The following is a 259,704-nucleotide window of genomic DNA, read 5'->3' as shown; positions in this document are numbered from 1 at the left end:
TTCCTTCGTCTTCAATGAGCTCTGCAAGTCCACCTTGCTGTGACTTTTCTAAGGAGTGCACATAGGTTAGGTAGTACCTTAGGTTTACCATCTTCTTGCTCAGCAGAAAATTGCATGCACATTCGGAAGCGGAGAGACGTTAGCGGCAGTCATGGTGGCAGGACATGAGAGTACTATCCCTGGTTTCGGTGACGCCTTTAGAGAGAGATAATCCTTTCATCTCCAAATCTCCCCTGCCCTCCTCTTCTTCTTCGATTTAGGGCTCTTTCTTGGTGTTTGTTGCTAAGTTCATTTCAGTGATCTGTAACCATTCTAAGGCATCATCTTCACTCGTTTTATCATGTGCCCTCTTGTTGAACACCATGAGATTGCTCCCTTGCAGAAAGGTAGTGAAGAGAGTGAGCAGGTTGCCTTCATTTGATTCGCTTGAGGTTGATCCTTTGGCAATTATTTGTTGTGGAGTCGGATGAGGAGCTTCAAGAGATGGTGCTAGCCGATGCTATGGGAGATGAGGGATTGCTTGATATGGATTTTGATCCTTTGCTTGCTATGGTGGAGGCGGATCTTGTCGCCCCGCTGGCTGCAGTTCATCAGTTACCTGAGCTTGTATTAGAGGTAAGCTCCTTTCTCTTGATCTCTGAAGCCCCTCTGTTCATGCCTATTTTGTTTCTAAAGTTTGCTTCCTTTCTCTTGATCTCTGAAGCCCCTCTGTCATGCTTATTTTGTTTTTAAAGTTTGTGTGTGGGTGAGGTTCTAGGGTATTCCTTTTAGTGTTTGAGAGGTTGGCTAATGAATGTGGGATTATTGTGACATTGATTGGCAAAGATTACAGGTTTGTTACAATTAAACTTTGGAAGCCCTCAGGTGTTGTTATTCCCATTAAGGTACGATTGGATGTTGATGATAAAATCTTTATCATTGGTGTCACTGTTTAAGATTATCTTCTAACTCTTCCTGTGAGACTGGATCTCCTTTGGCTGATCAAAAGTACAATGGTTATGGTTTTTTTGATGTTTGGAAAGGTCAGCTTAGGGCTAATCAACACCGGAAGAACCACCGTTGGAATTCAAATTCAAAATTTTAAAAAAAGTGGGTGCTGGTGGGTTGATTCCCTGGATTGACGGATTGCCAAGTCAAAGGCCAAGATCTTCCTTCGTCTTCAATGGGCCCTGCAAGTCCACATTGCTGTAACTTTTCTAAGGAACCCACAGAGGTTAGGTAGTACCTCAGGTCTACCGTCTTGCTCAGTGGAAAGTTGCATGCCCCTTCGGAAGCGGAGAGACGTAAGCGGCAGTCATGGTGGCAAGACAGGAGAGTACTATCTATGGTTTCGATGACGCCTTTAGAGAGAGATAATCCTTCCATCTGCAAATCTCCCCTGCCCTCCTCTTCTTCTTTGATTTAGGGCTCTTTCTTGGTGTTTGTTGCTAAGTTCATTTCAGTGATCTGTAACCATTCTAAGGCATCCTCTTCGCTAGTTTTTTCCTGTGCCCTCCTGTTGAACACCATGATATTGCTCCCTTGCAGAAATGTAGTGAAGAGAGTGAGCAGTTGGGCTTCGTTTGATTCGCTTGAGGTTGATCCTTTAGCAATTACTTGTTGTGGAGTCAGATGAGGAGCTTCAAAAGATGGTGCTAGCCGATGCTATGGGAGATGAGGGATTGCTTGATATGGATTTGATCCTTTGCTTGCTATGGTGGAGCAGATATTGTCGCCCCGCTGGTTGCAGTTCATCAATTACCTGAGCCTGTTGCATTGCATGCTGCTGCAGATAAGAACCAAGGCATCATCCAAGAAATTGTTGTTGATGATAACCAATTCATCATCCCTGAGGTTGCTCTTGAACCACTTGATGTTGATGCCTCGACAACTATATATGGTGTTGGCATGGTTTCATCTCCTGATATGGGGCCATTAAGTTCGTTCCCGACTACGGGGGGATAGTTCTAAGAGACAACAAGTTGCAGATGGAGCTGAGGACGCGTTACATGGCCAAATGATGACTAATATGGGGGTGGACGTTAATATCCCCATAAGACTCGTTCTTCAAGCTATAAAGGATCAGAAAAAGGCTGGTAATTTAGAGAAGATAAGCTATTTAGCTTCCAAATCTGAGGTCAATTTAGAAGATGTAGTGAAGCTTGACTCTAAAATTTCCAAGACTGAGGTGGTGTTGTTTTTGGTGCTTCAGGTGGTTTTGGATTTTGTGGGATTGATGTAATCTTGAAAGATAGATTTTTGGTGGTGTTTTTCAATAGTCTCTTACTTGGTTTTTCATGGGGCTTATTGAATGCTTATGGGCTGAATGTTCCTGCTCATAAAGAAGCTTTTCTAAATGATATGTCTGAAGTGTTGGTTAATGCTGCTTTTCCTGTTTTCTTGGAGGGGGGGGGGGGGGGGGGGGGGGTTTCAATTTGACTCGTTGGCTAAAAGAATCGCCCTCAGGTGATCGTATTACGACACCTATGCAATGGTTTAACGCTTTTATTTAATCACACTCGCGTTTGGATCTACCCATTTCAGGTGCATCCTTTACTTGGTAGAATAGTAGTGTGAGTAATCTACCCTTCTCTAAAATTGATAGATTCATGGTTCCCAGTGAATGGTTTGAAAAGTTCCCTTTAGTCATTGTTAGGCCTTACCTCGGTTGTCATCATATCATACTCCTATCTTATTGAGTGCAACAGATGAGTGTAGGAGAGAATGTCCTTTTAGGATGGAAATTGGCTGGTTAGAGGAGCAAGTTGTGATAGGGCTAATTAAGAGCACCTCGAAAAATATTGTCACACTTGGCTTTATGGATTTTCAACTGCACAAAAACCTCATGAATGTTAAACATAGGCTGATCCAATGGAAATCTAATAACAGATACCAGGTGAAAGATAAGATTGAGGAGGTTCTTAGAGACATTCAACCATTAGATTAGTAGGTGCAAAATTTTGGTATCCTTTCATAAGATTTACTTATGGAGAGGAATTCTAAGTTGCAATTTTTTCAAGATTTTCTTATATTGGATAAAATATGTTGAAGACAACATTTTAGAAATAAATGGTTAAAAGAGGGATATCTTAATACCACATATTTCCATGCGATTGCTAGTGCCCTGAAGAAGACAAAATGATACCTCAAGCTTGGCTATTCCTAGAGTTCATGAGGAAGATGAGGCTGGTCTAGAGAGTGGAATTATTGATCATATTCGGAGAGCTTTTTCTTCGGAAGTTAAGTTTGCCCCCAGAATGAGTCACATTCCTTTTAAGAGGTTATCAAAGGAGAGTGCCTTGTCCCTTGAAGCTGAGAACACTATTGTAGAACTTTAAAAACCGGTTTTCTTTTTGCTATGTGATAAAGCACTAGGTCCGAATGGATTCCCTTTAGCCTATTTCCATAGGTTATGGGATCTTATCTCTCGTGAACTTCTGCTTATGGTTAAAGATTTTATATATCAAACCTATTAGTTTGCTTAATAGTCTTTATAATTGCAAAGGTGCTAGCTGAGAGACTAAAAAGTTATACTTCCTCTTATTATCTCAAGGCCTCAATCAACTTTCATTCAGAACCGTTTGATAATTGATAGTGTGTTTATTAGACAAGAATGTATTCATTCCATGGCTACTAGTCAAAAGCCAGGAGCGGTTCTGAAACTTGATATGAAAAAAGCATATGATAAGTTAAAGTGATGCATTTTAATGGAAGTTATGCATAAACTGGGTTTTGGTATGAAATGGAGGAGCTGGATTTTTGGGTGCCTCTCTTCTACTCATTTCACTATTCTAATTAAGGATAGTCCTAAAGGATTCTTTCGTTCCACTATTAACAGACGTGCGTTCCACTCCATTGTTGCTAGAATTTTTTGAAGGAAAAAAACCTCCATCAAGAAGACTTATTTATGTGACTTTTGAACCCTCACCATCAAGGATTATAAAAAATGCATGCAAACCAATGTGCTACTTAACTGTTCATGTAAAAAATTGGCACATTATTAATAACTCATGTTATACTTGGGGTAAACTCGCCTCGTCCATAGGGCGAGTCCGAGGTACTTGGTCGAGTCCGACTAGTTCCAACCGAGTCTCAAAATAGTGGAATGAAATATCCATTAGCCGTCTTAGTGGAATGCAATATCCATTAGTCGTCTTAGATGTGTGTGCAAATCACGGCAACATTTTCTCTATGCTCCCTATTTTGGACCAATTAAATTCCTCACCCCTCCACCACTTGAGCCTTAACTTGAGCCATCCATCGCTATAATGCACACAACAAGTGGGTTCTCCTTATTCTTAAGATATTAAGCAGAGCTAGAGTGCACACAAGAAATTCTCCTAAAGAGGAATGGCTTAGGCAGCATCGTTCTATATTATCTAGGGACCACTTAAGGTTCTATTATCTAGGGACTACTTAAGGTTCTATATATGAAACCCCATAACCAAATATCATAATGTGCTTAAGGTTCAATGTATGAAACCCCATATCCCAAGATCACAATGTACTTCCTTATAGATGCATTGTAGACCATATAAATATGGATTTTATTTCGAGCTCTTAACCTAATATTTAACCCCATAACCTAAGATCACAATGCGCTTATTACCTTCTAGACCATATGATTATGGATTTTATTTTGACCTATTGATCCTTGTAGACAAGAGGGTGCGTCCTTAGTGTGATGGCACACCCAAGTGGACCACACTTCTTTCATGAAGTGACTTACATTACTTCATAAAAGGGAGGTAGGGAGATGTTTGACCTCTTCGTTAGGGGATTACCCTCCCATGAATGACATGCATGATGCATCTTAAGGTACCCATTCATGAGGATGTTACTCCTACATCTCTCTCTCGCTATAAAAAGGGGAGGGGTGGAGCTCTCTACACACAATACACACAAGAAAGGTGTGAGAGCTCCTCTTGTGAGAGATAAAATGAGAGAGAGAGAGAGAATCCCTCTCTCATTTTGAATTCTTAAGAGAGACCCAGCCCTAAGAGATAGAGTTATGCGTGAGAGAGTCATGCTTGGACTTCTCCTCAGATAGCATTTGTGAGAGTGTTCACGAGCTTCCACCTCGCTTGGGATTTGCGGTGTGAAATTGATTTCGACAACTCTAGTAGTTGTCGAACTTGCCTATGTGAGTTGATCATTCATCTTCACATTCGTTCACCAAAAAAAAATTGTGAGCATTCAGGTATGATACTCGATTCCTGATGACTTATTTTGCTTCCGCTTCAGTCGTTGGACCGATTAATTCGAACATTAGTATCAGAGCTATCGTAGAGCCTGGTTCCCAATTGTGCCTGTATTATCAGTCCCGCCTTACTTGTGAGGTGGTTATGGTTAGCCTATGATGTTGCAAAGTGCACATGATGATTATATTAAGACCATGGACATGTGCACTATGTAACCTTATGTATCGACCATATAGTCAAGTGGACCTTATGCATTGAGGAATCGTCAGCCTCATGCATGGGTTATGCAAGTTGAAGCCTCCTAGACTATGAGCATCATGGCTACCTAATCTTGATAGGCTTCATATGCTGCGCCATGCATAGTTGGCCCTATACTCTTTTTTAGCATTAATGTTGCATAAAAAGGCTTTTTTGTTATTGTTGTTGTGGAAGTGTATCTATGAAGTTGCACCGCTTGCAAATTGTGTGGTATTTGAGATGCTAGATCCAAAAAAGAAAATTGGTATTGATTGCAAGAAAGAGCTCAATGTAGCCACACGAAATTTTCATATTAAGAATTTTAAGGGTCTTAAGTTTTTTCAAGTAGCTAAACAATTAACAAGAGTAAAAATGATCATCTAAGTCCAATCATGTATCAAATAAACCATTAGACATCCATATTAATAGGTGTATTTTTGTTGTTTTGACTTTAGAATGTGAAAAGTTGAGGGCGAAAAAATTTTCTATGTGGCATAGGAAAATGCAATACCTTCTAAATGAGCAAGATACTTTTGAACACCTAACGACTATTAAACAAAATCTTGAACAAGATGCCGCAAAGGAACTTCTCTATGTGACTGTAGCACTCGCTTTACTTTGCTAAGTGTTATAGTTGATGACCTCATTCATAAATTCAATGGATTTTCCATAACGAAGGCCATGTTGTGCTTTAGAGAAGGCTTTAAGAAATGGGTTTCAAAGTAGCAGAGATTTGAGGCATTGTATGCCTCTCTCTTGGAAGCTTAGAGGGACCCCAATCTGTTCTTGAAGTAGTTGCAGTCTTGGCAACCATTATCATAGTCCATGAGAGTGGAGTCACCCTAGATTTGAATTCAGATGGAATCAAAAGGATTGGGGTTCAATTGTGTGCTAACTTTAGAGTTTCGAATGTGAAACCCAGAAATCTCACTAAGGCTACGGCCTATGCTAGCAGGGACTTTTGAGGTCATTCTATGAATCTGTTGGATTGTTGGAAACATAACTTTTTCGATTTTTCACAATCACAAGCAATATTTCGAGACCTGTAGCTATTATTATTGTATGAGCAGCGGTTGCAAGATCAAGCACTAATGGCCTTTATCAATTTGCATCCATTGCGGTAATAAATTTGCTTCCTTTATCTGCTCTTAAAGGTGGGTCATTGGCTCTTTTATTTATAGAGGAGGCAAGAGGGGGTAGAAAGATCCCCTAAGATGTTGAGCTGAGGATGCTCTGAAGATTTTTTAGAGAGAGAGAGGAGAGAGATAGATATTGTAGAGAGTTGGGGCTTTTGAGAGACCACAATAGGGCCTAAGAGCCCTATGGGTTTTTGAGAGAGAGAGAGAAGAGAGAGAAAAACGTTGTAGAATTTGGGGATTTTGAGAGAGCCTAAAAGGGTTGAGAGCTATATGTGTTTTTGAGAGAGAGAGAGAAGAGAGAGAGACGTTATGCTCAGTCTTCAAAGAGAGAGAGGTGTCATTTTATTATTTGTGTAAGTCAATAATATGTGGTCAAATAGGGTTATTTGAGTCAACGGGTTGGAATATACTAAAATGTGAAACTTTATGCTGCAAGAAAGGTTTTGAAATCTTGAGTCTCTTGAGAAATGAGTTAAAAAACTAGGGGTACAGAAAAATTTGCCCTATAAACAATGAAACATGTATGGTACAATGTGTATCATTCTAGCTCTTGGTCCTTATTGAAGTTTCATTATAAACAATGAATCATGTCAGGCACAATGTATGCCATTATGGCTCTTGGTCCCTATTGAAACCAGTCAAACACATATTGTGCAAGACCGGGTTGATGTTTTTCTTAAGGGGAGAAATGTAAAAAAATGTGAGTTTAGAAACGAGCATTTTCATTATTAAAAAAAGTCATTTTCTTACTTAAGGGGGTAGACGAAAGTAAAAAGAAAAAAAAAGATGTTGAGATTAATTATGTAGTTTAAAAAGTATTGGAGAGATACCTCGAAAGTTGAATCGAGGGGGTATTTATAGTTTTTCCTTATTAAACATGCATAATTTTTTTTTTATTTCCTTATTGTGACCTCTTCTGTTATCTAATTTTGAGCCACTTCTATACCCCCTTCACCAATCTAGTAATTCTTAGGTAGCTCTCAAATTTTCATATTGAAAAAAGTCCTCCCATGTAGGTCTTCTCACTAAATAAATGGATGTATAGTTTACTTAGAGCATAGTATAGGTGCTCAAAATTAAATATTACCCTTTCTAGCTCTCTCTCACATGGACTCACACTTGTCGCATTCTATAGCCCGCTTTCTCTCATTCTTAGAGTTGTACATTATGCGATTGTACATTATGAGACTATTTATGTTGGATACAAGGGTGTCACAATGGTACAAGGGTATCAGAACAACTTATAGCCATCAAATATAAAATGAAAAATATTTTATACTTCCCTTACTGCATAGAAGATATATGCTTCCCCCCTCATCCAATTGTCCAATTTAAATCAAGTGAACCATTGGCCGTTTGATCTAGATCCAACACTTCATAGTATTTTATTTTTAATTTCTTTCTACAAATTATATAAATATGGACCTCATCCAGTCAAGGAGCCACTAGCTGTTTGATATAGATCCAAGACGTCATAGTATTTTATTTTTAATTTTTTCTACAAATTATATGAATATCAAATTTGGTACGGGTCATCTTCTCAATGGGGTGTTTCAATGAAATATAATTACTAGCATACACCTTGAATATTGAGAATGGTTTTTTCATTTTTTACAAGTGCGAGTTTAATAGAGCAGTGGACGCCCAAATTTGGTGTTAAAATATTTTGTAAGAAAAATATTAAAAATAAAATAGTGTAGAGACGTGACATTGTGATTGGGTTATCATTGCCATCCATTCTAAATGGATAGTTGGATAGGGGGAAACCTACAAGTTTTATGCAGTAAGAGAAGCATAGAAAGCTTGCGCATATAAAATAGGAAAAATAGGAAAAATTATGTAAATGTTTATTTTAGTTTCTGTTATTACAAAAATACCTAAAACTTTTTATTATTACACATATATTTGTTATTTAACTTCATAACAATTTTGTTTCAAAAAAGAAGAAGACAACTACCCATTTTTGGTTTTTCATAAACGAAACTGAGCCTAATTTCGGTTTTTGGAAAACCAAAAATGGCCCGTCTGTTTGACACTGTGTGCAACCTTTAGGTCTCCAAACTCTTGCTCTTTACGAACCTTTGGGTCTCAAAACTTCTGCTCTCTGTAATTTTTTCTCTCTCATAAATTTAACTAGTCTATAACTAAATTTCACAATAACTTTTCAAAGATAATTTCTGACATAAAAACTATATATTTCGGCACGATCTGGAGGTGAGATTCACCCCTTATACAAGCCGCACCCCGATTAGAGGTCAATCGATTCATTTTGCTATCTTCCATCCATCAATGATAAAAGCCAAAAGCTTCCTAAAAACAATAGTGACGGTTTTGCATTTGAAGAGCATAGGGGGTGAATGGAAGCTCTTTCAGAGAAAATATTCCATGGAAAAAGTTTATATAAGGATACAACCTTAAAATGTAGAACTACAGCTACCTCTCAAAAATCCATCGGAAAAGGTAGTTTTAATGTTGAAAAACTGTTTGATAGATCATCTCGACATCGAGATGTATGACTATGAAAAATAAAAAGATTTTAATTCTAAAAAATAATACATTTTACGACATATTATCTACACCATCCATTTTCAAGATTTTTATATGTTTATAGATCTACTTGATTTTAACTATTTTTGAAATTTAAAATTTTATAATTAGATATAAAAATAGATTTTGAGATAATCCTAAGAACATTTTATATCAAAATTATACACCATGATAAAATTTGAAAGTGCACCCTACCTCTACACCTACGGATGCATCTGTATGCCAACTACACCCATATTTCATTGATGGTTTTTAGTTTGAGGAGTGTAGAAATGAACGAGTGTTGGGGTTGAATGTGTCTCTCATAGCTTCAATTACTACAAAATGGTGAGCAGAAATCTCATTGTGGCTGAATAACAATGGGTTTTCTCAACTTTAAGGGAAAAAAAGAATGTTTTGACAAAAGTTAGAAGAACCCCAAAGAGTTTTGAATGGAGGAATTTAATTAGTGATTATAAAAAGTTAAAAAAGTTAGATAGTAACATGCAACCGAGATGGAGACCCATATGGAGATAGTGATTCATGGGTGAAGCTCTTGGAAATACCTTCAAGGCTCTTGACCAATTCATCAAACTCGAAATGCTCTCTCTTCGAATTGAGACTTGCTCATTTTTTCTCTCTCTAAAGTTCGGCTTTCTCGGAAATACACAAGTACAAACCGATCTCATCAAGCTCTATCCCAAATTCAAATGGTTAGACGATGTATACAAAGGATTCAATGAAATTATCGAACCTGATATTTTCCAATGGACCCTGTTAATTAATGAGTACACACAGAGCAATAGACCCATTGAAGCTTTACGGCTTTTTTTTTTTTATGCTAAGAAATGGGTCGACCCCAAATTACTTCACTTTTGCTAGTACCTCAAAGGCGTATATTTGAAGACATTTTTCAGCACCTTGGGTCCCCGATGCGTAATAAAAAGAGAAGCCGGTCAATAAAGCCTGAATTACAATGTAATTCTCGACAGTCTCATAATTACCCTAGAACAAGTGGAGACTTCAAAAGGCCACCTCGCAATCCGATATTGCTAAGGCAGTGCAGACAAAGAAACAATTTCGAAAAAATCAGTCTCTCGCACCCTGAAACGAACCTCGTAACTATAACTCTATTTTCGGTGAGTTAAATTGTTGTGGGACCACCGCCATTGGATTCGACATGGTCGAAAACCACTATGGCTCAAGTTTCGGCTTAATCAGGCACTCCAAGGGAAAGTTATGAGTAAAAGACTAAAAAATGGTATGCCGCACACTATTCACGTGCGCCCTCCCTGCACCAAATCACCATTAAATGTGACAATTTTGCTGTCTCAGGTGGTGACTTTCGGAAGCCACATCTCACTCATCCTAAGTTAGATTACCCTCAAATTTTGTGAGGGTGTTCATCTCGTCAAGGCGAGTGCTTCGATATGTGACACACCCCGTGACGACGCCCGATCAGGAAGAAAAGCTAGAGAGATGTCGATGATTCATGAAAGAAGTTGCAAGAAATTCAACAGCGACACGTCCCGCTCGAGCGGCTATATCACGACCCTCGCGCATCGGATTGACCCGAGTCCAATTCCATCGTATGCGTTAGATCTTGCGCTACCATTGGTCTAAACCCCGGGCATGATGAATGATCGAATTTCAATGCAAAGCAAATAAAGTTATTGTAAATTTCGGCCACCGAAATTCATATTCCGGCCGTCAGAATTCAGATTTCGGCCAAAAATCCAAGACTGCAAAATCTTTGTCCGGGCATGAAATTGAGCTATGTTTGTTGCCACGCGATCGTGATGGCATGCTCAGTGCAATACAGTGAAGAAATCACAAAGAAACATCAAGATATGAGCACACTATCGATCCAAATTTTTCAAGATTCATCTGAATTTCAAGTCGCATGATCACGACTTAAAAACACGATCCGTGGTTCGAAGTTGGTATCAAATCGATCGCCATGACGAGCCCTATAAGAAAGCAATCATCTTTTTGTCAAAAGGGCACTAGAGCAACCTCAGATCATCCATGGAAGATTACGCACGTTCTAAGGCAGCAGTAGGAACTGTTTTAGAATTCTATGTATTGTGATGCAGGGGCAAAATAATCATTTTTTACCCATTTTTAGAATTTCTTTTGCTTCAAATAAATTGTAATTATCATCAACTGAGATAGTTTTTGAGCATCCACCCATGTTTAGGGCCCAATTCTATAAATACATGTTAAACCTAATTGTAAAGGATCCCTCCTCATACTTTCAATTCATCAATAAAGTTTGAGCTTTTACATTGAGTTAAATACGATAGGCACGTCTTAGAGAGAGAGAGCGAACAGAGAAGAATTAAGCCAGTACCTCTCTTCCCCAAGGTAATTCTCTGTCTTCCTTTCTCCTCTCTCCTCATTTTTCTCTCTCTACTCTTCCTCTTCTTCGGTTTCTTTTCTCTCTCCTTTCTCTCTTTTTTCTTTCTCCTTTTCTATTTATTTTATTCTCTCTCATCCTCTTTGTGAGCATGCACGACTGTGGCAGAGCCGTGCATGCCTCTTTCTTCCTTCTCTCTCTCTCTTCTCCTTCTTCCTCTTATCCTTCTTTATTTATTCTCTATCTGCTCTATCTTTCTCTTTGCTTCTCCCTGTCTGAACGTGTATGGTGATGGCAGCACTATGCATGAATTTCTCTCTCTATCTATTTTCTCTCTCTAACACACACGGCAATAGCCGCGCCCTACGTGTTTTTTTCTCTCTCTTCTTCTTCCTCCTCTCCTTCTTTATTTATTCTCTCTTTGCTCTATATTTCTCTTTGCTTCTCTCTGGCTGAACGTGCATGGCGATGGCAGCGCCATGCATGAACTTCTCTCTCTATTTTTTTTTCTCTCTCTAACACACACGACAGTGGCAGTACCATGCGTGTTTCCTTCTCTCTCTTTCCTTCTTTCTCCTATGGCTCTTTCCTAATCTCTTTCTTTCTTTCTCCTCTGACTCTTTCCTAATCTTTGTCCCCACTTTCCTTTTCTCTCTCTTCTTCCTTTCTTCCTCTCTGTCTTTCTTTCTCTTATCTTGTTATTTCTTTTCTCTCTCCTCTCCAGTCATGCACGGCGCAACCCATCATTGTCCATGTTCTTTCTCTCTCTTCTTTCCTTCAATCATGTATGGTGGAATCTATCACCGTCCATGTTCTTTCTCTCTCCTCTTTCCTCCGTCATGGGTGATATAACCCATTATCGTACATATTCTCTCTCCTCTTTCCTCTATCATGGGTGGCAGAACCCATCGCTGTTCATGTTCTTTCTCTTTCCTCTTTCCTCTATCATGGGTAGCCGAACCCATCGTCGTCCATGTTCTTTCTCTCTCATCTTTCTTCTATCATGGACAGCAGAACTCATCGTCATTCATATTCTTTCTCTCTCCTCTCTCCTTTCATGGACAACAGAAGCCCATCGCGATTCATGTTCCCTTCTTCTCTCTCGTCTTTTCTCTCACCTTTCTTCTTTCTCTTACTTCTCTTTTCTCACTCACTTCTTCTCTCTCCCCCTTCCTTCTGGCTCTCTTTTCTTTTCTCTTCTCTCTTTTCTCCCTTTTCTCTTTTTTCATCTCTCTTCACATTCCTCTCTTCTCTTTTCTTCTCTCTTCTTCTCTTCTCTCTCCTTTCTCTTCTATCTCTTCTCTTTATTTTCTTCTCCTTTCCTTCTCTTTTCTTCTATCTCTTTTTCTCTCTCTGCCTTTGTTATATCTCCTCTTTCTCTTTCTTTTTCTTCTTCCTCTCTCATTTGACCAAAGGACAAGTCTAGCACCGTCACGGTAGTCTCGTCGTCGAGCAGTATTGCCGTTATGCCGGTCTAAGTTATCGTGCTCGTCTTGCTACTACGTCGAACTCGCTGTTGTGTCAGGCCGGTTGATGTTTATGTTCTGTCGTCAAGTAGTATTGGCGTCGTGCCAGTCTGCGTTACCATGCCCATCTTGCTACACGTCAGGTCAATCAAATCTAGCCACTGTGCTAGGGTAGCGACCCAGTCAAATGTCTCTCTCTTTTCTTTTCTTCTCTCTTCTTCCTTCTCCCAACCCATCTCATCATTTCTTCTCTCTTATTTCTTCTCCCAACCTATCTCATCAATTTTTTTCTCTTTTTTCCTTTGAATGTGCATGCCTGTGTGTACATTCACCCAAAGACAAGGTGAGGTCTCTTCGCCTACTTGTCTTGTAAAATTAACTTGTGTGTGATCCCAGAAACGGGAGACTACAGGCCAAGGGAGGTGTGACCCAAGTGAGGTGTGTCCCGCCTCACGATAAATTCCTCTCTCATTAGTTGGTATACCTGCCCTTGTTCTTGAGCAAAGTTTTGTTTTTGAGCAAGGTTCTCAAGAGAGAGATTTCAAGTCCCAAGCACCCTTCAAAACCTGAGACAGGTGTCACCAGATCATCCAGATTCGGGGGCGAGATTGAGGCACCTAACCAGCGTGCTCAAGCCTTAGAGACTTGGCCATTGCTAAAGTGATCCATGGACTGATTTCTCAATGTGGAACTTTTGAGTCGGCCACCGCAAAAGTGATCCATGGACTAGTGTTTCAATGTAAAAGTTTTGAGTCGGGGTCATTTTTAGCTTTTCAAAAACCAAAGTCACACCCACTTCGATTTTTGAAAAACCGAAAATAGGTAGTTTCACCTTTTTTTAAAAAAAATGTTTTGAAGTTCAAAAAACGGATATATGTGTAATAACATAAAGTTTTAGATATTTTCATAATAATAAAAACTAAAACAAATATTTACGTTATTTTCCCTATAAAATATAACAACTTGAGATGTATCTCAAAGTTTCCAAAAACAAAAAAAAAATTATATTACACCTCATCAATGGGACTCCCTCTCTACCCAACTTAAATCCAATGGGCGAGATTGCGTATGACATCCTCGGGCCAAAAATAAATAATAAATAGTCTATGCATTTCCCAACACTAGTCTCTCTCACCTACGTTTACATTACCTTTATCCACTCCAACTATGTACAAATTACATGGTGAAAAACCTGTAACCCCTATATTTGAAAGAAATAGATTTTTTCCCATTCTATTAGCAACCCAAGAGATCACAGTATTAGTAGGGTTAGGTTTTGGGAGCATTCATACTTGGCCTTATCAAATTCTGAACACACACAAGCTTTCAATGCATAACACAAAACAATTAAGACTAGTTAGACGGAATATATGTAAGAGCACGGTTTCTATGCGGCCAGCACGCATACCGTAGAAATGTTAGCTCGAAAATAAATATATTTTTTAAATATAATTTGATCTTAATTTTTAGAGAATATATAATCTTTAACATGGAGATCATGAATATGAAAAAAAAAATTTGAAAAGTAAAAATAATAATTATATTAAGAGAGCATTTGAACCGTTAGTTACAATTATTTTTAGATGGATCACCTATTTGCATCCATTTTAAAGATGGATGCTTTATACCTTTAGATCACATATTGTAGAAATGTGGTCCAGCCCACATGAAACACTTTTCCTATATATAAACTCACAGCGATTGTTCGCATTCGAGTGACCACTTTTAATGGCCAAAGTTTCTCAAACTACTTCGAACACAGGTGAAGATCCCTTACTTCCAATACTAGCCTCACAGAGAGAAAGAGAGAAGAGGCCCTTACTTCCAATACTAGCCTTACAAAGAGAAAGAGACAAGGGGGCAGAAATTTGTGTACTTTCACACCATAATTATGTTAAATTAGTGAGAGAGCAATGTTCAAAAACTCGACGGGAATGATAGAGGCAAATAAGGATCTTATATAATAAAATACCGATAATCAGTGTTAAGAAAATCGGCTCGGGCAAGGTACTCGGGCGATGGCCAAGGCGAGTTTCAAGGGCAAGTCCGAGTACTCACCCGAGTCCAGCTCACTAAGTTTTTTAAAGAAAAGTGATGGCCGTTGGGGGATCCAACTTGAAAAACACTCGACTAGGGTAAGAAAAATCCTGGCCCAAGAGTGAACACCATCTCAATTGTCAAAATTTCACTCGAGATCAACAATTTTTTGAAAATTTCAACTCAAGGCCAATTTTTTCTTGGAAAACTTCATCTGATAATTCTAAAATGAATCCCTGATTTTCAAATTAATCATATCCCTTTGGGCTATATCATATACTACTAGATGTGGTTCAATTTCCTACTAAGGATCTAAACAGATCCAAGACTTCCAACCACAAATGAAGATCTGCTTAACTAATCCCCCCATCACAAGAGAAACACAATTGAAATGAAAAGCGATGCTTAATTCGACTTGCTTTGGAGGAGGTGCCTGAACCATGAAGCCGACATCTTAGGGTACCTTTTAAGAGTCTGGTAATTGACATAGACCAAGCCAAACCTTGAGGTGTAACCAGATAGCCACTCAAAATTGTCAAGCAAAGACCAAGCAAAGTAGCCAACCACATTTGCACCATCATCAATCGCCTTCTTCAGATTGATTAAGTATGACCTATAGTAATCAATTCTTTTTGTATCATGCACTGAAGCAAGAAGGGTAACATTGCCAGGATAATCCATCCCTAAAACACCAAAAGATAAACAAAAAAACAATTAAACAACAGTAAATACCCAACAGGCAAAAAACAAAGATTTGTTGTTTCAATCCAAACTACAAGTAAATAAACAACATATTGAACCACTTTCATAAATCAGCAAATCCCAAAAGTGTTTCATGAACAGTATTTTCCAACCTTAAAACAAAGCTTTTTTTTTTTGGGAGGATCTGTTTAACTTTTAAAACAAAGCTATTTCAAAAAGGAAAATAAGCAAAACCACAAAATATGTAGTGCTGTTACCATTTTCAGAGAGAATGATCGTGGGATTTTTGTAGTTCTCCTTGATGCAAGTCACAGCTTTATAAATTCCCCATGGAACCATGTAAAGCCCCGGGGAGTATGCCTGCAGATCATTCACAGTATTTTTGCATAAGTCCTAAAGCCCTGAGATTCAAGTTGCATGCTAGAGTTTTGAAAATTCCTTTACAAAAGTGAATAGAAATTTAACATCCAACACTTCTGAAAAGAAATGTTATCTTGGTCAGCATTTCCTAGTAGATTAAAGGACGCTTTTATTAAAAGGGTAATCCTAGCAAAAATAATAATACTAATAATAAATATTGTGCACAAGAGGGCTAGGGTGTACAATTTTTTTTTAAAGATTACATCATCTTGGGAGGTTAGTTAAGACAGCAAAACTATTAGGAAACAAAAGATGCTACCATTTTTTTCGACTTGTAATGTACTGTGTAATGTATAGAAGAAATTAGATCTGATAAAAGAACTCACCCGAGGTCCAATAGGTTTCCCATCACGAGCAACTGGACACGACGAGAGCCAAATTCAGCAGGAGGATAAAAATAGAGAACCAGTAGGAACAATCAAAGCAAACTATTTATGCACGTTTAAAATATTTTAAAATGAAGAGAAATAGAAGTTTAAGCGATGTGCATGGCTTTCCATTGATCAAATCATACAATATGTTAGCTGTTTTTCATTTTCTTTTAAAGGGAAAACTTACAGGCAAATCCAGCATGCCATTCCATCTGATAATCCATGACAGTTCCCTTTCTAATATGCTGATCATACATATAATAAGTTGTATAATGGTTAATCCCAACAAAATCTATAGACCCCTTCACCATCTCAACTTCTTCATTTGTGAACTTTGGAAGCCTGTCACCCACAATCCTCACCATTGATCTTGGGTATGTACCATATACAATTGGGTGCAGAAACCTATGATCCACAAGAAAAAATAAACTCATAAAACATTGTCTTCGAAATAGAAAAAAACAGAGACAAATTAGTGCTTGTATAATAGAAAGAAAGGCACAAAATTTGTATTTTATACTAAATTGAATTCGGTTTACAAAAGAAAATGGTAGAAAGTTAAAGCGAGGTAAACCAAAAAAAATTGCATAGCAGGCAGCTACTACGAGAGCTCAAAAGTTAAAATACATGTTCAAAAACAATTGCTTTTGATTAACAATATGCATCACTCGTATAAAGAGGAAATAGCCAGAGTAAGCCATATATGTATCAAGGGAAAGAATTCTTACCACCCAACGTGAAAATCTCTTGACCTCTGAGCTGCTCGAACATCAGCCTTCGCAGCAGTGAGAGGCTCATACCACACAAAGTCTAAAAGAATTCCAATTCTTCCCTTCTGGGTAGCCTGTACGCTTTCCCGAAAGCAACAATTCAGTAATAGAATTAACAGAGGCAAAGTCTTATCTAACCACTAGTTGGGGGAATCGTTTACCTGATATTTCTCTCTGTATCTTTTCACTGCTGATGCGTGAGATAGAATAAGATTATGAGCAACAATGTAAGGCTCAGTTGAGGAATTCCCAGCCGTACAGTTCCCAAAAGGTGTTGAGCATCTCCCAGGAGCAAAGATGCCATTGTCATAGCCAAGATGAGCAATAACCTTAGGCTCATTGAAAGTCATCCAGTTCTTGACCCTGTCTCCAAAAGTTTTGAAACAAAATTCTGCATAATCTGCAAAATCATCCCTGTAAATTCATGAAAATCAAACTTTAATGAAAATTCAATTTTTAAGATGACCTAACAGAAAAAATATAAGGAAAAAGATCTGTCATACGAGGAGGAGCTGAAGGTAGATAAACACTGGAGAAACAGTGATGATATCATTAAGCAGATCAACATGTTTGAAAGAAAATTAAACCAAAAGAATAAGAAAAACTATTCAACCTCAAACAGAAGAACACAGCAGCAAATTCAGCCAAAAGAAACAACAAAAACGGAAACAAATAAAATGAAAGCATAACATATATACTAATAAAAAAGAAAAAATTAACTTATTGAGCTCAAACCAGAAACAACAAAAAGAACATCAAACTTACACAACTCGACGATTTAGCAGCCCATTGTAGGACTCCTCAAGGGCCTCTGGCAAATCATAATGATAGAGATTTGCATAAGGAGTAACACCTGTAAGATGCAATTCAGAATAAGGTCACCATGAATTAAATAAGCAACTTCAACAACTAAAAAAGATCCATACACAAATTTAGACGTTAAAGTGTTAAACAAATATAAATAATTGTCATTGAAATACCCCTTTCAAGCAAGTAATCAATCAATCTGTTGTAATAATCGACGCCTTTCTGATTAACTCGTCCTACACCTTCTGCATTATGAAAGAGTGTTTTTAAGTACTAGAGATAAATATACATAAAAATGTATAGTATAACAATCGAATATAAATATAAATAAAAATCTACATACTAACAAATTCTAAAGAAAATCAAAATATTTAATCCTAGTCTTTACCCGGAAAGATTCGAGACCATGAGATGGAAAATCTATATGCATCCATGTTCATATCTGCCATGATATCCACATCTTCCTGCATCCAAAAGAAAAAGAACCCATAAAAATAATTTTTCAGAAATATCAAAACAAAAAATCCATTCAAAATATTAATGATAATATACATAGACTACTTACCAAAAACCAAAAAACTTAAACATTTTAAATATGTGAAATACCTTATAACGATGGTACTCATCGACAGAAACCTCTCCCGTACCATTATCTGCCACTACACCTGTAAAAAGCAACATAGTTAATTATATAATGATGCAAATAAAAATTGGAGTTTATTTTTTATTTTTTAATTAGGAATTGGAAAGCAATATAATTAATTATATAATGATGCAAATAAAAATTGGAAATTATTTTTATTTATTTTTAATTAGGAATAGAAAGAGAGTTAGGATAAGGATAAAGTTAAGTGGGAGGAGGAAGGATTGGTACGTACTGTTAATTGGGAGATTTTGGGGAATGGATTATAACTAATATTTTAAGATAGAGATTACTTTGCAGATCTTGAAAGAGGTATATTCTCTCACCTTTTTTTTTTTTTTTTTTTTTTTCTTGCATTAATTGGTATCATATCTAGTTATGGATGACAAAGTAGTAAAACAAGGTCTACAAGAGGAATATGAAAAAGTAGATCTTGACAACACCGACAACCAATGTGCAAGAAATTTTGAAAATATGAAGAAAAAGATAGGTGTGATCACTATTAACTGAGTGAGTGAATAAAGGAGAAATGAAGATTAAGCCCCAGATCACTGTATTCTACACTTCGAGATAAGAACGAAGTATTCAATGAAATTTAAGAGGTGCAGGGTGGGACTACATCATCAACTTTCAAGAATGATATTGAAAGTGTTAAAAGTAATTGAAAGCGTTGACATGCATGGTGGGACTACATCATCAACTTTCGAGAATGCCCACCAACTTTCGAGAATGCCTCTAAAATATTTGAATTCTATAAGTTCGAGTTCAAGCTTCTCCGCCAGTTGAATGAGGCAAATAAAAATTGGAGTTTTTTTTTTTTTTTTAATAAGGAATAAGAAGAGAGTTAGGATAAGGATAAAGTTAAGCTGGAGGAGGCGGATTCCATTACAGATTGAGGGTATATTATTTTATTTTAATTATTCCGGTTGTATTTTCTCCCTGCACCATGTAGGGTGAAATAAATAAACCAAATTTGGTAATAATAATAATAATAATAATAATAATAATAATAATAAAACCAAACTTTCAAGGAGAAGAGAAGAAAAGGAGCAGATTCAAGAAAACTAAAATTCACATAAAGAAAGATATCAAAGACTGGAAAATGAATTTGATTGTTCTTAAGATTTACCAGGTTTTCGAATAAATACATCCCATATACTGGGTCCTCTGCCATCTTTATCTGCAGCTCCTTCGACTTGATATGCAGAAGTCGCGGTTCCGAAGACAAAACCAGGAGGAAAACTCTCTCGACTCAGGCCACCTGTGCTCACACCCCCTGCGTCTGGCCAAACCAGATGCTCAGCTAAACAGCATTGGTGAATTAAACCCGAGAAGAGCAGAAAAACTAAGTAAGAAAGCTTCATCTTCTCTCTCTACACTGGAAGCAGTCTTGTTTAGAGAGAGATTGAAGGTGGGGAGGGGGAGGGAATTTATAGCAGAGCAAGGCCCAAAAAGCAGGATTTTTTTTCCATTAAATCAGAAGAAGACGTTAGATAGAGAAAGCGGGGCTCTTCCCTCAGACCTCAGTCAGTGAAGAGAGAGAAAGAGAGTTACCTCATTAAGAATTTCACAGTGATATACGGCATGCAGTTTGAAGTTTTGGATTCCAAGATAATATTTTGGATTAATCTTAAACAATTCACATTTGACCATATTCAAATCTAATGATTACCCATATTTTGGATAAGCTTAAACGATCATGTTTAAGGCCGATGAGTAGGGGTGGCAATGTGCCCGGACCCGCACACAATCCAGGTATAGGTGCAATATTTTGATCTAACGGGTCGAGTTTGGGTCTAGACCCGACCCGAATAGTATTTAGGTCCGGGTCTAGATCCAGCCCTTAAACTATTAGGAGATAAAATACTTCAACCCCTATTTATTTGGGTGTATTAAGGATAATATACAATGTTTTTAGTTATTAAATAACAAATCAGCTTACTTGAAATTTAATGGCAGATATTTGTGACCTTGTTGTCAATAATATAGGTATATGATAGTAAAAAAATAACAAAAGAAAAAAAAAAGACTCAAAGTAAGGGTGACAATGGACCCAACCAAACCTAGGACCCGGCGGGATAGACCCGAGAACCAACGGGTGCATGTATGGGTCCAACTTTTGGAGCCAACAAGCCAGGTTTGGGTCTAAAACCAGGACCCGAATGCTATTCAGGTCTGGATCTAGGTCCAGTCGAACCCTACTTGTAGCCGACCCAATGCCACCCTTGCTCATGAGTACTCATAGAGCTTATCCACAATTAATTTTCCACTAAAAAGGAAAATCACATTTAATTTTTAAAAATTGTCATATAATTTTTTATATTTACCTAATTAAAAGGATAAACATTATGGGAAGGGAAAATTATGTATCTGTTTTAGTTTCCATTATTACCAAAAGACCGACGTTATTATCAAAATACCGAATACTTTCGGTTATTACTGATATATATATTTTTTTTATATCATAACAGTTTTTCAAAAACCGAAATCATACCAATTTAAAAGTTTTAAATTTTCGGTTATTCAATAACCAAATTTTTTTTTTCTATCTTGGGTCCTTTGCATATTCTCTCTTTACTTCTCTCTCTACATTACCTAAGTAAAAATGGTTTTTTTAACTCCCTCTCCCTTTTACCGGGCATCTTTTTTTGGGTAAGTTTCTCTCTATTTTCTCGAGGGAGGCCCAGTGATGTGAGAATCAACAGTATTCTAAACCCATTATCGTCCACGGTTTCCTTGTCGACGCGAAGTGACGAGCAGCCTCGAACAATTTCTTTGTTTGTAGTTCAAGTTTCGTCTTCAATAACAAATCATCAAGAAGGGTTGGTGAAGACGGATAGAAAGGAGGTAATTCCAGGTATTGCTCTTTGTTAGGTGCCCGAGCATTGCTCTTTGTTATGTTATTTGCTCGGCCTGCTTTGATTCCAGTCGTTCATGATTTCGGTTTTTGAAAAACCGAAAATGGGTAGTTTTGTTTGTTTTAAAAAAAGTGTTATAAAGTCAAAAAAAAGCAAACCTATCAATAATGAAATAAAATATTCGATATTTTGGTAAGAGTAATGATACAATGAGACCCTCCCACACCCATATGACTAAGACCTCAAATGATCACCGTTAAATTTTGATACAGATATCTAGAAAAGTTATACTAAGGATGTGGGACTTGGGTGAATGGGTTTATTGATAACTTTTCTTAAATCTGTGTCAAAATTTAATGGTGATTTTTTGGGATCTTACTCACATGGGTGTGAGAGGTCTCATAATATCATTATTCTTTTGGTAATAACGAAAACTAAAACGAATATTTACATAATTTTCCCTTATGAGAATCATATCCAGTCATTTGGATTATCTTTTGTATTGAAATTTGAGCACATTTATTTTTGACCTTTTAGGTTATCTATTGATTTTCCAAGTTTTTATTATTTATTATATTATTATTTGTTATTTATTTTTGAATTTCCACACATTTATTTTCTGCTTTTTCGGCGACCTATTGAATTTCCCAAATTGATTAGAACATATTTTGCACTTCTTATTCTCAAGCCACTTTTTTTTATGAGTAATGATCCTATAGGACCCTCCCCCACCCATGTGTGTAGGACTCTAAATGATCACAATTAAAGTTGGCCCAAATCTCTAAAAAAATTATCACATGGGTGTGAGACTTGGCTTTTCTAGATATTTATACCAACTTTAATGGTGATCCTTTAAAGGGTTCTACACACATGGGTCGTAGAGGGTCCTATATAATCATTTCTCTTTTTTTATTACCAAAATACAACAAAATTTATACTGAAAGGTTAAAAAAGGCCGTTATAACGCTCAAGTCCAGTCATAGTGATGACGGACATATGCCTGCTTCTCCTAAAGGGAAGCCGCAAATCTAAATGACATATGTAATAACATAGTATAGAGGAAATGGGGAAAAAATAATGGAAATTTAAGTAAATGAGAATATGAGGTTAGCCTATTAGCTAATAACTACAGTGTTAGCTCAATGACTTAAATTGAATATGGGCCAATCCAATAGTCACAATTGCGTTTTGTATTTCAATTTTATGTATTTGAATTTTATTTTTTTTTATACAAATACAAATCACTTGAAATTTTGAACATCTATTATTTAAAAATAGAAAAAATTTATTTAAAATATCAAAATAAGTCTATTGGTCAATTTATTTTTCAAATTTATTTTTTATAATTTGTTATTTTAATAGTTTTATTAAGTGCATTTTAAGAAGAATTGACACCTAAAATTTTATATGATTTGGATTTATAGAAAAATATTAAATTATATTACGAAATGAGGTCGTGACTATCAAATATGCTCGGACTCAATTTGGATTGTTGGATTGAGCTAGTGGGCCAACAACATCTTTTCCTTTTAAGTAAGGACCCAAAGTAAATTTGCAGTGGATTTTAAAACTATTTTCTTTCTACTCCCATTTTTATTGGTTTGAATGTTTGGCTTTGGAACTACTTAAACATTTAGTATTTTTTTTTGTGTTTTAGGTAGTTGGAAAGTTGAATTTGGTCAACTACTTTTGGGGTTTTGGACAATTTAAGTTTTGCGTATTTGAACTACTCAAAAACTTTCAAATTTTTAACATCCCAATGCCGTTTGAAAATTGAACTAAATATTTTTTTGTGTTTTGCGTCATTTGAAAGTTATACTTTCTAATAGTGGGCAAATAGGAATAAGCAAAACTCGATAATTTTAGGATTCAGATCAAATTATTTTTTTAATATATAGATCTCTTTGCTTTTCACAACTATATTGTTTTTATAGGCCGAATACAATTAGAAAGTTTTATAGGTTAGGATAACTAGAAGGGAACAATTGGTTATATAAATCATTTCTTATGTTCAAGAGTAAGCTTATGCTAAATCATGGGCATTAGTCATATAGATAATTTCTTATGTTCAAGAGTTAACTTATGCTAAATCATGGGCATTGGTCATTCTTATGATCGAGAGTTAGTTAATGCTGGCATTTCATTTGTCCAAAAGGCAATTATTGATAACTTACTGTTCAAATGGTATCAGTAGAGGGATAAATTTATTGCTCTGATGGCATGGTCATTTTCTAGTCCCAATCAATTCAAGCTAAACATTGATGGGCCTCCTTGCATAACCCAAGCCGAGCAAGTGGGGGTGGTATTATTAGGGATTCTTATTTGTCAAATCCTTTGGAATTGCTTTTAATAATTATACGGAATTTTTTCGCTCTTGAAGAAGGTTTGATCCAAGCTAATCCGTTGTTGTGCTTCCTTATCCAGGTTAAGAGTGACTCAGCCTTGCTAGTTAATGCTATTAATGAACGTTGCCGACCTCCTTGGAAGTTACATACGATTGCAAGGAATTATGAACATCTTTTTTATTGTGGGTAGTCCATCTCTCACATTTTCGGGAGGCCAACATGGTGGCTAATATTCTTGCAAAGAGGGTTACATCCTGTCAAGAAGCTATTGTATGTCATTTTTGTCTGCCGGATTTCATTTGTCTTGCTCTAACTCATGATTTGGCATATGTTCCCTATTTTAGATTTGTAAAGTAATGAGCCGTAAACTTTCTATCTTTATTTATTGATGAAAAATGGGTAGGGGGCCTTCTCCCCCACTGACTTACCTAAAAGAAAATTTGAACCTTGCAGTAAAATGTCCTTAAGTGTGGACTAGTTTTCAATATCAATTTTTTTTTTTGGTTTCCTACATAAATTTATCAAGAGAATATGATTAACAAGTTAACAACGTTATTACACGTAATCACACACCGTTACAACGGAGAGTAGCTTCTAAAATTTGGGTCTTGGCAATTAAGAGGTCGAGTTCATGGAATTTGAAGCACGTGGGAGGTGGGATGAATATGAAGGAAACGTGGGGTTGGGGCCTTTATTTCATTTGAATTGGTGGAAATTGGAAAACATAACCTTTTTTAATTTTTCAACAAATGAATATTTAATTCTTTTAAATTTCATTCATGACTCTTTTTGTTCTTTTATGAAATAGCTTTAAAAAAAAATTTAGATCATGGATGGAGATACTTTTGGAAATTGTTAGAATTTCAAATTCTGATTTTTCATCCATATTACAATGACTCTTTTAGTTCTTTTATCAAAGAGGTTTAAAAAAAAAATTAGAACATGGATGAAGATACTTTCGTAAATTGTTAGAATTTCAAAATTTGAGTTTTCATCTATACTACATTAAAATTATTTCATGCTTGCTCAACTGCACTTCTACAATACGTGGTCCCAAGGTATAGAGCATCGGTTTTAAAGATGGATGCAAATAGGTGGTCCTTCTAAAAACAATTGAAACTAACTGTCCAAATATTTTTTTAATAGAATAATTGTCTCTAATTTTTAAAATTTATTTATTTATTCATATTCATGATCTCCATGTTAGAGATTACTATGTCCTTAAAAATTAAGTCTAAAAATCTCTCTCAAAAATAAATGTTTAATAGATAACTATTACTAGTTGGACTCATAGAAACCACATCCTTAAGTCAAAGCAAAGGGGTGACACATGTCATGAAAACAAGAACTGCCCTAATTTTATAAAGATTGTGTTGGGAAGCCCGTCTATATGTGAATTAAAAAAAAATACCAAACCTCCAAAAAATAAAAATATAAAAATTTGTAGGAAATCATAAATAAACTAAACATCAAGATTTACCTAGAAAACTCTTCAAATAAGGGAAAAATCACGGGATACCACAAATAAAATCCACTATATAAAAAACACTATACAAAAACAATAATTATGATAGCTCTTCCCAAATTAACTTACCGTAACTTGGAGGGGGGGGGGGCCTGGGTGGGTTAAAAACAAAAAGATTAAAAACAAAAAGAATAAGCAAAATGCAAGGTTACCTCTCAATGAACTATTTCATCTTCTTCCTCTTCTCAAAAGAATAACTACTTTGCAACCTTCATTGGAGAACACCACTTTCAAAACAAATTGAGATTTTTGGAAGGAGAACCCTCTAGAATTTTTCTGCCCATAAAAAAAACCCTAGAGAAAAATAATAGACTTCAACCTCTCTCAGTCTAAGTTTTTTTGGTTCACCTCTTTTTCTAAATAATAATAAATAAATAAAACCCTTTTAATGCGAAACTCTAATCATTATATATTTTCCTCTTCACAAAAACACCATTTTAAATATCAGCTATTAACCACTAAAGCCGAAGCCCAATTACTATAAAATGAATAAAATAATAAAAAAAATTGTTTCATGCGGGCTGAACCGCATTCCTACAATATGTCGTCCAGAGGTATAAAGCATCCATCTTAAAGATGGATGAAAATAGGTGGTCCATCTAAAAACATGTGTAATTAACGGTCCAAATGTTTTCTTAATATAACTATTTTTTTTAGTTTTCCAAAAAAAAAATTCATATTCATGATCTCCATGTTAAAGATTAATATTCTCTAAAAATTATATGTAAAAAATATATTTATTACCAAGCCCACATGTCTACAATATGCGGGCTGGCCACACAGAAACCGTGTCCAAATAATAATCATATGTTCCCCTTTTTTTCCTTTTTTATTTATTAACCGTGGGAATGGAGGGCGGGACATCAGGTTGAGGTGTCCGCGCAGTATATCTTCATATCAAGCTATTGTTTCGATAGAAACAAAGAAAAAGGTTATATAAAGATGCAACTTTTTTTTTTTTTTTTGACCAAGATCTCTACTTTTATTGATAACTACGAAAAGGAAATTACATAATCAGAGACAATAAGAGACGGAATAGAAGTAACCCCCTTAGCTAGGAAGCCAGCTAAACTATTGACTTCCCGATAAATATGAGAGAAAGAGACCGAGACTGCAGCTTCCAAATCCATCACCTGCAACCATAAGGACTGGAGTTCCAAGGGACTCTCTGTTCCTTTTTGCACCATCTGATCACATTTAATTGTGCAGCTACATCCCATATTCCTCCCAGTGAAAATCTTCAATCCACAAAGCAGCGCACTCAGTGCTGCAAAATTTGCTGTAGCAGAACTATTGGACCAGCATATGAAAAGAGAACATTACCAAAACAATCTCGCATTACACCTCTAATTCCTGCTAATCCTAGGTTTCCAAATGAACTACCATCAAAGTTAAGCATTAGGCTTCTTGGATACGGTCCCATCCAGATACATCTTGGTCTAGAGCAACTGGAACGACTATAGAACAAATTACGCAGATTAGCCATCACATTCACCTTAGAAACACCCCAACCCTTTTATATAAGGATGCAACCTTATAATGTAGAACTACGGATGCATCTCAAAAATCCATCGGAAAAGGTAGTGTTAATGTTGAAAAACCCTTTGATTGATCATCTCGACATCGAGATATATGACCATGAAAAATAAAAAGATTTTAAGTCTCAAAAATAGTGTATTTTACAACATATTATCTACACCGTCCATTTTCAAGATTTTCATATGTTTATAAATCTACTTGATTTTGACCATTTTTAAAATTTAAAATTTTATAATTAGGTATAAAAATAGATTTTGAGATAATCATAATAACATTTTACATCAAAATTATATAACATGATAAAATTTGAAGGTGCACCTTACCTCTACAGCTACAGATGCATCCGTATGTCAACTGCACCCTAGAAACAATGCAGCGAAATCACTACTCCAGGGTAACAAAAACTAATCACAAGGACCATATCGCTTTGGGAAAAATATATACATATCTGTTATATTTTACGTTATTACGGTTACACTAAATAGTTTGTGTTATTACACAATTGTTCGTTTTTTATTTTTCATAACGCTATTTTTTTTAAAAAAAATAGTTTGGCCTATTTTCAGATATTTAACATCCAAATTTATAAAATTTTCGGGTGTTGGAACATCCGAAAATAGCGCGATAGTGTATTTCACTTCGTCTTCTTAAAGAAAATCCAAGCACCAAATACGCTTTTGCCACCGGGTGTGTAATACCCATTACTCAAATGACCACCAGATCGAGAATCAAGGCCCATGATTCGATCTTTAGGAAAAATAAGGCCTGTATATACTGCAAAATTTGCAGAAGTACATAAATAGGCCTGAACATTAACACCCCATTTCTCAGAATCCAAGTCAAAAGCAGCTAGCGCTCTTTCACAACAGAGAAGTTCGATTTGATCGATGAATTGGTTTCCCCCATAATACCTAGAACCAGGCAAACCCTCTGAATACTTGTTCGTAAGGTGACTCCCTAAAGCTTCTAGAACAGCTTGACACACAAAATTCTCGGAGACCCTCTGAATTCCTTTCCATTGTCTCTGCTTCTCCTTCTCCATGAGAGCCCATAGATCAGGATCAATCGTGGCTAAAGGTTGCTTTCCCCACGCCCTAATTGCCATTCTCCTGGCTTCTAAATCCATAGGCGATGGTGAACATGATTCATGTTGCTGCCTTTTCTGAGCAGAAACCACAGAGCCCTCCCTCTCTCTTCTTCTCTTCAAGCACATGGGGTAACCCAATATGCTGAATTCTTCTTCTGTCTGTTCCTCCACTTCTGTGTCTTCCACACAATTGCCGTAATCAGATTGCTCAAGCAGCTGCAATGGTATCGAGGAAGCAGAATTCGATGACTGATCATTGGAAAAGCTCGAATCGAGTTGAAAGTAAATTGAATCATCAGCAATGGGGGTTCGAACAGGTCCATATGCTTCATGTTTGTCAGAAATGGAATGGACATTAAACCTTAGAGAGAGGTTCGAGCGTGTATCAGATATGTCCATTTCTAGGGTTACGGCGAGGATTTTGAGACTTCTCCTGAAACTGAAGGGACGATTGAGGGGCTATCCCTATTAGGTGTGGAAATCAAGGTTTGAGCAACAATATGTTTTCGAATGTTGTAGATCCGAAATGAAGTTTTCGAATGCACAACATCTGAAAATGTCATAATTTTGGATGTTGGACATCCGAAAATGGCTTTGCGAACATCCGGCAAGTCTGAATATTCACAGGCAAGTTTTCTGATGTCATAATTGGGATGTTGAATTTCCAAAAACCGGAAAAAAATGCTATTGGAGCTACAGCTATTTTTGGATGTTGAACATCCGAAAATTTCACAAATTTGGATGTTGAACATACGAAAATGAACAAAGATATCTTTTTTTTAAAATGACGTTATGGAAGACAAAAAACGGACAGTTGTGTAACAATAGAAACTATTTGGTGGAACCGTAGTATCATAAAGTATAACGGATTTCTACATAATTTTCTCAATTTTTCTATGCAATTATTTGTTTTTCCTTACCCCGCCTGCCTTGAAGCGCAGCAAGGTTTTGGCCAATAATGGTAAAGGCGAGGCACTGGTCATGCCCTGTCCGGAAATACCCAAGGGATAGCCCGGCCCAGAAGCTATTGTTCATGCCCTGCCATCCCAGACTGAAGCTCGGTAAGAATCTTATTAGGCTGGGCTTGGGCCGGACCTAGGTCTGGCCCCATTAGAAAACCTCGATGTTTTTATCTAAGCTTTTCTTGTGTGTATTTAGCCAAAAAAAATTGCTAAAATATTTTTTAGACAGAAAGATTGGATTTAGATATTAGGTTTCTATAGAGAGAAAGAGAGATTAGGTTCCTAGAAAGAGAAAAATGGATGGGAAACTTATCGATATCAATCTCAAACCCATATAATATGAGATTTCTCTATGTATGTAATTTTAGATATCACCATATCCAACAAATATCAAAATCATTTGCTCACTGTGCCAACATCCATTGGATAGATCTTTTGCCAAATAAATTCTCTCATCATTCTTGCTGAAAAGATTTTGCTTGCCATTATATTTCTCCACCTCATATAAAAACTTTGTATACTTTGTCATGTGCTTTTCTTAAAAAATACACACACCCTGGCCTTGTACTGAACCATGCTCGCATACTTTGTCATGTGTTTTTCTTCAAAAATGCACAAACACTAGCCTTGTACTGAACCATGCGTTCTGATACTACTTATTAGTACTTAAGAACCCTCTTAGATGTGGAAATAGAAATCCAAAAAGAGTAAGACTCTTGTAGTATATCTCTTGGTTTTCATATATATATAACATCTATAAGAAGTTTTCTAGTTAGTATGAAGTCCTAACTTTATATATATGAGATGAAAGATGAAAGACTAGGTGTGCTTCCTCTGCATCATAGGCACTGCATCCCCTTAGAGAGAAGAGAGCTTCCTATAGAGAGAAACATCATGACACTTAAATAAAAGAGAGCTTTCTATGGATAGAAACACGACCTCCCCCTTCGAGGGAAAAGAGTTTCCTATGGAGAGAAGTACCAAGATGTGCTTCTTGTATTTTGAGAGCCTGGTTTCTTGTAAAGAAGCTGTTATAATGAAGATTTTGGATGGTTTCCCATTTTAGTAAGAGAAAGTCTCAGTTGCTTATATAGTTCTCCTCCTGAAGCGGTTCCCATAAAGATTTTGGGTGGTTTCTCCTTTTAGTGAGAGAAAGTCTCAGTTTTAGTGAGAGAAAGTGTCGGCTTTAAGGTTCTCCTCCTAGATAACTCCCATGAAGATTTTGAGTGGTTTTCCCTTTTAGTGAGAAAAAGTCCTAGTTGCTCTTAAGGTTCTCTTCCTGGACAATAGTTTAGCTGTGGAAAAGAGATGTGTCTCTTTTTGGACAATGGTTTAGCTGTGGAATAGATATGAGAGATCGGGGGTGTTGTATCAATCGGGAAAATGGGTCTGAAATTATTTGCTAGGTAACTCTATGTTGCAAATTCTATGATGTAATTTTCATTAGTATAATGGATGTAGCCATTCTGGGGTGAACCATGTAACGTTTGTGTTTCATGTTTTATTTATGATATTATGGCTCTACTCTCTCCTAACCCAATTAAAAGAGAATACATTCTAACTCAATTTTATGGACCCACCTTCAAATCCTTTTAGAATATCAAAGTTGAGAGAGAAAGGAAATTGATGGAATTAAAGGTAACAGTTTTGTTTTTGTAGTCTTTATTGTTGCATCCTCTGATCATTGTTGTCGAGGATAATGAAACAGTACTGAACATTGAAGGAAAAATCGCATGTTCTAACCGGTGATCCTCCGGCCATTTTGGTGACTGGTCGGATATTTTAAAAAATATATATAAAATATCAAAAAATAAAAATAAAAAATTGTAATGTAGTTTTTAATGTTTTTAGTCGATATGGCAAAGATTGGAAATTGTTTTTGCCATTAATACTTATTTTTATATTTTTTTCATTTTTTGAAAATTTTGAAAAATACCTTTGGCACAAATCGATTGTGCTTTGTTTAATCATTCTTTAAATATTTTTCATATTTTATTAGATTTTTTATATTTTTTATTTTTTTAAATTTTTTTTGACCACCCAGGACTTGTCCGATTAGAACAGTTGAACCAACTTGTTTACTAGTTGACCAGTTGAACCACTTCCAAGCCCATGTCCGGTTAACCTTTCAGGTCTAATTTTTCCTACACTACTACTGAGTGACACACCGGACAAATTGGGGATTGAGGCAGTATGTTCCACCTTAAAGTTTACACTCTATTTCTTCATGAATCGTTTTTCTATTTGTAGGACTAGTCATAACAGCAATGTGATTTGAAAAACTGCAGTTTGAAGTCTCAAATTACTGGGAAGCTTTAGGGATCCTTGCAGCCCATGAAGCTGGAATAAATCCCTATTCCCTGAGAAATAAATGGCATTGATAGGAATAGGATCAAGCGCTTTATGGTAAGGAAAATTGTTTCATGCGGGTTGGATGACATTTCTACAATATGCGGTCCCAAGGGATAAAGCATCCATCTTAAAGATGGATGCAAATTGGTGGTCCATCTAAAAACAATTGAATCTAATGGTCCAAATGTTTTCTTCATAAAATCATTAATTTTATTTCTTAAACTTTATTTATTTTTTATATTCATGATGACCATGTTAGAGATTACATGTCCTTAAAAATTGGGTCCGAAAATCCATCTCAAAAATATATTTTTAAGAGTCGACTCATTTCTACATGGACTCATAGAAACTGTCCTTATGGAAATGCCTTCATTTAATGGCTGTGTGGCTTCTAGGGCGTTATAGCAGCCTTCGTCAACCAGGTTGATATTTGTAAGATTTGTCCTATGGTATGGGTTGAACCAAACTTCACTTTTTTGTTTTTTACTTTCTGGATTTGGATAAGTAGAAGAAATGCCAAGGATGGTAGATTTTGAATCATCCTTTGCATGTTTGGCATCAAGAATTGAAAGTTGTTGTGCTCTTGCTGTATATCCAGAAATCTGTGTATCTCCTGGAACAAAAAGAAAAAAAATCTGCACACCTCCAATGTAAATCGACCTGTGGGCTTGTCTATGAAGAATTTGCAGCAAGCTTCTAAATGCTTGATTTATATGTAAAAAATGCAACTATTAAGACTGAACATGCATTCATAAATATATCCTTTTTGCCTAAATGTTCTTCGTTGTCTCCTATTTTCTTCTGTACTTGTATTTCTATTCTTGTAAATTGCATTTTTTTATGGTATTTTGTTCCTTTTAATATTCAATCTGTTTTCATTTTTTTTGTCTTCATCTTCTTCTTGCTCCTCCTTGAAGTTTTGACAAGATGAGTATTTTGACAAGATGAGGTTCGAAGCTCGAAACCAATGGTGTGCTAGTCCAAGTCTAAGGTCGTTGTTTACCAGCTCCATAGGTTTTTTATTTTTATTTCTATTCTCACTAGGAAAGAACCCCGGAGAACTGACAAACCGGTTTGGGCAGTTCAAAGGTTCTGAGTAGGCTCAGAACTAGGGGTGGACCAGTTCGACCACTCGAGGTTCCTAGTTAACAGGAAAATTTCATACAAGATGATTGGTGGGAGTGGGCTGTCTCTCACCTGCCATTGATTGGCTGGGCTAGCCATCCCCACCGTTCATTGGGCATTTACCTGGCCTGTCATCTCATGAGATAGGTTACCTAGCTGAATTTTTTAGGGTTATAATAAATTTTCACAGTGGCTCTTTCAAGAGATCTGGGCTTGGACTCTTCATCTCTGGTTTTATTGGAGAATGCATGGTCATCTACATCTTTGCCATCTTACAACTGTACCTCAACTTGGCTGACTATTGATGATTCAATTCCATGGGAAAGCTAGCCACCCATGAACTCAGTTGGTCGACTGTTTGTCACTAAAAATATCAGCCGAGATTATTACCTACATGTGTCTATCTGGCTTCTTTACAATAAATATTGATCGCATGTATATCTTTTTTTATTATTTTCTCAATAGAAAAATCTACCTATCTTGTTAAAATGTGGTGAAAGAGAAATGAATCTTTCCATGAAGAAGGAAATAGAGAGGAACATAAAATGAGATGGTAGTACATAAAAGCCCTTTATGTAAAATAGCCATTCTATTATCCAAAATTCATAAATAAAAGGGCTCTAGGATGCTTATGTTACAGGCGGTAAACAATTAAGGAACCCACCATAACCATATGCTATTATGTGCTTTTTGCGAATCAGTCTTCGTTGCGAATCAGGTCTCATTTTTTTACTTTGGACTAGACTGACCAAGACACTAATTGACAATTGAACTGGTCAGCCTAGGCAGTCTAGTCTAGTACTTATAAATACTTTGTCCTAGTTGCAAAGGAATTGGAGTTCATATGGAGTCTCCAACATGAAACGCATCGCGGATGATGCACCACACATTGCTAGCAATGAATACGTTGTGGCAATGCGGTCTACATTGGTAGATAGTCACAAGTCCAATTGAGCTCATTTTTTAAGGGATGAAAGTTTAGGGGTCTCTATAAAGGCATAAGCATGAAAATTAGGCATTATCTCTATAAAAACCCGTTTGTGCCTTACCCCAAATCAATTCAACCAGATACTTAGAAAGCCAGAGCAGAAACCTAAGAGATAGGAGAGCGAAGACCATGCTAAGAGATAGGAGAGCTAAGACCATGAAAGAAACCCTAGGGCTCTAGCATCAACCTCATTCCATAAAGCCTTAGTTTATACAAATCCTAGGGCGTCAACCTCATTACTTGTATCTAGAGCCCTAGTTTTTGTATAATGAATATCTCGGTTCAGCAGATTTATCCAGTTTCTAGTTGAGGAGCTGTCCCTCATACATCAGTTGAGTTTAAGATGGTTTGTTTAGTAGTGTATAATTATAAATTTTATCGCTCATGTATAATCATTCTTCCAATGAAAGGTATTGCATCGAACTTGTAAAAAACGGTTACCTAAAACAAGAAAATACCATAATTTATTTTTCCTAAATAACTTGTCATACCCTCCGAATGCATTGATGGATGATGATAACCTTATTGCCACAATGCTGTTAACTATACCAAAATAAGCCCCAAAACTTTAAGGGCATTTGCAGGTGCTAAACACTCTCCATCATCATCCAACCTAACCTATGAGAGACTTTACAAAGGTTTAATAGAGCAGGCAAAAGAGGATGATTGTACACTTACTCTCTTGTCAAACCTCCTAGGAATATTTTTTGGACCCCAATAGTTGGAGACACAATCAACTCATCCTAGTGATCTGAAAAAATATAGGCATGGCACCTTAAAATTGTCTAAAAAGAATCCTGGCCCAAGAGTGAACACCATCTCGAATGTCAGTTTTTCACTCAAGATCGATTTTTTCTTGGAAAACTTCATCTGATAATTCTAAAATGAATCCCTAATTTTCAAATTAATCATATCCCTTTGGGATCTAGGCAAGTACACTGTCCATGAATTGTCTCAGAGAGAGTCAACTAATGGAAGTTTAGTTAGGCCTAGCCCAATGCCCCAGCCAAATAGTGGGACCTCAAGTGCAAGGCCCGGCCCAGCCCAGCAAATTAGGGGAGTCCAAGCCTATGCACACCTTTTTCTCTGCCAATAAATTAAGAGTAACATATGACTTCAAAGCGTTCCGTCTTTCATATGCCTGGAGATATAGTATGTCCATAACCTTTGACAACTAATGCTATGCCTCACCATATATATACATATATATATTATTTTTTATTTTTTATTTTTTTTTTGAGAGAGAGAGAGATTTCTCCCATAATAAACTGTATTCCTTTCTTTTTTCGGGTAAGTAATAAACAGTATTCTTAACCCAAATAGAGCAAATCATATGCTAACAAAAAGAAACCATATTCTTAACTCAAATAAGAGCATATCATGACCTAACAAAAAGCAATTGTCCTAATCCAATAAGAGTAAATCATATACTACCACTGTCCTAAGCCAAATACGAGTAAATCATATGCTACAAGATGATGTTCAATTTCCTACTCTAAGGATCTAAACAGATCCAAGACTCCCAACCCCTCAAATGAAGATCTGCTTTAATAATCCTGCCATCACAAGAGAAACACCATGAAAATCAAAAGCATTGCTTAATTCGACTTGCTTTGGAGGAGGTTCCTGAACCATGAAGCCGACATCTTGGGGTACCTTTTAAGAGTCTGGTAATCGACATAGACCAAGCCAAACCTTGAGGTGTAACCAGATCGCCACTCAAAATTGTCAAACAAAGACCAAGCAAAGTAGCCAACAACATTTACACGATCATCAATTGCCTTCTTCAGATTTATTAAGTATGACCTATAGTAATCAATTCTTTTTGTATCATGCAATGCAGCAGGAAGGGTAACATTGCCAGGATAATCCATCCCTAAAACACCAAAAGATAAACAAACAAATAATTAAACAACAGTACATACCCGACAAGCAAATAACAAAGATTTGTTGTTTCAATCAAACTACAAGTACATAAACAACATATTGAGCACCTTCATAAATCAGCAAATCCCAAAATTGTTTCATGAACAGGACTTTCCATCCTTAAAACAAAGCTTTTTTTTTTTAAGGATCTGTCTAACTTTTAGAACAAAGCTATTTCAAAAAGGAAACTCAGCAAAACCATAAAATATGTAGTGTTGTTACCATTTTCAGAGAGAATGATGGTGGGATTTTCGTAGTTCTCCTTGACGTAAATCATAGCATTATAAAGGCCCCATGGAACCATGTAAAGCCAGGAAGAGTATGCCTGCAGATCATTCACGGTATTTTTGCATAAGTCCTAAAACCCTGAGATACATGTTGCATGCTAGAGTTTTAAAAATTCGTTTACAAAAAGTTAATAGAAATTTAACATCCAACACTTCTGAAAAGAAATGGTAGCTTGGTCATCATTTCCTCCTAGATTAAAGGACCCTTTATAAAAAGGGTTACCCTAGCCAATAATAATAATAATAATAATAATAAATATTGTGCGCAAGAGGGCTAGGGTGTACAAACTTATTCGAAATATTACATCATCTTGGGAGGTTAGTTAAAACGGGCAAAACTATCAGAAAACAAAAGATGCTACCATTTTTCTCGATGTGTAATGTACTGTGTAATGTATAGATGAAATCAGATCTGATAACAGAACTCACCTGAGGTCCAATAGGTATCCCATCACGAGCAACTGGACATGACCAGAGCCAAATTCAGTAGGAGGATAAAAATGGAGAACCAGTAGGAACAATCAAAGCAAACCATTATGCACGTTTAAAATGCTTTAAAATGAACAGAAATAAATGTTTAAGCGATGTGCATGGCTGTCCATTGATCAAATCATACAATATGTTAGCTGTTCTTCATTTTTTTTTTTAAAGGAAAACTTACAGGCAAATCCAGCATGCCATTCCATCTGGTAACCCATGACAGTTCCCTTTTTAATATGTTGATCGTACATATAATAAGTTGTATACTGGTTAATCCCAACAAAATCTATAGACCCCTTCACCATCTCAACTTCTTCATTTGTGAACTTTGGAAGCCTGTCGCCCACAATCCTCACCATTGATCTTGGGTATGTACCATATACAATTGGGTGCAGAAACCTATGATCCACAAGAGAAAATGAACTCATAAAACATTGCGTCTTCGAAATAGAAAAAATCAGAGACAAATTAATGCTTGTATAATAGAAAGAAAGGCGCAAAATTTGTGTTCTATAATAAACTGAATTGGGTTTACACTAAAAACTGGTAGAAAGTTAGAGCGAGGTAAACCGAAAAAATTGCACGGCAGGCAGCTACTAGGAGAGCTCAAAAGTTAAAAAAACCGTTCAGAAACAATTGCTTTTGATTAACAATATGCATTACTCATATAAAGGAAATAGCCAGAGGAAGCCATATATGCGTCAAGGGAAACAATTCTTACCACCCAAGGGAAAAATCTCTTGACCTCTGAGCTGCTCGAACATCAGCCCTCGCAGCAGTGAGAGGCTCATACCACACGAAGTCTAAAAGAATTCCAATTCTTCCCTTCTGGGTAGCCTGTACGTTTTCCCAAAAGAAGAAATTCAGTAATAAAATTAACAGAGGCAAAGTCTTATCTAACCACTTGTTGGAGGTATCTTTTACCTGATATTTCTCTCTGTATCGCTTCACTGCTGATGCGTGAGATAGAATAAGATTATGAGCAACGATGTAAGGCTCAGTTGTGGAATTCCCAGCCGTACAGTTCCCAAAAGGTGCTGAGCATCTCCCAGGAGCAAAGATGCCATTGTCATAGCCAAGAGCAGCAACAACCCTAGGCTCATTGAAAGTCATCCAGTTCTTGACTCTGTCTCCAAAAGTTTTGAAACAGAATTCTGCATAATCTGCGAAATCATCCCTGCAAATTCATGAAAATCAAACTTCAATGAAACTTAAAGTTTTAAGATGACCTAACAACAAAAATATAAGGAAAAAGATCTATCATGCAAAAAGGGGCTGAAAGTAGATAAATATTCGTCAATATCATTAAGAAGATCAACATGTTTGAAACAAAATTAAACCAAAAGAATAAGAAAAACTATTCAACCTCAAACAGAAGAACACAGTAGGAAAAATCAGCCAAAAGAAACAATGAAAATGGGAAAAAGGGTAGCAATAGCAGTCTAGTTAAAGGTTTTCTTAAACTATGAGATGATCCAGAAGCTCAGCATTTTTAAAAAAACGACATATAAAATTAAAGCATAATATATGTACTGTTAAAAAAGAGAAAATTAACTTATCAAACTCAAAATAGAAACTAGGAAAAGAACATGAAACTTACACAACTCGACGATTTAGCAGCCCATTGTAGGACTCCTCAAGGGCCTCTGGCAAATCATAATGATAGAGATTTGCATAAGGAGTAACACCTGTAATATGCAATTCAGAATAAGGTCACTATCAATTAAACAAGCAACTTCAACAACTAAAAAAGATCCATACCCAAATTCAGAAGTTAAAGTGTCAAACAAATCTAAATAATTAGCATTTAAATACCCCTTTCAAGCAAGTAATCAATCAATCTGTTGTAATAATCGACGCCTTTCTGATTAACTCGTCCTACACCTTCTGCATTACGAAAGAGTGTTTTAGATAAATATATATAAAAATCTATAGTATAACGATCGGATATAAATATAAACAAAAATCCATGACAAATTCTAAAGAAAATCAAAATCTTTAATCCTAGTCTTTACCCGGAAAGATTCGAGACCATGAGATAGAAAATCTATATGCATCCATGTTCATATCTGCCATGATATCCACATCTTCCTGCATAAAAAAAATCACCCATCAAAATAATTTTTCAGAAATATCAAAACAAAATATCCATTCAAAATATTAATTTTAACCTACATTGTCCTATTTACCAAAAACCAAAAAACTGCAATATGTTAAATACCTTATAACGATGGTACTCATCAACAGAAACCTCTCCTGTACTATTATCTGCCACTACACCTGTAAAAAGCAACATAATTAACTACATAACTATATGAATTCAGTGAAATAAATAAACCAAATTCGGTAAAAGAAAAGAGATAAAAAATAAGAAAAGAGAAAACCAAACTTCAAAGGAGAAGAGAAGAAAAGAAGGAGTAGATTCAAAAGGAAAGAAAACCAAAATTCACATAAAAAAAAAGATATCAAAGACTCGAAAATGAATTTGATTGTTCTTAAGATTTACCAGGTTTCCGAATAAACACATCCCATATACTAGGTCCTCTGCCATCTTTATCTGCCGCTCCTTCGACTTGATAAGCAGAAGTGGCGGTTCCGAAGACAAAACCAGGAGGAAATCCCTCTCGACTCAGGCCACCTGTGCTCATATCCCCTGCATCTGGCCAAACCAGAGGCTCACCTAAACAGCATTGGTGAATTAAGCACAAGAAGAGCAGAAAACTTAAGGAAGAAAGCTTCATCCTCTCTCTCTACACTGGAAGTAGTATTGTTTAGAGAGAGATTGAAGGTGGAGAGGGATGAGGGAATTTATAGCAGAGCAAGCCCCAAAAAACAGGATTTTTTCCATTAAAGCGTTGTCTTTTATCAACATAAACGGGGATACAGAGCATCAGAAGACGACGTTAGAGAGAGAAAGTGGGGTCTTCTTTTAGACCACTGTAGAGAGAGAAAGAGACTGATCTCACTAAGATTTAGATTTTGACAGTGATTTACGTCATGCAGTGTGATGTTTTGGATTACGAGATAATATTTTGGATTAACATTAAACAATTCACGTTTGACTTAATTCAAATCAATGACTTAAACAATTCATGCTTAACGGTGATGAGTGCCCATGTAGTATTTCAGGTTAAAAAAAAAAAGGTGCAGTTTGTATAGAGCCGAGGCTCTAAACGATTAAATTAGACCCCACTTTCAAATAGTATTGAGAAATGTCGTTTCAATACTAAAAAGTTTGGTGAGAGCCTTAAATTATATTTTCATATTTAGTTATAAAATTTAAAGCTTTAAAAAAAATGTAAATCAAGCATATTTATGAAAGAGATGCACTATTTCCAAAACTTAAAATTCAATTTTTTCTCATGTTCATGCATCTTGATGTCGAGATGATCAATTTGATGATATTTGAGCATCAAAACAACCTCTTATAGTGACAATTTTGAGGTAGGCTCTAATTTAATTGGTTAGAGCCTAGGCTCTATATAAACTTTTCTCAAAAAAATCACATTTAATTTTTAAAGATTGCCATCTAATATTTTAGATTGTCTAATTAATTAATTAGAGCTTACCTACATTCATTAACTCTATGGCCTTTGATAGAGCAAAATAGCAGATCGATCGAATGGGGCTAGGGTTGTGGTGGTAGCACCCCGCATCCTAGTAAAAGGTTGGGGTGGTAGCACCCAACATCCTAGTTAGCACATTGTATTTTTCATTCCCAGAACTAACACCATCACACTAATACCTTCAAAAAGCTAACTCCTAATCTACTTGAAAAAATTGGTAGAGGCATGTCTTCCCCACTGAATTACCCAAAAAAAATAGCGAATCATAATTCGTATAGCTGACATTAAATAGTTGAGAAAAAAAGCCTAACATAATGAACAGTTTTCATGTGTAAAGAAAAGCTATGGTAAAAGTTCATTACTTTTTTTAAAAAAATCAAATTTCCGGTTGTTGCCTTTGCTCCAGTAAGTGCACTGCTCTAGGATTGTAAAATAAATGAGCACTGAACTTCCTATTTTTTACTTATTAATGAGAAATGGGTCGAGCCTTCTCCCCCATTAACTAATCACAAAAAAAAAAAAAAAAACTTGAGCTTGCAACGTTCTTAAGCTAATAATTGCCTTGCGTGTATGAAAATCCTAAATTGAATGCCTTTGGCTTTAGAATGAGACTTTTGTCTCCCTAGAGATTAACAAGCCAAAAGATTCTATGCCTCTAGGGATAGAGATGTAAATAGGCCGATTTGGGGTTCGGGTTTGGTTAACCCTGACCCGAGCTCGAGTCTTGATTAAATACAATCAAGAATTGCCAAACCCAAACCCGGGCCCGATTCGAAAGTAAATACAATCAATAATTTTGTGCTTTTGATGCAGCATGATGTCTGCTTACTTCCTCGGGGCCTAATCTGGGCGTGTTTTTGAAATATCAAATTTTGGTGATGTAGACTCTTCAACAAGCCTCATAAAGTTTTTAAAATGGTACTTTGTATATACCTAAATTAAGGAAAAGGATTATATAATACAGTTCACATATTAAAATATAGAATTAAGGTACAACTTCTAAATCTATTGAAAATAGTTGTTTTGATGTTGGAAAAACATATAATTGATCATCGTGACACCAAGATGTATAGACATAGAGAAAAAAAGAGATTTTGAGTCCTAAAAATAGCACATCTTGCAATACATTATTTGAACCGTCCATTTTTTAAATTTTCATACATTTATAGATTTGTATGATTTGAAAAATTTTATAATTTACAATTTTATAATTAGAGATAAAACTATATTGTCGCACCATTTTAAAAATTTTCAAAATCAAAATTACATCTCAAGACAAAGTTTGGAAGTGCACCTAACTTTGATTGTTTAAGGATATAACCTTATACTAACAACCCAGATAATAATATCCCAAGATCTAATGGAAGCAATTTGTTTTAGAAGATGAGATCTAATATTAAGTGTTAAAAAGGGTGTAGCAAGGGGCACCTCAAAATCTTGTTAAAATATTTTTTGTACCAAAAACCTTTTATATTGGCGTAAATATATTCTCCTTACTAATTATGAAATTTAAATTTACAAAGATGATGTTGATCGAGTAAATCTTTAAACACTTAAAAAATTTGAGAATGGATGTTTCAGATAATGGGATGCAAGATGAATTTTTCTTAAAAAAAGTTAATCCTTTATTTCATATCTATACATCAACTGTAGGGGTCTACCAAAACGGAACAATCTTAATGTGCACCTTACATTTACCGTACAAAGTTGACACTATATATAAACTCGTTTTGTTAAAAAAACTAAAAATCATAAACCAAGTTTTTTAAAAAATAATTATAAATCTCTCGAGGTTTCTAAAGTCGGTAAAAACATTATCCCAGGCTAAAAGGTATTCTACTCCCTCAAGAGCATACTGTCTATTTACTCATTCGGGTAACCCCACCTAAGATTAGTTTTAGTATCCCAAATTTTGGGATACAACCTCTTCATTGCAGAGTTAACCTTAATAATAATAATACAATCCTAATTGCACCCTCTAAGTATTTTAAAATAATAATATATCAAGATTGAGTAGAAACTGTCCAATATGTAGAGGGTGAGATGTAAGTGTTAAGAAACTCAAAATTTAGAATTTTTGTTTATTTCAAAATAATGTAGTGATTTTAAGGTGGTTACCAAAATTTCAGACAAAAAAATTCCTCCAAGTAAGTTATTTGACCAAGGGAATAGAACCTTCTCCCAAATAGGTATTCCTCCAAGGAGTCATTATACACGATAATATTAGGGTGGCAACGGGTTAGATAAGGGTCGTGTCTGGCAGGACCCGAAATACCACTTATGGACCATACCCGATGGGTCCAAAGAATCCAGACCTGTACCCATACTCGGGATAGGATTTAACACCCCGGACCTGGACCTAGACCCAGACCCGTACCCGTGCCCAAGACAAAAATGAGCTGATCTCATTTATAATGCATAATTCTGTAAAAAGCTCCCAAATTTCGTTTTTAATGTATAATTCTATAAAAATCCCCCAAATTTCCTTAATGCCGCTTTTTCCACTTAGAGAAAGTTTATAAAAAAAAAAACTGCATTAAAATGCCAACAAAGAAAGCACAAAAGTCAAATAAAGACTTTCCAGTTTTGTTGATCTTCCACCGATCATCAAGATGCAAATAAAGAAAACATGAAAATCAAATAAAACATTGCCATTTTTGCTTATCTTCCATCCCATCAAGATGCAAAAAAAGAAAGCATGAAAATCAAATAAAAACTTGCAATTTTTGCTGATCTTCTATCGAGTATCATGATGCAAAAAAAGAAAGCACGCAATTAAATAAAAACTTGTCATTTTTGCTTATCTTCCACCAAGCATCAAGATGCAAAAAAAAAAAAAAAACAATGAGCTAAAATAAAATAAAGACTTGCTATTTTGCTGATATTATATCGAGCATCAAGATGCACAAAAATCAAATAAAAACTTGTCATTTTTGCTTATCAAAATCCAGCTTGGAAGAGAAACAGGGTTTTGGTAGGCCACAGGGGAAGAGAGAGAGATGAGGTTTGCATGGGGAATATAGAGAGAAAACGCAAATCTGCGGTCGAAGCTTTGAACATTGAACAGATGCAGGGCTCAACCGGCTAGGGTTTATGTGGTCGAAGCTTCGAATAGAGATAGGAAGTGAGCTCAAGCCTAACGCTTCAGCTAAGCAGAAGCAGGTAGGGTTTGCACTTAGGAAAGGAATTGGGGATTTAGGGTTCGGCCATAAAAAAAAAACTTAAAACCTGATGGTTTAAATTTGCTTAATTAGGGCTAAATTATAGTTAGTTAGGCTATAATTTAGTTACGTGATTATATTTTAAAGTATAGAATATGATTTTAATTGAATAATTAATTATTAATATTTATATACTTAAAATCCTAAATATATATATATATTTAATAACTTATAAAATATGGGTCGAGGTACGGGCGGGTCCACCAATACCTATACCGGTACCGGTACCCGAAAATTTACGGGTATGCATTGTTGTACCCGGATCCTGCCTACTGGTCCAAATTTGGAATCATACCCGGACCCGGTTCGGGGGTACCCACCTGGTCCCGGGTAGGGTACTGATACATTGCCACCCCCTGGATACTCATTGGGAGCATGGTATGCTCACTCAAATAAATGAATGGGGTAAACTTATGCTCTTGCGGGTGCACATTGTACATGTATACAAAGCACGTAAGCTACTGTCTCTGGCGTAGAACCCGTGGAACCCTTTTCTAGGCCCGCGAAGTCCTGTTCTAAAAACCACTCGCAGAGAGGAAGAACAAACGCTCGCAGCTGCTGCCCTCTGCAAACCCTAGGTTGAAGAAGAGAGGGACTCGCTTACACTCCATAGCCATCATCACAGAGCAGTAACCCCAAATAAGTGAGTTTTTTTTTTACTATTTATTATGATGATAATCCCAAATGACTGCAGTAATATAAATTTTTTTGCTGATAAACCTAAAATCGGCGAGTTAACTCTCTGATAAATCCCCCAATCAGTGAGTTAATTTTTTTTTTGTTGCTATTTTGGCTCATAAACCCCAAATCAGTGAGTTAATATCAATTTTTTTGCTGCTACTTTTGATTATTCGTGGATGTGCTTCTATTTTTTTTTTCTTTTTGGGGGAATACATGGATGTGCTTCGATTTTGCACTGCTTTTGTTTTTTGTTTTTATTTTCTGCTTGTTATTTGTATCACATTACCACCATGTTTGCTATGTTTGGGTTACGTTTGTGCATTTCGGCACCTCAAATGTTTTTTTGTCTATATTTTGTACGTATATAACCCAGTTGTTTACTTCTGAACTACTGTAAGTTGAAACACTTCTTTCTGTGGTGGGCATGCACAACATGCTTTGGTTCTGTGATTAATTTGTTAAGTTCTCAAACCTCCATTGATGTTTACTGTTTTTACCAATACATTCCCGATTTCCAAGTCTTGCCCAAATGATACTTTGGTCATTTGAGCCTGAATTTGTTTTGGATTTTAGTTTTGAATGATGCGTATGATTTTATGAAGCTAATGTAAGTGATACTGCATGCAAGCTGCTGTCTTTTGTTAATTAAAGTGATGAGGGGCAGTGTATTGGTATTTTCCTAGATTTCTTGTGTTGAGCCATTTGAGTATGTAATTACTTTGTAAGTTTGTAAATTAGTTTGTGAAGGTCTTGGTATTTGTTGCTCTGCATAGGTATTATGTGTTGCAATTAAATATCTGTGATTGATCCTGACATAAATCAAGAACCTCTTAGTGAATAATGACATTACTACTTTACTACTTTGTGTTCTACGATTAATTTGTTGAGTTCTCAAACCTCTATTGATGCTTACTATTGTTACCAAGTCTTGAAGGCTGCCTGTACATTTGATTTAAGAAAAATCAATTTTGTTCAATATTAATGTAAGTATTGGTATTCCTTGAATCTATTTACGTGTTTGGTATTACATTGGATGAATGGAAGGAACCTTATTTCATTATAAAATGTTTTCAAAAAATTGCATTTCGCACATCATATCAATAAAATACATAACGAACAGTATTACATGCAATTTCCAGCTTTCCCGTCACCAAATAGGTGAAATTACCAGCACCACAGTTTATCAAACAGGCTTTCAAGCTTTCACCCTACCAATTTTCACTTGCATCCCAGAATCCAGGAGGAAAGTCAACAGCATGGGTGATTCCCAGGGTGACTGCAGTGAAAGTTATCAAATACTACCTTCCTTTCTTCCGCTTTCTCCCATTATCTGCACTCTCTCTGTACACTCTCCCTCACTTCCGCTCTTTCCCACTTTCTGCACACACACACATTCTCTCTCTCTAAGCCATAAGCATATTGAAGTTTTTTTTGTAGAAGCCTTGAATCCACCACTAGCCTGGAGCGTTTATTTTTTTCTCATTTTCCTTAGAGAACCCTTCTCGGTAAAAAAACCTAGTTTTTATTTTTCAGTAAATCACAATAAAAAGCATGTTCAATTTACAATATATCATTGGAAAAAAAACCTAGAAATTTCAGTGTTTTTTAGTTGTTTGCAACATAAAAAAAGAGGAATTTTTGGTGATTTACTGTAATCGTTCACAAAATAGATTTATAGTATAACGTCGAAGAATCACAAGAAAGGTCCGTTTTTTTTGGTGATTGTGCCCTGATTTATTGTATTAAGAAGGGGAGATTTTAGTGATATAGGGTTTTTCTTTTTGGTTGAGTGGAAAATTTTTAGGGAGTTGAGTTCTAAAGGCAATCCAAGCTAATGTATGCTTTCCCTTCTTTAATAATTGCCCAATAAATTCTGTAATAAATTACCAAAGAAACATTCATATTTGAGTAGACTGGCCCAAGTTTTATTGGGGTTTCTCTTTTTGGTTTAGAGTGAAGTTTATGGAGGGGTGGAGTTCTAAAGCCAATTCAGGTGGTGATAGCCATATGATTTCTCAATTAACTTGAAGTCCATTATAAGACTTCAGAGTTTTTAATCATGTACTTGCAAGATTTCTTAGTTTTAAATTTATCATATGGATTTTATTGTAATTCATGTACCAAGGATGCAATATTCATGGCAAAGAACTTAGCAGTTTAGGGTTTTGTATGTCAATAATTGGTTTTATTGGAATCTTTGTGGCCAACAGAGGAGTTGTTTGCTAACTTGTATTGTTTAGCCTTATAAAGAAACAATAGAATACACCTTGAGGCCTTATTTGATGAGCCTTACTGAAGATAATTGATGTCATCATCATCATCATCATCATAGCCTTTTTCAAATTAATTAGGGTCAGCTACACAAATCATGATCCACCATTCTGTTCTATTAAAGGCCATACCCTTAGTGAGGCCATAAGTCCCCATATCTTTTTGAACTACTTCCAGCCACATCTTTTTGGGCCTATCCCTTGCCCTTTTAAGTCCTTATGCTTGAACTAACTCTCACCTTCTAACCGGTGTTGTACTTGGTCAGCGCTACACATGGCCAACCTACCTAAGTTTACTCTCTCTCATCTTATCGCTTATTGGTGTCACACCTAAATTCTCCCGAATGGATTCATTACAAATTCTATCCCTTCTTGTCTTGCCACTTATCCACGTCAACATTCTCATCTCCGCTACACTCATTCTATGAGTATATTGTTTTTTGTTAGTCCCACATTCAGCCTCATAGAGCAAAGCTGGTCTCACAGTTGTCGTATAGAACTTACCCTTCAGCTTCATTGGTATACGATGATCACATACAATTCCAGTTGCATGTCTCCACTTTGCCCACCCAGCTCTAATTTTATGTGCGACATATTCCTCAATCTCTCCATTTCACTGGATTATCAACCCAAGATATCAAAAGGGTGATGATCGTAAACTTTCCCTTAACCCGTCCCATAACCGGGTAAAGGGGTTGGGTGGTATTAGGTAAGTAGCCAATATAAATTTTGCCAAAACTTATCATGAATCCTAAACTGAAGATAATTGATGTAACCAAGCTAACCTCCAGATAACCAACCTAAGAATAAGCAAGTACACATACTCTTATTAATTTATTAAAAAAAAGGTCGAAGAACTAAGTACCACAACGTTGTGAGCTTGTTTCAGTCTTTACCAGTGCTCGCAAAACCGGCCGTTCCGAACCGGAACCGGCCAGTTAGATCGGTACCGGCAAGGTACTTATTCCGGTTAAGGCCGGTTTTGGGGTACTAGTAAAAATTCGGGCACCTCCAAAAAAAATCGGCCGGTTCAAGTTCGAACCAGCGGTTTTACTTCAAAACTAGCCGGTTTCTACTAACCGGTCCGGTTTTTTGATGTAATAGGTGATATATCGGACATAACGGTATTCTATTAAATAACGGCTGTTATTTCAAACAGAGGCCGTTATTTTAAACAGAAGTTATGATTCACGTTTTGCAACCTTTTTTTATTTAATTTTCTGGCTTTTTTTGTTTTTTTCCGTTAATTATTGCACTTGCACACCTGAAATTTTCTATAATTAACTGTTTATTGAATAAAAAATCGAAGAAGAACGATTTTTTTGTTGATTGAAATGGCGGATTTCTGAAACTGTGAAATTTCTGCCATTTTGTCAATATGAGCTTCAATAACCCACGAATATGCATGGAAATAGAGGGCTTGCATTCATTATTGAATCATTACACTTTTTTCTATTTCGATTTGTCGAAAAAGATGAATTTTGGAGTTTGATTTCGGCCGAAAATGCTGCTGCTCGAAGAACTGTGTTCGATGAAAAAAAAATTGATTTTTGATTGATGTATTGATCATTTTTTATTGAATTGATCAGTTAATTTTGATCATCAAAACTTCATAAATCGAATACATCAGGTATGTTGATTTATCATTCAGTATATTTATTTATATGAATTTGTTTTTGGTGCGTTTTTGTTTTGAAAATTGCGTGAAGTGAAATATCTGCCATTTTTTGAAGAATGATCTCAATTGTGAATTGATCTTCATGATATTTGGGGCATTTTAATTGTGATTGAAGTATCCATCATATCCCCCTGTCAATTTGTTCAAAAATTGAAAGATTTGGGGCTGATTTTGACTCTAAAGAATCTGTGTTCTGTGGCTCGATTTTAGGGTTCTTAAAAAAAAATTTGTTTCTTAATAAAATTACGTTTTTTTTTATAAAAATATATTATTTGTGATGAATATGAGAAAAAATAGATTCTTTCTGTTTAGTTTTATATATTTTTGGTGATGTTTTTAATGTTATATATTTTTTTTTTACAAAAATGTCTTTATGTGATTAATATGAGAAAAAAATTTCTTTCTTTTAATGTTGAGCTTGTTGGATTGTTTTTAATGTTATATATGTAGATATATATATTACAAAAATATGTTTTTTTTATGAATATGAGAAAAAAATTTCTTTTTAATGTTATATATTTTTGGTGACCTTGTTGGATTGTTTTTAATGTTATATTTTTTTTTTTACAAAAAGATGTTCTCTTTATGAATATGAGAAAAAAATATTTCTTTCTTTTAAATTTTGTATAGTTTTGGTGACCTTGTTGAATTGTTTTTAATGATATATATATATATATATATATATATATATATATATATATATATATATATATAACGTCACTCTGAAATTTAGTAACACGATGTACTATGGCTAATATTTCCTTTTTAACAGTGGAATAATTCTTTTGAGTGAGATTCCCTGATTTAGAAGTAAATCGAACTAATTGTTCAATATTTCCTTTTTGCTGTTTTAATATTCCTCCTAAACCTAATTCAGAGGCATCACATTCTATAATCTTGGATGCATGTGGATCTGGTAAATTTAAACATGGTAACTCTTTTGCTTTAAGCTTTAACCTCTTGACAGTTATGGTATGTTCTTCTGTCCATTTAGGAGGGCTCTTTCGTAGTCTATCATATAATGGTTTTGCTTCTATAGCTAGATTTTCATAAAAATCACATATATAATTTAGACATCCTAAGAATCTTTGCAATTCTTTTTTATCTAATATTATATCAGGAAATTTATCAACAAATTGGATTGCTCTATCTATAGGTACAATTGTACCTTGATAAATATTATGTCATAAGAATCTTATTTTAGTTTGAATAAACTTATCTTTTTTGAAGAGACAACCAATCCTGCATGTTTTACAACATTAATAAAAACATTTATATGTTTAATATGTTGAGGTATATTTTCTGAGAAAATTAAAACACCATCTATATATACTATCATAAATTTTAAATAAGGATTAAACACATCGTTCATTATTTTCTTAAATTCTGATAGAGCATTTTTTAGGCCAAATGGCATAACATTCCACTCAAATTGTCCAAAGGGTACATTAAATGCAGTTTTATATCTATCTTCTTCTTTTATTTGAATTTGTCAATATCCTGATGTTAAATCAAATTTTGAAAAAATACAAGCATTTATTAGTCTATCTAATAAATCCTTTTTATTCGGTATAGGATACCTTATCCATTGGAGTGCTTTATTTAATGCTTTATAATTTATTACTAATCTTGGAAGTCCTTTCTTTTTTTGCATTCTTATTCACATAAAATGCAGCACAGCTCCAAGGGGATGCACTTTTTCTAATTAGACCTTTAGTAATTAAGTCATCTATTTCTTTTTTGTAAAATTCTAATAATTTTGCATTCATTTGTATTGGTCTTGCTTTAGTAGGTATTTTATTTTCAGTAAAATCTGGCTCATATGGTAAGCTAACCATATGCTTCTTTCTTTCCCCAAAGGCATTATGTAAATCACTACATATTTCTTTTTCAATTTTGGTTTTTATTGAAATAATTTTTTCTTGGGTTTCAGAAAGAGTTAGATCTTCCTCTACTTGTTTATATTTTATTTCTGTTTTAAGATAACAGAGAAATTTTTCTTGATTTTCTCTATGATGTTTTACATTATTAATTTCTTTAATTTTTGGCTTATCTATAAATTCAAAATTGATTTTATGACCATCTATTGTTGTTTCTATACCAGTAGTGTCTATAGTTAAGGGATAAAGTAGGCTTAAACAAGGTGTTCCTAATATTACAGCCTGACTTAAACCTTTAACCATAATAAAAGGTGTTGTTATACAATTACCATTATTACAAACAACTGTATCAGATAATTTATATTTAATTATTAATCTACTTCCATTTGCAGAATTTAGAGCTTGTTTCGTTTCATCAAAATATTTAGTGGGGACAAGGCCTTCATTGATACAATTCAAATCAGCTCCAGAGTCCATTAATGCTAATGATTGAAAACTATAATCATTTTTTACTATAATTCTTATTAGGGTAAACCATTTTTGTGTAATGATTCTATTTATTAAATTCAAATTGTTTTCAATATTGGTTTCAGAAGGTTCAGGAGTTTCTGCTATGGATTTATTATTATGAATATCTACTAGTTGATTAAATTCTAATTCATCTGTGTCAGATAATTCTCCTTATACTTCATTGTGAAGTTCTAATATTTTAATTCTATTTTTTAGTTGTTGTACTTCTTCTTTGACTTCATTTACTTCTCTTTTTAAATCAAATATTGTAGGTTCTTTATTAATTATATCCCTTTTATTTATTCTTTTTATGATTTCTGAAAAACTATATGCGTCGGTTGGTTTTATTAATGGTGGCGATTTATTTTTTAATTTGGCTAATTTTAAATATTGAGTTATTACCTCTCTTTTTTCATTAGGGTTTGCAATTTTCTTGATTAGATCTAAAACTTCATTTGTGAGAGTATTGCAAGAACATTCTTCCATTTTTTCATTATCTGATTGATTTTCAGAACTACTCCATACTAGATTTTCATTTTCAATGTGACCTATTAATGAACTATCACTTTCATTTGTGTCTTCAGTGGAACTACTACTTGAATCATAGATTTGTATTATATCATAGATTTTGTTTCTAATGGTTTCATTTAGTATTATAGTATCTATTTTTCTTTTTATTTTGCAATTGCTTTTATAATGTCCCACTTTTCCACACTTGTAACATACAGGTAATTTCTTTTTCCCTTTTTTTGGTTTTAGGGGAAATTTTTTTAATAAATTTCTCTCGCTTATATTTCTTATTTTTTCTCTTTGTTTTATATTTTTTCTTTTTATGTGTTTTATTAGGAGATGTATCTATACTATAACCAAATTGTTCGCAAAAATCACCTAATTCTTTCTTACTAATCATTCTTTGTTTATCTAGTTGTCTTTTTAATTTTAGGTCAGTGCATAAGGCTAGTACTTCTACACATATTTCTGCAGATAATTCTCCTAAAGTATATGATGAATATGATATAATTCTTTTATTTTTATTTTTGAGTCTATTTTTAACTTTTTCGGCAAAGAGATAGGGTAAACTAGCTATAAATTTTTCTTTCCAATGATCTAATTGACTATCTTCTCTGGTTAATAATTTTGAAAAGAACACATCTTTATACTATTTATAAGGAAATAAAGTATGACATCTTAAATTGGAAAGTAAATCTTCAAATCTAGCTTCTAATAAAGTTGTACTCCCTACGAAATGAAGAGTAATAGTATATATGAGGGTATGGACTACATCACTTTCACTGTATAATATATCTTGATTTTGTGCATTTTTTACTGTCCATTGTCTAGTATTAGATAGAATATTATTTTTGGTGGCATCGGGTAGGTGGAAATCCCACCATTCTCGAAGCCAACCAGTGAATCCACAAACAATAGCTTTGGCTACCTCTTGGTCATGGTTTCCTGCCATTTTACATGTTGATGCATATATCATCATATGTTTCATAGTGTCCAATATTTGATGTTCAGACAGACCATTTATGTTCGAGTTTACTACTGTTCTTCCAGAATAGGAAGTGGTGTGTGATATTAAATCTTCTTCAAATTGAATATCTACTGGGGTTGGTCTGGTATGATACATTCTTGCCTGGGCTGCAGGTCTCCATTTCGTTCCATAAAATATCTTAATAATATTTTGCGTATCTTGATTATTTTATGTAAAAGCAATTTCCATATTGTCCAAATTATCTTCTATTAGTGGTTCTTCTTGGAGGGTTAAAGCTTCTGGTTCTTTCAGAGTTCCTTTACCCTTTTTCTCTTTTTCTTTATCTGTAATATCTAGATGGGATAATTTAGAGATTAATTCGTTTATAAGATCTTTGTTATCTTTCCTTAAGATTAAATCTTTCTTTATTTATTTCAGGGGGAGGTTTAAACAAGTTTGCTTTTTTCTGCACTTTTAATTTTCCATGAGGAGCTCTTAACATATTTTCAATTCTAACTGATTGTCTTCCTAATGATTGCATATATAAATTCGTATAGTTATTTTGTTCTATAATGTGGGGTAATAATTCTATACTTTGGGTATATTCATTAGTCATTTTATACGGGGTTGCTCTTGTTTCTGAGACTCTCTTAGTGTCAGAATCTTTTTCTATTTTGGTGATTCCTTTTATAATAATACTTTTTTCTGGAGGATGTATTGAAGCCATATTGCCTTCTCCTATTAGATTATATGTATGATATTGCTTTTCTAAAGCATATATTTCAAATTTTGGGATTTGAACTCCGTTTTCAGTAAGAATCTTTTTAAGCCATACGAAAAATGCTATATTTTGTTTTTCCTTTTTTAAATATTTATTGTATTTAATATGGAATAGATCTATTAATCTTTTTTGAAATGTTTTTAAATACCATTCTCTGATTTGTGAATTTTCATCTGAGAAGTAATCATTACGTAAATAGTCTAAGTCTACTTTCTTTTTTTCTTGTAGAGTTAAAATTTGAAAATCTATTTCTGTATCAGAAAACTCTGTGTTACTGCTAATAGGTTTATATTGGGGTTTATAATTAGGAATTTGTTTGTTGCTCCTAGTTCTTGTTAATCCTTGAATGGTTGGTTCATAAATTGCAGAGGTAGAATGTCTAGCTGATTTCACATGTTTCTTATTTGGTTTTAGTCTGAAATCATCTTTACTTTTTCTATTATTTCTAAATTGAATTTCTATATCTCCATCTAAATGTTCAGTTATTTGATTAGGATTATTATTAATAGGGGTTTTATATTGTTGGTTTTCATTGTAAATTGACCATGTTTCTGGTAATACAATCTGGGACCAGTCTATTGATTTTGGTACTATGGTATTAGATTTTTCAATATTGGTTTGAAAAAATATTGTTTTACCTTTAGTATCTCTTTGTAACACATTAGGACATAAAGTATTCATAACTTTATAACAAATTTAATAAACTATTGCTATATTTTGAGATCCTGGGTTCATATCGAATCCCTGGGTCTTAAGAGTAAGTGTTAATACTTTGAGAATATTAGGATCATTAAGTGATGCAGAGTAGTTTGGGAAATAATTAAAATATACTGGACCGCTACACAAACTAGACTCTACTATTCCTAGTAATGAATCATTAAACTTATTATGTCTTGTATCTCTTAAACATACTAGAATTGAATTATTAAGTCCTAACCTGGTTAGAGGCTTTATGGCTACTTGTATTAAACCTATATACAAATATTTATAATTTTTATCTTTATGAGTCTGCATAATTTTTTTGGATAATAATTGGAAATCTTCTTGATTATTTATAACAGATAAAGTTTCTTCTACAGTTTTGATAGCATATCCTACTCTTAATTCAAATGATCCTTTCTTATATATATCTGTTATTGGGATTCTAGGTATATTCCAATTCTGGATTTGTTTTTCTATATTATCTGTGATTATTTTTTCTTTATTTTTTATTCTTAAAGTGCTACTTGACTGAGGTAATGCCTTATTAGATAAGATTTCTAATGAAATTTTCCATTATTAGGTTGCGGATGAGTGCCTTTAGTCAATCTCTTACGTCTTTCTGGACCTCAGCGGCTCTCCTGGCCTTAACAGTCATTTTGACTGGGTGGCAACGGCCTCAACTCTTGGACCAACTTTCTTTAATGGATAAATTTAATTAGATTTCTACCTTCTTCAGCTATTATCCTTGTGAAGTAACAGTTCTTTGAATAAAATTTAAAGAAGTGTGTACGTACTTAGCTGGCTCTGATACCAAATCAACCAAGATCTATATTTTTATACTATCATTCTAACATATCTTAGGTAAATTAACAGGACTAATATTACAAGAATAGAAAATGGAGCTATATCTAAAACAATCCAAGTAGTATAAGCAGACTGAAGAAACTTGATGCTAAAAACAACTTTCAATTGCATATTAAGAATGAAAAGATACAAATTACAGATTACTTCAACTTACAGTTACAGATTACTCCAACATACGATTACAGGTTACTCTAACATACAGTGACAGACTCAAACATCTGATCATACAGATTACAGATTACTCCAACATACTAACAATACACCTAATTACTCATAATAGAGGAGGAAAATAAAAGGAGAAGATTCTTACAACTTACAAATATAGTAACTGCAGAAAGCTTTCCACTCAGACGGACAATAACTAGGTAAACTGTTTTGATTACAATCACACATTCACTCTCTAAAGAAGAGGAGAAAATAGAGAAAGAGAAAAGGAAGAAAATGGACTCTAGAATATTGAGCTTCTGATTTCAAGCCTGCCTTCTTCATTTGGTGCTTTGTCCTTATATAGAGGTGGATTTCAAATGCTTCTTTTAATTAGCTTATTGCTTTTGCAAGTCTCTTCTGGTCTTTACAGGTGGACGGTTAAGGTAGACTGGAATCTTTCAGATGGGAAAAGATTAGAGATATAGAATCTTCCTATAGCAGGTAGTGGGTGGCAGCTTTTGTCTTTAGTGGATAACGGAGGAGGAATCTTTCGGTCGCTTTGTTGTTTGTTGGATAATGGGGAAGGAATCTGTCGGCAACTTTGTCGTTTGTTGGATAATGGAGGAGTCTGTCGGCTGCTTTGTCTTCTTTCGTTGGTAAGGAATCTTTGTACTATTGCTGTCTATTTAGTAACTATTGCTGAGAATGACTTAAGATGCTTGTAAAGGATGGGCCGGGTTAGGCCTAATATAGGGTCTGTTTTTTGGTGTAGCCATGGGCAGATTGGTCTTCTTCTGGTTCGATCATGAGATTTCCTTCTTCTGTTACTTGATTATCTGCCAATTTTGCTTCTGCTTCGAATATTTTCAACAATTGTTTCTCCAGTTCTTCTTTTGTGGCTTTTGGATTTTTCTTTCTAATCATGCATATGTATTCAGAAAGTTTATTTGGTTCCTCATAAGAGTATGATCCTAAATTGGTGGGTATTGGCTTCATTTTTATATGGGTAGGTTCTAGGTTATTATATATAAAGATACACCATTTGATTGCAATTTGTTTTTCAATGCATGGAATATATTCATAATTATTGTAAATATTTTTAGATATTGCAAACTTCCACTTTAATATCCAAGGAATTTTATAAAGAGCCATAAAATATAGATGGTAGTCTATATTAGGGTCTCTACCATTATATTCAATGAATCTGGCTTGAGATAATTGCAATGATTCAGGTAATATCTGGGATCCTGATCCCCATATTGAAAACCAATTTTGGAACCAATTTGGAGAAGGTTCATTAACTGGCATTTTGAATTGTATGAACCAAGTATGGGAATTATACGGATTTTGAAGGCACAAAACCTTATGCCATGCATCAACATATTCTGAATGTCTATAATATTTATTTGGGAAGTCTGGAGATTTTAATAGTTTTGACTTGAGTGGGTTTGCATCCCATTCATTGAAAGTTAATATTTTCCAATTCTGCAATTTTGAATATTGTACTATATTTGTATTCTTCTGATAAATAATGAGTAATTGAAGCTAAATTGGTTTCTAGGAGAATGGCCTCATACCATTCTCTGGTCTTAATCCCATTGGATGGATTAAGATTATTGAGCAAATACATGGCTGCAACTGTATTTGGGTTGTCCATCAAATGTTTGTCTTTATTACAAAATCAACAATAAAAAATACCCACCAATGTAGGATCATACTCTTATGAGGACCCAAATAAACTTTCTGAATACATACGAATGATGAGAAAGAAAAATCCAAAAGCCACAAAAGAAGAACTGGAGAAACAATTGTTGAAAATATTCGAAGAAGAAGCAGAATTGGCAGATAATCAAGTAACAGAAGAAGAAGGAAATCTCATGATCGAACCAGAAGAAGACCAATCTGCCCATGACTACTCCGAAAAACAGACCCCATATTAGGCTTGACCCGGCCCATCCTTTACAAGCATTTTAAGTCATTCTCAGCAATAGTTACTGAATAGACAGCAATAGTAAAAAGATTCCTTACCAACGAAAGAAAACAAAGCTGCCGACAGACTCCTCCATTATCCAACAAACGACAAAGTTACCGACAGATTCTTTCCCTATTATCCAACAAACGACAAAACTGTCGACAGATTCCTCCTCCATTATCCACCAAAGACAAAAGCTGCCACCCACTACCTGTTACAGGAAGATTCTATATCTCTAATCTTTTCCCATCTGGAAGATTCCAGTCTACCTCAACCGTCCACCTGTAAAGACCAGAAGAGATTTGCAAAAGCAATAAGCTGATTAGAGGAAGCATTTGAAATCCGCCTCTATATAAGAACAAAACACCAAATGAAGAAGGCAGGCTTGAAATCAGAAGCTCAGAATTCTAGAGTCCATTTTCTTCCTTTTCTCTTTCTCTATTTTCTCCTCTTCTTTAGAGAGTGAATATGTGATTGTAATCAAGACAGTTTACCTAGTTATTGTCCGTTTGAGTGGAAAGCTTTCTGTAGTTATTGTATTTGTAAGTTGTAAGAATCTTCCCCTTTTATTTTCCTCCTCTTTTATGAGTAATTAGGTGTATTGTTAGTATGTTGGAGTAATCTGTAATCTGTATAATCTGATGTTTGAGTTTGTAACTGTATGTTGGAGTAATCTGTAATTTGTATCTTTTGTTTGAATCTGTAACCGTATGTTGGAGTAATCTGTAATTTGTATCTTTTAATTCTTAATATACAATTGAAAGTTGTTTTTAGCATCAAGTTTCTTCAGTCTACTTATACTACTTGGATTGTTTTAGATATAGCTCCATTTTCTATTCTTGTAATGTTAGTTCTGTTAATTTACCTAGGATATGTTAGAATGATAGTATAAAAATATAGATCTTGGTTGATTTGGTATCAGAGCCAGCTAAGTACGTACACACTTCTTTAAATTTTATTCAAAGAACTGTTACTTCACAAGGATAATAGCTGAAGAAGGTAGAAATCTAATTAAATTTATCCATTAAAGAAAGTTGGTCCGAGAGTTGAGGCTGTTGCTACCCAGTCAAAGTGACTGTTAAGGTCAAGAGAGCCGCTGAGGTCCAGAAAGACGTAAGAGGTTGACTAAAGGCACTCATCCGCAACCTAATAATGGAAAATTTCATTAGAAATCTATCTAATAAGCCATTACCTCAGTCAAGTAGCACTTTAAGAATAAAAAATAAAGAAGAAATAATCATAGATAATGTAGAAAAAAATATCCGGAATTGGAATATACCTAGAATCCCAATAACTGATGTATATAAAAAAAGATCATTTGAATTAAGAGTAGGATATGTTATCAAAACTGTAGAAGAAACTTTATCTGATTATAAATAATCAAGAAGATTTCCAATTATTATCCAATAAAATTATACAGTCTCATAAAAATTATAAATATTTGCATATAGGTTTAATACAAGTAGCCATAAAGCTTCCAACCAGGTTAGGACTTAATAATTCAATTCTAGTATGTTTAAGAGATACAAGACATAATAAGTTTAATGATTCATTACTAGGATTAGTAGAGTCTAGTTTATGTAGTGGTCCAGTATATTTTAATTGTTTCCCAAACTACTCTGTATCATTTAATGATCCTAATATTCTCAAAGTATTAACACTTAATCTTAAGACCCAGGGATTCGATATGAACCCAAGATCTCAAAATATAGCAATAGTTTATCGAATTTGTTATAAAGTTATGAATACTTTATGTCCTAATGTGTTACAAAGAGATACTAAAGGTAAAACAATATTTTTTCAAACAAATATTGAAAAATCTAATACTATAGTACCTAAATCAATAGACTGGTCCCAGATTGTATTACCAGAAACATGGTCAATTTACAATGAAAACCAACAATATAAAACCCCTATTAATAATAATCCTAATCAAGTAATTGAACATTTAGATGGAGATATAGAAATTCAATTTAGAGATAATAAAAAAAGTAAAGATGATTTAGGACTAAAACCAAGTAAGAAACATGTGGAATCAGCTAGACATTCTACCTCTGCAATTTATGAATCAACCATTCAAAGATTAACAAGAACTAGGAGCAACATACAAATTCCTAATTATAAACCCCAATATAAACCAATTAGCAGAAACACAGAGTTTTCTGATACAGAAAGAGATTTTCAAATTTTAACTCTACAAGAAAAAAAGAAAGTAGACTTAGACTATGTAATGATTATTCATCGGATGAAAATTCACAAATCTGAGAATTGTATTTAAAAATATTTCAAAAAAGATTAATAGATCTATTCCATATTAAATACAATAAATATTTAAAAAAGGAAAAACAAAATATAGGATTTTTTGTATGATGGCTTAAAAAGATTCTTACTGAAAAAGGAGTTCAAATCCCTAAATTTGAAATATATGCTTTAGAAAAGCAATATCATACATATAATCTAGTAGAAGGCAATATGGCTTCAATACATCCTCCAGAAAAAAATATTATTATAAAAGGAACCACCAAAATAGAAAAAGATTCTGACACTAAAATTGTCTCAGAAACAAGAGCAACCCATTATAAAATGACTAATGAATATACCCAAATGATAGAATTATTACCCCACATTATAGAACAAAATAACTATACGAATTTATATATGCAATCATTAGGAAGACAATCAGTTAGAATTGAAAATATGTTAATCGCTTCTCATGGAAAATTAGAAGTGCAGAAAAAAGCAGTCTTGTTTACACCTCCCCCTGAAATAAATACAGAAAGATTTAATCTTAAGGAAAGATAACAAAGATCTTATAAACGAATTAATCTCTAAATTATCCCATCTAGATATTACAGATAAAGAAACAGAGAAAAAGGGTAAAGGAACTCTGAAAGAACCAGAAGCTTTAACCCTCCAAGAAGAACCATTAATAGAAGATAATTTGGACAATATGGAAATTGCTTTTACATAAAATAATCAAGATACACAAAATATTATTAAGATATTTTATGGAACGAAATGGAGACCTGCAACCCAGGCAAGAATGTATCATACCAGACCAACCCCAGTAGATATTCAATTTGAAGAAGATTTAATATCACACACCACTTCCTATTTTGGAAGAACAATAGTAAATTGGAACATAGATGGTCTGTCTGAACATCAAATATTGGATACTATGGAACATATGACCATGTATGCATCAGCATGTAAAATGGCAGGAAATCACGAACAAGAGGTAGCCAAAGCTATTGTTTGTGGATTCACTGGTTGGCTTCGAGGATGGTGGGATTTTCACCTACCCAATGCCACTAAAAATAATATTCTATCTAATACTAGACAATGGACTGTTAAAAATGAACAAAATCAAGATATATTATATAGTGAAAGTGATGCGGTCAATACCCTCATATATACTATTACTCTTCATTTCGTAGGGAGTACAGTTTTATTAGAAGCTGGATCTGAAGATTTACTTTCCAATTTAAGATGTCCTACTTTATCTCATTGTAAATGGTATAAAGATGTGTTCTTTTCAAGAGTATTAACTAGGAAGATAGTCAATTAGATCATTGGAAAGAAAAATTTATAGTTGGTTTAATTTATTTCTTTGTCAAAAAAGTTAAAAATAGACTCAAAAATAAAAATAGAGGAATTATACAATATTCATCATATACTTTAGGAGAATTATCTGCAGAAATATGTGCAGAAGGACTAGCCTTATGCACTGACCTAAACTTAAAAAGACAACTAGATAAACAAAGAATGGCTGGTAAAAAAGAATTAGGTGATTTTGCGAACAATTTGGTTATAGTATAGGTACATCTCCTAATAAAATACATAAAAAGAAAAAATAAGAAAAATAAGTGAGAGAAATTTATTAAAAATTTTTCCTCTAAAACCAAAAAAGGGAAAAAAAAATTACGTTACAAGTGTGGAAAAGTTGGACATTATAAAAGGAATTGCAAAATAAAAAGAAAAATAGATACTATAATGCTAGATGAAACCATTAGAAACATAATCTATGATATAATACAAATCTATGATTCAAATAGTAGTTCCACTGAAGACACAAATGAAAGTGATAGTTCATTAATAGGTCATATTGAAGATGAAAATCTAGTATGGAGTAGTTCTGAAAATCAATCAGATAATGAAAAAATGGAAGAATGTTCTTGCAATACTCTCACTAATGAAGTTTTAGATCTAATCGAGAAAATTGCAGACCCTAATGAAAAATGAGACGTAATAACTCAATATTTAAAATTTGCTAAATTAAAAAATAAATCGCCACCATTAATAAAACCAGCAGATGAATATAGTTTTTCATAAATCATAAAAAGAATAAATAAAAGGGATATAATTAATAAAGAACCTACAATATCTGATTTAAAAAGAGAAATAAATGAAGTCAAAGAAGTACAACATCTAAAAAATAGAATTAAAATATTAGAACTTCACAATGAAGTATCAGGAGAATTTTCTGACACAGATGAATTAGAATTTAATCAACTAGTAGATATTCATAATAATAAATCCATAGCAAAAACTTCTGAACCTTCTGAAACCAATATTGAAAACAATTTGAATTTAATAAATAGAATCATTACACAAAAAAGGTTTACCCTAATAAGAATTATAGTAAAAAATGATTATAGTTTTCAATCTTTAGCATTAATGGACTTTGGAGCTGATTTGAATTGTATCAATGAAGGCCTTGTCCCCACTAAATATTTTGATAAAACGAAACAAGCTCTAAATACTGCAAATGGAAGCAGACTAATAATTAAATATAAATTATCTGATACAGTTGTTTGTAATAATGGTAATTGTATAACAACACCTTTTATTATGGTTAAAGGTTTAAGTCAGGCTGTAATATTAGGAACACCTTTTTTAAGCCTACTTTATCCCTTAACTATAGACACTACTAGTATAGACACTACTAGTATAGAAACAACTATAGATGGTCATAAAATCAAATTTGAAATTATCTGATACAGTTGTTTGTAATAATGGTAATTGTATAACACCTTTTATTATGGTTAAAGGTTTATGTCAGGCTGTAATATTAGGAACACCTTTTTTAAGCCTACTTTATCCCTTTACTATAGACGCTATTGGTATAGAAACAACATTAGATGGTCATGAAGTCAAATTTGAATTTATAGATAAGCCAAAAATTAAAGAAATTAATAATGTAAAACATCATGTAGAAAGTAAAGAAAAATTTCTCTGTTACCTTAAAATAGAAATAAAATATAAACAAGTAGAGGAAGATCTAACTCTTCCTGAAACCCAAGAAGAAATTATTTCAATAAAAACCAAAATTGAAAAAAAAATATGTAGTGATTTACCTAATGCCTTTTGGGAAAGAAAGAAGCATATGGTTCGCTTACCATATGAACCAGATTTTACTGAAAATAAAATACCTACTGAAAATAAAATACCTACTAAAGCAAGACCAATACAAATGAATGCAAAATTATTAGAATTTTGCAAAAAAGAAATAGATGTACTAAAGGTCTAATTAGAAAAAGTGCATCCCCTTGGAGCTGTGCTGCATTTTATGTGAATAAGAATGCAGTAAAAGAAAGAGGAGTTTCAAGATTAGTAATAAATTATAAACCATTAAATAAAGCACTCCAATGGATAAGGTATCCTATACCGATTAAAAAGGATTTATTAGATAGACTAATAAATGCTTGTATTTTTTCAAAATTTGATTTCAAATCAGGATATTGGCAAATTCAAATAAAAGAAGAAGATAGATATAACACTGCATTTAATGTACCCTTTGGACAATTTGAGTGGAATGTTATGCCATTTGGCCTAAAAAATGTCTCCATCAGAATTTAAGAAAATAATGAACGATGTGTTTAATCCTTATTTAAATTTATGATAGTATATATAGATGATGTTTTAATTTTCTCAGAAAATATACCTCAACATATTAAACATAGAAATGTTTTTATTAATGCTGTAAAACATGCAGGATTGGTTGTCTCTGCAAAAAAGATAAGTTTATTTCAAATTAAAATAAGATTCTTATGACATAATATTTATCAAGGTACAATTGTACTTATAGATAGAGCAATCCAATTTGCTGATAAATTTCTTGATATAATATTAGATAAAAAAGAATTGCAAAGATTCTTAGGATGTCTAAATTATATATCCGATTTTTATGAAAATCTAGCTATAGAAGCAAAACCATTATATGATAGACTACGAAAAAATCCTCCTAAATGGACAGAAGAACATGCCATAGCTGTCAAGAGGTTAAAGCTTAAAACAAAAGAGTTACCATGTTTAAATTTACCAGATCCACATGCATCCCAGATTATAGATTCTGATGCCTCAGAATTAGGTTTAGGATGAATATTAAAACAGCAAAAAGGAAATATTGAACAATTAGTTTACATATATATATATATATATATATATACAAAAATATGTTTTTTGTGATGAATATGAGAAAAATATTTCTTTCTTTTTAATGTTATATATTTTTTATGAGCTTCTTGGATTGTTTTTAATGTTATATTATTTTTTTTTTGTGATGAATATGTGAAAAAAAGTATTTCTTTTTATATATTTTTTTTATATAAAAGTATGTTTTTTTGTTCTACTTTCTTCTTTTGTGTGGAAATGTGGAATGAGTTTGTGTTGACTGAATGGTATCAAAACATTCACGTTTTTTGGTTAAGTTTACAATGAATTCTTTGGGCTTTTGATAGGAAATCATAGCAGTTCGTAAATGTACTCCATTCTTTGCTGCATTTTATCTTTCAAATCGTATCCTTTTGCCGGTTGTCATGCTACAAATATCCAGCCACATCTAGTTTGGACTTTGGAACAGTTACGACCTCTTTATATGACATTTCATTAGGCTAGACTTTATACGTACCAATATATTTATTGCAACACTACTGACTGTTATTCAGTGAGAATCTATGGAATTACTGTAGAAGTCTTGTGAATTTGCAAGAATTTTCTATTGCTCTATTGAAGCCATGAATTGTCTGCACCTTATGATGCAACTTGATCCAAATGACTAATATATGACCAGTCTAGAAGATGAAAAGAAAAAAGAAAATGACTTGTATATAGTCTAATCTAAGTTTTTCTATTTTTTTATTTTTTTAAAATATTTTGGGGGTTTTTTGCCCATTTTTTTTAAAAAAATCTACTTGACCGGTTAATCGCCCCTGTTAGTCCGGTTCCGATTTGAGCTGCTCCTAGGCTCATGACCGGTTAATCGTTGTGGTTCAATTTTGCAAACACTGGTCTTTACACAATTTTTTTTTAAATTTTTTGGATCAGTCAATCTTCACAGTTCACACAAATAAGCAAAGTGTTTATACTAAAGAGATTGCCAATTGGTTTGGTGCACCAAACCAGCATAAGTCAAGATATAATGCTTCATTGTGAGAGATATATGTTTGATCTGGCAAATGTATGGCAAATGTACGATACACCTTACATTTTTCTCAAAGTTTTGTATCCACCATCTTGCCTTCAAATCCTAAACTGGTATCCTATGTCTACTTAGACAGCATATAGCACCCTAACAAGAAACCACTCTTGAAACTCATAAAGCATTTGAAATGTTTGGAGATAGTTCATAATTTGCATCCAAAGGTGCAGGTTTAAATGTTAAATGTTTGTTGTCCTGCGTACTTTGATCGGAATCTAATCTATATATACTTGAAGATTTTCTTTGGTGATGTGTGACCTTGCCATTTTATTATGGGACTGGATGAGTCAATATCCAATTTACAACCTATTAAAGTGTTTTAAGTGCAGGCCACTACCAAACAATGCATTTAAATGATGAACATTATAAACATTTTTCTTTTACAAAAATACTATGTGCAAATTGACTATTATAAACAGTTTTCTTCTATGGAATTTGCAAAAATACTATGTGCAAATTGACATGAAGCACTATATATGTACTTACAAGCTTAGGGGCTTTTTTTTTAGAGAAACAAGCTTAGGGGCTTTGTTGAGGCATAGATTTCCTTTGAAAGTTTGCATAAGAGATAAATCTTGAATACTGTTGTCATAGGTATTCCCATCTCTATCTGCCCCATATCATGGTGAAGGAAAACATTCAAATGTTCCTCAAATACAAGAACCACTCTTTAATGCTGCTATGGTCACTAGGAATAGCACACTTGTTATTGTCGCCACATGGGAGACACCCCACAATAGTCGACTCCTTTTCCTTTCAAAACCCAAATGTTTAAATTGTGCCTAGTACATTCTCCTTACTTTCTGATTTGACTATCAAATAATTATGGGGTTCCAAAGGAAACTTGGGACAATCAAGAGATGAAATAAAATTTCTGAAATAATAAATGGTGGTAGAGAGAGTTTTTAATAGAAACATAAAAAGAGAGAAAGTTTGTATATACCAGTTCTTTCAACATGCAGTAGCCTCTTGTGGGTAGTCAAACATTGTTGTACAATTGATATTGAAGTAACATATTGAGATGGTTTGCTTTTCCGAGCATTTTAAGCCAAGAAGACATGACAGAATGATGTTTTTCTCCATGTTTTTTTATGCTGAATTATCAATGTGCAATTTGGATTGTATGCATGCAACATATTCAATCTCATGTGCTAGTGACTCAACCTTCTATTGCAAACATTTATGCATCCATTGAACCAGAAGTTCAGAACATATTTTTTTATTCATTTCTATATAATTTAGTTAAATGAGATATCATGATGCTATATTCCAATATGTTTGTATACATTTCCAACAGGATTTGATGCCCCGAGCATGAACTTAAGATCTCAGAGTGAGTGCATTCAACACAAACATGCCACACAGGACAAGACCAATGACAGGACTTTTGGTTTTCTTCGGAGTGAATGTTGTTTTGGTGTCCACTATCACTCCTGTTTATGATTTTGTTTGCTTTCTACCTTATTGGGAGAGAAGGGTACGATTCTTATTTCACAATTTTCTTGTTTGTGTATTATCTAATGTTCTCTTGAAAAAGGTTTTAGCTGTAGTTTGCCTTTCTCTTCTTAACAAAAATGCATATTGGAGATTTAGGCAAAATATTGCAGACTTGCATTTCATGTTAATTGATATTCCTATATATCCTCTATTGATACATCAAACAATTAGAAGTTACAACATTGAGAATTTCATCAAGTGCCACAATCTTAAATTGACTTGTGTAAGTCTCAATGTAAATTAAGATTTTTGTCTTTCTTAATTTTTCTTTTTTGAAGTTTTCTTTATAATAATATTTTGGCCTTCTTGAATGAATTGGAGAAATTGGAAATTTCTTTTTTCTTGATTATTATTATTATTATTATTATTATTATTATTTTGTTTGGGGGGGATGGGTAGGGATTGGGTGAGATGGGAACACAATTTTTTTAGTTAGAGGAAACTGATCAAAGTCCATGATTTTTATTATTGGGGCATGGTATTTTAGAAGGCGGAACTCACTGCCAAAGCAGCCAAATATCCAAGTCAAGACGCCGCATTATTGAGGTGCTCCAAAAATAGAAAGGGGTTCAGCAGTGTTGGGGAGAAAAGGATGGTCACCAACCCTCCCCCCCATTCCACCCCCACATCAAATAAAATAAAATAAATAAATAATATAAAATAAAGGGAAAATTACATATACATCTGTTATATTTATCATTATTACAAAAATACCTTAAAATTTTTGTTATTACACATATATCCATTTTTTCAACTTCATAACAGTTTTTTTTAAAAAGGCGGAACTACCCATTTTCGGTTTCTCAAAAAACCGAAATATTTAAAATTTTTGGTTTTATGAAAATTGAAATTCTTAAAGATTTCGGTTATTCAAGAATCAAAATTTAAGAATTTTTCAGATTTTTAAAATCCAGATTTATATTTATTCCAATTTTTGAAAACCAAAAATTTATGCACTAGAACCCTGAAATAACATTATCCTATGAGCATTTTTCTCTATATTTTAGGGTTTCAAAAAAAATTCTCTCCCCTACTCTACCACACCCTCTCACCGTCCCTCTCTCTCTAACCCACGCACTTGAATATATTTGCTCTCGGTCTCATTGTGATTGATGCATTTCTTACTCTTGCCTTATACTATTGATTAAATTTGATTGAATTAACACAAAATATTTATTATTTATCTTTGAAGTGAATTTTTTTGGGTAAATACTGGATTGAATAATTGATTTATTTACTAGTACACTGTATTGCTCAATTTTGTCCCATGGGCAAGGCCAACATGCTAGATCTATTACGTAAAATTCATATTTTGTGAACCCTCAATTAGTTACATATATCCCAATTTTTTTATGCTTTATTTTATTTATTGTCTGTAACACGAATTTTGATATTCATTTAATACAGTAGTATTGACAATGATTACCGAGGGAGTGCAACTGGTATTTCGATATGGGGGGTCTTTTGAGACAAACCCAGATTACCCGATGTCTTTTTTTATATATGGAGAAAATTGAAGGTTACAAAATTCCATGGAAATAGTTCCTTGGAGCAACTAAAAAGGTCATTTTGGAAATTAACATTTTGTGCTCCAAACAAGTTGACTGTTATGTACCACAACACGACTCTATATAGTGGCCTTGAATTGATTGACATAAGTGATAATATAGATTTATCTTTTATGTTGGCAGTGGTGTTTTCGAGTATTTTTGTATACATTGCATCTATAATAGAGCCGGAGCGGAGGTCAATGGTATTCCAAACGGCAGATTTTGTTGGTGATGACCCATCTACAAGGAATAGGTACATCTATAATTTACATTTTCATCTCTAATTTACTTTAATTGAATTGTCCATGTGCACAAACTGTTGCTTCAACTTATACTGTATCTTTTGTTAAAAATTGTCGGAACGCACCTTTACCTGATCATTTAAAGAATATCCAAGTGGTGCTCGTCCAATTAGAAAACGAGCCTAAGCTTCTATCAAAGCGTGATGTTGAGGATATTGAACCGATTGAAAGCCCATGTAAAGGAATTGGTAACAAGGTTGTTTTGGAATTTAGCCAATATTTTGAAAATATTAATGAATGTCGACATATGTGGTTGATTTTGTTGTTTACATTAATTTTATTTTAAAGTTTGTCAAAAGCTAAGGAGGGTGGGTACAGGCAAGTTCTAAATCAGAGGGATGTACGTGGCAAGTGCAATGCTTAAGAGTTGGTAATACGACAGACTTGAAAGTGAAGTCCACGATTAAGGGGCACACATGTAGTGGTACAATAGGGATGGTCCATCAGCCGCTAGCTCATAATGATTTGGTGGCAAAAAAAATTAAAGCTCGCATTCATGACCAATCTAAGATTACAACGAAAGACATTATAAAGGATGTCACGGTGTCAAGCTTTCCTACATGCAAGCATGACGGGCCAAAGAGGTTGCTAGGGAGATGGTAGATGGGTCACACGGATAAAGGCAGGTTCAAACGACTATTTAAAGCCTTTCGTCCTTGCATCATAAGTTTTGTTAATTGATGCAGACTAGTAATGGGTATTAATGGAACATTCTTAAAAGTAAAATATCAAGGTATATTATTGTTTGTCATTGCCATAGATGCAAATAATAACATCTTCTCAATAGCATTTGCAGTGGTCGAAGAGGAGAACTACCAGAATTGGCGTTGGTTCTTGAGAATTATGAGTTATGTATTCAATGAGCATGTCAATCTGTCTATCTTGACAATTGTTTCTCATCGACAAAAAAGCCTACTAGAAGTAATAGTAAAGTGTTTTCCCATATGTTTTCTAGCATACTACATGCGACATTTAGAAGAAAACTTCATGAGCTTTATAAAGAAGTCAACAAATAAAACAATATTGCTCATGTTGTTTTGGAAGGCTGTTCACAAAATGACCATTGGTGGGTTTGATAAAATAGTGTTGAATATGTAGTTTGCCGACCTAGAAGCATATAAGTGGATTAAGAATATCCCTCTCAAATATTAGGCAAATGCCCATTTTTCAGGGTTTAGATACAATTATCTTACCTCGAACATGGCTGAGTCATTCAACAGCTATATTTTATTTGCTTGGGACAAGCTGATCAGTTCTTTGTGTGACGACCTAAGAGTATAGTTGATGTGCATGTTTGAAGAGAAGAGGGAGTTAACTAATATCTAGAGCGGCGTGCTGGTATCAAAAGCCCAAGAATATCTGACTTGCGAAAGATGAAGGCAAGATTTTTACACAGTTATATCGGCTATGGATACGCAGTTCAAGATCCACTATGCAGGGGAGAAGTTTGTTATAGAGTTAACTCAATGGACGTGCAGTTGTAGCAAATGGCAAATCGGTGGCATACCATGTAGTCATGCCATTGCGGCTATTAACCACATGCACATGGATGTCATTGCGTTTTGCAGTCGGCATTTCACAGTGGAATATTTTAAAAGGGCCTTCCAAACACTCTTTGGGCCTGTTCTGGATGATTTTGAGTTGATTGGTATGTTTAACAAGATGACATGCCTTCCTAGAAGGGCAAAGAAGCAACAAAACAAATTCTTGATTGAACACTCCACTAGGGCATTGAAGTGCAAGTGATGCGGCATATTGGGTCAAAATAGCAGGACCTGCAAAGAACCAATAGGTCATTAGGGAATGGTAGGTTCTTAATGATGTATCAAATCATCAATTTGGGGAATGTCATTTGATGGAAACGTTTTGGGGAATTAATGTCATTATATTGTGGAATGAATGTCATTGCAAACTTTGAAATAATGGAGTTCTTGAATTTTAGAAAACGAGTGAGCAAATTTTGGTCCATGATGGTTTTGAAATTTTTTAAAAAAACGAATGAGCAAATTATGGGATTTTCGGTTTTTCAAAAACTGAAAATTGAATTTCATTCCTAGTAACTTACTGGAATTTTTTTTGAAATCAGTAACTTACTGGAAATTAACAATGATTTTTACTTATTCAAAACCTAAAAACTCAGTTTCAATTTCCAGTAAGTTATTAGAAATTAACCATGATTTTTGGTTTTTCAAAAAACCGAAAATCTCAAGTTTTCAATTTTTCAAAAACTGAAATGTTAGTTTCAATTTCTAGTAAGTTATTGGAAATTAACCATGATTCTTTGTTTTTCAAAACCGAAAATCTTAAGTTTTCAGTTTTTAAAAAACTGAAAAATTAGTTTTAGTTTCTAGAACTTATTTGAAATTAACCATGATTTTTTGTTTTTCAAAAACTGAACATCTCAAGTTTTCGGCTTTTCAAAAACCAAAAAGTTAGTTTCAATTTCTAGTAAGTTACTGGAAATTAACCATGATTTTCGGTTATTCAAAAAACCAAAAACTCAGTTTCAATTTCCAGTAAGTTACTAGAAATTAACCATGATTTTCGGTTTAATCTCAAATTTTCGGTTTTTGAAAAATCGAATACTCAATTTCAATTTTTGCATAAAGTTATTGGAAATTAACCATGATTTTTGGTTTTTTGAAAAAACCAAAAGTCTCAAGTGCTGCTAGAACCAATGTTGTCAGATTCGTTTTGGAACTTTCTTCGGTTTGGTAAGGAAAATAAAGCAATTCGGTGCTTTGGACAATTCGGGGGAAGACTTTGGATTTTTTATGTAATATAATATAAATGGAAACTATATTCAATTATTAAAAATAAATATTAAAATATAAAAAATATATATATTAAAAATAAAAATTATAAAAAAAGAAATTCAATTTATGAGGACAAAACGGTCCTTTTACATGATGAAGAGGTGGCTTGGTAATCAGCTTATTTTATTTTAATATAAGTAAAGGACCGTAGTGGAATTTTAGACACATTGAGATGGGGCAAGGTGGTATTTATTGGAAGAGGACGATGAATTGATGATGCATGGGGCCACGTGGTAGTAAAATCTTGGTGTAACACATATGAGTTGGACTTGGGGCTTCGCGCTCTTTCACATTATGCTTGAAGAGTCGATGATGCCGCAATATCATTTTGAATGGCGAAATATCTTGTCGAAACATAGTTGCATTTGCTTCGCTTCAGATGTTAGGGGAAATCCTAAGACTTTGGTTGCTTTGTCGGAAAGAAGCGAATATAACAACATTGACTAGAACATTAATCATTAATATAATGAGAGGTCTAGGCATTGAACACAGGCTTCATAGATGCATATCAATATCACACAATTGAATAGGGGGCTAATAATGTAAATGTAAAACGACAATAACAATATAGCAAACATGGAAGTCTAACACAACTGCATAAGGCTAAAGAGTGAGAACCTGTGTTCATGAATATATAAAACAAGTGTTGCTAGAACATTAAACAATATATAATACTTTGGAATATCACAAGCTTAACCAAACACTCAAGCACCTTCCAATAACCATTCAATAACCTGGGAAGTGTGAGGGAAAAAGATTGTTTTATAAGCAATGACAAACACTCAAAAATATCATGTATTTCTTTATAAATTGGACAATAACAAACACTCAAAAATACAAAACAGTTAAAAGTACAAAACTGCCCCGATTTCAAAAGTATCTGGGGCAAATTTTGATACATCAAACAATATATAATACAATGTCAACAGTACATAAGATACAACGAAATTAGAAGTTATCGCCTTCTCTTTGGCTGATACTGTTTCTTTCGGGTATTATATCTTTTGGGCTCCTCAAGTACATGCTGTGTGGAAGGGACCAGGTCTTCTACAACACGATTATTTTCACCTACTACACCACTTCTAAGCTCGTCATGCACTCCTTTAGCATTCATTTCCTCATGCACCCCTTCGATATTTATTTCACGTTGTAAACTTAACATCTTGATTTCTATTTCATTGAGGTCCACATGCATATACTTGGACATAGTATCAAACCCTTTGGTAATACTATTCAAAATTTCTTGATTCCACTTTTATCGCAAGGCCATTGCCTCGGTTATCAAAGTTGTGCGAACCAGAAATCCATTAGTTTGCAAAAACAAGATAGGTAAGTATAATATTAAAACTATTTTGAGGGACTAATAGGTAAGTATAATATTAAAACAATTTCAAGGTCAATAGAAACATATCATCATGTTTTCATAACAGCGAGGTCTCATATTATATCATGATTCATGGGCAGGATCCACCTCTTCTTCTTGCTTATTAATAGGTTGCGTTATGTCTTTTGGTGGGTTAGTGATATTGTGGATTGTCGGATAGGTGACTCGGCGGTATCAGGCTTTGTACTCCTCTGAGGGCAGCCCATTGTTCTCATCTACTTCAATGTCCGACATGATGCGGTTATGTCGAGTCTCCCAATATCCGATTTTGTCCGCATTATCCACCCTCCAATCTCGCTGCCCACCATGTATGCTAGTCTTCTTACCAACATAAACAAGATTCCTTGGTATGCCCTGTTTTGCTCCAAACTGCTGACGCATACGGTCCGACATATGGCTCGACGATGTCATCAAAATATGAGGGTCGTTATGCACATCTCTGTTTGGAATACTTGCGCCCTATTATTTGAAATGATATCATTGGCTTAAAATAAGGATTCCATATTACCTGTCATATGATTTGAAATCACACATATGACAATTACTTAGCAAACAACTACAAATACTTAAAAATAATCAAATTTAACCAAAATAACAAGACTTAAAAACATTAGAACTTAGTCTAACCCCATTAAGTTGGAGGTCAACGAATTATTATGGTTATGTAGACTGCCATAATAATCCTTTGGCCTCCAACCTAATGAGGTTAGATTAAATTCTAATGTTTTTAAATCTTTTGTTATTTGGATTAGATTTGATTATTTTAAGTATTTTTAGTTGTTTGCTGATTGATTATCGTATGTGTGATTTCAAATCATGTGACAGGTAATATGGAATCCTTATTTCAAGCCTAGTAATATCATTTCAGACGATAGGCGCAAGCATTCCAAACTGTGATGTGCATAATGACCCTCATATTTGATGACATTATCGAGCTTTATAAGCCGAACCGTGTGCACCAGTAGTTTGGAGCAATACATGGCATACCTAAGAATGCCATCTATGTTGGTAAGAGGACTAGGAGACATAGTGGGCAGCGAGATTACAGCGTAGACAATGTGGACAAAATTCGACATTGGGAGACTCGACATAATCGCATCATGTCGCATATTGAAGTGAATGAGAACAATGGGCTGCCCTCAGAGGAGTACAAGGCCTGGTACCGCCGAGTCACCTATTCGATAATCCACGATGTCACTAACTCACCAAAAGACATAATGCAACCGGGTAACCAGCAAGAAGAGGTTGATCCTGCCCATGAACCACACTCTACTATGAGATTATGAGGACAAGATTGTATATATTATTGACTTTAAAATTGTTTTTATATTATACTTATTAATCTCTCGAAATTGTTTTAAATTATACTTACCTATCTTGCTTTTGCTAGCTAATAGATTTTAGGTTAGTAAAACCTTGATAGCTAAGAATTGGCCTTGCAGAAAAAGTAGAATCTAGAAGTTTTTAATCGTATGAACAAGGCATTTGATATTATGTCCAAATATACGCCTCGATGAAATAGAAGTCAGGATGTCAAATTTACAACGTGAAATGAATGCTGAAGGGGGTGCATGATGAGCCCATTGGTGAGTGAAAGTAGTCGTGTTATAGAAGATTTGGCCCCTTCCACACAACCTGTACTTGAGGAGCCCAGAAAGTATAATACTTGAAAGAAGTAGTATCAGCTCAAGAGAAGACGATGACTCTTAATTTCATTTTATCTTTTTATGTACAATTAACATTGTGCTTTTGAAATCGAGGCAGTTTTGTACTTTTAATTGTTTGTATTTTTGAGTGTTTGTTACTATTCAATTTATAAAGAAATACATAATACTTTTGAGTGTTTGTCATTGCTTATAAAACAGTTGTTTTTCCTCACACTTCCAAGGTTATTGGAAGGTGCTTGAGTGTTTGGTTAAACTTGTGATATTCCAAGGTATTATATATTGTTTAATGTTCTAGCAGTACTTGTATTATCAATAGGAAATTGTGTTCAATAGTGGTCTGGACATTGAACACAGGCTCTACAGATGTATATCACTATCACACAATTAAATAGGGAGGCTAATAACGTAAATGTGAAAAGAGAACAACAGTATAGCAACCCTAAAAGTTTCACACAAGTGCATAAAACTTAAGAGTGGGAAACTGTGTTCTAGAGTCGTCTGAACAATTGAATAGGGGGCTAATAATGTTTAATGTTCTAGCAGCACTTGAAATTGACTTTTCGGTTTTTGAAAAACCGATTATCTCAAGTTTTTGATTTTGAAAAACCGAAAAGTCAGTTTCAATTTCACATAACTTACTGAAAATTGAATTTGAATTTTCAGTTTTTGAAAAATCGAAAACTTGACATTTTTGGTTTGCAAAAACCGAAAGTCACGATTAATTTCCAGTAACTTTTTTTTTTTTGGGTAAATCAGTGGGGATAACAAGCCCCTACCTGTTTTGTTTTTATTAATGAGCACAAGAAAAAAGGTTACACCACAGAGGAGAACATGTACGAGAAATTAACCCCTTTCAAGGGAGACATTGGCATTTATCCCGCAAAATGAAGGGAGTGACAAAACAATCAGCAGTCAAACAAAAATGCCAATGAATATATGCAATATCTGCCGCTGGTGATCTGCAAAGGAGTAGAGCTTTGCCCTACAGTAGGACAAGAGGATGCGAAGCCTCTACGGGGGAGAGCTGTGGTAGGTGAGTGAGTTGACTAGCAACTTGGAGTCACTCTCAATGATAAGAGGGCGACAATCCATCTCATGTGCCAAGGAGATGCCTCGATCCAAGGCATGGAACTCAGCGACATTATTGGAGTTGGTGCCAAAAGGGACAACAAAGGCCACTACGAAGGCACCTGTGTCATTTCCAGTAACTTACTGAAAATTGAAATTGAGTTTTTAGTGTGGGATTTTCGGTTTTTTGAAGAACCGAAAATCGTGGTTAATTTCCATTAAGTTATTGAAAATTGAAACTGAGTTTTCGATATTTCAAAAATTTGGAACTTGAGATTTTCGGTTTTTCGAAAACCAAAAACTTGAGATTTTCCATTTTTGAAAAACCAAAAATCATGATTAATTTTCAATAGCTTATAGGAAATTGAAACTAACTTTTCAATATTGGAAAAAGCAAAAACTTGAGATTTCAGTTTTTGAAAAACCGAAAATCATGGTTAATTTCCGGTAATTTTTGAAAAATTGGGAACTTGAGATTTTCGGTTTTTGAGAAACAGAAAATCATGGTTAATTTTCACTAACTCAAAAACCGAAAATCATGGTTAATTCCAGTAACTTATTGGAAATTGAATATGACTTTTCGGTTTTTGGAAAACTAAGAACTTAAGATTTTCGGTTTTTGAAAAACCGAAAATCATGGTTGATTTCCAATAAGTTATTGGAAATTGTAATGGACTTTTCGGTTTTTAAAAAATCGAAAACTTGTATTTGCTGACTTCTTCATAAAACTCTTGAAGTTCTCTACTAAATGTCGCATGCAGTATGCTGAAAAACATATGGGAAAACATTTTGCTATTGCTTTTGGCAGGTTTTTCTGTCGATCTGATACTATTGTCTAGGCAAACAAATTGGCATGCTCATTGAATACATCACTTAGAATACTCAAGAACCAATGCCAACTTTGGTCGTTCTCCTTCTCGACCACTGCAAATGTCATTATTTGCATCTACGGCAATGACACACAATAATATGCCTTGATATTTTTCTTTTAAGAATGTCTCATGAATACTCCATTACTGGCCTGCATCCATTAACAAAATCTATGATGCAAGGATGAAAGGCAATAAATTGTTGTTTGAACCTGCCTTCATCTATGTAGATGCGAACTTTGGTTCTGGGGTTGGTTTTTCGGAGCTTCTCTATATATAAAGGGAGGTCATTGTATTGTTGGTCATGTGACCCATCTACCATCTCCCTAGCAAGCTATTTACCCTACCAAGCTTGCATGTAGGAAAGCCTGACATCGTGATCGCACTGGATATCCTTTATAATGCCCTTCGATGTAATCTTAAGTTGGTCATAAGTGCGAGTTTTAATTGTTCTTGCCACCCAATCACTATAAGCTAGCGCTCTCCCCATTGGACCACTACGTATGTGTGCTCCTTAACCATGGACTTCACTGTAAAGTATATCGTATTCTCTTAAGCATCGCACTTGCCACGTACATCCCTCTGCCTTATAACTTACCCATACCGGCTCCTTTTGCTTTTGACAAACTTCAAAATAAAATTATTGTGGACAACAAAATCAACCAGATAATGTTGACATTTATTATCATTTTTAAAATATTGACCAATTTTCAAAACAACCTCGTTACCAATTCCTCTACATGGGTTCTCAATCGGTTCAATATCCTCTACATCACGCTTTGGTAGAAGCTCAGTCTCGTTTTCTATTTGGACGGGTGCCACTTGGATGCTCTTTAAATGATCAGGTGAAGGTGTATTATGCCGATTGTTAACAAAAGATATAGTATAAGTTGAAGCAACAGTTTGTGCATATGGACAAGTCAATTAAAGCAAATTAGAGATGAAAATGTAAATTATAGATGTACATATTCCTTGTAGATGGGTCATCACCAACAGGTTCTGCCGTTTGGAATTTCATTGATTGCCGCTCCAGCTCTATTACAAATACAATGTATGCAACAATACTCGAAGACTTTCCTCCCAACATAAAAGATACATCTATATCATCACTTAAGTCAATCAATTTAAGGCCACTAGATAGACTCATGTTGTGGTACATAATAGTCAACTTGTTTGGACCACCATGTTCAATTTCCCCATTTATAAAAAAAACGTATATCATCTAGGTTCGTCTCAAGAGATCCCCCATATCGAAATACCAATTGCACTCTGTTGGTAACCATTTTTTATGCTACTGTACTAAATGAATACCGAAATTTGTGTTACAGACAATAAATAAAATAAGGCATAAGAAAATTGAAATATATGTAACTAATTAAGGGTTCGTAAAATGTGAGTTTTACGTAATAGATCTGGCAAGTTGGCCTTGCCCATGGGGCAAAACTGAGCAATACAGTGTACTAGTAAATAAATCAATTATTCAATGCAATATTTACCCCCAAAAATTCACTTCAAAGATAAATAATTAATATTGTATTAATTTAATCAACAACATAAAGCAAGAGTGAGAAATGCAACAATCATGATGAGACGGAGAACAATTATGTTCAAGTTCGTGGGTTAGAGAGAAACTATGAGAGGGTGAGTAATGGAGTAGGGGGGAGAGAAATTGTTTTAGAACCCTAAAATATAGAGAAAAATGCTCGTAGGGTAATGTTATTTCGGGGGTTTTAGCACGGAAATTTTTGGTTTTTCAAAAACCAAAATAAATATGAATTTGGATTTTCAAAATCCATATTTTTTTTTAAATTTTTGTTTTTGAAAAACCGAAATCTTTAGGAATTTTGGTTTTTGAAAAAGCAAAAATGGGTAGTTCCATCTTGTTTAGAAAAAAGTGTTCTGAAATTGAAAAAACGGATATATATATATAATAACAAAAACTTTAAGGTATTTTCGTAATAACAGTAAATATAACTAATAGCAGTAGATATATATCCTTTATACATAATTTTCCCTAAAATAAAAAATCTAAACACCCACCAAGGCCTATGGGAGGTGCCTAGAGCCTTGGCCTGCTTCAAGGATCCACCTAGGGTGCTGAGGAGGCCACCTTCTTAAACACTGCGATGATCAATTTTAAAAGAGGATTTCTCTTCACCGCAATAGTTATTTGGAGCATTGCAGAAGCACAAATTACTCACATAAATAATGATTTCATTGAGATTTTTGAGAAGCTATATAAAGGAAAAGATGGTTGATTGTTTATATTTGGTTTCAGTTTTGATTGGTTGCCCATTAGTGATGCAACATGGTTGGAGTGGGAGTTCTTAATGAGCTCAAGGATTTAGTTTTGCGATAGATGAGATGTTTGTGTAGTATGAGACTTTAACATTTCCCCTCCAAGAGTTAAGATATTGGGAGGTGAGCTTATTGATGTCATGAAAGAATTTCATCTTCATAACAAAGGAATCATGATGGTGGCTGGTTACAAGATTATTGTTCAGGGATGAGACAAACACTATTGAGGATCTTTAAACCTTTCAGTCTAGATGGGATGCCTTACAATAGGTTCTTTTTTGTAGGTTTTGACTTTTAGAATCTCCTCAGCGGCTCTTACAAAGTCTTGAATAATATATGTTTGTGGTTCCGAGTTGTCCCCAAATGAGACATGGGGAACCAATTCACGACTTCTAGGCCTTTCTAGACTGTCTTGCTCTTTGGAGGTCCTTTTAGATTTTAGAACAAATGCACTGACCTTTACAAATATAAAAAGAATGAATGCACTGTTTTTTGTGTGACTAACCTCATTAAAGACCTATTTGAAAATCGTTAGATGGAGTAGAGGAGATCCACTGCAGAAAGACAATGTTAACTGTCAAAATATTGCCCCACATGATATTATTACTTCTTAAATGATATACCTAAGAAGGCTAGTTTTTTTAACAGGTATGTTGGCAGGATTGGGTGTAATAGGATTGGTCTTGGGATTTCAGATTAGATACGTTTAAATTTGTGTGTGTGTGTGAGAGAGAGAGAGAGGGGTGGGGTTTCTTTTGGAACTTTGATCTAAAAGAATTGATTTCCTACGGACTTACAGCGAATGGAACTGATTTTCTATATCCTTCTCTGAAATTGTTAAATAATGAGAATATGAATTAAGATATCATGTGCTTGTTTTGGGCTCTATGGTTCATTGCAGAGAGAACGTCGGCGTAAGGAACGTGAAGCTGGTTTGGAAAAGAATTCCTGATTCTGAACCAAAGATTGGACTTAAGTAACTAACAGGCAACAGATTGGTATTCGTATAAAGATGTCCCTCACTCACAGAGACTCTTCAGAATGTGGCAGCACAAATCAAGAATTGGAGTCGCTTTATGTTTCAATTGTCACCACTTATGAAGATCAGTATTCTACTTCAGGAAACAGCATGAATGGAAGAGGCATGCAGTATGCAAATGTATGAGTGAAGACTATAGAGTAAACTTTTGACATTTTTGAAATATGAATCAAGGATTTTCAGATCTTTCGGGCATGAATTCTACCATGAATCCATAATATGTCAATTCGACTGCACCACTCTCTTAAATAACCTGAAACAGGTTAACCCTAACATGCTCAAGAGTCGTGCATTTGGATCCATTGTTTCAATGCTCGTGTATTCTTTTAGGGCTTGTTTGTGTAGACTATTAAATGCATTTAGTTCTATTTTTCGAGTACATTAGGTTGTGAATTGTCCCATAGCGTGTTTGTCCGTCCTTTGAGAAATGCTACACATATGGGCCCTTAAATGCGTTTAGCCTGCAATAAGAACTGCCTATTTTGCTTCCAGTTGCAATTAATGGTAATCAATGACACACCTAAAGAGGTAGAAACATGCTAATTATTAATTATAGGGTGTGGTTTCTATAAGGTTGCAACATTAAACAATCCAATTAAGGTGCACGTCCAAATTTTATCATAACATGTAATTTTGGTGTAAAAAATTTTTAGGATTATTTCAAAATCGATTTTCATATTTAATTATAAAATTTTAAACTCTAAAATTAGTTAAAATCAAGTAGATCTATAAACATATGAAAGTTTTGAAAATGGACGGTCCAGATAATGTGTTTCAAGATGCATTATTTTTAAGATTCAAAATCTTCTTTTTTTTTCATATTCATACATTAAAACAACTAATTAGAGGGTTTTTCAACATTAAAACAACTTTTTTTGATAAATTTTTGAGGTGCATCTGTAATTTATATTTCAAGGTTGCAACCTTATATAAACTTTTTCGCTTGCAGGCTTGTGGTAGTATAAGCCCTGATGGCTGAGATCGAAGGAGAAGGGACGAAATCTGTGTGTTAATAAAATTAGGATTTTGGGAAAAGTAGGGGTCCGAGATAGAAACTAAAATTTGCACACATGTAAGTCTCAACTAGGTATTCAGAATAAATTAGGATAAATAAATTAATAAATTAACTCAGAAAAGGGCAAAATAAGTTCACCATTTTCAACAACCCATTTGGACGCCGGACTGTGAATTCAGGTCCTTAAGAAGTCAAAATCTCAAAAATATTTGATTTTTTAATAAAAAAATATACAAAATTTCAACCCAAACAAATCCCTCCCGCACAATACTTTACTGTGTGTGTGCTTAATAAGTAAGGAAAAAGTTTATATAGAGCCTAGCCGAGGCTCTAAGCAATCAAATTCAAGCTTACCTCAAAAATCTCACTAGAATAAATTGTTTTTGATGTTCAAATATCCTCAAATTGATCATCTCGACATTATAATGCATCGACATGAGAAAAAAATGGATTTTAAGTTTTGGAAATAATGTATTTTATAACGCATTTTTGGACCGTCAATTTTCAATATTTTCAAGCTTTCATAGATCTGTCGATCTAATACTATTTTTGAAGCTTTAAACTTTATAAATAAAAATAAAAATATAGTTAAGGCTATCACAAATATTTTCATTATTGAAACTATATTTTTCGACACTATTTAAAAGTAGGCTCTAATTTGATTGTTTACATCCTAGGCTCTATACAAATCGCACCCAATAAGTAAGTGCAGTGATTTCACGTAATGGTTGTATCATAATATAATGCAACAATATTCAAAAACCATGTTAGGACTATTTGTTTGATCCTAATTTTAAAATATGCACTCTTTTCATTTTAATGAATAATCACAAAAAAAAGAAAATTTTAATTAACATAGGCTGTACATTTTGATAAGATGCTTAGATCTAGGCCTTAGAAAGATTTTTTCTTTTCCAAATTTTGTAGATGGCTTTATTATCATTAGATGAACAATGTTAAAGAAGAAAAAAATCATTATGAGTTTGTAAAGGCTAAGATCTTGAAATTAACCAAATGAATGGTCTAGATTCGTTATTGGAGGAGGGACTCATTTTTCTTTCTTGAGATTTGATTATTGAGATGAAGATAGTGTGTATGTGAAATTTTGTGTCATACAAATACGACAAGCATGGTTTTCTAGAAATGCGGTTCCATTATATTATGATACAACCGTTACATTAGATCATTGCCCAATAAGTAATGGCCCTCACCCATAGGCCAAACGATGTCCTTTTTCCGACTCTTGAATTTTTTGGGGAAAGAACAAGATTAATTATCAGACCTAAATTAGATCTAAGTATGTAGACATCATCATCATCAACATTTTTTCAACTATTTAGATTGGCAATATCCGTTCCCTCAATAAGGTAATAAATCTATATATTTTCTCACTACTTCTAACCTTGTCCTTTTAGGCCTACTTTTTATCTTTTTTTAGCCTTCTACTTAATGTATTGGGTAGACTTCATAAACACTTTTGTGATTATAGATGTACTACTAGAAATTCAATGCGTAATCTCAGCATTCCATGTGTATTCTTGAATAATCTCATTTTCCAATTATTCAACCATTTCAATGAAAGGGATTCTAATTCTTACAATTCTAAGTCTTAAATGAGTGGATTAGATTGAATAGCCGAGATATGGATAATGAAAATAGTACAGTAGAAAGAACTATATGAAGCTTTCTACCATACTATCTATTTATCAAGATAAGGGATTGATATAGATCAATCCACATCACAATATGTGTTTACATATATGTACATGTAAACCAACTCGTACCTCTAAAAAGTACGTTACCATTGTGTTTAGGGTGCAATTGGTATACAGATGCATATGTGCAATTGGTATACACATGCATATGTAGCTGTAGAGGTAAGGTGCACCTTCAAATTTTATTATGGTATATAATTTTGATGTAAAATGTTTTTAGGATTATCTCAAAATCTATTTTATATCTAATTATAAAATTTCAAATTTAAAAAACGGTTAAAATCAAGAAGATCTATAAACATATGAAAATCTCGAAAATGGACGGTATAGATAATATGTTATAAAATGCATTATTTCTGAGACTTGAAATCTTTTTATTATTCATGGTCATAAATCTCGATGTCAAGATGATCAATCAAAGGGTTTTTCAACATTAAAACTACCGTTTCCGATGAATTTTTGAGGTGCATCCGTAGTTCTACATTATAAAGTTGCATCCTTATATAAACTTTTTCCTTGTTTTTAATATACAAATAAGTCTACATATGTTTTCTACGGTGGAGAGAAAAACGTTGGATAAGGCATAGAATTTCACCCCAACCATATTCAGGTCGTTACCAGGCCTGTTAAGGGGGCCGGGCCAGTACTGGAACACTATTATGTTTTGAAGTGCATATATTTCAGGTACTTCTATATTGTTATAGGAGCCGGTCCAGCTTTCAGGCCCAGGCTATGCTGATGCTATTATGAATAAAGGACAGGTACAGGCTTGGCCCAAGCTACCCCCCACTTTTTCTGGCCTGGCTTGGGCCACGCTGGCTCGGCCTGAATCCAGCCCATTAACTACCTTAGTTGATCAAGAAATGTTACTATAACATTAGCCATCTATCGTCTGATGTTACTAAAAGTCTTCGTCGAGAAAGCAAATAGATGCTTAATGTTACTTAGAGCATAATGAACAATATAACACAGGTTCCCTAGAACACAAACCCTTTAGAGAATGGACCATGAATTATGTTAACATAAGGGCCTCTTAGACCAGAGAATATGATGCAAGTGATACACATAATAAAGGCATTTTTCAGCACTTCAAGAAGGGTGTGCATTTTGTAAGGCCATCGCTCTAAGATATTTGGTAAAGCTGCACTCCAAAAGCCACCAGAAAATGCAATTCCGAAATGCAATTCCGGTGCTAGAAATCCTTGTACCGTCCCACCAATATAGCATGTAGATCTGGCTAATCTGTGAACACTTGAATTAGATAGTCTAGAAAACATGTCCCAGGATGGACTATTTTTGGGGGTTCAAATCCACTCTTTAACTAGATTCATGACTATCAAGGTCAATTTGCTGCATTTCTAGTGTTGGAATTACATTTAAGGTATAGAGCAACTCCTTGTTTTTTTAACTTGCAGCAAAAACACAACCTTTACATGTTTTTTTTCTGCACAAATGTAAATTCATTGCACAATATTACATAGAAAATGGATGCTGCTTTCCTAGTTAATTCATTTATGAGCATAAACGGGAAAATAACTCATCCATTTAAGTGATATACAAGTACAACGACTTAAAATTTCCCCCCTATAAAGAAATAAATTTCCTAGTAGAAACCATTTGCGTTAACACCCAAAGCCAATCCATCACCCTCAGCCAAAATCTGTTTCTTTGCTCACTATTCCTGCAAAGCTTAAAGAATCAGTGTTACAGTCCATAAGACTTACTTTTGTCATTTACAATACGGCCCAAAATGCATTTATCAAGGAGACAGCACCCAATGAATTTTACCTGTGTTTGATCACAAGTCCATGTCTGAGACCCCCAAGAAGGAGAAATTTGGATCACTTGATCCAAGTATTGGTATGAATTCTGAACCTCTAACGTGAACACTGAAGCATGCTGCACCAAGATCAACAAAAAGAAAACCAAGTACATTCAATCATAAATTACAAATCTGCAAATTATCAGAGGGAGGCGGAGGCCCTGCACCATCTCCCAAGATGCCTTTTCCATATACATGCGTGCATATGCATACACACACAGATGTGCGTACGCACGCACACAGAGGTGAATGTATACAGTATGTATGCACGCATTTAAAACACACATATCCTATGCCTCGTATAAAAGTAGACCAATAGTTCTTCATTTGAGGTCCAAGGTTAAGGGAAATGATATATATACCCATTACAGATATATATATATATATATATATATATATAGGAAAATTGTTTCATGCGGGCTGGACCGCATCACTACATATACTGTCTAAAAAGTATAAAGCATCTATCTTAAAGATGGATGCAAGTAGGTGTTCCATCTAAAAACAATGAGAACTAACGGTCCAAATGTTTCTTACTAGAATTATTATTTTAATTTTTAAAATTTACTTATTTTTTCATATTCATGATCTCCATGTTAGAGATTACATGTCTTTAAAAATTAAGTCCAAAAATCCATCTTAAAAATGGATTGATTAATAGGCCCGCATTTCTACATATGCGGGCTTGGCCGTATAGAAACCGGGTCCATATATATAAATATAAAAAAGGAATGCTCTGTAGAATAAGATTATAAGGATACCATTTTCTATCTTCATAACACTTTGAAGCATTGTTTCCATTTTCTTCTTCATCTCAGAGTTGTCATCCATAAGAGGGGCTACAAGAGTTAGCTTCCTGTATATATCACGGACAAATGTACATATTCTCTCTGCGTATGCAAGCTCACCATCCGATATTCGGCCGATGGCTAACCTCATAAGCTCCCCTGTCAAGTCCCCAACCTAAACAGGAAAATTTGATAACTGAATTTCAAATGAGACTTGTTCTTGAAAAGAAAAAACAAACTTATGTTCAAGTTAGATACCGAGGAAAGGGAGAATTTATAGTTAGTTTATGTGTGTGTAAGAGACGTGATCCATCCAAAGATGCTATATAACAGAAACCATCTCTAAATTTCTATCTCATTCATTGGCTAGACCAAATGCCAGCTACAATTCATCAAAAATCTAACCCACGAAAATTGGAACAGAAAGAGAGGAAAACAGGTCAATACCCCAAGAAGATAATCAAGGATATTTATTTGCAACGGTTCAAGAGATGGATCACTAAGCCTTAGCAAACTCCTATTGATTTCAGCAAGTTTCAAGAGGTTCCCAGTCTTACAGAACTCGCATAGTGTTGCAGCTTCAACATACTCCTGGACCTGAACTAGACAAAACATCAGGTTCACTTACAAGGTTAATATCTATTAGACTTTCTCTTTTCAAATTAACAAAAATTCGAAGGAAAAGAATACTCTCAGCAAAATTCATCCATGAGAAATGATATGAGCTGACCGCAGGAGAGTAAGCTCTTCTAAGCTTCCAAAAATCACTCCCGTGCAATTCTCTTACTAATCGTAACATGTATTCATCAGTCACAGCCTCAAGATCTTTTGCTGCTTTCTCCAAAACTTCATCCTTGTTATGTTTACTTATTCTATTACAAGAACAAGTTAAGCACTCCATCAGTATATATTGAGAAAGCATGCCAAAATAGAAGGCATAGCTCGGTGATCTTCTTTGACAACCAAATTTCATTAAAACTTGATGACAGGAAAATATGTGCATGCAAAATCAAGAATGCAAAGAGAGTTTGATAAACAATTTTGGAGAAAATTTGTGAACAGAAATCATAGTCAAATCTAGTTCTTGGAAATTCCTTGGTGGCGAAATTTCTCACGAGATATTATTTCAAGAAATTGGTTTTCCTAGGGAAATTCTTGAAAAATCACAGGGAAAATTCTGAAATAAGCAGATTTGTAGAAAAGACAGAGAAAATAAGTGAACTCATTTCACATAGTTTTCATAAAAGTTTATAAAGTTCTAGATTCTCCACTCCGGGAAACTCCTGACCTTTTTTTTTTTTGGTAACTTGCACAACATTTGAGAATAATTTTATTTTGTCAAAACAAAGAGAAAAAACTGGAAAAGAATATGGTAAAGAGAAAAAAATCGAAAAGAATACGGCAAACTCAAACTAATAAAGGGGCTTCTTTAGAGTAACACAATAATATATGATATGACAACATACCTACCTATGAACTTGAAATATTACTTTTTTGCTGTTCATTGTCACATCGCGGCTTGCCTTCACTACCCTCTCCCGTTTCTCATTCTACAATCCATCCACACAAAAATTATTAGCTTCCTAACTTATCTAAACAAAAATTACAGCTAATTACAAAAATGTTCAGCTTCCAAACTTATCTAAACAAAATCATAGATAATTATGTATTGGAAAAAGTTCATAAAAGGTACTTATATTATACAATTGAAGTAAAATGCACCTCAAAATCCTCTAGAAGAGTGTCCCAACATTAGAAAACCCTCTAATTGACAATCTCGACCTCGAGATGTATGGATATGAAGAAAAAAATAATTTTAAGTCCTAGAAATAATGTATATCATAACAAGTTATTTGAACCGTATATTTTCAATATTTTCAAGTGTCCATAAATCTACTCGACATGTACCTTTTTGGAGTTTTAAAATTTTAACTATAGGGTTGAAAATAAATTTTCAAGCCATCACAAAGTTTCCGACAACAGAACTATATATCTAGGCAAAAGAGGTGTGCCTTACTAATATAGCATAGGGAAGGCACCTTATATAAACCTCACCCTTATTCATTTGAAAGGCCAAAGTATCGCTTCAATGTCACTGACGCCTTTTCCTTTCTTTTCATATTGAAATGATCTTATAAAAAGGTTAGCTTCTATAAATAGTATAAACAGAGAGTTAAAACCATGGTATACCCATTACTGAGAGAAGTAGAATCGTAAGCAATCCCATAAAGCCAAGTTGTCAAGACAAACACATGCTTGCCAATTTATCACTCTTCGTGCTCACCTCTCTAGGCACATGAACAATATCTACAATATACAAGTCATCATCATCATCATCCAAGCCTCATCCCAATGATTTGGAGTCGGCTACATGATTATGTTCCTCCATTTTTCTCTATCAAGGGCCATACCCTCAGTAAGAATGTGTCACTTCGAAGGAATTCCCTAGATAACCCTGGCTTATTTCTTACTGCACTCGGGTGGTGCAGCGCGTCGCTTGAGGGGAACGCCCTAGCATAAGCATATAACATAGGTTTAGGATTTATGATAAGACGTAGCAAAGTTTTATATTGACTGCCTACTTAACACAACCCACCTCTTTTACCTATGCCTGAGACAGGTTAAGGAAACTTTAAGGCCTCACCCTTACTAAACCAATCTAAAATATACAAATAAAAAATGAAATCCCTAATTTCCAAAACCTTCCCTAACAATGAAACGCAACAATTGTCCCACCAAATTACCACAGACCATGGAAACTCCCCTTCAATAAACCAAATACCATTCAAAGAATACCCTTCATAATAGTCAGTCCTTCAATGTTCAATACTTCAACATCTAGTTCAACTCTAGAGGTATACAAATAGAGCACCTGCAGTTCGTTCTCAATATAAGACAATAGAGAGAGTAACTGTACCTGTGCGAATGTCCAACATCAAGACTGATCTCCACCATCCATCAAATACCAAAAACTTACCCAAGCTCAGAGCAACTAGGAAACCTCATTCAACAATCAAATGGTTTAGGTTGAAGCCCCACTCAATGTTGCAAAGATTGAGGTTTTTTTTTGAACCCTAAGCCAACTTAACCCCTCCCAGTCTTTAAAACCCACAAAAATAAAAATAAAATAAAATATTAGCCCTACATAACAGCCAGTCCTTTGAAGCTCCTCTTAGGTTCCATATCATATACGAGGCTATAAAACAATTGTGCAGAGCCACATCTTTGGCCATTAAAGCAACCCAAAATAGTTTGTGACCCTCCCTCCCTCTCAGTAAAAGCTTAGTAAATTTCATCCTCACCATCGTCAAAGCCTTTTCCCAACTAATTGAAGTTGTCTACACGAATTGTGGTACACCATTCTACTCTATTAAGGGTCATATCCTCAGTGAGGCCATAGGTCCTCATATGTTTTCTCACTACTTCCAACCATGGTCTTTTGGGCCTACCCCTTGCCCTTTTTTAGTCTTCCACTTGAACTAACTCGCACCTCCTAACAAGTATTGTATTAGGTTTGCACCACACATGACCAGCACACCTAAGTCTGCTATCTCTCTCATCTTATCGCTTATTGGAGTCACACCTAAAGTTTCTCAAATGTATTCATTTCAAATTCTATCACTTCTTGTCTTTCCACTCATCCATCTCAACATCCTCATCTACGCTATACTCATTCTATGAGTATATTGTTTTTTAACTGCCTAACATTCCGTCCCATAGAGCAAAGCTGGTCTCACAGCCTTCTTATAGAATTTGCCCTTCAGCTTCATTAGTATGCGGCGATCACATAGAATTCCGGTTGTATTTCTCCACTTCGCTCACCCAACTCTAATTCTATGTGCGACATCTTCCTCAATCTCTCCATTTTATTGGATTATCAACCCAAGATATTGAAAGTGCGCTCTTTTTAGTATTTGTTAACCATCAATCTTAACTACTTCCTTGTCTCTACCCTATTATTATTGAACTTGCATTCCATATACTCTATCTATTCTGGCTAATTTTAAAACATTTATATTCTAGAGCATCCCTCCAAAGTTCAACTTTGTGTTGACACTATTTCGGGCCTCATCAATTAAAACTATGTCATCTGCGAACAACATGCACCACAATACCTCATCTTGCAAGTGCCTAGTTAAGTCGTCCATAACTAAGACAAATAGGGATGGGCTCAATCATGACCTATGATGTAGGCCTATTGTCACTGAAAACTCACTCGTCTCTCCACTAGTTGTTCATACACTAGTTAGCGTGCCACTGTACATATCTCTCACCAAGTTACTGTAGTGCCTGGAGACTCATTTCTTTTTCAACACCTATCAAATCAAATCTCAAGATACTCTATCTTAAGCTTTCTCTAAATCAGTAAGGACTATGTGGAGGTCTTTCCCTTCGCCCTAAACTTCTCAATCAGTTGCCTATGTCAGAAAATAGCCTCGGTTCTTGACCTCCCCGGCATAAAACCGAATTGCTTTTCTGATACACTTGTTTCATGCTTTAGTCGTTGCTCAATCACTCTCCTCGAAAGTTTCATAGTGTGGCTCATAAGTTTGATCCCTCAATAGTTCGCACAATTATGCATATCTCCTTTGTTCTTGTAAATAGGTACTACAGTACTTTTCTTCCATTCGTCTGGCATTTTCTTTGTTCTCAACACCTTGTTGAACAGCTTGGTCAGCCAATCAATGCCAATTTCTCCCATGCACTTCCAAACCTCTATCGGGATACTATCTAGTCCTAAATTATTTCCTATCTTCATCCTTTTTAAAGCTTCTTTCACTTCCGATATCCTAATCCTACGAATGTATCTATGACCTCCACCCTCATTTATACCAACGGTTTCTTCAATCGCTATGTTCCCATTGTGGTCGCCATTCAGTAATTTTTTAAAATAAAATGTCCACCTTTCATTAACATCTTCATCCTTCACCAAGACCTCTTGATCCTCACTCTTACTGCAGTTATCGCTACGCTTTTTTTCTCTTGGTTTTGCTAATTTGAAGATATCTTTTTCACATTTTCTTGTTCCTAGTTTACCGTATAAATTATTATATGCCTTAAGTTTAGCTTTACTATTTATTTAGCTTTTTTCTTTAGCAATTTTATATTCTTCTAAGAAGTCCAATAAAGAAAATATGAGGACATCCATGGAGGAATGAGCAATGAAACAATAAAAGTTCAATGAATGAAAGATGATAATAGCAATGGAGGAATTGTGTCTATCTAGTGATACTCACGCCAAAAAAAGAAAACCGTCTCTACTGCAAAAAGGTTGGCATTTGCATTTCCAAGATAAAATAACCTGACTGACAATAATGAAACGCTGAATTACACAACATTTGTTACAAGTTTTGTGCTATATTTTGGGGTTTCCATTGAATCATTGAATTGCATTCGATTAGCCATAAAAAGAGCAAAAACTAAGTGAATGTGTGGGACATTAGGTTACCAATTGGTTGAGGTAATCAGTGTACTTCTCAAATGCTTCGGGCATGGCAGACACAGTGCTCATCTTTCTCTGTTTCTTGCTCTGTATCTGTGGAGAGATCTCCGCAACTGCTGCCACTCACAGAAGAGGGATCAAGTGAGAGAAAAAACGAAAAACTAAATGCAGAAATCACATTATAGAGAGAGAAAAATTAGTGCAAACATAAATAGAGAGAAATTGACAACAATATCCATGAGAGAGATAGAGAGAGTAGCAGGGAAATTAAGAAAGATGAATGACTTTAAAAAAAAGTAAATTACGATAGCAAAATGTATGAGGAAATGCATAAATAATATGAACAAGAAAAGAGAAGAGAATTTGATAGAAATGGAAAACGATAAGTACATAGAACGAGCATAAATAAGATAAGAGAGAGAGAGAGAGAGAGAACTGCACAAGGAAATAAGTTGATGAGGTAAGAGGGAAACAGAAAAGAGATTGTGTGATATGCACAACGAAATGCAAATGGTGAAGAGAGAGAGAAGGAAAGAACAAGAATGAAATGCAGAGAGAGAGAGAGCAGCAAAGCGATTAAGAGTGAAATGCATAGCCAAAGGCATTCATGAGAGAGAGAGGTGCATTTATGGGAAGAGAGAGAAAGAGAGGGAACAAACGTTGATAGACATGAGGGAGCTTCGCTGCCATTGGTAGCAAGCGGAAGACGAAGGAGGTCCGACACAGCATCAATCTCTGTCATTTGTCACACTTCTTCTCGCTTCTTTAAAACACCTGCTGCCTAATCCGACTAATATTGATGCCCATATTCTAATAGTTTATATCAACACTATCTATGCAAAATATTTTTGGAATGGAAAATCTCTAAAATGGCTCAAAAATACGTTTCTACTAAAGAGACCATTTACTTTTAAGATACGAGGAGGTCACCGTGACTCTTGTCCATCAAATTTCAAAATGGATGATTGTAAATGTGTCATTGACAAGACCCACTCTTCAAAAATAAAATTTTCAAACTTTGTGATAGATCTCAAGCCATCCAATTTTAACATTTAATGGTTAGTACCAATTGTGACCTCCTAATACCAAAAACAAAAGAGAAAAATGGTATCATAATATACAATCTCGAAATGAAATTTGTAACTCAAAAAAAATTTGGAAATGGACGGTTTAGATAATGTGTCAATACATGCTATTTTAAGGGATTGAAACCTTAATTTTTTTCACAACCATAATGATCAAGGTCGAGATAATCGATTCAAAGGTCTTATGATGCTGAAACTATAATTTTCTATTGATTTTGAGGCGAGGTTTTACTTTCTTTTAATAAAGCCTTGGCCTTATTTTATTTAACATTTTCATAAATTTATATATTTAGAAAAGTGACTATTAACACCTTACTTGGCTCACATATCGAACTTCCTCATTATTCTCTCCACATAAGAAACGTTCTTATCAAAATTTCAGTAGAAAATAGCATTCTAAAGTTAGAAAACCTTCCAATGGATCATTTCGACCTTGAGATGTATAGATATAACAAAAAAAAAAATTTCAAATATTAAAAATAATGCATCTTATAGCAAGTTATAGCGACTGTCTATTTTCAAGACTTCAAGTGTTTATATCTCTACCTGAGCTGCATTGTTGTTTTTGAAATTTGAAATTTCATAATTAGGTTGAACATGGATTTTCAAGTTATCATAAGCTTCCCAACACTAGAACTACATCTTCCGAAAAATTTTAAGTATGCCTTACTTATATAGTATACTATTATGAGGTGAACATTTTATTCAAACCTCGCCCCTTAAAGTCTTGGATTATGTTCCTTAGTGGTGTAAGTTATATGATGGGTGTTGTTCTCTTTTACATCATTTTATTGCATTCATAGAATCCCCTTCTATTGTGATACCTCTACGAGTTGTTGTCGGTACATTATCGGTACATTGGAGTGTTTTTTTTGCTCTGAGAAACATGACAACATCATTATTAAAATCTTTTCCCAACTAATTACAGTCAACTACACGAATCCTAATCCGTCATTCTATTCTGATAAACATGACATGCACAATATGTACAACACACGATTTCTATACAACCAGCCCGCATATTGTAGAAATACGAGCTTGACAAGAAATATATTTTGAAATATAATTTGATCTTAATTTTTAAAGAATATATAATCTCGAACATAGAGACCATTAAAAAAAAAAAAAAAAAAATTGAAAACTAGAAATAATAATTATTTAAGAAAATATTTGGATCGTTAGTTACATTTATTTTAAAATCAACCACTTATTTGCATCCACCTTTAAGATGATGGATGCTTTATACCTCTAAACCGCTAATTATAGAAAAGCAGTCGGCATAATCAATTTTCCATATGTAAATACTATAATACTATTTCAGGTGTACTTGTCAAGTATTGAGAATTTGCATGATGAAATGGCCTATTTTCGGAAAAGGGATTGGGACATCGTTGGTTAGTTAAATGGATGCCTCAACGTGACATCTCACCCTCTATTCCCATTGTTAACATACAAATATACAAAACTACCATTTAACAATTACCGCAACGTAATGTCTATTCCCAGCGTTTAAACATATCCCAAGATACCATAAGACTTACTTTGTAGTTCAACAAAACAGTGTCTATCAAAGATGTTGAGCTCCCCTTAATTATCAAGTACGAGGGGCAAGAACATAAGAAGCAGAGCAAAGAGACTACCCACGGCCATGGATGTCGGCAATAGATGGCTGGGATTGCTCGAGAAACGACACACACCAGACATCTCTGGTTGGCTTCCAATGGCTAGGTCGATGATTTGTTTTATTCTTACAAATCCCTTAACTGCACTCCTTGCATATAAACCCCATAATGAAATCCCACAAGTCATAAAATCAAAATGAGAACCAAACCACCACTAGATGCCTGTAACCGTTCTTTTCAAAAAAAAAAAATGCCTGCTGCTAAAATGACAAAACAAAATTAAACTGCTCAAATTTCCAGGGAACAAAACAAGGGGAAGAAAAACTAGCCAACAAACCCATCATCACAAACATTCCTCTGTTACCATCATCACCTTCCACCTTTTATGATCGCATCCCTCGATCCAACACCTCCCAAAACAAGATCCCAATGACCTGGAAAATCCCAAACTGTTGATCTACAACCCCATCATCACATGTTAAAGATCTGAACAGGAAATGTCTGGGTACCACCATCATGGCCAACACCTGTGATTTCCATTGAAGCATCAATACTTCTATGCCGAGAAGCCCTAGCAATGCTGATGCGACCCATGATCTTCACAGCAGGGTCCACATCGGTACCGATTTTCAGGCCAGATTTTCTGGCAGTCCCAGAATTTTGCAGCGAGTTTTCCGACAAAAGGGCAATGGGTTCTTTGAATGTGAGAAGAATTTGAGACCAATGTGTTTTAGGGCCAAAAGGAGAGGTTGATAGAATGGTGGGCGTTTCTTTGCAGAAGCGGCTGGTGAAGCCAGTATCAAACCATAGCACGACTCCGTAGCACCAAATTGCCATATTGGGAGAGCTTGATGGACTGTTTTGAGACTTGGGTGTTAGTTCAAAGTTTGCAGTGAAGTCCATATCCTCTCGTCTCATGGTCACCAGGTCGAAAATCTGCGAGATGCACATTTATTGAATCAGAAGCAAGATATAACACTAGAAAATCAAGTAATGTGGAATTTAGAGTTCACGTTGAGTATATAAACCCAAGTAAATGTACAATTCTCAAGTCCTGAGAAAGAAGGCACCTTTGATTGTATTGGCATTTCTTATGAGTTAGATTAAAATAAAAGCTTAGATAAAAACAGTGTCAAGCAAAGGATAATCATTTTCTTTTTCACTTTTCAGTAGGTAACCATATGTGGGGGCATCGATATTTCAAGGTTTTATGAGAAGTATTCATGCAGAGAACAATCAGAGTTTAAGCTCAGAAACTTTGAGACAAAACAAGCACGATTCTAAATAGTGAATTTCTACAATAAAAACTCTTATGGTATTTGCTCTAACTTTAGTTACAGAAGATAAACAAGGTTTCAAGAATCAAACCATGCATTATTTGTATGTGTGCACCGCAACCACAAAAAATAAATGAAATATTCAATATCAACTTACATGAAGAACACAAGGGTCAGTCACTAAGGTCTGGCTGTCTACTATGTCCACAATTGGAAGCTGAGCAGCATCTTCAGTGACCTCCTTGCCGATGCAAGACATATCAAACCCATATACATCTTCCCAAAAGGGAAAGCTAGTCCCACCTCTCCCGAAACCAGCCACAAACTAAAACCACATAGAGATAACAGGTTCAGCTAAATGACAATGCTCAACTTTAGCATCGATATGTAAACATACCCACTCTAAACCTGACATTAGCTAGTGGCAATAATAATCATAAGAGCTAAAAAGTAACAATTAGAAAAATTACTGAAAGATAGCAATCGACAGAGAGAAAACTAGAGAAACTCACAATGGTTGCCATGTCGGGGAGAATTGCACCACCAGGTTTTAACCAGAGATCTCGTGCATAAAGAACTGAGCTGAGCATCGATTCATATAATAGGCAATACCCCATCCACTCACTCAATAACACGTCTACACTATGTGGTGGAATCTCTATTCGTTTGTCTAGTTCTTCAACCATGCCATGCACCACATCGATTGCTCCAGCTGGTTCTCCATTCTGCTTTAGAAGGCCATTATCTTTGGCAATCTGCCAAATAATTTAAAAGACGTCAGGATATAGAAAATGACATTGCAGGTAACAGAGGTCAGGGGTCTTTTACAATGCCACCCATGGTTCCCTAGCATTTAAAAAATTGTTGGATTTCCTTTCTGACAACAACCAACAATAGATAAAAACCAAGCTATTATCAACACCCTTGTTCTGGCCTTCTAGGTATTTAAATGAATAGAGTACTGGAAGTGGAATGTAAAGTTAATCTTGATAAATCATATGTAGCCATGAGTAATTTAGTCATGCCTTCTAAAAATATCAAGAAACGTTCACACAAGATACTTTGTACCCATTTATAAATATTATTTGAATAGTTTGAGGTAACACTTAAAGAAACTGATATGATTAGCTAGAAAGAACCAATATCCACAGATGCTAATGGAAGGATTTCCACCCACATGCAGAGGTGCATGCACGCGGGAATGCAAGCGCGCATGCACACACTGTCCACACATACATGCATGCACACGTGCCCCAGAGGTGCTGAAACAATAAAGGGACTAAACAACCCAAGGTAAAGTGCAGCTTTAGTTAATGAGAGAATTGATGCAATTCAGAAGGGAGAATCTGAACATGTTTCCATGGCAAGAGGAAATCAGTTGACATCAAATCTGTGGGATTTCCAGTAAAATCCCAACAAATATATTTAGGGATAATATTGAAGGCTTGAATATCTTACCCGCTTAGCTACAGAAGCCATTTTTTCACTTGCCTCAATAGCAAACACCCTGGAAGCCCCTGCTTGAGCTGCAAATAGACTATAAATTTGTAGGTAAGAAAAAGAGAAGCAGAAGAAAAGGAGTATGAGTGAAACCATGTCCACAATTCTACTTCATCCAATAAAAAACAACAATCTGATGAACAAAAAGAGAGCTGTCAATAGGTGCGCATGTATACACTTGTGCGCACACAAATAAAGATGACAATGCAATACATTTGGAATCAGACGCTGGCACCCAGGTGTTGGATGAATTGCCCTTGGGAGAATGTCTAGACCTTATTTCGTAAGTTGATAGATACAATCAACAAATATTTTCCTTTCATTAAATAATGCAGCTCACCTACCCGCTAATTTTCACATTCTGACACTACCACTGCCCTTCCCATTTTGCTTGTATTCCAACTAACCAAACAATCCTCAAGGATACAGAAAGCATATGCAATTTACTAGCACCAATTAGATGTTGCTTTAAATATTCAACCTGACTTGCAAATTTATTTGTTGGCAATGGCTTTGAGTATCCCCAAATTAGAAGATGTAGGATTACCGACACACTCAGCTTAAGAGAGCTTCCTAAGATGTAATAATCTTGGAAGGTATAGCAACAGAATGGTCAAGCATGCTCAGCTTCATGTATTTGAAACTTGATTTGGGACATTTGAATAAAAGTATAATTGATGTCAGAAAACTGCAATAAAAACCTCCGCAATACAGAAAAAACACAAAAGGCATCAGAAACCATTGAATAAAAGAAATACAAGAGCAATATGCAAGCACACCTTAAAATCCCAGTGCCACAACCAACATCCATGACAGTTGCCTGGTTCATGAGGGTAGGGTTACCAAGAATAGCTCCCCTGTATGCATCCATTCTTACCTGCAAACAAATTTATGTATAAGATTTATAATAATCAGACATGAGAATGCCAAAAAATTAGTTTCTTAATTAATTTCAAAAAGTTAGTTTCTTAATTAACTTCTAAGTCATACAATGAATGCTCCTATCCTCTTTCTTTATTTCTTTACTTTTGACGTTTCAAAGGTCTTCCATTCCTCTGATGGAAGCTTGTACTTTGAAGCCATCAGTCTCAATACTCGCTAATTTACCTACATATGACTATTTTAGTAGCTCCCTTGGCCTAAGACAAAGTGAAGCATTTGTCCACCTACCTTTTCACCTTTGACTGAAGAAACCTGCGTAGATATTTTTATTCTTGATAGATGAAACAATGAGTAGGAAATTAATAATCGATCTCATTTTTTGGGCCTTGGGTCAATTAGGAGTTTTAGGATTTTGAGAATGGCCAATAAGAAAACGGAAAAATTTAAGAGGACACAAAAGGACAGCACATCAGCAACACATTAACAACATCCCAAGTTTATGGAGGCATAAAAAGAAAAGGTGGAGAATCTAGGATCGCCTAGATACCATTAAGTGACTGATTCTAAAAATGAATTTTTGATATCCAAATTTTATGGAGTAAATGTATAAATGGAGATCGCAATGGAGTTTGAATGAGTCTAGGGTTGTAATGTAAAGGAAAACCTATGATATTCCACCATGATTGGAAGGTTAACATCAATGACACATGGGGCAGAGGTGGAGGATGTTTGGAAGGGACAATTCTTATCAGGTCAGGAAAACAACTTTTTGTGCAATGAAAAGCAACTTTCTAAACCATTTTTCTCAATGAACAGGAGACAACACCAGAAGCTAGGCTGCATCAAATAACCTCATCTAACATACAACTCCAATTGGTGATGAGGATGATGTTGATGATTACAACAAGAGAGAGAAGATTGAGACAAGAGATTGGATTTTAGAAGAATTTCAAATATTGGTGGATAAATCCTTTGGAAAAGCAGGTGTTCTAGTAGAATATGGTAGGGTCTTGAGTTGTATAGGGAAAACTTCGCTTACCAAATGGAAGGGAAGAGTGATTCTCTTCATGTTATCAGATGGTTTAAAAGGAATGGAACAAATCCATGAAGAATAACATGGATAAATTGGATATCCAAGGTAATGTAACATAGAATGGGAAGACCAGTGCACAAATGACTGACAAAACCAGATAATAAAAGGATGGGAAACATGAGTATGACAGTTTGAAAAACTCTAGCACTCTCTGAGTTTGAACCTGATTGAATTTTTCTTTCTAACTACTACAAAAATAAATCCTTTTCCACTATATGTCCCATGTGTTCTTTCAATGAGGTTCCTGGAACATTACTAGCCAGGAGAAAGAAAAGAGAGAAACGGTTCACTGAATCCAACAAAGGATAGGTAAGTACCTTATCACTAATCATCTCTTTATGTATGCTGAAAGAACTGTATGACCCAAAGTAACTCTCATTAACATTCTTAATTTCCCTTGCCATGACATTTGCAAAAGAAACTTTCAAGCTTTTGTCCTTCGATTTCTTGGATGGCACTTGAGAACTTTGACGCACATCCATGCCTTTGATAATTTCATTTTGAACACCAGTTTCAGTAGCAACAATATCCAAAATGTCTTCCTCATCTATCACACTTTTCATAAGAGCTTCATCAACATTGACCACCTCAACCATTGGATCTCTTTCATCGGGCAAGAAGGTTGCATCATAAAAATCATCATCATCATCATCACCACCAAAACTATGCAATAGGGCATCATCTTGCAAGAAAGGTTGGAGATATTTATCATCCCCCCAAGGTGCTGAACAATCATAATTGAAACTCTCCACTTCATGTAAATGATTCAAAAGAGATTCCTTTGATTGCAGGCCAAGTCCACATCTCCAGCATTTGTTTGATGCCACCTAATAAATTGGAAATAGGAAAATAGCACAGAGCAGATATTTTGAGTATTTAATAATACGAGTGGCATACACACATGAAACAAATAAAGTGATAAATCATACTACAAAAATCTTCCAGAAAAATAAAAAAAAAAGACAAAGGAAATGTAATATATATAAGAACTATCTTCATGATATATTCCGTAGATCTTTCTTCAAGTTGACACATTGGCTAGAGGGTTTGTAAGTGCAAATATATACATAAAGAGATGTGCATATGAGTACCATCCCTTCATCTTCATTGAAATCAACCAACTCAGAAAGTTTTTATAACTACAACAACTAAAAATACATATATCTTGCAAAAAATACATACATAAGCACATACATGCCTACACACATACAATTGAAATCACCAAATAAAAAGAAAAAAATACGTACATAAGCACATACATGCCTACACACATACAATTGAAATCACCAAATAAAAAGAAAAAAGTTTATCCCTTGCAGGATATAAGAAAGAAGTTATGGCATGTGAATGTGACTATGCGCTTATGGGCACTATGTCTTCATAATCATTTATAAATCATGTAAACAAAATGTCATACGCAGCATTTTAAGAATTCCTACTCTCCGACTTGCCAGGTCTGAGCCAGAGGCTCATGGAGTCCTCGTCAAACAGGGAATTTTACAAGCAAAAAATTAGAAGTTCATGAAAAAATATGGATAAATTGGGCAATTCCAGGCATTTTGGGGCAGAATCGCCTGGCTCCCAATGCAGTCCGACTAGGGATTTTAACACACCAAAAATACGCATTATGTGCATAAGATCATCCACTGGGCGTATGTACCACATTGAATTTAATTTCCACCATGATGTCCAAACCAGGTTTAAAAGTTGCTCCGACTCGCCAGATGCTTGAGCCAAAGTCTTCGGGGTCAATCTGGGGCGGTTCCAAATTGGGCTCCGAAAGTTTTGATAAGAAAAATTTAAACCTGGAAAGATAATTTTCATCTTTCTACCTGGAATCAAGCAAATCCATGGATTTTCTACCTGGAAACGCCTGGCCCCAATCCTGGTCGACTCAGCCCCGCAAGTTTTTCAACACTGGTCCAATTTTCTTTCTTTCTTTTTTTTTTCCTTTTTTTTTACGAGCATATGAATTTATTCATGTGCGCCTCCATATTTGTGCATGTGTGTATGTATGTTAATAAGCATGATGTGTATTTTTGCCTCTGTTTATATATGCATGTGTGCATGAACCTATCTATCTATCTAGCTTCTACACAATTGTGACCTTAAAGCGAATGTAATTGATGAGCTTGAAGGAGCCATAAAAACCTAAACCCATGGACTTCCTGATTCCTTCGAAATCAAATGCATGATCAGAGACACAGTGATTGAATAGTTCTTCTCTGGAATTCCACTTAGTGTCACAAAATAAGCACAGGAATTCTGCTTCAGAATCTTCATCCCCAGCTTCCCAGTCATTCCAACCATCTGCTTGCTCTTCTTCTTCTATTTCTTCATCTTCAGATTCTTCCTCCTCTTCTTTAACAGGCCTTGCCATTAGATTCAGAGCTAACAAAACCCTAAAAACCCTGAACAGTTAATTGAAACCCTGATTCCCTGAAACCTAGACGCCCTAGAAGCTCAAAGCACATGTACCCCAATTATCTGAAACCTTTAACCTTAAGCCGGAATTCCCTGAAACCTTGAAACCCTGAAACCCATAAGTGCAGAACGCTTAAACCCTAAAATCTTCTTCCCAACTTGAGAAGAAGCTTGGAGTATCGTGCGAGATCGTGTGTGAAGTTTGGACTATCGTGCGAGGTTGTGTATGGAAACTGCGGATAAACCCTCTAATCAACGGTTCCGATTCGCGTCCTAGGGTTGTCGCGGCTCCTTTGACCGCGATAACGCAGGAGATATCCAAATGCCAAAATGCGCGTCTAACGACAAAAATTGCTTTTCTTTTTTATAAGGAAAAGTATATAATAAGAATATTTATTTTCGGTACAAGTAATCACATGTAATCTTGACGGTTAGATGTAAAATTGGGCGGCTATATTTATTCCATCACCCAGCTCAATTGTTCAAAAGTTAAGAAAAAGTTTATATAGAGCCAAGGCTCTAACAATCAAATTAGAGCCCATCTCAAAAATTTCACTAAAAGAGGTTGTTTTGATGCCCAAACATCTTCAAATCGATCATTTTGATATCAAGATGCATAAACATACAAAAAAAATGGATTTTAAGTTTTAGAAATAATGCATGTTGTATTATATTTTTTTACCGTCAACTTTCAAGATTTTAAAGTTTTCATAGATATGCTCGATCTACACTATTTTTGAAGCTTTAAATTTTATAATTAGATATGAAAATATATTTTCAGCCTATCACAAAAATTTCTAGCATTGAAACCATATTTCTCGATACTATTTGAAGGTACACCCTACTTTTATTGTTTAGAGCCTCGGCTCTATACAAACCGTACCCCACAAGTAATTGTGACTTAGTTGTACTAAAAATAAATAGTTTCATTGTATACAATCCCCTTTTATAAACAGGTATAATTTGTATAAGGTTGCAACTTTAAACAATCAAATTAGGATGTACGCCCAAACTTTATCAAGAGACGCAAGGTGTACAAAATTATTAGAATCATGTGAAGATCTTCCTTTTTTTTTTAATTATAAAATTTTAAACTTAAAAAATGGCTCAAATCAAGCAGATTTATAAAAGCATACAAATATTAAAAATAGATATTCCAGATTATGTGTTGCAAGATGTACTATTTTTAATATTTGAAATGTGTTTTTTCTCGATATTTGCACATCTCAATGTCAATATGATCATTTAGATGTTTTTCCAATATCAAAACAACTTTTTTCGAAATATTTTAGAGGAACACATTAATTCTATATCTTAAGGTATCAACCTTATATAAAAATTTTCCTTTATAAACACAAATGCAAAAAAAAATATTTGTCCAGGTACTAGAGTGATTATTTTTGAAAAAACAAAATAAATGAAAAATGGGTTTAAAAACACATAATCCTTTGAAAAATCATAGGGGATCAAATAATTCAAATTGATGTTCAGTTTAACCTTTTATTTTTTATTCAACTCGAGTATTTCGAGTATGTGCTCAAAGGATATCCTACAACATATCTCATTGAAATAATAAGACATTTTGTGTTTGTTCAAACAATATCTTAACAAAAATATCATATTCACTGTTGGGAACCATGAACAAATAGGGACATTTTAGTACATTTAATCGTAATTTATACTTCATTATTTGACTGGGGCCTCTTGGGTGATTGCTAAAGTGCTCCTTGCAAGGTTGTCAACATTGAACAATGGGAATTTCGATATTTTATAATATAATTTTTTAAGTATATATACTATTGTACACCTGCTCCTTCAGTTAGAAACTTAGAATACTTATTTGGGATAATTTTTTTCAGTCCAGAATTCGACAACCACGTGTTTTCAAAAAGGAATAATTTGAGTTTTGAGTTTTTTAACACTTACTTATATGCTTTTAAAGAGGACGGTCTTTGTTCAATCTTGATACATTATTGTTTTTCAAGTTCATAAAGAGCCCAATTTGGAAAAATTCATTGTCAACCCTAGCCAATGGTTTGAAGAGCTTCCATCCCCAAAATTTGGAACCTTAAAATTATTCCTAGATTAGGTTTTACTAGAGAAAGTAATAACAATATACTCTTAAGGGAGCATAGATTTTTTTTGACTAACTTTTTGGGAGTATATGAGTGACATAAAAATTATAAAATAAAACTTCTAACATTAATGAGGTAAAGAACCTGAGCTTAATTAGTTAGTGCTTGACAATTTGCAACATTACATCCTAGACCTCTAATTGGGCCGGTTTTAAGTAGACAAATCCCCTCGCCGGTTTGAGCACCTGTCTTATATTGATAACACTGGTTCATCATTCTTGTATAGTGTCCAGTAAAATGGTTGTCACTTTTCAATGATGTGTTACATTGAGGTTGGATTTTGACTGCTGAAAAGCTTATTCAATTCCCCATACAATATTGCAGAGTTTAGGAAATTTATGGGCAATAGGATAAACCAATTAAATTTCAAGTGTCTGCAATAATCATATTACAAAGTCCCTTTGTAAGATGAAAAGCGCTAAGACTGTTCCTGGTTCTCACTGAGGGGACATTTCACCTTTCTTCTCGGTGAAGACAACAAACTCATGTCCCATTTACAACTAAAACAAAGTTAACATTTCATTGTTGAACAAATCTTCCAAATTTTGAGGGGTAATATTTAAGTGTTTAAGAATTCAAAATAATTTTTTTTCTCTTAAAAATACATGTATTGGAGTTTGCTTTGTCCAACTGTCGATTGATCATTTCTAAGTGTTTAAGAAATCAAAATAACAATCTTCTCTTGAAAAGACTTATATGGAAGTCTCGGAGCAATGAATTCCAAAATTTCAGCTCAGCATGTCCTCTTAGGTAGGTGTTTTGTAGGGCTGTCAACGGGTTGGGACGGGTTAGCTCGGTTGGCTTGGACATGGACCCAACTTTACAAGGTCCCCCATGGACCCTGATCCAATTTGGGTCCAAGTGACTTGGGAACTGATCCAGGTTCAAGTCGTTGGTCCGGACCAGACCCAGGTTCCAGAAATTAAATAAAATAATAAAATTAATTTTTGTATTGTAAATATATATTTTTATATAACTTATATATATATCGGTTTGGGTCGACCCCTACCTGACCCAACCCCACCCAATAGGAAGTCCGAGCAAGATCCGGACCCGAACCGGGGTAAGGTCAAAGTCATTTGGACTTGGCAACCAGGTCCAAAACTTGGACATGTACATGTACCCATTATAATGTGCTTTGATTGAAGTATGCCATAAGTGCTCTTTCAATTTCAAGATATTCTTAATATCAATTTTTATGGGAGCTTTATGGGGAATCTTGGTCTAGCTGACATAAAGGGTGTTATTCGTGACTGTTATGGGAATATTGTCTTATCCTATGTAGGACTTATTGGTTTGGCAACAATGAATTTCGTAAAAATGAGCGAACGGAACTTGGGTACTACTTGCCTGGTTGAAGGTGACTCATTGAATGTTATTAGTTGGTGCAGAAATGAGCAGAAGGTACATTGAGAACAATGGTCCTTATGGTTGAAGATTATGAATGCTTCCACATCCTTATCTATTTCTTTCTCCTATGTTTATCGCGAGGCCAATGATGTTACTGATGCAGTAGCCAAGGCGGTGTTTTACTTGCTTATTTTTCTTTTTCTAATGATGTAATTTCCTTTTAGTTTTTCAATAAGATGCTTGAACTTTGGTCAGTTTTTTTTTCAAGATATTATATATGGAAAAAATTTATATAAGGTTGCAATCTTAAATGTAGAACTAAGGTGCACCTCAAAAATCTATAAAAATAAAGGTGTTTTGATAGTTGATCATCTCGACTTCGAGATATACAAATATATAAAAAAAAAGTTTTCAAGTCCTAAAAATAATACATCATACAACACATGATATGGACTAAACCAGTTCCAAGATTTTGATGTGTTTATAATTTTATTTATTTGAACTATTTTTTAAATTTAAAATTTTATAATTAAAATTGGAAATGGATTCCCATGTCATACAAAATTTTGACACAAAATTAGCATCTTACAATAAATTTTGGAGGATTGTTTAATGTTGCAACCTTATGCAAGCCACACTCATTGTATAATTCCGAGTTGCCACCAAACCACACTCATTATATATTCTAGATATTTTAACCTGTTCACGCGCGAAAAACAATTAACTAGGCATAATTGACTTATGCTAAAAGGTTTCCTACTCCCAATAGGGATATACTGTCCATATACTCCGTCGAGCAAAACTAATGCCAGTAATATTTTTTAGATCCTAATTTTTGGAGATGTAGTCTTTAGATCATATGGACAAAAAAAAAAAAAATTGAAAGTCTCACTCTGAAAGAAAGTGACATTCCAATTGCACAAGAACAGTCTAATATTTAGAAGAAAAGACGTAGATGTTCAAGAAGTCAAATCTCTCGCTTTATATATATATATATATATATATTTATATTTATATTTATAATAATCATCTAGTCTTGAATTGATTCCAAAATTTGGACTCAGAAAAAAAAGAAAAAAAAAAAACCCTTAGTAGCTATTTTTCCCGACGGAGTTATTGTACAGTATGGTCTCTCGAAAATACACGCTATACGCGCCTTGACTTATTATACTAATCAAGCTCATTAACCGTCCACATCAGTCATCTTTGTCTAGACCTCGCCCACAATACATCGTATTTTATATGTTTTGACCGTATATACACGACTGTAGTAGAGCAGCTACCGTATAAATAGAGCACTACTAATTCTCGACATTATTTTCTCTGGTTTTTCTATGTGATTATTAGGAGAGAATATCAAAAGAATAATGATTATCTCAAGCGAATAATATCCGTTAAAAAGGTATTTCTGATGATTTATCATGCAATTTCATGTTTTACTTGTATTATCTGCAGTTTGGATTTTTTTTGCTGTGTTTATCTGCATTTTATTTGTTTTGGTGAAAATGGCATTGCATTGGTCAATTATGGTTCATGATAGTTAAAGACGCGTCAGATCCACTCTCGGTATGTGAATTGCTTGAGTCTTTGCGGAATGAAATCTCAGAATTAGTTGTATTTTTACTTGTTTATTGTGTTTCTCTGTTATTCCTAGAAAATTCAGCACAAAAATGCGTTTTTTGCTGTTGATTTCCTGTGAACAATGTGCCCTAGTAACGGAGTGCTCATGAATAGCTGCATATTTTGCTCCATTTCATATTTGATACTTAAACAGTTGCAATTTTACTTATTAACTTCGTTTTTCATTAATCAAATATTTGAAGCTACGTTCATCAATTACATAAAATGGCCGAGTCATTCTCAGTGCGTATTGATTTTCACATAATCTAGCAGTCATGTGATAAGTTTGTGTACTATGCTCTACTGCTATATATGTGCTGATTTTTCTCATTTCTTGTTAATTACTGCACATTCCACAAAAAGGCGTTCATGATCCTTAAACTGGAAGTATTTATTTAATATATACTTCAATCAATTTGGAAGTATTATACTTTTAACTTTAATATCTAGTTTTTTATCTGAAGATTCAAATTGAATCATTCAATGCAATGTTTTGTCAATTTTGTTTTGTGCTTTTAAGGATGTGCCAGATCTCATTGTATTGTATGTGAAATGTAACTCATTACCTCAATTCTTTTGTCGTAAACTGGAAGTATTTATTTGTCCACTTTAACCAATTGGAAGTATTATATTTTTAACTTTAAAATCTAGTTTTTTTTTTTTGAATATTCAAATTGAATCATTCAATGCAATGTCTTGTCAATTTTGGTTTGTGCTTTCAAGGATGTGCCAGATCTCATTGTATTGTATGTGAAATCACTGAAATGTAACTCATTACGTCAATTGTTTTGTTGACTTTCTAATTCAATGGTCTTTTCCATATTTCTAATGATCTTGTTCTTTTTTAAAATTTAAATATCATTTTGTTGGGCATCATATTTATCAGATATTTCCTTAAGTTTGAATCTGAACTCAAGCAGGTAGCATTTTATTTCTTTTTTATATTTTCTTATTGATTTTTGTGTGCATATAGTGCATATTCTGATGCAGCATATGTCTTTCTTTCTTATGTGCATCGATTAAGAAAGAATCCTTCATCATTCTGTTACAGCATAAAGGCTCTACTATCCTCCTAAATTGCTCATATTTGATTTATTATTCCTTTATCCTGATCCATTGCATTGCTTCTCTACTTGGTTAGGTTTTCAAGACATCAGCATAACATTAAGCAAATGGATTTATACTACTCTTGAATACTTGGCACGAAATTTATGTGAATAATTGAGGAGTAATTTGAGTTCGTCACCATGGAAGAGTAAGTATCATCCATGCTGCCCCATTTTCTTTGTTTTTATTTGATTGATGGGTCCTAAAAGTTCAATCTAATCAGACAAACCCATCTCGAGCTTGTCCAACGCTATCGACGAGATAGAAGCACCCTACTGAATTACATAATGTCCAGTAGTCTGATTAAGAAAGTCGTGATGCCTCCTGGTGCTGTTTCTTTGGACGATGTGGACCTGGACCAAGTTAGCATTGATTATGTTATTGAATGTGCCAAGAAGGGTGAGTTTGTAATCATGTCCAAACTTGTTTAAATTTTTTCTAGCTTTTATGAATGAAAGTGTCATGGATTACCTTTTGGTGTAGGTTTACCATTGGAACTCTCAGAAGCTATAAGAATGTACTTTGACAGTCTTGACTTCCCTCCAATGGTGAGCAGGGAATTTCTATTTTGTTTCACGTAGATGATTTATGCTGTTGATGAAGTTATTTCGTGCTTTTGCTCTGCTTTTACTTGATTTCTTCAAGTGGCTATGTTGGAAACGTCTTTACATGTCCTGGACTATACACATGCAATTGCATTAAATACAAATTAGTGAGGCATGTAATGTCATTCTCATATTTAATGGGAGTGTTGGAGATACTACGTGTGAGATGCTGTGATGCACGATATGGTTATGCCGCTTTCTTCTTGTGACATTACATATATCATGCTTTACTTCTACTTCCTCTCTCGGATGACCTATTTGGGAGAATTTTTTCAGTCTAAAATTTTGAGAACCACTTAAGAATTACTAGATGATTATTCTTGAAAGAAATTTTTTTAAATTTGGATTTTCTAACACTTAGATCTCATCCTCTAAAAATTGTATTGTTTCTATGTGTAGAGGGTGCAATTAGGATTTTTTTTTATTGAGGTTAATCTACGGGTTAAAGAGGTCATATCCCCAAAATTTGGGATCCTAAAATTGTAAAATTAATCTTAGGTGGGGATTTACCAGAGGGAGTAAATGGGCAGTATACTCCCCAGAAAGTAGAATATCTTTTGGTTTTTGAATATATTAGACATGGATGTGGAGTCCATTTCCAAGTATACATGCACTATAGGTGTGATGTTGTGTTTCTTATGGTTGCTTGATGCGATTCTTCTGTTGGAAAAAAGTCAGAAACTTGTGAACTGTGTCCTTTGTTTGTAAACTTGAATCCACACCTTCAGTGCCAGCAACATATGCACCAACATTTATTGAGGTTCGTCTTGTTTTACAAGTTTATCTTGTTCTGAAATGGAAACGAGAAAAAGCGTATGGTCTTTATGACATCCTTGACGAGGTGCTACGTATGGGCTTTGGAAGCAAATGGAGGACCTGAATCAGGGGATCTATCACCACCTAGTTCTCTGTCCTGCTCAATGGTTCTCCTAAGGGCTTATTCCTTGTCTCGAGAGGCCTCCGCCGAGGAGACCCCTATACCTTCCTCTTTGCTATCATGGCTGAGGTCTTTGGTAGGGGTGGCAAACCCGAAAAAATATTACTGTGACCCGGACCCGATCCTACTGGAGCCGATCTGACTACACAGACGATAATTTTTTTTTTTTTGTGACAGCGACCCCCTGTCAAGTGGATAAGCTTGGGTTGTTAAGGCATTTCCAGGTAGGAAGTCTCTACAAAATCAATATGCAAAAACCAAATTATTACAGGTGTGCCTCAAGCTTGCTGTTGGCTCAACATTGGCCAAAAGGTTGGGGTGTGGTAGTGACTCCCTGCCGGGAAAATACCTGGGCCTCCCCCTATGTTGGTAGGTCCCGAAAGGCCTAATGGCATATGCCATTGCGGAGCATCTCGAAGGTAGACTAACAGCCTGGAAAAGCTGCTTCCTGTCCCTTGAAAGAATTACTCTTGCAAAAGCACACTTTCTAATGTTCATACATTCCAGATGTCCCTTTTTAGAATGCTGGCAGTGATGGTCAAGCATCTCTTGAGGTTGGTGAAGGTATTTTGTGGTCAGTGCTGAGGGAAAACACAAGTTCCACCTTGTCAAGTGGGACATCGTCTGCCAATCAAAGTGTGATGGGGGCTTGGGCATTAGAAAATTAAGAGAGTGCAACACAGTACTTCATGGAAGTGGTGCTGGTGTTTCATAAACCAGGATGGCCACATCTGGCCATATGCAGTCAAATATAGATACATGACGGATAATTCTGGATGGCTTCCCAGAGGCCTCGCTAATGCATTGTCTTAGAACATGCAGAATTTATCCCCAATCATCCATTGTATGTTCTAATTTGGGTGCAAAGTAAGGCTTTGAAAGTATGTTGGATTGGACAGGATACCCTTCAGTACCATTTCCTAGCCTTTCCTCCCTACCAAGTGTCCAAGATGCCATTATGACGCAGTCCTACAAAGTCATTGTTGGGTGACCGGTCTGGTCCTCCCTCCACCGCCCCTTAGAGGCACAACACAATCTTGCAGAATCTGAGAACCTTGTTGGAGCTCTTAGGGAATCATTACATCCCAGGAAGGGGTAGCGACAGGATGGGTTGGAGCGCTGCTTCCTTGGACTCTTTCTCTGAGCTTCTTTCGACTATGGAATCACCCAACTTCACCAGGCTAGTAATCCATTTCTCTGCCCTCTAGGGCTTGTTTTCCCTTGGCCCCACAAAATCCAGGATTTCAACCTGTTGGTCCTCTCCTAGCGAGTATTAAATGATATGCCTAACCGAGTTGCCCTGTCTAAGGTGGAAGAGGAATCTCTGGACCCCCTCTTCATCAACTGCTTTTTCACTGCCCATATTTGGACCTCCATTCTTAGCCTCTTTGGCTCGGTCTGGGTCCTGCGCCAAACTATCCAGCTACTCTTTGTGGCTTTATTTAGTCCCTATTCCCTGTGTTTGGGACTCTTCCTTTGGAAGTCTCCTCTCTTCGCCACTTTTGGATCATCTGGGTGGAAAGAAATACACAAATCTTTGAAGCCCGAAAGTTTTGGGCTTAAGGGGTTCTAAATCAAATCATGGCATCTGTCATTCTTTGGACCAGTACTAGGAAAGATTTCAGTGGGAGGGCTTCCGTAGATTTCAACCAGAATTGGGAAGCCATCCTTCTATTCCAGCCAATGTTGATACAACATTCTAGCCTTTCGAACCCCCAGAGCTTGGTACAGTCAAGCTCAATTTGATGGTTGCTCCTTCAACAACCCTTGTACAGCAGGGTCAGGTGGATCTTTGAAAATCCTTCCCTTGTTTCTTTTCAAGGGCTGCATTGTGGTCCCAGATTTGACAATGGCAGAAGCGCAATTCCTTCTAAGCAGTCAAACTTTTTGACGGGATTTGGGGCACAACCTCAAAGTTGGGAGGTAGTCCAAGAGAATTACATCCTGGGCCCCAAAGTCTGCCTCCTGCCCTGGGAGATACAAGCTATCCTTGAACAAATCTGGGAAATTACGAGGCCTTTCCAAGTTACCTACAAACTTGTGCAGAGGGAGGCCAATACTGCAGTGGACATACTAGCTAATTAGGGGCTAGCCCCAAGTTTTGTAACAATGACACCATAGACAGGCTTTCGTAGGTTGGAACTTCTTCCTAATTATTTGTCTTCAGATTTTACATACTTTCCCTAGTTTGTCTAGGGGGGCAGGAATCTTTGTATTTATGTTAATACCTTGATACAATACAGTCGCTCTTTCTCTCTTAAAGAAAAAAAAAAGTTGGTCACTATTTATGTATGGATTCAATATATTGAGAATAGATACAAGTTAAAATTTTGTGAGGTGGTCTGCGTGTTTGTGTATTGACCTTCTGTCGCGGCCATCTGGTGGCTCCATGTTGAAATTTGTTAACATATTTCCATGCTAAGACAAGATTTGTCCAACCCATTCTGTTATTTCTGTCCACTTACATGAAAGATACCTCCTGCTTGTTTTCTTTGTTCCTTTTGTGGAAGATGTCAATTATCTATTCAATTACCGGGATGAGTTTGCTATGGTGCATGGAAATATGGCAACTGTGATGTGTCTTTTATTTGAAGATCTATGTGTATCTTTTTTAAGGGTTTCTAGAGTTTTTGGTCATTTCCCTTTTCTGAATTTTTTAATGTGTTTAGTAAATCATGCTTGAGTACTGTCTTGGTCTCAGTGCGAAAATTTTGAGAAACCTTCTTGCATTGTTGAATCAGAGTAGCAGGGGTTTGGGAGACGAATTCTTTCTGGTTACAGATGTTGAAAGCTCTGGGCCTCCACCGACATGGGCACCACCACCCGTTCCCACTGCATTGTCATCACCAATCATTACAAATCTTTCTAAATCACAGTCTCTTCACTCTGAGCAGTTTCGAGAAGTATCCGTGGATGAAGAGATTGATGACTTTGAAGATGACGATGATCAGATATCTGATGACCACCATCTAACAAGACGGCGCCCAAATGATGCTAGTGATCTAATGTTCTGCTTGCCATCTTTTGCCACAGGTAAGGTTGATGTAGACCTTATTGCAGTTCCTGTTAGTTCTGAAAGTAGGGTAAATTTTTTTATGTATTCTATGCTTTTAGTGAGGAATTTTGCATTCTGCACATTGATATCAAACTAAGAATGTTTCTATCTTCATTGGTGAAAACTAAGCATGAGGGAGGGAGGGTTGAGGTAGACCTTATCGCAGTTCCTGTTAGTTCTGAAACTAGGGTAAATGTTTTTTATGTATTCTATGCTTTTAGTGGGGAATTTTGCATTCCGCACATTGATGTCAAACTAAGAATGTTTCTATCTTCATTGGTGAAAGCTAAGCATGAGGGAGGGAGTAAATTTTTTTTATGTATTCTGTGCTTTTAGTGAGGAATTTTGCATTCTGCTGCACATTGATATCAAACTAAGAATGTTTCTATATTCATTGGAGAAAGCTAAGCATGAGGGAGGGAGGGAGGGAGGCAGGGAGGGAGCGAGGGAGGGATTTAGGTTCGTTTTCAAAAGAGGGATACTTGCATCCACTATATGTTTGGTTAAAGGAGTTTTATGGAGGGAGGGAGGGAGGGAGGAAGGGAGGACGGATTTCGGTTAGTTTATTCCATTCAAAAGAGGGATGCAGAGGGATACTTGCGTCCACTATATGTTTGGTTAATGGAGGGAGGGAGGGAGGGAGGGAGGGATTTAGGTTAGTTTATTCCATTCAAAAGAGGGATACAGAGGGATACTTGCATCCACTATATGTGTGGTTAAAGGAGTTTTGTGAAGTTAATCGGTTGAATTTTTATCAAGGGAACTGTGCTTATGAATTGGCATTTGGTGAAGGGGATTTGCTTATGCTCGTGAAAGCATATGTTATGTTAAATTACTACTAAGGAACCTGAAACAATATTGCTGTTTTTAGGTTATTGACTTCTATTTTCTGTATTGATTGCAGGGATAACGGATGATGACTTTCGTGAGACATCTTATGAAATCTTCTTGGCTTGCGTAGGGGCTGCAGGGTACAGTATTTGTTTCCATGTTTTGTTTTGAAGTTCTCCACAGCTTGTGTGCTACATAGGTGCGACCAGTGATAAAAAAACCATTGATCTGAGTTAGGAATCACCGTTGACAATGCTAGTTCTTAGACTGAATTGGCGGTTTGATTACTATAAGTATATGAATTACATAAGTTGTACTGTACATGTCAAATAGCTCTATTGGCTAGAGTGCGTGGTTCTTATCCAAAGGTTGGAGGTTCTTATCCTAAATGGCTATTTTTTTGTAAAATTCTTGTGTACTTAGGGGCAGTTCAATTATAAATATATAATATATGTACGTTATATCATAAAAGTTGAATGGGTATGTTGGCTAGAGCATGTGGGTCTTATTCACGAAGTTGGAGGTTCGATTGCTGCAAAGCATATATAGATATTTTCATCTTTATTTATAAAGTTTAAGGCTTTTAAAATAGTGTAGATCGACATATCTATGAAAACTTGAAAATCTTGAAAATTGACGGTCCAAAAATGCGTTACAAAATACACTATTTCCAAAACTTGAAATCCATTTTTTTCTCATGTCCATGCATCTTGATGTCAAGATGATCAATTTGAGGATATTTGGGCATCAAAACAACCTATGGAGTGAAATTTTTGAGGTAGGCTCTAATTTGATTTAGAGCCTCGGCTTTCTATAAACTTTTCCCTTTAAGTTATATATTTTAAGGATATCACAAAGATTTCCAATATTGAAACCGTATTTCTCAACATTATTTGAACGTGTGCTCTACTTTGGTTGTTTAGAGCCTCGGCTCTGTACAAACCACACCCTTTTCTAAAATACTAGGTGCAACCAATCAAATTAGAAATATTTTTAAATTTCATATTTTAAATAGCCGACCCCAATTAGTTGAGACAAGGCTCTGACGATGATGATGATATTTTAAAATAATAAAAGTTATTCTTAAAATAAGGGAAATTTACAAAAAATCCCATTATTTTTTATATTTAAAAAAAGACCCATATTTTTGGGAAATTTACAAAAAAATCTCATTTTATTTTCAATTTTTTTTATATATTTCATATTTTACGTTCAAGCCCCACTTTTTTAGATCATTAATGTATTTAAATGTTATTCTCTTTTTTATACATTGGATTAAGCTCAAATTCGGGTTGTCCGGACTTACTCATCTGTGTTAAAAACATATAAAAACTCAACAATAAAATAGACCAAAATATCGCTACCAGATTTAGAGGTATTCTGGATTTTATTTCTTTCAATTATTTTATGGCGATTTTTACAAAGCCTGATGGTGAGAAGTATAGGCACCAAATTTGAACTTAATTCATTGTGGAAAACTATTAAAATCAAAATACAATATATACTATCAGAAAATGAGACTTGAGCATAAAATATGAAATATTGAGGATTATTGTTAAGGGTAAAAGATGTAAAACCTCCTCCCTAAATTTTTCATCCCATAAACACTCTCAGGTCCATGGAAACCCCATCGACCCCGTAAAGTATAAAAAAAAAACAAATACCCCCTTGCATAACATTTTTCCCTTTCCTTTTCCAAAATACCCATTTTCTTTTTATTTATACCCCGCTAGTTCAACACTAAAAGCATAAAACAGCCCTTTCCATTATCTCATCCGTTCTCATGAACTCCCCCTCCCTCTCTCCCACCAAATGTCCATCCCCACAGTTTATGCGGGAGAGAGAATTCACAGGAAAAGGCGAGAGAGAGGGGAAAATGGGTGTTTTATGCTTATACTATTGGACTAGTGGGGTAAATGTAAGAGCTAATGGTATTTTTGAAGAAGAAAATGGGAAAAAGTTGTGTAAAGTGGTATTTGTCTTAACCAGTTTAGACACCCAATGCCTGAACCAGTCTTTGACCAAAAAAAGGACTGCGTTTTGAACATTGGATGCCCAAACTGAATTGAAGGAATTTGACACTTAAAAAATATTATTTTTTATTTTTTAAAATGGAAGGAGTATTTGTCTTAACCAATTTAGACATCCTGAACGAGTTTTTCGCCAAAAAAGGACTGTGTTTTGGACATTGGATGTCCAAATTGAATTGACGGTAATTTGACACTTAAAAAAGACTTTTTTTTTTAAATGGAAACTATTATGGGATTTTGCCATAAATTTTCCTTAAAATAATTAAATTCTTAATTTAGTTATGGAATGAAAGTATGATATGATCATTCCATCATTGGAAAAGAAAATTAGGGAATTCTAGATAATTTTGAGTATTTATTAGAACTCTATCCTCAAGTATAATTTTTATGGAAATATATACAAAAAGACCATTTACGCTGGGAATAAGGATGTCACAATCATTAGCATCCATTAGATTTGAAATTGGGTGGCTTGGGGTGTGTCACTAAGTTGGCACAAAGTCTAAAATAAAACTTCTTGAACTATGTGACACTCGAAGTTGTCGTATTTCATATCCATCGCTTAAGGTGATTGTGACTGTTTAGTACTAAAAGTGAATTCTCTTATAGTATACAATCCCTATTTTTATATGCCTTATTTTTAAAGTGGTTATTAAAAAAAAAAATTTCTTACTATCTTATTGGGAAAAACTTAGAAAAAATAAATAATTAAAATTTGTCTTTGTCCTATTTATATATAGCAATCTTATTTATTAGGCATCTATGAGGATATACTACCTTTCACATCCCTATTAACTTAGCAAAATTTTTTAAAGAAAAAATTTTCATAATGATAAAAAAAAATGTCATATTTCTTATTTACTTGAAAGAAAAATTTAAAACTTTTAAAAAATTAAATTTATCTGAATCCTACATATTTATAGAAACTATTATGAGGGCTTCATAAGGAGATATTCCTAGCCCAGATCTCCATGCACTCTTGATTAGGATTATCTATGGCACTAAATATTTTTTCTCTTTGTCATTTTATATGACTTATTTTCAACAGTTATGAAGAAATTAGTTGAAGTGGAAGGCTGCAATTGCTTGACGATGATGGACAAATGGACATCACTAGAAATTTAGTTTGTAGTTCTTTAGTTGCATATTATCAGGAATATTTGTATTTGTATTGGTTCAATCTTATTTGCAAATTGACTTTAAGCTGTTATATCTCATCTTCTGGGAACTTTGTGTAGGGGCCTCATAGTACCATCTAAGGAAAAGAAGAGAGATAAGAAGTCCAAGATCTTGAAAAAACTTACTCGTAGCAAGAGCGAAAGTGTTGCACCACAATCTCAGGGGCCACCAGGAGTCATCGGTTTATTGGAAACTATGCGTGTACAACTGGAGGCAAGTTCTCTTCAGGGTGTAATCCTTTGGATGGTTCTTTCTTTCCTATTCATCTTGACCTCTTGGATTAATTTCATCTTTTTTTTATTTTTGGTTAAATTAGATAAGTAGGGTCTGTTGGATGTTGATGTTGCACAGAAGTTCGAACATATGCATGCACCTTTGTCGATTATGAAAAGATATGGGTTTGATTCCAAAATTTCAGGATAATGAACTGGAAGCTGTAAATGCTGCTATCTTGTTAATTGTAAAGTGGATTTTGATTTTTATACTATTTTCATTATTCATCTTTGAGAGTAATTATCCATGTTAACTATTTGTCGGCGCTGTAGTGTCAATCCATGTTGCATGATTCATTTAGTGCGTTTTTTATTGTGGAAGAGAGGTCTACCAAAACCCCCTATTCCACGAAAAGGGCGTCTTCCTATTTCGAGGCTGTTCTTAAACCCCCATGGAATGTTGTGCCTCCATCTTACGGCTTCCTCAGGGGTGCAACAAACATGGGTGTGGATTGGTGGAACTTGGCTCTCCCACTACTGGCTACCCAAAATTTCCACCGAAACAAACATGCCCTTAAATTATCTGATCTTCTATTTTTTTTTTCCAACTGTATCTGATATAACCTTTTGTCTAAATTCGCCTCCTTCCTTGGGAGTTTTATGGAGAGTCACCTATATCATATCTAAGTTCATCCTGGGCAAATATTGTGGTTGTTCACAGATCTCTGAGGCCATGGATTTGAGAACAAGGCGTGGTTTGCTTCACGCCCTTGTCGGTAAAGTGGGGAAAAGGATGGATACCCTCTTGATCCCACTAGAATTATTATGCTGTATTTCAGAGGCTGAATTTTCTGATAAGAAGTCATATCTACGTTGGCAAAAGAGGCAGGTAATAAATTGAAAAGCATATACTATAAATTGACCCATTTTTTTAGTAAATTTTGTTATAGCGTAGATAAATGTACTGAAGGGACTTGCAAATTGGAAAGTATAGGTGTACAGGTGGTGTTTTGAACCTTTGTTTCCATGCTATCAGTCTTTTTTTTTTTTTTGGCTTAGATAAATATGCTAGAAGAAGGACTTCTGAATCATCCTGCCGTCGGATATGGAGAAAGTGGGCGTAGAGCAAGTGATTTGAGGCTTCTCCTACTGAAGCTAGAAGAAGCTGAGGTACATGATCGTGAGAGGTACCCTAATGCATTTTAATCTTTCTGCAGTTGCATGAAGTGATGAATGCAATATATATTTTAAAATTAATTCAACTTTTATGTTGAGGATTTGTAAAATGTATTGTAAATGTAGCATGTCATTGTTTCTGTATTTCGTGTGATTTACTTTAAATTTTATTTTATGTTCTTTACATGGAGTTAGTGTTTGTGGGCCGATTTTCGACCATTGCTTAATGTTGATAGGTCAGAGTTTAGGCAGCTATTGTGCTTCACTGGCTTTCTTACTAACCTTTTTGTCTTGTGCAGACACTTCCTTCTACTGCAATTGAAGTACGCCGTACAGAGTGTCTAAGATCCCTAAGGGAGATTGCCCTTGAACTTGCTGAGAGGCCAGCAAGGGGTGACCTAACTGGTGAAGTTTGTCACTGGGCAGATGGTTACCACCTTAATGTGAGGTTGTATGAGAAATTGCTCTACAGTGTTTTTGACATACTTGATGAGGGAAAGCTTTTACAGGTCGGAATTCTTGGTGCTCAAGATTGTGATCTTTAATGCCAGTGCTTCCATTACTACATTATGGACAATCTATCTCTATATTGTTGTTCTATCATGGCATTTCATAAACTCTTTGGATTTTTTCTCATAGGGAGTAGAAGAAATTCTTGAGTTGCTGAAATCAACTTGGCGCATTTTAGGAATTACTGAGACTATTCACGATGCTTGTTATGCATGGGTATTATTTCGACAGGTATTACACACTTAAGAAACATTATATTTTTGTTTTTCTTTTCTCTCTTGTACTATATCAAACTACCTGTATAATGGAATGTTATTTTAATATTCCTTCTTGCTACTAGTCTTTCAAATAAAGTTTGCATATGACTAGATAGTTTATTTTGCCAACATGAAGTTATGGGCACAACTAGGATATCAACTTTAATTAGAGTTCACTCTGTTTTCTGCTATAGTTATTGTTGTGCTTGTGCAACTTAAAACGTCTTTTGGTCTCCTACTTACTGATATATTTTGCATTCTTATATGTTTTAATTTGATTGAAATGATTCTTCCCTGTTGTATTAGTTGTGCTGTTGAGAAACTCTTGATTTCTGAGTTTTTTAATATCCTGTATTCTTCCTTAGTTTTCTCTTTCTAAAATTTGAATCAAGACTTAAACAGAGTTGTATTGTGAGGTCTACTAGATTTTGAGCAAGCAGCATATCTATTATGTGTTCAATATCGATTGCTTAACTTTCTCAACAGTCGGTCAGTTTGCTTTCCATGTTTTGTCTAGGTAATCACATGTTCAAACCCAATAGATGAATCGTTTGACTTGATTCTGTGGCCAACATGCAGTTTGTTATTACAGGTGAACCTAATATGCTGCAACTTGCTGCTGAGCAAATGAAGAGAATATCTCTAAGGGAACAACGTGGTTCACAGGAAAGAATGTACTTGAGAAACCTTCGTTGTTCAGTTGAATGTGAAGAAGGTTCTCGAGAGTTGACCTTTATGCAGTCTGTCTTATTACCAATTCAAAAGTGGATAAATAAACGGCTGGAGGATTATCATGTGCACTTTGCTGAGGTTTGTTCATTAATTTAGTAGATTACACCATTTATTTCTAAAGTTGCTTATTTGATGGGGGGTTTACTGCTGTTTAGTTATTAATGGGCATGACGTCGAATCCAGTCACTAATATTTAGGTAATTTATGTTTGGCTCATACTTAACCAATTACAAGCAAGGTTTGAAAGAATGGTTTAAATACTCTAGGATTACAAGTCAATTTGTTAGTCCTTAATCTAAAAAAATTGCCTTAGAGTAATACTGCAGAGTGACACAGTTTTAAGGATTTTGTGAGTCTCAGAGTCCTAAAATATGTGAAAGAGCAGTGCAATATAGCCTTTGAACTTCTCCAAAGATGGAGATGCTTCGTGAGTGGACAATTTATTATATCTCTCTTGGTGTGATGATGAACTCTGGTGCAACGTTTAGAAACTCGCTGGCCCTGGCCCCGTGGCGAGTTACTCGGGCGAGTCCTCAGACTTGCTAAGTATCGTGCAGGGCCAAAAGGCCTAGAAAATTAAATATATAGAAAATATGAAAAGATGAGATAAAAGTAGTGAAAGTTAAATAAAACCAAAAGCAACCTTAAAAAGTCCTAATGAGCTTATAATAGTACAGAAAAATGGATTTTTTAAAAATTGATTTATATTTGGGGACATTCTAAAAAATTCAAAGAAAGGAAAATATAAAAAATAGGGATTATGGCCAAAAATAAAATCACTCAGCTTTGCCAAAAATTCAAGTTATATATTAAAAGTTAATAATACCGTCCCATGTTTTTTACTATTTAAATTTTTTTGTGTACCTATAGTTGTACATAAAACTCGGGGCAACTCGGCCATCTCCAAGTGGACTTGGCCAAGTCTCATGACACTGATCTGGTGTTTGGCTAGTAGATTTGTATTTACATTAATCAATTAGTCCTTGGAGTCTAGACTTGTGCTTATATTATTGTTCATTGTATGTCTGTGGATGTCAAGGGGGTGCAAACAGGTGCTTGGGTGATTTGTTTGATCTTAGTTTTGAACCTATTGTAAGCGTGCTATTCGAGGGTGGAAATTCTGTTATTTGAAGGATATTCTCCTCAAAATTATGGTTCCATTGAATCATGATAGCATTTATACTCATGATTCTCTTTAGGCCCTTAACTTGGAATTTATAGTTGCTGTTAACATGTATAATTTCTACTGGCAGATGGGATCACCAATCTTCTCTTTGTGGGCTTGTTTATCAAAAAATAATAAAAAATATCCCATAACATCCAAGACACTTTTATCAATTCCATAATGCACATGATTTAATCTTCTTTCTTTGGGTAAAATTTTTCAAACTTCAAGGCCTCAAACTATACCACATGCACTTCTGATCATTGGATACTTTATGCACCAGAAATAGTTATTCCTGTGATCTTCATATTATTGGTCGCTGTTCTTTTAGTTGCATCCCATGCCTAACTTATTCTATAAAGGCTTTATGCGTAGTAAAATGGGGAATGGTATTACTCTCTGAAGATAGAATACTTGCATGGTATTTCAATATTTTTTTCGACTTATCCAATAAGAGGAAAAAAAAAAAAAAGCCAAATCATTTGCCATCAATTTTTCTTTACCTCAGAAACACTTTCTTTGCTTGTCCCTGGTAGTACATTAATCTTAAATGATCTCAACAAAGGCTCCACCAAGTTTCCAAGGACAGAGAAACGTTCCTTGGGGTTGTGGATGCTATGGCCTCGGTGCTATGGACCTGCTTATAATATATGTGGTTCACATCTGGTGTATTTGTGCAGCACTTGGTAAAGCTTCGCAGGCATCACAGCTTTCTCGCATTTAATCTATTTAAATAATTCCCCAAGGCCATTTTTTATCAAAAAGGAAAAAACTCTAAGGCCATTTTTGGGTTTCCATATGGCCTTGTGCGAGTGACAAGAGTTGAGAGGCGAGGATCTTGCATGCTTGAACCTATGACTTTTTATGGGTGTGATCCATGTGCTTTGAGTCTATTTCTGGTCCTGCAGTTCATAAGACTCTCAACCTAGAATCCAACAAATAGTGTACTTATGTTTTGGATGTCTTAAGTTATTAATTTTTATTTTTTTTCTTCTTTATGCGATGGCAAGGTTACTTGAAATTTTGAATTTGAATTGCTTCTTTATGATTGATCATCTGGATGCTTGGATTGGATGCTAGAAAACACTACACTATATTTTCTAGTCTGGGGTATCAATTGTACCCATGATTGAGAGGCTCCTTTGGTATTTTAACCTTGTAGATTGTTTGAGGTAGGGAATAACAACTCGGACAGAGAGTTGTGTCAAACCATGCCAAAATCAACTTGGAACCTCACTGCGTATTAATATACTGAACTCTGGGTTTACCTGAGGATTTGGAACTCTATGGTGAGTTGATGAGTTTGCCATGGTTTTCCAGATCTTGTTTGACTTCTTACTCTTGCAAGGATTTTTACTTTTTTTGGTTTTGTTTTATTTTTCTTTGTTTGTTCATTTCGGCTGAGAAACACTCAACATTTTGAGTTCTAATGTCTATTAGGGTTTTATGTTGGCGTTCCTCGAAAACCTATTCACCGCCCTCATATTTTTGTAAATGTCTTCTATATGACTAGCATTTAAGATTTGTTTTATGATGTTATTTTTTACCTTTTTTGCTTTTCTGTACTTCAGAAAATGTTTGAGAACTCATGGTTTTGATTTGTCAAGTTGTTAGTTGGCTTGGTTTTGGCTTGGTCCAGGTCTGGAACTGAGTTTGACTTTTATACATTGATTTGAGGGTGCATCATATGCTTAATCAATCCCTTGAAAACTGAAGCAAATGGGCTGGTTGTTATCAGAGGTTAAGGGAAGAATTGGACCCTTGTTACTTTATTACTTAGCCTTCGGAATTGCAAATGTCATTGTGCAATTCATTGATTACAGTAATATGGATCCATTCATATGAGAGATAGGTTGGGGAATAAAGGGGTGCACATTATAAATTACGCTAATATAGATCCATTCATATAAGAGATAGGTTGGGGAATAAAGAGGTGTACGCTCTAAATTTTTATGCTTAGGACAAGTTTTATTAAGTGGTGAGTGGCCTCTTATATCATGTTGGAGTCCAGATGGACCTGATTTGTTTCCTTATTGCTTAATCTTTATCACATCCATCAAAGCAGAAATTGATTAATAAACCATCTTAACATTTAGATCTTACTAGTGCTCTTGTGATTATAAACAATTTGTCTTTTTATAATTTATGGTTTTGGTTTAGTGTTTTTATGCATTGATCACAAATAATTAGTTACAGTGATAACTGCTTGTGGTTTAACCTCGCTTAGACATGTTTCTTTCTTGTTCTACTTGCCATCAACTCTTGTTATCTGTACAATTAACTCTTTTGAAATTTATTTTTCTATAGTTGTATCATGGTAAGTAATTCATGTGCATGTCTATTTCTATTTATATATATATATATATATATATATATATATATATATATATATATATATATATATATATATATATATTTGTGATATCCTTTTTCCACAGTCTAAGTCCTGTGTTTACCATTTGCTTTTGTCATTGTTCTAGGGGTCAAACTTGATGGCAGGAATGGTTACAGTTGCAATGCTTGTTAGACGTTTACTATTGGAAGAGCGGGAACAGGTTGACTTTACCATCTTTGCTCCTATTATTTTCTTTATTGCAGCACATAATCGCTTGCTCTAAAAGATAGGGATTACTGTGCAATTTTGTGAACCTATTGGTATATCTATTCTTTGTTTGTTTCATAAATGTTATACTGCCTACCTACAGCGAGCAGGATGAAAACCTTTCATGTTCGTCTTATAATAACAGTTATCGTGAGCATAACTTCATGTAATGAATAGAAAGTATTCACACTTCTTAAGCAGTGAATAGAAAGTGTTGACAGTTTTTAAGCAGTGATTGCTGTTGCAACATCTATCTGTGTAGATAAGCTTTGATGTTATCTTTTATTGCATTTACATGAACAACCAACCAATCAACAAGTAACTGTTAGCGTCATAGTTAGTAGTTGACAGGCACACACTAGGAGTGTTTAGCTAGCTCTTTAACCAGCATGAATTAATATCGTGAGGGTGCAAAAAGTATGTGGGTGGGAGGGATTTTCTAGCCTTAACGGCTCCCATAAATTGAGGGATGAAAGTTTCAAAGTGATGCAACTGCCCTGAAAAACCTTTTAAACATTTGTATATATATTTAGGAGTTGTTGATCATCTGGTAGGGGGAAGCTTAAATTTATGAGCACAAGGGCTTCTCTATGATTCTCTCTGTCTCTCAGGAAAAAAAAGAAAGGAAAAGGGTTTTTCTTTGGTAAGTACATATGGGACAATGGCGCAATAGAGTTAATGTAGTGATGATCAGGTTCCAATCCCTCCATAGTAAACTTAAATCGACAATCCTTGGATGGATTTTTTGTGACGTTAATATGCTCCCTTTTGTCTGTGAGTTGTTAATTAATTGCTTGTGTATTGCAATTATGTTCGAGCATCAGTCTACCTCACATGCAATTTTTTGGGGGACATGGGATCTTCTCAACCATTGCCCTCCTGTTCGTGTTAGTGCCATTTTAAATAGCTTTATTCCTGACGCATTCATTAATTCTCTGTAGGCATCGTTATTTCCATTTTTCATTCTTTAGAATAAGGATGGACTGTAAAGTGCTAGTGTGTACATCATTTGGCATTTTATAATTTCCTGAGACTAATTAAATGACTATTCTCCAATTGCATGATGCAGGTGAGGCAAATAACAACTACCAGTGATCAGGATCAGATCGAGAGTTACATTTCATCCTCCATTAGAGCTGCTTTTGCTAGGGTCAGTGGTTCTTTACTGATGCTGATGAGATACTAATTGATGTCTGATGTGAGATATATTCATTTAGGCAAACACCCTCATGGTGTGGCACGCACAATTCACCTTGCATACACATAAGCTCTTTCCTACATGAATGTCTCTTCAATGTTTAAAGACATCCTCTACTCTTAGAGTGGTTCCCGAGATGCCGCCTTGATGTTTCTCTCAGCATCCTGTTTCTATATTTGTTCTACTTCCAGGAAGCTTTAATGGAGTTCCTGGAAAAGAAAAAGAGAGAAAACAGACATGGATGTGGCCTGGCCACAAGGGAAATCGACTCTGTGACTCAACTTGGTCATGAGAGACTCGTTGAGACTAGTTGAAGAACCAAGATGGTGCACTTTAGCTAGTCTCAAGTCAATTTGCGAATGTTTAAAGCTGTTATTAGAATGTGCACTGATATGTACAAATGCATCAATTGTGTTTTTAATTATATATAGCTGCCAAAGATCGGCAGGCAAAACCCCACAAAAATATTGCGGAAGGTCCATGATTAGTGCCAAAGAAGCCTCTATCTTAAAGCTGTCTCAGCCATTTTAAAATTTAAATAACCTCCTTCTCCTACCCCTTCAAATTCACAAAATTTCTTTTCCACCCCAGCACTGACATGAGACCCCCTCAATCCCTACCTTTCCAATACATGGTTATGGAATTATATATTAGATTTTTGGAAAAAATTGATGATAACTACATTATTGTTGTACTTTATCAAATAACAATGGAAATCCATGAATATTTTATCATCTCTGATTTGATGGCAGTCTCCAAACTATGCGAATTAGGATAGGTGTTTTAAGATAGGAAGGCGTATTATATTCCATCAGAGTACATTGTAGGTACTCCAAGGGGCACTCCACAATTCAATGCCACTAAATCAAAACTTTTAATGTATGCAACTGATTTCAAATCCCTAGCCTTTCACTTTTATGGGTATTTTCAGATGGTCCTAGGAATAAGGTTTGGGGATCTCATGGCTGGTGTTCAAAACCAGCCCAAGCCCAAGCCAAGTAACTCGGGCTGAGTCCGAGTTACTCGGCCATAGTTGGGCAGGGTCCCAACCAAGCCAAAAAGTGTTTAAAATATAAAAAATCCAAAAATAGGAACAAAGCACATCTAAATGTGCTTAAAAAAGTAGTTAAAAAGTGCTTTTGAAAAACTCAATTTGTGTGCAGGGGTATTTTAGAAATAATCCAAAAAGAAAGGAAAATGTAAAAATAAGTATTCATAGCCAAAATACTTTCCAATCTTTGCCAAAATGATAGAAATTATAGAAACCCATATTACAAATAAACGTCTTATTCTTTAAGAATTTTTATTATGTTCTTTGAATTTTTTTAAGATCCCTGAGTTGACCACACAACTCGGGGATACTCTCAAGCGAGTCTGAGTTGGTTCGCCTGAGTAATTGAACACTGCTCGTGGGTTATCCAATGGATGGGACTGATAAGAAGGAGCTTCGTCATGTCTCTTGCTTTTGAAGTTTGATGCATTATCTCTCTGCTGGCTATAACTGAAAATTCGTGTACGAGTGCCGTCTTTATTCAAATGACTAAAGCATCCCTTTATACTGAATAATTAACACATTATCCATATAATTCTTCTTCTTCTTTCATAAGGTGTGCCGAGTTATCCGCCTAGGTGGCCTCCTATGATGTTCCTTAGTCGCCACCTAAGCGATGCCTTGGCCCAAAGCCAGGCCCCTCTTAGGTATTAAGTGCCTGCCTAGGGCTGTTTGGTATGGGATGGCGCCTCGAACTCCTAGGCAGCGAGGTGTCCGAATTTTTAGACACTGATTGCATGCAAGTGGAAGCAATTGTGAATCTAAACTATTACTGATTCATACATATTCAGTGGTAAAATATGCATGTATGATCATCCACAAATAAAGTTACTGTGTGCTGAGGTAAGTTATGTTGCCAGTGTAGGTTGTATGCACCTCTTCTTATGTGTTATGTGTTTGGGAAGATATTGTTTTATCTAGTGCAAGGTTCAACACTTTTAATAGTATCTTGTTTTCTTGTTTATTTTTTGCTATTATCAGATTGTAGAGTCTGTTGATGCTAAAGCAGATTCTGAGAGAGAACATAGATTGACATCCCTTGCAGAAGAAGTCAGAAAACTTCTCAAGAGAGAGTCCACAATATATTCTCCTATTTTAGCTCGGTGGAATTCTCAAGCTGTTGTCATTTCTGCTGCTCTTGTTCATCAGCTTTATGGAAAACAATTGGTATGTTTAGTTTGACCTCTATCTTTTTTTCCGAAAGTAGTTTAGCAGAACCTCCATGATTATAACAGGATAACATATCAATCCCTTCTCTTTCTGGCTTCATGTGATGATCTCATTTAATTAAGGTGGTTTTCAAGGGATGTAAACTTACATGATCAAGCACTTACATTGTCAGAAACCTTTTCTTGACGGTGCGGAGCATCTCACTGAGGATGTGGCCTCTGTTTATCCCGCAGCTGATGGTCTAGAGCAATACATTTTGGGTCTTATTATATCTTCAAATGAAGAGGGAACGATTGATGCTGCATATAGGCAAAAGTTGGTGCCTTACAAGGTATGCTTCTTGTGCTTAATTGACATTCTTATCGAGACTTATTGCATTGATCCAAATTTGTGTTGCAACTTGTTATGAAATTGGATATCCTAATATTTTTAATGTTTTTGTCTCTCTTGAATGGATTCTTATGGTTTCCTTGACATGAAGTTCCATAAATTTGGGTAATTTTCATATGGTTATTCGATGCATAACGTTGAAAGAGCTGGGTTTTATTCATTTAAACAATCAGTTCCATAGCTGTATAGGAAAGAGGCATCAACATGAAAATCTCACCTGTGATCTTTATGTAGATGTACTACCAGATTTTTACAAGATTAGCTAATATCAGGTGTCAGTCTTTTTGGATGGACCTTCTCCTTGCAAGTTCTGCCATAAATTTGACTTTTTTAACTTCAAGCTTTCGAATTCATTTTGTTGTAGTTAGCTTCTTCGTTTTCATACTTTAACTGGTTGAACCATTCCCTAGGTCTCTCCTCCCTTAAAGAAGGATTCTTTGGGATCTAATGCCTTAAAGATAGTTGCTTGGAATCTGAACTGTGGGTGAGGAACCAATTTCTTGGAAAGCCCATTACAAAATGTGATCTCATTTTCCAACTTTGTGGGGAACTGGTTTCTTACATCATCCGACCATGTTTCTCATGTTTGTTATCCTCTTTGTTCTATTCTATCCTTTGTCCAAGTACAATATGCCCTTTGATTTGTCCATTTTTCTTGTTTTCCTTTCAAACACCCAAGAACTTTAGGAGCAAAATGTTTCCCAGATGTTTCCTCACTTCTTCCTTCTTGTGTCTTCAATTCCTTTTCCAGTTTTTCCCCACTTTTGTTCTCTTTCATGATCTCATCATTTTTTTAACTACAGAAGAAAACGATATTCAAACCGACATTTTACAAGGAAAAGTAGAAACATAAAATCAACCTAACGAGTGAGAGTTTAAAAATTTTTTTACATGAAAAATAAATTTGAGTAGCCCCGCAACAGTGCATAGAGTTTTTTGGGCACTTCTCGTCCTTTGAATGACTAGCTGCCATTATTTGTCCGTGGTTGTCAGAATTTTTCGCAAAGAAATACCACAAAACTAAGGGTCATTAGCTTTTTGTTCTTTAGATTTAGGAAAAGTATCCATTCTAATTCTCATCACTGCACACGGTAGTTGCATCTTCGGTGGAGCCCAATCTTCCACTGAAGTGGCCTGAGTAGGCTCTAAATTTTATTTTTTTTCCCCCACTTCGTATGCACCACATTTTTGGCCGATTGAATTTCAAGATGTTCATGGCCCAATACCTAGAGCCAAGACCTGGGAAGTACCTTGCCCAAGTTATCCTAGAACAGATTACTTTAGTAGGCCAAGTACCAGTCCAATACAACCCCGAGAATTCATACACCCTAGAAATTGCCCTTTTTAAGCCCAAATACTACAACCCATTTGAATCCTAACCAAATTAGGCTGATTTATTTGCCAATTTTTAGGGAATTTTGTAATATTTCCGATGGTCCAAGAATCACCTCATTTGGATATATAGTTTGAAAGTTAGATGAAATGTTAATTAACATGTGGAATCCCATTTTAGTTTCTATCACAGCATTTTTCACACTGTACATGACACAAAGTGTGCCCATGCATGGAATGGATTGTTCTCTGCTTCCAAAGACCTTCTAGAAGATTTAGAGACCCACTCTGTGCGTGTGTCCATTTAGGATAGGGTTTAGACCTAACAGATGCCAATTAGGAGGTCAAAACCTACCCATAGATTAAAAAATCCATAACTTCCATGACTGTTATTTAGGTCACATGATATATCAAATTGTTTTTTTAGGAAAGGTTAACTCATGATATATCAAATGGTTGGAATTTCATAAGCTTTCCAATGGAAGAAACCTATTTCGAGCTATCATTGGAAAGTTATAGGCAAATTGCTAAAACATTCCTATAGTGACCATCTAGTTTTCATGGAAAGTATTGTCTTAGTTCTAGACCAGTCCTCTAAATGATTTTCTCCTAGATTCTTAATAGATTTAGGTTAATTCTTTTGAGCCCTTGATTTCTTGTAAACCTGGCTCCCCAAAGTTTACTAGGGGCTCCTTCTGCCCATATAGATCATTGTAGAATTATCAAAAGCTTCCCCGAGCCTCTAAAATTAGGAGAAATTTCCAGAAAAGCTTTAGGGAGCCTTATAAATCAAGAGCGCTCCTAGAATTCTGAGTGATCTTTGGAAAGACTTATTGGCCTGTAAATTACTCAAGCCATAAAAAACAGCTTTTGCAGAATGTCAATAATGGAATCCCTTACTCTACCTTGATCACTCTAATCCCAAAGAAGAAAGGTGGTCTTTCCATGACCGACTTTAGGCCTATAAGCCTTTGCAATGTGATCTACATGATCATTGGCATAATCATTGCTAATAGACTTGAGGAGGTGTTAAACCATATCATTAGCCCTAATCAAGGTGCCTTTCCACAAAACTGAAGATTTTCATGCAAGCTTTAATTTCACACGAACTTATGCATTGTATGACTAAAAAGCATAAAGAAAGCACCTTTTGTTTAAAGATTGAGCATAAGGGACAACAATAAAGGGTACTTTTGGGGATAAGTTTATAAATTGTGTTAAAATGTGTATCACAGTACCTAGATACTCCATTCTCCTCAATGGCACCCACCCCTTTGGCTATTTAAGGGAAAAAATGGGCTTTGACAAGGGGTCCCCTTATCTCCATACCTATTCCTTACAGCCATGGAATGTTTTAACCTGTTTATCAAAAAAGGAATTGAGAGTGAGAGATTCCATCCACCTAGGATCCCTAGAATTGAAACCCCAACCCATCTTCTCTCTGCTGATAATCTTCTAATTCTTGCTAGGGCAAACACACAATCATGTCACTCCCTTAAAAGTACCCTTTATTGTTGTCCAACCCTGCACCGCCCATGAGAAAGCTCCGCAATAACAAAGATATTCTTTTTCAATTCCACCACCTATTAAAAGACTTGATTAAGTTTTTTTTCTTTTTTGAAATGTTACTTTTTGATTCTACCCCGTTATATCTAGGTTTAGCGTTCATCCAATGCAGAATAACCCCTAAACTTTGCCGATCTATTATTGATAAAACCATATCCCAAACTCAAGCATGGAAACTCAAAACCCAATGCTATTAAGGAAGACTCACCTTGCGTACATCATGCCTTCACCCTATTCCAAGTCATTGGGGATGTGTTTTCAAACATCCATCTAGCACGATAAACACTCTAAAGAAGCTCCAAAGGAACTTCCTTTGTGGTAATAAACAAGACCAAATCTACCCAAACCTAACTAAATGAAGCACCATATGTAAACCGAAGGGTGAAGGTGGACCTGGAATCAAAAGCATTAAGGATATGGACTTGTCGTTACTAGATGGTAATTGTCTAGTAAAACCCAATCTATATGGGCACAAACAATGGGAAGAAAATATCTTTGGAGCATATGGATCTCTGGAATAGTGGTGAACGAGTCTTGGGCATGGAAAGGAATATGAGAAACACTCCTACTAATCAAAAGAAATAGTCTATGGATCACAAGGGTTGGCTCTAAAATTGATTTCTGGTTTGGTCCATGGCTTAGTGAGGCATCTTAGCATGACTTGTACAGGATAGAAATCCTAAGGGACTTGGGCCTTGGAGGATCTTTAAGCATCTGCCAATTTTGGGATAGAAATGCATGGTTGCTCCCCATCCCTGTAAAAAGGAAGGGATTGTTGCCTTGAGCTAATATTAGAAAATGTTACTTATCTACAAAGAGGGGTTCACAATATGCTCAAATGGGTATCTGTAATGAACATGGAGAAATTATCTCAAAATGTGCTTGTCAAATTATTGGAAAACATGGTGCCAAAACTAAAATACTTGAGACGGAATGGAAGAAACCCATGCACCCTGGGGTCTCATGGTTTGTTTGGGTAGCTTATCAAAAGAGGTTACCAACCTCCATTGCACTGCAAAAAGAGGTTGTAAAAGATGCACTCATGCACCCCTATGTAAAGTCGAGATCGAAGATCATGATCACTTCATCACTTGTGCCTTTGTGGATGAGAATCGGAAAGTGATCACTAGGAGATTCAACATTGAAGCTATAGTCGGCTCTAAAATCCAAAGTCTCCTAACAAATTGGTCCCAAAAGAAGTTCAAAATACAATTCCTTGCAAGCTTTGGAACACCACTCTCCCCACGCTAATTTGGGTTATATGGCAAGAAAGAAATCAGTGGGTAAGTGAAGATGTTCATCATCATACCATACAAAGGATAATAAGGGAAGTGACCTGGAAAATTTGAAATAGCATCCTAAAAGAAAAGTTAATCCCTTCAAAGAATTCAGAGAAACAATCATATATGAAAGATGAGAAATACCTTGAGTGATATGAGCAAATGTACTGCGGTCATTATGTCCATTGAGTGATATTGAGTAACTTTTAGTGGGATTGTAAATATCGTATTTTACAATGTAAGCTTTTCATAAAAATTACTGCAATGGATGGGCTTAATGTGCAAACCCCTGCCAACTTATCAAAAAGAAAGGGCCTTTAAAGATGTAGAGAAGCTTCTGAAGTGCAGGGTAGAGAAGGAAACCCTGACCTAAAGCCCCATTATTCCTGGATCCCTTCCTGCAATATTTCAAGCTCTTGATAGATCCTTCAATATTGAAGCTTTAATCCAAGCTTCCTTCAAGTTGTGGAGTCTTGGAGAAGACCAATATATAATCCATTAATCTGATCTATGGCCCCAATGTCAGGTGCTAGGCCTATGGGCCTAGCTAGGTGATTTTCTCTCTTTTATTTTACGTTCTTTTCCTCGTTTCATTTTAGCGTAGAGTTTTGTTTCTTTATTCCCTTCTATTTTTGATATCTTCTTTAAAGTTTTATTCCCTTTTAAAGTTGATATTTTGAATGTTAACTTGGGACTTGGTGAGAATGTAACTCTAAACAACATGCTGTTGCACCTACCACCTTGACCACCTCTGCCTAGGGCCCGTCCTCTTTAAGGTGTAGATTTGTTCCTCTTTAATTTAGTACCTTTTTTTTTGGTGAAAAATTCTATCCTCTTTTCCTTTCTCTAAAACTCTTTTATTTTATTCATTAGTTTCTCTGTTTAAGCAATGTTCATTATTTTTCTTCCATAGTTAGATATTTCATAATTTTTCTCTTTTGTTTCATACAAAAATTTTAAAAAAATTTATTTAAGGTTTTTAGTGAAGTCTAACCAGCACAGCTGACGATGTATAGAGGAGAGATCACAAGACTAATCCTCCTTGAATTAGGAATTGAGGATAAAAAGCCAATTTCTTTGAAGGTTGAGCTTTGAAAGATTTTTTAAGACTAAGTTTTCTTAGTTCGTGCGAGAAATTTGAGAGGGTAGGTCTCATATTTTTCCTTCTTGGATTTCCATACAAAGTTACAAACAACTCTGATGTTCATTTATTTGACCGAAGTGAACAATTTAATAATTCTGGCTTATCCTGCTAATATTTCTATCAGTGCTGAATTTGGTTTCTCAATGATCATTCCTCCAAGTTAGAATTATCCAAGAAAACTATATTGGTCTATGATAAAATATGCGGCTATTCCAATCGCATTTGCTTGAAGCCTTTGTAGTTACATTTCTATGTTGTTTCTTGAAGTGCACAAGGACCTACATGTATACATAAGCTTGCGTTTACTGGAATATTGAGTCTATGTTGTTTCCTTAAGTGCATAAGGACTAACATGTATACTTAAGCTTGCGTTTACTAGAATATTTAGTCTATGTTTGTTCTTCAAGAATAACTTTATCTATTGTCTATCCCACGAGGAATCAAATATTTAATGGATCATCTTCTTTTCTTCTCTGTGTTTTGGTTCCTAAGGTAATGCAGTGGGCCTTCAATGCATTTAAAGCAGTCAATTAAAATTTGATTATGCGACTTGGCCATCCATATATCTATATAGTTCATTTTTTTTCTCCTCAGGTTGAAAGTGTTTCAGGAATGCTGGTACTGCGGTGGGTGAATTCACAACTAGGAAGAATTTCTGGATGGGTTGGACGAGCCGTTCAACAAGAGGTAGGTTTCTTGGAGTAATATAAACTTCATATGTTCTTGTAAAATTAAACTCCGCCATGGCCAGTTCCAAGCTGGTCATGCTGGTTTTGAGCCCGGGTGAAGGTGTGCGGTTGTGTTAGGTAGGGCAGCCAGCGTAAACCTTTGCCGCATCTTTTCATGAATCTTGAAGCCGACCTCAAATAGTTGGGGTAAGACTCGGATGATGATGATGTTCTTGTAAATTAATAGTTTGATGGCTTATGACAGTAACAAAGAAGTATGCATGATACTAGTTCAATTTTGAGACAACATTAAAATGAGGAATAAACATGTTATAAATATGTTAGTCTTGTTCTCCTTTTCTACCCTAGTGTTACTTTCTATGTTAACGTCTTTCAAAGTTATTGTCAGAGATGGGAACCTTTATCTCCTCAACAACGCCATGGGAGTTCGATTGTGGAAGTATACAGAATCATAGAAGAGGTACTTTCTTGCTTGTATTTACTGTTCTTTGATCTTGTAAAATAAGAGCCTGGCAACAGATTACATATTTCAAACCAGTCTCTTGGTTCTTGCTATTTTGAGTGATTTCTGTTGCATAGTCCAATATGATGTATTCTAATTAAGTCAAACTCTTTGTAATTTCAAGTTATTAATAAAGGAAAAAAGATCAAAACTATTTTAGAAGGATTTGGACTCAAACCTCTCACATAGTGTTTGTGAAAGTAAGACCTTTTCTTAAAGAAAGGATTTGGAGCTCAAAAAGTGCCTGAAATCAAAACCTGCTCCAAAACTGAATCTAGACCATCTACTTAGGTGGACGATCAAGGGAAATTCGTGCTTCAAATCATCCCTTTTTTTTGGAAATTAATGAAGCAAACTTGATTTGAGAAAATTTTCAATCACACAAAACCTCCTAACATGGTGTTTTCACCATGGTACCAACTGTAGAATTTGGTTCCCCATGACCACTACATACATACCCATTAGTAAAATGTTGAAAAACCCAAACCAGATCCAAAATGCTGTGCTGGTGGAATATATATATTTTGAAATCTTGCATCGGTCTCAGAGTCCATAATGAACGAGGTAAAGGTCATTTCAACTGGACCTGTTGGTTCACTCTAATTCCAAAGAATAACATATTTGCGTGAGAAATTTGTTAGAGCGCTTTTTGCTATCAAAACCATAGTACACCATGCTTTGGGTTTTGCGAGAAAATGGTTGCAAAATTTCTCTTCTCAAAACAATAAACAGGAAATGATTGGATTCCAAAGTCTAGGTTTTCTTTTTCGCCTTTGAGAATTCTATGTATCAAAACCAGAGCTGTGACCGCGAGACTCCATTTGGAAGATAAGCTCTTGAGCATAAGATGATTTTTCCTCAGGATGTCCTCACTAACTTCTAAGATTACTGTTGTCAATTTGAAATTTTCTTTTACTTTTATTTGGGAGATAAATGTTTGTCGATCTTCTTGACCTTTTGCTGGTTCGAGATCAGGGTTCTTGGGCCCACCATGGCCAGAACTCTCTTTATACCAGAACACTATTTTTATTCAATTGTCACAAATCCCAACATTTACTGATCATTTTTTTTCACATGCTTTCTCGCTTGATTTAATCTGCAACTACTTAATACAATTTTTGAAATTTTCACCAAATTATGATCTAGCATTTACATTCCAAAATAAGAACCTATATCCTGAGAAGCATTACTGTAGTTTCCATAATTGTAATTAACAATGTAAATAGGTCTCTTAACCTGTGTTTTACTGCTCATGTTTTAATATGTTTGCCGTGTTTGCCTAAAATAGCAATTGGGAATGCACTTGATAGAATGGGTTTGTAACCAACATGTTATGCTTATCAAGAACCAAACTAAGAACTTTATGGTGCTTATTCTATTAACGTTATCTCGAGAGTTAGTTGTATTCTTCAATAACGTGAGAATGGCCTGGAATGTTTGGCTGCTGTGAAATCTGGATGTGATGTTTGGGAGGGGAATGACACTAAGATATATGATTATGACAGGAACTTGGTAAAATCTCCAGCAACTGCAAAACATATACCATGTAAGGTGTCATTTATAGAAACTTCATGGAGGAGATTATATTAAAATTAAAATATGGAAATTGGAAATATATGAATCTAACTTCACAGGTAATATGTATGCTTAATTTGAAAATATGTTCAGTTCTTTATTCTAGGCTGTACCTAGAGCCGTATTTCACCAAGTGCCTGCATGGAACAAATTGACAATGCACACAGAGACGTTTACATTGTTAGTGTGAATGCAAGAATTGGGGACACATGAGGAATGATGATAGGAGAGCATATTATATGATTATGGTGGATCACAAGAGTAAATGTGGTTAAGATTCTTCTGTGGTTAAGAAACAATAGAAAACAACAAAAAAGGATGTAAATGGCATAGGGTCGTCAATGCCACATATTAAGCATTGTTGACATGCTTCTCTAATTCTTGAGGATGGATATGAGACAGGTTGCACAAAGTTTAGACTAAAATTACAAGTAGGATGAGGCAGTTTGGGAAATCTTTGATGCTTTGAAAGTTACCATACAGAAGCATGGAATAGAACCAATCTGGAAATACAATTCCAAACGCAACTCCAATGATTGTCTTGGAAAGTCATGAAAAGGAAACTTCTAACTAAGTTTCTTACAGGTAGGATAGTAATGGTGAATAGAGGCATTCTAGCACAACCAATAACATACGATGCCATGAAAAACATGATACTGTTATCAAAAAATTATAAAACACGATACTCCTTTACAAGGTATGCCGTAACGGGATAATTTTAGCTTCGCAATGAAAGCATACAAACCCTTTTTTTGGTTGAGTGTAGAATACAAACATTCGTTTAACACTAACTTTATACATGCCAAAAAGGCATCTCTTCTCTAAGAAATTACGTATCTCATGTCTGGGTTTCTAGATACTTGGAATATGAGTGCATACTATGACCTAGTCTGGTTTGTCTATTTCAGCAACTTGCATGACCCAAAAGTTTGCACACTAATCATTCTTTGAGTTATGGAGCCATGCTTGCTTAGAATCTATTTATACTTGTCTAATTTTTTGTGAAGATCCTTTATAAATGATTTTGGAGCACATTCATCATTTAATCTTTTAATTCATTTTTTTTTTAATATGTTGATTGTATTGAACTGAAAGTGAGTACAGAATGTGAGAGGAGAGGGGGCAGGATACCCACAGACGGGTTCCGCCCAAAAAATAGGCAACCCACAAACGGGTGCCCTGTACAGAACCAAGGTATATCAAAAAAGCTTTACATGAATTGAGCCATTATATAAATTCCAATCTGTGATAGGAACTCGAGCAGAGGTTCCCTAAGGGTTGCTCAGGTTGGCTTGAGACAAGGTTGCGGCTGCCTTTGCTAGTAAATTAGCGTCACCATTTACTTCTCTCCAAACGTGATTCCACAAGATTTGTAGATTCCTTGTGAGTTGACAGATTTCTTCGAAGATGCTGTCGAGCCTCCAAGGGCAGGGGGCAGTGCCTGAGGCCCAGGCTATAACACTGTAAGAGTCGCCTTCAATGGTTACATACTGCCCCCAGCTAGTGTCTAACGTCCTGAGGCCTTCTCGGAGGCAGACGCCTCCACAATTGTTGAATCAGAAACACCAATGGGAGTAGAAAAGGAGCAAAGGGTATTGCTGTTGTGGTCGCGGAACAAGCCACCTATGCTTGCATGGCCTGGGTTTCCGAGAGAACACCGGCAAAGTTAAGCTTGATGTGGCCCACTTCGGGTGGTTTCCAAAGGGAAGAGCGTGGCGGCCTCTGAGTTTTGAAGGAGAGAATGGGAGTCCAGCTGTGGAGAAAGTCCAAGTGGCAAAGATTTTTGAACTGTTTGTGGTGAGTGGCCTAGAAGATGACTGCTTCTCTGATCTTGTCTACTAGGGCATTCACCGGAGATGACTGGCTTCAAAAAATTCTGGCATTTCTCTCCGTTCAGATTGTCCATAGGGTGGCAGCCACCAAGGGCTGCCACAGCAGGGTGCCGGCCTTATGCCAGGGGATTGAGAAGGTAGAACTGATGAGATGAGGGACATCAGGTGGTGTCACCCACTGCCATTGGAATAACTGAAGGATGTCAGCCCATATAGATGAGGCTACCATGCAATGGATGAAGAGGTGAGCATTGGTCTCCTCGTCCTCAGTGCACATGATGCATCTATTTGGGATTTGGAGACCCTTTCTCTATAATTGATCCACGGTAAGGGCTCTCTTGGATCCAGTTATCCAATTGAAGAATTGAAATTTGGGGTACCAAAGGGATCCAAACTTTGTTTACAATAGAAATGGGACAAGCAGGGGGGACCTCTGGGATGAGCTAGAGAAGAGTAGAAGGAGGCCACCGAGAAGGTACCCGAGTGTTTGGGGGCCCAGATGAGGCTATCTTGGCCTCGAAGGGGCAGGAAGACAGAGTTTAGAGTGATGGGAAGGGCTGTGAATTCTTGAATTCTGGGTTGGAGAGTGGTCTTCTGAGGGTAGGAGGACTCCACACCCTCCTGTTGCCCATCAGCTGAAACTGGGATTCCACAGTTGCATTAAAGTCACTGGCCAATAGGAAAATTCTAGGGTATAGGTCTTTAAGGGGTGTATTCTCCAGCCAAGTAACGATCCAAAACGGTGTTTTGTCGCCTTGCCTAGGCCTGTACCTAATCATGGACTGTGTGCGTAAGAACGCGGTATGGACTTCCATATCCCCGAGGAGTTGCTATGCGCTCGTCAGGAGGGGACCCAAGAGGGGTCAGAGCTGCAGTATTTCGAGTTGATCACCTCCTGCCAGAGATGGTTGTTTTGGGTAGCTAAGGGCCACCACCATTTCCCAAGTAGAGCAAGATTATTTTCTTTGAGTGTTCGAATACCCAGCCCCCCTAGAGATTTAGGTTTGCAGACATTCTTCCAAGGTATAAGATGGATCTTCCTATCCCCATTACTGGACCACAGAAAGTTTCTCATTGGCTGCTCCAAACGGTGGGCCACCAATGATGGCATATGAAAAAGTGACATCTGAAATATAGGGGTGCTAGAGAGAGTGACTTTAATCAAAGTAAGGCGGCCTGCTGGAGATAGGAAAATCTGCCTTTCCACCCTGCCAATCTACTGATCCCCTAGCAGAACATGTATACTGTACTAGTGCAATTTAAATTCGTTTTGTTGTTACATGCATAAATACAAATACGTATAGATACATAACTATGTAAATTACATACATAGATTCAAAAAAAAGAAAAGGAATCAGGCTTGGGCTTGAGTGGTTAGCAGCTGACATTTAGCAGCTCTACATCTCAAGTTTGATTCCTACCACTGAACTACCCCCAAAAAAAAAAATACAAAAAAATTACATATGTATGTGCGCACAAACACATGTAATGAAATAAGCGAACAACGATTCCTTTCGGGCTCCTGCAAATTGGGTTCTTCAAGCCAATAGAAACTTCCATCTGCACACCGTGGTGTTGCCGTCTAATGGCCCTGGATGCACTCCATGGTGTTGGCTGCTTCTTTGATTCTATGTTGATAGGGGTCACTCAACTGTATAGTATCATATTTTCCTTGATGCTTTTCTCATATCCTGGGAGTCAAACAGAACATCGTTTTTGAGTCAAGTCACCAAGATTAGGAAACTGGACATCTTCAATTGCATCATAACTATGTCCCTTATATCATTTTACCTACTTAATATGCTCTGGTTGTCACTGTTATCTGTAAGGGCAGTCGTTCCATTTGGCCCTGAGCTACTTGCATATAAAACAAAGGGCTCCATTATTCAGGAAATGAGAATCAACTTTGTCTAAATCTTAGGTGTAATAATTTTACCATTCGCTTCTCGTCATTTGTTGATGGAGCATATTGATGTGGAATTCTGAACCACGATGCACATCAGATGCATCTTATGTCTTAAAATGAAAGGCACCACACCACATTTAAAAATTGCAAGTTTTTTTAACTTGGGTTCAACTTTGAGATTGGCATCTGTTCTTATCCATTTCCTGTCTTTAATCAATCATTTTTGGGAATTGGGGGTTTCAAGCTAGATACATGAATGAGCAAGGTATATGCCTTTGTTTCTTCTCCTCATTTTGTTGACATATTTTGTTGGTCTTTTGTGTTTATGTGAACTTGTGTCTGCTGTTCATTTTATGTGATGCATTTGATAGGGCTGACAAATCCTTCACTTGTCCCTTTACACTTATAGTCCCTTCATATTTTGGCATTAAGTGTGAGCTCCTGCTCTACGTCAGTAAAATTATTTTTTATGCCCAATTAGGAACAATCATGTCACTACTCTACTGTGCTTGTGGATTTGATGCAACAAATTTGCAATGGGTATCTGTGACCAGGGTTTATTTTAGAGAGCATATCTCACGTTATACTAGAACATACTTTGAAAATTTTATGCATTACACTCTACTAGTAGTCATGAGAATACTTTGGTTGTACATGATGGTGTACATATACTTTGTAATTAATTTAATGATTATTTTTCTTAGAACTGCTGTGTTGTTTATGGTCTGAGATATTTCTTGTTCATCCAAGAATTTACATGTATCATGTTCTTTTCAATCTATAGTCATTTGACATTCATGATTTTGGATTCATTGCTTAGGTGTTTATCTAGTGAGGAGCATGTCTTTACATTTCCATCCATTCTTCAACTGTCAAGAACTTACTGTTTGCCTTGTGAACAGACTTTGGAACAGTTTTTCACTCTTAAAGTGCCGATGAGGTTGGGAGAATTAAATTCTCTGATTCGTGGCCTTGATAGTGCAATGCAAGTTTATACACAGAATATTGTGGACCAATTAGGTTGGTGTGGATTTATCTCAGTTCTTCTGTCAACGTTTACCATTCCATCTTTTGTATTTAGCATGTCTTGTTCTTTAAGGTGTTTATAACATTTTGAGTTTTTGGTGATTATTTTCTAATGCTTTGACATCATGGAATAATTAATTTACTATGCTATTGTTCCATTTAAACTTGGGAATATGAATAACAAATAACGGTGTTTGAGAAATAAGGTTTGTGAATTTCTAGATAACACTTGGTTTCAGCAGATTAGGGTTTTTGGAGCAGGGTTTCCCTCGGTTCAAGGGTTCCATGGAAGGTAAATAAAAGATATATGTTCATTTACTGAGTAGTAGTTTCAGATATACAAATGACTGATTCTAGAATCAGTTTACTTAAATGTACTTCAGTTGTACAAATGAGATAAGGAATATATAGACATTGAAAGAAAGGAAAAATATATGACATTACCTTTCTATATCATTAACGGTTATAAACAGCTCCTTATAGACTGTTCAATGTCAAGAAGGGAAGCCTGGGCGTCCCTTTTCGTCTGCTCCATGCCCAAAAAAATTTGATGGACTTCTAGTGGAGGAATGAAGCTCCCCACCTGTACTTTGTTGATGTTGGGCGGTTGAGGGACTTTGTTTGTATCTGTGCAGGATATAAACAGATGCTATAGCATAAATTCCTTTGTAAGAAATCTATAACCAAACTGTCCTTGCAATAAAAAGGGCATACACTCACAATCTAAGAAGTTAAGGTTTTAACGGTGCAACTTGTGGAGCCTGAAATCTCATGATGTTCTTGGTGGACGTACATTTAGACTTGAAAAGAAAGGGCATTCCCAAATGCAAAAGTACAGTGGAGAATGTGATCATCGCTGTCTTGATGAATGAAAAATGATTGCTTTGGCTTAGAATCTGAAGTTATTACTTGGAAGTATTTTCATATATGAGAATCTTCTTTTCATTAGAAAATCAGGTAAAATCCACATACCAACAATCTCTTATCTAACATTAGGTACCAAGTGCATCACTTTGTTATAACAATAACAATAACAATAACAATAAAATTAAAAATAAACAACTTAAGCTGTGAAAAAGACAACTCCAGTTACACAATCACATTAGCCCGTCTTTTTTTTTTTCTCAATTTTGAAGTATCTATATCTCATTCACATATATGTTATTGAATTGAGAATTAGTTTTGAATATGTAGTAACAACTGTGGCATACTATCAGATGAATATTTCTTGAATTATTCCATTCACACTGTGACTAACTCTTGTATCACTGAAACTTCTGCCCAAGAGTTGACATATATTCAAGACATTACTTCAGCTAGTATAATTCCTTTTTTTCAGAGTTTTTTATGGCACTCCTTTATGTTCATACAGGTAATAAAGAAGATCTGATACCCCCTGTGCCAATTCTTACAAGATACAGAAAAGAAGCTGGAATAAAGGCTTTTGCTAAAAAGAAATTAATTGACCATCGGTTGCCTGATGAAAGGAGGTCTAGCCAAATTAATGTGTTATCTACTTCCAAACTCTGTGTTCGACTGAACACTCTTTATGTAAGTTGATTGCCCATTGATTCTTTTACTGAAACACTTCTCTAAATTCTTCTTTGCCTGTCCATGTTATATATCATGTTTCCATTTATTATATTTTGGCATCTTTATTTGATGCCTTATAATTGTGTCCTTTATGTCTAACATATCTAAGATATGGAATCTTAAAAGATTCTTTGTTTTGTGCTTTTTTTGTCATTCTTATGTAGTTAGTCTTATATTCTTGTTCATTTCTTGGAAGTAGAATTCCCAATTAATTTAGTATCTTGATTAATCCATGTACAGATGTGTAAAACTATTAAAAGATGATTACCAAATGTTCAAGACAAAAACCAATTCTAGCTTTCTTGATTTGATGTTGAAATGTTGTACTAGGTTGGTTTTTATGAACTCTACTTCATGTAATAAAAAATCCATATTTTGAACGAAAGTTTATTGATGCTATACTAACAGCCGGACTCTCATTACATGGCATATGTTATATTACTATTCTAATATTTTTTCTTTCTTGGAAGCTGTTATACTCTGGAGAGAAAGAATGGCTTCTTTACAGCCCTCTAAATACATATAAAGAAAACTTGACAAAAACCGTAAAGAAAGCTTACCTCCATGTACTCTCTTCGCGAATTATAGATATGCCTCAGGAAGTCATAGTGTCACATGATGAAGTACAGCAGAAAATTACAATCCTTCCGATAGACATTCAGTATTTAAATTTAACTGCTAAATTGGCTGGAATAAGTCTTTTGGTCAAAATGCAGGATTCTTGCATGTGGGATAAAAACTGCTATTTTATTAGTTTTCATCTCACACAAAAAGGGCGACATTTTTTTTAGTACAATTGTAGCATTCTCAATTTGCACAAGCTAGGATGCTTTCTATGGATGTTGTTATGAACTATACAGTATAATACTACATGGGACGAAATATGCCTGTAACTCTGCTAATGTAATGGATGTCATGTGTAGTCTTTTACCATATCCACAATTCGTGTTGCTCTTTCTTTGAAAATCTAATGGTTTCCTTTTGATGGTTACAGTATGCAGTGAGCCATCTAAGTAAACTTGAAGAGAGCATTCGAGAAAGATGGTCAAGGAAGAGGCCACGAGAAACTTTTAATATCAGTATTACTCTAAACTGTTATGCTTCAGTTTGTTCCATACTGTGCCAGTCAATAATTTCAAAAATCTTTTTTTTTTCTTTTTTAAACAACGGTTAACATTTATGGATTTGTAAATGAAACATGTACACTAAAGCGAAATATGTGTCTTACAAGTCAGTGCTCTATGCATCCAATATCAGCGTCACAATGAACCAAAAAATAGGAAGGAAATATGAAAAAAATCAGAAAAGGTTGGACAGTGCTCAAGAAATTGCCTAAATGGTTCTAGCAGTCCCTGAGGTGGCACCGTCTTTTGTGAGCGCATCAGCAACTGCATTGGCTTCCAGCAACGTATTCTGAAAAGGGGATACAGATGGGCCCGCATAGGTCAGTCAAGTAAATGCTTGACCTGCCAAGGAGAAGGAAGGATCTTGATGCCCTGGGAATGATGTTCCTAGAATCCACCAAAGATGAACCCCCATTTGGAATGAATCTTTTGATGCATCATAGTCTTAGAGTTGGCAATGCTGATGAAGCATGAAAAGGAGGAGTGGATTCCATTGGTGTTCCTGGAATCCCAAGGTCGCACTCATTAAAATTGAGTTTGATGCACACCTGGTCTGGTGTCCTCCAAAGGGAAGAATGTGAAATCTAAATAGGGTGAAATCAAAATGAGTTGAAAAGTCTAAACACAAAGTTTTGTTAAATGGTCTGTAATACAATAGGTCAATCCCCCTCATCAATTTATTTAAATGTTTGCTGGGCAAACAATACTCAAAATATGGTGTACTGAGTTGTTCATATGAACCAATTATTTGGGGACTAATTTCCAAGAAACAATTTGAGCTTTGAAATTATGTCTTTGTAGAATAGTGTATGGACAAATCATTGGCAATATCTGTAATATATATATATATATATAATCATGTGCTGTATGATGCTTTGAAGTAAATCATTAATGCATATTGCATTTGCATTCCTAATAGACAGTGATAAACAAATATCCCTTTCATGCATTAGCATTGGTCCACCTTCAATCTTATTTATTAAAAGTATAACTAGTTCACAGACGGGCTAATGAATGAAGAAGGAGAGTTGAGTTATTTACGTGTTCAGAATACATTTCCCAGTCTCCTTATCTTGTTTTTCGCTTTCCTGTTCCTGTTACATGTCTACCGCCCTTTTGGTAGTGTACTTGCCTGAATAGATGTGTGCTTTTATCTTTAGATACAAGGTTATTATCAAAACGTGTGTGTACGCATGTGCCCGTGCACGTGCATGAATGCATTTTGCCACCCTTAGATGTCGAAACAGCTAACATGCTGCAGCTCTATAACACTGTAACACCCTTAGAAGTGTTAATAGTCTCAGCATCAAGGAAGCATCAAGTTTGAGGTCGGTGCTCTGCCTCTGGTAAGGGCTGTTTATTCAGTCCCAACTCTTACGCGAGCTTTGGCAAAAACTGGACCTCCAAATTTTGAGATGGCAAAAGCTGGACCTCCAAATTTTGAGAAGTAACCATGACTTGGCCACGCCATATTTTTACATGCATCCCAGCTAATTATTATAACTTCATTTCATTCTTTGTTCATAATATTGGTACATGTTTGCTATCATCTTGATGTATCTTGGTCGTTTGGTTTTGGCTCATGAACTTACATCAAATTAGTGGCATAATCTGTCTTGTTGATTGAAGTATGCAGAAATGCAAAAGATGAGGCTGTGTGTGTTTATTGCCTTTCCCATTCAATTATGCCGTGCAAGGAGGAAAATTTTGTAACTATTCATAGTCCTAGTTGCCATATGAAATCAACGTTAACATAATAAACTGAGAGTGCATATCTCTTCTCCAACTCCTCTGCATGGCAGCAATGTGGGTGCTACTCAGATTGCATATAACCTGGTCTTTGATGGGTGCTACTCAGATGGGCCTCCTCATTGAGAGAGCAGCCATTAAGCAGTATCATGGTTGTAAGTTTCCCCTCCCTTGACCAGAGAGTAAACATGTTCCCTGAAGCCGTGACTATTTGCTGACCATAGGATCCTAGGGAAAGCAGTCTATTCTCGATGTTAATCTGGTTTGAGTCTGAGGGAGACTGTATGTGCTAATCAAGTAAATTCTTTATGTACATAAGAGCTTTTTTGTCTATTGGGTCTTCTAAGCTTTTTATTGCATAAGGTTTCTACGAGCCACTTGACTCAATTCATAGTTTTATTCCTTTTCTAAACCCTTGGATTGGGTATGACTTTCTATTTTGATTAGTTTTATGTCACCACATTAGATGAGCTGAGTAATTATTAAAACATTTAATTACATTTGAAGTGTGACATTTGTGAACGTTTTTTTTATTTTCTTGTGCATTCGAAGTGATGTGCAGGTTAACTTCTTGATGAATAGAGATGGCTCAGATGTTTTATGCCTTATCAGTAGTAAATCTAAATGGGGCACATTTAAGCTTCTTTATGGATTTGCATAAGAAAAATAGTCTTTCTTCAGCGTCCTACACGGTCTTTTACTTACTCAAAAATTATTTCTAGGGAAGTCAATTGATGAAAATGCGAGAGATATCACAACACAAAAGATGGATGCATTTGATGGATCAAGAAAGGATATCAATGCTGCCATGGACAGGATCTGTGAGTACACAGGTATGGTACTGTAGTTAATTTTTTTACATTTATCCTTAGTATTTGCTTTCCTTACAGCACTCATTACCTGTGATGTTGCAGGAACTAAAATTATCTTTTGGGATTTGAGGGAGCAATTTATAGATGGCCTATACAAACCGTGTGTCTCACAATCCAGGTTGGAAATGCTTATTGAGCCCCTTGATACGGTAAGTTTTTGCTTCTATTACAAATATATTGTAATCCAAATTCCTAAAGCAAATATGGTAGTGGAAGTGTGGACGAACAACATTATACACACACACACACACACACATATACACAAAAACTATCTTGATGAACATATATGCTAATGAGGTCGAGGATTGAATTGGGCTTAAGGAAATTGGCCTACGGTAGCAAATGTTGGAGAGAACAATAATAATTGATTCTAAGGCAATACCCAAAGCATCGGGAATCTTGGGAAAATGAGTCCATAGAAGAAAATAACACACATCTCCTTACAGAAGCAGGTTAAATAGAATATGGCAATGGCTAAACCATAGTTGTTGGGATTGGGAGCCAGAACGGTATTGGGATTGCGAGCGTGGGATCATGAAATGCTTGAAGATCCCTATGGTTGGGAACACCATCCATATAATGCACATGTTTGAGATCGAGATCCCTAAATGTTAGGGATTGAGATTTCAACCAGTTGAGGATGATCCCGTCCTTTTGGGATCTTGATCTCAAATTTTTGAGGATCTTGCTATCAACCTTAAAGTGTATGATAATCTAGGATTATGTATACTTTTTAAATAGAGATCTCATCATTTATAGCAAGCAAGCAATGCAACTATATTAAAAGTAAGTTTGTGCTGCTAGCTGGATATAAACAAAGAACATCATTAGTTTGGTTGTTCAATCTCTAACATCAGGAACTGGGATCCCTAATGGTGGGGATCGAGATCTCAAAATTTAAAAATCAAGATCCCTGAGAGATCCTTTCCAAGAGCAACAAAATCGAGATCCTAGAAGGGATCGCCTACCAAACTAGGCGATGCTGGTAACTATGGGCTAAACTACCCTCTAACTTGCCGAAGTCCACTCATTTCTCATGTCTTTTATCATCACGGTTAATTTATCTCTGCTTTTGACATTTTGGCATTGTTTTTACTGCACTTGCCACTGATAGTATACACAACTTGCTAGACCATGAACAATTACCTTGAATCTGTTGAGGAATATAGGTTACATTTACGTTATGATAAACTAGGTCTCTCTATGTGTTTCTGAAGGAGTAAAAGAAGAGGCCAGGTTTCAAATTCATACTCCTTGTCTGCTCATGCCCTAAACAAGCTCTGAATGCCCCTTAAGATTGAGGTGGGAGTTTGGTCGAGTGTTAAATAAGTACCTAAGTGTATTCCAAGCATGTGTTTTATTGTCAGTTTACTCTTACATTGTATTTCTCCCTGATTATTGTATCATATCCTTAGAGATGAAAGACATTGCCCTTCTCTCACAGTCACAAAGTTATAATGATTTAGATACCTAATGTGGCTTAAGTCATAGAGTAAGCCAATCCTTCTGTTCAAAGAAAATGTCTTCTGAAGCAATAGGAACGCATAGGGATATGCATTTGTATATGATAACATTAATATCAGATTGTTCTGAATCTATACAAAATTTGAAATATGAGAGAGTGCTCATTAAGGTCTTTCTTTTGGTTAAGTGAGCATTCAATAGGTTTCTATCCCATTTTGTTTGCATGAAAAAATTATTTTAATTGCTATGACTTTGGTATTAGATTAAAAATTCTCATTTAGATAAATTCACACTGAACCTTTCAAAATTTTATTTTATAATGTGAATTTTTTACTTGATCATGTTCCTTCATCACTTTGGGCTTCAGGAACTTGCTCAGCTATGTGATGTCATCGTTGACCCACTTAGAGATCACATTGTCATAGCCCTTCTTCAAGCGTCACTGGTTTGTAAATATATTGATGTTTTTGTTTGTTTACCTTGGATTTCAAAACTTGCATTTCATAAAAGTTTTTGTGGAAGTTTCAAAAGATAACTTCTTAAATTGTTGTTGCTTTGGCAGGATGGCTTGGTTCGAGTAATATTAGATGGGGGACCATTGCGAGTATTTGTTCAAAGCGATTCCAAAGTATTGGAAGAGGATCTAGAGAACCTAAAGGTACAAAATATATGTATATGTTCTCAATAGCTTTGTTTCTTTGTAATACTGGTATCCTTCTAGAAAAAGATGCTTCTTCTTCCAATGCATGTGGACTATGCAAACTGACTTTGCTAGTTTGTGTTTTGCACAACTATTATAAAAAACAAAAATAAGGGGAAGCATAACACAATTCATATGGTCAAAATAAAATCCGTGACAACGAAGTTGTTCACTGTCCAATCAATTGGTCGGATGGTGATGGAAGTAAAGACCATACATTCATTTATTGAAATTGTATGTTCTGAATTACTCCCTCCAAACCAACCAGCCTTTATAGGAAGGTGAAAAGCACTAGGTCTTGAAGTGATTATGACCTAATCGAACATATTATGTGGGTCAGAAATAAAACCTTCTGTTGTGAATCAGTAGCTTTTTTTATTTCTGAGCTTAGTGGTTCTGATGAAACCAAGGTGGGGTGAGGGAGGATTCTCATGGAATTTCAGAGATATTAGGCATTAACAGCTGGTGGTGCGTACTACCGCAAATTCCATCCATTGAACTCCTGTTTATTGTGATTGCAGGAATTCTTTATATCTGGTGGGGACGGGTTACCACGTGGAACAGTTGATAATTTAGTGGCGCCCGTGCTTCAGATAATAAGATTGCATGGCCTTGAGGTTTGTCCCTTCCTAAATATAGAGTTCAATTGTTTGACATGAGAGAGAGAGAGCGCCAATTCGTTCATGCTGCAAATCCATTAACCCTGCTGCCTTTTAAAATTTAAAATGCAGACTCGAGAACTTATTGATCGGTTGAGGTCCGCAAGCGAGGAAATGGCAAGCGGTAACAACCTGCAGGTTGGCAGGAGCAAAATTGCCGGTGATCCCGACACTCTACTCAGAGTCTTGTGTCATAGAAGCGATCCAGAGGCCTCCCAATTTGTCAAGAAACAGTTCAAAATACCCAAATCTGTTGCTTAGAGGGCTCTTATCATCTATAAGTTCTCATCTTTAAAGAACTTTCAAATCAGATTGGTAGCCTGCTTGTCATTTATTTATTTATTCATTTGTAGTTTCTTTTTTTCTTCTTGATGGCATTATATCTGTATTGAGGCTGAACAATTGAAAGTCAGTCAATTCGTGGAGGGGGTTAATAATTATTGAAGCAATGATTTTACTTTTTTATTGGGATTGTATACTGTGAGATCATTTACTTTTTTTATAACCCTAAGTAAGGTGCATTTTAAAAATCCAATAAAAAAAATATTTGGGTGGTGGAAAACATTCAGATGTGCGGATATATATAAAAAAAAAAAGAATTTCAAGTCATAAAAATAGTGCATTTGGTAAAAATTTATCTAGACCATCTATTTTCAATATTTTTAAAGATCTACTTGGCCTATGTTATAATTACAATTGATCATGGATTTCAGTTTTTGTCTCCGGATTTACATCTTGCAAAATATAGCGGCGCCTGAGGTGCGCACTTTAAACAAACCTCTCCCTTAACGGAATAAGCTTTCTCAATGAAAGAGTTTAACATATTGAAACTCATGGTTTCTTAATAAAAACGCAATGCCCGAAACAATAAACCCGGTTTAAAAAACAGATCACTGACCCGGATCGGGCACCTCAAAAATTCATCCGGATGGGTGAATCGGCTAGCCGGATCGAAAATCGGTCGAATCTGTCGGATTAAGCTTTAAAAAAATTTAAAAAACTTATTAAAAGTTATTATAAATGTTGTTTTTTAAGAATTCAATAAGAAATCAGGGTACTACATTATTAATTTTCATTTTTTTTATATGAATATTGAGTTTTTTTTTCTCTGTATCAGCTTATTTTAACAAAAAATAGTTGTATTTTTTTTAAAAATAAGAAATGAGTTTTTTTGACAAAAATATTAACTTATTTTAACAAAAATAAGAAATGGGTTTTTTTGACAAAAATACTTGTATTTTTTTTATAAGAGCTTTTTATTGTTTTGACAATAACTTTTATTTTTTATTTTTTTGAAAAAAACCTTTTATTTATTTTGACAAGAAAAAGAATTGAAAAGAAATTTTCATTTTTTTTATACGAAAGTTTTTATTTTGTAGATAAGAAAAAAAAAATTTGACAAAAAACGAAATTGATAAAAACCTTTTATTTTTTATTTTTTAGAAAAAAACCTTTAATTTTTTTTATAAGAAAAAAATTTGACAAAAAAATTCATTTTTTTATACGAAATTTTTTATTTTATTGATAAGAAAAAAATTTGACAGAAAGTGAAATTGATAAAAACCTTTTATTTTTATTTTTACAAAAAACCTTTAATTTTTTGGAAAAGAAAATAATTTGACAAAAAAAAGAAAAAAAAAATTCAGCTCGTCAACGAGAGGAGTCAAACCCGCATCCGTCTCACAATGAGGACATGCAATAACCGGTATAACACGTGCAACTTAGTGTTTACAAAATCGTTAACAAAATATATAATATATGAACATTTTAAAGTATGACCTATTCACATAGTCCTACATCGAAGAGAGAGAAGCAAATTTATATGAATAAATAGTTCTTTGTACTCACCATTTGTAGTGCGTGTGAAGCAATGAGATTGCACGAAGTGTGTGGATTCTGAGCACACATGTGTGAAAGAACTTAGGGCCATGCGAAGCTTGCGAGGACCTCGTGGGTTCTCGGTCTTTGAAGATTTTTGCCTCAAAATTTTCCAAATTTTACAAAAATGCCCTTTGATTGCAGGCTCAAATTTTACAAAAATGCCCTTTGACTGCGGGTCTTGACGTGATTTACTGTGTAGAATTGCCGACCCTTTGACTGCGGGTCTTGACGTAAATGCCCTTTGACTGCGAGTCCTGACGTAAATGCCCTATGACTGCAGGTCCTGACGTGATTTACTGTGCAGAATTGCCTGCCCTTTGACTGCGGGTCTTAATGTGGTTTACTGTGCAGAATTGCCGGTTCTTCTCTAGAACCGGGCGATTCTTGGATTTACAAAAGAACCGCCTCTCTAGAACCAAGCGATTCCCGGCTTTACAAAAGAACCGACAAAAGATGATCGATTCTCGATTCGAATCGGCCAATTCCGTGCCGACTCGGCGATATTTAAAACACTGGTTTTGATTCCTTGTTGATTTGAATCGGCCGATTCCATGGCGATTCGGTAATTTTTAAAACACTGATTTTGATTATGCGCCGAATCGACGATTTTTAAAACATTGATTTAAACATTATGCCAAAAAACAGTTGAAAATGGTGTATATCCCGTATGTCCCAAGAAATCCTCCCAAATTTTGTGGATGGATATGGATCCATTGCGGAGGGCCCAGGCCCTTTATTCAACTTCATTTGCTACTACTACTGTCCCTTGTGGAGGGCCCAGACCCTAGATTCAACTACATTTGATCCATTGTGGAGGAGGGCCCAGGCCCTAGATTCAACTACATTTGATCCATTGTGGAGGAGGGGCCAAGCGCATGATTCATGCCCACTACCACTATTACTACTGCTACTAATCCGGGGTATATACCATTTAAATATGAAATTAATACCCTATATAATATGGAAAAATATAAAATAAGGCCATTTACCTTTGGTACAAAGTGGTCACATTAATCTTGATCATCAGATATGAAATTGTGTGGCTGCAATTATTTCAATTACCAAGTTCAAACTTCAAAATAAAATTTTTCGAACTTTGTGACTCATCCAAACTATCAATTTCACATCGGATGGTTGTAAGTAATTGTGACCACCTTGTATCAAAGATAAATAGTCACATTATATACAATTGCATATAATATTACTTTGTTCGTAGTTTGATATGTACTATCTATTACTACTACTACTAATGTGGGGTATGCTATCTAATATGAAATTAATATACCTTATGTAATATGGGAAAAATTTATATAAGGTTGCAACCTTAAAATGTGGAATTATATATGCACCTCAAAAATCCATCGGAAAAGGTTGTTTTAATGTTGAAAGATCATCTAATTGATCATCTCGACATCGAGATGTATGAATATATGTAAAAAAAAAAAGATTTTGAGTCCTAGAAATAGTGCACCTTGCAACACATTATCTAGACCGTCCATTTTCAAGATTTTCACATATTTATAGATCTACTTGATTTTAACCATATTTGGAGTTTAAAATTTTATAATTAGATATGAAAATTTTTAGATAATCCTAAGAATTTTTTATACTAAAATTACATGTTATAATAAATTTTGGAGGTGCACCTAATTGGATAGTTTAAGGTTGCAACCTTATAGAAATGCACCTATGTAATATTACAAGGTAGTATTTGTAAGTTTTAATTATTTTTGGCTAAAGATATATGATTGTAGCAAAATTACTCCGAATGAAGAAAATATAACCTTTTTTTTAAAAAAGATAAACTTATATGTAAAATCACTCATACAATTATTATAGATAACATAGTGACGAACTCTATCAAATAACAAATAATTCATTGTCCCATACAATTTTATAGTAATTGTAAATTTACATTAGTGTGCAAAACCACGATTCTGGGATGGGACTTGGCCCATGCCCAAGCCAAGTAACTTGGGCTAGGTTCAAGTTACTCAGCCCGTGTCCAGGCAAGGCAAAAGTGTTAAAAAAATAAAAACCAAATAGGAAAAATATGCTTAAAGTGAAATTAAACAAAGAAACTTTAAATGAGGATAAAAAATTCGTAAAAAACAGATTTTGAAAAATAAATTTGTGATGGGAGTATTTTAGAAATAATCCAAAAAAAGGGAAAAATATAAAAATAATTATAACCAAAATATTTTTCAATATTTACCAAAATGATAGAAAACATTAGAAATATATTACAAATAAATTTCTTATATTTTTTGATTTTTATAATTTTTGAATTTCTTTTTTAAGAGATCTCCAAGGCTGACAACCTAACTCGGGATACTGTGCACGGCCTCCGAGTTGGTTCGTCCGAGTTTTCCGCGCTGATTTACATTAACAACGAGCGCGTCCAAACAAGGCATTTCTGTAAATAAAGTGGAAAGTTATGTTGTTTCTATCAAGAGGAGTGTCATTTTAATTTCTTAAGTACCGCCAGAGGGACAGCTTCTCAGGCCCTGCGTTCCAATGGCTTCTGCACCAGTGGAATGGCACCTCAGGCCCCCAAACCCTAAAAATCCCATTGTTTTCTTTGATATAACCATTGGTTCAATCCCAGCTGGCAGGATTAAGATGGAGCTTTTTGCTGACATTATCCCGAAAACAGCCGAAAACTTCAGGTACCATTTTCTCTCAGTCTCCATGATACTTCAAACAATTTGATCTAAATTGCTTTCTTGTTTTTATTCGATGCAAAACCCAACTGAGTTCCATGATTTTGGGCACGAATAGTTGTGGGTTTTGTCCACTGAGGAGAATCAGATCATTGTTACTTCTGAATTTTGTTTTCTGGTTAGTTCTCTGCAAAATCAATTTGATTTATTTGGTTTGAGGAAATATGTTGCCGCTTTCTTATATGGAGGATGAGTAAGCTTTATAACTTTTGATTTGTGGTTATTCATTTAAAAGAATGAATTTGTTTGTTCATTACCTGTGAAACACAGTGTTGATTTCATTTTTATGTAGGAAATATATTTTTCAGTTCCGTACATTGATAAGTATCAAAGCTCTGTAACATGTGAGTGTACTTGTTGTTTATATATTTTAGTTTGTTGTTTATATAATCATTGAGATTTCAACTTAATCCTGCTAGATTTGGCCGTGTCATCAAATTTCTAAAGGAAAGTTACATAAATTGTATGTACTTAATAATGTTGTTATTGATTCAGATCACTGGTTGGGATTATGGTATGTTTTCATCACTTGTTCGACTGAGTGAGACTAGCTTTACTCACTGTACGAAAGAAGGAAAAAAGAAAAATGAGAAAGAAATCAGATTTCCAATTTCTGATTTATAAGATACTGAAACGATAAGTTTAATAAAAAGATGAAATTGCGAGGATGTATGAATAACTTTAATGAGTTTCATATGAATCTATTTAGAAGATCTAATGCAGGGATTATATAATTATAATACTTTTCTAGTTCCTCTTTTCTGATGAATATTCACGACTTTGTATTAAGTTCCCTCAATTTTGGGCGAAGTTTTGTTGATTTGAGTCAAGCTTCAGGTATAAGTAACATCATATGTGTCTGCACCAAAACTATCATACCTTCTGGTTCCTTAAACAGAAAAAGAAAAATTAAAATGACTGTCCATCTGTGGTCTATTGTCTAGTTTATAATCAAACAGTAGAATTATTTTGGCCTAATTACATTCTAATGAAAAAATCGTATGATTCTTATTCATTGGTACTTAATCGATACGAGTAATTGTACCACACACAATTCATATATGATACATAGCCAAAGCATGATGCACCCCGCTTAGTTCTCATTTAAATTATCCTTCAAAAGGCAAAAAGAAGAGCCCTCCATTTGAATGAATAACACACAGATAAGAATACACTCCAACAGCTGGTTATTTAGGCATTGAATGGTGTGACGGTTAGTTCTCCTGCTCTTGCCGGTGCTTCCCTAAGTGGTCTTGAGATCAAGTCCTCATCTCAACCTTTTGAGAATGGGCTAGGGCCTTGGCGGTATTACCATCAAGCCCTATGATGAAGTCTCAGGCTCCCTATGATGAAGTCTCAGGCTCCATTCTCACCAAAGGGTAGGGGTCCAAATCCCCACTGATTTGCCTATTTTTAGGAAAAGAGCTCGGGCTTAATTGGTTAGTGCTTGACGATTTGCAACACTACGTCCTAGGCTCAATTCCTACCAAGGGTAGGGGCCCTCTCCCCACTGACGCACCCAAAAAAAATGCATAGCCAAAGCATCCATTGTAGGTTTAGGCCTGGTGATGGACCAAGTGCTCTGGCTAAGCCTGGGCCATGGCCAGCTTATGTGACCAATAGGGCCAGGCCTGGGCCAAGCAGATCATCCCGGCATATCTTGGCATGGGCAGTTTTTGGTCCGGCCTGGTGCCAAGCAAATATAAAGGCCTGGCCCTGGACTAGCCTGTCCCTCCCAAAGGGCCCATAGAACTCTGACCCTCCGGCCATATTGGTTCTCAATGATGAATGGTGGAGATCACCGTGGTGGATTTCCATCAGAGAGTCATTTCCACCAGCTATCCTTGAGTAGGGGTTGTGGATGCCAAGTTATGTATAATGGATCATACACAGTATCATTCACAGGCTCTGTATGGTTTATTTTCCCTTTCAATAATGGTCTGTGAAGCTCTGAGGAAGCCTATACATATTAAAAATGCTGTGAGTAGTTTAGCTTAATAAATTGCCAGTGTCAAGAATATTTTAGCTTCAGGCTGATCTCTTTATTTTACCGCGTTATCATTTTGAACTTTTACTCTTCCCTTTCTCTGTAATCTATTCATATCAAACATTGGCTCATTTTCTGAAACCCATTCTGTGTGATGGCAGGCAATTCTGCACTGGTGAATATAGGTATGTGAAAATATTCTGTCTTCTCATTTCGTATTGTCTCTTCATTCTTTAAATCCAATTAGGCCACTGGGTTTATCAGATTTCCTTCAATCTATTGGAAATTCTTTAAACATTTATTTCATGAATTATTGGGATTAATATGCAGGAAAGCAGGAATTCCAGTTGGATATAAAGGATGCCAGTTTCATCGGGTTATCAAGGATTTTATGATCCAAGCTGGTGATTTTCTGAAGGTTTGTGATAATTGTAAAAATGCTTCAATGATTGGTTTTTCGTTTCAGTTCTATTAATTTTTCGAAAGGCATGGAATCCATCCCTTGATAAAAAAATCCCACTTATATTGTAGCTAAGTTAGTTTTCCATGGTCCAAGCCTATGGAGAACTCTTCAATAGGCATATTTGGTATTTTGAATTCTTGATTCATGGCTATGTTAACTAGAACAAAATCTCTGTGAGAATTTGGTTCATTTCTTTTTTTTAATTATTGTCTTGTCTGTTACAAGTCTATATTGTTTGGGTTATTAAAAACATGCAAGCATGATTATAGATAGTCAAGTGCTTGTTTGATGTGTATATCAAATGCATTTAGCATCAGAAGATAATATAAATTAATTTTATTTTAAAATACAAAAATTAGGAAATAATATAGATAGAACATGATGATTAATGGAATCTATGGGATGTCTAGGATTATTCGTTTGAAAGAAATCTCCTCCTGCTAGGTTCATAAAAATAAAATCAATAAAATGACTTTTAAATCTGAAAAATGACTACATATTTAGCAAAAGGACTATAAGTCCATCTATCATAAAGTAGGTTTTTGAATGATTATTTATTTCTCTTTATATAGATGAATACCTACACAATCAATTTATTGGTATAAGACTTTGGACCCAAGAAAACAAAAATTATAAATAAAGCAATGTAGAGAACCCCAAAAGATAATGAATTGCATAAAACTAATGTTAAAAGAAAGAAATAAAAATAAAAGTACAATAGTAAATGATGATGTAAATGCTGAAAGAGAGGCTCATATGGATTGGCTCACTCTGTAGATCTCATCTCCTAATCTCTCTCTCTCTCTCTCTCTCTCTCTCTTTCTCTCTCCCTTTCTCTCACTCACTCTCTTCATGCCTCTCTCTTTCTCCCCATCCCCCAAATCTCTCTTCTTCTGCACCACCTCTCTCTCTCTCTCTCTCTCTACATGCTTCTCTTTCCTCTAGGATCTTATTTTGATTTTATCATTATCTTTCCTCCATCTCTATCCCTAGTCAAATTCTTATATTCAAAGAAAATTATACCTTACAATCTTTCCCCTATATCTTTTATCTAAACTTGACTATATTTATTTAAACATAGTCCTTATGTCCCTGATGAAATTACATACTACAATCTCTCCTTCATATCTTTATCTAATCATGAATTTCTTATCTGTACTTGAACTTTGAAAAGGAAAATCCCTTGACTTTTCAAACTGCCACACCCACACCCTAAACACACACACTCTGTCTCTCTCGTGTGTGCATGTGCGATTGTGTGGTCACCTGTCCTACCCCTAATTGTAACTTAATATATGTAGAATATCTTGAAAAACTTGCATACTAGTAAAAGGCATTGAAACGCCCTTATTATTATATTATATATGCTAAATAATTATTATTTTGAATCTCGAGTGAAATGATTTTCAATAATGATATAACGTGTCTAGTGTTGTAGGCTCTTATAAAACACGTTAGGAGTTCTAGTTATTTGAAAAATAGGATAGTGACTATGATTTGTGCTTGTTATCCTTAGATTGCGTTGAATCATGAGTGTCTTTTATGTCATTGAAGTTTCTAGTAAAGAATAACTGGAAAATACAAAAAATAATTGTATGTGGAGGTCTAAGTGGAATCTAGACCTCGTACCAATGCGAGTCGTCCCAATAACAAACTCACTCGGGCATCAACCTCCTTTTGGCTTCACGATGTTCGTGATTAGAGATGGCTAACAAAACATTGCCGATTCTCGAATTCCTTCTTAAGAATCAGATGGCCTCTATGGAATGAATGAGTTTCCCTAGGCCGTTTGATTATAATTAGAGAGAACTCAGAATTCAAATGGCCCAGTTTGCTTCATTTCTTAACCTGAGACGTCAGTTGTCATTCTGACACCCTATAGGACTACTATTACCTCTACCTCAGAGGCTTTCTTAACGTGATTTGAGACGATCGTAGCATCGTAATGTAACATCTAACCACTTCACCTTCTCATATCTATTCCCAAGCTACTTTCTGAAAATTTCAACCCCTATCAGAGTTGAATTTAACAAACTTGCAGAAAGTTTGAACCCCATGGATCATCCATCCTTACTCCTTGAAACCCTATTTGTTAACAAATTAAGATGTTTGTTTAATTCAATTTTGATGGGGTTCAAAGTGTTGCTACGACTTTGGAACTATCATTGGTGTCAAAATTGACAAACTTAATTAATAACTACTATAATTCATTATTACCATCAAAGATAAATTTAGGGAAAATATCTCCATAGCCCCTATTTTTAGGTTTCATTTATTGATAAACCCAAGGTTTCAAAAGATACCTTCTAACCCCCTGGCCACTTTAAACTTATTTTTAACCTAAATAAATGTGAGAAAGACATGCTCTTCCTAAACCCAATCCTTTCTCTCTTCACTTATATACCCTAAACGTCTCTCTTTCTCTCTCTTCCTGCATCTCTCTCACTCTCTCTCCTCCCGTGTTTCTCCAAACACCTCTCTCTCTCCTCCGGGTAACTCTCACTTCCATGAAGCCCTTCTTTCTCTCTAGAGGAGGCCATGGCCATGGCTGAAACCCCTGCAAACGCCATTAAAGTAACACCAAAGAGGAGAGAGAGAAATCTTAGGCCCGGCACTCCCTTCAAAATCTGTCCCCTTAGCTGCCTCTCACTATGCTTTTTGGGTCTTTCGCCTTTGCTTGTGGTGGCCACATGTAGAAAGAGAAAGAGGGCATGAGAGCGCCATTATAGAAAGCTCACTCCCCTTCAAAACCTACTCTCTTTCATTCTCCAACCCCTCTTTCTCTCCCTTCAACTATGGCGGCTACTGCAACTTTCTCCCTATCCAAGCTCTCCTCTCTCTTTAGAGAGACAAAATCTCCCACCTCACCTCACCACCACTACCGTTTTCTCTCCTCCGCCTACTCCAACCCCAAAAAATTCTCTCTCTCTCTAAAAGTTGTCCTTTCCAACCCCCCATCGACCCTGCAACCCCGACCACCCACCAAAAAAACCTCCATTCCCCTTTGCCCTCGAGCTTCATCTCTCGCTTCGCTGATGAAGAGCCTCGAAAGGGAGCTGCCATTTTGGTTGAAGCTCTAGAGAGAGAAAATGTTCAACATGTTCTCGCCCATAATTTTAAAAAGCGGACCACCTGGTGCCTAGGTAGCCGCCTAAGCGGTCCAGAAGGCCTCGGTGCATCGCCCAAGCCTAGGCTGCCAAACTAGGCGAATATCCTTGAGCACCTGCCTGAACCCGCTTAGGCGGCCGCCCGGGGCCTGCACCCCTCCTAGGGGTGGAAATGCGGCTCCTTGAGGGTATTTTTGGGTCATTTTCTAATAATAAAGGGGAAAAATTGTGGGTTTTAGGTTCATTTGAAATCTAAAACCCATTAGAGGCTATTTTAGAGAGAGAAAAAAAACAAAATTCTACTAGGCCTGTCAGGTTCAGGGCGCCCGCCTAAGCACTGGGCGGCCTGTACCCCCCGACCGCCTAGGTGCCACCTAGTGCTTTTTGAAGCACTGTTCTCGCCTATCTGGGCGGTACTTCTCTTGAGATCCATCAGGCCCTGACTAGGTCCAAAACCGTTAGCAATGTCCTTTGTCGTCTTGAACAAGGTGAGATATTTACAGTCGAAGGCTATGTTTGATCTACTGGTAAGGTGGGTGTTTGTATAGCCACCTCTGGACCGGGAGCCACCAATTTGGTTAGTGGGTTAGCTGATGCAATGCTTGATAGTGTTCCTTTAGTTGCCATTACTAGTCAGGTTCCTCGAAGAATGATCGGAATTGATGCTTTTCAAGAGACCTCTATTGTCTAGGTAACCAGGTCTATAATGAAGCACAATTATCTTGTTCTTAATGTTGATGATATACCTAGGATTGTTAGAGAAGCGTTCTTTTTAGCTTCATCGGGTCGACCTGACCTTATGTTGATCGATGTGCCTAAAGACATTCAGCAACAAATGGTGGTGCCCAATTGGTATCAACCCATGAAAATTCATGGTTATATTAACCGGTTGCCAAAAAATCCTGAACTTTCTCAGCTTGAACAGATTGTACGTTTGATTTTGGGATCAAAAAGGCCTGTTCTTTATGTTGGGGGTGGCTGTTTGAATGCTAGTGAGGAGTTGAGGAGGTTTGTTGAGCTAACTAGAATACCAGTTGCCAGTACTTTAATGGGGTTGGGTTCGTATTCATGTTCAAATGATCTCAGCTTGCGTATGTTAGGAATGCATGGTGCTGTTTTTGCAAATTATGCTGTTGATAAAGCTGATCTTTTGTTAGCTTTTGGGGGTTAGATTTGATGATAGAGTGACTGAAAATTGGAGGCTTTTGCAAGTAGGGCGAGTATTGTTCATGTCCATAGACCTAGCTGAGATGGGAAAAAACAAGCAACCCCATGTTTCTCGTTGTGCTGATATCAGGCTGGCTTTATGTGGGGTGAATCATTTGTTGGAGGAGAGAGAAAGGAGTGTGTCCGATTTGTTCATGGAGAGAAAGGAGTGTGGGTTTTGTGAAGCTCGTAAAAATGAGGGGATAGAGATGGGAACGTGAAGAGAGAGAGCAGGAGGAGAGAGAGTGAGGGGAGAGAGATGGGAAAGACAGAGAGAGAAGACGTGCGGGGAGAGAGAGAAAGATAGAGAAGTTTGGGAGGATGGCTTTTGGAAAAGGCATGTCCTTTTAGATTTATTTGGCCTAAAAAAACAGGTTTAAATTAGCTCAGGGGGTTAGAAGAAATAACATATATAATTTTTATGCCTCCAAGATATTAAAACTTTGGGTCTATTGTGAAATGAAACCTAAAAATAAGGGGTATGGAGATATTTTCCCATAAATTTACTTATACCTAGTGAGTTTGTTAACAATATAGCATTGGAAGGAGGAAGGGTGTCTGGCAAAAGTGAAGTTGAATTTAACAAATGTATGAATGACCAAATTATCCATCCTAAGTTTTTTGGAGCAGGGCAAGGTGCAAGAGCAGGAGCCTACAATTGACCCATAACTGAAGCTTTGTAACTTGGGAGCGACGTTCAACGAGTGACTTGTTATATGTACTACACATATAAGGGGCCGTGTGTGTCATCATCATCATCATCATTTTAGCCTTTTTCTTAATTAATTGGGATCAGCTACATGCATGGTTCTTCATTCTGCTCTATTATAGGCCTTATCCTCAGTGATGCCATAAGTCCCCATATCTTTTTGGATTACTTCTAATCACATCTTTTTGGGCCTACCCCTTGCCTTTTTCAGTCCTTCCACTTGAACTAACTTGCACCTCTTATAACAGGTGTTGTACTTGATCGGCACACCTATGGCCAACCCACCTAAGTCTACTCTCTCTCATTTTATTGTCTATTGGTTTCACGCGTAAATTCTCTCGAATAGATTTATTTCGAATTCTATTCCTTTTTGTTTTGCCACTCATCCATCTCAACATCCTCATCTTTGCTACACTTATTCTATGGGTATATTGTTTTTTGTCGGCCCAACATTCTGCCCCTTGTAAATATGGGGCTGTGTGTGTGTGAGAAAGAATTTCAAGGGTGCCGGTCTTGCTCCAAATGATGCATCAACTGAATATGAATCTCCAACCTGAACTATACACTCCCAATCTGCTATTGATAGCTCTTTGCCATTGGATTTGCCATCGTACTCTAAGCGGGGTAGATCCCTATCATGCTGACCAGGATTTTCCACCAGAAACGTATCGCGAAAAGAGCTCCAAGGTCCGATCATCCCTAGCTCGTTCAGTCTACTCCACGTAGCAACGAGCTTTGCCAGTGGTAGCTGCCCCCTAAAGAGCGAGTTGCTTGTATGCATAGCAGAGCAAGTGAGGAGCAGCACTAGAGCAGTCATACTCCCTTCACCCAAATTAGAACTTTATTTGGTGGAGTGCAAATAGAAAACATCAGAAAACCCCAAATAGTCCGGACAAGTTTTTAATGATGATGAAACAGAAAACATCTCCAAGCTTCCAAGTGGGCTTCTCAATCAAGATAGAAGAGAGATTTATTGATAGGCTTGTGTCTGTTCGAACCTAAGAAGTTCTCAAAGTATACCTCCTCAATGTGATAGAGCAACCAACCTGTGTTGTGTTGCAACAATGGGAGGATGGAGTGGAAGTTCAGCAGGAGGAATGGAAGATACCCTCGTACTTGTTCCAACTGTGAGATAAGACCAGGTCACCAGAACCTCAACTATCTACCACCATCATATCAGTCGAGTCGGTACAATTCATTTTTATCTATAGAGAACACAAGAGATCACTTATGATCTTGCGAATGGAGAGGAATTCAAACCCCCAGGTATTCTTATCAATACTTTGGTTTTCAAGACCGACTCTTTGAACTGTTGAGACATTCATCCCTTCTTGCTAATGAGATACGTAGACAACCAATGAGGGACAGTCACAATAAAGTTTACAAGTCTTTTTCAGATGTAATTGAAGGCAAGATGGAAGATTTGCGATACTCTACTTGGTAAACAGGTCAATTATTCGGGTCGTTCTGTCATTGTGGTGGACCCTTTGCTTTCATTACATCAATGTGGATTACCCAAGAAATAGCAATAGAGCTCTTTCAGACATTTGTACTTTGACTTTACTCGAAGACTTTTGATAACCTACCCTTTCATCGACGACTGACTCGGCTCATACGCTCAAGGAAATAGGAAAGATATTTCATTTAACCTGCCATGTCAAGGGAAACACGTTTTGCATATCGAATATCAGATCTAGAGTAACTACACGAAAGACATATCTTTAGTTGCCTAGCTAGGAATAGGAATAGTATATTTGACTACTTCAGGAAAGGCTAGCTCAGCTTGAATACATATTGTCCCTGCTAAGATATGAATACTGCTTGAGTACAGATTGGCTTGGCCTGGATAGACTAGCTGTGTATTATTTTATTAAAATGATAATTAAATAAATATGTAATGTATGTTTTTCAGGAATCAACCATGAACCAGTTGGTTCTGGACAACCCTGGCGATTCGCCAATCTGGGACATCCAGAACCTGGGGCCCCTAGGTCTAAGCCAACTTTGGTAATTCTTAGTTGGCTCACTGGTTCACAACTGTTGACGCAACCCATGACTATGAAAATGGAGAAAAAAGAACATCAATAGCTGGTCGTTAGCTAGGATATTATTAGAATGCAAAAAATATCACAGAATCAAAGACTCTGGGTTCAACATTCAAAAACTTTTGAAACTCCCCATGGAATAGAGATCCCTTCAAATTAGGATTACACTCTAATTTTAGTGGGGGTTGCAATTCCTTTTAATCAGGGATCAAGATCCCTTGATGGGGGGAGCAAGCTCGGGCTCTGGCTCCAAGATTATTTGGGCGAGATTCTGAAAGGGGTCACCATCCCTCAACCAAGCTCCTCGAGTTTATCCATCTTCACTCTTTGCAGCTCTTCAAAGTTTGTTTTTGAAATTGTTAACTGTTGAAGTTTTTTTTATAATTAATTAATTATTTATTTAATCTGACGGAAGGCGGTGATTGTTTTAGTGAATAAAATCAGAATAGTACAACTGTAAAAAGAGATGCCTAAAGAACTAAGATGTAATCAAGGTTATAGAAATGGTAGAGCACCCACTCCTTTCTTTTCTGAAGCATCTACATCCTATGTGGCACGTGGCACAAGGTGACTAGCTGGGATGCGCACAACTCCATAAATTTGGCCATCACATGGATGACTCTTGAAGGTATAACTGCTTTGGGGAGTTAAGGCTGCAACTTTCTTTAGTGAACTTCTATAAGACGATCGTTAATCGGTTTGTTGCATCATTGGTTTCTAAGACACAGAGATCCTTTGGGGAACCTACATTTCCATTTCTTTCATAACCCTTACAATGCAATAGTTGTCCATAGAGGTCATACGACTGGCATTTTCAAATTGTAAAGAAAAGTAGAACTATTACCAAATCGTACTACCTTGGATAGCATGTATCACATTATAAAACCATTTGGAGATAGGGAAAGGTGGAAGTTTTATAAGCATGTATGTGCAATATGAAACATAATAAGCATGTAAATAGTCCACTATATTATTAGCAACATTACAGTTGCAAGTACTAATTTTCAGCTCAAACTGTACAAGGAGTTTCAGTTGAAATCAAATAATTGTGTTTGGAAGCTCCTACATAATATATTATGTGGCGTAATGTGTGAGATGATGTTGATGGTCAAGACTTTGTGGTTTGTGAGACGAAATCCCATGCCCTAATGCAAAATGCCAAACCAAGTGGTATTTTGCATTATATCTGAAAGCCCTTTTATTCAACTTATAGTGCTCTCGAAAGGCAATTGAGACCTCCCATAAGCCAATAGATGTACAAGGCAATACCTTTTCCAAACAAAGCATTGGAATACAAACTATGGGCTTTTTTGTGGTTTCCTTCCTTCTCTCTGCCTTTCTATAAGTTAATAATGTAGGACATAAGCTGAAAAATATTAGCGTCAGTTGTCTGCCATACTTGTCCAGATTGAATTTTAGGGAAGCTATACAATAGCCAAATGGAATGCCGTTTACGGTACTCCGAAGGGCATTCATCATTTGTTCCTGATGATTTTCTTTTTTCTGACATGTAAACAGGTATAGACAGTATGAATGGACCCCGCGTTCATCTGTTCCCCATGATGACTGCGGAGATTGCCATTGTAGGGGGATGCTCACCCAGGTAGAGTTAATCTCCACCTTCCATCATTGGGAACAGATGGCGGATGCTGTCTGGACTAGTGTATACCATACACCACTGGATATGGTATACTTCCCCTGAGTTTTATTTTCTTACTCTATTTAATATTGGAGTCCATGATTTTGCAGGGGGATGGAAGTGGATGTGTGAGTATTTATGGAAGCAAGCTTGAGGATGAAAACTTCATTGCAAAGCATACAGGTCCTGGTCTCCTTTCAATGGTATGCAATTGCATTTGTCTCTTTTTTCATATCCTACTGAGAAAGTGCACCATAATCCAATGAGCATGGCATGCAGCCTCAAAGAAGCGTCTGTTTTTTATTTCCAATGATGGATGAAGGAGATTTACTGTACATATGGGCACAACTAAGTTTAATCTTCACTGCCTATTGTCAGTAGTGGACAGAGGATGCTGTTTGGAGTTATATGCATACTTGATTGGATTGTGGCATGCTTTCACCTCACTAATTAAACTGGAAATGTACCCAAATTTCTCATAAAAACAGAAAAAATTGATTGGTATACCTATATTCTTGTTTGTTTCTTTCCAGGCAAACAGTGGGCCAAACACTAATGGATGCCAGGTAACTCCAATTTCCTGTAATGTCATTTTCTTTGTGTTTCCTTTATGAATTCAATGCCTCGTTAGATGAGATATCCATGAGAATGTTCCTTCATTTGGTTGTGCAATGATGACCACCTGAATATTTTATTTATAATGGCATAATTGTTGATGATTTTCAAAGTGACCCCACAAATCCTCAATTTTTTGGAAATGGAAAGAAAGCAATGATTTCTTTCCCAGATTGAATACACATAAATTAGAAAATAAAGTTGAGATTCTGCATTCTAAATGATAAAGAAATAGAAAAAAGGGACTATTTGCATTCCATATTAAAAAAAGTATATATTATTCATAACTTTGATAGAGCAGAATGGTGGAACAAGATTCCGCCAACTCTAAATAGTTGGGATAAGGCGATTCGTAAAAAAAAAAAATTGGGACAAGGCTTGGATGATGATGATGATACTATACACAACCTCTGTGTGGTGTACCATATATAGTACACCACACACAGGTTGTGTTTACAATATTACTTAAATCAAGATTTTGTTTTTGCATTTGGATAATTAACCATCCTTATTCAGAATACTTCATTTTTGGCAAGGTTTAGTCAAAAGTACCAAAAAAACCTGGCCAGGACCTTACTCAGGAGTTGCACAAGGCTATCCTCCACCGTAGATATTTGAATGTTGGAATATTTGCTTTTTATGCACCCCTTGGATCATAATTGAAACTTCACTTTTTGCAGTTCTTCATAACGTGTGCAAAATGTGACTGGCTGGACAATAAGCATGTTGTATTTGGGGTGAGTTCTCTACAAAACTTAACATATTCTTTGCTCTTGATAAATTGTCAAGTAGGGTGTTTCTTTTGTTAATGATGCATGCTATTTCGTACTTTATTTGAAGTACAATCTTCGTTCTCGTGCCTCAATTTTGATCTGTTTTTATGGTGGCAGAGAGTTTTGGGAGAGGGCCTCTTGGTGGTTAGAAAAATCGAGAACGTCTCAACGGGGCCTAACAACCGGCCAAAGCTTGCCTGTGTCATAGCTGAATGTGGGGAAATGTGAAACCACAACCCAAAATTTGCATTTTAGACACTCTTTCGATAACATGTTGTCTTGCCCTTCTGATATATGTTTCTAGATGGGTTATTCCTTGACTGCAGTTATAATTAATGGATGGTACTATGGGTGTATATACTGCACACTATGTCTAACAATGATATTGACATAGAACTTGTGAATACTCGATAAAAACTTTGACTGGGAATGAATCTTTGGAACAAATGTTGGTCCAAGAGCTTTACAATTAAAGAGATTCGATGCACTTGGTTCTTAGGTAGGGTTGATAATGGGCCAACCCAGCTTGGGTCTACGCCAGATCAAGGTCTACCCTTGACCCCGCTGATTGGGATCAACACATCCTGGACCCGACCCATTTACAACTATCCTGGACCTGACCAATTTACAACTCTACTTTGGCAGTTGGAAACATATGGGAAATTTGATTTTGACTTTCTTTTGCCATTAATGGGAAATCAGGTTGGAATATGGTCAAATGTATTACCCATTCACGTATATTTGTTTTTTTAATTTTGTGTAACTCTAATGATGAATTTGGCGAGACTATTTACCTTTGGTACAAGAGGTTGTAGAGACCCTTCTATAAGACTTGAGATTTGGCTCACCTTTTGGCCATTAGACTTGACATTTGGCTCACCTTTTGGCTATTAGACTTCACATTTTACTGATGGGTTTTGTTATTAAGGGAGTCTACATCTGAAATAATTTGCCCGATTTTTTTGTCATGCTTGTATATATTAAATATTATGTATGACGGTTAAAGGTGATTGTGATCTTGGTAGTACGTAATCTCGATGTCATTTTCCAATAATAAATGTTTTTCGGTATGACTCCTCTATGAATGGTTTGAAATACTTGGAATGGTATAGATGGGTGCAATTACTAGAAAAGTGGGTATAAGAAGGTAGTCCCTAACGAGTAAAAATCAGGTTTTCTTGTTGAAAAGAACCGGAGGAAGCGAATTATTCTTATGTTCGAGGGCATGGTAAATTTATATGTACGCCTTATATTTTGAGTAGAAAAAAATATAGCGTAGGGGTTAAATGAGTGCCTCCTAATCCATCTTAAAGATGGAATTCGGATCCAAAACTTTGCAAGCTTATCATCTAGACTACCCTTGAAAAATAGGGTTGTTAACGGGTTGGGCCAGCCCTAGCCTGATCCGGCATGAAATAGAGGGTGCATTGTAGGCTTGAGCCTGGTTTCATGACAACTAGGCTTGAGCCACGACCAGGCAGGGCCAGGCTCTATATAATATAAATATATGTATTAGACTGAAAAAAAAGGTCTGCCTGGTGGCCCAAGCCTAGCCAAATAATATTTCAAGCCTACCCAGCTTGGGGCTGGCTCGCTGTCCTTAGCTTATGACTTGAACTTGACAAGAGAAAACTTGATCGAAGAGCCCAAGGGCCGGTCCATGCCCATTAACGACCTTCCTAAAACCCAGTGCAAATACGAGCTAGCCAATCACCAAATATTTTTTTGAAAATGTAGGAGATGTATAATGTGCCGTATGTATGAAGTGGAATGGAGATTTATGACATCATTGAAAGTATAATATTTAATAGAGCAGAATGACAAACCAAAAATCTTGTAGTCGATTCCAATTAATTAGAAAAAAATGACGAAATAATATGTGAAAAAAAAGGCTTTGAAAAATGGAATTACTCACATTAGATATACTATTGATATCAGTGACATTGCAAAGAAACAAGGGCCTTGGCACAATTAAACCACTAGTCTTAGTGCACATCATAAATGGCAATTATAAAAATGCAATTTGAGAAAATAATGGAGGAAGCATATTTGCTCATCGAAAGTCAAAACAAACATAAGCGTTACACGTGTAGAAAGAGCAACATGGCACGTGAGGAGGCATTGTGCTTTATTCGTGCTCACAAAAGTTGATGCTTGAAAGCAAAGCATGGTATAATCATACTGACACTGATGAGATCGATAGATATGCTCAAGTGTAGTTTCAAAGTCACTTTTGAGTCTCTCTCTCTCTCGAATGTTCTCTCACTCTAGAATGTTCTCTCTTTAATGTTTTCTCTCAAGGAAAATTGTTTCATGCCCGCATTTCTACATTTACAGTCCTCAAGGATATAAAGCATCCATCTTAAATGCAAATAGGTGGTCCATCAAAGAAACAATTGAAACTAGTAGGTGGTCTAAATATTTTTTTAATAAAATTATTATTTTTAATTTTTAAAATTATATTTCTTTATTAATATTCATGATCTCCATGTTAGAGATTATATATCTTTAAAAATTAAATCCAAAAATCCATCTTAAAAATAAATTTTTAAAAAGTGACTCATTTCTACATGGACTCATAAAAAATGTATCCTTCTCTCGATGCTCTCTTACTCTCACTTTTGAATGTTCGCTCCCAATGTTCTTTCACCATCTCTCTCCTAAGGGCCCGTTTGGGTGCCTAAAGAAGCTTGTCCTTACGATAGGCTTCTTTTGGAATTAGCTTCAATGTTGTCCTCTCACTTTCTCTCTCTTTGAATGTTCTCTCTCTCTTTCTCTCGATGTTCTCTCTCCTTGATTCTCGAACTTCTTCCTCTCACACTCCCTTTGAATGTTCTCTTTCTCAATGCTCTCTCTCTCTCTCTCAATGTTATCCCTCTCTTTGAATGTTCTCTCTCTTCAGCTCTCTCTCTCTAGAAGAGATTCTCAAACTTCTTCCTCTCTCTCTATCACTCGTTGAAAAGGGAGTTTAAAGCCTATCTTTCACTGAATTATGAGGCCTAAGTAGATCCTTTTGGATTGATAAGACTAACTACTTCTAAAAGTTAAACCTTATAATTGGTAAAATGATTAGGAAAATCTTGGGACCTAAATTTTGATTAATAAAAGACCATGCTTTTCCTTTTGAGAATCCTCAAGACTATAAAGAAACGAAAGACAAATTTAAAGGGGACCCATTAGTTTTTGCTCTAGGGCAAAATCCACATTAGCATAAGTACTACTATTTCCTCTCTCTCTCTCTCTCTCTCTCTCTCTCTAATGGGGTAGGGTCCATCACAAATTGAATTTGTATTGACATGGTCCTTCTCTCTCTATAATGAGGTAGGGCCCATAAAAAATCGAATTTGCAATAACATGTACTCTCTCTCTCTCTCTAATGGGTAGGACCCATCACAAATCGAATTTGCATTAACATGTTCCTTCTCTCTATCTATAATGGGATAGGGCCCTTTAAAAATCGAATTTTGCCCTCTCTCTCTCTCCTCTCTCTAACTCACGATAGAGACAGACCCACACCTATGAGCTTTCCCCTTTTTTAGGATGCTTTTGGGATGAGTCAAAGTAATTTGTAGCTCTAATTTCTCTTACTATGTTTTTCTTAAGGTACTCAACAAAAGCACGCATACATGCTCTTATGGGGACTATGTTGTACATTTACTCTTTCGGTTAGAAGACCTATTTGGGAAGATCTTTTAATCTGGAATTCAAGAACCACTTGATGATTACTGGATGATTTTTAGGGAAAATATCTCGCACAACCTGGTTTGGTTGTGCACAAGGTAGCTAGAGAGAGACAGATGAGTTAGAGAGAGAGAGAGAGGGGTGTTTGTGTAAATGAATCTCCATGTTTCTACTCCATAGGGACGAAATGCATTGGTCTTTATCAAGTCAGATAGTAACTAACATTTCTATGTTGTTTAGTGCTAGAGAGAGAGATTATTCTAATTTATAAGAGAGATATTCAGGAGATAGGTATTGGTTGTTCTTTTGTGTTGAGAGAGAGAGTGTGTTGTTTTGTTGTTCTTGCTAGGATTTAAGAACCCTATGTGAAAACAAAAATCCTAAATATTAGATTCCACAAAGATTGTGTACTTAACCCGTTAGAAACAAAATAGGAGATAGCACGAGCCATAATATGAGAAATAAAACATAAAACATATACTCCACAAGAAGACAAAGACTTACATGGTTCACCTAATAGTACATCTATGGGTACGGCAAACTGAAATACATTATAACAATGAAAGTTACATTATAAATTTTGGGATATAGGATTACCTCTATAACCCTCGACAAAATCCAGTACAGTAAACCTATTTAGACCCAGTCTCCCTACCGACACCACCCGTTGATCTCTCATCTCTATTCCATGGTTGAATCATTGTCCAATAATAGACTCATCTATGTTTTATAACTAAACCATTGTTTCTCTATTCCACAGCTAAATCATTGTCCATAAATAGACCTATCTCTGTTCTACGGCTAAGCTATTGTCTAGGAAGTGAACCTTAAGAACAACCCACATAGCTAAACCATTGTTCAGGAATAGACTCATCTCAGTTCCACAGCTCAACTACTATTCAGGAAGATAACATTGAAAATAACCGAGACTTTCTTCCTCTAAAAGTCAAACCGTCCAAAATTTTCATGGGAATCGCTCTTCTACAATAAAACAACCTTTCAATCTGCATGAAGCACATTCATAGTGTTTCACTCCATGAGAAGCTTTTTTTTCTCTAAAGAGAGGCCTTGGCATTGATGCAGAAAAGCCATGCCTCTCTCTTTAGAAGAAATCACCTTTCTCACATAGTGACTTAAATAAGGCATACAAATTCTTTATACTTTCATCTCATATATATAAGGTTCGGAGTCCGCATCAAATAGAAAATTTCCTATAGATATTACATATATCTCAAGAAGCAAGAGATATATCCTAGTTTCATAATCTTTTTTTATTTCTATTTCCTTTAAGAAACTTATCAATATCACTCTAAATTTGACATAATATGTGATTTTCTTATGTGGGTGATTTTGGATAATCATTATATCCAACAATGTTGTCTCTCACCCAAGTGTATTTCTTGTATCTTTGTTGGAGGCCAAGAGATTTTATGCCCTCGTTGAAGTATATTATCCATTTGCCCCTTAAGTAAAATGGAATTTAGTGTTAGCTTTAGGACTCCAAACTTTTGGAACCTCAATAAAAATAATTCCTAATTGCACTCTATCTCAAGATTTATTAGAGGCAGTCCAATTTTATCTCAAGATTGAAAAGAGGCCATCCAATTTTTAAAAGATAAATTCTACATGTTAGAAAACTCAAAATTCAAAAATAAAGGAAAATATCTTTGTACAACCTATTTTGGTATATCATTTCCCCTAGACCTAGGGTTTCAAAAACTTTCTGGCCACATAGTTTTTCTAAACATATATCTTCTAACCCCTTAGATCCAATTTATCGATGCTTTTTTTTTTGCCCAAAGCAAAAACTAAAAAAACTCTTGTTTGTCTAGTAAACCTCTTTCTATACAATATCTTTATCTCTCTCTCTCTAACGTTTTTATTTGTTCTTTGTACTCTATTGGTCAATAAACAATATACCTATAGAATGAGTGTAGCTGAAATACTCTATTGCTCAATAAACAACGTATTCATAAAATGAGTATAGCTGAAATGAGGGTGTTGAGAATTTGAGATAGATGAGTGGTAAGACAAGAAGGGATATAATTCTAAATGAATACATTTTAAAACATTTAGATGTGGCACCAATAGACGATAAGATGAGAGAGAGTAGATTTAGGTAGGCCAGCCATGGGTGGTGCAGACCCAATTTACATGTTAAGAGGTGATAGTTAGATTAAGTGGAAGGCCTAAAAGGACATAGTTGGAAATAGTGAGAAAATATATGGTAACTTATGACATCGTTGAAAGAATGATCTTTAATATAGCAGAATGGCGGATCGGGATGCGGTTAATCGACCCCAATTAGTTGAAAAAAAGGCTTTGATGATAAAGGTATTTGGGCTAAAAAAGAGCAATCCTATGGGGTAAATACTTTTTTGTCATAAAGTTTTTAAAACTCTAGGTCTATAAAGAAATAGTATACCAAAGTAGAGTACGCAAAGATTTTTTCCCTTATTTTTAACTTCAAAAATTTTAATTTTTGAGTTTTTTAAGACTAGAATTTATCCTCTTAGAATTGGAAGGTTGTGTTCAATCTTGAGATAGAGTGTAATTAAAATTTTTTTTATTAAAGTTATTCTATCACTTAATAAGTTATATCTCCAAAATTTGATGCCCTAAAGCTTATACTAAATTCCATTTTATTCAAGGGAGTAAATGGATAAATATACTTTAACAAGAGCATAAAATCTCTTGGCCTCAAAGGTACAAGATATACAGTTGGTGGGAGACAAAACAACAAAAGATCAAACCACACACACCATCTCTCTTAATAGAAGAGAACGACCAATCCCTATCTCTTCTATTTTTCTGTTATAAAAAAGAGAATAATTTCTCTCTCTAGAATCTCCCCCTCTCTCTCTCTAGCACTCCCTCTCTTTTGAATCTCCCTCTCTCTCTCTAGCACTGAACATCATGGAAATGTTAGTTACTAACCTATTTTCTCCCTCTCTCTCTCTATCCGTAACATCCACGTTCAAACTTCAGAGCATTCTCTCTCTACTTGTGCACAAGTACATGTACATTCTTTCTTTCTCTACCTTATGCCCAAGCTAAATAATACATTATCTCTGCCTTGCTCTCTCTCTATCCACAATATCATGTACTTCCTAGTCTCAATAGAATAGTTCAAAACTGCAAATATATTCTCTTTCTCTCTATCAAAGTTATAGTTTAGCTTACATGAGAGAGGTAATCTCGATACGGTCCGAATTCGAATCCGTGTTTTCATGCTGGCAACCCGAACCTTTTACCATCGCACCAAACAATGGCCTCAGGATTCGAATCCGTGTTTTCATGCTCGCAACCCGAACCTTTTACCATCGCACCAAACAATGGCCCCTTTTTTTCCTCTCTCTATCTACCAAAAAAATTCTTCCTCTCTCTCTCTAGCATGCACGTAGCACATAGTCTGAATAGAATAGTGCAAATGTTCACGCTCAAAGTGTGGGCAGGTAGTAGTGAGCAGTGCGCTTCTCTCTCTTTCTAACTCCCATTCTCTCTTTAGATTTAGTTTCTCTCTCTAAGCAAACCCATCTCTGACTCCCATTCTCTCTCTAGTTTTAGTTTCTCTCTCTATGCAGGCCCATCTCTCACTCCCATTCTCTCTCTAGTTTTAGTTTGAAAGCAGGCCCATGTCTAACTCCCATTCTCTCTCTAGTTTTAGTTTCTCTCTCTAAGCAGGCCCCACTTGTAACGGATCCTTAGAAGAAGCTCTCTCGCATCACTGTACTCCACTTCCCCCCCAACTTTTCCTTTTCCCAATTCCCAACTCCTTGCTCAGATAAAACCTCTTTCTCTCTCTAAACTCTCTTTCTCTCTCTAAACTCTCTTCTCTCTCTAATTTAAATCTCGCTCGTCCCTCTACTTCCAACCTTGAGCCCACCTCTCTGCAAAAACCCAACTCCCACGCCTCTCTGCTCAAACCCACCCCCACCCATTTCCCTGTCCCCCCTTTCTCTCTACATTTTCATGTTTTCCAACCAACCCATCTCAACAAACACCTGCATTTACATTTTCTCTCTCATTCTAGGGTTTCAGAGTGCTTCCAGCCATGGCCGAGCTTCAGGCCAATGGCATGAGCGAGTCTGCAACTAAGCCTTCTTTCACCTCCTCGGCTTCCTTCAGAGAAGGAAAGAGCAGGAGGAAAACCCTAACTAGAGTTGGTTCTGAGGCTGATGATTTCATTAATCTTCTACATGGGTCTGATCCAGTTAAGGTTGAACTTAATCGACTCGAGAATGAAGTGAAAGGTAAGATTTTTTTTTTCTTGTTCATGCTCTGTTTTCTCCCCCTTTCTTGTAGTATTTCTCCTTTATTTATATATATTTTTTTGTGGGTTTTGGATGAAGCATAATGTGAGGTTATTTGATTCTTTGCGTTAGTTATTGTTCTCTTGGCTTTATTTATTTCTTGATTCAGTAGGGATTTCTAGAGGAAGAAACTATTTTTCTCTGCTGGCAATTTCTAGTGAGTGAGAGAGTAGTTTCTGTTATCTTTTTGGAAGGGGCTTCTACAGAGGGAGAAAGTAGTTTGTTTACGAAGGTTACTAAGTATGATTGGGGTTTTCATGTCTTAATGATATGTTCTTTCTCTTGTTTGTTTAAAGTGGATTATGAGCTGAGATTTTTCTTGAATATGTCATGTCGGCCGTAAAATGTGCGTTTCGGCCTTTCCACTGCTTAAATTTTCGTTTCTTGGCTCTGTAATCTGACATTTATTTATTTTTCCTTTTATTCTGTCAAAGTTGTTCTCTCTATATATCTTTTTTGTATAGAATGGAGATGATTTGTTTAGATGTAATTTTAGATTCAGAGGAATTTAAAATTCATCTTTTGTAAAAGATCCTGAGGAGAATTTTCCAATAAGACCATTTTACTGTCAAAGTTGTGTTTTTCGAGATTTAGTTTATTGGAATTTCTGTTGTTTTATGAACTTGTTGCCTGCTATGATTTGGAAAAGTAATGAAAAACGTGAGTGCATTATAAAATTTAAGAAATTCATTTGAAATACTAAAGTGTGCATTTCGAACTCGTAATGACATTTCTGTTGCTTAAATTTTCACAGTTATCTACTGAATAATAAGAATAATTTATTTTTCAATTTACCATTTGTACTGACCTACATGATGATTATGATTTATGAAAGATAGCTGTAACCAATGTAGTGCAATCTGTAGCAAACAGGCCAGTTTGATCAATTTTGATTGATATAATATAGCGACCCTCAGGTCCGAGATATTCAGAGAATTGGTCAGAACTGCGACCAATTGGAGTGTGTTAACCCACTTATTGAACAGGATTGGACTAACTATCAGATCGGATTGGACTGGATCTTGTCTTTCTCTATTTCAACTTCCATGACAGTTTCCGAGCTGTTAATTATAATCATTCGCATTCATAATTCAACCTTAAAACAAAATTATGAATGTTAAGCTTCAATTTGGAGGCCCTGATGCTAATAAATAATTGTAATTACTAAGAACGAAAATGACAACTTTCCCAACTGATAGCGAGAAATCCAGAGACTGAGATGAAATCGAACTCTGATTTATGGGAAAAGTCAATCCAATAATAACACCGGAGCATTCTGGGTTTCGTATTAAAACTCGAAGCGATGATGATTGTGGAATAGTTTTGAGATAGAAAGTAAAAATATAAAAATTGTATTTTGCTTCTTCACAGATAGAATGGGGATGATGATGATGGGGTAAAAGTTGGAGACTGAGTATCGTTTTTTGTATTTGTTTAGAACTTCCCTTTTGAAAAATTGTAGAACTTTTTCAATTGAAGAGAAATATTGGATTTCATGACCAATGTGCCATGTACGAACATGAAATATTTTTTGTTCAATTTCATTGAGGGTTTTTGCAATTTTTGTTGGTCCCAGATAAAGATAGGGAATTGGGGGAAGCTCAGGCAGAAATCAAGGCATTGAAGTTATCTGAACGTTTGAGAGAGAAGGCTGTCGAAGAGGTGTACATTTGAATTTTCAAAATCTTATCACTTCAATACCAATGGAAAGCTTTTTTTTTTTAAAGAAAATTATCATTCCCATGGCTGGGCATCTTTTAACATTTTATGCTTTTAACTTATTGTCAGAGATTTACTGATATATGAGATTAATGTCTTGTCTATTGCAGCTCACAGATGAACTGCAAAAGGTGGATGAAAAGCTCAAGGCAGCCGGTGCTCTTATAGAAAGCAAAGTATGATGTTTGTATTATTATGCCTTTTTCTTACTTAGGCATTCAAGTTTAAACTGATAGCTCTTGTAATTACAGTTGCCCGTTTCTAACTGGAACATCTAAGACATTCAATCAATGCCACATATACTTTTTATAGGGTTTTAGATTTTCTGTACTTAGTAATAGAAAAGTTGTAGGCTTTATACATTTTCACTTCACGTTTCTCATCAGTTATATGTCTTGACTCTTTCAGAATCTTGAGATTAAGAAGATAAATGATGAGAAGAAAGCATCTCTTGTTGCCCAGTATGCAGCAGAAGCCACACTCAGAAGGGTACATGCAGCTCAGAAAGATGATGAGATGCCCCCAATTGAGGCCATCATTGCTCCACTGGAAGCAGAGCTGCGACTAGCTCGGCTAGAGGTATGTTATTATGGAATGTACTCTTAGCCATGGGTTAGGAATATAAGTTGCACAAAAATACGGAAAAAAATTAAGATGACAATAAAAAATAATAATAAAATCGAAACAATTGACGATATGTTGAAGGCATGAAAACAGATGAAAGAAACAGTAAAGTGACAGTGTTCTGCTAGACATAGGAAATTTTTTTGTTATTGTCAGAATGTAGAGGTGTTTTGGCTATTTCTAGAGATGAAGTTTCAGAAAAAGAAAAAGGATAGCAGTTGCTCAGAGGATTGGAGAATTTCTTTTCTAGTGTCATTATTCAGGGAAGGGTCAACTATGGCCACAAATATGTAAGTGTTCTGCAAAGCCATTAATAATTTGAAAGGATAGGAATTTTTTGGATATTTTTCAAGGGATAAAATTGTATGTGCTAGTGGTTATTAAAGGGAATGTAAGAATTTTTAACGTTTCGAGTGTTGAAGCTCTTGCAATTCACTCTAGAAAAGAAACTTATGTGCAATGACTGTTATCTGTTCTTGATAAGTAGATGTATTAAGCAAGTACTTATTCTGAATCTCTGATAATTATTGGAAAATGTATGTCTCCCGTTCCCCAGGCCGCTAAGTTGCAGGACGACAACAGGGCGCTGGATCGCCTTACCAAGTCAAAGGGAGCAGCGTTACTCGAAGCAGAGAGGACTGTTCAGGTAGCCTTGGCTAAGGCTGCCTTGGTTGATGATCTCCAGAACAAAAACCAAGAGCTCATGAAACAAATAGAGATATGCCAGGTAGTCTTTTGTTTTGGTGTTTCAGTCTTCTATCATTTGCAACTGCTTGTTTTTTATTATTTTCCTTTTTAATTGCTATACATTTTTGCTGGTATTAATCATACACTATACCCATGTTAGGAAGAGAATAAGATACTCGACAAATTGCACAGACAAAAGGTTGCAGAAGTTGAAAAGCTGAGCCAGACTGTTCGTGAGCTTGAAGAGGCGGTTCTTGCTGGTGGTGCTGCAGCAAATGCTGTGCGAGATTACCAGCGAAAATTCATGGAGATGAATGTAAAACTTCCACCAATTCCCAACTTTTTGTATAATTAAAAAACAAAAAAGACATAAATTTTCAATATATTCTTTCAAGATTCATTCCTTTTCGTCGTGCTTATATGCAAATTCTCATGAAACACTGCTATTTACTTTTCATTATTTGCTTTGTCACTTTCTTAAGGAGGAGAAGAAAATATTAGATAGAGAACTTGCTCGTACAAAGGTCACCGCAAATCGGGTTGCAGTTGTGGTTGCAAATGAATGGAAAGATGCCAATGACAAAGTCATGCCTGTCAGGCAATGGCTTGAGGAAAGAAGATTTTTGCAGGTTCAGTATCCTCCTTATTTCCCTTGAGTTGTCTTTTCTCTCTCCATTTCCTGCTGTTTCTTGGTTTACTCTTGCTTTTTTTATTTGTAGGGAGAAATGCAGCAACTTCGAGATAAACTGGCCATTGCAGAACGGACTGCAAAATCTGAAGCCCAGTTGAAAGTGAGCCCTCTCTCTCTCTCCCTCGCTCCCTCCCTCCATCTCTCCCCCCACCCAACGGCCGTTCTCTAGCTAGCTGCTTAACCATTGTGGCTTATGTTTTGTGTTGATACTTGGAAGGGCTACTTGACCTCATTTATTTTTCTTGGATACTTAGGAAAGGTATCACTTGCGGCTCAAAGTTCTAGAAGATGGGTTGAAAGCATCTCCAAGTGGACATATCCGTCCTTCGGAGGTGAGAAGTGTGAGCAATGGACGTTCACGTCGCCAATCACTTGGTGGGGCAGAGAATTTCTCTCGATTGTCTTCCAACGGCTTATCCCGGAGAACCCCAGCTTCTAGTCCCTCGAACAATATAAGTACAGTGTTAAAGCATGCAAAGGGCTCATCAAGATCATTTGATGGAGGTAATAGATTATCAGAAAAGAATAAGGTCTGCTTGAATAATGGGGTGGTGCCCAATTCTTCACTTAACACAGCTGTTGAGGAACATAGAAGGACCGAGAACAGTAATACATGCAAGGAGAACCAAGATGTCAAACAAAGTGATACTTCAAAAGCGGATGCGGATGATTATGTATCTGGATTGTTGTATGATATGCTTCAAAAGGAGGTTATAGCTTTGAGGAAAGCTAGTCATGAAAAGGATCAAAGCCTAAAAGACAAGGATGATGCTATTGAGGTTGCCCTCTTTTCTTTTAATTTGTTAAAAGTTTTTACTTTCTCTGTCATGGGTAGCCTTGCCTCTCCTTTGATTGTACCAACACTCTGCCAAATGTGCCTGAGTTTTCATTTGACAATCCTTTGGTGCATGCTTCGCTAGCTTATTCTAATTTTTATCTATGCGTGCGATCCTTGCTCCCTTGTTCAGATGCTTGCAAAAAAGGTAGATACTTTAACAAAAGCGATGGAGGTTGAGGCCAAGAAGATGAGAAGGGAAGTAGCTACCATGGAGAAAGAAGTAGCTGCAATGCGAGTTGGGAAGGGGCATGATCTTAGGACAAAGCGTCTAAGTAATTCCAAGGTTACTTCTCAATTAGTCCCAGGAAGGTAAGGTTTGCTTACTATTTCATAATTTGTATCTGTTTTAGATATGCATTAAATGGTAAACCTATAAAAAGATAGACTTCGATATTTATTTCTTCCTGGAAAAAGTTTACATAAAGTGTCGACCTTATACTATAGAAGCTCAATGCAGGACAACCCTCCAATTGATCATCTTGATTGTGATATGTTATCATCATTGTCAAAGCTTTTTTTCCCAACTAATTGGGATCGGCTGACTTTGATATTTATGTTTATGAAAGAAAAAATAGGTTTTAAGTCCTAAAAATAGTGCATTTTTAACACATTATCTAGACCATCCATTTTCAAAATTTTCAAGTGCCTATAGATCTACTTGATTTGCACATTTTTGGAACTTGAATTTTATAATTAGGGTTGGAAATCAGTTTTTAGGTCATCGTAATGTTTTTGGCACTGGAACTGCATCTTTCAGCAGAGTTTAAAGGTGTGCCTCACTTTGATTTTTTAAGGTGAACACCTTTTATAAACCTCACCTTCTATTCATATATGTACTCCATAGCGATAGTAAGGCAAAGGAAATAATGGGTGCTGGTGCTCATAAAAAAGTTACAAAAAAAGAGCAAGACCTACGTAGAAAGTCATTCACCAACTCAAATAGACTGGAGATTTTTTTCCATAAAACATTTTGTCTTTCAATTGAAGGAAGATGAAGGTTTGACCTTTGAAGAGCTTGCACCTGTTCTATTTGACTCACCTGTTCTGTTTGACTCACCTGCCCACCAAGTCACCTTGGCTTCATGACTTAGGCAAGTTGAAGCGCTTGCAAACATTGACTTTGATGAATAGAATGATGTATAACATCAATAGAGCAATGTATAAATATGAGAAAATGTTAGAGAATTGTTTCTAAGTATGGGGTTTCTTAAAATAGATTGACATATAAGAAAATCCTGGTATGTTGCTCATGTTTAGATCGCTTCCATCCTTCCATTCCTCTAAATCCTTCAAATTAGAAAGCATTAAATTTGTAATGGAATGTAAAAATTCAACTATCCCCCTTGGCATTAAATTTCCATCCTTCCATTCGGTAAATTTCCCCCTGGGTCTTCCTCCAAACAAAAGTTTTTATCGAGTTGCATTTGATTTTGGGTTGTGTAGGTCATTTCCTGCCTTGGTTCAACACTAGGGCTTATCCTTTTGAGGTACCCAGGTCATTTCCCACTGGGAGCCTAGGTAGCGTAACCCCTAAGTATTTACATGAAGTTCAGATTCTCTATTAGGATTCCAATTCAAGTAGTTACATTTTTCAACTTTATGAGATCATGATCATGAGCATGACATTTCCATTATGTTTTTTTTTTCTTTTACATTGGTGGCAATTATATGAGATTCTTCACACTACTTTAAATGCATATTAGTTAATATGCAATGCCATGCATTTGCATCCTCGTGCTATGAGCCCATTGGGTTGATTTGGTCAATGAATGACAAAGACAAGAAACTTACTCAAGATATGCTAATTGATTTCATTTTGGTCTGTTGTATTTTGTGGCGGAATGATTGTCGAACGATATATCAACATTCAAAAGCTTGAACTTGTTGGCCAACTCTCTCAATGCCAAAACTGAGTCAACTTGGAAACGGTTTAACTTGGAAAAACATGGTGATTTTTTCAAATCATGTGCAATGAAGTTGAAAAGGCAAAGTGTCTATGATGGGACTCAAACCCAGATTGTCACTAAGGCATCTCACAATGCTATCACACGGTAATATACCATTTATCCGTCAAAACAATATAGAAAAATACATACAGTCAAATATTCACTTAAAAAAAAATGTTGCCCACGAAATGAGTAAAGCTGACTGAGGCAAGTTTTCAAATTTGGAATGAATTTTTTAATCATGGTTTTACATATAACCACATTTCTCTAGAGAACAAATTTTTAGATGATCTATTGGATGAATGGGTCATCTGTCCTTTTATTATTTATAATCTGTATAAAAAATTATTATTTTCAATATTAATTGTACTAACTTATGTTTCCAAAAACATAGAATAAAAACAAAGAATAATTGTACAAAATAGGTCATGAGAAATATCAATAATATAACATCACGAGTAGTATATATTAATAATATAACATCAAAGGCCATATTAATGAGGATGTCAATCTTCAAATTCATGATCATTTCAAGAGTAGTTATGATGGTAAGGTGACTATGATGTCACTATTACTCTAGATATCTTGATTCCTACACAACTCATAATTGCATCCATTTCAGACAAATGAAGACCCACACAACAGGTGGTAAAGAAAAAAATGTGAAAGAGAGAAAGTAGATGTGCAAAGGATGAAAAGGAACAGAGAGGGAAAGGTAGGATACTGGAGAGCAGATATAGAAGAAATGGGAAGAAGGGGAAAAGGGTTGGGGAGGGTGAATGGGGTGAACCAAATATGTTCTTCACTTAGTTGCCTTTTATATATCTCTTTTGAATATCATAAAGTTGAACTTGAAAAGTGGTGATTTATTTACAATGTATTGTATTTGCTATTTTATTGATGTATTCTGGTTTTGTATCGTCATAAAGAACCTCAGCTTCTATTTCCATCCAATTATGTACAATTTTGTTTGCTTGTGTTAATTTCTAGATTCTACCATTTTTCCTACATGCCACGGGGTTATAAAAGACATAGTATTGAATACGAGAACCAGGATCTCATCTTTGCGACCCATTCATCCAATGAACCCATTACGAAACTATTTCTAGTTTGGTGTGAATATATAGATGGTTCCTCTACTTGGTGTATTTCATAAAGAATACTGAAATCGATTTCACAGCCAAAGGATGGATATCTCTGCCACGATATACGGATGGCTATAAAGTAGTCCAATATGTCATGTGATTGCCACCTTTTGGCTGAGTAATATAAAAGGAAATATCAATGCTAAAGAGCTCAAAAATTCAAATTCAAGATCTGAATCTGATATTTGAATTGAAGCCTAACATGATAAAAGATCAGTTGCTGTTTCTTTGAAGTGGGGTATAGTTGTTAGTGAGGTTCTTACCTGGAGGTTGCTTCTCCCTGGAGGTTCTTCTGGCTAAACATTCTTGGATTTTGAAATCAAGAAACAAAAGTCTTGAAAGGTTATGAATTGCTAGAACACACCAGGAATAGTGAAATAAAAAATCAACATCAGGTCTACAAATCTGAAACTTAGTACCTTTTGGACTATTTATATCGACTTGAGGTTATCAAGCTGTAAAAATAGAAACCTTGTCCAGTCCATGTTGGGCGTTGTGGTTTAAAAGCTAAATAAAGAAATGTGAATAATGGGTTGCTGGTCTAATAAGGGTGATGACCTTAAACTTTCCCTTAACATGTCCGAAGCTTGCCACGTCTTATCTTGGATCCTGAGTCGACCCCAAATCATAGGGATAAGGCTTGGATGATGCTTTATAATGGGTTGCTGCAGGGTTGAGTTAATGGTTAGTTGAACGTGCAAAGGATGCTCGAGTAGTTGATTAACTTGAATTGCAAGGCTGCATAGTTGATTGCTTAGTATTTTTGGGTACTTGATCTTTGATGAAATAGGTTCTGCATGCATGTTGATTATGTAGTAATGTAATGGGTAGATTCTTGCCCACTTTCTTCTTCAATTATTGTAATACTTTGCCTTTTTTTTTTTTTGAAACGGTACATGCTTTGCCTTGTCATAGAGAACCTTTGATATATAACTTTAGCTATAGACTCTTCAAATATGTGGCCGACCCCAAATAGTTGAGAAAAGGCTTTGATTATGATGACTCTTCAAATATGTTCATGTCTTCATGACCCTTTCTATTTGTTTAGTTGGTAGTGATCTAAAATTGGTACAATTATTTTTTTATATAGATCTTGAAAAACTGTGCTGCTGAAAGTTTCTGATAATTAAAATTTGAACTGTTTGGTTTATGAAAGGAAAATAAAATAAAGTTTAATGATTGGTTGAAACAATATTTTCATTAGAATTCTGCATGGTGTATAGTTGTTTAATCTGGCGTATTGGTTTCTCTAATGGCAGGAATGTGAGGAGCACTTAACCTAGCTAACGGGGCGGTTAACACATGACTGAATCGGTTTGGCCATTCTATGTTACTTCGATTCGGTCATTTTTATCTTTATTTTTCTTGTTCCTTTGTCTGATAATTTGTTCCTCTAATCGATTTATGTACCGTAATTTCTTTTCGAGGTGGGTTTTAGGTCAGATTTAAGATCCAAATCAGGCTTCTGTTTTTTCTGGTTATTGGTTTTTCTTTTTTATCTTTCTGCTGTTTATTCTGACCAACTGGTTCGATTATGAACTAACTTTGTATATTTTTGTTGTATTGTGAATATATTTTGTTATTTTCTTCTTGCTGATGAATTAGAGTGATAAATTTTTGGATCGTGAGAAGTTGGAAGGCTTTCACATTTCACAGTGCAGCTTGCTTGGACCTGGCAAATAAAAGCTTGTTTGCACGTCATCTTATTTGTGAGAAAGTGGTTTCTGCGCCAGGGGATGTATAACTGCATTCGTAGTCGTGGTGTCTCCAAAAAAAGGGCAAAATCAACGGTTTAAATTTTTTAAAAAACATATCATTTTTTAGTTTTTAATATTTATTTATGTAGAATGAGATGAGTGACTATATTAAGAAAGTGGCAAAAAAAAGTTTTGGAATAATCTAGAAGGAATAGAAATTCTGATAACGAAACTTGGTGTTGGAATGGTGAGGTTCAGAATGACATTAGTGAAAAACATTCATTTTATAAAATTTGACAGTGTACTAGAAATTATCACAATTTAGAAAAATGTAAAAATGTTAAGAAAAATAATAAATAATAGTAAGGTTAAATTTAAGTCATATGATAACCTTTACACTAAATCGAGAATAAGAAAGGATGAAAAAGATATTTTTAAATTAGCAAAAATGAGAGAAAATGTGGGGATTTAAATTGTATTAAACGCATCAAGAGTAAGCATCAAAAGATCTTGATGAAGGATGATGAAGTCAACATAAAGTAGAGAGCTTAGTTTCAAAAACTATTAAATGATGAACACAATGAAAATATAGCATTAGAAAGAACTGTTGGCCTAAAATGAGGGCAAAAGTAATGAATGCATCCGTAGGATTAGAATATCGCAACTGAAAATAGCTTCGAGAATGATGAATATAAAAAGACTTTAAGATCATATGATATCTTGATAGATGTTTGGAAGTGTTTGGGAAAGATTGATATTGATTGGCTAACTAAGTTGTTCAACAAGGTCTTGAGAACAAAAACCTTGGCTTTCTGCCGTATCAACCAAAAAAAAAAAAAAAAAAAACGGAGATGCTCAGCTTTTTCAAATTTGCCACTTGTTGAGGCTTCTTTTCGTTACTTTTGTTTTTTCTTTTTTTCCTTTTTTTTCTTCTCTCCTATCCCTCTTCCTACTCTATTATCTTTCTCCTTTCTTTTCCTTTCTGGTTAGCTCTTTTGTAATCTCATTTCTTCAATGAAGTTACCGTTAATATTAAAAATAAAATAAAAAGTGAATGTAGGAAAAGTATTTTAGTATCTATTTACAATAACAAATGAGACATACATAATTGTACGAACTATCGATTGATCAAACTTTTGAGCCACATTATAAAGTTGTGGGCGAGAGTGATTGAGCAACGACTAGCGCATGAAACGAGTGCATCAGAAAACTAATTCGACTTTGTGCTAGAGAAGTTAACAACCATAGCTAATTTTTTGATTTGGTAACTAATTGAGAAGTTTAGAACAAAAAAGAAATACCTTCACATGGTCTTTATTGATCGAGAAAAGCTTATGATAAAATACCTTGAGATTTGATTTGGTAGGCATTATAAAAAAAAAAAGTCCCTAGACACTACTACATAAACTTGGTGAGAGATAGGTACGTTGGGGCGCTAACTAATGTACGAGCAACTAGTGGAGAGACAAATGAGTTTTTAGTGATAATAGATCTATATCAAGGGTAAGCATTGAGCTCATACATCTTTGTCTTAGTTATGGACGACTTAAATAGGCATCTACAAAACGAAATATTGCAGTGCATGTTGTTCACAGATAGCATAGTTCTGATCAATAGGAATTAAAATAACGTCAATACAAAGTTAGAGCTTTGGAGGGATGTTCTAAATTCTTAAGGTTTTAAAATAGCTGCATTAAGATATAGTATATGGAATACAAGTTTAATAATAATAGGAGTAGAGACGAGGAAATAGTTAATATTGAAGTCCAAGAAATACAAAAAAAAGCGTACTTTCAATATCTTGGGTCGATAATCCAGGAAAAAAAGAGAGCTTGAAAAAAATGTCGCACATAAAAATAGAGCTACATCGGCGAAATGTAGATGTGCAACTGCAATTTTATGTGATCAATGTACTACCAATGAAGCTGAACGACAAGTTCTATATAATAGCTGTGAGACCAGTTGGTTCCATGGGGAGAATGTTGTACGGTCAAAAAATAATACACCTATAACAAGAGTGTAGCAGAGATGAGGATGTTGAGATGAATACGTGACAAGTGTAAGCTTCCATTGGTCCCAAAAAGGACAAAGCAAAGCGGAGACAAATAAGGCATTGTAGCCTCAATTTAATCCCTCTGCCTCTATCTCTCTTTAGGTTTTTCTCTCTTTACAACCCTATCTGTCCCTCTCTTGGACTCCCTCTCTCTAGGTTTCTATCTTGCTTTATAGGCTCCGCACTTCTCTCTCTCCGACCTAATAAAGAACATGGCCAATTTGGGATAATTACCGACGCCAGTTCTCTTTCAAAAGGCGCTTGATATGGCCACTTCTCTCTCTCTAGATTTATTGTCAAAAACTAGTTTGTGACTCGGCCGGTCAAACTGGAACCAGGCACTGGCCGATTCAGTTTCGGTGGTCCGACTGGGTACTTTAAAAAAAAAAATTCAAAAAAATATAAAATCCCAAAAAGTAAGGGATTTGTTTGTAATATGTTTTTGAATGTTTTTTACTATTTTGGCAAATATTGAAAAGTGTCTTGGCCATATAATACTTATTTTTATATTTTCCCATCTTTTTGAAATTTGTATTTGAATTTGAAAATATCCCTTGATACAAATTGATTTTTTTTAATTCTATTATTTTTTACTACTTTTCAACTTCATTTGGATGTGCTTTGTTTAATCATGCTTTAAATATACTTTCATATTTTTTTTATTTTTTTGTTTTTTTAACGTTTTTTGGACCGCCTAGAACTTGCCCGATTAGGCCAGTTGAACCAGCCGATCAGACCCGGCCCTTGGCCAGTTTTCGAGGCCGGTTTGATTTTTTGAACACAGTTCGACAATGAATAACTGGTTAAAGTTTAAACAATATCCTCCCTCAAAGGCTTAATACAAAGAGGCATTAGAACCGCCTTTAAATCAATCAAGCACAAGTGGTCCACTGGTTTTTGTAAGGATTCTTGTAAATTATTTGATCAAACGATTTCGAGTACAAGAGAAAGATAGATGAATTGAAAGATCCTTTGAACTAATGAACATATTTCGTAATAAAATTATTGGTCCCTCGAGAAATTATCAAAATCAAGAGAGAGAAAAGCTTACAAAGGCTTGTGAAGAGTGTTTTGATGGAGGTGAGGGTGGGGAAGAAGAGAGGGGGATACAGGAGCAGGAAGGGAGGAGATGGCGGGTGAAGAGAATATTTTGGTAAGATGAATATTTAGGTATTAATCACAACCATTGGATTTAATTTAATCTAATGGATGAGATTAACCCAGCACACGGTTTCATTATATTACGATAAAATGGTTGCATTAGATCACTTCCTCCAAAAATTTAGGTCAAAAACTCCAAAATCCTTTTAAAAAATGGATCATGAATAGGAGGCATATTTATATATGAGTCTTAGGAATAAAAACTTGTCTCATTTATATTGTATATTCATCATCATCAAAGCCTTTTTTCAGCTAATTAGGATCGGTTCCTATTTATATTGAATGCTTTCGCATTAGCTTATAACAATAACAATGGTTCAGAAAAAGAAAAAAAATGCACAAAATTTGGTTTCTCTTGGAATTGGCCTATTTTTGGAAAAAGGTCGTATGGTGTTTGGATAGCACTTGATAAGAAACATGGAATATGTATGTCCACTGTTTGAATTGCCTAAAAGATGTGAATCCATGGAAATTTAGTTGCAGTTTTTGTATTTTTACCCTAAATTTAATTAAGCTATGCTAATTAACTTCTCACATTCATTCCAAACTTCAATATCGTTTATTAATTATGATGAAATACTTATTTTTTTCTTTTTCCTTTCTATTGTATCCTTATATATACTTTTATTACATTCTAAAGATTCTATTAACGTCAATGTATTGAAAATGTATCAAACTATATATTTTCTTATTTTGAAACTTTTAATTAATATCTCGGACAAACAATGTACGACTTATCTCAAAGTCCCACTCTTGACAGGCTTTGGAGACAAAAAGTTCGTGTTCCCCATTTTTACATTTTTCACAAATAGAACCCAACAAATGAAAACAACAGCAAAAACATAAAAGGCAATAATTGGTGTGCCCCTCCAAGAATTACAAAAAGATAGTGGATTGACTCCAAAATGTTGGCTAAAATCATAGAACTAGTTTTTAAATTTATTCATTTATTTAGTTGTCGTTTTATTATATTTGGCTCTTTATGTTGTGTACAATGCTTTACATCGAGGTCCATGACTGGTCTGTTGCTTTTGTCCATTGGACATGGTGGCCTCTGAGAAGCTGGTTTTTATCTTGGTTCCATCTTTTTTAATAAGATAAATAATGGTGGGTAAATTTCATAGTGTATTTTCTTTTTAGTCGTTTATTTAGTTGTTCTTTTTTTATATATTTGGGTCTCTATGTTGTGTAGAATACTTTTCATGGAGGCCGATGCCTGGTCTGTTACTTTTGTCCAATGGACATGGTACCCTTAGAGAAGCTGGTTTCTTTTTTCTTTGGAAAAGTAATAGTCGGGAAATATCAAAATGTATCCTCTCTCAAAGGGTGGCAATGGGTCGGTCAAACCTCGATCCAAAAAATTTATGGGACCCACATCAGACTTAAGCAGATCCGATTGGATCCTAAAAGTAAACAAATAAATAAATTGTACTCAACAAATTTAAACATATATATACCATTGTACATAGAGTTGTTTTTAGTAAGGGTGTTATTTGTTATTAAGAGGAGTGCGATATCATCTATATGCGTGTGACATCACTTATATAGAGCATTAAATGCAATTAGTGTGTTCCATGCAGGTTATGTCACACCCTATAAGGATAATGTCGACCAAAAATATCCTTATTAAAAAAAAGCTCCATGTACAAAGCAAAGGTATATAAGTATCCAAATTTTATTAAGTACAATGATTTATTATTTAAACATTATAACTAATAATATATAGTTATACTTAGTAAAATATTATGTAGTGAATATTATTTAAATATTAATAGCATTTGGGTCGAGTCCACATGGACCTAGACCCAAATAATGTTCGGGTCCAATATTTGGATCTGGACTCGACCCACCACGTCTAATTTTTTTACCCATATCAGGTCGCGTCTTGATCGTTGGATCTCACGTCGGATCCAAGTCCATTACCACCCTATCTCTCTCTTCATGTATTTGTTTTCAAGGGCTCTCTTCCCCCCTCCAATGGATACATTTGATCCCATATTTACATAGGTCATACTGTCATAATACACCCTCCCAGATATGTATTGAAATTTGTAACCCAAGAGGAACCTCTTTCCCTCTAACTAAAAATTTTCGACAGTAATCCCCATCTCATTCCTGAGACACAACTATAGATGCAAATTATAGACATGGACAAATAACTTTGCTTCCATATCCCTAAAACCTCATATACACACATTAAAAAATTTCAATGATTAATATGACTAAAATAAAGAGTATCAATTGGCATTAGACTTAAAGGCATCTGGTTGTCATCCAAATACCATCCTACAAACAGTTGAAGGCCTTAATGATGAATTTAACTACTAAGACAACATCAGTATAACTAGATTAGAAAAATTTGAAGGAAAATTAAATATGCCCCATAATGAATTTTGTAGACATCTTACCCTCAATACTTTTAATACTTTTAATATTACACTCTAGACCTAAAGGTTTTTTTTTTATATACCCCCAGTCAAAAAGTCAATAAAATTGGAACTAATGCCCTTTTCAACTCTCTCTATTTGCCCTCTCACTTTCTCTCTCTACACAATGGAAATCTCTAACATATTTTATTGTCTTTCTACATGTCCTCTCTTTCAATTCCTCTTTCTACCACTCTCTCCCTCCCTCCCTCTCTTGTTCTATCTCTCTACCTGCCCTCGATCTCTCTACTTTTCCTCCCTCTCAAGTCTCCACCCGCCCTGTTTCTCTCTCTCTACCCTTCTAAAGACTTTTTAAAATATTAAATTGGTTCGGCATCGAAATGTTTTTGTGGTCCGGTACATTTTCGTGTTGGACCGCAAAAAAAATTCGATCTGACACCTAGTGGGCTGAACCACCTTATAGGCACACAAGCTTCTGAAATGCTCACTGGTTAGGCGCACTGGGTGCTAGAATGAACTTTTTTACTCTCCAGCACATTTTCATGCCGGACCGCAAAAAAATTTCGATCAAGCACCTAGTGTGCCGAACCGCCTTATAGGGACACACGCTTTTGGAATATTCACTAATTTGACACATTGGGTGTCGAACCAAAATTTTTTTTGCAATCCACTTATTTGCGCTAGACTTCAAAAAAACAATTCGGGACAGCTTGGTACCAAAACAAAAAGCATCCCAATTTCAACATGGTACAAAGAAAACAATCTGATTTTTAAATAGGACCACTCTATTATTATAGAAAACGATCATCATACTCTAGAATTGGTATCGATGACTAAACAAAAGCACAATTGCTCCTTATTTTGAATAATATTTAACCCGAATAGCACCTACCATTGAATACAATAGACCGAGTTTGGATCTAATGATCAAATAAAAATAGCTGAACTTTGCAATTAAATGCATAAGTGACAAATTACTTTAGAGAAGTTATCTGGGTCTCTAAACTGATGTATATAAGATAAGATGATAACTCTTGAATATCGATTTATAGTTAATATGGTCCTGAACATTCTATTTAGGAACAAAATAAACTTCAAATGCTCCAAATAAATTCCAAGGCAATCTTTCTCTTTTGGAGCATTAGACACCCTGTTCTAACCCAACAATTCAACATTGGCCACATAGAAAATGCATAAATTCAAAATTCAGTTCATTATCCAATCCCAACAGTTGAAAGTACAGTTTAGATGGCTGGTAAGAGGCCTTAAAACCAATTCCAGCAATTCAAACTACAGTTCATTATCCAAAACTCGTGAGTACAACTTAAAACCAATAATCACATGAGAAATGGCCAAAAAAAAAAATTGAAGTAAAAATTGAAGTTTGTCATTTCTATGCCTCAAAAAAGTGGTGGTCCTTTTAGGAAGTTGCCCATACTTCTTTAGCCAAATATGGTTAATCATCATCTACTTCTTCTCATTAGGGCAATCCCTAGATACTTCCGTATGAATTCTTTATAGTTTTCAGGCCTGATACCTATTATGGGTAGGGCTGGCAATGAATTTGGACCCGATTCGGGACCTACGTATTGTTGGAGTTATGTGGCCTTTAAAGGCCTTATGAGTGTGTAATGAAAAACATTTATTATAGTGGAACATAAACTCAGTGGGAGTGTGGTCCCTCGAGGACCATACTAAGCAAATAATGTTTGCGGATACCGGACTGTGCTTGGTGATCTAGGACAGTCTGATGGAAAACCCAAGGTACTTGGGCATAAAGAATAAACCGATAAGGGTTTTGGGTTAGCCCTTGATGAGGTCGAAGCTTATGCCTTGATGAGTGAGCCGAGGGACTGTGTGGCCCTTGTGTGTGATCGTAGGCCTATAGAAATAAGGGGTCAAATGCTCATCAATGTTCCATCACATGGCATGCATATCGATAGATAGTTCGAGAAAGCTAGTTATCCACCTTTGGGTGAAGCGTATGCATGTGCGAGAGAGATACCCCTATACATCATAGAGCTGTGGGCGCATCAGGTCGTGGTAACCTTGACTCGTCTTTAGGGGAGGACCTGTAATCTATATACTGGAATTGTGACCCCCTGGCTCATTGGCCAGACTTTGGTGACCTGCTAATGAGCCCCTGCTTGGACTGTGGGTCATGGGAAATACTGAGTCGGTTTGATAAAGCAAGTGTGGTCTGTAGTCCACAGTTGAAGGTGGAGTATCACCCCGTGATCGTGGATAGAATTCCTGAACCATATGGATCCACTTTCCATCATATTAATTTAATTACGTTCATTTTATTATTAAATTATTTTAGATTTATTATTGGGACTTCTATAAGTCATTTGATATTTTATTTATTATATTTGGACTTATAAAAATGAAGTTATTAATTTACAAAAGTTATAATGTTTTAAAATTCATTTTGTTTAATTTTAAATATTTATAAAAAAATACCTAGGGCCCATAGTGCACATGGGCCACCATGTGGGTATTAGGTGGGGCCCACATGCCATACATGGGAAGCATGCCCCATCCTTGGATACCTTCTCTTGTTGCTTTGTGTTCAAGTTAATTAAATATGGTAACTATATCTTGTAGCATATGGTCAAATATTGATTAGGAAATATTGACCATATCTTATCTTGATTATTGAAGGTATATATTAACTTAATATTATTTGATATATTCTTATGGAATACATGATATTTTAATAGATTTAACTTATTTAAATATATTGATGGGAAAATGGTTTAAAGAAATGGGGATAAAAGTTCATACACCTTCCATAATGTTGATGGCCTATCTATGGAATGGATGGCTCAGATCCCCCACCCCACAAGTCACCTTGATCCATATTCAATCTCAAGAAAGAGGCAAATTATGTGAAACTTTAAACCTAAGTTTCATTATAAATATGGGTGCTCTCCCCCCATCTACACACACCTCTTTCTCTCCCATAAACTCTCTCGCTCTCTCCTCCTTAGGGTCATGCCCCTCTCTCTCCTCTCTGACTTTCTCTCTCTAACTTCTCTTAAAAACCCTACGGGCAAGCCCCAACCCTATAGACTCTCCCTCTCTTTTCATGACCTAATATAATCTAAGGGTTGGAAAAATTAGGGTTTGAGCCTAATTATTTTGGAGTTAATATTTTGTAAATATTCAAAAGCAGTTTCCTAGTTTGGTTGAAATTCATTTTTTTCGATTCGAGATTGAAGCTAAACCGCTGATGCCACGCCATTGAATGTGGTGCCTGCGTGTGGGGTGTAATAAGCTCGGTTGAGGTAATCTCCAGCATTTTCTCTTTTACTTTCTTGCTCTTTTATTTTATGTTCTCAAACATAGTGTTAAGTTGTAAAAATGGTATCAAGTGGTTGAGTTTTACTTTTATTGTTATCTTGCTTTATTTTAAAATATTTATTGATTGTAAAAAAGATCATCTGTAAGTGACCATTTTGACAAAATATAAAAAGGGTGATTATTATCATTAAAAAAAAAAATTGTATTCCCGACAAAAGATCACACAGGTCTAACTTTCATTGGTATCAGAGTTGATTTTACTTGATAGCCATTAAGAGTCTTTTCTTATTTTTCTTTGCTTGAGAATAAAAAGGTATGACTGCTCGTACCTTCATCTCAGAGATCCTGAAAGTTTGATGGGACCAATTTTGCTTTATGAAAAAGAAAGATCAAATTTGTGCTCTATGAGGAAACTTGCATGAGGTACTCTTTGAGGACCGATCTCATCGTCCAACTGACGACTCATCTCAAGAAATCAAAGATGAATACGCCATTTGGAAGAGGAAGAACCTGAGATGCAAACACATTCTTTTATTTGCCATGATTGACTCGTATACTTCTGAATATGAGTCAATATATACTGCAAGTGAAATTTATGATAAACGTGAGAGAGAGTATGTTGAACCCTCTATTATGAAGCAAACTATGGCTATGATGAGGTATAATGAGTTAAAGATGACAAAAGGTACAAAGTTTGGAGATCATGTGCACATGTTTCGTACGCTAGTCAGAGAGCTGGAAAACACATGCATGAAGCCTAATAAATCTATGTAAGTGATTCATCTCATGAATTCTCTTTCGAATTCATCAGAGACTTTTATATCTTCTATCTCTGCTATAAAAAAGGCACCAAAAATGGAGAAGCTCATCACGACAATCAAATCAGAAAAAGAGATGATGAATTCAAGGTAAACTCTAAGGGATGCTATATAATTTAAGAAAGGAAAGGGAAGAAATAATTTTGGGAAGAAAAAAGATTTCAAAAGAAGAGATTTTGAAAATAAGGGAGCAAGGGGAGAGACTCGAACTTGCTTTATTTGCAAGAAGGTGGACCACATAGCCAATAGTTGTCCGTTCAATAAATCTGGAGGGACCAACAAGGAATTGGCACATGTGGTCTTTGAGTCTATGTTGGTTGACCCCAAGGGAGCTTCTTAGTGTCTTGACTTGGGGGCTACGGCCCATGTCAAAAACACCAAGGATGGTTTCCGTTCTTTCAATCCCATGAGGCCAGGACAGCATCATATTTACATGGGAGGAAATCATAAAACTAATTGTCACACCCCAAGAATTTATGATACTGATATTCCTGAGATGTGACTGACAAAACATATATACATTGCTTGATATGACAAATATACAGTGGCGAATTCTTACAAGGTAACAAAAGAAAGTTTAGGCACAACTACAAAATCTTCCAGAGTTGATCCTGACGACCACTCAAAATGAAACCGTAGTTATCCTGAAAAATGTTTACCATAGTTTGATGAGTTTGGCTACTCAGTAAGTGACATCATAATCCTAAACATAATCATGGTTGAAAGGTATCAATATTTTCAAAAAAGAGATCTATTAACAGAAATCCATTAACAGTTTCACTTTCAATAAATGCATAATTAAATATAATTCGAATAATTGAAATGCATATAACACTTTAACGACAGTGCATAATTCAAAAGATTTCACAAAATACCCTACTGGCGTCCCAAGTAGGTCACCTATATACCTCATCAACGTCCTGATGGGTCCACTTAATCCCTATCGGCGTCCCAGATAGGTCCACTTAATCCCTGCAGGTCCACTTATACCTCACTGGCGTACCGGATGAGTCCACTTAATGCCTACCGGCGTCCCGGATAGGTCCACTTATACCTCACTGGCGAAACGGATGAGTCCACTTGCATACTTAAATTATTTCTAAATCTCTTTCAACATTCGAAAGCATCAAATATCATGTACTCAACATATCACTGAAATCATTAATATGAATTTTACTGAAACTATTAATAACAGTCACTTTCAATAACATTTAAAAAATAACCAATCAAATATTTTGGGCTCAAATTTAGAAAGGTAGCAGTTCGTAAAGACATTCTAGCATAATTGGCAGTTTAATATGTATAGAAAAATTCTTATAGAATTTCAAGAATACGGAATTATCACAATTTATGAGATGTCAATTTGCAATTAAACATTTCACAATAATGCTATAATCAATTGCAAAAATATCAATTTTCAAATAATAAGGCAGTCATTGCACATGAAATTTACAATATCTAAATATTAAAAAACTGTAGAAAGAAATCTCACAATTTTACTAACAGCAAAAATATCACATTTATTTCTAAAATTTTCTAACAATAGACAAGAAAAATAAATAAATAAATTTATTTCTAAGAATTTACAGCATTTAAAATTTTTTATATTATAATTTTATTAAAAAGATTATTTTTCAAAATAATGAGATCACTTGCGAATAAAATTTATTGCGCCTAAAATTCATGATAATAAGCAAAAATAATTATTTCATTTCATTTTTAAAAAGAACGGATTATTTTTCAACATAATAAAGTCACTTACACACAAAACTTATAAAATAAAGATCCTGGACGGAAATATCACTATTTATTAAAAACAGACTATTTTTCAGGAAGACGATATCACTTACACGAAATATTTGAGAGGGAGTTTCCGATAAAAATTCGGGTAGAGAGAGGAATTCATTGTGTTTCGACCAGAGAGAGAAAAATCTCATAAGTTTTCTAGGGTCAGAGTCCTTACCTCACCGAATTTAAATTCTACTAACATATTATTTTACTCTTTTATTACGTTACAAGTGTGAGCGTTAGCTTATGCTTTAAACGCCTAAAGCCCACGTCCACTGAGCGTTAGCTTATGCTTTAAACGCCTAAAGCCCACGTCCTTTAGTGGACGTGGCAAGAGCAAGGAAGCAACAAAGCTTTTAAACCAAAAGCTTTTAAAAGTAGCGATGGTCCCTAAGGACCATCATGTTCAAACGAATCATCATGTATTAAAAGTTTCTTTTCTTCTTTTTTTTTTTCTTTTTTTTTTTTTTTGAAATTTTAGGATTATTACACTAATGTATTTGGAGTTGGAGATTTTGAGCTGAAACTGAAGAGTGAGAGCATCTTGATCCTAAAATAAGCACTTTATGCTCTTGATATGAGGAAGCGTTTGATTTCGGTCCCTAAGATATCCATGGCTGGATTCATTACCACTTTCATTGGGGAGAAAGTGGAAGTCAAAAAGGGGAAAGATATGATCATCACTGGACGACTTGTAGATGGGTTATTTACTATTGAAATAAAAAAGAATATTGCTTGTCTCATCCCCTAATGAAATAGATGCTACCTTATGGCATATGAGGTTAAGACACATTAATATCAAACGAATGCAAAGATTAAAAAAGGATGAGATTCTTCAAAATTATAGGGAGATTTATTGAAAGTGTGCGAGTCTTGTGTACAAAGAAAATTAATAAGAAAAAATATCATCAGGGCAAAAAGAGCTACTAGCGTATTGAAAATCATTCATAGTGACATATGTAGAATCATGAATGTGACCACTAAAAGTGGAAAAAGATATTTTATCTCTTTTATATATGACCACTCGCGATTTGGCCATACATACCTTATTCAAATAAAATAAGAAGTACTAGAAAAATTCAAATAATATAAGGATGAGGTAAAAAATCAAACCAACCTGAAAATCAAAGTGCTTAGAGTCGATAGAGGGGGCGGCATATTTATCTGACCTTTTTAAAGAACTCTACTTTGAAAGTGGAATAATCCATCAATACATCATTCTTTATACTCCCGAATAAAATGGTATAGTTGAGAGACGAAATAAGACTTTAGTTGAAATGGTAAAGAGTATGATGGGGCATGCAATTCTCTCCTTTGACTTTTGGGGAGAAGCCGTGTTGACGACATGCTATGTCCTTAATCGGACTCCCACAAAAGCTGTCACACTTACTCCTCACGAAGTTTTCACAGGTCGTACTCCCTTCCTTGAACACCTGAGAGTTTGGGGTTGCTCAGCCGATGTCCTTATCACACAAAATAGAAACATATTGCAACCCAAAACTGTCAAAACCATTTTCATTGGTTACCCAGTTCATGGTAAGGGGTATTGATTCTACAACCTTGAAACCAAAGCAGTTAATGAAAGCCATGATGCTCACTTCTTCGAAGAAGAGTTCCTTAAAGGAAGGGTGAGTGGAAAACAAGTCAACTTTTATGAGGAGGCCAAAAACAAATATGTAATTCGAGACCCTGAACTTGAAACTTCTAAACCAACCCAACCTGAACTTAAACTCCCTAAAGAAAGTGACCATTTACCTGAACCATGACAAAGTAACTAAGTCAGTAGACCACCTCTATACCTAGAACAATTTGTCAACCTAGGAGAACATTATGATAAGGTTGAGGAAGATCTAGATTCAAAACCTAAAACTTACTTTGAAGCCTTGACTTGTCTGGAAAAAGAATACTAAGTAAAAGCCATAAAAGAAGAGTATGCTTCCATTAACCAAAACCATGTATGGGAATTAGAACCTCAACCTCAAAAGCATAAGGCCATTAGTTATAAGTGGATTTTCAAGAAAAAGTTGAACTTTGAAGGGAAAATAGAAAAATACAAAGCTAGGTTGGTTGTAAAGGGTTTCACCCAGAAAAAAGGGATAGATTATGAGGAAACCTTTTCCCCTGTTGCCAATTTCCATCCATCTGAATTCTTATAGCTATAGCAGCCTAATTTGACTTTGATGTTCATCAAATGGTTGTCAAAGTAGCCTTTCTAAATAGGGATTTAGAAGAAGAAATTTACATGACCCAACCTGAGGGATTTGAAGAGAAAGGGAAAGAGAACCTGGTATGTAAACTCAATAAATCCCTTTATGACTTGAAAAAACATTGTGACATTGGTACAAAAAATTTCAAGAGACCCTTACTCTTGTAGGGTTCTCTACAAATAATAAAGATTATTGCATATACCAAAAAGTCAGTGGGAATGATGTGGTCTTTATATCTTCATATGTGGATAATATGCTAATTGTTAGTAGCTCAATTGCCCTAGTAGTATAGACGAAAAATTTCCTTGCACAACACTTCGATATGTAGGATCTTGGAGAAGCTTCATACATGTTGGGCATCTAGATAATAAGAAGCAGGAGAAAGAAGACTATCCAACTTTCCCATGCAACCTATTGTAAGAGGATACTGGAAAAGTTTGATATGAGTATGTATAAACCCATGTCTACCCCAATTGACAAAAAGACGAAGTTTAGTAATAAAATGTGTCATACCGAAGACATGGATATAAGAGTCATGGAGAGAGTGCTGTAAAGGAGCACAGTTGGGCCCCTTATGTACGCCATGACGGGAACAAGGCCTGACTTGTCATTCGTCATGAGTCTGGTGAGCCGTTTCCAAAGCAATCCGGGAGATGAGCATTGGAAAGCAGTTAAAAGAATTCTCAGATATTTAAAAGGTACCATGAACTATGTGCTCACATATAAAATAGGAATTAAAATAGCAATAGAGGGATATTCAAATGCAAGCTATCTCGCGGATCCAGATGGTGTGAATTCTATATCTGGGTATGTGTTTATGCTTGGAGGGGGTGCGTTTTCTTGAAATAAAAAAAATAAGATATTTATGGAATCAGACTATGTGGCATGCTGTCTAGCAGCCAAGGAGGCCGTGTGGATTAAGAAGTTTCTTAATCAACTTAATTTTCATCCTGTACATTGTGAGGCAGTGTGAATTTTTTGCGACAACACGACGGCTATATGTGTATTTAAAGAGCATCGGTTTCACAAGAATTCCAAGTAGATCAAGTCATACTTCTATCACTTGAGAAATGAGTTGAGATTGAAAGAGATCGAGATTAGCTACATATCTACAGATTTGATGATTACAGACCCCTCTGACTAAAGGAGTTGTCCCTAATGTTTTTGTAAAACATGTGAGAGAGATGGGGATGAGAGAGAGTGAAGAAGAGAGAATGTAAGGCCTTCAAAAGCCAAGTAAGAGATGTTGGGTTTATGTGACCTTTAAAGGCCTTATGAGTGTGTAATGAAAAATATTTATTATAGTGGAACATAAACTTAGTGGGAGTGTGGTCCCTCGATGACCATACTAAGAAAATGATGTTTGCTGATACCAGACTGTGCTTGACGATCTAGGCTAATCGGTTGGAAAACTTAAGGTACCTGAGCATAAAGAATAAACCGATAAGGGTTTTAGGTTAGCCCTTGATGAGGTCGGAGCTTATGCCTGGATAAGTGATCTAAGAGACTGTGTGACCTTTATGTGTGATCGTAGGCCTACAGAGACGGGGACCAAATCCTCATCCATGTTTCATCACACGGCATGCATATCGATAGATAGTTAGAGAAAGCCAGTTATCCACCTCTAGGTGAAGCTTATGCATGTGCGAGAGATATACCCCTATACATCCTAGAACTGTGGGCGTATCAGGTCGTGGTGACCTTGACTCGTCTCTAGGGGAGGCCCTGTAATCCACATACTGAAATTGCGACCTCTTGGCTCATTAGTCAGACTTTGGTGACCCGCTAATGAGCCCCTGCTTGAACTGTGGGTCATGAGAAACACTTGGTCGGTTTGATAAAGCAAGTATAGTTTGTAGTCTACAGTTGAAGGTGGAGTACCTCGTGATCGTTGATAGAATTCCTGAACCATATGGATCCACTTCCCATCATATTAATTTAATTGCGTTCATTTTATTATTAAATTATTTTAGATTTATTATTGGAATTTTTATAAGTCATTTGATATTTTATTTATTATTTTTGGACTTATAAAAATGAAGTTATTAATTTACAAAAGTTATAATGTTTTAAAATTTATTTTGTTTAATTTTAAAATATTTATAAAAAAATACATAGGGGCCTATAGTGCACATGGGCCCACCATGTGGGTATTAGATGGGGCTTCACATGCCATACATGGGTGGCACACCCCATCCATGGATACCTTCTCTTGTTGCTTTGTGTTTAAGTTAATTAAATATGGTAACTATATCTTGTAGCATATGGTCAAATATTGATTAGAAAATATTGACCATATCTTATCTTGATTATTGAAGGTATATATTAACTTGATATTATTTGATATATTCTTATGGAATATATGAGATGGATTATATAATTTTATGGAATGCATGATATTTTAATAGATTTAACTTATTTAAATATATTGATGAGAAAATAGTTTAAAAAAAGGGGGATAATGGTTCATGCACATTAGATAATATTGAGGACCCATCTATGAAATGGATGGCTCAGTCTCTCGCCTCACAAGTCACCTTGATCCATATTCAATCTCAAAAAAGAGGCAAACTATGGAAAACCCTAAAAAAACTATAAACCTAAATTTCACTATAAATAAGGGTGCTCTCCCCCATCTACACACACCTCTCTCTCTCCAAACTCCCTCTCTCTCTCTCTTCCCTAGGGGTCACACCCCTCTCTCTCCTAAAAACCCTAAGGGGCACACCCCAACCCTAGAGACTCTCCCTCTCTCCTCTCTGACTTTCTCTCTCTAACTCTCTATCTTAAAAACCCTAGGGGGTACACCCCGACCCTAGAGACTCTCCCTCTGTCCTCTCTGACTTTCTCTCTCTAACGCTTTCTCCTAAAAACCCTAGGGGGCTACAACCCAACCCTAGGGTTTATCAGCGGGTTTATGGGCTCCAACCTCATAAGATGCAGCCTCATATGATGCATGGAGGTGTAAGGAGACAAATACAGATGGTTTCAACCTCATATGATGCATGAAGCATTTTACATATACCTGTGACGAGCAGGCCCATAACAGGTATTAGGCCACTATAAAAACATGTTCAATCAAAAACTGAATCTCCATTATCAAATCCATATTCTTGTCGTTAAAATGAAATTGGAGTCAACCAAAATGCCTGCTTACATAAGAATGGAGGCATGCCTTTAACAAGCAATAATCTGTGAAATTTGCGAGAGATTATGAGGAATGATTCTTATATGATGTAAAAATGAATCTTCTGCTTTATGTACATATAACCAGGGGCTACAGGACATGGGATATTTAAACATATAAAGTGTAAGAACAATCACATGGAAAACAAATATATGAGCGCCAAAACAACTACAAAAGTGCACAAGGCACAATTGTAGGCAATCTCCTTACTCCAGTTACACGCACAATGTTTTTGGTTTTTAGGTAATTTAGTGTGTTTTTTATTTTTTAGGTAATTTAGTGGGGATGATGAGCTCTTACCTATTTTTGAAATTAATTGTGGTTTTTTAATGCTTTAAGTGAAAATGGAAGCCTAAACTTTAGTTGAGGCACAAGTGGTGCTATCACCACGATCCCAACCTCAATTCACACACACGCACAATTGTTACCAATATAAATTGTACTTCCAAACATTCCACTGAGTAATCAACATTGTAGACATTGTTTCCAAAAATCAAGGCCAGGGATCATATTTCCCCTGTTTATGTGCCTGTTATATTGGTAATAAGCTACCCATCATATCAAGCCTCACATTTAACTTTAGGATAAACATCCCAAAGACGTTACATGCCCAACTAAAATATTGGGTTGACATGAAATTTGGAACATATAATAAAATAAATAATTGGATAAAATAACACCAACTAAAATATCTTTGGATGTTTAAGGCATATCTATATATTTATTTTGTAAATTATTTTTTCTATCTACGTGGGTATCATTCAAAATTTATTGAAGCACATAATTTATAATTAATTTAATTTGTAAAAAAAATTAAAATAAAAAATAAAATGTAATTATAGCCACCTATTTTCTTCCATTGAACTATACAATTGATATATAAATCATAGAAGCGAATTGAACGAGTAGCTTATAATCAGATCTTTTAAGACAAAATATGGCGTGATAGCATACTCATACTCCCTCAGGAGCACCTTGTACACATACTTCCTTCTGAAAAGAATCTATGTAGATGATTGTCTCATTATGAAATTTGGGATATACTTTTTAATTACAAGATAAATATTTCTAATAAAAAATAGATTTTGAGTTTTCAAATACTTTACTTTTTAAATTCCAATATCCATCATATAGATGGATGTCCAAGAATCATAACCCCAACTAAATATGAAATTAATAATGTTTAAATATATAACAAAACTCATTTATTTGTTTTAAAAAATATTATTTTTAGATTAATGTCATTGTGGTTTTGATTGACAGTCTTTAAAATTTTTTATCGAAAATCCATATCTAAACTAGATTTTCAAGAGAACTCATTTAAATAGACGACTCAATTGGGGTACATTTGGTTCGTGCATAAATATTTTCTAAAAAATATTTGCACACGTAAATTGCGTTTCATATGTTTGTTTCGTACATAATGCATATGCAAATAAATCCCATTATAAAATATTTTACCATGAAATTGTCTAATTTATGATATAAAAAAACCTCACCTCTTGAAGTGAGGAAACATTCCCTGTGTCTTTATTTTTACATGTGGACCCGCTATTCAATATTCACTATTTATAATATAATATATATTATATAATATTTTATTTATATATCAAATAATATATTTAATATATAAATTATATTTCAATAATATGTAATATATAATATATAAACAATAGTATATTATTTTATATCTTACTATATTACATTATATTATTGAATCATATAATATTATATATAATGTATAATATATACTATTAATATATATTTATATTATATTATATTTTATACATTATATTATAGTATATTATATATTTATATTATTAATATATAGGTGGGGGATTTTTTCACACAAATTGATCCTAATGCATGTTTTCACCCCAATTGGGCACCAATTGGTATAAAAATACTCTATATCATAAAACTCTATATCATATGGGGGTAGTTTTTTCATATAAAAATACTTTCAAAGAATCATTTTTACGTTTACCAAAATTTAGAAAAATTTATCAAACAATATTTAGTGGAAAAGTGTTGTATACTTAGATGACACCTACCTACAGTTACGCCTGCCAAGGACATAAAAATTTGTGCCTGCCAAAGGCATAAGCATCTATCTTAAAGACGGATGCATATGTGTGGTCCCTCTAAAAAAAAAAAAGCTAAAACGGATGGTGTACATATTCTCTACATAAAATTATCATTTTTAATTTTTAAAAATTATTTAGTTTTGCATATTCATGAGTTCTATATTTGAGACTAAAATTTAAGTCTTAAATTCATCTCAAAAATGGATTTTTAAGACGGGACTCATTTTTACATATGACTCTTTGGACTCATAAAAACCTTGTCTAGATCTAATATACTGACCTTTTAATATTGGGTGTAGGTTGCCTAAGGTTGCAACCTTAAAAAATCAAATCAAGATGCACCTCCAAACTTTGTCACGAGATGCAATGTTAGTGTTGAATGTTTTTAGGATGTAGCGATCATCTATTTTTATTTTTAATTATAAATTTTAAAACTCCAAAAGTCTTTCAAATCAAACGGCTGTATAAATGAATGAAAATCTTGATATAAATGAATGAAAATCTTGAAAATAAATGGTCCAGATAATGTGTTATAAAATGAACTATTTTTAATACTTGAAATCTTTTTTTTTTTTTTTTCCATATCTATTCATCTCGATGTCAAGATGATCAATTAGATTGTTTTTCAATATTAAAACAATAATTTTCAGAATATTTTAGAGATACACCTTAATTATATATTTTAAGGGTATCAATCTTTTTTATGAACTTTTTCATTTAATATTGCACTTATCAAACGAGGCATAGGATATCAACAGCACTCTCACTTATTATACAGCTTCTTTTATGATTTTTGAAATTAAATAAAGAGAATTTTACCCCTTTATCCTGAAGAAACTTTCTACTTACGAAAATCTCCTTAAGTTTTGTATATTACATGCATATTTTTTTTTATATCAATTTTTATCATTATTTTATTTTCACTCAAGTGATTGAAAATCAGAAGTCAATACCCCTTTCTTTTTCTTCCTTTTTTTTTTTGTTTTAATAATGTTTTGTCATCTTGCTTTTTCTAAAGTCATTTTTAGGAAAAAGGATACTATAGATATTGAAAAATCCAAATTTTACAAATATACAATCTCCTAAGGGTAAAAGTAAAATAAAAAAATAGATAAATAATTATAATTTTTTTTTATAATTGCAGTATTTATACAAGATGCATTGGTAAATATTCCATTCAATAATTTTGATAAATATTTATGTTTTTGATAAATTTCTCTAAAATTTAAGCATATAATAATAATAATAATAATAATAATAATAATAAAGTTTATATAGAGCCGAGGCTCTAAACAATCAAATTAGAGCCTACCTCGAAAATTTCACTAGAAAAAGTTGTTTTGATGCCCAAATATCCTTAAATTAATCATGTCGACATCAAGATGCAAGGACATGAGAAAAACAAATGATTTCAAGTTTTGGAAATAGTGCATATTGTAACACATTTTTGGACCATCAATTTTTAAGATTTTCAAGTTTAACAGATCCGCTCAATGTAGACTATTTCTGAAGCTTTAAATTTTATTGTTAGAGATGAAAATATATTTTAAGGCTTTCACAAGGATTTTCAGTATTGAAACCCCATTTCTCGACACTACTTAAAAGTGCACTTTACTATGATTGTTTAGAGCCCCACCCTTATACAAATTGCACCCAATTAAAAATGACACCCATTATTTGATGGGATTGTCTACCAAGAGATCATTTATCTTTTATATGGTCACAATCATTCCCACTTATTAGATGTCAATTGTATGGCTTGAGGTGAGTCACGAAATCGAGAAATTTTTTTATTTTTGAACTTTTGACTTTTGACTTTTAAGGAGAGAGATGGAATTTTGAGATGATGTGAAGAGAGAGATGGAATTTGGGTTTTAGAAAGAAATGGAGTTTTGAAAAAGAGAGATGATGACCCGAGAGAGATGAAGTTTTAGAGAGAGAGATAAAATCATTTCTTAAGTTGTTGAGGTCAATAATATATAGTAAAAAAAGTTTAGGGGTTTGAAAGATAGAAAAAATAGATTTGCTTGATTACGAGTAATATTTTTAATTTTGAATATGATGAGATATAGAAGTTAAAACTAGAAGATAATATGATATTTTCTCTTGTTTTTATATGGACCACTTGTTTGAAGGTAGATGCTGTATACTTCTGAACTGCATATTGTACAAATGCGGTCTAGCCCGCAAGAAACAATTGTTCTAAACTTTTTCCAAAAATGCATGGTGTTACCCAATCCCTTATCTGATACCAATTTCAAATGTTTGCTGCTAACTTGGTTGGATTGGAAATCCAGAATAGAGGCGCTCTGCATGAGTTAGATAGAGAAAGCTTCGCCTCTGCATGACTTAGAGAGAGAAAGCTCTCTCTCTCTCTAAAAATGCCATCTCCAATCCAAACTCCTAAGTTTCTAATCCAGCAGCGCTGGTTATTTTCAAAGCCAGTCCGCCATGGCGTCAATTCTAGGTTTTTTTTCCGCCATTTCAGGGCTTCACAGCTCATATCAGACCCAGTAACACTAGCCCCATCTTCACCCCCTTTCTCTCAAATCCTCACTATCAGAGAAGCCCTAATTTCTCGCCAGAGAAAAGCAGTAGAGATAGCAGAGGAGTACTTCACCAGGTTGAACCAGACTGAGCCCCTTCTTAAAAGCTTCCTTCATGTCTCAGAGAATGTGATGAGAGATGCTGAAGAAATAGACAAGAAGATTGCGAGAAATGAGGAATTGGGTATTCTTGCTGGGGTTTTGGTGGGGGTTAAGGACAATCTTTGTACGTTGAATATGCCTTCGACTGGTGGGTCGAGAATTCTGGAGAATTATCGGCCTCCTTTCGATGCCACAGCGGTGAGGATGGTGAGAGAGAGAGACGCTATATTGATTGGGAAGACAAATATGGATGAGTTTGGAATGGGAAGTAGCACAGAGGCCTCAAGTTTTCAAGTGAGTGCCAAAATTTTCTTTCTTGTCTTGACTATTGTGTTGAAAAATAGAAGTATTTTGAAAAGAATCAGAAAAAAAAAAAAAAACGTAGTTGTTTTTCTCTCTAGAGTTATAGACGATATGTTATATAGGAATTTTATTTTTAATACCAATTGGAATCTATTTAAAGCAGAAATTTCATGATCTTTCTGGTGGTGAAATGTACATTTCACATTCTTTGCTCTCTATAATTTGTTTTATTTTTTACACTATGATCATTTCTTTTAACAATGTATTTTTCTCCCTCTCTATAATTTGTTTTATTTTTTACACTATGATCATTTCTTTTAACAGTGTAATTTTCCCTATAATCATAGTGTAAATTTCACACTACAATCTCACCTTTTTTTTTTTTTTTTTTGAACAAAGCAATACAAAGGCACACAAAATTTCACAATACTTAATAGAGCAGATACTACTAGTAGTGTTAGAGCTACTCTTAAGTGATCCGTGTAGGATTTGTGGAATCTCTGTGTGCTCTTTCTTACACCCACCTGCTCTATATTCTATTGATCAGCTGGTGAAACTGCGAAAGAAAGAAAATGGATGAACATAGTTGAGTTGCAATTGAAGGTCCTTAACAACAAGAAGTACATCAACTAGAACTTTCACATGACCACACGCATGCAATGGCGGCATGACATGCACTTACTCATTATTGGAGAGAAACTTGTTCCATTAGATGTGAAAGGACAATCTTAAGAAGCTCAACGATTAAAACAAGAGCAGGGAGGGTGCTGTTTTCTAACCTTAATCCCAAACCAAGACCTTAATATTAAAGGATTGGTGTTCATTGCTTAGTTACCCAGGAACGCCCATATATTTATCCCCAATGAGGATCAGAGCCCTTATTCGTACTTGGGACTGTAAAGTAGAGAACCTCCCCACCACCTACTCGGGCATACCTTTGGGTTTGGGGAAGCTAAAAAAAAGACAATGGGCTCAGGTTATTGACAGGATGGATAGGCGTCTGGCCAGCTGGAAAGGGAGGTTTCTTTCAATGGCATGCCACTCGACGCTGGTCAAAGCCACACTCGTCAATGCCCCGGTCTATTTTATGTCCATCTTCTACATGCCAGCCTCGATTGCTAATAGGCTGGACCAGTTCATGAGAAACTTTCTTTCGTTTGGCCAAGCGGAAAAAACCAGACACCACCTTATCTCTTGGGACAAAGTCCGACTACCCAAATCCCAAGGTGGCCTAGGTATCAGGGACCTGAGAAAACAAAACCTGGCTCTGCTAGGAAATGGTGGTGGAGATTGGCCACCCAACCCAACTCCCTCATTTGCACCAAATACAGGATCCCGGAACACAAGTGGGTGCTTGACAGGACCTCCCGCAATAGGGCCTCAAGAGTCTGGAAGTCCTTTGCATCCTTTCTTGCCCTTTTCAATCAATCTATCCGTTTCCATCCTAAAGAAGGCACGAGATTGCGTTTTTGATCCGACCTTTGGATTGGACATTCCCCTCTTAGGGATCTTTTCCCCTCTCTCTTTCACCTCTCCTCCAATAAAGAGTCCACCATAGCTGATGAAATGGTCCTTTTAGGGGGTCGTAGGTTTTGGAATCCCTCATTTAGGAGAAACCTAACCGAAGAGGAGATTTCACTCTTCATTTCTTTGTCCGCTGCCTTACACCCAATCTTCTTATCTCCATCAGGGACTGATTCTCTAGTTTGGGCTCTCTCTCCGTCTGGAAAGTTCTCAGTGGCCTCCTTCTACAACAAACTTATTCAATCCCCTACTTACCCCCTGAACCCCACCTCTGTCCTATCCAAAGTCTGGTCAACCATAGCCCCTCCAATAGTCCAAATGTTCAATTGGATAGCCTGCTGCCAACGGGCTCTCACAGTCGACCAACTTCAAAAAAGAGGCCTTTCGCTTCCTAACAGATGCGCTATGTGCCTGCAAGAGGAAGAGACGAACCCTCACCTTTTCTTACATTGCGGCCAGGCTTTCAAACTCTGGAGCCTTATACTTCAGCTGTTCCATAATCAATGGGTGCTCCCACCCTCGGTTAAGGCTCTCACCTCCTCCTATTCTGGCTAACATTGACCTAAGGCCGGCAGAACATTGTGGAAGTCAACAATCGCTGCTACCATATGGGTCATATGGATAGAAAGGAACGAGAGGGTGTTATAATGCCACAAAAACGAAGTTCCAGTGCTTTTCCATAAGGTTACTTCCCTAGTAACCTTTTGGGCTTCTACCCACAGGGACTTTGTAGGGATCCCCTCTAACACGTTCCTTAGTCAGTGGGAGAATATCATGCACCTCCAATATCACAAGAATCAAAGACCTCACAACTGGCAGGCCCCTCCAGAAAACGCCGTCAAACTCAACTTTGATGTTTGTTCGCTGGGGAACCCAGGGCCTTCAGGGGCAGGAGGGGCATTATGTGATCACAACAACAATATCGCCCTCACCTACTTAGAAAATGTGGGACAAGGAGATTCCTAGTTCGTTAAAGCTTTGGCGGTGGGCAAGGGCTCTTCAACCCTTCATGGGGCCAACTTTTGGTGGTGGAAGGAGACGCCCAAAATACCATGTCCTACTCAGAAAATGTGGGACAAGGGCTCTTCAACTCCTCATGGGGCCAACTTTTGGTGGTGGAAGGAGATGCCCAAAATACCATCTCTTGGGCAGCGGGCACCTCCCCTCCTCCTTGGTACCTCTCAAGGAATTTTGACGAAATTCACCACATATGCAGGGATATGAGCGTCTTATGGAGGCATACTTGGCGGACGTCTAACGAGCTCGCCGATCTTTTAGCTAAAGACGGAGCACGGGCAAGTGTGGAAGACCTCGACCGGTCCATCTCCGTTTTTGCTCTGGACCAGAGAGGGTTCCCAGGACTGTAGTTAGCCTTTCTTTTTTACTTGTACTCGGGTGCTCTTATAAGCCCCATTTTTTGCTACACTATAACTTTTTGTAATCTGGCAGGTGACAAGGCAAATTTTTTGTATAGGGTCTCGGGACCTATTTTTGACCAAGATACCTGTTTCATGGGTACTCGAGGTCCTCTCTTTCCTCCTTCACTTGTACTCACTCTTACAGCAATACAATGTTAACATTATCAACAAAAAAAAAAACAGCTTTTTTGTTATTTTTAAAACCCTTTCCCTGTTTGCTTTCTACAATTGAAGGTTGTTCCATCAAGCTTCAGTGTCCTCCCAACGTTTTCAGTAAAATGTAAGTGAAAGAGGCCCAAAATCATGTCAACATTCGAAACCTCACCCTTTCTCCTTTCCTTGATGCAAATGGTGATAATTTTGTTTTATTTTTCTCTGTCTAGCATTTGCAATTTTTTGTGAACAACCAACTGTCTTGGTCTCCTTCCTTAAGACTCTCACATTGTTGTCTCCATCTAACTTTCTCTTACTTGAAAATGTTATCTTTCTCCACCCTCTTATGAGAGTTATCTTTTTTGAGGAATATGTTGACATATAATATATAGGCTTATGAGAGTTATCTTACTTCGACTTTGACTCTGCTCTTTTAATTTTCTTTCTCATCGGATAGTATGCAATCCCTCTCATAGAATAGTGTTTTAAAATGATGATAGGGAATCACCAATTTGGATTGGAATTGGTGGGTGAGCAATCCACCACCCCCTGTTGATCCAGATGGGTACATTGAGTGTGCAATTCAAAACCCAATTCCAGGTTTTAAAACACTGGTTAAGACCATTGCAGTGCTTCAGCTTTTGTTTAGCTGTTTGCAGTTCCTGTCCATCCTTATGGATGTTATAACACCACCACTCCACGATATTTGTACCCTCATGGTTATTGATAAAGTAAAGTTGGCCTTGAGTGCAAGAAAATTCACAAAGGTGTTGTGACTTGGTGCAGAGAACCTGAAGAAACGGTAAAAATCAGCAAGAGAACCTAGGGTTGCCTCTTCACCCCAAGCCTGCATTCCAAAAGCCTAAGCTTAAGCTTTCCTTTCTCTTTCAATTTCTAAAAAGCATGTGGAATGACCCCCTCAAGGCCCCACACTAGTGTTTTAAAATGTAGAATGTAGTCCCAATGCAATATTTTTTGGGGGGGTGCGATGCGGCTTGATGCTGTCCAGATGAGCGTGCATCACCCCAATGCGGTCAATAAATATAAAAAGTCCTAAAAAATCTCAAAAAATAGGTTAATGCGTGGAAAAAATGTGGAGGTCATTTATGTGATAGTTTGTATTTAAATTATTCATTAACTCCAAAAGTATCAGTTGTCGGAGATTCTGTACCCACTAAGATCATAGAAGACATTAGAAAATAGAAACTAGAAACTTGAAACTAACTTTATAGAAAACAATAGAACTTAGAAGACATCATATTATCGTAATTCATAAACATTCAAAAACCATATCACAAATTTGCAACTGCAAACTTTAAAGTTACAAACTAACGGTCTATAAAGATTGAAGAGTTCAAACGTCAAGACAAATCATCATCATTTCTCAAGTCTCAAGTCTAAATCTCAAATCTTTATTAAACAAGTTATCTAGAGCGTCTCCATGTGCATCATCATCATCAATACCATCCTTGGGGGCCTCCACATATTCTTCGTTTTCCTCGGTTTCCTCGAAGTCGGCCTCCTCCTCCTAGACCTCTGGAACTAACATACGGCTGAACCGAGCATTTACTCTTTTGTGTTCTAGTGTTAAGTTGTACTTCTCCATTAGCCCCTGCGGCTAGCTCAACATCAAAAAAATTTCCACCATTCTTTTTTTCATAATCAATTTGATGAAGAAGAAGCCACGGAAGTGGCTGTTTTTGTTGTTTTGGGGGATTTAATAAACCCCCTCCCCACTCCAAAAAAACCGTATCCCGTCCTTTTCTTTTTGGGGTGGAGGGGGGTTGGAAATTACGTAAATACCCATTTTTTAAGGTTTTTTTTGTTTTTCATCACGCTGATGCAACGCATATGTGGTACGATGCTCTATGCAACCGCATATGTGGGCGCATCCCATCAAAGTGCATATGCGCTGTTTTGGGGTGCACCTCTTGGCGCATACCGCATGATGCGGCATGCGGCTGCATTTTAAAACAATGCCCCACACACCTCTTATATGTTGCAATTTAATATTCAAAGACATTAAATCTCCATATAATAATTAAAATGACAAAAAAAAAACTAAAACACTTGCAATGATAAATTTACTTCGATGAATACTAACCAATGAACAATACCTGTGAATAATACGTATGAACTGTACCCATGAATAATAATTAGTGAATAGTAACTAAAAATATAAAAGAAATCTCTAATCCCTAAAAAAGACTTAAAAACCCTAACAAAAATATAAACAAAAATATATATCCTTTGAAATTGAATTAAAAAATAGAAATAAGGATAATTTTGTTTTGCATTATTGTCCCCTAGTTGGAAAAAACTTGTCCTCGAATTTGAAGTGTGGTAAGATGAATTTAGCATCAAGGCCACATTCTTCAACCTTCTTCTTCGTTGGCTCAAATACTATTGTGGCAAGAAGAAATACCCAAGAAATGGATCCTGGTATGCCTAGTAAGGAGTTGATAGAAACTTGAGCTCTGATACTAATTTGATGTAGGGAAATTTGAGAAAACTGAAAACAACAAAACTTCAGGCCAAACACAAGTAATAACTAGGAGCAACCGAGGGTTTACTCATGCAATATAGGGTTCAGAAGCATACGCTTTTCTTTTTTTTTCAATTTTGAAAATCATATAGAATGACCCCCTCAAGACCCTACACACTTCTTATATATTACAATATTATGTTTGAAGATATTAAATGTCCATACAATAATTAAAATGACCCAAAAGAAAACCTATCTTAAACGCAAAATTTGTTGATCTACATGATTTGATGGAGAACGATGTTGATTTAAGCGTCAGTTCTCATCGAAAATCAACATGTTGTAGATTGGGATTTGCCACTTTCGATACATACTTAGATGATGAACAAGATCTTGTAAGAGATCTAATCTATGACGATGATCAAGATTATGTGGTTAAACCAATATTGGATGAAGAAAAAAATGAAGGCCTCAAAGGATAATCAATAGGGGAAATTGATGAGAATCAATAGGTGAAATTGGTTTGACCATTGAATCTTGTGCTCATCTCAAAGATGCATATATGGTGTGCCCTAAGGTTAAGCTGGGCAATTTCAGCAAGTTTATGTGGCGGAACAAACTCTATCGACATACAACAACCCTTTTCTCAAGGGCTTCTTATTTTCAATGCACGATTGTTGGGTTATGATTAGTGCAAGTACCCATAAGTCCCAGGATCGTGTTTACAATGTTCGAGTTGAAGAAAGTTGCTAGGATAACGTATTTCAAAACTCGAGGTCGAGTTTTCTCCAACTAGGGGAGAATGATGCAGGTGAAGATTTGGTTGCTACACAATTTTAATTTTACTTTTGTTCATTTTATTTTTAGAGATGTGGGTAGACTTTTTATTTTTTTTATAGTTAGAAATAGGATTCATCTGGGCTTTAGGTTACTTTCATGAAGTCCTTTTTTTTCTTGGAGTGAGTCCATATTTTTAAATTTTAAGAGAGTCTTCTTCTTTGGAAGATCCGTTTTTCCTTCGAAGTGAATCCTTTCTATTAGTAAGGGTTTGCTAAGAGATAAAAGAGTACGTTGGTTTAAGATCATTTGGATAGGAGTTAGCTTTTAGGTAGAAGGAAGGTTATCCTTAATTTTTTAGGAAGTACATTTGTTTCCATTTTTTGAATGTGGATGAGGGGATGTGGAAGGGAAGCCATCAATTAAGAAAAGAGGGATTACGTCTTTGGAAGGGAGTCTTTAGGAAGCATGGTGGTAGAAAATAAAAAGGCGGGCTGGTGTGCCATGTAATGGTGTTATTTTTGGTGGAAGGAAATAAAGTTTATGTGAGAGAGAGAGAGAGAGAGAGAGAGAGAGTTTCTTCTCTTTATTATCTCTTGTGCATGTGGTGTGTGGTGGAGGACTCGGATCCCCATGTTTATTGCCTTCTTCTTGTGATTTTCTTCTCAGTTTTTGTTTCTCTCTGTAAAACGCGGCTATATTTGTTGGTTGTTGGTTGCCTGTAATTTTCAGCTGTGTCAAAATTTGCTTAGCCAGCTTGACTTGGGGAGGCCTGAGTTGAGTCCATGAGTTTTATGACACTTTTTCTGCGTGGTGGAAGATAGAAAGTTCCACACACATACATGTACTCACACACACACATAGAATGGCATTCATGTGTGTCAACAGGGAACACACAAAAATCATATTCTTGTCAATGGAGATAATTTTAGTGGTTTATTAGGAGTAAGAAATTCATATTATGAAACACAATTATTTAGTAGGTGATATTGACACAATCCCACTGAAAAGTACCTGTATTTGGCTCTCTAATTTTCATCATATCCCTAACAAATGAATAAAAATTTCTTCTAATCCACTCTACCAAAGGTTTGGGATAACTTTAGTTGAACAATATGAAGTTTCATGAAAATAGAAAAATGAAAGCATATATGGATCATTGCAAAAGAGATGAGTAGGCACGTACCATTGACTGTTACTAAACAGTGCTTGCGTGCAATTTCTGTTCTAATTGTTGAAGAGAGGTGATGTGAACTAAAGAGTCTTGGTCCTCATGCCATGCCACCACAAACTTAAAAATGACTTAAAAAGATGGTTGGATGAAAGACTACTCATGTGCTGCACTTGCAACATTCTCCAGCTACACTCTAATGGATTGAGCTTTCTCCTTTTGGTGTCTAATATTTGAGTGGATGGCTATGCATTGTACACTTCCAATGAGAATACTCCTGACTAACAACTGACCTATTTTTTAGTTTCAACTTTGCATGTTTAACCTGTGAAACTATCATGATAATGTTCTCATAGAGTCTCTTTTATGTCTTTTATATGACTTCTTTTCACTGCTGTAGTATTATACATTAACTCAAGGTTAGGCTGAGGCACTAGACCAGATTCCTAATCTATAATGCTTTTACTGTTTTTGTTTTCTGTAACCTGTATTGGCATCTGCTTTCAATATCTCATGCATATAGAGCCTAGTATTGCTTGAGTCCTTGATCTGCAAATAATATTTAGTTTGTACTTAAGCTTTGGTAGTTTTTTTACTGGTATACTTTTGCTATAGATAACGGCAAATCCATGGGATGTATCTCGGGTCCCTGGAGGATCATCTGGGGGCTCTTCTGCAGCCGTGGCTGCAAGGCAGTGTGCAGTTTCATTGGGAAGTGACAGCGGTGGAAGTGTAAGACAACCGGCATCCTTCTGTGGTGTTGTAGGATTAAAACCAACATATGGCCGTGTTTCTCGTTATGGGCTTATGGCATATGCATCATCAATGGATGCAGTTGGATGTTTTGCTTCATCAGTTATGGACGCTGCCATTCTTCTCCGAGCAATTTCGGGTCATGATACTCAAGATGCAACCAGCTGTAAATGTGTAAGAATCTTTGTGGTCTATAATGGTTCAGACATGAAAAATTTATCCATGTTGTACATAACATATCTATGTTTCCCAAATAAGACGTGGCCTTTCAGTACCATTTTTTATCCTGTTTGGATTTTTCATGTTCCCAGTTGTGATTTCATACTTCTAGTCCATCAATAATTTCAATTTCATACAAATACAACAGATATTTATTTATCGATCTCTGTGAGCTTGTATAAATTCATTCTAAAACAACTATCGTGAATTTTGACACTCGCTCTTGCAAACCTTCTCTATAATGTATTAGTCTCCCAAGGTTTGATCGTATTGCCCATGTGCTAAGTAATCCCTTCCTCCTTTTGCCTGGTAATGAAATCATCAGATGTTTATGTTGATTGTGCACTTCTCCATAGTTTTCCTTTTAGGAGTGGAATAAATGATGCTTCACACTTTTGCTTTTCGAATTAGCCATACTAAACCTATTTTGTTTATGTGCTAACCCCATCACTGTTAGAGTTTTATAATAGATAACACTGCCTTTTGCATGTTTATTTTTTCATGTATTACAATTGCTTTGCCAAATTTTTTCATATTGATTTTGTTCTTGTGTTTTGGTATTTGCAATCGGCTTATTTTGTAGTAAGGTGAGTTGTAAAGAAGCAAATAGGTGAGCTCAAAAGAGCTTACTTCTAGGAATTTGTGACCTGACAGTGAGATCACCAACCATAAAAAATAAAAGAGCAAAGGAAAGTGAAAGGAGAAAGATGGACATTTGGAGGTGTCGTGAACCTAATTTTAACTGTAATGGTAAATTATAACGCAAACTTTCTTCTGGCATCATGTTCAAAAACTTCCTAATACTCGTTCTGTTTCTGTTGTGTTCTCACTGCTGACAAAAAGAAAATAGCAACTTTGTAACTCTGACTCTGATTATTATTATTATTATTAATTGTGCTTTCAGGAAGTCCCTGACTACACAACTGAGCTTGTTCCTAAAGATTTATTGGGATCTGAACCTTTGAAAGGGCTCAGGGTTGGGGTAATCAGAGAAACACTTGGAGATGGTGTTGATACAGGAGTAACTTCCACAATACAAGCTGCTGCGTCTCACTTGGAAGAAATTGGATGCACTGTAACTGAGGTTTTCTTCTTCTGATAATACCACTTTGTTTTTGCCAGTAAAGCAATCCCATTTAAAGTTCGCAGCGTTTATTCTGCATTTGCTTTAGTTTCCAGAATGACGATTCTTTGTCCTGGTTCAAAATCAGGCCACAACTGAAGGCTAGTTTTTTTTAAATGCTTTCAGGTATCACTTTCATCTTTCTCTCTTGGGTTACCATCCTACTACATCTTAGCGTCATCAGAAGCCTCTTCTAATTTATCACGTTACGATGGTGTAAGGTGAAGTTTACATATTTTTCCAGTATTTAATCTTTTGTTATAGTTTCAAAAAAAATCTTTTGTTACCTTATCATATTTTCCTGCTTGTGTTCTGAGATCTGGATTGGTGGCTGAATCTAAGTGGGCATTGGTCTGATTAACTCCTCAGTGGCCTGTCTAGACGTTCAGATTGGGTTTAACATAAAAAAGCGAGGAAAGGATGAAATAATTACATTCTTAACCATATGCTATTCTGCCTTGTTTCCAGCAATGTACGTACTGTTGCTGCCATATGCCATGTGCTGGTTGCCAGCTCTTGTATGTTGTGAATGTAGAGAAGAAAAAAGGTTGTTGGGAGGGGGGGGGGGGGGTGTGAGTGTGAGGAAGGGATTTGCGCCTTTTGAACCCGCTTGCTCTCGATTAAAAAAATGTTGGATTGAGCAGTCTTGACCTATTAAATATGCAAAAAATAGGTTATAGGTACACATACTTATAATATTTTCCGTGTGTGTGAATATTTCGTTCTCTACAAACTTCATCATCCCATACTAAGCTTTGTCCCTTAGAGTTTCACTTCCTTGCAAACCCTACAGGTCATCTACTGTAATAGGTTGTCAATTTACATACCATACTCAGTTATACCATGTGAGAGTTGCACTTTGACTTATTTTTTTGTTAAAATTTTAAAATCGAGTTTAATCTATTGACCATCTCCTTTCATGTACAGGTATGGAAACCAAGTGTTGGCTGATGAATTGAGATCCTTATATGGTGTCTCCCGTGCCAATGGATTCGGTCCAGAGGTACATAAGATCTAAACAATCCTGCACTATTTTGTGTCATGTACATAATACAATAATTACTTATTTTCTAGAATCATTGAGAGATTTATTTTTGAGCTTTTTTGGAAGTGATTGCTATCATAACTGCATGATACTATTTTAAAACCCAGTCTTGGGTTGTATCTAACTATGTTCTCGAGTCCAATTCAACCAGTTCGACTTGGCCAAGTTGGAACAAGATCTGGCCGAGTCTGCAAAAAATTACAAATAAAAGCCAAAATAAGGTGGGACTCGGGTGAGTTCTAGTTTCTGGCTAGGGACTTGCCAAGGGGTCCCAAGCAGCCAACTTGGGTGACTTAAGGACCTGTGTGGATGACAATTATTTTTATCTAGAGTAGACTATCTTATCTATCTAAAAGTAATGTACTCTAAGGTAATATTATTTTTTTAGCTATTTGGTAGGTAACTTGTTATGTATTTTGTTATTTAATTATTTTTTACTTTTTTAGAACCATAATTCAGGAAAATGGAGAGATTGATGAAGATGTTGCACATAAAATTAGAGCTGGGTGGGCAAAGTGGAGATGTGAAACGGAGTTTTATGTGATTGCTACATGCCAACGAAGCTGAAGGGAAAGTTCTATAGGACAGCTATGAGACCAAGTTTACTTTATGGTGCAGAATGTTGGGTGGTCAAGAAACAACATACCCATAGAATGAGTGCAGCTGAGATGACGATGTTGAGATAGATGAGTGGAAAGACAAGTGGAAAGACAAGAAGGAATAGACTTTGAAATAAATACATTTGGGAGAATTTAGATGTGACTCAAATAGGCGATGAAATGAGAGAAAATAGACTTAGGTGGGCTGGCTATGTGTGGCACACACCCAGTACTACACCTGTTAGGACGTGCGAGATAGTTCAAGTAGAAGGTTCAAAAGGCAAGGGGTAGGCCTACAAGGACGTGGTTGGAAGTGGTGAGAAAAGATATGGGGACTTATGGCCACACTAAGGGTATAACTCTTAATCGAGCAGAATGGGGGGTTAGGATTCGTGTAGCCAATCCCAATTAGTTAGGAAAAGGGTTCGATGATGATGATAATGAATTAATTTTTAGAACCTTGGGTCACAACTGAAAGCTAATAACTTTTTTGGTAGTTACTAGTCATTTTTTTAGCTATTTATGGCGAAAAACGTATGGCTTTCAGCAAATCGCTCTTGTTTTTCAAAAAGATAAACCTATATGTGAAACTGCTTTTAAATTTATCTCAGATAATTCTATAGTGACCACTGGCAAACAATGGATAATTTATTATGAGGATTAATTTTATTGAAACAATAAATTATCAATGATAACTAGTACCTCCAAACTTGCCCTTAAACACCGATTCATGATTATATAAAACGCGTGCACACACACACACACACACACAGAGACAGAATGAGAAAATCTATGCACACAAGGGAGGATAACTTTCAAATTGCAAGTAGGGTCTCCTTTCCCTCCAATTTTCTAATTTGTCTCTATGTAACTCTTACATATGCTTTCTTTAATATGGTTTCTTTCTTTGATAAGTATCTATCTTTAAAACCTCTTGCATTATCTAAATCTAACTTGAGTTGACAAACCCTTCACAATTTTTTTTTGCATTTATATATCATAATGTAACAAATACAGGGAAGAAATGGGAATGTATCTTTAAAACCTCTTCCATTAGCTAAATCTAACTTGAGTTAGACAAACCCTTCAATTTTCTTTTGCATTTATATATCATAATATAACAATTACAGGGAAGAAATAGGAATGAGGGAAATACAAAAATATAAACTTAATTATTAGAAAATAATGCTAGAAATACAAAAATATAAACTTAAATATTAGAAAATAATGCTCTATTACAACTTAAAAAAAATCATTTATACCAGATTAGGAATTTGAATAGAAATACTTAGATGCTTTTTCTCAATATGTTAGAAAAGAATTTGAAAATTATTTGAAATTGATGAAATAAATTAAATATGAAAATAAAATTAAAAAATTATATTGATAACTTGAAATAAAAAGCAACAAATAATACTTACACTTCATTTCTATTCATCATCATCATCATCATTATCATCATCATCAGAGCCTTATCCCAACTATTTGGGGTCGGTTACATGAATCATGTTCGTCATTCTACTTTATCAAGGGCCATACTTCAGTAAGACCATAAGTCCCCTTATATTTCTCACTAGTTCCATCTATGTCCTTTTGGGCCTTCTCCTTGCCTTTTTAGCCTTCCACTTAAACCAAATCACACCTCCTAGCTAGTGCTGTATTGGTTCGACATTGCACGTGGCCCGCTTACTTAAGTCTACTTTCTCTCATCTTATTGTGTATTGAAGCCACACCTAAGTTCCCTCGAATTCATTCACTTCGAATTCTATCTTTTCTTGTCTTGCCACTCGTCCATTTCAACATCTTCATCTCAGCTACACTCATTCTATGGGTATGTTGTTTCTTGACCGCCCAATATTCCATCCCATAACGCAAAGCTGGTCTCACAGCTGTCTTATAGACCCCTTCAACTTTGTTGGTATTTTGAAAATATTTTTTCATTTATTTCTCGACTACGCATCATGTAATGCATGTGCCATGAGCTAGTTTGATCATTTGATGTATGCCAAATGAATTGTCCAGTAGTATTGACATTTCCATGCCTTTGTTTCATAATTTCTAATCATTGCTTTGTGCATTCGACCATGTCACTTTCATATCATTTATAGTATCTATGTCAATATGTTTATCATTTTCCTTTAGTTGTTCATGGAACAGGGTGCAACAACTGGTTGAATTTGCATTTCTGATCAGGTCAAAAGGAGAATTCTTATGGGAACTTATGCACTTTCTGCGGGATACTATGATCAATATTACAAACGTGCTCAACAGGTATGACAATTCTAATGGGAACTTATGAACTTTCTCTCTCTCTCTCTCTCTCTCTCTCACACACACACACACACACACACACACACACACATCCATTGGTTAAATTGAGTGCTCTCTCTCTCTCTCTGTCTCTTAATTGGTCTAAAATATTTGCATGCGATTTAGTGTGATCAATCTCTCATGGAGATCAAACATGGGACTAATGAGTGCTTTATTGATTTTTTTATGTTTTAGTAAATTTTTTGTTTAGTTTTATATATTGAACCAAAAAGAAAAGGTCGGACCGCATGTTGGACCTGTTTTGACTGGACTAGCCCCTTCACTAGTTTGAGCACCAGTCCAATCCTCATAACATTGTGTGCATGTAAAGATTCTTTTAGGCCATTGCTGCTGAAACAGTGTAAGACGAATGGCCTAAATTGAACCATTTAGGTCGATCTAGATGGTGAGTGTTCAATGACAAGGGTGGGGGTATTTTGGTCCACTTTTTTTGCAAATTATTTCTTTGGTTGGCCTAGGTCAGGTTCACACCCGTCCAAAATTTGGGGTCCATCAGATTTATAAAATAATAATAAAAATCAAATGTTGAGCCGGTGTGTTGACCACAGATAGGCTCAGATTCCTTTTGGGTTGTTGGCCCTGCACCTTTTCATCAGCCCATGGGCTCATATGCACACATATATAGAGAGAGGGTATGACTATAGACTTTTTCATTTAACCCGCTTAATGTTTATTTGTTGAAAGAAATTCATGGTGTTGAATATTTTTTAGGTGAGGACTTTGGTTCAAAAAAGCTTCAAAAAGGCACTAGGTGAACATGACATCCTCATTTCACCGGCAGCCCCAACTACTGCTTATAAGATCGGTATGCCACTTCTCTTCTTCTTCTTCCTCTTCTGTTATTTTTGGTGATGATTTTCTCAATTGAGTTCATGGACCACACGAAATTTGGTGCATGCTAATCACTGAATACTATGTTCCGCTCTGCTTTTCAGGGGAAAAGGTAGATGATCCATTGGCTATGTATGCAGGAGATATAATGACTGTAAGCGACTTTGAACCACTATACATTCCTTGAATATTTTAAACTGCTTCATGTTGCTTTTCATTGATAAGATGCCAACCAGGCCTGTTGATAAATAAATAATTGATACAAGTATCTGCAATCTCTTCATGGTAATCTGGTAAATATGCCAAGTGAAATAAGGAATGCATGTTCTTTATTTTAGCATGCACCTTTATGCCAAGTTAAAAAACAATTGTTCGAAAGAATTTCTTGCTGTCGACACCTGAAATTTGATTGGTTCATGTTGTTGACAGAATTGTTATCTTGGATCACATGTAGATTCCTAGATACCTATGAATCCTTATCTATGTGCCCCTAGGATCACCAAATTTTGTGAATGTCCCCATAAACCCTAAAAATTAGCTAGAATTTCTCCATAAGAAAATTGTACCCAATTGACCTACAACCTCATTCATTTGGCAAACTCTCCCACAGTCTAAGTCTCACAGAAATATTACATTGTTAAAAAGTTGTGATGACATTTTACTTATCCATGGTACACAGACAATTTACCCAGTGTATGACACACCCTATGCTGAACATGGCATTTGTGCCGATGTGCCATGCTGCATACAAAATTGTGGAGACTTTCATGAACCACCTCGAAAGTGTGTTAGAAGCTTTTGAGGCAGTTGGGTATGCGATTTTCGACACGTCATTGATGAAACCTACCCCTTATTATCTCAGCCTATAATACCCCCCTTTGCGATTCGTTTCAGGGAGACTACTTAGTGACCAAACTGAGACTGTACGGTTCACGTTTTATCTAACTGCTCTGTAATCCGTGAGCATGGTTCTGTGTGAACTGTGAAATGTGAACTGTGGAGTGTGGATGTGCTTATGTCTTGTTTGTGTGACTTGACAGGGTCTTTGTGACTTGGGTCCTTGAGGTTGTGAGAGAGGATTCCTTACCCCTTTGTGATGTATTGTCTTGTCTGTGTGACTTGAGTTGGTCTTTCTGTCCACAAACTAGGGGAAGAGCCCTTGTAGCCTGTGGCTGCATTATGTTACTCTATGACTTGCCTTGGTTAGGTTTGATTGGCCAATCATGAGCCCTGCATAGGAGCCTTGTAGGGTATGGCTCAGTTGGGTTTGTTTGAGGTCAAGGGTGTAGCTATAGGGTATCCATGGAAGGCTTAGTAAGGGTTTGGTTCCATTGCTAACACATTCTTCCAATAGGTTTCCAATGGCTTTTAAAGGATTTTGAGAAAAGAAAATTGTGTTTTATTGCTCAAATTAGTCACCTAAATTTTGTGTAGTGAATTTGTATATTAGAGCAATGGTATCTTTGGGAAAAAAAACAACAAAAATTTAAAACATGGACTTTTATGGAATTAAAATGTTCTTTGAATGGAAGAAGATTTAGTGGGCATGGTTTGAGATTTGTGTGGGGCATAAGTGGGCCCTATATGTGGCCAGTTGTGGGTCCTGTGGAGCGGCCGAAAATGACCACGTGGTCGATAATAATATCCTTGTAAGATTTCTAAGTTGATTTGGAATGATGGTTCTTGGAATCAAGAGAGAGTTACGTGGAGGGCTTTGTTATTTGTGATTCCCAGGGAGTTTGGGTGAGAGAAAAGAGAGAGAGGTAGGATGAAGGGCATGTGCCCGGGGGTAGAGAGGGGCAAAGAGAATTTTCCTTGTGAGAGATCCACAGAGGATGAAGGGCTTGCAACCTAAGTCGGCCTAGCTTGCATCTTTTTCACTCAAAACAGAGTGAAAAAGAGCTTGCATTTTAGAAGGTTCGCCATTGGCTAGGAGAGATTGCATAGGTTTACAAAGTCCTAGAGCGTGCTTCTAGGCAAAATCAGGTTGGTTATTCCTTGTTGATTTTTGGCTGATTTTAGTCATTGTGTTGCGAATGCTCCAGCAAGGTTTTCTTGGGCAGTTGGGCCTATCTCTTTTTTTTTCTTCATTTTCTTTTGTCTTCAATAATGAAAAAAATCAGGGCCATGCACATTTGAGATGGTAATGTGCATGGGACTTTAGTAAAAGTTGTATGGAATTTTTTTGTAATTTGTACCTTGCATGAACCTATCATTGCCGCCGACAGAAACCCTAGCCTTCAGCGTTGAAATTCCCAAATCTCTCCTATTTTCTGTAATTTTAGTATCAAAATACCCCTTGGTACTTTAAAATGTTAGATCTGGCCATAGTTTCCAATCCTACCCCAGATCTCTCATCAAAACCCTAGACATAAACCTGAAGATTCCTAATTTCCTCTATCCAACCCTAGCCAAGAATTTAAGTGACCTTTTTTCTTAGATCTAACCTAGTTTAACCGTCAAAATCCTAGAAATCATAATATTGTTTCTTATAGACCACAAGTTCCATATATTCCACAAAGATCAACCATATACACTTAGATAGTTAGATTCACCCAAACCAATCAAATACCTGGTGATCTAGCTGCATCAGTCTTATATTGTCCCTTAGGGGATTTGCCCTCAACTTAGTTATCATATGCTATACATCCAGTCTGATTCGATTTGTTTCTACTTTAGGTTTTGTGCCGAGGACCGTGGCTAGGTACAAAGTCTTTATTATCCTTTTTACTTTTAGTTTTTAATTGCTTTTTACTTTTATTTCTAATTATTATTTTTTCAAAACTTTTCTTTGCTCTCCTTCAAACCTTAGATCTAGTTTTTCAATCCTTAAGCTATTTTTATTTCGAAGTGAATTATGTTCACCTCATAGGTGGTGTATCAAATAGCAATATTTGGGTTTATCTATAGCTGAATCCCTCTGTTTTATTAAATTCTTAAATTTATTTGATGTCTTTCAAAGTATTTGAGAAAACTCCCCTTCAATCTCCCCTATTCAGATGGGCAGGGTCAGATTTTGATAGAAGCATATATTAATAGGGATGGGATATAATCATACATTTGAAGATATTATTTTACCTAATATAACAACCTTGAAATTCTATGATGCCTTAGGACTTCAAACAAGTCCTCGTTTTCTCGGGTTTGCTTTTAATCAATCTGAAGGGTTTGATACTTTGACTTTTTTGCATGGACATCTATATTGGAAGCTCATACTTCACTTAAGTAGTCAGCATTTCCTATTAGTCTATTTCATCTTTCGGATTTAAATGTAATAGGTTATGTTTTTATTTCAGGGCTTCCTTCCATTGTTCTTTGTGTTGTTGTGCAATTCTAAACAGTTTATGGTGTTGAAGCAGGTCAATGTTAACTTGGCTGGATTGCCTGCTCTAGTTCTTCCATGCGGGTTTGTTCAAAGTGGAGATGTAGGTCTTCCTGTTGGTCTTCAATTGATTGGCTCTGCATTTGATGAGGTTCACTCACTCTCTCTCTCTCTCTCTTCGTGCTAGTGTGTGCGCGCTCGTGTGAGTGTGTGTGTGTGGACATGCATGTATGCGTGTATATGTGGAGATCTGCTAACTTACTCTATTAGTAATGAGTAGTGAAACTTAATTTTAAGGGGGGCCGGGGCGGGGAAAGTCTATTAGTAACGTTTTTTAACAGGCCTTTGTTTTCCGAAGTAAAATACCTACTTTGTATTGTCAATCATTTTTGGGTGGGGTTACTTCTGTCATGTGACCAGGACATAACAGAAGTTATGCATGAAGCAAGAAAGACGTTTTACATTGTTAATACAAGCTTCTTTTTTTATTGATTAGGACAGACATCACTAGAATGTCACCCCTATATAAAGAATGTCATATTGTCCTTGGTAAATAACAAAAACTACCCTCATTCAATTATAATTTGGAAATGGATAAAACTACCCTCATTCAATTATAATTTGGAAATGGATAAAACTACCCTCATTCAATTATAATTTGGAAATGTATGGTGGCAGAATTTATGTGAAACAGCTTGTGCTTGGCAAAGAATAAAATTACCTTACCCAAACTTTATTTGTAAGAGAAATATGTATACAATGTTTTCAAGACAGAAAACTCAGGGAATATATGGCATCCCTCCTTTAGGAGGATGTCTGCAAGGGAGGCTACAACTCCCTAGATGGGAGGCATATGGAGAAAAGAACCAAATTACATCTTTTCTGGAGCATTTCATATATTTGTGAAGGGTAATTTAGTTGGGTTCTATGGCATCAATGGACACCTAAAAGTTGTGAAACATCGTGGGACCTCTGTTCACCCATGGACATGGTCAAATTAAATAGAAGGGCTTCTTTGTAAACCTCAATGTTTGTGTGTTTATGTGTCGCTGAAATAATCGTGACTTATGCCTTACCAGGTTGAGGGTGCAAACAACCAATGTAGAGAATAGCCCATTTGGCTATGCACCTATATGTTCCAAATGACTAATGCGTAGTATGGCTCATGCCAAATATGACTCATGCCCATTGTGGCTCATGTCCCTAGTGACCTATACCTTATGTCCAATACTTTAGGGTTACTATGACTCGTCTAGAAACGGCTAAGGCTGTAGAAGGCTTACATCTTCATACCATCTGATACAAACACCATCTAAGCTATAGTCAAGGTAAAATCTAGAGGACTGAAACAACTAGCCTAGGAACTCTAGAAGACTAAAACAACTAGCCTAGGAACTATGTTGTCTATTATCTTCCACCTGTAAAGCACCTTTATTGGCAAGAAGGTAATGACCCACCATACAAGGAGCATACTCTTGCATGAATGCATAACAAATAGATCGGTAAAACCAGAGTCCAGAATCGTATCGGTAAAGTCCAGAATCAGATCGGTAAAACCAGAGTCTAGAAGAGCATCCAACATTCGGAAAGAGGACAATAAAAAATAGAAAGCTGTAACCACTTTCCTTCTCTCTTATGATGATTATAATGAATGGTGGACTATGTGACTGGGGAAGTCAATACCAATTAAAATTTTTCTACTCTTTTATACGTATTGGCACCCGGATCACTTACAAGTGTCCAAAATACAATTTTGACTCAATGAAATAGCCAAAACCTCTCACTTGCATGCCATTAAAAGAAAATTACATTTATCATGTAGAACTGAAAATTACATAAGAAAGCAATAGAAGCAACATAAGTACGGAATATGAAACATGTACCTTGCCTCAGGTTACCCCCCAAGGTCTTCGTACACCCCAAACCTAGTCTCCTCCACCGATGGTGCATGGGATCTTGATTCAAGAACACACCTCACAATTAGGGAAGCCTAGGCAAAAAACCCTTAGATAGCATCACATGGGATTTCCTTGACCAAGGTTCAATACATGAGCATGAGGCAAGGACCTAGGGCTAGGGCTTGTGTGGCTTGGGCATGCCATCCCTTAGGGTTAAGTTTTCCTAAACCCTAATTTTGGATGAGAGAAAGAAGAGAAAGAAGGCTAGAGTGGGGCATGCCCCCTTTGGTTGCTTAGAGAAAGAGATAAAAAGATAAGATATAGAACCCCCATAGTTAGTATATAAAAAAAAGAGGCTATCTAGTTTCTAGGGTTAGGGTTTTACCATCGTTATGAGGTTTAATCTTGACATTTGATCTTGGAGACCTACGGGGTGACGAGATCTCAATAATTTATTCTTTAGATCAGCCATCATGATTAAAGGAATGATGTGGAATCTTATCCCTCAGCTTCCATAATTCCATTCCCATCAAATATTTTGTGTGGAGAAAGTATTTAATTTATACTTATTTGATATCTTACATTTTCCAATATAATTTCAATTAAAAAATCTACACCTTAAGTTTCCAAAACTTCAAATCATCACTTGCCTTAGAAGGCACATAAAACAATAAGGAAAGTTTGCATGGGGTGGGGCGCACTACCCATGTGGGCCCCACGCTTCACGCATTTGTGAGCCCATTGAACCCCATTGGGCCCCCAATATATTAATTTTAATTTTAGATATTAAAACAAATTTTACAAAACATCCAAATATTTTATTTTTCTCTCTGATTAAAATAGAACCAAAAATTGATTTTTCGTTATATGAAAATTATTTTTCAATGAAATAAACTACTCAGAGAGGTCAAAAAATTCATTTCAATTATCTATAAAATAATTAAGACTTATTTAAACATATGAAATAAGTTTTGATGGGAATTGGATCCATAGAGTTAAGATTACGACAAATATATTGAGGACTCCATCTTCTCTAGAGACCGCATCTCACTGCACTTTCTAAAATTGACCCAACCGATCCCATAACCTACAACCTATCGTAGGGGTTCATGATTAGACTAACAAAGTCAGTCAATAAGTGAAGAAGATACGATCCTAGACCATAGATTACAAGTCCCTCCTTGAGGACAAGTCCGGGGCCCATTTCAGCAGTATGCTCCATGGTCATTCCAGCACAGTCTAGTGTTGCAGGGAGTCATCTCTTCTGCACATGTACATGTCACACACCCTTATCCAAAGGGTTGCTTCCCGGACGGCTATCTAATATACATGATGTGAGATGGTATTGATGAGGATTTAGGTCCTTCTCGTCTTAGGTTATCCATTACAAATAGGGGTCAAATCCATGTCCCCTTGTCAACTGTCTTGGGCACATCTCCGACCTCATCTAGGGATAACCCCACATCGAAACCCTTATCGGTTGTGCTTACACGATTCCCAGAACTACGAGTTTTGGACTTATCATTGAGTTATAGCTAGTCAAAACTCATGTGAGTCTAAGGCATTATCAATGCCCTATAGTCCAAGTTGGATCATACTCCCACTGGAGTCAATAATTCATTATATATTTTCAGAACATGCTCTCATAGGGCCTTTAAATTGCCACAAAAACCCAACATATACTTTTTCCATTCCCCATTATACTTAATTAATATAGGTGTTCCATCGAAATATAAAAGGTGGATGTAAATTAACAAGGTGTCTATGGGTGGCATGGTACTTTATTGCTTTTGTAAAGTCGTTTATTTTTCTTCTTTTAGCTATAGAAATGCTACATTTCGAAAGCTGGATATTACATTTGTATACTTGGTGAGAGATGATATGTGACTTTCCTTAATAACGCATTGATTCATGTTTAAAGAATCTCCTTGCACTACAAGTGGACCATTAAAAATTAATGTGAACCATTAAAAATTAACGTGAACATCTTGTTTCCGGTGACGATTGCTTATCTGAAAGAAAATCTATAAAGAGGACCTTCTGTGGAGTTTGTGCCCAATTGATCTTGAAAATGCTTCCTCATGACATGCAGTTCATCTCTAGTTACCAGTCTCTTTTAGTTTTGGGTAACTTAATGAATTTTTGTTGTATGTCAGCTTTTAGAAATTCTGATTGAGCAGTGATCTCCAAATAAATAATTCCCATGGTGTTCATTTTTCTATTGCATTCCACCCAATTCCACACTCGACATTCTTAGAGATTTCAGTGCCGATGGATAGTGATCTTAGAGAAATTACACCATAATAGGAATGGGCCTGACAACCATGAACTGATGAACTCTGCCTGAGCTAAAGGTTACCCATGATGTAACATTTGAACTCTAGGAAAAAAACCCAACATGTAGCATAGTTTAAGTGAAGAGATGCTCCTTGTCTCTATTTATTTCACAAAAAGTTAGTTGGGGGATTCCCATGGTCTAGAAATTGATTTGCCATGATAATCTTTTGCTTTTTCTAACAGTATTCCCATGGGCATCTGATGCCAAGCTCCAGCCCATGATGAACTGATGAACTCTGCCTGAGCTAAAGGGCACCCATGATGTAACATTTGAACTCCAGGAAAAAATCCAACCTGTAGCATAGTTTAAGTGAGGAGTTGCTCCTTGTATCTGTTTATTGCCCAAAAAGTTTGTTGTGAGATTCCCATGGTCTAGAAATGATTTGCCATGAGAATCTTTTGCTTTTTATTTTAACAATATTCCCATAGGCATTTGATGCTGAGCTCCAGCCCCCCAAACACCATGAAACATAGAATGAATCCACCAGACCAATCACCTTCTTTCAGATCTACCGTAGTTTTCGCCCACCTATATTCTTTTGCACGACTGCTCTTCCAGTTGACCAAACTGACTGTTTCAGAAATCTCCTTCCCTCTCAAATCGTCCCAAAGTTGAGAATCTCACTTCCCTCTTGAAACACTGTCAACTTAGCTTCCCCACCTAGTGCAAACTATACATACCTGGAAACCTCATTTCCTCACTCTTTTTGGCACCAAAAACTCTCCAAAAGCCTAAAATTCCATTTCCAACCCTGATCTGATTTGAAACTCTTGCCTTGCTAATGCAATGGTTTTTTTTTTTTTTTTCTTTAGTTTGCTATTTTTAGATTTTATGTATAGGGTTATTTTTGTCTTTTCTTCCTTGTATATATTTAAGGAGCAAAATAGAAAGTTTTCTATGGGAATTCATTAGGATATATTCTGTTAAAGGTTGTGGAAAAGGGAATCGTAGTTTTAAGAGATCTAGTCAACATAGAGATTTTTTTAAGGAGATTAAGATGAGATTTGGAAAAGAGGAGATTTACTAAGATTAGAAGAGGGAAAAATGTGGGCTAAAGAGAGAGAGAACGTGGGGAGAGAGAATATTTTTGGAGTTTTATTTTATTTTATTTTATTCTCTCTTTTTGGTTTGTATTTAAAAAGGAGAGACATCCCTATTATGAGAGATAGTGAATGGAGTAAAGAAAGAGTTCATTTGATCTTGTGAAGAGATCTTTGGGGTGGACTTCCTTGGAGACTTTGAAAGGGTATAATCTCTCAAGCCTCTTCTTTTTTTTTGTTTATTATTAATTTTCCTGCATCACTATCCCTACCCAGAACTTGTTGAAGTCTCAATGTCATGAAGGACCCGGAGAAGTACTTACTGGTTATCCATGATGCAAATATTGTGCCTTTTGTTCCCATGTACCAATAGTCTAGGAGGAATAAATGAATGATCCTCATTGTTTTGTTGGCTACAGTCCTTTACATGGTGTGACCTAGAAGTTTTGAATGCTTCAGTTAAAACTTCCAGTTGGCAAACGCCCCCATAGAGAAACTAAAATGCAAAACAATTTGTGTGATGTATGGATGACTGTGTGTCTGAGAAGTTTGAAGTGAGAATGTGCTCTGCTTGCAGGCCAAACTGCTGAGAGTGGGTCATATATTCGAGCAGACTCTTCAAAGCCCAAGATTTGTTCCACCATTGGTAGATGGCCTTACTATGTAGCACTGGCTTCCCATCCAGAAAAGCAATCAGGCCCATCCAGAAAAAACTCTTCGGCAATCAGGGGATTGAGGCTTGCGTCCCCATTCTCTATTTATTATGTTGTTTCCACATGGAGAGAGAGAGAGGTATTATGGCTTCCTAGGAACCAATTTTTTGTATTGTATAACAATAATTAGGAACCATTATTTTTATTGTAGAACAATAATAAGTTTTAACACCACTAATTGTAAGTTAACATTCACTCAAAAACAATGTCAATAATCTCGACCACCATGATTAATAATTTGAAGAAAAGAGGGATTCTGAATCTTAAAAACAAACTAAACTTTTTTCGCATATTGTTCCTTTTAGTTCTTTGCAAATCATCATATCTACACTACATTTTTAGATTCAAAATTCGAGATCTGAAGTGGTAATGCATTTAGATGACTTGAAATTGTTTCAGATCCTAAATTTATCCCTTCCCCCTTCCCCCCCCCCCCCCCCCCCCCCCCCTCTCTCTGTCTCTCTCCTGATTTATTAGACGTCTCTCTCCCTTCCTTTGAAACATCTAATTATCTATTTCAATTTGGAACATTAGACAGTTGCACATCTCTCTTATATTGCAAAGCTTCAGATAAAGTATTAATTTCATGTAACCAAGATTGTCACCTACTCATCCATGTACTTATTTCTCTCTGCTTACCCATCTACTACTAAAGAAAAAAGAAGCAATCAACCACATAATATCTACTCATTTTTCTTACTTCTGGAAAACTTTTTAAAAAATAATTCGATTAATATGACTAATCTTCATTAAATAATCAATTAATAGGGAGCTGAAAAGATATTATTTTACGCATGCTCCTACAGGCAAAAGACACATTGGGATTTGTTTGATATAAATATTTAGAGAAATGAATAATTATAAAAATACAAAAGATAGTTTCTGAACACCTAGATTTGATCTTTTAAAAATGGATGGTTGGTTCTGACAATATTTTTTTAATACTTTTTGATAGATTTCAAGGATAATTGGGAAAAAGGGACTCCTAATATGAATCATGTAAGAAATTATTGGCAAGTACAGGCTATAATATGGGCATGAGAATTAAAGCATGAAAATTCATAAAGTATAGGACATGAAAATTAAAGCATAAAAATTCATAAAGTATAAGAACACAAAAATTTACACAATTTGTCCTAAAGGGTTACATTTATTGGTATGACAAACTAAAATCCAATGAGTTTGGCCACAGATTTTCAGACATAATGAACCTCTATAACCCTTGACAAAAACTAGAGTGAAAAAAATTGGCTTCTAAAACAGTGCTCCCCTATAATGTTTCGTCGATGAAGTGATAATGCATTTTGCTTCCTCAAGGTACATAATGTTTTCTTATAGTAGTTTATTTTGGAAACTGTGTTTTTATGACTTTTGTGACATGTTTCAATTTGAAATACCAACCATGTGTAAAATAGCAACAGTCCAAATGGATGGTAAGTGCAATAAGGACCGGCCGATGCAAAATATGATGCCCTAGGAAAGGATCTAAGTCGTAGTGGTAGCACTCCATGCTTAGTTACTTATTGTGGTTTCCAATCCTGCTGGCACACTACCCACTGACATCTTAAAGAAAAAGCTTAACTCCTAAATCAATGAAAAAAATAGATAGAGGCCTACCTTTCCCACTAAAATACCCAAAAAGAATAAAAAAACAAAAAAAAATGCATGCTTTATTTGTGATTAGGCTTCTCTTGTGTAAGAGGAATATTTTTATATCACGCTTTGAATGTGAACAGACCTTCCCAAGTGACCTGCGCTCATGTCTTTAAATGCTTTCTTCCGTTCAAATGGCGTTTCATCTCCAAGCTTTAGGCTTCAGAGTTAAAGATACATCTTAACTTAGATAAGAGTTAATTATAATGCCTTTTTCTTTTGAAATGGAGGAGAGTTTTAAGTTTTACACTTTGCAATATTAAAAAAAATAAATAAAAAAAATCAGACTTTACCATTCAAGATTCATTTTAATTTTGATGAGATTTTTAACTTAGTATATTGGAGGAGACTAAAGGCAAGAATACAGATTATTCACAACATTTTTTATGTTATGTTTGAGAGGGTATTTAGTGATTAAGTAATAAAGATTTTTATGTTTGAGAGAGTATTTATTTTTTTATAAGCTAGAGTATTTATTTATTTATAAGCTTTGAAGAGGTATTATGGTATGTTTGAGAGGGTATTTAGTGATTAAGTAATAAAGATTTCTATGAGAGAGTACTTATTTTTTTATAAGCTAGAGTATTTATTTTTTTATAAGCTTTCAAGAGGTATTATTGTAATTGAGATTATTTATGATAATGTATCTCATCTCCACCAGTAGTGATGAGCCGGTGACTTGCTTCTTACTATTCGTCTGATATATGTATATTTAATGTAGTTAGTTTTAAAAATAGTTTCGATGGTTTGATTAGTTTTAGAAATCATGGTATAGAAGGTTTCGAGGTTTTGGTGATATATCTATGTGATACATGTATTTTAATGAAGTCAATTTTGAAAATCAGTCGTTTTGATGGTTTGATTAGTTTTGGAAATCATGGTAGAGTAGGTTTCCATGGTTTGATTAGTTTCGGACGAATGACTAGTTTTGAAAATCAAGGTTTCGGTGGTTTAATATAGAGATAAAGGGTAATCATTTTTTTCACTTGTGGGAATTTAGATTAATGACTATGGGGAATTTAATTTTTTGTATTTGATTAGAGATAAAGGGTAATCATTTTGCTCTCTTTTCTCGGGCACTTATGAGAATTTAGATTAATGCTTATGGGGAATTTAGATTATTGTTGTAAAGGTTAGTACTTTAATTCATCGTACTCATTTCTTCTTATTTCTTCTTATTTTATTATTAAAAGGGAATCTATCTTCATTATCTATGAATAAATGCTAGAGACCAATCGTATAATAGGCCCTAGACTAATCATATATGCACCTAGAGGTGCATACCAGTAAAAAATCGACAGTGTCTCAACATTAAAATTAAGAGATGAATCTTATAATATGCTCCCAGAGGTGACCGTAAAAAATCGACATTGTCTCAACACTAAAATTAAGAGACGGATCATATAATATACTACGACCAGTAAAAAGAAGAAAAATTAAATTGTAAATTTTGGATATGAAGGTATGAGGAAAGAGATCTAACAGTGTGCATACCAGTAAAGAATACAACATTTGGAGAGAACATCAACTTATCTATGTAATTTTGTCATCCTTGCTCTTCTCAATTCTTTATTTATTAATTGAGTTTCATATTAAAATTCAAAACAAAAAAATCAACTACAAGTGAACTCGTCACTGTAAAGGTTTTAGTGACCTTTTTTTTTTCCTCATCTTTATCCTCTCTCTGCCTTTAAACATCTTGTTCTCCGTTTGTTTCATTTTTTATTGGTAAGCTAGAATTTCAGCCATATCATAAAGAAAGATTTCAAGAATGAAATAGTCCCAATAATAAGATATATGTGTTCTTAGGAGCCCTCAATGATTTCTTTGAACTTCCTTTTCCTGTCACTTTTCATGAATAAAAAGAAAAAGAATATGAAAGATATGATTTTAAGGGGAATTGGGCCGGGACTTGATACCTTCCAACGAATCGATTCAGTCTCAACCAATTCTCGGTCCGAATAGGCGATTCTCAATTTAAATCACTCGGTTTTAAAACACTAGCCTCACTTAAGTTGGCTCCCCTCACTGAATAACAGCCACAGAAAGAAAGTCTTAAGGTAAGTTAGAGGCTACACCATTCAATCTCATTTTCTCTATCTCAAAGTCATGAGAAGCTGCCGCTTCTGGACAGTATTTTGCTTCCTCGTTTCATTACAAGAAGTGCTTCACGCTTCTAGGAATGGTTCATTTGGCTTCCAAATAAAAGTTAAGAAAGGTGGTTCCTTGGGGGGCCCTGCCATCTCCTTTTCTTGGGATGACAGGCTTCTCAATCCCATGCCTTCCAAAAGTCAAATATGCCGGTAAAAAGGCAAACATGCTCATCAATTTCCCGAGCTTTGACTTCTAAAAATGCACGTCATTTGGAATTTCATGTGATCATTGTATACCAATGAAGCTAAAAAGTAAGTTTTAGAGGATAGTTATGAGATGAGCTTTGGGACGGAATATTGGGTGAACAAAAAACAATACACGCTTCAAATGAGTGTAGTGGAGATGATGATGTTGAGATAGATGAGTGGTAAGACATGAAGGGATAGAATTCAAAATGAATCCATTCGGAAAAAGTTAGGTGGAAATGATGATGTTGAGATGGATTAGTGGTAAGACAAGAACGGATAGAATTCAAAATGAATCCATTCGAAAAACGTTAGGTGTTACACCAAGAGGCGATGAGATGAGAGAGAGTAAACTTAGTTGAACGTAGACCCAACACAACACCTGTTACGAAGTACAAGTTAGTTCAAATGATAAAAAAGGACAAAAGGATATAAAGACTATGACCTCACTTAGTGTATGACCCTTAATAGAGCAGAATGGCTGACTAGGATTCATATAGCCGATCTCAATTAATTAAAAAAAAGCTACGATGATGATGAACAAATCCACCTAATAAAATGCACTCAAAGAAGCTTAAATTATATCTAAATTGCTTTCACAAAAGTAATGAAGGGAGAACAACATTCATTCTTACCTAAAAGTGCAACAGGGCCTTGCACTGAAATTTTTTTTTCATACGAAGTTCCTTTTTGCATCGACCCATTTTATTGAAATTTTAGGCAATCTAGAACAAAAATGGCCTCAAGTTGGTTTCACACCGTGTTGAAATAACTTTGCATAAAGGGCAAAAAAAAGAAGAAGAATCAAAGCATTAAAAAAAAATAAATAGATGAAGTTGAATCTTCGTTTGAAAAGCACTTTCAAAATCTTCATGATGACTCTAAAATCAATTTCAACACCAACAATAAAATTTAAAGTTAAAATAGACGTACATATCTTGTGAATCTTTGAACACTTATTTTTAAGACAATATGGACGATCTAGATAATTTGTTAAAATATACATCATTTTTTAAAGTTTGAAATCCTAACTTTTTTTCACAACCACAATATTCAAAATCAAGATGATCAATGTAAATATTTTCCAACACTTGAATTACAATTTTCAACAAGTCATTAGGTGAGGCTTTGCTTATTTTGATAAGGCTGCAAATCTATCAAACCATTTTCCTAAAAAATAATGAACCTATGTGACCCGTGCTAAATTGAAAAAAAAATAGGCTAAGAAAGTCGGTTTGAAAGAATAAGTGGAGGATCCTATGTGTAGGATTTTTGAGGTAGAGATGTATAAATAATTTTCCCAATAGTCAATTTTTATGAAAAGTTCCAAACTTTCCTTAGGGCCCTCTGCCTAGTCCCTGCTGACTCACCCAAAAAAAAAAAACTACATTTAGTTATGCTAAACACAATGGTTTTATTTTTTTTTAAAAAAAGGTAATCAAATATAATATATTCTCCCCTGTTCAATTGTGCCCGTCAGGATATAACGACCGTTACATGTATTTAAGATCAATATGGTTAAATAACATTGTATTTGTATATAACAGCCCATGCATAATCGTTTAAAGGCCCATATATCAGTTTTCAGAGTTTTAATACAGGGAGATTATTTTGCGTCTCTTAAAAATATATTAGATCCATTGGTTTTTAAATAATCTCTAACAATTCAATTTAAAATAAAAATTCAATCGAATGAATACCCCATAAATTAGTTAGCCCAAAAGATTTCACGCTCTCAAGAGAGCAACTCCCTTGAGCAAACCACAGGAGTAATATGAAAAAGATAATTTTTAGTCCTAAAAATAGTTGGAAAGCTTTTATGGTCCTCCTACAACATAGAAGTTCTATCTTGCCCCTACCATCCAGCCGTCTATTTTTTATCAAGAGAGCCACTCACCATTTGATCTTAGATCCGATGTCTCAAAGTATTTTATTTTTAGTTTTTTTAATACAAATTTTCTGAATATGAAATTTAGTACGTGCAATCTTCTCATTGGGGTGCAGCTATAAAAAAATAGTAACAATAATTTTTCAATAAAATATAATGACCAAAATACCCCTTGAATCTTTCAGAGGTATTTTGGTCATTTTATTTTATTGAAAATATTTTTTTATATTTTTCGTTAGTGCGAGGAATGAACGTCCAAAATTTGAAGTCAAAATAGTTTATAGAAAAAAATTAAAAATAAAATAGTGTAGAAACGTGACATTATGATTCGGGCAATCTTAGCCCTCTATTAAAAAATAGACGGTTGGATAAGGGGGAGGATACAACTTCTATGTTGTAGGGAGAATATAGAAAGCTTTCTCAAATAGTTTAGCTTCTAACACATTATCTAGACCGTCTATTTCAAGTATTCATAGATCTGCTTGATAGCCACTATTTATGAAACTTTAAATTTCATAGGGGTAGCAATAAATTATCATATCATCACAAGACCTTATGATACTGAATTACATTTTTGACTTAGTTTTGAGGTGCACACAACTTCGAATTGGATTAGTTTCTCCTCAACAAATAATTGCTTGGGCCAACAAAATCCTACCTAATGGAGAGATGGTTGGATAAGTGACAAAACCCTATACTTTTCATTACAAAAGCAATAAACCGGAAAAAGATGAATTGTTTTGTGAAAGAATCTGTGGACCTATCAAAAGTGGAATTTGTGTTTGTGGAAATTACCGAGTCATCGGGGATGAAAAAGAAGACCTGAAATTTTGTGAACAATGCGGAGTCGAATCTATTGATTCTCAGCTATGAAGATATCAAATGGGATACATCAAACTGGCATGTCCATTGACTCATGTATGGTATTTGAAACGTCTTTCTAGTTATATCACGAATCTTTCAGATAAACCTCTTAAAGAATTAGAAGGCTTAGTATACTGCGATGTGTGATTTGATCAAAATTACAATTCTACAGATTCAGAATGAAAACCTGTCATCCCGTTCAATCCAATTGGGATGCCTCCAGCTCTGACATGTCTCTTAGGAGAAGTAACATGAAGCTCAGAATTATGGGTCTATTCAATACTTCCAAATGAAAGAGGAATTGATCCATGGTCGATTCCGTAGCGCATCAATCAATAGGGAATTCTAGTTGTACCTCGTAAAAAAAGCATCTTTTGTGGAACTAGAACCAGACATTGTATTTCTTTTAGTTTAGAAAGAGGTTCTGTTCAAATAAGAAGATATTACATGGTTACAGGAGTCTATCCATCGCATGTATGCTTCACTTCAAGGGACACCATAGCATAACCGTCGAGGCGAAGTAGGGACCTAAAAGATCGAATGGATCCCTTATGAATTCCAAAGAATTCTTTTAATTTAAGAGAATTCATCATTCGAAGGGAATGAGACTACTCAATAATTCCACTTTGTCGTAATTGAATGAGTCATTGAGGAGAAGAGATGAATCAATGAAATATGGATTGGCCCTCACAGAGAACTTGAGTAAGGAGTAGTTCTGGGATTTGTCTAGGGTAAAATTTGGGAGTGAGAACCCCTTTATTTGGTACAACTACTTGAGCCAGATGAGAGGAAACCTTCACGCCTGATTTTGAGGGGGGGATTTTATAGGAACTTATCTCAATTTCTCTTTTGCTAGGCCCATAGCCAAAAAACCCACTTTCTTACGATTACGAGGTTCATTCGAATATGAAATCCAATCTCGAAAATACATCATCCCACTTTTTTTACTACCCAATTCTTCAATCTATTTAGAAATAGAGAAATATCTATTGGAGCAGGTGCTATCAAAGAACAATTAGCCGATCCGGATTTGCGAATTATTACAGATTGTTCATTGGTATATTGGAAGGAATTGCGGGAAGAAAGATCCGCTGAGAATAAATGGGAAGATAAAAAAATCATAAGAAGAAAGGCTTTTTTGGTTAGACACATGGAATTGGCTAAGCATATTCTTAGAACAAATGTAGAACCAGAACGGATGGTTTTGTGCCTATTACCAGTTCTTCCTCCCGAGTTGAGGCCAATCATTCAGATAGAGGGGGTAAACCAATGAGTTCGGATATTCATGAACTCTATAGAAGAGTTATCTATCGGAATAATACTCTTATTGATCCATTAACAACAAGTAGATCTACGCCAGGGGAATAAGTGATGTGTCAACAAAAATTAGTACAAAAAAAAAGTCGTAGATACACTTCTTGATAATGGGATCTGTGGACAACCAATGAGGGGCGGTCACAATAAAGTTTACCAGTCTTTTTCAGATGTAATTGAAGGCAAAGAGGGAAGATTTCGCGAGACTCTACTTGGTAAACGAATCGATTATTCGGGTCGTTCTGTCATTGTTGTGGGCCCTTCGCTTTCATTACATCGATGTGGATTACCCCGAGAAATAGAAATAGAGTTGTTTCAGACATTTGTAATTCGTGGTCTAATCAGACAACATGTTGCATCTAACATAGGAATTGCTAAAAGTAAAATTCGGGAAAAAGAACCAATTGTATGGGAAATACTTCAAAAGGTTATGGAAGGACACCTTGTATTGTTGAATAGAGCACCTACTTTGCATAGATTAGGCATACAGGCGCTCCAACCTATTCTAGTGGAAGGACGTGCTATTTGTTTACATCCATTAGTTCGTAAGGAATTCAATGCAGACTTCGATGGGGATCAGAAGGCTGTTCATGTACCTTTATCTTTGGAAGCTCAAGCGGAAGCCCGTTTACTTATGTTTTCTTATATGAATCTCTTGTCTCCGGCTATTGGATATCCTATTTCTGTATCAACTCAAGATATGCTTATTGGCCTCTATATACTAACGATTGGGAATCGCCGAGGTATTTGTACAAATAGTTATAATCCATGTAACTACAGAAACTATCAAAATGAAATAGTTGTCGATAATAACTATAAGTATACAAAAGAGAAAGAACCTTATTTTTATAGTTCCTACGATGCGCTTGGAGTTTATCGTCAGAAACGAATCGACTTATACAGTACATTGTGGCTCCGGAGGCTGCTAGATCAATGCGTGATTGCCTCAATAAATAGAGAAGTTCCCCTTGAAGTTCAATATGAATCTTTGGGAATCTACCATGAGATTCACGAGCACTATCGAATAGTAAAAAGTGTAAAAAAAGAAGTCGTTTGTATATACATTTGAACCACTGTTGGTCATATTTCTTTTTATCAAGAAATAGAAGAAGCTATACAAGGGTTTTGTCGGACCTATTGATCTGGTACCTGAGTAATTCTGTGATACCCGTGAGAATACGGATATCTCCGGTTCAACAGGTATCACAATTCCAAAATTTGCACGTGAATCAATATCGAGGAAAAGGAAAATAAGTCTTTGAATCACTGATTGAAACTCATTGTCGAATCTTACTCACCGGAATATGGAGGTACTTATGGCAGAACGGGCCGATTTGGTCTTTCACAATAAAGCGATAGATGGAACTGCCATGAAACGACTTATTAGTAGATTAATAGATCATTTTGGAATGGCATATACATCACACATTCTGGATCAAGTAAAGACTTTGGGTTTCCGGCAAGCCACTCTAACGTCAAGTTCATTAGGAATTGATGATCTTTTAACAACGCCTTCTAAGGGATGGTTAGTACAAGATGCGAAACAACAAAGTTGGATTTTGGAAAAGCACCATCATTATGGGAATGTACACGCAGTAGAAAAAGTACACCAATCAATTGAGATATGGTATGCTACAAGTGAATATTTGAGACATGAAATGAATCCAAATTTCAAGATGACTGATCCTTTTAATCCAGTCTATATAATGTCCTTTGCGGGAGCTAGAGGAAATGCATCTCAGGTCCACCAATTAATAGGTATGAGAGGATTAATGTCGGATCCCCAAGGAGAAATGATTGATTTGCCCATTCAAAGCAATTTATGCGAAGGGCTTTCTTTAACATAATATATCATTTCCTATTAATAGTCAAGATTAATATGACCGCTTTATATTAAAGGTAAATAGTCTCATTCCATACTTTCCCATAGATAAGGGAATAGACAAGATAGATATATAATAAATTTACTGGTTAATTTATCATTTAATAAAATATCACTATTTAATATTGAAAAAAACGATTATATACTATAAGACTATTTATTTTTGCTACAAAGAGTTCACATTTATTCTTAGCCATTAGATATGAAATCTTAACAAATTAAAATAAACACAAAATTTGAATCTCCAAACCACAACGGTTACCAAATGATTGTAACCTTTTTCATTCCAAAATTAATTGCTCTCATAGCATACAATTCCCCAAAAAATACCAAAAACAATGAAGGCTTGCACTTGAGCTGGTTATGTTTTCATGCAATATTAAAAGGTAATGACATTGGGGTGAAGAAATAAGATTAAAGAAGGTGGTGAGAGAAGAAAGCTCTCATGCAAACACAAACTCTCATCATCGTCCCTGATTGTCTCACTGGCCATTGCCATTATGGTGACAGGCCATTCCCTGAGGAAGCCATTAAGGCTTCTCTCCACATACTCACATTTTTTATCCGTGCTCTTCTATCAGACTTCTCATTACTGTGGCCAGCCCAAGATCAAACCTCATTATGGCCTTCCCCAAAATTTGAAATTGGATTACTGTTATGGGTTTCCCCAATATTTAGATTGGGAGAAGAGGTGTGCTCATCTTCTAAAAATATGCGCAGAAACTGATTCACTCTCTAATGGTAGAAGTCTCCATGCTCACATCCACAAATCCATGGAAACCCGACCTGTTTTCCTATCGAACAGTCTCGTGAACATGTATGCAAAATGCGAAGCTTTGGAAGATGCAGAAATGGTGTTTGACCAAATTCCTGAAAGAGATACAGTCTCATGGAATACTATGATCTCTGGCTATATCTGGTGTGGCCTCGTGCTTCCTGCACTTCTCATGTTTAAGAAGATGCTATCCCAAGGCCAGCCCATACCTGATCGATTCACCATGACAAATTTGCTCAAGGTTTGCACTGGTTGTAATGATCTATCACAAGGTTCACAGGTACATGCGCTTCTGATTAAGTACAAGTTGGATCAAGACATTCATGTGGGCAGTTCTCTTATCAATTTCTACTGTAACTTGCATCAGATTCATGAAGCATTGAAGGTTTTTGATGAGTTGGAATTGAAGGATGTGGTCATAATGAATACTGTTATTGCCTGTCATGCTCAGAGTGGTAATTGTGCACAAGCTTTTCAAATTTTCAGGCAAATCATGTCCTCCCCTTTTTCACGACCTGCGAGAGCTAGCCTAGTTGCTTTATTAACAGCAGTTGGTAACTCGAAAACACCGAAACATGGAGAGCTGATTCATGGACTGATAGTTAAGACTGGGTTTCGTGATGAAGTCATGATAGAGAACTCTCTTGTAAGAATGTATCTTAGAGTGGGCTCCATGTGGGATGCTTTCAATATCACAGATGACTATCAGACCCAGAATGTGATGGCTTGGACCAGTTTAATTTCAGGCTATGCTGACCATGGGTGGTTTGAGGAGGCATGTGAATTGGTTTATCGGCTACATCATTCAGGCATGGCTGTGGATGGTTCCAATTTGGCTTGTGTGCTTGGCTTATGTGCCGAATCTGAGTCTTTGGACATGGGTGTTCAAGTTCACTCACTGGTACTGCGACTTGGCTATGGAAATGACATAGATGTGCAGGATTCCCTTGTAAATATGTATGCGAAATGTTCATCCATGTATGATGCAGTAAGAGCTTTCAATGAGATCCAAGGTGGGTGCGATTTGCTTTCATGGACTACGCTCCTTTCAGGTTATGTCTACTGTGGATTTTCAGTAGAAGCTCTGAGAACATTTTCCAAAATGAGAGACAATGGTGTCAAACCAGATAGTGTTGCCTGTGTAGGTGTTCTTGCTGGTTGTACAAGCATACAATTCATCAATCATGGAAGACAAGTTCATGCTTATGCAGTCAAGTGTGGGTATGATCTCAATATACAAGTAGAAACCGCTCTTCTTTCACTGTATGCAGAATGTGGGCGCCTAGATTTTGCCATAGAACTCTTTAGTAAGATGTTTGAACCTGATGTTGTTTCTTGGACGGCCTTGATTTCAGCTCACGTTAAGCTCGATCATAACCAAGACGCCCTCATTTGGCTTGTAAAGATGGTGCGTGAAGGCACAAAACCAAACAAGTTCACTCTTGCCAGTGCTCTCACAGCCTCTGCTAAACTGACGGCCATGGAAACAGGCAAGTTGATCCATGCCCAAATCATAAAAACAGGGGTCCAAACTGATTCCTTCATAGCCAGCAGTCTCCTAGACATGTATTCAAAATGTGGAAGCCTAGAAAAGGCAGTTTCTTGCTTTGAAGAGGCACCAAAGGGGGACATTGTTATATGGAACTCTATTCTTGCTGGCCAAGCCCGACATGGGAATGGTGAGGAGGTTTTGGGCCTCTTCGAGAAGATGAAAGAATGTGGAATGAAGCCAGACCATGTATCTTTTCTCTCAGTTCTATCAGGTTGCAGCCATGGCAGGCTGGTTGATGAAACCATGTTTTGGTTTAGGCGGATGAAGGTGGAATATGGTATTAATCCCAAGGAGGAGCACTATGCGTGTGTTGTTGATGCCCTAGGGCGAGCTGGAATGCTCAATGAAGCAGTGAAATTTGCTGGGTCGATGCCATTTGGGCCAGAGCTTGAGGTTTTAAGGTCATTGCTCAGCTCCTGCAAAACTCATGCTTGCATTGCTCTAGGTTTGGCAGTTGCAGCAAGAATCATGAAGTTAGAACCTCATGACCCTGCAACACTTGTGCTTCTGTCAAACCTGTATGCCAGCCATGGGAGGTGGGAGGAAGCAGAGTGGGTAAGGGAAGTAATTGGAAAGACATGGATGATGAGAAAGGAAGCTGGGCAGAGCTGGCTTCAGACTAAGTTTAGCTGATTGGGAAGATGGATTATCAAAGTATAGCTGAATGGAAACGAAACATGGATTTAGACTAAGTTCGATCACACTTAATTAGGCGGCATAAGTATAATGTTTGACTAATGCAGGGTTGAAATATGGGCCATGCATTAGTGACTAACTACATAATAGTCAACCATCACGAGAAAAAAAAAACTATGGCCGACAGTTTTAGACTTGTTGGCTCCTCATGCCGCGTAGTGAGATTTGTGTCCCACAATAGCGAAATGCGAACAATCGCTTTGGTGTTGGTGGATGTCCCAATACATTTGGAGAGTAGCATGCTCCCTTTCGCGTGGATATAATTTTCTGGATTTTGTTGGAAATTGTTGGTGGGGGTGAAACTGAGGCAATAAAAATATCAGTTTGCTTGAAACTTTAGCAAACAAATGGAGAGATTCTTCATATTTTGAGGCATGACAAATGCTCTATTTCAGGACTATTTTCCTATCATGTGCATAGAGGTTCTCCTTGCAAACTTGTTTTATATACTTCCCATAAATAATAATTGGGTTAACCGTATGATTGAAAAAGTATGTTTGGGTGGAGAGCTTTTTGTGCTCCCACAGAGAAAAGAACAAAATCTTAAATTCCTTGTCCTTAACAAATATCTGCCACATTCAATTTTCACTGAATACTCTCGCACCTAATTTTGGTTCGCATCAAGCATAACCATAATTAAAAATAGAAACTACTATTCATGAAACCGATCACAAATGAGAATGTAACAGGAAGTCCATGACATCCCACCAGAATTTTTAAAATAAATGCAACCTCCCCCCTGCACCAAGTAATCTGGCTGGATTGCTTTTTTCATGGTTACAGACAAAACAAAGCATGAATATTCTGAACACTTACAGCAATTTTAATGTTTAGAAAAAATAATCTAAAGTAAATTTCCCAAACTTATCTGCTTATTATGAGAAATTTGGAAAGAACTTCATATTCCAAAACTTCGTCAAACTTATCTAGTTTTTTGCAGTAATTTGGTGACCATGAACCAAGCTAGATTCACAGAAAAACCACAAAATGATACCAATTGAGAGGAACTCAACTAATTTGGTGAGTGACATTAAGTCAATTTATAAAAAAGAGCATGTATATTACTCAAACACAGAAACACATACATTTGCATAAGCACATCATAAGTAATACACACCAGTGATTCAAAAAGCGGACAGCCCAAAGCCTGGGCGGCCGCCTAGGCCGAATTTGGGGCCTGGATGATGCCCTTTTGAAGCGCTAATTCCCGGGTGCCCGCCTAAGCACTCAGAAAACCGCCTAGGCGGCTGCCCAGCCCCCAGACTTGGGCGGCCTCCAGGTCTTTCGCCCCGCCCGGGGGCGGAAATTCACTTCGATGGGGACATTTTTTGTCCATTTTTTTATACTAAAGGGCCAAAAATGGTGGTTTTAAGTTCATTTGAAACCTAAAATTTATTAGAGCTCATTTTAGAGAGAGAAATCTTCCAAAAAACTAGTTTTTTGGTAATTCATAAGGATCGAAGGGTTTCTCAAAGTTATGAGAAATTGATCAAAACATCATCCATTGATATTAGCCTGACCTTGAGGTTGCAGAAGAGAAAACAAAGAAGCAAACCACCATTGAAATAGAATAAAAAAAAGAAGAGAGAGATATAGCTGCTTATTATCTTGCTACATGGTTTTATGAAGCGAGCATTCCTTTCAATACCGCTCGCTTAAGCAACTTCTATGCCGCCGTAGAGGCAATTGGCCAATTTGGGCTTGGGATGAAATCTCCAACCCCATATGAGTTTTCAGAGCCTCTTTTGAAAGAGGCGGTGAGTGTCATGAAGGAAGTTGTAGAAGTTAAGAATGATGTATGGGCTCAGTATGAGGTTTCTATTTATGCTTGGAGTGATAGGAAGAGAATAAGTCAAATGAATTTTCTTATGAATTTAGGGACTTTTTTTTTAGGTCTATCGATGCCTCTGATCATATCCATGATGTTCATTACATATTCCAAGTTATAGAGAAGGGAATCAAGGAGGTTATGGAGAATCTTGTTGTACAGGTTGTCACAGACAATGCTACTCCTAATGTTGTTGTAGCTAATTTATTGCGCATAGCTTATCCTAGAATCTTTTGGACACCATATGCAGCACATTGTATAGATGTCATGCTTGAGGCTCTTGGCGGTTTAACCGAGATATCAGGTATAGTGAAGAAGGTAAAGGCACTTACAAATTTCATTTATGGCCACCATCTCACCCTCAGCATAATGCGTAGATTTACAAAGTCCTTCGTATGGTTGATAGTGACAAGCCTTCCATGAACTATATATATGAGGCTATGAAGAATGCAAAAGAGAGATAGCCCAAAATTTTAATAATGATGAGAACTGCTACAAGCTTGTTTTGGAGATTATTGATGAGAAGTAGAATAGGCAGCTATATCGGCCATTGCATGCAGTTGGTTGTTATTTGCACCTAGCTTGTTTTTATGTTGACAAGGATATACACACAAATGACACAATTATGACTAGATTTAATAACTGTACAGATCTGCTAGTCCCTGATACTGATATGCACGATATTATATGTACTGATGAGCTGATAAATACACGTGCTCATTAAAGTATTTTGGGAGTCTAATGGCGACGAGGCAAAGGGCCAAAATTGATCCAGGTACCATAGTATTAATATTCTTAATTTTATCAAGTTCAAGTAATCAAGTTTCATTTTTATAATTCTATTATTTATTTATTATTTTATTCTATATCTTTGCAGCCCATTGGTAGAGACAACATGGGTGTAGTTCTCCAAATTTACAAAAGTTAGCCATTCGGATCTTAAATCTAACTACTTCCTCATCCGATTGTGAGCGTAATTGGAGTGCTTTTGAAGGGGTAAGGCCGTCAAGATAATTTATATAACTGTATGAATAATACATGAACCTTAAATTTTAATCAGTTTCATTTGATTTTGTTAGATACATATAAAGAGAAGGAACATGCTTGAATCAAAGAGGCTCAATGACCTAGTCTATGTCAAGGACAATCGATTCTTGAAGCATACGTTTGCTAAGAGAGATAAGAGAGACTCCATCAGATCAAAAAATATGGACAATGCTATGGAGTGGTTAGTTGATAATGATGAGGTCAAGGGGTATGAATGATTAACATGAGACATAATTATGGATGCTTCAGGGACATCAGCTGATCTTCTTAGGGTCCCTAGATCTTCTGCACAGAGAATGAGGGTGGAGAAGGAAGAAGAGACAGATTCAAAAGAGATGGAGGAGGATGATGAATATCTCGAGGAGGGTGATGACTTTGATGAATATGATGCCAATGCAGCTGACTCTCATTTTTTTAATGATGAATATTGAATAATTATTAAACTTTGAACTTTGATTGAACTATTGTCTATTGAAGATCATTTTGAGTCTTCAAGTATTTGTATTTGTATTTGTATTACTTTCATTTTTGTTTTCTTCCTCATGGTGGTGTAATATTGTAATGTGTTTTGTGGATAGTGGATTTGTAGTTCCACTAGCTTGGTACTATTTAGTAACTTTGGTTTGGTAATTTGGTTGGTTGGTAAATTTTAAGTATCTATACCGACTTATGGTTATGCTTATCAACTTATGGAGCGTCCGCTAATGTGTAGTATACTTTGAATAGATTCATTAGCTTGTCCTCAGTCAAGTATTTCAATTTTCCCTTGGCACTAAGAGTAAATTTTAAGTATACTCTGTATATATACCTTTTTTTATTCAATTGGGCTGCCCTGATTCTCGACGACTTGGAGCCCCCACGCTGCTTCAGACCCGCCTAGTCCTTTTTGAAACACTGATACACACAATCCAATCAGCCATTAACCAATCCAATCCAGCTAGAAAGTTATATAAGGGTCTTAATATTCAGAAGAATACCAACTGCCTATCATCCATCCATTTGAGAGAAACAAAAGGAGGACCTCAAGCAGGAGGGCCCATAGACAGAGTGAAAGACCATGGCAACTGGTCATTTAGCCAATTCCTGGGCCTGTTGTGCCTGAGGATTGTCCTGTTGATAGTTGAGAGGCCTCCTGAAGCGCATGATGTGGGGCTCTGGCCTATGGATTGCATAGTACACCTACCCTCTTGATTGCTGTACTCCAATAGCCCTCCATTCATTCTGCAAGCATAAGGCATGTGAGCTTAAAAAGAAAACACTTCAGAAATTTAAAACAGGAAAACATAGATCTTAAGCATGAAAAATTACAAAGAAAACATGTGAAATTTGAAGTTCTGAACACGTAATCACAAAACAGAAAGAATGCATGGTCACTCTTAGATCTCCTCACATTTAAAAGCTTTTCAAACTAAAACCTGACAGACATTTAAGAACGTGGTTCACTGCATGTTTAATGACATTCTATTTTTTATGATGAACTATGCATCCATATTCCATGTACACAAAAATAATTCCAAATATCTAAAATAATAATGACAATAATATGCAAGAGTTTCAGAGATTAGCCCGATAGAGTAGACCACACTAATTAAATTGAAAACAAGTTTATTATTAAAGAACCTTGAATATAGATATCATAACAACAAAAAACACCATGGTTATAAAATATCAATTCAAGGATACTTGAACCTCAAAAGTGAATAAGAGATTTAAAAAGGATGTGATAATGAATGCAGAAGCATCTGCAAGAACGAATATAATATCTCAAAAATTACAAAACAACAAAATGCAGATGCAAGTGTTAGGCACCATCCAATTCAGGCCAAATTTTGACTCTGAAAAAAATTAGGTGCAAGATGTAGCAAACTCTTTGATATAAAATATTATCTATTCCAAGTTAACGCTTAAAGGTTAAGTGTGAATAACAAAAAGAGTGATATAAATGAACATTTCGGATTCCAAATAACAAAAAGAGAAATGACCAAAGAGAAATGAAGCATTTTAATGGGATACCTAAAAGATGAAAAGCAAAAAAAAAAAAAAACGTAAGTAAAAGATGAAAAGCAACTGACAAGGAAAACAAGATCATCTTACATTATTTAATAAAATTCATGGAAAGCAAAAAGAATAAAATAAATATTAACTTAGCATACTAAAACAATATTGAAACTCTCATAAACTAAAACATCTCATCATCATCATCCAAACCTTATCCAATTATTACAAATTAAGACACCTAAGCAGCAATATTGCTAGTCCTTTAGAATGTCGATCACATAATTATAAATACTGTCTTAGAAACATCTCAAATCACTTCCCGTTTTCTTTCGAGAAATTATAAAATGAGACCATTTACCTTTGTTACAAGGTGGTCACATTAATCTTGACCATTAGATTTTAAATTGGGTGGCAGCAATTATTCCATTGACCAAGCTCAAACTTCAAAAGAAATTTTCTCGAACTTTGGGACACATCCAAGCTATCAAATTTCACATCAAATGGTTATAGGAAATTATAACCACCTTGTATCAAAGGTAAAAAGTTGTAACCTCCTTGTATCAAAGGTAACTGGTGTCATTGTATACAATCCCCTTTCTTCTAGTGTTTCACCAAAGTGACGTGTCTAGATGGTCACACTATATACAGGTAAAAATGTAATATCCTATCCTTTTTTGAAAAAACAAAAGATAAACGAATGAAAAGATAAGCTTGTAAACTTTTAATTTTAACATAATCATGACAAATAGTTGAGATAAGATTCAAATGATGATAATGATTTGCAGCTGCTCACTTTTTTAGTTGAGATAAGATTCAGATGATGATCATGATTTACTTTTGGGAAATGTTTTCTCTCTATGTTTTTCATTATCTCACTTTTTAAGTTGAGATGATGTTTTATCTCTATGTTTTTCGTAATTATTTTTTAAGATTTAAAATATGTATGAAGGAAATTCAAAATATCCTTAAATTTAATTTCGCCCCTCTTGTTTTTGTGTTTTAAAAAGGAAATTATTAATAATATCTTTAAACTTTCTAATAAATATTACAAATACACTAATATTTCTATTATTTCTGCTCATCTAATTTTTCTCCTTTTTGCCTGTTCCAAAACTGACAGACCTAATAGATCCAAAAGACCCCAAGTCTACCAGCTTTAAAGACCTAAGTAGCCTATACGGTGCATCTGCTAGGGCCAATTATCCGTAAAAGCCCCAAATCTTTTTTTTAATGGGTGTGGTTTGTATAGAGCTGAGGCTCTAAACAATCAAATTGGAGCCCACCTTCAAATAGTGTCGAGAAAATTGGTTTCAACACTGAAAATCTTTGTCATAGTTTAATTATAAAATTTAAAGCTTCAAAAATAGTGTAGATCAACCAGATCTATGAAAACTTGAAAAACGTGAAAATTGATAGTCCAAAAATGCGTTACAAGATGTAGTATTTCCAAAACTTGAAATCCATTTTTTCTTATGTCCATGCATCTTGATGTCGAGATGATCAATTAGAAGATATTTGGGCATCAAAACAACCTCTTCTAGTGAAATTTTTGAGTTAGGCTCTAATTTGATTGTTTAGAGCTTCATCCCTATATAATCCTTTCCCTTCTCTTATATATCGCACTTGTGCACAACTCAAATAGAGATATATAGGAAAAGAGTATGGGCTCAGTGCTTGACGATTTGCAATGACCTAGGCTCAATTCCTACCAAAGATAGGGGTCCTCTCCGCTGACTCACCCAAAAATAAATGAAGACAGATAAATTGATCCAAGGTTTTGAATTTAGCATTGCTTTTACCTTGCTTTTCTTACTTTCAGTTTTGAAAAAAGCTTATATATGGTTGCAATAACTTTTACCTGGCTTTTCTTCCTTTCAATTTTGAAAAAAGTTTATATCAGGTTGCAATAATCTATGGTAACTATTTTATGTGGACGGTATCAGTTGAATACTATCTTAAAAGACATGTCATATAACCTTGCTTTTCTTCCTTTCAGTTTTGAAAAAAGTTAATCTAAGGTTGCAATAATCTATGCTAACTATTTTATGTGGAGTTATAGATTGGATTTTATCTTAAAAGACATGTCATATATTGATATTGTCTTAAAAGATATGTAAAATCTAAAATGGATTGAGCATCACTTTTACCTTGTTTTTTTTCTTTTCCGTTTTAAAAAAAGTTCATATAAGGTTGCAATAATCTATGCTATCTGCTTTATGCAGACGGTATAGATTGAATAGTATCTTAAAAGTCATATCATATATTGACACTGTTTTAAAAGATGTATAAAATCTAAGACGACCTTATACAACCGCACCATTCAGTTTTTCCACCATTCAATTTTTCCATAGACTGATTAGGTCCATGGAGGCCATTTTCTATATAGGTCATTTTGGGAATTGAAAAACGAGATAATTTGATAGATATTTCTAGTGATTTCCTTTTTTTAAAGGGGCGAAGTTCATTTTTGTCATAGTGAGCAATACTTCATTTAAAATGTTTCTTTTTTTCAAAAATAATGCGATTGTTAGTCGTGATTTTTAAAATGGCCTAAAAAACCTCACCTTAGAAAGAAAGTATTTCCATATCACATATATTCTCAAAATAGGTTTTAAAAAACATTTAAAATTTGTCTTAAATGTCTTCCATTTTGTCATTACTTTCCTTCAAAATTTTCTAGATTTGCTTTTAGACTCACCAATTCTTGAAAGCATGCATGCAGTGCCTTCAGAAGGATGGCTTGGGATCAATGTCTTCGAATTTCAGAATTCGGAAGAAGAAAAACAAGATGTTTATATAAAGGATGGTTCGAGATCAAGGTCTTCATGTATGTATGATTTGAAGTACTAGAGGTTTTCTCTAGAGGATCATTTTATTTTGATGTGTATGCCTTCCATCTAAACCTAGGGGAGATGGGAGATGAATTCTAGTTTGTTCTATGACTCCTTGATAGACTTCATTTTTGTGTACTCTATAAGCTTGGTTTCAATTTTTGTTTTTATAACTGGTTTGTTCCCTCTGATTCTGGGTTTTTATCTGAGCTTTTTATCTCCCTATCTCGAATAATCCATTTGCGGTTTTCATAGCTGGTTTGTTTCGGCTTTTGATTTATTTCTAAAAAAAAGCTTGGGTTTGGAGATTGGGTCTTTCATTTCGAGGTCAATTTTGAAGTGGGTTTCATCTGGTTTTAGGAATTGTGGCTAAATTCTCTTTAAAATGTGGGGAAATGGATGTTGTTATTGGGAAAGAAAGGAAGGAGAATCCTGTAGAATTGTTGTGGTATTTGCTTGGACGTCGAGTAAGAAGAAGCATGTAAAACCCTTTTCCAATTGTGGATTATTTGGGTGGAATTCTTTGATCGGCCATTCTAACCTTCTCAACCTCTAAGTACTTGGGAAATTATCTGAAATATATCTTAACTTTCGTCTAATTGGAACAAAAAAATCCTAAACTTTCATAAACCTTGTTCACACCATTTTTTCCTCATTTTTGACATTTTTTACCTAAAATGGCATTCACTTATTGACATTTTTTTATGCAATATAGCCGTCAAGGTAGTCATATTACCGTAATGACCACAACCATAATGTTCACTGAGTGTTACGATACTATAAGTACTGTTATTCATGATACATCTTATATGGCACTTAGGTGCCTCCCATTCCATCCCCACCAATGTGAAAACAAAAAAAAAGATGAAGAATAGCAATGCCCCTATAATATTTTCATTTATCTTCTCTTTCATGTCTATCTTACAAATTAGAAAGATAATCTTTTTTGACAAATAATTAGAAAGATATTCTTTCCGTATTTTATCTCTCGCTGCACAACACTTTTCTTTTTATCTCTTCTTGTATCATATGCGAATATATCTTTATACTATTTTTTATTTATCTTCTCTTTATCTTTTTTAATTTGAGAAGATATCTTCTTAAATCTTTCTTTTTCAAGATTCTGGGGACTTTTTAAAAATGGAAACTCCCTCTCTCTCACGTAACTCTCTCCCTCATACCTGTACATATCTTTCCAGATCTCTTAAGCATTATTTTTAAGAATCACCTCCTATCCTATTTAAAAGGCACAAAAAAATTTAGGGGTTTTTAAAAACGAAAGTCCATCTCCCTTTCTCTCACGTAACTCTTTCTCTCGTACACCCTTACATCTCTCCCTACCTCTTAAACATTATTTAAAAGGTACCAAAGAATTTAGGGGTTTTGAAAAGGAAATTCTTTCTCTCCTCCTACGTAACTCTCTCTATCTTTATCTCCCTCATGCAATAAAGGAAGTAAATATATAGAAAATCCCGCCATCTCTCCCAAGTGTAGAGATAAATATGAGGAAGAGATGTTGTGATTCTAAATATAGTGAAACAAATAGAGATGACAAGGATAAGTTATCCTGCGATGGATTGGGTTGCAATGTTTATCAAGTCACCTTCCCCATTCTTCCGCTTTGTAATAAGGAGAAAATACAATTATCTCACTTTAAATACCATAGTAGATGATCAATTAATCACGGTGCATAGAACTATGCTTTGGAACAAGGAAAAAATATGATTACCTCACTTTAAATACCATAGTAGATGATCAATTAATCACGGTACATAGAGTATTGTGATGCTAAAGAAAACCTTCAAGCCCAAAATTGAGAAAAAAGGGTATGGATGAGCTTTATAAAAGTTTGGGGTTTTTTTCTCTACTCTGGGTTTATCGTTTTGTGTTTCTTTATTTGATTGAGGATATAATGGTTGTTCCACTTATTTGTATAAATTAGAGTAATTTTTTCCCTGGTTTGAGCCTTTAGTTTCTTTGTTTGATTGACTGCGGATACGATGGTTGTTCCACTTATTTGTTTGTTTCTGGTTTAGGTCTTTGTATTTTTTTTTTTATCTCTCTTGAAGATAATATATCTTTTTGCAAATCACTTCTTCTTTTAATTTCCTTCCATGTGAGATGGGTTTGATATCTTAGAAGAATATAAGCTAGATTTAAGATGAAATGTCGGGGTGTATGTTTGTGTTTTTCTTTTTTCTTTTTTGTGGGGAGGGGGGTAGAGAGAGACTAAGAGAGGTGTTCAATAGAGGAACTTTATATGATAATGTTGAAAACCTAAAATGTAGTACCTTCACAAAAAAAAAAAAAAAAACACTAAAATGACCAAAAGTGTTAGGAAGATGTAGAAAATTGATTGATGTTCTTTGTGGAAAAGGATTTAAGAGGAGATGTGGAGGTTGGACTTGATATAATTCTTTTTCTTTTTTTTTTCTTTTGTTCTCAACAAGAGTACTTTGTCCAATTATCCACTAGGCACCAGGGAAACGATGTATCTCCCATAGCCCAAGGAATGTTGTTAAGAGAGTGGCCTTTAAAATGAATATTGAAAAAGTGTCAAGAGAAAAGATATTTACATGATCTTAATTGATCTAGAAAAAAAAGCTCTTGACAAAGTTCTTCGAGATTTTTATTTGATGGATATTGGAAAAGAGAAGAGTCTCCAGATACAACTTGACTTGATGAGAAATATGTACGAGGAAGTGTTAATTAGTATTAATTGGGCTAGAATGAAAACTTTCCAGAGCATTTTTTCAAAAAAAAAAATTTTGTGATTGTTCTTTTTAATGAAAAGAGTGTACCTATAAAAATTTGTGTTAAACAAATATCTCTGATATGGGTTTTGAAGATGGTTGCATTATACTACTATACAACCGTTACATGAAATCATTCCCTTTCTTTTGCATTGATCTTAGATGAATTTTTTGGGCTATTTTTAAATGACAATGCCCCTCACAATCAAACACGCTAAATTTTAAAGTTCAAAGCCTTTATTTGGTCTGGAGTTGAAACCCAAAGTGGAATCACATTCAAATTACTGAACCGACATCGATTCATCATGTTGAACCAAAGTCGAGGCTGGTTTGGCACTTGGAGCACCATACTAGTTTTGGTTCAAAATTATTTTCCTTGGCTGGTTCAACACTGGAAGCGTCAAACCTCCTTTTTTTTTTTTTTTTTTTTTTTTTTTTTTTTTGCCCGGTCTCGCTTTCATTCTACGCAATGGAGTCCAATGTCGGTTCCCTGTTTGGAGTGCCAAACTAAAATTTAGGTTTCAAATTTAAGCTTAAAATTTAACGTGTTTGACTGTGAGGGGCGTTTTCATCCAAATGACATAAAATATTCACCAGGGTTTAATGCAAAGCAAGACCATAGTAGGCTTTTCAGTGTAAAAACAAAAATATTAGGGGGTCGTATGTGTAGGAAATCAATCCAAGGGTTTGTGTAGTATTTCACTAAGGCAAACAAATATACCAATTGGGGTATTTCTATTTTTACAAAATATTCGAACATTACCAATATCAATTTCCATCTTCGAATTCCCAAGTTCTTGAGAGGTGCTAAGTTTAATACCTTGCAATAATCATACAGTAATAAGATTGACTTGCATGCTTATAAGATATCCAACTTGTATTGTGATCAATATGATCTAATTGGTATTAATAAAGTTATTGTTTAGGCACACAACCAAGCCATTATCCTGCAATATGATCAGAGAGGGATATGTACTAATTAATTTAAGAATTTATATAATATTTATTCAAGAATATGAATATTGAAATGACATGTAATAATTAATTTAAGAATTTATTTATATATTTAAATTGAAATTTCTATGTATTTTTTAGAAGCTCAGCCTGCGGCATTCTAAGAAATTTAAGAGGTTCATGATATTTATTTAAGATTTCCTTATTTATTTGAGATTTTCTACCGGTATCTTTTTTCACAATTCGCCTATTAGATTTTCGGTCATTTAAAAACTCTTGTTCTCACATTTATCTAATAACCTGTAAGAATTGATCAATATTTTTTTTTCTGATCTTGTATAGAGAATGCAATATAGTTAGGAAAATCTACATGATATTTCATTCAAGTGACACTCTTGGATCTTATATTCTCTAAAACCTTGCATCTACCATACATAATGAAGCTCAGAAGCTTCCTTTGCATTCCTTTCTTTATCATGCCTTTAATTTAAGGAAAAGTATACCTTTAATTTAAGAAAAAGTATACAAAGAGATCATTTATTTTTAGTACAAAGAGATCATAATCACTCTTGCCTATCAAGTTTCAAATCGGGTGGTTCTAAAAGTATCATTAACTAGACTCTAGTGAAAAATATATATATATATTCTCAAACTTCGTTACATATCCCTAACAATCCGATTTGAAATATAATGGTTAGGATTAATCATGACCTCCTTGTAACAAAGATAAATGGTTTTACGATATACAAACCCTCAATTTAATACAAATCAATGGATTGGACTTAATTTAATACAAATCAATGACTTGGGAAAATATATCTGTAAAACATGCCATGCTTAGTTTGGCTCCTGTAGCCCAGTCCCATTGCCCTGAGATGATCCATAGATTCAACTCAATGTCATGGACCTCAACTATCTCTTTCTTTTTTATCCTTCCATATTTGCCACCATGGCCCAAATTTTGCTGCTCTGTTCCTTTCAAAAACTTTTTATGTAGTTCTGAACAAGCACCCATCAAGCATAACAAGGCAGATACTCTGTAATCCACAAAAAGTATCAGCCTTCTTTATTAATTCTCAAAGTTAGGCAACTTTTCAAGTATTCACCACCTTTCTGTTATGCTCATCTCAAGAAAACATAACCTTAAGGCTGCAACAAGAAGCCCCTACCAATTGACCTACAAATTCATTCTCTTAGATATCACCAGAAGCCTCTACAAGAACAGTCCCCTTCCTTAAAATGATGAAACCGACTCGTATCCCTCACTATAATCTCGTGCTCCAAAACCGCCGACATGTACTTAATCGCGGTGTGGCAATCCCCACAAACCCGTAGATTCTTCGCTATCCTTATTGGCATCCCTGCAGGTGTATTTAGCACACCATATGCAACCGCGAGCTTTTCACTATGCTCAGAGAGAAGCCACCCCTTCTCCTCTTCATCCACATCATGAAGAGCAAAGCTGGTCTCTGGTACATAGCCCATCCCCTTTATCTTCTCTATTAATGACCTCAAAACTTCGTAAATTTTATCAGAGTCTGGGTTTGATCGATCGCCTACATAAAACGTAGCTGTACCCGACTTCCCCTGAACCCAGCTACAGCCTGGTCTCTTCCTTATTCCAGCCTTTCTCATCAGAGCTCGAACTCTCGCTACATCTCCCCATCGACCTGCATTTGCATAAATATTCGAGAGAAGAGTGTAGGTGCCTGCATTCTCAGAGTCGAGTTCCATGAGCTTCTGAGAAGCTAACTCTGCAAGCTCAACATGAGCATGGGTCCTACAGGCACTGAGTAGGGCGACCCAGACCACTGCACTAGGCTCCATGGGCATTGAGCCTATGAGGACCTGAGCCTCATTGAGCCGGCCTGCACGCGCTAGAAGGTCCACCATGCACGCATAGTGCTCAACCCCTGGCCTCACGCCAGAGTCCTTTGTCATGCTATTGAAATACAGCCATCCATGGTCGACGAGCCCTGCATGACTGCATGCGTACAAGACCACTAAGAACGTTATGTCATCAGGTGGGAGCCCGGCTCTTCGCATGCTCTCGAATGTGGCTAATGCCTCAACGCCTCGGCCGTGCAAGCCATAGCCAGTCATCATGGTAGTCCATGAAATAGAGTTTTTATGGGGCATATAGTCAAACACCTTTCTAGAATCGTTGACGTCCCCACACTTCGAGTACATGTCTATGAGGCAGTTTGAGATGAAGAGAACAAGGTAAAACCGGTGCCTGAACACAAATGCGTGAATTTGCTTGCCGATGCGGAGGGCAGAGAGGTGAGCACATGCGATCAATGCGCATGATATGGTGAAAGCATTAGGCGAGGCCTTGGCGGTGAGCATTTGAGAGAAGAATTGCAGGGCTTCATTGGCGTGCCCATTTTGAGCATAACCACCTATCATCACTGTCCAAGTGACCACGTTCCTCTCCGTGAATGCCACCGAGTCGAAAAGCCTCAGCGCGTGCTCGTAGTCCCTGCATTTTGCGTATGTGTCTATCAGAGCATTCTTCACCATGAGGTTGTCACACCAGCCAAACTTTGTAATGTAGGCATGGATTTCTCTACCATGAAGCAATGCACCAGCAGAGGAACACGCAGAGAGGAGTGAAATCAATGTCACATGGTTTGGCTCGGCGCGTGCCACCTGCATCTCACGAAAGACTCGCAGGGCCTCGGTGCCACGACCCCTCTGAGCATACCCTGATATGACCGCACTCCATGTGATAACATTCAAACCAATCTTCAAGGCCTCCATCTTTGCCATGAGTTTCATCGCTTCCTCACATCTCCCATTTTGTGACAACCCGGTAACAATCGAATTCCATGACACAATGTCCTTAACCCCCATGTTCTGAAACACAGAGAGTGCCTCTCCCATTAGTTCGCATTTTGCATACATATCGATCAAAGCATTACCCACTAAGACATCTTCAGAGAGCCCATGCCGCATTGTATAAGCGTGTATTTCGCAGCCCGAGCGACCAGCTCGCAAGGTGCCACACGCAGGAAGAACATTTACAATAGTGACCCTGTCGGGCTTCGGGTTCTCATGCATCATCATGTGAGCAAAGACATCAAGTGCACCAGCAGGATGATAATTTTGCGAGTAGGCAGCGATGAGGGAGTTCCATGATATTGCGTCCCTTTCAAGCATTTCATCGAAGACTTGGTGCGCGACTGAGATTTCAGAGCAGCGAGCATAGAAGGCTATGAGGGAATTGGAGACAAAGATGTTGGATACAAAGCCGAGGGTAGCGGCAAGAGCATGGAGCACACGGCCAAGAGAGATGAGAGAGAGAGAGCCGCATGATTTGAAAAGGAAGGGGAAGGTGAAGTTGTCTGGGTTTAGAGAGAGAGAGGAGCGCATGTGTTGGTAGAGAGAGAGAGCCTCGGTATAGAGGCCGCTGTCTACTCTGTGTTTGATGAGGAGGTTGCAGGCGAAGACTGTGGGGCGACATGATGATGAGGAGGAGGAGGAGGAGGAGGAGAGTTTGCGCAGGTGACGAGAGAAGTGAGCGGGGTAGCTTGCTCGTAAACCACGTAAGCGCACCATAATATGTCATGTTCCCTCTCTGATATTTATTTATGGACTCGGTTTTTATAAGTCCTAGGACTCATGTGTAGATATGCGCTCTCTCTTCCTTATATTTTCCCAAACCGGATCTGATCCAAAAATTAAAATATCTATATATATTTAATTATGAGTAATGATCCTATGAGACCCATGTGCATAGGATTCCAAAAAATCACCATTAAATTTGACACAGATCTCTAAAAAAGTTATCACCTAAATGTGGGACTTGATTTTTCTAGAGATCTATGCCAAATTTAATAGTGGGGTCCTACACATATGGGCGTGAAATGTCTCATAGGATCATTACTCTTTAATTATATTTAAATATATTTTATATATTGGAACTCGAAAAATATTATCGAATGCGAACCCAAGCCCAAGCCCGACTGGACCCGTTCGAAGCTACACTCGAATAGTGATTGGGTCCAAGATTTGGACACGAACTCGTCCCATCAGGTCTAATTTTTTGCACCCATACCCATACCTGAATCGGGTTTACACCTCGGGCCCCGGATCCGGTCCGAGTCCATTGCCACTTCATAATGCATTTTGCTTCCTTGAAAGTAGAGGAGGCAGTTGGGTTGGGTCAACCATCCAACCTAACATGGGTTCAGACCTGGACACAAATATTGGACGCAATGGATCGGTCCTAGTCTAAGTGACCTGGACCCAACTAGGGTCAGATATGAGTCTAGGTCCGTCATGGACCTTATCGGGTCAGTCGAGCCAAGGTCCACCAAACCGATATTTCTATATAATACATGTATATATTGCAACTCTATTTATATATGGGAAAAGTTTATAGAGAGCCGAGGCTCTAAACAATCAAATTTAAGCCTACCTAAAAAATTTCATTAGAAGATGTTGTTTTGATGCCCAAATATCTTCAAATTGATCATCTTGACATCAAGATGCATGGACATGAGGACAATTTGGATTTCAAGTTTTGGAAATAGTCCATTTTGTTACGTATTTTTGGACCGTCAATTTTAAAGATTTTCATAGATATGTCGATCTGCACAATTTTTGAAGCTTTAAACTTTATAAATAAATATGAAAACATATTTTAAGGCTATCACAAAGATTTCCATTAGCGAAACCACATCTCTCGACACCATTTGAAGGTACGCTAGAATTTGATTGTTTAGAGCCTAGGCTCCATACAAACCGTACCCTTTATATATTATAAAACATAATTTTCTTCTATTTAGACACACACCACCAGGTCAGATCTGGTGAAATAACCTAAACGCTATGGGCATTTTGAAATTAAATCAAAAGATATGAGTGAGGTGTTTAATTTTTAATTTCTCATAAGTAATTTGATAAATTTCCCTTTTTTGCATGGGTGTGATCTATATAGAGCTGAGACTCTAAACAATCAAAGTAAAGCGCCCCTTCAAATAGCGTCGAGAAATATGGCTTCAATACTGGGTATCTTTGTGATAGCCTTAAAATATATTTTCATTTTTAAATATAAAATTTAAATCTTCAAAAATACTGTAGATCGAGCAGATATATGAAAACTTGAAAATCTTGAAATTTGAGGACCGAAGAATGCGCTATAAGATGCACTATTTCCAAAACTTGAAAAAACAAATTTCTCATGTCCATGCATCTTGATATCGAGATTATCAACTTAAGGAAATTTGAGCATCAAAACAACCTCTTCTAGTGAAATTTTTGAGGTGGTCTCTAATTTGACTGTTTAGAGCCTCGACTCTATATACACATTGTCTTGATATTAGTTTATTCAAAATTTATTAAAGGGTACAGTTTGTATAGAGCCAAGGCTCTAGACAATCAAAGTAGTGCACACCTTCAAATAGTTTCGAGAAATGTGGTCTCAATACTGAAAATCTTTGTGGTAGCCTTAAAGTATATTTTCTTCTCTAATTATAAAATTTAAAACTTCAAAAAAAATGTAGATCAAGCAAATCTATGAAAACTTGAAAATTAATGGTCCAAAAATGCATTACAAGATGCACTATTTCCAAAACTTGAAATCCATTTTTTTCTCATGCCTATGCATCTTGATGTCAAGATGATCAATTTGAGGATATTTGAGCATCAAAACAACCTCTTTTAGTGAAATTTTTTATGTGCACTCTAGTTTGAATATTTAGAGCCTCGGCTATATATAAGATTTTTTCTTTATTAAAATACGCATCATTTTCCAACTATTTAACATTTTGCCCTTTTCTATTATTCCTATTCAAAATCATTTGTATTTTGATAGATAATTTGAAATTCAATCAAATATATAAATAAGTCCTTAAATAGTTAATTGTTGGGTTTATGTGGCGTTTAAAGGCCTTATGATTGTGCAATGAAAATCATTTATTATAGTAAAACATAAACTTAGTGGGAGTGTGGTCCCTCCGGGACCATACTAAGTAAATGATGTTTGCTGATACTAGACTATGCTTGACGATCTAGGCCAATCGGTTGGAAAACTCAAAGAACCTGAGCATAGAGAATAAATGATGTTTGCTGATACTAGACTGTGCTTGACGATCTAGGCCAATCGGTTGGAAAACCCAAAGAACCTGAGCATAGAGAACAAACCGAGAAGGGTTTTGGGTTATCCCTTGATGAGGTTGAAACTTATGCCTGGATGAGTGAGCCAAGGGACTATCTAACCCTTGTGTTTGATGGTAGGCCTACAGAGATGGAGGCCAAAACCTCATCCATGATTCATCACACGGCATGAATATCGATAGATCATTCGGGAAAGCCAAATATCCACCTTTGGGTGAAGCGTATGAATGTACGAGAGATACCCCTATGCACCATGGAGCAGTGGTCGCATCAGATCGTGGTGACTTTGACTCGCCTCTAGAGGAGGACATATAATCCACAGACTGAGATTGCAACCCCTTGGCTCATCGGCCAGACTTTAGTGACCCGCTAATAAGCCACTACTTGGACTGTGGGTTATGGGAAACATTTGGTCAGTTCGATAAAGCAAGTGTGGTTTGTATTCCACAGTTGAAGGTGGAGTGCCCCATGATCGCTGATGAAATTCCTAAGCCATATGGATCAATTTCTCATCATATTAATTTAATTGTGTTCATTTTATTATATAAATTATTTTAGATTTATTATTTTAAATTTTATGAGGCTTTTAATATTTTATTTATAATTTTTTGGACTTATAAAAATAAAAGTATTCATTTTACAAAGTTATAAAAATTCAAATAAAGTTTTAAATTTTTTCTTAATTTTAAAATTTTTTATAAAATGTCATGGGGGCCCATAGTGCACATGGGCCCGCCATGTGGCAAGAGATGGGGCCTACACGTGCCACATATGGGTGGCACGCCCCACCCCTTTGGATCCCTTTTTTGGTTGCTTTGTGATAAGTTTTAAAAGTTTGGAAAGTGTATCTTATGACATGTGATCCATTAGTAAATATTGACCATATATTATCTAAATGAGATAGCATATATTAACTTGATATTATTTGATATATTCTTGTGGAATATATGATATGGCTTATACAATTTTATGGAATGCAAGATATTTTAATAGATTTAATTTATTGATGGGAAAATGGTTTAACAAAAAGGGGATAATGGTCCATGTACCTTCCATAACGTTGATGGCCCATCTATGGAATGGATGGCTCAGATCTTTCATCCCACAAGTCACCCTGATCAACGGTCCATATTCAATCTCAAGAAAGAGGAAAACTATGAGAAACCCTAAACCTAACTTTATACTATAAATAGGGGTGTACCTTCCGCTATTCTCTACACCTTCTCTATCCCACAACTCTCTCTCTCATCTCTCTCCTAGAGGGGCACACCCCACTCTCTCTCCTCAAGATTTCTCTCTCTAACCCTCTCTCTCTCTCCTAAGAACCATAGGGAGCACGCCCGAACCCTAGGCCTCCTACTCTCTCTCTCTCTCTCTCTCTCTCTCTCTCTCTCTCTTGACCTAAAGATACTACTGGTTAGGAAATTAGGATTAAGCCTAAATTATTTTGGGGTTAGGGTTTTGTAAAGATTTAACGGTGTTCACTCGATTTGACAAAAATTAGCTTTCTTGGGTCGAGATTGAAGCTAGACCGCTGATCTCGCGCCATCAGATATTGGTGATTCGGTGTAGGGTGTAATAAGCCCGGTTGAAGTAATCTTCGACATCTTCTTTTATTTCATGCAAATTTTATATTTATTCTCAAGCATAGTATTTAGTTGTATAAATGGTATCAAGTGGTTGAGTTTTATTTTATTGTTAAGTTGCCCTTATTTTGAAATATCTATTGATTGTAATAAGACCATCAATAATTGACTTTTTTGCCAAAGAAAAAGGGTGATTATTAAATAATTAAAAAAAATTTATATTCGCCGGCAAAAGGTCACATAGGTATTTCTTTCATTGATATCAAAGCTAGTTTTACTTGATTGTCATTAGAAGTCTTTTCTTATTTTTGCTTGAAAATAGAAAGATATAGTTGCACGTACCTTCATCTCAGAGATCTTGAAAACAGAAAGGTTTGATGGGACCAACTATGCTTCTTGGAAAAACATAATCAAATATGTGCTTTATGAAAAAAACTTACATGAGGCATTCTATGAGGACTGACCTCGTCGTCCAACTGACGACTCATGTCAAGAAATTAAATATGAGTACACCAGTTGGAAGAGGAAGAACTTGATATGCAAGCACATTCTTTTATGTGCCATAACTAACTCGTATGCTTCTGAGTACGAATCAAACTATACTGCAAGTGAGATTTTTGATAGGCTTGAAAGAGAATATGTTGAACCCTCTCTCATGAAGTAAACTATGGCTATGAAGAGGTATAGTGAGATAAAAATAGTAGAAGGTACCAAGTTTGCAGATCATATGCACGTATTTCGCGATACAGGCATGAAACCCAATGAATCTATGCAAGTGATTCATCTCATGAATTCACTTCCTAGTTCATAGGAGACCTTCATATTTTCCATCTTGGCCAGAAGGAAGGAAGGCATCAAAACTGGAGGAGCTCATTAATACAATCAAAGCAGAAGAGGAGAAAAACATTTCAAGCCAAGCGCTGATAACTACGTCAAGGGAAGTCGTGCATATGATAGCAAAAAGGGAAGAAATTATTTTGGAAAGAGAAGAGATTTCAAAAAGAGAGATTTTGGGAATAAGGGACCAAAAAGAGAGATTCGAACATGTTTTATTTGCAAGAAGGTGGGCCACATAACCAATAGTTGTTGGTTCAACAAATCTGGAGGGACCAACAAGGAACGGGCATGTGTGGTCTTTGAGTCAATACTAGCTGATCCCAAGGGAGCTTCTTGGTGTCTTGATTCTGGGTCTACGGCCCATGTCACAAACACAAGGGAGGTTTCTGTTCTTTCACTCCCATGGGGCCAAGGCAGCAACATATTTATATGGGAGGAAATCTGAAGACTAATGTACTTGGAGTTGGAGATTTTGAGTTGAAATTGAAGAGTGAGAGCACCATGATCCTAAAGCAAGCACTTTATGCTCATGATATGAGGAAGTGCTTAGTTTCAGTTCCTAAGATGTCTATGGCTGGATTCATGACCACTTTTATTGGGGAGAAAGTGGTAGATAAGAAGAAGAAAAATGTGATCATGACTGGACGTCTTGTAGACATGCTATTTACTATTGAAATAAAAGAGAACATTGCTTATGTCTTGTCCCCTAATGAATTAGATGCTACCCTACAGCATATGAGGTTAGGACACATTAATATCAAATGAATGGAAAGATTGAAAAAAGACGGCATTCTTCAAAATTACAGGAGAGATTTATCGAAAGTGTACGAATCTTGTGTACAAGGAAAATTAATAAGGAAAAATACCACTAAGGCAGAAAGAGCTATTAGTGTGTTGGAAAGCATTCATAATAACATATGTGGACCTATAAATGTGACCACCAAAAGTATAAAAAGATATTTCATCACTTTTATAAATGACTACTCATGATATGACCATGTGTACCTTATTCATACAAAATCAGAAACATTAGAAAAATTCAAAGAATATAAAACCGAAGTAAAGAATCAAACCAACTTGAAAATCAAAGTCCTTAGAACCGATAGAGGGGGGAATATTCGTCTGACATTTTCAAAGAACTCTACGTTGCAAATGGAATTATCCATCAATACACCATGCCTTATACTCCCAAACAAAATGATGTAGATGAGAAACGGAATAGGACCTTAATTGAAATGGTAAGGAGTATGATGGGGCATACAAATCTCTCCTTAGACTTTTGGAGAGAAGCTATGTTGACGGCATACTATATCTTTAATCGGACTCCCACAAAAGCTACCTCACTTACTCCTCACAAAATTTTTACAAGTCATACTCCCTCCCTTGATCACTTGAGAGTTTGGCGTTGCTCAGCCCATGTCCTTATCCCACACCAAAATAGAACCAAATTGCATCCCAAGACTGTCAAATTCATTTTCATTAGTTACCCAGATCATGGTAAGGGGTATCGATTCTACAACATTGAAACAAGAGCGGTCAGTGAGAGTAGCGATGCTCACTTATTTGAGGAAGAATTCCTTGAAGCAATGGTAAGTAGAAAACAAACCAACTTCTTTGAGAAGGCAAAAAACAAGGATGTAGTTCGAGAACCTGAACCTGAAACTTTGAAACAATCCCAACCTGAACCTGAGTCCCCTGAAGATAGTGAACCGTTACCCGAACCAAGACGAAGTAACCGAGTCAGTAGACCACCTCTGTACCTAGAACAA

At 35.7% G+C, this 259,704-nt stretch overlaps 13 protein-coding genes, 1 long non-coding RNA gene and 1 pseudogene across 46 annotated transcripts; 9 read left to right on the top strand and 6 right to left on the bottom strand.

Moving 5' to 3' along the window:
* Window positions 1–14,842: 14,842 nt before the first annotated feature.
* Window positions 14,843–20,218, bottom strand: LOC18426124 (beta-glucosidase 44). Its single transcript, XM_020662361.2, has 11 exons — window positions 19,787–20,218; window positions 18,621–18,679; window positions 18,403–18,478; window positions 18,188–18,259; window positions 17,973–18,060; window positions 17,369–17,621; window positions 17,166–17,281; window positions 16,625–16,842; window positions 16,393–16,424; window positions 15,904–16,006; window positions 14,843–15,627 (listed from the first exon to the last, which is right to left on the bottom strand). Exons 1-11 carry the CDS (start codon window positions 20,019–20,021, stop codon window positions 15,350–15,352), a joined length of 1,530 nt encoding a protein of 509 aa, XP_020518020.2. The 5' UTR covers window positions 20,022–20,218; the 3' UTR covers window positions 14,843–15,349.
* A 7,340-nt stretch (window positions 20,219–27,558) lies between these two features.
* LOC110006550 (serine hydroxymethyltransferase 7) lies at window positions 27,559–28,410 on the bottom strand. The gene has a single exon (XM_020662358.2). The coding sequence runs from the start codon at window positions 28,408–28,410 to the stop codon at window positions 27,559–27,561; it is 852 nt and encodes a 283-aa protein (XP_020518017.2).
* A 6,362-nt stretch (window positions 28,411–34,772) lies between these two features.
* On the bottom strand, window positions 34,773–39,036 carry LOC18426120 (beta-glucosidase 44). The gene is made up of 11 exons (XM_011622088.3): window positions 38,638–39,036; window positions 38,353–38,411; window positions 38,147–38,222; window positions 37,947–38,018; window positions 37,732–37,819; window positions 37,056–37,308; window positions 36,853–36,968; window positions 36,313–36,530; window positions 36,081–36,112; window positions 35,587–35,689; window positions 34,773–35,314 (listed from the first exon to the last, which is right to left on the bottom strand). The coding sequence occupies exons 1-11, from the start codon at window positions 38,870–38,872 to the stop codon at window positions 35,037–35,039; spliced, it is 1,530 nt and encodes a 509-aa protein (XP_011620390.3). The 5' UTR covers window positions 38,873–39,036; the 3' UTR covers window positions 34,773–35,036.
* A 4,303-nt stretch (window positions 39,037–43,339) lies between these two features.
* Window positions 43,340–78,036, top strand: LOC105420032 (uncharacterized). 5 transcript variants are annotated; one of them, XR_002279605.2, is made up of 4 exons: window positions 43,340–43,561; window positions 64,658–64,837; window positions 66,549–66,660; window positions 77,713–78,036. XR_002279605.2 is itself a non-coding variant. In XM_020662404.2 (4 exons), exons 3-4 carry the CDS (start codon window positions 64,715–64,717, stop codon window positions 77,761–77,763), a joined length of 174 nt encoding a protein of 57 aa, XP_020518063.1. In that variant the 5' UTR covers window positions 43,340–43,561; window positions 54,320–54,564; window positions 64,658–64,714; the 3' UTR covers window positions 77,764–78,036. The 5 variants fall into 5 exon arrangements, 4 of the variants coding, with proteins under 4 accessions (XP_020518063.1, XP_011620389.1, XP_020518064.1 ...); XM_020662404.2 differs by lacking the exon at window positions 66,549–66,660 and adding an exon at window positions 54,320–54,564; XM_020662405.2 differs by lacking the exon at window positions 66,549–66,660 and adding an exon at window positions 54,339–54,564 and having other exon boundaries at window positions 43,367–43,561.
* Window positions 78,037–81,910: 3,874 nt separating this feature from the next.
* Window positions 81,911–89,369, bottom strand: LOC18426117 (Translin family protein). Of its 15 annotated transcripts, none has more exons than XM_020662328.2 (8): window positions 89,070–89,369; window positions 88,640–88,749; window positions 84,661–84,740; window positions 83,921–84,062; window positions 83,638–83,787; window positions 83,164–83,365; window positions 82,369–82,479; window positions 81,911–82,269 (listed from the first exon to the last, which is right to left on the bottom strand). In XM_020662328.2, the coding sequence occupies exons 1-7, from the start codon at window positions 89,236–89,238 to the stop codon at window positions 82,379–82,381; spliced, it is 954 nt and encodes a 317-aa protein (XP_020517987.1). In that variant the 5' UTR covers window positions 89,239–89,369; the 3' UTR covers window positions 81,911–82,269; window positions 82,369–82,378. The 15 variants fall into 15 exon arrangements, with proteins under 15 accessions (XP_020517987.1, XP_020517986.1, XP_088714723.1 ...); XM_020662327.2 differs by having other exon boundaries at window positions 81,911–82,261; XM_088858597.1 differs by having other exon boundaries at window positions 81,911–82,261; window positions 84,657–84,740; window positions 88,640–88,746.
* A 1,807-nt stretch (window positions 89,370–91,176) lies between these two features.
* Window positions 91,177–98,675, bottom strand: LOC18426116 (putative protein arginine N-methyltransferase 3). 2 transcript variants are annotated; one of them, XR_016049588.1, is made up of 7 exons: window positions 98,200–98,675; window positions 96,410–96,919; window positions 94,897–94,994; window positions 94,076–94,143; window positions 93,130–93,372; window positions 92,775–92,942; window positions 91,177–92,276 (listed from the first exon to the last, which is right to left on the bottom strand). XR_016049588.1 is itself a non-coding variant. In XM_006832782.4 (7 exons), the coding sequence occupies exons 1-7, from the start codon at window positions 98,470–98,472 to the stop codon at window positions 91,812–91,814; spliced, it is 1,836 nt and encodes a 611-aa protein (XP_006832845.2). In that variant the 5' UTR covers window positions 98,473–98,675; the 3' UTR covers window positions 91,177–91,811. The 2 variants fall into 2 exon arrangements, 1 of the variants encoding a protein (XP_006832845.2); XM_006832782.4 differs by having other exon boundaries at window positions 94,076–94,154.
* A 4,519-nt stretch (window positions 98,676–103,194) lies between these two features.
* Window positions 103,195–145,306, top strand: LOC18426115 (plant/protein (DUF810)). Of its 5 annotated transcripts, none has more exons than XR_016049578.1 (27): window positions 103,195–103,403; window positions 104,763–104,876; window positions 104,952–105,127; window positions 105,212–105,276; window positions 109,012–109,303; window positions 110,230–110,296; window positions 113,425–113,578; window positions 114,299–114,466; window positions 114,637–114,747; window positions 115,053–115,262; window positions 115,393–115,494; window positions 116,100–116,330; window positions 119,898–119,972; window positions 121,089–121,169; window positions 123,250–123,435; window positions 123,611–123,769; window positions 129,745–129,837; window positions 130,218–130,299; window positions 136,557–136,674; window positions 138,053–138,231; window positions 139,268–139,352; window positions 141,869–141,979; window positions 142,061–142,167; window positions 143,850–143,927; window positions 144,045–144,140; window positions 144,704–144,799; window positions 144,914–145,306. XR_016049578.1 is itself a non-coding variant. In XM_088858533.1 (27 exons), exons 11-27 carry the CDS (start codon window positions 115,476–115,478, stop codon window positions 145,100–145,102), a joined length of 1,962 nt encoding a protein of 653 aa, XP_088714659.1. In that variant the 5' UTR covers window positions 103,195–103,403; window positions 104,763–104,876; window positions 104,952–105,127; window positions 105,212–105,276; window positions 109,012–109,303; window positions 110,230–110,296; window positions 113,425–113,578; window positions 114,299–114,466; window positions 114,637–114,747; window positions 115,053–115,262; window positions 115,393–115,475; the 3' UTR covers window positions 145,103–145,306. The 5 variants fall into 5 exon arrangements, 4 of the variants coding, with proteins under 4 accessions (XP_088714659.1, XP_006832844.2, XP_088714654.1 ...); XM_088858533.1 differs by having other exon boundaries at window positions 116,113–116,330; window positions 130,228–130,299; XM_006832781.4 differs by having other exon boundaries at window positions 130,228–130,299.
* Window positions 145,307–149,224: 3,918 nt separating this feature from the next.
* LOC18426113 (Cyclophilin-like peptidyl-prolyl cis-trans isomerase family protein) lies at window positions 149,225–162,436 on the top strand. 2 transcript variants are annotated; one of them, XM_088858512.1, is made up of 8 exons: window positions 149,294–149,391; window positions 151,594–151,617; window positions 151,763–151,850; window positions 160,481–160,565; window positions 160,712–160,804; window positions 161,135–161,167; window positions 161,897–161,953; window positions 162,107–162,436. In XM_088858512.1, the coding sequence occupies exons 4-8, from the start codon at window positions 160,554–160,556 to the stop codon at window positions 162,215–162,217; spliced, it is 306 nt and encodes a 101-aa protein (XP_088714638.1). In that variant the 5' UTR covers window positions 149,294–149,391; window positions 151,594–151,617; window positions 151,763–151,850; window positions 160,481–160,553; the 3' UTR covers window positions 162,218–162,436. The 2 variants fall into 2 exon arrangements, with proteins under 2 accessions (XP_011620386.1, XP_088714638.1); XM_011622084.3 differs by lacking the exon at window positions 160,481–160,565 and having other exon boundaries at window positions 149,225–149,391.
* Window positions 155,631–156,520, top strand: LOC110006555 (acetolactate synthase 3, chloroplastic). The gene is given in 4 exon segments (XM_020662406.2): window positions 155,631–156,164; window positions 156,166–156,190; window positions 156,193–156,235; window positions 156,237–156,520. Coding segments are annotated over 4 exon segments (717 nt in total). The 5' UTR covers window positions 155,631–155,708; the 3' UTR covers window positions 156,430–156,520.
* Window positions 162,437–169,548: 7,112 nt separating the features above from the next.
* On the top strand, window positions 169,549–179,230 carry LOC18426112 (microtubule-associated protein 70-2). Of its 3 annotated transcripts, none has more exons than XM_011622083.3 (11): window positions 169,549–169,923; window positions 171,560–171,645; window positions 171,813–171,878; window positions 172,111–172,281; window positions 172,883–173,053; window positions 173,174–173,329; window positions 173,496–173,642; window positions 173,733–173,804; window positions 173,959–174,483; window positions 174,673–174,851; window positions 178,893–179,230. In XM_011622083.3, the coding sequence occupies exons 1-11, from the start codon at window positions 169,725–169,727 to the stop codon at window positions 178,909–178,911; spliced, it is 1,791 nt and encodes a 596-aa protein (XP_011620385.2). In that variant the 5' UTR covers window positions 169,549–169,724; the 3' UTR covers window positions 178,912–179,230. The 3 variants fall into 3 exon arrangements, with proteins under 3 accessions (XP_011620385.2, XP_088714619.1, XP_088714627.1); XM_088858493.1 differs by lacking the exon at window positions 178,893–179,230 and adding an exon at window positions 177,111–177,435; XM_088858501.1 differs by lacking the exon at window positions 178,893–179,230 and having other exon boundaries at window positions 174,673–174,856.
* A 21,010-nt stretch (window positions 179,231–200,240) lies between these two features.
* On the top strand, window positions 200,241–225,289 carry LOC18426111 (Amidase family protein). Of its 6 annotated transcripts, XR_016049517.1 has the most exons (11): window positions 200,253–201,266; window positions 209,419–209,730; window positions 210,680–210,859; window positions 211,025–211,119; window positions 211,280–211,370; window positions 211,826–211,901; window positions 214,736–214,813; window positions 215,585–215,678; window positions 215,809–215,858; window positions 219,064–219,177; window positions 224,880–225,129. XR_016049517.1 is itself a non-coding variant. In XM_006832777.4 (10 exons), exons 1-10 carry the CDS (start codon window positions 200,706–200,708, stop codon window positions 224,967–224,969), a joined length of 1,650 nt encoding a protein of 549 aa, XP_006832840.1. In that variant the 5' UTR covers window positions 200,241–200,705; the 3' UTR covers window positions 224,970–225,289. The 6 variants fall into 6 exon arrangements, 2 of the variants coding, with proteins under 2 accessions (XP_006832840.1, XP_088714611.1); XM_006832777.4 differs by lacking the exon at window positions 211,280–211,370 and having other exon boundaries at window positions 200,241–201,266; window positions 224,880–225,289; XR_016049514.1 differs by lacking the exon at window positions 211,280–211,370 and having other exon boundaries at window positions 214,700–214,813; window positions 224,880–225,289.
* Window positions 225,290–231,450: 6,161 nt separating this feature from the next.
* On the top strand, window positions 231,451–234,983 carry LOC148783495 (DNA-directed RNA polymerase subunit beta'-like; annotated as a pseudogene). Its single transcript, XR_016047205.1, has 2 exons — window positions 231,451–231,902; window positions 232,592–234,983. The product of XR_016047205.1 is annotated as a DNA-directed RNA polymerase subunit beta'-like (transcript).
* A 317-nt stretch (window positions 234,984–235,300) lies between these two features.
* Window positions 235,301–238,312, top strand: LOC18426110 (pentatricopeptide repeat-containing protein At5g39350). The gene is made up of 2 exons (XM_020662338.2): window positions 235,301–236,010; window positions 236,098–238,312. The coding sequence occupies exons 1-2, from the start codon at window positions 235,456–235,458 to the stop codon at window positions 237,913–237,915; spliced, it is 2,373 nt and encodes a 790-aa protein (XP_020517997.1). The 5' UTR covers window positions 235,301–235,455; the 3' UTR covers window positions 237,916–238,312.
* Window positions 238,313–240,450: 2,138 nt separating this feature from the next.
* On the top strand, window positions 240,451–241,512 carry LOC148783494 (uncharacterized). The gene is made up of 3 exons (XR_016044457.1): window positions 240,451–240,581; window positions 240,684–240,802; window positions 240,886–241,512. It is a non-coding gene; the product is annotated as an uncharacterized LOC148783494 (long non-coding RNA).
* An 8,484-nt stretch (window positions 241,513–249,996) lies between these two features.
* On the bottom strand, window positions 249,997–253,259 carry LOC18426109 (pentatricopeptide repeat-containing protein At5g16860). Its single transcript, XM_011622140.3, has one exon. The coding sequence runs from the start codon at window positions 252,948–252,950 to the stop codon at window positions 250,590–250,592; it is 2,361 nt and encodes a 786-aa protein (XP_011620442.1). The 5' UTR covers window positions 252,951–253,259; the 3' UTR covers window positions 249,997–250,589.
* Between the last annotated feature and the right edge of the window lie 6,445 nt (window positions 253,260–259,704).

The sequence above is a fragment of the Amborella trichopoda genome, chromosome 1 (genome assembly GCF_054954075.1).
Source record: "Amborella trichopoda isolate Santa Cruz 75 chromosome 1, AtrichopodaSantaCruz75HAP2 v2.0, whole genome shotgun sequence".
In the NCBI taxonomy this organism is placed as follows: Eukaryota; Viridiplantae; Streptophyta; class Magnoliopsida; order Amborellales; family Amborellaceae; genus Amborella; species Amborella trichopoda.
The sequence above is the reverse complement of the archived record's forward strand: the minus strand, read 5'-3'. Positions and strand labels throughout refer to the sequence as shown.

Excerpts from the sequence above, each read along its gene's own strand:
- LOC18426115 (XM_006832781.4), top strand. Across the intron at positions 109,304-110,229 it reads CTTGCCATCTTTTGCCACAG|GGATAACGGATGATGACTTT; the intron begins GTAAGGTTGATG and ends TATTGATTGCAG. Across the intron at positions 144,800-144,913 it reads TAAGATTGCATGGCCTTGAG|ACTCGAGAACTTATTGATCG; the intron begins GTTTGTCCCTTC and ends TTTAAAATGCAG.
- LOC18426111 (XM_006832777.4), top strand. The coding sequence starts at position 200,706 with ATGCCATCTCCAATCCAAACTCCTAAGTTTCTAATCCAGCAGCGCTGG. Across the intron at positions 214,814-215,584 it reads ATTACAAACGTGCTCAACAG|GTGAGGACTTTGGTTCAAAA; the intron begins GTATGACAATTC and ends AATATTTTTTAG. Across the intron at positions 219,178-224,879 it reads TTGGCTCTGCATTTGATGAG|GCCAAACTGCTGAGAGTGGG; the intron begins GTTCACTCACTC and ends CTCTGCTTGCAG.
- LOC18426110 (XM_020662338.2), top strand. The coding sequence starts at position 235,456 with ATGGTGACAGGCCATTCCCTGAGGAAGCCATTAAGGCTTCTCTCCACA. Across the intron at positions 236,011-236,097 it reads ATCTATCACAAGGTTCACAG|ATTCATGAAGCATTGAAGGT; the intron begins GTACATGCGCTT and ends AACTTGCATCAG.
- LOC18426120 (XM_011622088.3), bottom strand. The coding sequence starts at position 38,872 with ATGAAGCTTTCTTCCTTAAGTTTTCTGCTCTTCTTGTGCTTAATTCAC. Across the intron at positions 38,019-38,146 it reads ATGGTCTCGAATCTTTCCGG|AAGGTGTAGGACGAGTTAAT; the intron begins GTAAAGACTAGG and ends TTCGTAATGCAG. Across the intron at positions 35,690-36,080 it reads GGATACCTATTGGACCTCAG|GCATACTCTTCCTGGCTTTA; the intron begins GTGAGTTCTGTT and ends AATGATCTGCAG.
- LOC18426116 (XM_006832782.4), bottom strand. The coding sequence starts at position 98,472 with ATGGCAAGGCCTGTTAAAGAAGAGGAGGAAGAATCTGAAGATGAAGAA. Across the intron at positions 94,995-96,409 it reads AAGAGATGATTAGTGATAAG|GTAAGAATGGATGCATACAG; the intron begins GTACTTACCTAT and ends ATTTGTTTGCAG. Across the intron at positions 94,155-94,896 it reads TGTGGCACTGGGATTTTAAG|TCTATTTGCAGCTCAAGCAG; the intron begins GTGTGCTTGCAT and ends ACAAATTTATAG.
- LOC18426112 (XM_088858493.1), top strand. The coding sequence starts at position 169,725 with ATGGCCGAGCTTCAGGCCAATGGCATGAGCGAGTCTGCAACTAAGCCT. Across the intron at positions 173,054-173,173 it reads AACAAATAGAGATATGCCAG|GAAGAGAATAAGATACTCGA; the intron begins GTAGTCTTTTGT and ends TACCCATGTTAG. Across the intron at positions 174,484-174,672 it reads ACAAGGATGATGCTATTGAG|ATGCTTGCAAAAAAGGTAGA; the intron begins GTTGCCCTCTTT and ends TCCCTTGTTCAG.
- LOC18426109 (XM_011622140.3), bottom strand. The coding sequence starts at position 252,950 with ATGGTGCGCTTACGTGGTTTACGAGCAAGCTACCCCGCTCACTTCTCT.
- LOC18426124 (XM_020662361.2), bottom strand. The coding sequence starts at position 20,021 with ATGAAGCTTTCTTACTTAGTTTTTCTGCTCTTCTCGGGTTTAATTCAC. Across the intron at positions 18,680-19,786 it reads TGTATTTATTCGAAAACCTG|GTGTAGTGGCAGATAATGGT; the intron begins GTAAATCTTAAG and ends TGCTTTTTACAG. Across the intron at positions 16,843-17,165 it reads AGAGATTTTCACGTTGGGTG|GTTTCTGCACCCAATTGTAT; the intron begins GTAAGAATTCTT and ends TGTGGATCATAG.
- LOC18426117 (XM_020662328.2), bottom strand. The coding sequence starts at position 89,238 with ATGCCTTTGGCTATGCATTTCACTCTTAATCGCTTTGCTGCTCTCTCT. Across the intron at positions 88,750-89,069 it reads TCAACTTATTTCCTTGTGCA|CAGTTGCGGAGATCTCTCCA; the intron begins GTTCTCTCTCTC and ends TGTGAGTGGCAG. Across the intron at positions 83,366-83,637 it reads TCCTTGATTATCTTCTTGGG|GTTGGGGACTTGACAGGGGA; the intron begins GTATTGACCTGT and ends TTTCCTGTTTAG.
- LOC110006550 (XM_020662358.2), bottom strand. The coding sequence starts at position 28,410 with ATGGACATATCTGATACACGCTCGAACCTCTCTCTAAGGTTTAATGTC.
- LOC18426113 (XM_011622084.3), top strand. The coding sequence starts at position 149,240 with ATGGCTTCTGCACCAGTGGAATGGCACCTCAGGCCCCCAAACCCTAAA. Across the intron at positions 160,805-161,134 it reads GTCCTGGTCTCCTTTCAATG|GCAAACAGTGGGCCAAACAC; the intron begins GTATGCAATTGC and ends GTTTCTTTCCAG. Across the intron at positions 161,954-162,106 it reads ATAAGCATGTTGTATTTGGG|AGAGTTTTGGGAGAGGGCCT; the intron begins GTGAGTTCTCTA and ends TTATGGTGGCAG.
- LOC105420032 (XM_011622087.3), top strand. The coding sequence starts at position 64,715 with ATGCCACACAGGACAAGACCAATGACAGGACTTTTGGTTTTCTTCGGA. Across the intron at positions 64,838-77,712 it reads TACCTTATTGGGAGAGAAGG|AGAGAACGTCGGCGTAAGGA; the intron begins GTACGATTCTTA and ends GGTTCATTGCAG.